This window comes from Ambystoma mexicanum, chromosome 1p (genome assembly GCF_040938575.1).
Source record: "Ambystoma mexicanum isolate Mex_15411 chromosome 1p, UKY_AmexF1_1, whole genome shotgun sequence".
NCBI classification, from domain to species: Eukaryota; Metazoa; Chordata; class Amphibia; order Caudata; family Ambystomatidae; genus Ambystoma; species Ambystoma mexicanum.
Window position 1 is genome coordinate 260,974,568 of NC_090921.1, and position 288,358 is coordinate 261,262,925.

The following is a 288,358-nucleotide window of genomic DNA, read 5'->3' on the forward strand; positions in this document are numbered from 1 at the left end:
CCTCCCCTCTCCTGCTGTCCCCCCTCCTCTGGCATCAGCTACCTTACCTCCACCCTCCCTCCCTGCCCCCTCTCGTGCTCCTTCTTCACCTCCGCAGGGCATAACTCTGATCTGTACCCCTCCCCGGAAGTCCTTCAAGGATGGCAACCTCCCCCTCATTGCCACTCTTAACTCTCGCTCTGCCGTCAAACATTCCTCTGATATCTGTCACCTTCTTGAGGAAATGGACCTTGATGTCCTTGGTCTCACTGAGACTTGGTTTACGGCCAGCTCCGTCACCAGCTTTGACACACTCCTTACCTGACGGTTACAGGATCCTCTCCGTGCCTAGGCCTAACCGTGCTGGTGGTGGTGTTGCCCTTATCTTTCCTGAGTGGATTCCTGCCACTGTCACTCCTACGCAGACCTACTCCTCTTTTGAATGCCTTTTCTGCCGACTCTCTCTTTCTCCTAGCCATTCCCTTACCGTGGCTACTATCTATCGGCCTCCCGGTCAAATTTCCTCCTGCCTCTCCGAGTGGGCGGACCTCTCTTCCTCACTCCTGTTCTCAACCACTCAACTCCTCTTTCTTGGAGACATCAAAATCCACCTGGATGCCTCCTGCCCCCCCCTCTGGACTCTTTCGCGACCTCTGTGACTCTCTCTCACTCTCTATTCTCCCGTCTGGGCCGACTCATTCTGCAGGGTACACTCTTGATGCTCTGATCTCTTCTGACCTTCCCCTCTCTGTACCTCTCTCCACTCCTCTCTCCTGGAGTGATCACTTTCTCCTATCCTCCCACCTCACCTGCCCTACCCTGCAGGCAAAGCCACCTTCATCACTGCCACCCTCCTTCTCGGTCATCCGACCCATGAAGCGCGTATCAGTTGAGGCTTTCGCCGCCACCTTCTTGCCGCCCCTCCCCCTTTGGCTGGCTCCCACCCTGACACAGCCCTCTCCACTCTCCACTCTGCTATATCTGATACTCTTGATATCCTTGCCCCTGTCATGAGAATCCACCTGAAGCCCAAAGCCAAATGTAACTCCTCGTATGACTCTGATCTCGTCACCCTAAAACGCAAGTGCAGGGTGGCAGAGAGGAAATGGTGTGCTTCATGCTCATCCTCTGACAAACTGGCCTGCCGCCTGCTCCAAAGGCAATACCGGCTCTCCGTTCTCAGCAAGAAGAGAGCCCTTATCCAAGCCCGCATCTCTGCGGCTTCTAACAATTCAGCTGAACTCTTTAAAATCTGCAAGGAGCTGGCCAACCCTGCTACAGTCTCTTCCTCTCCTGTCCTCTCCCAGGCCCTCTGCATGGCACTGGCCTCTCACTTCATTTCAAAAACTTAGGCATCCTGTCCTCACTCTCCTCCTATCACCTCCCCCCTCTATTCCCTGCTCTTCCTCTGGCCCTTCTGCAGCCATCCCTCCTCCCTCCTTCTCCGCCTTTCCCCTTTTTTCTGCTGACGAGGTTTCCAGACAAGTCCGATCTATGAAAGTCTCGTCAAAACAGGTTCATCCCTGTTCCTCCAAAACTATCAAGTATACATAGACTCCCTGGCTCCTGCCCTGGCTGACTTCTGCAATCACTCCTTCGCCTCTGGAGTCTTCCCATCCCCCCTCAAGCACTCCCTTGTGCACCCTCTTCTTAAGAAACCCTCTGCCAACCCCCCCTGCCCGGCTAACTATCACCCAATCTCCATCACTCCTTTCCTGGGCAAGCTCCTGGAGAAACTGGCCATCTCCCATCTTAATCTCCATGCTGAATCTGTTGGTAGTCTTCATGACCATCAGTCTGGCTTCAGAGCTGCCAGAAGCACGGAAATTGCTTTCCTGAACATCCGTGAGGACCTGCTCCCGAACCTTGACTCTAACACTCTGTGTGTTCTCATTCTGCTCAATCTCTATGCTGCCTTTGATACTGTCAACCATGCCATCCTGCTCAACCGTTTCCATGATAACCTGGGTATCACTGGTCAGGCCCTGGCATGGCTGACCTCTTTCCTCTCCAATCGACCCTCCCAGGTCCAATTGGGGTCCTTCCTCTCTGACATCTATTTCTCTACCTGTGGTGTCCCCCAGGGATCTAACTCTCTCCCTAGCTTTTCAACCAGTATCTGGCACTCCTTGCCCACCGCATCGCCGCTCTCTGCCCCAACTTTCAGTGCTATGCGGATGATACACATCTCATTTTCAGGCTACCCTCAGCCTCCTTTTCTCCTTCCCTCATCTCTGACTGTCTTTCTGCTATCCAGGAATGGTGTGCCGCCAATGACCTCTGCCTTAATACCAGTAAGACTGAGATTCTACCCATCGGCACACCCATTCCCTCCTTCCCTGCAGCTCTCTGGCCGGCCTCTCTTGGCCCTCTTCCTGCTCCTACCTGCAAGGCAAAAAACCTCTGTTCATCTTCGACTCCACACTCTCCTTCTCTCCTCACATTTCTGACTTTTCTAAGAAGTCACACAACCAGCTGCACCTCCTCAGAGGTATCCTTCCTTTCCTCTCCTTCCCCCAGAAGCTCACTGTCACCAGAGCCCTGGTTCTCGCTGAGCTTGACTACTGTAACAGCCTCTATCTAAATCTGCCTGCCTCTACTCTCCGCCCTCTGCAACTCATCCAGAACAGGACTACGAGACTTGTCCTTGGCCTCAAGCCCAGGGACCGTATCTCTACAGGACTGAAATCACTACACTGGCTCCCAGTGGCTGCGAGGATTAAGTTCAAAACCCTGTGCATTGTCCACAAGGCCTTCTGGGGCCTGGGCTAAAATACCTTCAACTCTCTCTTCCCAAATCTATTCCTTTTCGAGCTCTTCGCTCATCCGCCTCCAACTCCCTCAGGGTCAGCCGCTTCTTCAAGCAACGAGTTGGGGGAGATCTCTCTCCACAGCAGGGGCCTCCCTCGGGAACAGCCTTCCTGCTTCCCTGAAACTTGAGGAGAACCATCTCCGGTTCCGGAAGCACCTAAAAACCTTCCTCTTTGTTTCTGCTTTCTCTCTCCCTCCCCTGCTAAATCACTGAATCTGCACTGAATCTGCAACTGGGTCACTCACCAAGCTTGGTCCGTGGCCCAGCCTCTCTCCCCTGCACTTCCCCCTGGCAATCCCTGCACTATGGGACTGTCTCTGCATCCCTACAACCCCCCCTTCCCAGCACTTGTCTGCACTTATCTTGCACTTGCCACCAGCTGGCCCTTATTATTTATCTTGTATTTACTAACCATGTACTGCACTTTCCCCTCTCCCTTTCCCCCTTTCACTTCTCCCTTCCCCTCTACCCATGCACTTGCGTGATCTGAATGACACCTGGCCTAGTAGGATCGCTGTCTGTCTCCCCCTGTTCCCCGCTCCCTGCCTCGTCGCGCCTTGAAACACTTGTGTATAGGCGCGTTACAAATGCCATATCATATCATGTCACTATGCTTTTTACCCACAGGCTCAGTTGTGTGCCATGCAGTGCACTTGATATGATTTAGCATCTACCGTTGTAACTGTACCATAGCTGCTTACCTGCAGACCCTAACACTCATCAGGTAGTTCACTCCCTTGTTCCACCTGCCTCGCTCGCAACCCACCGACCTTGACTTTATCAGCATTTATCTGCAAAGGTATTTTACCTGCCGCCTACCTACTATGACTGTTTCAGAATTTTGCTGAAAATGTAATCTATCTGCAGCCTAGCTAGTATGACTGTTTCAGCATTTTGCTGTGAATGTAACTTACCTGCAACCTACCTACTATGACTGTTTTAGCATTTTGCTGTAAATGTTATTTACCTGCAGCCTAGCTTGTATGACTGTTTCAGCATTTTGCTGAAAATGTAATTTACCTGCAGCCTAGCTAGTGTGACCATTTCTGCATTTTGCTGCGAATATAACTTACCTGCAACCTACCTACTATGACTTTTCCGCACTGTGTTGTATATGCAACTTACCTGTAACATCTGACAACATCTTGTAACACCACATCAATTGTAACTAGCGCCTAAATGCCTTAGGGTTTTGTGCGTTGCTATAATTGCCAATAAATAATAAAATATACCTGGGTAAATAAGCAAACAGCTGCATCCGCCTTGCTCACTTGAAGGCATCCATTGAGACCTTTTGACTCCCCCCACCCCCCAACATATCCAATCATCAACACGTTCAAGACTTGGGGAGTGGATGAAGGGTTTGCTGCTTTATCTGTCCTGGATGCGCTGCTTCCAGCTCAATCTCTTCCGCCTGAGATGAAGAGTTCAGACGTGGTCCTGTTCAGCCGTATCCTCCCCCTTTTCCTCAGTTCCGATGCCCAGTTGACTTGCCCGATTCCAGGTTGGTCACATTCCAGGCACTGGCAGGTCTCTACTCTGCTGATTGGGCACATCTTCAAAGCAATAGAACGAGTCCTCCATAGATATGGAGAAATTGGGGGTGGAGCTTATGCTCAAATACAGGTTTGCATCCTTTCTAAAAAGTTGGGGCCATCCAATCAGTGTGAGGAGCCACGTTGCAAGTGCATGGGCTTCTTCCCAGGAAGACTCTCAAGTGTGGATTCAGTTTTGAACCCAGACAGACGTTCAGGACTGGCCGTGTCTCGATGGAGCGTGTGGGGCCTAGAACCCAGCCTTCATTGTCCTTATCTTCTGTGGCCTTGAACCCAGAGTGCAGCAGAGCTATACTGTGTATGACACTCACACAAAGGACCAATGCCTGGCTGCCGGGCTCTGACTGTGCTACAGAAACTTCTACAAGGAACTCAATCTCAGTACCTGTGCTTCTATGACTTGTGCTACTTTAAGCACTGCAGGGAGGCCCCTCGCAGTAGCTGTAGCTGTTTGACGTGCCACAGAAAGCCCTCTCAGTAACTGTAGCTGTTTGATATGATATGATACATAATATGATATGGCATTTATAATGCGCTTGTACTCAAGTGTTTCTAGGAGCGTCAAGACATGGAGGGCGAGACATAAAAGGGAGGACAAAACAACAATCTTACTAGGCCTTGTGTGATTCAGATCACGCAAGTGCAGGGAGGGGGAGAAGTGTGGAGGGAGGTTGGAGAAGTGTGGTACAAAGGAGAAGCAACATGAGTGCAGCTAACAGGTGGCAAATGCGGGTACTAGTAATTGCAGCCAACAGGTGGCCAGCAAGTGCAAGAGAGGGAACTGGAGGGTTACAGATACAGACTACAAGTGCAGGGGAGCCAAGAGGCAGCGCGGGATTGCAGCTGAATGGGCAGGGTTCCTGGGCCCAAATTCAGATGTTGACCAGTTCATGGATCAGGCTGGTGATCAGCAAGGGAGTGGAAGAGAGAAGGCAGAAGCAAAGAGAACGGTCATGAGTTGCTTCTGGAACCGGAGATGGTGCTGCTAAGGTTTCAGAGAGGCAGGGAGGCTGTTCCAGAGGAAGTCCCCAGCCGAGGAAAGAGATCTGCCCCACCTCTTTGCTTGGAAAATCAACTGACCCTCAGAGAGTTGTAGGTGGAGGAGCAAAGAGCTTGAGAAGGAAGATATTTAGGAAGGGAGAGTGGGAGGTAGTGTGGTCCCAGGCCCCAGAAAGCCCTGTGGACAATGCAAAGGGCCTTGAACGCGATTCTTGTCACCAATGGGAGCCAGTGAAGTGACATGTGCCACAGAAAGCACTGCTGGGATCTCCCTCTCAGTAACTGTAGCTGTTTGACACGTGCCACAGAAAGCACTGCAGGGACCTTCCTCTCAGTACCTCTAGTTGTTTGACGTGTGCCACAGAAAGCACTGCTTGGACCTCCCTCTCGGTAACTGTAGTTGTTTGACATGTAACAAAGAAAACGCTGCAGCACCGCAGGGCCCTCCCTCTCAGTACCTCTAATTGTTTGATGTGTAACACAGAAAGCACTGCAGGGACCTCCGTGTCCTCCCTCTCATTACCTCTAGTTGTTTGACGTGTAACACAGAAAGCAGTGCAAGGCCCTCCCTCTCAGTACTTGTAGTTGTTTGACATGTAACACAGAATTCACTGCAGGGACTTCCCTCTCAGTATCTCTAGTTGTTTGATGTGCAACACAGAAAGCAGTACAGGACCCTCCCTCTCAGTACCTCTAGTTGTTTGTCGTGCAACACAAAAAGCGCTGCAGGGACCTCCATGTCCTCTCTCTCATTACTTCTAGTTGTTAGGCGTGTAACACAGAAAGCACTGCAGGGACCTCCCTCTCAGCACCTATAGTTGTTTGACGTGTAACACAAAAAGCGCTGCAGGGACCTCCGTGTCCTCCCTCTCATTAGCTCTAGTTGTTAGACGTGTAACACAGAAAGCACTGCAGGGACCTCTGGCTCAGTACCTCTCTTTATTTGGCGTGTAACACAGAAAGCACAGCAGGGCCATCCCTCTCAGTCCCTCTAGTTGTTTGACGTGTAACACAGAAAGCACTGCAGGGACCTCTCGCTCAGTACCTCTCTTTATTTGGCGTGTAACACAGAAAGCACAGCAGGGCCATCCCCCTCAGTACCTCTAGTTGTTTGACATGTAACACAGAAAGCACTGCAGGGCCCTCCCTCTCAGTACCTCTAGTTGTTTGACATGTAACACAGAAAGCACTGCAGGGCCCTCCCTCTCAGTACCTCTAGTTGTTTGACATGTAACACAGAAAGCACTGCAGGGCCCTTCCTCTCAGTACCTATATCGCTATGGCATGCGTTTTTGTAAGATCTACATCTGGAAGTAAATCCAGGTCAATACCAGTGCCTCTATGACGTGAGTTCCTTATGAAGGGAGGTCCCTTTCAGTGTATATACCCGTTTGGCTGTGGCAGAGAAGGTGCTGCAGGGAGCTCCCTCTCAGTGCCTGCACGTGTTAGGCTTGTGTTACTGAAGCTTCCATTTCTGGAGGGAGGTAGGTCCCTCTAGGTACTGGTGTCTCTATGACTTGAGCTACTGTCATCTCCGAAGGGAGGTCCCTTTCAGTACCTGCACCTGTGTCACTGATAGCGTTTCAGGGAGCTTCCATCCCCAGTGGCAGTGACTATATGGCTTGCATTACTTTAAGCTCTGCAGAGATCTCCCTCTTCACATGCCAAAAGTGATCATGTGTTTGCAAACATTTTACATCCAACTATCACCCAACCAAGTAGGTACTCGTGTATTGTCATCGGAAGGATAGAATACTGAGTTGGCTTTGCCAAGATTCGGACCTGCGGCCTGCAGATCATGCACAAATCTCAGCAGCGAGCGCTAAACTTTATGCCCACGCCTCTCTGGTTGCTTTACTGAAAGCAGAGTCGGCAGCTCCGGGTCAGCATCTGTACACTTCCCCCTCCTGCACTTCTGTGAGTGATGTCACAGTGAGATGGGCAAGGAGGTCCCTCTCAGTGCCTGTGCCTCACTGGCTACTATTACTATAAGCTCTGCAGAGAGGTCCCTCTCACTGCCTGTGCCTCACTGGCTACTATTACTTTATGCTCTGCAGAGAGTTCCCTCTCGGTACCTGTGCCTCACTGGCTACTATTACTTTAAGCTCTGCAGAGAGGTCCCTCTCAGTACCTGTGCCTCACTGGCTACTATTACTATAAGCTCTGCAGAGAGGTCCCTCTCCGTACCTGTGCCTCACTGGCTACTATTACTTTAAGCTCTGCAGAGAGGTCCCTCTCGGTACCTGTGCCTCACTGGCTACTATTACTATAAGCTCTGCAGAGAGGTCCCTCTCGGTACCTGTGCCTCAGTTGCTACTATTACTATAAACTCTGCAGAGAGGTCCCTCTCGGTACCTGTGCCTCACTGGCTACTATTACTATAGGCTCTGCAGAGAGTTCCCTCTCGGTACCTGTGCCTCACTGGCTACTACTACTTTAAGCTCTGCAGAGAGGTCCCTCTCAGTACCTGTGTCTCAGTGGCTACTACTACTTTAAGCTCTGCAGAGAGGTCCCTCTGAGTACCTGTGCCTTACTGGCTACTATTACTTTAAGCTCTGCAGAGAGGTCCCTCTCAGTACCTGTGCCTCAGTGGCTACTATTACTTTAAGCTCTGCAGAGAGGTCCCTCTGAGTACCTGTGCCTTACTGGCTACTATTACTTTAAGCTCTGCAGAGAGGTCCCTCTCAGTACCTGTGCCTCACTGGCTACTATTACTATAAGCTCTGCAGAGAGGTCCCTCTCAGTACCTGTGCCTCAGTGGCTACTATTACTATAAACTCTGCAGAGAGGTCCCTCTCAGTACCTGTGCCTCACTGGCTACTATTACTATAGGCTCTGCAGAGAGGTCCCTCTCAGTACCTGTGCCTCAATTACTTGTATTAATAGAAGGTCTGCAGGGAGGTCCCACTCAGTACCCGTGTCTCCATGGATTCTATTACTATAAGCTCTGCAGAGAGCCCCCTGTTAGTACCTATGCCTCAATTACTTTTATTAATAAAAGATATTTAGGGAAGTCCCTCTCAGTACCTGTGCCTCTATGACTTGCATCAATAAAGGCTCTGCAGAGAGTTCCCTCTCGGTACCTGTGCCTCAATTACTTGTATTATATAAGGTCTGCAGGGAAGTCCCTCTCAGTACCTGTGCCTTTTGACTTGTATTAATATACGGTCTGCAGGGATGTCCCTCACATTAGGTGTACCTCTATGACTTGTATAAATATAAGCTTTGTAGAGAGGTCCCTCTCAGTACCTGTGCCTCAGTGACTTCTATCACGCGGTCTCTCTCCGTACCTGTGCCTCTATGACTTGTATTAATGTAAGGTCTGCAGGAAAGTCCCTCGCATTACCTGTGCCTCTATGGCTTGTATTAAGAAAAGGTGTGAAGGGAAGTCCCTCGCATTACCTGTGCCTCTATGGCTTGTATTAAGAAAAGGTGTGAAGGGAACTCCCCCGCAGTATCTGTGTGTGTATGACTTGTATTAATGTAAGGTCTGCAGAGAGGTCCCTTACAGCACCTCTATGACTTATATTAATATAAGGTATGCAGGCAGAGCCAGCCTTAGGGTGGACCCCAAGCGACCGCCCGGGATGCCCTGCCATTAGCCCCCCACCATGCCAGTTCAGGGGAGTCTTTCAAGGTCTCCCCTGAGCTGTTGTGGTGGGACAAGGCGTGGCAGGAGCCCTGTTCAAAATAAATGTGCTCTGCTCTCAGGAGCTGAGCGCTTTTAATAACAATAGGGAGTTCATCAGCGCCTATTGAACAATTTGATGCCCTCCCTCCCCGCCCCGCATGACTTGGGGCGCACTTGAGGGGAGGAGGAGGCACCAAAGTTCTGTTTTGGTAAGGCCAGGACAGTATGCAGGGATGTCCCTCCTCGTGCCTGTACCTCTATAAGCTCTTTGTGGAAGTCCCTCTCAGTGACTGTGCCTCTATGATTTGTATTAATATACTCTGTGCAGGGAGTGCCTTCCCAGTACCTGTGACTGACCAGGCTTGGACTGGCCTATAGGGCAATAGGGAAATGCCTGAAACGAAAACACAAAATGCTAGTGTGTGCCCATTTTCCTTGTCAAAGTGGGTCAAATGTGTGACCCATATGGGGCACCTTGATAAGGTACTTCACCATGAGGTTAGTAGTTCTGACCAGTGTCACTGAATGCATCTTCTTTAAAATTCATAATTCTCATCACATTTTATCAAAAACCTCCCCCTTGGGTGCTACTCAAACAATCTGTCACAGAAGGTATGAATTGCCATTTGCAACTGTGGGCAACATTTTCATTGGTGCCCGGGACAATTTTATGCTCCAGTCACAAGTTCTGACCTGTGTTATTGTAAAGGCTGCAGGGACTTCCCTCTACCCATCTGTATTGCTTCTGTGCCATAACCTCTGCACCTGTAATACGCATGTTGCTCAGTCGGCAGGGAGCTCACCTCTTGTGCATGGTTTGCTTGCCTTACTGTAAGCTCAGAGTGTAGAGTGTCCTCCATACCTCTCTGTGCCCGGAGGGCTTGTGGGCCTAGAAGGTCTGCGGTGAGTAGCTACCACATGCTCCTTCTGTCTGTTCGATGTATTACGGTACGTATTACCAATATTTCGCCAAACCAGTCACCAAACAGTTTTTGGGGCGGGACTTGAGAAGCGCCTGTGAGAGCCTTAGAAGTCAAGTCAGCTTTAAAAGGGGAGTGGCCTATCTTATGTGTTATGCTATTAAGCTTTTATACAGCACCAATCACCACCCTAGTGACCTTACAGTGCCAGTGCATGGTTTGAAAGAATGTTGTATTGTGCACCCACCTGGGGAAACTAGACTTAGGCCCACATTTTAAGTTTGCCAGTCCGGACCGGCAAACTACAAGTCTGCTGGTAGGGGCAGTGAACTACGGGCAGGCCTGACCTGCTGATAGTTGATGGCAAATTAATACTATGGGGCTCCATGGGAATGGGAACTTACTGTGCCTCCGTCATCTATAATATCCTGGTATTACCGGGATATCGGGCAGTGGAAACGGTAAGCCGAGGTAGCTGGTTGGCTGACTGTAGCACCATCGGCCTAGCGGCAACCTCATAATGAGGGCCTTAGTCTGTCGTGGAAAAAGAACAGAAAACAGGGCAAGGATAGGGATGCACAAAAATAAACAATTGGGAAGATAGGTTGTTGTGTCTGAGGTTGTGCAAATATGATTGTGTAAGTACGTAACTTAAGGAAAGACATAATAGGTGTAGTCGAGTATTTATTAATTTATTGGACATTTTTATGGCACTCATACACAAGAGTTTCCAGGCACCACAAGACAAGCTGGGGTGGGGGTGGGAATGACAATTCTACCGTGCAAGTGCAAGACAAGATGATAAGTAAACGGGGAGGCGGTAGAGGGAGTAGTGCAGGAGTGGGGTGCCCAATGGGAGTGGGGGCATGTGCTGGGGGTGCCAAGGGTCAGGAGACAGAGAGGGGAAAGGGAGGAGGTGTGCAGTGGACAGGTGGGACCCGGTTAGGGCTAGTCTGGGGAAGGGAGCCCGAGGGAAAGGGATGCTGGGGAGACTGGTAGGGGGTGGTCTGGCCCCAGTGTAACTCTGAACGGGCCCGGCCCCACTCGCAGCGGCAGAGAGAGCATTAGCGAGGGAAGGAAGGGGAGAAAAGGAAGGTCTTGAAAAATGTCAGCAATTTAAGAAGATCCGGCTCAAGTCTGAGGGAGACAGGGAGGCCGTTCCAGAGGTAGGAACTAGCTGAGGATAGGGATCTACCTCCCACTCTCTGCTTGGGGAAACATTTAACCTGCAGAGAGTTCGAGCCAGAGGACCGAAGGAGTCTGGCAGGGAGGTATTTAGTGAGGGGAAAGCTGGATTTAGAGAGGTCACAGGCTCCAGTCAGCCTGGTGGATGATACAAAGGGTCTTGAATTTGATCATTGTGATCACCGGGAGCCAGTGGAGAGATTTTAGGGCTGGAGAGATTCAGGACAAGGATACGTCTTGCAGCCCTATTCTGGATTAGTTGAAAGGGCGAAGGGAGGAAAGAGACAGATTGAGGAAGAGGCTGTTGCAGTAGTCCAGCCTAGAGAGAACAAGTGCTCTGGAGAAGTTGAGCTTCGGGGGGAAGGTGAAGAAAGGTAGAATGCCCCTGAGGAGGTGGAGCTGAAAGTTGGACTTCTTGGCAAGGTCTGTGATGTGTGTAGAGAAAGAGAGAGAGAGGAGTCAAAGATGATCCCAAAGTTTATTGCCTCACAAGTGGGTGAGAGGAGGGGACTCAAGGAGGCTGGCCAGAGAGTGGGGGGAAACAAGGAGCAGGCATCACAGTGAGAAGGATATTTGTCTTACTAGCATTAAGGCGGAGATCATTGGCAGAGAACCATGCCTGCATAGCAGTCAGGCGGTCAGGTATGAGGGAGGAGGGGGGAGGAGGATGTGGAGGATGGCAGCTTGAAAGAAAGCTCTGTGCCGTCTGCATAACACTGGAAATAAGGGCAGAAGGTGGAGATCCGGTTGGCCAGGTAGATGGTGAAGAGCCAATGCGATAGGATAGAGCCCTGAAGGACGCCACAGGTAGAGAGTGCGGTGGAAGAGAGAAAATGACCCATTTGCACTTATGAGGGTCTGTTTCAAGGGAAGGCGGTCAGCCACACCAGTAGCCTCTGACTGTGATGCCTAGGGTGTCATGGAGAGGTTTTATGAGGATGGAGTGGTTGACTGTGTCAAAGGCAGAAGGAAGATCGAGGAGGCTCAGATTGGGGAGAGTGTTTGAGTTCAGGTTAGAAAGCAGGTCTTTTCGGGTGTTCAGGAGAGCAGTTTCTGTATCTCTATATGCCCTGAAACTGGACTGGTAGTCATGGAGGCATCCAGCCATTTCGCTGTAGGGGATGACCAGCTTCTACATGAGTTTGCCCAAAAAAGGAGTGATAGAGATAGGGTGATAGTTAGATGGGCAAGAAGGGTCAGCAGACAGCATTTTCAGAAGGGTGCACAAGAGAGTGCTTAAGGGGTTGTGAGAAGGAGCTAGTGGCAAAGGAGTGGTTGCAGAGGTCAGCCAAGGCTGGGGCGAGAGAGTTTATGTTGTCCTTGATGGTTCTGGAGGAGCAGGGGGGAACCAGTTTAGAGGAGACTTTTATAGAGCAGACCACTCTAGAGATCTCATCTGGTGCAATGGGAGAGAAGGGGGAGAGTATGGAGGCCTGGCAGGGAGGCAAGGGGGCGGGAGAGCAGATGACAGAGAAGACAAGATGTCCATAGTTTTGGAGATAATGTGGGTGGCCAGTGCAGTGCAGAGGGCCTGGGAGGGGGAGGAGGAAACTGCAGTAGGGTTGGTAAGTTCCTTGCAGATTTTAAAGAGCTCTGCTGTGTTATTGGTGGCTCCAGAGATGCTGGCTTGGACATGCGCCATCTTCTTGGAGATGATGGTGAGACAATATTACCTTTGGTGTAGGAGGCGGGCCAGTTTGTCAAAAAGGATGAGCTAGATGCCTGCCACTTCCACTCTGCAGCTTTGCACTTGCGTTTCAAAGCTGCCAGGTCGGAATCATACCAAGAGTTGCATTTGGAGGCAGGCTTTATGCAGATCCTCATGACAGGGGCTAGGATGTCCAGGATGTTAGACATAGAGAGATGGAGGTTAGCTAGAACAGAGTCAGAAGGTGAGTCCAAAGAATGGGACAGAGGAGAGATGAAGGATGAGGTAAAGGCAGCGACTGACACATGCTTCATCAGTCGATTGATGGAGAAGGAGACCGGCAGTTTGGCCGGAAGCATTGTCAGGGGACCAGGGAGGTCAAGGTAGGAAGAGAGGAGAGAGTGGTCAGATCAGGAGAGATGGGTAGTAAGAGGGTTGCAGAGTGGGATGTCCGTTGAGAGGAGAGCATCCAAGGTGTGTCCGGCAGAATGGGTTGGGCCAGAGGGAACGATAGTGAGGGAAAGAGTTGCAGAGGTCGCAAAAGAGTACAGAAGTCACATCCAGAGAGTCAAGATGGATGTTAAAGTCCACAAGAAAGATGAGTTTTGGGGAGGAGGCAAGAAGAAAGGAGGACAGAGCCGCCCATTCAGAGAGGAAGAGGGAGGTTGGTCCAGGGGGCCTGTAGATGGTAGCAAGAGTAAGAGAGAAGGTAGGCGAGACAGATAGCCTGCAGACTAGGCTTTCAGGATGAGTAGGTTTGAGTGGGAATGATGGAGACAGGAACCCACTCAGGAAAGATCAGAGTCACTCCGCTGCCAAGCCGGGAGCTGGGATTGGACAGGATCTTGTAGCCCTCAGGGAGAAGAGTGTAAAAAGCAGTGACAGAGCTGGCCTTAAATCATGTCTCTGTGAGAGCAAGGACGTCAAGGTCTTTAAGGAAGAGACAGATGTCAGAGGAGTGTTTGATAGAGCGAGAGGTGAGGATAGCGAAGTGAAGCTGGTTGCCCTTGTTAAAATATTGGGAGGTACAGGGATGGGTTGCCACCACTGTGGGGCGGGGGGAAAGGGTGATGAGGGAAGGAGGGGTGGCATGCGAGGGGGACATTGAAGAGAGATGGACAATGCCTGCAAAGAAGGAGGTTGGGCTGGGGGCCCACAGCCATTATAGTGCCAGTGTGATGGACATTAATGTTGCATTTGGAAGATGCGAAGATAGCCAAGAGCACTTCCCATTTGGTTCTGCCAGTAATGGTTTAGGAAGAGAAAGGGGAGAGGACAGAAACCATATGGGGAGTACATATGTCAGAGGCAGGAACAGCAACGAGAATGTCAGTGATAGTCTGTCTGGAAGCAGCATTGATGTAGGTGTCTGCAATGGGCAGACCAGGGTTGGAACTCAGGAGCTCCTTTTTAAATGTCTTCCTTCCAGACTTCGTGAGAGAGGGAGGATAGGTGATGGAGAAGCAATTAGAATAGATAGAAGAGATGGAGAAAACCATGTGGGCAAAAACAGGTGGAGGCAGAAATCTGGGGGTTATCAGGGGAAAGGGCTAGAAGCACTATGCAACAGTAGAATCTCACCAGGCGGCCAAGCAGACAAAAACAATGAGCACACTAGAAGTGCCCAGATACAACTATCTTTAACAAATTGGAGAGCACACCTAAATTCGATTTTGACAGAAAGCACTAAAAAGCAGTACAAAATGGAGGATGCACAGTTGCAAAAGCACACCAGAGAATCGAACTAGCGTTTTAGATTTTGTTTTTTCTTTATTTTTATTTTTAAGCAGAGCATTAAGAAAACATCAGAGAGCATTAGTAAGTGGCACAACATGATGCATATTCCAATTGGTGCAGAGATTGGAGGTTATAGTTGGGCAGGTGGGGAATGGAGCAGGAAACAACCAATGACAATCATAGTGTCCATGGGGCGGGGGTCCAGGCCAATGCGATCCATGTTGCGTACCAGAGCCATTTTGAAAGTCAGGATATTGTTTGTGGTCAGAGCGCAAAGTGTGCTATGGTCCCAGTCTGTGCGACTCATTTTAGAAACTTTGCCAAGAGGCAAAGGGATAAGGAGTTGCGGCAGGGAGAGGTGCTCCCCTCTGCTCTGGACAGAGCCAGACAGGGGCCTTAGTGGAGGGCTTTGTCGGGGCCAGGTCTAGCCTGCTGGCTCCCTGATTGGTGTTAAAGTGGCCAGTGTGATTAAGGCTGTAATGTACAATATTGTAATATGAAAATATACCTAGCATTAAAAGGGAGAAAACCTATTAAAAAGGTGTGTTAAATAAAAAATCATTAGTAGACCAAATAAAAGTCTACTAACATAAAAATATTTAAGTAAGTAAAAGAGGTCAATGTAGTTTCCAGTCCTTGTAAAAAAAAGACAGTGCAGTGTGTTAAAGTGCCTGTCACGTTCTGGAACCTGATGCCTCAATGGTATACACCTAACACCGCTGCTGGTGCGAACCCTCAATTGCACCAGCTGTTTATATGTCTGTTGATTTGACTTCTAATCTGTATGTCACTACTAAACAGGGCAGTGTTGGGTTCCCATGTCTTTCCATGCATGTATTCGATGAGTCATTGATGAAGCTCTACCATATGCTGAAATAAATCTGAATCGCAATAAAGGGTATGACGATGCGAGGCCCTCTACATCCCATGTCCGTGTGGAAAAGGAGTCTACAACTTTCTTACTACAAGTCGCATCGGCCCTAGCCAGCATAGGACTCGATTCACAGAAACGTTTTATAATGGCGTAATCCCATTGGAAAATGCTCTGTGACTCAGGCGCATAGTCAATGGTGAGATATCATGGGAGTTGTAATGAAAACATCCTAAAGTCACAGGTTGCAGACCGCTGTCATAGGATGAGTTACTGTGCATGGCAGGGAGTTACTTTTTTCCATACTGGGCTAACCAGACAAATTCTACAAGCGAGTCGGTGCACTGACCTTTGAGGGCAGTATGGGGCATGAATACAATCGGCAGTGTTTCTGAAAATGCAGGACTTGTTTTTACCCACACCCTACACTAACTTGTGAGAAGTAGGAGGTTTTCTGAAGTTCGAGGTCATGCTACCCGCCATCAGAAGGGAGATCCCCCCGGCGGTGTGTGATGGATATTAATCGAACCACTAAACAGATCATTCTGTAGTTATTATCTTATATAGGAATGAGCGAAAGTGACGAAAGTCGCTCAAAGCAGAAATTTGAACATTCTGGGTCGGAAATGTCTGGTTTTGCCAATTTCACCCATGGAGTGAAATGGCCAATTTCCCAACCAAAATTCCACTTTTTGGGCTTCATAATGATTTGGGGTTTAGCCCTTAAATGTGGCAGTGATGCTAATACCGCCACATTTAAGGGTTGGCCAATCATGAGTCGGTGGTAAATGGGAGTTTTACTTCCAGCAAAAAGCTGGAGGTAAAAATGTTCCCTTCCTGCCCGTTTCAGTGCAATTACCACCGGCAGTAATAGCAATCCCCAACCCCATTGGGTTGACCAAATGGTGAAGGGGAACTTACCGCTGTACCACTACTCGTGATCCGGTGCTAAGAGCGCCGGACCAAGTAGCGGTAGCGTTATTTGCACTGGCGGTATCCCGGCAGTATTACCACCAGGATACCGCCAGACTCCTCACGAGGCCCACATGTCGGCCTGTTAGAGGGCACCTTCATATCATCGCTCCACACAGTAGCTCCTTCTCAACCTCTCCTCCCTCTTTCCTTTTGCTTTTTCGTGGCTTCCATGAGTCTCCATATGGCCTATGATATCTCTCTCTCTCTGAGCTGCAGTGTCTCAATACAGCGTGTTTCCCTCATCTGGGTGCGTTCACCAAGCCTTTTTTAATCCCCGAATCTTTAAATGTCGAGCTCCACTTAACATGATAAGCTAAAGGAAGGAACTACGGATCAATGTCCGCCCTCTGCATAGACCTGTCGCTGCACTGAGTGCCATTTCCACACGCAACCAATGAGCCTTGGATGCCGCGGGACCGGGCGAGTGCCCATTCTCCGGTGGCTTCTCCTGCCCTCTGTGTACATTGCAGAATCTTGGCTTGCCAGTCATTCCTAATGCCCGCAGGTCTCGCATGGTGCGTTTACGGTACTTGGGTTCCTGCCAGCCCTGCAGAGCAGGGATCTCCCGCCGACCCCCTATGCCTGCACCGGTCGTTATACTGTCCGTTCTGCCGGCTGGGGCCATGCCTGGCACCTGCTGCGCCTTTGACCCTTCTGGTACTGCAAGCTTTCTAAACCCGGCATCGCCCCCTGCTGGCGGTGTTTGTTATGTTGCAAATTCTAACAGAAGTGTAGTGCATAAGAGTCAATACTGACAAGAGAGGCAGCCCCTCCTTCGGGTGCATTTCCATATCTGAGGTACATTTCTGTTTCAGTGAAAATCCAGGTGCTGGAGGGATGGTGACATGGTACAGACTTGCACTCTTACACTCGAGCATGGCATTAATGGGTGGGGTGGACTGTTACCAGTTGGTAGGTGATGGTGCGGTGGTGGGAAAAGTCCCTTTGCGGGTCTGGTTTTAACTCATTTATTTTCTTCTAACGCGCAACTCGCTCTCAGGCCTCAGTGCACACAAAAAACTGGACACGGTGAACAACATAATACCGTTGGGCTAGCCGTAATGCCCGAGCGGAGGGCATTTCGGCGGAAAAGGGAAAATAGAGAGGAGATAGACCCTGTAGGGTGTTTAGTGGTTTGGAAGGATGTGGAGAAAAGAGAAATGCAGAGTTCACAGGGGAGAGGAGAGAGAGAGAGAGATACAGCCAGCGAGAAAGAGGTGGAGAAAACCATCAACACAGCTTTGGAGGAGTGGCAGCAACTTGGAAAGAGCACCTTTGGATGAGTAGCCCACGAGCATAGGGTTGATGTAAAGAGGTGGGGAAGGACCTGGGTAGGTTGCAGAGGATGTGGGTGGCAAAGATGAGAACTTTATAGAGAGGAGTGAGGGGTCAAGGGTCGCAGTCCAGCAGTAGGCACATATTCTGAGCATAAGGATGGAGATCAGGGTTGCGGCTGAATTATGGGTGAGAGGGGCAGATTCCCTTTATGGTGAGAAGGTTAATCCTGGCCACAGTATCCAGGATAAACTGCTGGAGCTATAAGTGACTCTCCAAGAGGACCCCAAAGTTGTGAGACCAGAGTCAGGAGGGAGGCGGCCAGGAGAGAAAGAGCTGGTTGAGTTGGTTTCACATTGGAGGTAGGGAGAACGAGGACCCCAAAGTTGTGAGTCCAGAGTAAGGAGTGAGGCGGCCAAGAGAGAAAGAGCTGGGAGAGTTGGTTTCACATTGGAGGTAGGGAGAATGAGGACCCCAAAGTTGTGATTCAGGAGTGAGGCGGCCAGGAGAGAGAGAGCTGGGAACGTTGGTTTAGCATTGGAGATAGGGAGAACGAGGACCCCAAAGTTTTGAGTCCAGAGTAAAGAGTGAGGCGGCCAGGAGAGAATGAGCTGGGAGAGTTGGTTTAGCATTGGAGGTAGGGAGAACGAGGACCCCAAAGTTGTGAGTCCAGAGTAAGGAGTGAGGCGGCCAGGAGAGAAAGAAATGGGAGAGTTGGTTTCACATTGGAGCTAGGGAGAACGAGTTTTGGAGGAGTTTAGCATCAGGCAGTGTAGAGCCATCCAATGCTGAAGGGCTGCAAGGTAGCCGGGGTCCGTTCAGCGATAACAGGGGTGAAGGAGGGAAGGAGAAGATGGTGGCATCATCAGCCAACAAGGGGTAGTGAAAGCCAAGGAATGGGAGAAGTTTGCCTCTGGGGAGGAGTAGAGAGTCAAGAGTAGTGGAGCAAGGATTGATCCTTGGGGGACTTCCATGGACCAGGGAGTGGGGGGGATGAATTGTTAACAGTTCCAGGATATGGCAAAGGAGCTGTCAGAGAGATAAGGGGCCACGCAGTGGTGTGCTGTGTCCTTGGAGGCAAGGGGGTGGGGTAACAGAGGGAGGGATTGTCCATTGCATCAAATGTTGCAGGTCACTCAAGTAGCAGGACGATGGAGGCGCGGCGAGAGTGCCGAGCAGATGTGGGAGAGTTGGATATGCAAGTGAGAGACATTTTGGACGCATGTTTCTCTGAAGTGTAATTGAAGGGGACGAAAGAGTGAGTGAAATTTGACATAGTCATCAAAATTATCACACCTCTTTGAGGCATTTTCTAGGTCTGGAAGAGGAGAAGCCAGTCTGTGGAAGGTGGCTTGTTGGAATCGCCTGCACATTTCTTACTTTTGGGGATGACAGTGGCCATTTAGTTATAGGCAGGGAGGACGCCTTTGGAAAAGGAGTGGTTGGAGAAGTGAGGAAGGAGGAGAGATAGGAGGAGAGGGCCCTGCATAGTACCGCTCTTGATTTGATCCATCATGTTACTGCACACCGTGTATGGCAGAGATCTTATGACGCTGCATGTGCTCAGGGGGGTTTGTTACACTGTAGCACATTCTGCAGGCGCGGGCCTCCTTAGCACCTCGTGTGCTCCTTTAGCCTGTGTGCATTTCATAAAGCAGTGATCTCCCCCTCATTACCAGTGCATGCAGGATTTCCTATATTGAACACTCTGATGGGTAGGAACCACCTCAGCACCAGTTTGGTGGGGCCATGTTACACGAGGTTAAGCCGGAACCACCTACACACTCCCTGAGCCCCACTGCTTGCTTTACTGTACACTCTGCAGCTTATATACCCCCCTCTAGCCCAACTTGGGCCTACATCACCTGGTCACATGAAGATCTGCAGAGCAGGGGGTTCCCGCTCACCACCTGGAAACCATTTAGCCTGATTGACTAAGCAAGTCTCTCTTTGTGTCTATCTGACTTGCTTTCCTAGAACCTCTGATTGGCAGGGCATCCCCCTCCACCCTCGCCCCTGCACGGCTTGTGTCAGATCCCAAATGGCCCCGCGTGCAACCTTATGATTGAGAGAACGGAGTCACTTTGAACAAGAGTTTATTGTTTCTGGACCGAGGAGAAACAGGAGGTTTGGTTAGCTGGAACTGCAGGTTCTGCCCTGGGAGGCACAATTACAGAGAAGCAAATCCATCAGGCGTGCAGTTAGTAAAGGGGGAGCCGCCTTATGCGGCTCCTTTGCAAGCGTCACTAGGTCTATCTCAATGGCTGTCTCCATAACATCTGCAAAAGACCTCCTTCAGGTGGAATTCTTCATCGATCACCACCACCGGAGTGGCCAGACAATGGCTTGTGCAATTCTGATGTGAAGGATCCAGCGTTGGAAAAATGTCCGGCCTTGCCGATTGCTCTGATCTCAACAAAAACAAAAAACATAAAACCACTTCTATTAAATAAAGGTGTTTTTAAATACACTGCGGGAATATTGAGCTACCCAATACAAAGTTACCCGTCAAAAATAATAATAATAATATTAATAGTACAAATAAATTCACTAATGTTCTGGCGTCTTCTATGTACACGGTGGGCGCCTTCGCCCAAGCTAAGTGCTGTGCTGTGCTGTGCTGTATTCCTCCCCCACCCCCAATGGGCATCTGTTTCCACTCCTTCCTGTTGGCCAGGGATGGTTCTGAATGCGGAATACTGCATAATAGGGAGCAGTACCGTTACCAAATCCACTGCAACATTTTCTGGGAAGTTATTCCTCGAGTCCTTCCAGTAAAGGATTATTGGAGGTATTTTCCCATTTCACGGCATTCTCGGATTTGGTCAATATTTAGTAAATTATTTTAGGCAGCTTTTCCTATCCAAAAGTGTTCTGTGAATTTGGTGGTGGTTTATGGTTTAGAATTCTGTAAAAAATTGGAAGATCCAAATTTAAGAATTTATGGAAGAGAATTTGCACACCCTAAGCGATTCTGGGAAACTCTAGAAGATATTATAAATTAATTTGGGAAGAGTTGGTCCCTCGCAATACCAATCTGGAAAAGAGGTGCTTTTATATCCAAGGATGGTGTGGTCCCATTGTAAAGAATTCGGTGGGGGGGGCATGGTTCCATCTCAAGAGTATTCTAGAATGGTTCCTGTGGAGGGGCGGTCCCAATCTGAAGGGCTCTGGAAAGAGCTAAACAGCCCTGAGGGATTCTGGAAATCCTGCGGGCCCGTCCTTCAGCTCTCAGCTCCCGGTCGTTCAGATTGGACGGATACCAGATTGTGACATACTCCCCTCGTACACAGAGAGGGGGACATCAGACCAGGTCCCCTTTCTTTATACAGTTGTAGAGCATAGATAGACTTTGGTCAGATCATCACTTTTAAGGCTACATATCTCCAGGTTGGGTGGATTTGAAGCTTGAAGGATCAACTTAAATTCTGCCTTGAAAGAGAGGCACGTTCCAAACCATTCTTGGGAATTCTTGGTTGCACTGCAAGTTCTTTGGAATTATGGTGCCTCACCCCAAAGCATTCTGGGAAGGGATGCACACATATAGTGTGCTAACTTGCTTAGTGGTATCGTGGTGCTTATTGCACAGAAACACAGCAATATCTGGGTTGCAAGGGGTGTGGGGCCAATCCGATCCTTTCCCAGAGTCCGGCACAAGAGATGTTGGGTAGCAGATGCTAATCAGGGCAAGGAATTTTCTAGACAGGTCTGCTGGAGGTAGCCTATCCCAACCCATTGACTATTCCTGTTTGCTGAATGGTAAGGAGCCTTCCCAGAGGTGGAGCAAGAATAACAGCGGCTTCTTTCAAATCTACTAGCCGAGAGCGCTGGTGTCCCGGTTGGGAAATACTACATGGAAAGGAGACAGAAGGGCGTGGGGAGGAAGAAGTGCTTCTGTCGTTTCTCCCCTACAGCGGGATGGGGCATGGAATTATGGGGAACACACTGCCGTGGTTGCCCCGGAAACCACCAGGATCTAAATATCGGACTCCAGGAGGTACTGTTCAGTGTAGTCCTTGGCCAGTTCCACCTTCAGGACAGAGGTGCAGAACTCTGCCATAGGGACCCAAAGGGAGGGATCCAGGAAGAGCTGACACATGACATGGCCCCTCACGTTAGGAGTGTGATTCTGCAGATGGGCAACCAACTGGCTCCGCACATGGCCCAGGTCTGAGCCGAAGACATCAATGTTCAGGTAGAACCAGTCCTCACCCACAGGGATACGGAAGGGGAAGGTGCAAAGGGTGGCCACCTGTGGGCGCCGCTTGTTGTCCACCATCCAGTGCAAGTCCTTTCTCTGGAGCAGTGCCATGTTGCTGGCCGTGGGTTGGAAAGGCTGCCAATCCTGGATGATGGTCTGGTTGGGCAGAACCTCAGCCAGAAAGGAGCGGGCAAGGACCACTCCTGGAACCTCACTCTTATCGAGGACTAGCGATGGAAGTGGCGGAAAGCCCGACTCCTTCATCTTGACAATCACATCAGCGAGTCGGGCAGAGAGCTCACAAGCATTGAACCTCACCAACAAGATGCCCTGCAAAAGAGATCATGATAAAAAAAGAAGGGGTTAGATCACCAGATCAAGCAGATCACTTTTAGAACACTATACTGAGAACACCAGTCCACCACCCAACAATGTTCTTCCCATACTTGAGAACACAAACCCATTTTTGTATCTTCTATCGCACTTCATGCCGGACACGTTGCCCCATAGCTATCCACCTGGCTACGAACTAAGTTATTGCTATACATGTGAGCACGGCTCTGCACACAAACAATGTTATTTTCATTCTTGTCAGGGCCTATGCACATACTAAGAGTATTTTCTCATAACTGAGCACAACGTTCCAGGAACTCTGTTCACGTACTTGAACATGTCAATCCACACACCAAGGTCACTCCGCATACTTGGGAACACCATTGCACATGCATCCTTTCTCCGCACAACGGAAATGCACTCCACATACCTCCAATGTCATCCCCGTACTTGGAAATCCCACTCCACGCACCACCCGCATCATCATCATCATCATCATCATCACACAAACATAGAACACAATTTCACACGCCACCAAAGTTACTCGTATGCTTGTGAACCTTATCCCAAAGGCCAAAAACCTCCATCCCCATGCGAGAATATCACCCTACACACCAACATCGCATCCAATACTTGGGAATGCTGCTGCGCAGGGCGACATGAGGCCCGCACGCGAGACTAGCATCCCACACACCAACAATAGTATCTCGCATACTTGGAAATGGCAATCCTTGAGCTGAAAATGCTGTTTCCATATGAAAGAGTAAGTTCCACATATCAACAGTATATCTGAAAATGCCATTCCACACCGCAACCTTATTCCAATACTTGAAAACGCCATTCCAGATACTAGCAACACAATTCCCATCCCTCAGAACCCCACTCCATATACCTATAACCTTCTATAATATACAGGTAGCATTATTCCCCATAATTGGGAGATCTATTCTGCTGGCCAACAATGACATTCCACATTCTTAAAATGCCATTCTACGTATCAAACGTATCACTGTTACCTCACAGGTCATTCCACGCATCAAAAAGGTCGCTCCTATTCTTAAGATCGGCATTCCAAATAATAACCAGGTTACTGCCAAAAATTTTCAAAATGCCGTTCCATGTATCAAGGTTAACCCTCATCCTGGAAAATGCCATTCCATGTATCAATGTTAACCCTCATCCTGGAAAATGCCATTCCATGTATCAATGTTAACCCTGGAAAATGCCGTTCCATGTATCATGGTTAACCCTCATCCTGGAAAATGCCATTCCATGTATCAATGTTAACCCTCATCCTGGAAAATGCCATTCCATGTATCAATGTTAACCCTGGAAAATGCCATTCCATGTATCAATGTTAACCCTGGAAAATGCCGTTCCATGTATCAAGGTTAACCCTCATCCTGGAAAATGCCATTCCATGTATCAATGTTAACCCTGGAAAATGCCGTTCCATGTATCAAGGTTAACCCTCATCCTGGAAAATGCCATTCCATGTATCAATGTTAACCCTGGAAAATGCCGTTCCATGTATCAAGGTTAACCCTCATCCTGGAAAATGCCATTCCATGTATCAATGTTAACCCTCATCCTGGAAAATGCCATTCCATGTATCAATGTTAACCCTGGAAAATGCCATTCCATGTATCAATGTTAACCCTGGAAAATGCCGTTCCATGTATCAAGGTTAACCCTCATCCTGGAAAATGCCACTCCGCATAAATAAATGATCATGCTTTCTCTGCATACCAACATCGCCACTCTTATCATCGAGATCAATATTCTACATAACAAGCAAGTTGCTACCAACAAGGGAACATCACATTCCATTTATCAACGTTAACGCCTTGAGAATGCCATTCCACATGCCAACATGCTGTCACCATATTTAGGAAAGGCACAGCACCCACCAACAATGTTATTCACAATAATGGAGGCCCCAAAATGATTCCAATATTTAAGAATGCAATCACATATAGTAAAACTATTTAATTCCCAAACAGGAGAATGTAATTCCACATTCTGACAAAGTCATTCCTCAGACCCGAGGACAGCATTGCAGGTATTAACGACATTATTCCTGTCCTATTGAATGCTACACTTACCAACAAGATGTTCCTATTACATCAGATAATACCTCTACAGATCAAGAGTATTACTCCCATATTGGCAAGCCTATTTCACGATTCTCGCTGTGGGAGTCTCACAGTGTTTGCATGGGACAGTGGTATGCTGGGCGGAGGACCGCTATCATTTCTTTGTGTGAGAGGTAGGTCAGAGTGAGGGTGGGTTCGGTATAGAGCCGGAGTCAGTGGGGCCTCTGGTCCATCTCTGTTTGTGGGAGGTGGAGAAACATTGTGTCACCACTTCCAGAGCAGGAAATGGTTGGCGAGTGCCCTGGGCTGGCACCCCCTGTCAGAGACCAGCCTTGGCATGGAGTTGCCTGAGAGGAAGTGGCGCATTAGTTCTTCCCTAAGAAGCAGATGTTGGCAGGGCCTGGCAGTACAATGGCAGCTGGACACTACAGTGCGTGGAAAGTGTTGGCCCCCTGCAAGACATGTAGAAATCGATGAACAGCAGAGAAGGGACATTAGGTGAGTCGCAATACTAGACTGTGAGCGGGGTCAGGGAGCATCCGATAGGCATGATAGGATAGGTTAGGTTATTTATAACGCGCTTAATACCCAGAGGTGTCTAAGCGCGGACCTGGGGATCGAACCTGCGTTGCTCAGTGTAATCTTGCTTCCAAGGCGAGCACATTGCCGCTGAGCTAACCCCCCTGAGGCATGCATTGGCAGGCCAATATAGCCCAGTGGTAGCCACAATGGGAAGTAGTGGGGATGCTACCGGCAGGGCCATCACAGCTCAGACTGGGGTTTAGGAAGAAGGACCCTGGGAAGACTATGCCAGCAAGTCAAGTCCCTGCAGAATGGCCACTCCTTTACATTGGGAATGGTTTCCTTAGTTGGTTCATTGGGGGAGCATCCGCACTGTCCATCCGAACGGAGAGTGCCCGCTCCATCTTGCAATCAACATGGCAAGTGCACTCTGGTGGGGTCACAAACTACCATGCAAGGACCCGCAGAGCAACCTCAACTCAAGTCGCCACTGTCTTTGTGGGTCAGGGCAGGGTGGCCCACTCCCGCAACAGTCCAGGGTAAACCACCAAAGATAGAACAAAAGGCTCATGGACACATAGGAAAAGTTGCTCCCATGACTCCGAAATGAAGGTCCTGGGACTAGGAGATGCTGGGGACAAAGTGATACTAGGTAACTGCCCAACACATTTAAAAATAAAATTAAAAAAAATAAATGCCTCGTCTAAAAATAACAAGTGCATGTGATCTTGGTCTCCACGTGAAGGGGCCGCACCTCCCCGAGATCCAGGCTCCGAAAGGTCCTTGCACTCAGGCAGACGCGTCACAGACATAAGGCTACCGGACATGAACCAAGGCCCACACAATATTGTCACACAAAGAAGTTCAGATCTGGAAATCTTACTTAAAGAGTAGCTGTGAATCAATCCAACTATTCCCACCCTCCAACCAACTCTATCTATCCCTTCTAGAGTATCATATCTATCCCTTCTAGAGTATCTGAAATATCTGACCCTTCCATGCGCTGGTGCAACGCGTGTCTAGGGTGAGGGGATAGAAGAAGAGGCTGACCCTCAATTCCTATAGAAGGAAACGTCAGTAGGACCAAATTATATGCCACTATGGCAATTTCTAGAAGGTACTAAAAATCCGGTTAAACTACATTTAGTTTAACTTCCTGATGTGCTCACCCTCTGGTATTTACCGGATTTTTGTACCTTGTAGAAATTGCCTTAGAAGCTAAAGTGAATAGGACCAAATTATACCCCACTATGAGAATTTAGGGTCAGTCTCTTCTTCTAGCCCCTCACCATAGGCAAGCGGCACAGGAGGAGCTCAGAATCGGGCAGCCAGACTGTGGCGTTCCACATTCCTGAGGATATATTCCTGCTTACTAGAGCATGCCACTCCACATTCCTGAGGATATATTCCTGCTTACTAGAGAATACCACTCCACATTCCTGCGGATGTATTCCTACTTACTAGAGAATGGCGCTCCACATTCCTGAGGATATATTCCTGCTTACTAGAGAATGGCGCTACACATTCCTGAGGATATATTCCTGCTTACAAGAGAATGCCACTCCATATTCCTGCTTACTAGAGAATGGCGCTCCACATTCCTGAGGATAAATTCCTGCTTACTAGACAATGGTGCTCCACATTCCTGAGTATATATTCCTGCTTACTAGAGAATACCACTCCACATTCCTGCGGATCTATTCCTACTTACTAGAGAATGGCGCTCCACATTCCTGAGGATATATTCCTGCTTACTAGAGAATGGCGCTACACATTCCTGAGGATATATTCCTGCTTACTAGAGAATGGCGCTCCACATTCCTGAGGATATATTCCTGCTTACGGATATATTCCTGCTTACTAGAGAATGGCGCTCCACATTCCTGAGGATAAATTCCTGCTTACTAGACAATGGTGCTCCACATTCCTGAGTATATATTCCTGCTTACTAGAGAATACCACTCCACATTCCTGCGGATGTATTCCTGCTTACTAGAGAATGCCACTCCACATTCCTGAGGATATATTCCTGCTTACTAGAGAATGACGCTCCACATTCCTGAGGATAAATTCCTGCTTACTAGACAATGGTGCTCCACATTCCTGAGTATATATTCCTGCTTACTAGAGAATGGCGCTACACATTCCTGAGGATATATTCCTGCTTACTAGAGAATGGCGTTCCACATTCCTGAGGCTATAATCCTGCTTACTAGAGAATGTAGCTCCACATTCCTGAGGATATATTTCTGCTTACTAGAGAATGGCGCTCCACATTCCTGAGGATACATTCCTGCTTGCTAGGCAATGGCGTTCCACATTCTTGAGAATGTCACTCCCATCCTTGGGCATATTCTCCTGCATCTTGTGGATGCATTCCTACATACTTTCGAAAGCCGCTCGCTATGCTTGAGCATGTATGTTTCGCATGCTCGAGCCCGTATTTATGCACACTAGAGAAGAACGTCCGACTTACTTCCACTGTCAATCCACATTCGTTAGAAAGTCATATCCCTCTGCATTCTTGAAGTTGTATTGCTGCTTACTGTCGAATGCCTCTCGCTATACTTGACCATTTATGTTTCCCCTACTGTTTATTTATCGACACTAGAGAATGACCCCTCCACGTACTTGCAAACGTCATTTCACATTCTTGGGAAAGTCACTCCCCATCCTTAAACACATCCCTCTGCATGCTTGAAGTTGTATTGCTGCTTACTGTCGAATGCCACTAGCTTGTATCTTTCTCATACTTGAGCGGGTATGCATGGGTGCTAAAGAAGGACATGCCACATTATTTGGAATGTTTTTCCACAAACTCTTAAGAATCTCAGCCCCATGACAGAGCAAACATGCGCTGCTGCACACTAGTATACCATGACACACAGCAAACGTGTGAATGGTGTCCACATTCTTGAGAATGTCACTCCACACACTCGTGCACGCCGCATGGCACACTTGAGGAAGTATTTTCAGGATACTTCTGGATGGACCTCTGCATACTAGACAATAACACTCCGTATTTTAGAGCCCATTACTCCTCGTAAGTGGGGCGGTCTCTCTGCATACTGGAGAAGTTCACTCTGCACAAGTCATTCCCGATGCTTCAGAGACGGTCACTGTGCATAGGTGAGAAAAAGCTACCCTGGAATTGCACACTCCAGCAGGATATATTCTGGAAACAGAATGCGGCTATGGACTCGGGATCAAAGCTCTCGAGGGCTCCAAAGCATTGCAATAAATATAATGCGGTGTTTTTAGTACTACTTGACCCTAATTGATAAAGAGGTTTACCCTGTGAATCTACCACAAAATCTTGATCATCAATCAAAAATCAAATCAATCAAAATCAAATCAGCCAAAAATCAATCAAAATTCGGGTTAAGCGAATGTCAGTTGTCCGAGTCAGAAAAAAGAGCAAAAAGGTTGGATAATGCTACGATTACCGGTAATCCTCATTAATCCTAATCCCAATCTTCCTCGTCACAGTACTATGAAGTTCCGTCTCCCATCCAGGATTTTTTTTTTCTGTGTAGGTACATATACCCAATTATCCACAATTCACAGTACATAGCAAGCCCAGACAGACTATGGGACCGTCCACACCACAAGAGGGTGCAGAAGGTCGGCATGACTGACGAGGAAGAGTAGGGCGAGGAGTCATTAAAATTACTGGTGAGTAATCGTAGCATTACCTCCACGTCCCTCTTCCTCATCCCAAGGGAACAAACAAAGCATCACCCAACGGACAGGCACAGGAGCACCACTGAGAAGCCGTCCAGCCAGGAAAGCCCAGAGCCCAAAGAGGCCTTACTCCGAGACAAGAAACGGGGGAAAAGAACAGTAGGCAAAAATCAAGGATCCCCAAAAAACGGGAGCCCCGGAAACAGGGGAACGCAGAGCAGAGCCCCAACAGCCCTCAGCAGGTACAACCAGAGACAAAAGGCCCAGGGACAACATGGCCCCAACACTGAATGCGGGCCACAGCCGGAGCAGAGGAAAGGACTGGAGCCGCACTGCCCAACCCAGGAAGCAGGAGGAGAACCACAAGGCCTCCAGAAGTGCAGCGAAGGACGCCAGGAGAGAAGCAACGAAACCAGGGCCAAAGGAAGGCCTTCAGGAACCAGTCGAGGCCATGCCCCCTAGACACCACCAGCAGCATAAGCTCCCAAGACCAGGGACGCCAGAAGATCCCAGAGAAGACCTCCGGGAGACAAGAGGCCGCAGCCAGGGGAGGAGGGCCAACACCAGACCAAAGTTACACCCAAACCCCAGACCAGGCCGGACAAGAGAACATGAAATATCCAGTGAAGCTGAAGGACCAGAATAGAGAGAACGGGACATGACACCCGAAGATGACCATAAACACCATGGGCCAAGAAACGGGAACTGCAGACCCCCAAAAGGGCAGAGGAACCACCAACAGCCTAAACGCAGACACCCCTGGAGTCCATTGTTCTCCAAGGAGGACCCAGAACCAAACACACCCGTCCCCAAGGGAAGGAGGCAGAGGCGCAAGGGGAGCCAAGGCACCAAGAACAAAGCAAAACCTACAGCAACAACGAAAGACCACCACCAAATGCCAAGCCTGAGGCCAGAAGCAGAAGACAAGCAGCCCACAAGGGAGGAAGCCAGGCCAGCTTCAGACGCACAACAGGAACTGCGCAAGACAAAGGGCAAGCAGGGAGCACCATCCGGCAAAGCAAAGGCAAGCCGCCACCACAGGAACCGAACACAACAGACAAGCTTGAGGACCAGGCAACAACACACAACCCAGGACAGAACCCACCAGCCAGACCCCAGTGTGGAGGGCTAGGAGAACAAGAGCCAGCAACAGCCAGCGCAAACAACATGGGGGGGCAGAGCCGGATCAAACCCAGTGACTAAAAGACAGGATCCCCCCATTCAAATCATCTCCCATCATGGGTTGAATGTCCTACTCCGCTCAGTCCAGATCCAGAGTCGCGGATACATGGACCGTGGCCCTCCCAATGGAGAAACCGGAAACAGGGTTGGGGCGCCAGGGCACAGCCTTGACACTGAAGACAAAGCCACAGCACACATACCCGAGCACAGAAAGATGCAGAGGCACGTAGGCAACAGTAACAGTGGAACAGGCAGATATCGTAGAGACACCCAAGGCAGCAACACACCTAGCAGCCGGTAGACCCACGCACAACTATCGAGCCACTGTGTCCCCACCGAAAAACCCAGTAGCAGGGCTGGACAGTCAGGAACCGAACAAGACAGGAGGAGGCAACCCCAGGCACCAAGACAGCCAAGCCCAAACATTCCACCACACAGCCCACAACATGGGGCAAACTGAAACGTACCACTGAACCAACCAGCAGCAGAGAAACAGTAGGGCATGAGGCCGGAATCAGGGCAGCCGCACCACTGCACTCATGGCCGGGCAGGCAGAATAATGACTGGCAGGACAGACACTCAGAGGAATCCCCACGGCAGGAGCAAACCGTAAACCACCCAACCAACACCCTCCAGATCCGAGGAAATGGGAAACCTACACCAGCAATGCCCAGCGGGTTCACAACATCCAACAAACTGCCAGGCAAACACCAGGCAAGGGCATTGAAAAAGACCCCAAGATGAAAGGAGCACCCACCACAAAACCAACCACCAATCCGAACAGCCCGCTGCAGCAAAGGACATACAAAAACAGCGCAGCAATGAAGCCGACAAACAAAAATCCCACAAAGAACTACAGGACGAAAGAGGCCCTCCACACGGGCAGTGGAAAAACTGAAGGGAGGAGGACACGCAGAAGTGAAGCAGAAGAAGAAACACCCAGTGCCAGAGACCACCCCAGACAGAATGTGAGTGAGTCACAGCCACGGAGGAAGGCCCAAGAAACAAGCCAAACATCGGCCACATCCACAGCCCCTGAAAGAAGTCCACCGCCCCCATCAAAGGAGGACAGCGGCACCGAAGCGAGGCATGGAAATGTGCACGGGCCAAAACTGAGAGACCAGAAGAAACACACCCACCCCCACCCCTGATGGACTCTGACCATCCCCCCCCCCTGAAAGGGCAGAAACCCAAGGAGGAGGAAGTAGGGGGGGGACAAAGAAACAGAAGAGGAAAGGCTGGATCGAAGACAGTGCCTGCTCCAGGCACCCACAAGCCCCCAAAAGGCTGGTACTAGAAGATCCATAACCCCCTACCAGGACAAAGAAAACTGGAGTGCCAATGCAGACACAGTCCACCTCCAGGCAAGGTGAAAGGCAAATAAAAGGAGTGCCCCCAAGAGATAGTAAATGCCAGCGCTTTACCAACAGATTGCCAAACCAGGAAGCACAGCTGAAGACCCACCAGCCTTGAAGCCCATCTCCCAGCAACAGAAAGGAAGCAGGAAGAAGAGCCAGCCAACCGGACCAGACAAGCTGGTCGGCCCCTACCAAAGGTCAGGTGGGAAGCGGAAGCAGCAATCCAGTCCAGCCCTGTGCTGCAGGAAACAAAAAGTGGCCACAACCTCAATCAGGCAGCATGCCAGAAGAAAGACAGGAACCTGCACAAGAGATCCGCGCCCGCAAACCAAAGCAGCGCTGAAGCCCCAGAACAAGACCCGCGGCAGCACAAAGAGTTGCAAATAGAAAGTGGGGAGGACCCGCTCCTGCCAGCACACCACAGACTGCCAGAACCAAGCCCTGCAGGGGAAAAAAACAGCCACGCCACCGGACCCCAAGCCCTGTAGGGGGGCCAAGGTTGACGCACGAGTTCAACTAGACCCCAAGCACCGGAGGGGGTCTGGGGCAGACCCGTGAGCTTGTCCAGATGCCAAGCCCCGCAGCAAGCCCAGGAGCCAACATCTTCGCAGGAGACGCAACCAGAGAAGGAACAGCAACAATGCTCCCAAGAGCCCCGCTCTTAGAAGAAGTCCTTGTCGGAGATAGGAGAAAAAGAACTGTGGATTGTGGGAGGTATATATACCTCCACAGAAAAAGGGGGAAAAAGTTCCTGGATGGGAGGGGGAGCCTCCTATGTAAGTACTGGGACAAGGAAGAGGGAGGTAGAGGTAACAAAATTTCCTGGACTGTATGCTCGGTTTTGTGCCTGCAAAACTTTGTTGTTGACTATTAAGCAAAAGGGTTTCCGATTAAGAAAGCATTCTGGTTAACAGGGGCCCGTTCAAGCTTTATATTTATTGCTTAAAGCATGAGAATAGCTCAGCAGCAGCATTCCCCTATGGCCACTAGAGGGAAGCAGTGAGCTCGACTTGTAAAAGTGGCTTGAGGCATCCTTTCAGGTCGTCCAAAGCGTTCATTTTGCCCTGTATATATTTGCATTGTATTTTTCGGTTGAGTGTACAGGATATTTCACTCAGATACATGTACAAAAAAAATAGAGTCACTGGGGCAATCCCCGGTCGGATGCATAAGTGGGAGGTGTAGTAATCAACTGACCAGTGTATGCTGGGGAGTACATGAAATAACGGCCAGGATCAAGAGAGGACCGACATATTACATTAGTTCCATGGGACTGTATACAGGGCAGCATGCCCAGTGCACCTAGGTCGCGGGGGTGTCCAGCCAAAGGATCGAAAATAAAGGATCGAATGCCTTTTGTTCAAATACAAAAGGACCGGAAAAAAAAAACGGTTGCATGTTTTTTTATTTATTTATATCTTTTTTAAGTGTAGTATGCATAAAAAAGTTTTTTATAACAAGAAAACGGGGGTTGGGGGGAACCCCCCCATAAAAAAAAACTAAACTAAAAAAAATTTAAAAAATCAACCCTTTTTTTCGGTCCTTTTGGAGTCGAAAAAAAGGTATTCGAGCGTTTTGTTTTCGATCCTTTGACCTACAACTGTCGCAGGATGGCCCCACTTCGTTATAGAGGTGGAGTTTTAATGAAGATTTCATAGTATAAATTTCAGTGGAACAGCGACTGCCAATAAAGCCGGACTCTCCTTATTCCAATCCAGCTAGGCTCCTCACTTTAAATACATTTTTCTGCATTTTTTGCGCTTTCAAATTCTGATGGCATTCAGCCCCTGTGGGTGTACAGCGTGTGCTCAAGGAAATATGTAGGTAGTAGTGCAGAAGCCAAAGTGCAGCTTTTAATAACATAATAGGACCACTATATATTCTAAGCCTACAGCTCCCTCTAGTGTTAACAAAAGGCAAAGCTAGTCGAATTGGACCACTTTATTCCCTGGCCTAAAGCAACAGCTCCCTCTAGCGGAGAATTCTGTGTGTTCGGCAGTGATGTGTGTGTGTTTCATTATTTCTTTATAGTATGTTTGCGGGTATACCATCACGAGGTATGCTATACATTAGGTTTTAAGCAGCACTAACTTGCTGGCCTTGGGAAGCGAATAGGGGTGGACTGGGAACCAAAAGAGACCCTGGAAATAATTTTCAAATTGGCCCCATCACACATTTTCAGCAAGTCCAACCCTTTTCCAATGGAAACATTTGGAAATAAAATAGGTAAGCACACTGAAGAGGACCAGGGTGCAGAGGCCTAACAGGAAATCTTCAGAGTTCCCCATAGGGCAGTCCACTCCGTTGATCTAGTGGTGCAGGTCCAACCACCTGGAAAAGAACCAGGAGGCAGAATGCAAATTCAAAGGGGTCTCTGGGAAGGGTCCGGGGGGGTAGATGAAGTGCTGAGCGTGACTTAGGCAAATGCCGCCTGCCCCAAAGAATACATCACGAGGCCCTGCAAAAATGTATTTTGGGTCACTCAGCATTGTGTCCACATACTGTTAATATATCTCTCTCTGGTTCGGTTTCTAAATAACTTGCTGTTTGTAATTAATGGCTTCCTCACTTGGAATATAAATAGCTTTTTTAAGTGGTCATTTAGGGCTTCAAACTTTTAGGTTTCGGAACTATATCTGTGACAGTGACTCAAGCTTGCAAACCTTCTGAGCACATAATCCTCTCTGCGTGTGCTGCTCATTTAATTTCTAATAACATCCTAAAGGTAAAATGGCTGTAAATCAAGCATCATACACATTCTTTGGGACAGCCTTTCCTTCTAAAATGATTAGTTGGCTTTCGTAGCTGAGCGACAAAGGCTTCCTGTTTCTCTTCACATATTCCATACACAGTTTGTTACACTCAATATAACACACGCCCAGGATAAATCTCAGTTGGTGATTTTTCAGAGCATTTTTTGTAGGCTCAGTCCTGGCTAGCCCTGGCCTACTTAAAGCCTTGTTAAGAGTCGTCCCATTTTCCTTATTCAATTTCTCTGCTGCTTATCCATCTTATGTTTTGTATATCTCCCACCTTTTGACTAAACCCACAATTCTTTCTAGAAGCTTCCTGTGGCCGCCTCCACCAGTACTTACTGGACCAACCAGTACCCCTAACAGTCTTCCCCACTTGCATGAGCCAAAGCTGGAGCAGGTCTTTTTGCAGAGTGCAGTGTGTCAACCGAGATATCGGCGATCCCCACCCTATTGTATATGTGGTACTGCTAGCTTCCACACATGAAGACCAGGGCTGGACTGCCCCACCGGGACACCGGGACATCCCCCGGTGGGCCTCTGGGCATAGGGCCTCTTTGGAAAGGTGCGGAAGGATACCGCATTAGAGGAGCAACGATCACATGCATCGCGTGATCCGCTTGGATGATTCACATTGAATTGGCTACTGCCACCACCGACCGAGGCACGTGGTGTTGCCACATTTATTTTCTTCCCCAGCAGCTTGTATCTGCGCAGGATGATGAGGTCCTGGGAACTGCACGTGCCCTGCCTGCTGCTACACACACATTGCAGCTGGGCAGCTAAAGTGCACTGGCAGGGCAGCAGCCAGCCAGTCAGCCACAGGCCACAGCCAGGCAGCTGCCTGCTGCTTGTGCCTTCCGACGACTCAACGCCACAACCACTAAGGTAGGTGAAAACGAGATAATTGAGGGAGCAGCTGACTTGGTGGTGGGAGACAGTGCAGGCTGCACACCCTGGGCTGCCAGTGTCCACCTCAGTGCTGCTGAGTGCTCGACAACTGAGTCCAGGTGCTGACAATTCAGGTGCGATTCGTCTTTAAATGTGTGCCAATACGAATATCTGCCCTTAGACCTGTACTACATGATGCAGCTGCATGATACATTACATATAACATGGATCATGCAGCTGCACCATGTAATCCGTGGGTCTACATAAGGCAGCAGCAAACCTCCGTATCTGTTTGCCTGCCTGCAATGGGCTCCTGCCGATGGAACAGGCCTGGGCACTTGGTGTGAATGAAGGAAGGCCGCTCTCTGCCCAGAGCATTCACGGTGAGGTGAATTCGCGGCGCGAAAAGGGGGCCAAGCCAGCGCCTCTCACATGTGTTTGAAGAGGACTGCGCACGCTGGCGCCGGCCCTCATGAGGGCGCTCAACAAGCCTGAGTGACGCTCATCCGCCTTCACACAGTCATGTGTACATATGGTATGAAATTGCACAGCATAATGACAGCTATCCTTATGCAGAATCGTCATTCTCTGTCTTTCAGCAGGAATGTTCATGTGTCTGTCTTTTTTTTCTTTTTTTACTGCTCCGTGCTGCACCACAATGAGACGCACATGGTTCACACAGGTCTGTATGTTGTTAGCATTGCATTGTGGGACTTGTAGTTCTGCACGGATGGTCTACTCACACACCTGGTCTGAAGGCAACGGGCAGCTCATCATAATAATACAAAGTAATAGGATATATTTAGTTCCCCTATTAAAGTTCACCTATGCCACACTAGCTGCACTTTAGATGCCCCCCAGAAGCTGGAGTGTTTGCCTATGAGTGCAGTTATGCAGGACTTGATCCTTAGCCGGTATAAAGGCTGCGTTTCAATACTTGCCATAATAGCTGGAGTGCAACACCTGGCATAACCTTGATTGCCCCGCCCAGTATATTAACACATGGCAGCCTGAAAAAGCCACATACGCATTTTGTCAAAGCACAAGCAATCGATCTGTCATGCATGTGCAACACCTAGGCACAGGGTACCATCTGACTGATGCACTGTTCCTAAATTCTCCCGATAGCCGTGCTGGGGAGGCATAGGGTGCTGAGGAGGCATAGGGTGCTGGGGAGGCATAGGGTGCTCAGCGGCAGCCCCTGCCTTATGGAACAACCTTCCGGGCTACATTTGCCCAGCCACCTCCCTGCTGCAAAAACAGTAAACTTGTAAGGGTTTTGCTAATCCATTAAGAGGCTGAAACCTGTCCAACAGACTATTTTCTCTACACATTACTTTTCTCCCTCCCCATTATTACTGCAATTTCCCCAATATCTCTCTTAGCGCTAGTGGCAGTGTACTTATTGGTGCACTCTGATGCTGCACCCTGTTTCATGTATATACCTGGCATACAATGCTGTGTTCTTGGCAGCACCCAGGCAACCCAGGCTCAGCCTGTCATAAGATGGCAGTTCCTAGCCATATGAGGCTGCATCTAGTATTTGATGGCAGCACTTTTGGGTCATTGTGATTGTGCTGTGGACATGCCATACCCTTGAAAAAAGCTAATACAACTCACCATTCGTCAACTGCTAGCAACAAATGAATAGATCCCTGTCACTTAAATGCATTACGTCAACACTTAAATGATGTGGATATATTACTAACGTCAAGGGCAAATATTATTGCTCACATTTTTAGAGTGGCATAATGCCAGGGCACTGCAGCTGGAGCAGTGGGGTAGCCTGCAGGTTGCTGTGAAGGAAGAAAGGGAGCCTCTGGAGGAGAAATGAACATTCAGCAGCACATCAAACAATCCCTGCAAGAAGTAGAACACTAGGGGCCACCCCGCGCCTTATTGCTTAATTCTCTGGGCTACCTACAACCTCCTTAGTGTAGTAGGCAGGCTTCAATTCTCCTTATTGTCAGCCCTTTTCCTCTTTCCTGTTCTCTCTCTCGCACATTCTTTTTATCTTCCACCTGCTCACTTTCCTCTCTCTTGAATTCTCTCACTCCTCTTATGCTCACTCCTCTCTCTAAACATTTATCTCTTATCCACCTCCTTCTCCCTGACAATCTTTTTCTCTGCTCTCTTTGATTTTATCTCTCCAATATAGCATTCTCTATTGTTATACTTCTCCTCTCTGTTAGAATTTGTCTCTCCTCCCTTCATCCCCTTTCTCACACGTTCTCCTCTTTTTTTGCTCCTTTATGTGTTTTGTCTCTCTTCCCCTGAAATTTTGTATTTTGTCACTGTTTCTTTGCCTACCTCCATTTTGAAAAATCCCATCACCATGAAGCAGGGATGGGTGGTGCTGGCCAGGACATTGCATAAGTACATCTTCAAATGTAGGGAGGGGACCCGGGGAGAGTCATGCTATGGATATTTGTTATTGAGATTTACATTGTGGACTGTGTGGTTCTCATTGTATACATATACAGATGTGCAGTGTACGGACCGCAGCATCTATCATATTTTTATTGTACTTGCCTCTAAATTATATTCACAGATCTTGTCTGGCAGATCTTCTCGTCCTCCCAGCATCAACTCCCCGAAATCCTACCATTCACTTTCTGACCCTATGGTGTCTTTTGGGACACAAAGCGTGAACATGTTGTTTGGTTATTAATCCACCCATTGACTGCCCATGGCCATGTTAATCCCGATGGCCATTTCCACCTGCTTTCTGCCCTTCTCCACCCAAAACACGTCCTCTTGGGATGTTTTTGAGTTAGCTTTATGAAGCCTTAGCATCAAAGTGTGTGCTTTAAGTGCCTGCCAGTTTTTTCTCAAAGCAGTCTTCTGAGAGTTAATGACTGAAATGGAACTATAAACGCGCTACTCGTGAAATAAAAATGTCAACCAGGTTTGATATGATATGGCATTTATAACACGCCTATACACAAGTGTTTCAAGGCGCGCCGAAGCAAGGGAGGGGAAACAGAGGGAAGACAGAGACAACGATCTTACTAGGCCAGGTACCCTGCACTTGCGTTTGAGGGTGGCGAGGTCTGAGTCGTACCAAGAGTTGCACTTGGCTTTGGGCATCAAACGGATCCTCATGACAGGGACAAGAACATCGAGAGTATCAGATATAGCAGAGTGGAACATGGAAAAGGCTGTGTCAGGCAAGGGGGGGGTGGCAAAAGCCTCAACTGACACATGCTTCATGGGTCCGATAACCATGAAGGTAGGTGGCAGTGCTGGAGTTGGCTTGGCCTGAGGGGTAGCTGGGAGGAAAGGAGAAAGTGATCGCTCCAGGAGAGAGGAGTGGTGAGAGGGATCGAAAGGGGAAGGTCTGAAGAGATTAGAACTTCCAGAGTGTGCCCTTGCAGAGTGAGTTGGGCCAGAGAGGTGAATAGAAAGAGATAGAGATTGGCAGAGGTTGCGAAAGAGTCCAGTGGAAGGACAGGAGGCATTCCATGTATAAGCGCTATGTCTGTCACTCATGGAAGTCCTGTTAAAAACAAGCATTGGCAAAGCCAACAGTTTAAGCTTGTGTATCAATATTAGGCATTCAGCAGGCACTGCTATTGTATACCCAGGTACTCACACCACTTTGCAGATGCTACCATCAATGGACAGTTAATACCACTGTGGCAGTGCCTGGCAAAATGCCTTTCCCACTTTCCCATGCCTACACAAAAGCCAAAACTCTTGGCATTGCCAATGCTCGTTTCTGAATGTTTTTATCTGTGTGCCCTTCCCAGCACGGCATAGGGTGAAATAGATTAGGGAATGGATTAGGGATGCATGTTGTTTGGGCATTTTTAAAAACGGCTGAATTCGTTTTTCTCATCTGCAAAATATTGAACGTTCCAGGTCCCTCTATCATTGAAGATCTACTTTGGGAGATCATGAACTTATTTAAAACATTACTTTTTAATCTGTGTATGTTTAAAACATGCTTTAAGTGCACTCATTTTGACTAATTTTATTCAAGACTTTCTTGGGGGATACTTGCAATCCCCTGTTTGAAGGATTGGGCGAAATATGGGGCCACTTTGAAAACATTTTCCAGGGCCACTTTTGGTTCCCAGTCCGGCCCTGATGAAGACGTTTCCCATATCCCGGAAGAACACTCCCCATCTCCTCAAGTTACTCTTCGTAGATGCTTCCGAATGTCACTCTGCATACGTGAGAATTTCACTCTGCATGCGTGAGAAAGACAGCCTGCATATTAGGGGATATTACTCTGCTGAGATATTAACTAGAGAAAACCAGTTTACATAAGGAACAACTCACCCAGTATATGTGATAATATCACTTTCTGTGCATGGAATTCTGCCACAGCTTGTCACTCTGCCACGTAGATTATATGAGCTATCCGCAATTTAAGGCACCCGTGGGACTCTGGAGGGTGTGCATCAGGTGTCTTCTGCTATCTTGAATTTGCTCTCCAGTTTGTCCATTGCATCGTGACTTTCTGACTGGAACTGTGCAGCCATGACCGGAGAGAGTATTCTTCTTAGGCCTCGCCACACAGCTGACTTCTGAGACATAACGTCGGTCTGATTTGAGCGCCGAATCACTACCAAGCGTTTATTTCGTGTGCCTCTCTAAAATCCACCCACAAACACACACACGCATATACACACACATACATTTGGCATATGTTTCAAATTGTTGCGCTTGCATTGTGTTGCGCTTACATTTTTTTTTTTTTGCATTATACAATCCTACTATTCCGATAGGTCTTCAAAATCAAACATGCTTTGGGATGGTGGCCCTATTAGACTGAACCCTACATGAAACCTGCGGGTAGCTTTTCCGTATTGTGGACGCTACCACTTTGCCTATTATTTTAGGGGTGGCCTACATTTCTCAAAATTAGCAAAGATTCCTGCTTTTCACTTCACGAAATGTGCATATATTTTTCACTTAATCCTTTGGGCAAATTAGACCATTTGATGATTTTTTTTCAAATTGGTTAAAATAACCATTATAACAATTAGAAATACTAGAAATAATATAACCTTTTTAAAGATTTGTTAAGAAGGGATTCAATTAAAACATGAAAAAATGAAACATTCATAGAACAAAGTAATATGAAATTCAAGAGAACACTTAATAAATTACAGATACAATATTATAAAGTGTAGAAAAATAGGAAGTATTACAGCTTTTTTGAAATCTTTAGTAATATTTTAACTTACGAAAATATACAAATGATTTACAACAGAAACGTGCTATTGGGATTTACATTTTTATCTTTCAATAATACTTTATAAGTACATAAGCTTTTCGAATTAGAAATATACTATGCTTCATTTCGAAACACAATACAATCAAAAATGTATAATTTCATTACATTGAACTTTAATTTTAGTGTGCTTTTGCTTGAATGACGTCTCTTTTTTAAGTCAATGGTTTATATATATATTTGTAACCAGTTTAAACGTTTATACAAATTATTTAAAAAGATCTTACAATATTTCTCATTTATATCCATACCAGAATATTTTAAATACTAAATATATCTTTTCTTTGTTTTGTATCACTTTTTTTTTTTTCAAAAGGCTTGCATTTTTATTTTTCAATAGTTGATATGCAAGCATATTAAAAACATACCAGTATCTCATTTTTGTACACATTATAAATGCAAACATTTTTTCGGACTTTTGAGACACGTTTTTAAAATGAATCGAACATATTTGTTCTATACATTCTTTAATAATATTGTACAATATGTACCTGTATTATGCATTATTTAATCATTTTACTTGTTCTTCCTCTGAATGTTAGGCACTCGTACCATGTTCTCTTTTATATTTCTCCCAAAAATCTTGACAATTGTATCAAATTGGCGAGATCAAAATGTGCAAAGTTAAACAACCCCTGCATGGCTTCCTTTCTAGCGTCTTGTGCCCAATGCCCCTCGTTCAGCGTATACTGGTAGTCAATGATTTGTCTCGGATGCTTAAAAAGAAAGTGTTATTCTGGAGTGAAAGTTTTGGGGGGGGGGCCCAGAGGCGTATCCAGTATGGTCTAACAAGTGGGACCTGAAGCTAATGTAGTTGGGACCACCGCAGTGACATTAACATCTGTAAATGCCCACACAGCGCTACTGAGTGGGCATTTGCAGATTTTGTGTGGGATTGCCTGCTCAGGCTCTACCCTGTCTACACCTCTGGGCATGCAGGTTTTTATAAAACTAGCATTGCTGTTATGCAGTTTTCATGGCCAGCAGCAGCCACAGTGCTAGCAGTACTACATAGCCCGACATGTTTGTGCATGGTGGTCATTTCGGGCGAAATACGTTACTGCTCCCATCTGCTCTGCTTGCTTCACCTCCACCGTGACCCGTCCCAGTCTTCAGAAAAAATGCGTGTTTTTATTGCGTACATCGGGAGTGAGGCAATGACACATGCAGGTTTGATGTGAAAGCCACAGTCGGGACGTTTTCAAGGCCAGGGGCGTTGGTTTTGGGGGGGGGCTAAGGGAGCTATAGCCCCTGATCTTTTGGTTGTAGCCCCGGATAGAATCTCAGGAGCTACAGCCAAAAGACTAGCTAGCCCCGAGTCCCAACAGTTCCGACACCAGCTTAGCCCCTGGCCTTTTCCAGACCTAGCAACTCCCCTGTTCAAGGCATATAACGCCCTGCACTTCCATTGGACCTCAACATCACAGCATCAGTGATCGAGTGGTGGATCAATGTTCCCTCTGTCGCGCCCCCTTTTCTGCCCACTCCCCACCCCATACTCACAGTCACTCCCCCACCTTATTCAAACCACCTACCTGGGTCCTTCCCTGCCTCCACTCCACCCTGCAACATTGTGTTTTGCAACAGTTCTAGTAATACTGAAGAAAGCATTCAAAAGACCAGCATTAGTGTCCCGCTCCCCCTCAGCATGCACCTTTATGAAGCCTCCCCTTCACCGCTCACCATTCGCCCAGCCACACCCGCCTCTCCCATTGCCTGCAAACAAGGCTTCACACACAGATTGGCGTCACGCTGGGGTGTGTGGATGCCTGGGAATGGGTTGTATATCGCGGCGGTGTATTGAAATATATGACCCCAACTCAGCTCATGTTAGATAGCGCGTGCAATGCTAAACTGGCTCAGGTTTCAGTCCCCACTAGGGGTGACATTTAAATAAATAAAAAACAAGAGGGCGTCCTAGAACGGTATTCTAGGTGGCATAAAGTAAGGGCTTAAAGTAAGGGGACCTCGTACCCTTTAGTTACCGCCCACTTTGACCTCTACTCAGCATGCTCGGAAAGCAGCAGCAATTTGCTGTTGAGCATGCCCACACCGGGCCTGCTAAGCAGCACTCCCACAATGCATTGTAGCAAGTGTCTAAGGATGATTATTGCTTACCATTTGATACTCTGGGCAGTTGTGTTTATGGCGGCCATCTTGAAAGTCTGTCTATTCGCTGCAGCATCTACTTCAGGTTGCAGCAGGCAAACGTACGCTGTCCTCTAAAACAGCCTGGTGATTTGACTTTTTCAAAAAATAATAACAATAACAACAGAAAGGTCTGTATGTTTCCAGGTTATGCTAGAGAACATCCTCTTTCATTTGGGTTTAGCCTTTCTCACCTTTCCCCTTCTGTCCTATTCTCTCGCAGACCACGGTCAAGGCTTAGTGCCGTTATACCATGACTGGTGGACTATATAAACACTTTTAAAATAACATTTACAAAACATAAACCACGCCAACAATTGGCCAGTTGCATCCACACCCCGACTGCAAGCCCAGGTCACCATGAGGTGTATATATTGTTCTATGAGCCCAATAGCCAATGCGGAAGTAGGCGCCTTATTGTGAATGTCCTGTTGGTTGCTTGCATCCAATGGAATGACAGTAACAGATGTCATGGGAGCATGTAGGCACATGGATTGTGGCATTAAACGACACCTGAAATAGCTGTGCTGCTGTTTTTGCTCCTTTTGGGACTTTGTCCTTAGGAGCAGCCATTTGTCTTTAGAGGTTACATTGCGGGTCACGTTTTATTCCTTTGACTTAGGGGTTTGAGAAGGAGGAATTTGGGTAGTAGTTATTTTGAGGTGGGAAAGTGTTTTGTATTCATTTTACGCTGTGTTGTGTTACTTTATTATTGTGTATCATGTTTTGGCTTGTTTTTATATCTATATTTATATAGTGGGTACATTGTTGTTTGTTGCCTCACTGTGGCATCAGTGTTGTAATGACAGTGTTATTATAAGATGATATTCCAATCTACTAACAACGTTTAATGAATATTTTTATTCTAAAAGCATATAATGAACATAAAATAAAATATTTATTGTACCTTAATATCTTGTTTTATTTTGTCCTTACACTTTCAGAAAGGCAGACCCTTTGTCTTGGAGGCTCCTCATTGAATGCTGGCAAGAGTGGGGCTGTGGGAGCTCCCTTGCAGTGATAAATCCTAACTCAGACCAGTGTACGCTCGAATGTTGCGACTCCACATACAGAGGTCTGGCTTTTTGCAGTGCTTGGCTGCAGGATTCCCATCCAATGGCAGTCGCCCCAGCCCTGCTGCTCCCGCCTCTCCTTCCAGCTCTTTCTCTTGTGGCGGATTACTGGAGGACGGAGGGTGGCAGCTGGTGAAGACAGTGAATGGTACAGGATTCTTGGAGTATTGGGGTGCATGGCACTGCCCCATCAATGGCTCCAGGCTCAGAGACCTAACAAAGGTTTGAGCACTTCCCTGTTTGCTGGGGTGTATGTACCCCAGTGGCACCTCCTCGTGAGCCCCTGCTCTAAACCCACCACCAAACTGCTGCTCCTTCACTCCAATCCGCTATTCCACCCACCAGCTCCCGTCACGGCCACTTCCCCTGATCTTACCGGGGCATGGCAGGTGCTTCCAATACCACTCCCCCAAAAGGACTTATAAAAGTATAAAGATTGTTCATAAAAATGGTAGATATTGCAATTTGTTGGGTGAACATGTACAAAGTATAAAAAGTGTGCGTGAACACATGCGTATGTTTGTGTGCATGTGTGTGCAGGTAGTGACTGCAAAAGTATGGCTGCCAGCCTGTATGTATGTATGCCAGCCTGTATGCATGTATGCCAGCCTGTATGGCTGCCAGCTGCACTTGCATGTTCCTGTGCGTATATTTGTGAGTTTTTTTGTTTTCATGGCCAGAGGTATAAACTTACATGCGTGAGTATAGAAGGGTAGATAAGTGAGTGTTGAAGGGTTCTTTGGATGTGCCGTAAAGCTGTGTGTTTAAGTGTACACAGGTGCGTGTGCCTGTCTGCATGCATGGACTCAGTAGGCAGATTTGTTCTTGCGTGGGCGTCAATAAGGTTGTGTGTGGATGTCTCAATGGATGTGCTATGCTGATCATGCCTTTCATGTGGTTGATGCACTACTAATTCATGACAGCAATACCTGGCATACAAGGGAGAAATATGCCATGTAGCTGGAGGAACTTGACAAATGTATGTGTCATTTGTATAGCGGCTTTTCCCCATTGGGATGGCCTCAAAGTGCTGTAGGTGAACGCCCTTGGGGGCCCGAAGTCAAAAGTATGGGAAATTGGTCAGAGGAGTTTAGAATGTGTGTGTGCATTTTAGCCAATGCGACTGTGGACAGGGGTGGCCAAGTCCCTACTATCTACCTTTATGGAGCTATCATGTGCATGGTCATCTGGAGAGTATGGATTGTCAGAAGCGGCTGGATCCTGAAGTTGTGTTCCAAGCTTGTCAGTGAGGCTTTATGATCGTGTAGAGACTTTGTGAGGTCCTTTACTCTAGTGGTATTCTAGTGTTAGTTGCTTTGTAGAGCAGGTCGCTCAACCCTTTGGCGTGCTGGTGTGTTGGAAAGCTCTGAGAAACTGTTAGCATGTGAAGCCCAGAGGCATCAGACAACAACCCTGTGAGAGAACTGCGGATAAAGCAGGCGGGCTGGCATTGGGCTTGGCTAGGTGTCAGGCCAGGTACTGGAAGTTCTACTGTGCAGGTGCTTTGGTGAGTGTCTAGCCAGGCTGTGTGCACTAAGGTGGCACTTAGGTACTGACGCTGCTACCCATTGGGCTGTGTATTGGTGACTCACTGTCTGAGGGGTAGTGGAGTAGCAGATGTATACAAATTGCTCTAATCACAATTGATTGCAGGATAATTGATCTAATTTATTAGGTAAATTAGGACATATATGCAGGGCGGGGAACCTGCTCATATTTCCGTACCTCTCCTGTCCTCACAGAGTCACTGCAGTCATGGCCATCATCCTCTCCTGCAAAACAAAAGAGTTGATGGCTGGAAGGTTTAGAATAAATCTTGACCTCTGGCATTGCTCTGGGCAACCCTCCAGACCATCGTTCTTCGCCTGCCAAGCCATTACAAAAGGGGAAAAACCATATGCAAATCAGGCTTGGTCCCACCCCCAAAGGGGTAGTCCAGCCCGAACTGCTAGGTCACATCCCTTTTGCACGAGACCACAAGCATCCCCAGACATGTTTCAGCCTTGTTGGGCGTCATCAGTGAGGAGTAGCTTGGGTCTCTAGGCCCAGCAGGCAAGGGACCCACGTCTGGGCATACCCTTCCCACTCGGGGTGACAATAGCAAAACAAAAGAGTTGATGGCTGGAAGGTTTAGAATAAATCTTGACCTCTGGCATTGCTCTGGGCAACCCTCCAGACCACCGTTCTTCGCCTGCCAAGCCATTACAAAAGGGGAAAAACCATATGCAAATCAGGCTTGGTCCCACCCCCAAAGGGGTAGTCCAGCCCGAACAGCTAGGTCACATCCCTTTTGCACGAGACCACAAGCATCCCCAGACATGTTTCAGCCTTGTTGGGCGTCATCAGTGAGGAGTAGCTTGGGTCTCTAGGCCAGTGCATATCAACTCCGAAAGCTCCAGCGGGTTCAAAAGGTTGGCCCAGGGGGCAGGTCGGATGTGTTTTCTGGGGCCAACCTTTTGAACCCGCTGGAGCCTTCGGAGTTGATATGCGCAGGCGCCCAGGTAAGGGGTATTGACATCTAGTCAGGAGAGGATGATGACCATGATTGCAGTGACTCTGAGGGTAGGAGGTACGGAAATATGACCTGAAAATGTAGAGGAGGGGGTACTTGGCGGTCATCCAATGGTCAATGTCTGAGGCAGGATGTGTGGTTGGGGTGGGGAAATGGAAGCAGACTTAGGGAATCTTAAAGATGAGCTGGGTGTTGTCTGCGTAGTTGTAGCAGGTTTGGATGTGTGAGCGAATAAGGGTAGGACGAGGGCACATGTAGAGGTTGAAGAGAAGGGGAGATAGGGAGGCACCCTCTGGGACACCGTTGGACACAGAGCAGGGGGCCGAGGTAAAGGAAGGAGGGTGATTTGTGATCCGTTAGCGTGGAATGAGGAAATGTACCTTAGTGCGCTGTCCCTTATACCGAGCAAGTGGGGTCTGTTAGTGAGGATGCTGTGGTCGTTGGTGTCAAAGGTTACCAAGAGGTCGAGGAGGTTTAGTGCAGCACAGCCTTTTGTGTCTGTAGTGCTTTTGAGGTCATGCCAGATGAAGATTAGGGACGATTCAGTTCCACGGAGGGTTTTGAATCCAGACTGGACGGGGTCGAGGAGGAGGTTGGATTCTGTGTACAGGCAAAGCTGAGAGCAGGCTTTTCTGTCAGTAAGTTTGGCTAAGAAGCAATTGTTAGAAATAGGTCTGTAGTTGGCTGGGAAGAGGGGGTGTCAATGGAGGGTGTTCTGAGGAGGGGTTTAAGTGAAACGTCTTGAGTGCTGCTATGAATATGCCTGAGGTGAGGGAGGAGTTAATGATAGATCTCACGATGCCACCTGCACAGGTTCAAGAAAAGATTTCTTGGAGGATGGTGGTAGGGTATGGACTCTCAGGGATCCAGATGGGAGGCTGCTAGCAAGTAGCTTCAGGAATTCGGGTCAACAGATGGCAGAGAAGGAGGAGATAATAGGGCGGGAGGTGGGAGGTTTAAAAGGGTAGGGCGGGGGTGTAGGGCATCCGGGCTGGAGTGATGCTAGTTTTGCACAGATAGTGCAGTGTCTTTCTACGTAAATGTTGTAGAATTGGTCCGAGAGGGCATCACAGGGTGCTTGGGAGTTAAGGGGGGGTGCATAGAGGGGTCTTGAATTCTGAGATGATCTTGCAGTGTTCCCTGCTGCCGTTCCAGCATTAGTCATTCTGTTCCAGCAAAAGGATTTTTTGGCTTTCTGCCTTGTAGATATGGATCAGATGGGTGAAGGCAGCTCTATTTTGGGGGGGATGGGTTGGCCCGCCATCTGCGTTCCAAGGTGTGATTGAGTGCTTTGAGGGTTTTGAGAGAAGGTGTGACCCATCTAGGGGAAGGGCCTTGCCTGTGGGAGGCAAAGCTGCAAGGGTGGAAAGGTTTGAGAGTCATAGGTTGAAATGGCTGATAGAAAGCAGACCTCCCTGGACTGGCAGATATGGAAGGGAGGAAAGCAGGGAGACTGCCAAGTCCAGAGTAACTATAACCTTGTACCACAGCGGGAAGCTGGGGGACAGTTTGGTGTAAGTCAAGGCAGCGAAGTCAAAAGCGAGAATATGATGGCTGGTTGAGTGGTCAGTCCATATGAGTGGTTGGGGGGTGGGGGTGGAGATAAAGTTGGAGAAACTGAATATTGCATCCAGGTTATGTCCTGCAGTGTGTGTATCACGCTGGGGGCTTCCAGGTTGTTCAGGGGCAGTCGTGTCATGGGGTTGTGCGGGGCATTGGACCATATGTTAAGATCTCCTAGCATGGTGAGGAAAAGGTGGGCGGTCATGATGGCCACTAAGGAGTCACAGAGTATTAGCGAAGTTTTTGTTGTAGCCGGGAGGTCTGCAGATGAGTAAGAAGCAGCTGCGTGTTAGAGAGGGTTTGGTGAGAAATTTCACTAGGAGGGATTCACAGTCTACGTTGCAGGCTTGTTCCTCGGAGTGTGAGATGGAGAGATGTGATTTGTGTAGGATGGTAATCCCGCCTGCTCTGATAGTAGTTGTGACTGATGTGTGTAGCCTGTGGGGAATGCCTTGTGTGTGATGCGTCAGAAGCCATCTGAGAACCAGGTCTCTGTGATGAAAAATATGTCCAAGCTTTCTGAAGAAATAGCTTTTCATATATTGTGTCAGTTTACGGTGACAGATGTAACATTAATAAGGATGCATGAGGATGGCAGGGTGGGGGTTGTTGGAGAGGCAAGCGGTGCAGGGCCGGTAGGTGTGGTGATGGAGGGCAGAGGATTAGATCCTTTGGTGGAGGACCCAGAGGGGTGGCAGTCTGAATAACGTGGATAGGGAGGGATGAGAGGGGAGGTAGACACTGCTAGACACTGCTTTTGGACTATTGCACCCACTTCTGAGGATATTGTGGCCAGGTTGTGTAGGCCAGCTCTTATGCACTGTTCCCTCTTCTGGACACTGCTTTTGGACTATTGCACCCACTTCTGAGGACGATGTGGCCAGGTTGTGTAGGCCACCTCTTATGTACTGTGCCCTCCTCTGTCACATTAGGACTTTTGCACACAAAGTGACGAGCAAAGGGGAATGCAATGAAGCAGTCCTATTCTGCAGTGCAGTCTCTACAACACATGCTACAAGTGCTGCTTTGATTGCACAAGTAGCACCTGGGGTCTGTACAGCCCAGATGCTCGTACGCAGCGGCGAGCTAAGTGGATTACAGTCAGGCAGTCTCATTGTTCGGGAAGCACAGATGGCATCATATATCTGCATTTCATTATAGCCTCAGTCTTCTTTTGCTGAAGTATTTGGGATCTGGAGAAGGATATCATTTGCAAAGTAGATCCTCTAGACATATGCATTATTCTGAGACCTTGCAATCTACTGAGGAGGTGGAATGAGCCATTAAGGTCCTGCAAAGTACTTTAATGCTCTCCAAAGGGAACAACAACTCTAAGCATCACCGAATGATTGCTTCCTTTTATTTATTTATTTTTTTTTAAAGAAAAAAAGCACACAGCCTTGTTTCTAAAGATGAATAGTTGCAGGCTGCTATTCTTAATGGCCATTCCCTTTCTGCTAGAGATGAAATATTAAAGTAAAATGTCTTGCATGTTTCTACTAATACATCTTCCTTTTTGAGGTCATGTCTAAGTCTTTAAGTGGAAGCCAAAGGAGTTATTAATGTGTTTAGATCTGATAATCCCATTAATGACAATATGATAATCCCATTAATGACAATATGAATGAACCCATCTGGACCTTGTTTACCATTGTTTTCACAAATCATTAATATGGCATTAAGCACCCATTCCAAGGGCTAGAACTGGTGGTAATGGCCTGAGTCAAGGCCTCGAGCGAAGCAATGACGTTTAACGAAGGCCCTAGGATGTTACCACCCATTCCAGCACTTGGAACAAGTGATTAACGCCAGTAGCACCCCTCCCACGGGTCGGGACAGGGATAATTAAAAGGATTTTGGTTGTGTGAATGGGTCGCCTTGCGGTGTCCCGTTCACGGACCAAAAAGACTGTTCAAAGGTGGCTGCCATGGAAAATGAAGGCAGCGAGACCTATGGAGCCCCTGTTCCCTTTCCATGGTGGCCTCATGCTTGAAGGTGAAGCAGGAGCGGCAGCACTCGCCACCGCAATGAGATAAGTGGGGATGGGGGATTCGTTAAAAAGGGCCCAAGGGAGAGGGGAAAATGGCAGGCGGCGGGAGCAGCCATCAGGTGGCTTGGAAGGTGGGCTAACATCGGCAAATTAAGTCTACGTTCTAGCCTCCTGACACGCTGGCTCCCCTGCCAAGGGAGCTAATATTATTTAATTACTTGAAGATGTTCACACAACATCCACCATTTGTCTACTCCGCTCCTCACTCTTTAAGGGTGAGCCACATTGTGCTATAGGGAGTAATATTGGAAGAAGCGAGAACTAATTAGGCAACAATTGGTGACTTGTCATTCCTATACGTGGAAATCAAGAGCTCCACCTGCAAAAGGGAAAACAATCCTGTTCAATTACTAGATCCTTCTGATGGTCGAGTGGCAACCATGCTTTTGGTGAATCTGGTGAAACACCAAGTTAAGTTGGGGATTGCAATTCCATCATTGTTTTTAAGAATGATTCTGTTTGTATCATGAATATCGTACCAGTTGATACTCAGGTTCTTGAGCCTGGAAAGATACATCGTGAAGCTAGGTGTACTACAACTGCAGCATATTAGCAAAAATCAACGCCACAATAAATCTAAATTGTTGGTTCACTAAAAGAGGAAATGACAGATTCTATTTCCCGAAGATGGAGGAGCTAGATTCTGCACAGACTAAGGATAGTACGAACAGGGATGCACCCGATATGGGAGTCACAAAAGAAGTTAAGACAAGCATTGCAGCTCCATGTACCTAGGACATTCCAAATTGTCCATCTAAGACAAACGATGACCCAGTACAGAAATCGTTAAAGCACAGACATCTTCCAGGAAGTTCTCATCTCTGACGATCGAGATGCTTCAATAACTTTTATCAATAAGGGTAATAAAGTATCTGTCGATCCTGAGAAAGGGTTTGATCTGGATTTAGTGATGGATAGTGACAGGTTATTTACTGCACCGGTTATTAAGGAATCTAATACAATGTCACAGAAGAATCCTGATTTGGATGAAGTACATGTATCAAACTCCTCAACAGGAAACCTTTGCTGAAAAACCATTAGGCATTCCAACCAATGTAATCAATATTCCATCAAAATCACGCTCCACTCAAAGGTCTCAAATGTTGGTGATATTTCAACAAATACCTTTGCTTAACATGGAAGTCATACAATTAGTTGAATTGCCCAATGATTTGGTTTTTATTTATTATGCATGGTTTTGTTTGTGCATTTATATAGCGCTACAAACCCTCAGATATTTGAGCACTACTTATTTCCCACGGTTTGTGGTGCTCATTTATCGACCTCAAAAGGATGAAAGGCTGAAAGGCTGAATTTGGCCCTGCCGGGATTCGAACCTGCGTCAGCAGGCTCTGCAGGGATGTCAAAACGAGCGCTCTACTCGCTGTGCTATCTGACCGGTTTGTAAGGTGCTTATACATCAAGTTAATTGTTCTTTAAAGCACCCACAGGGCAATGGGGAGGGAATATGGGAATGAAAGGCAATTATAATAACAATGGACAAAGAGTGAGAGGCTGTCCCACAAGGCCTTGTGAGCCTTCAGAACATGCATGTGCAGACAGAGAGGATGAAGAGAGGTGGGGGTGCTAGTGCTAGGAGTGCCATGAAGGGAAGTGCTAGGGAATAAGTTGCAAGCAACTGGTAAGTGCCAAGCAGAGATCACTCAGTAAGAGTGGTCAAATGACAAAAACAATAAGTGCAGGATGGAGAGTTAGCACAGGCCAGTGGGAGCCAAATGGCAAGTGCTGGGAGTGGACTTGAGCTGAAGGCTATGGGGGGAGGGGGGAGTCAGGACCCAGAGGACACATAAGGGCCCTGGTCACCGATCCCAGCAACTGTGGGGTTTAGCAATGAAGGGAGAGTGGCAAGGAGTAGGTGAAAACGGAAGTCTTGAGGAGCTTCTGGAATTTGTGGAGATCCAGCTCAAGATGGAGAGGAAGGGGGAGGCTGCTCTAGAGGAAATAGCCAGCCAAGGAAAGAGATCAGCCACCCAGCTCGTTGTTTAAAGAAGCGATTTACACTCCGAGTTGCTGCTGAAGGAGCACAAAGATATTGGGGGAGAATATTTGGCGAGAGCCAGTTGTAGATAGCGTGGTCACTGGCCCCAGACAGCTTTCTGGATGATCAGAGGGATTTAAATTTGATCCTTGCAGCAGCCAGAAGTCAGTGGAGAGATTTTAGGGCTGAAGAGATGCGGTCCCTGGGCTTGAAGCCAAGGAGAAGTCTTGCAGCCCTATTCTGTATAAGCTGGAGGGGATGTAGAGAGGAAGAAGGTAGATTGAGGACGAGGCTGTTGCAGTAATCCAGCCTAGAAAATACCAGAGCTCTAGAGACATTGAGCTTCTGCGGGAAAGTGAGGAAAGCAAGGATTCCTTTGAGGAGGTAGAGTTGAAAGTGGGCCTTCTTGGCAAGGTCCTGGGTGTGAGGGAGGAAGTAAAGAGAGGAGTTGAAGAGGACTCCAAGGTTTCTGGTTTCAGATGAAGGAGAAGGGGAGAGCCCATAGAGGGCGGCCAGAGTGAGGGGAAGAGAGCGGGATCAGGAGTCCCAGTATTGAAAAATGTATATTGGCCAATGCGGATTCCTCATGAGCTATGGGATATGATGTATATTTTCAGGAGCAGAACATATCTGGGTATTCCTTACATTCTACAAATAAGCCAGACAATGACTCTGGGCTAAAAGATTAGAAGTGGGATAAGCTTGTGATTAAGTGCAAATCCAATATGGAAAGTAAAATTAATCATATAGTAAGTCATAGTTTACCTGAACCTATGAGTAAGCCAAAAACCCAAGAAAGACATTTGATAAAAGCAGGAGGGTTTAAAAATACTATTGTAGAATTTTCAGTGTTTTAACTTTTTTTTGTGCGAAACCATGTTGATTTAAATATAATTCTTGCGCTAGTCATTATAGCACTCCAGAAGGCCCGACTGCTAGCTCCAATTAATTTTGATGTTTCACCTCCTTTACTAAATTGGCATCTAAGTGCATTAAAAGCCATACAAAGAGGGGCCTTTTAATTTTATTTAGAAATGCAACGTCACTGTTTGCTAAAGAGATGCACATTTTCAGTACACAGATACAATGTGTTAAGGTTTAATGGCAAAGGCCTAATAATAAGGAAAACTGGTTGATAATCAATATTTACTCTCCTACTTGATATAAAAACCTGCCCTAAATTTTAAAATGGATTACATCAATGTTTACATTATGGTTTGCATAACCTAGTGATTATAATGGAACCTGTTTTAATGAATAATGCTAATATTTCTCAATCCGATGATCACAGCACTGTTCTGTCAACCACGGTGGTTCAACCGAAATATGATAAACAGAGAAGTATTTGGCTAGGCTCTTTTCATCACAGAGCCCTTTACTTTTAAATGCCAGACTGGAACATGATAGACCAGTGAATTATACTTAAACCAATGGTAAATCGGTTTCCATCTTGGATTACATTTCTGTATCAATTCAATTATTTGAGGTCTTTTTTTACTTGAAAGCGTTACCAATAAAAATGATCATGCATTTCTTTCTGGGCCTGTTTATGGGGAAAAGGTTAGATCATATACACCTCCTGGTCTGTTAATTATGCATCTTGTTACTAATGGAGTTAAATGGACTGATGTTAAAGTAGAGAAAGTCAATTGTCAACTCGAAAACATGAGAGATTCTTTTCTGACTTTAAGGCGATTAGTCAACACTTTCCACAGGTCACTGAAACTGCAATATAGTACGCTAGCTTGCAATCTAGTACATTTCAGTATGTGGCCAATGTGGCTCACGATCGAGTAAGAAATAAGGCTATTTCTGTGCGTAAGGCTTTATTACATGCAGATTTAAGGGACTTGATTTTTAAGGTCAGTGGGATTCTTTTCTGAGTGATAAATAAGGCTTCTTCAAATATGTAAACATTAGGTCAAAACCCATAAAAATGTGTTTTTCATCACAATGGGAAAATATGCTACTTATTATAGCAGCCAATGAGGCACTTTTTGTGGCATTCCTAATAGATGATCCCCATACCCAATCAGTGGTTCAAACAAATGCCATTCCAGAACACAGATGGATCACATATTACACACTACTATAGAATAAAACAGATATGATGGACTCCTTTAGGTGCACAGCACCCGCTACATCGTCTGACAACAGTATTAGGTTGCGGTGTGATTCTGGACTAATAACAGATTTGCTGGGGAATTCTGGAAAATAGGATATATACAGCATGTCCTAGAGGTTTATCAAACTATTCATAAAGGTCATCCCACTATATGGGCCAATATTCTAACAAATGTAGTCTTAGAACAGGACCTTCACTTGAGAAATAGATTGTCTTGCATATCATTCCTGGTTTTAAGAAAGGCTTGTGGAATGCCCCAGCCATTTATAGACACATTGCTTTGTTGGATGCTGCCATAAACATTGTATATCTCTCCTTCTTGAAGAATTTCAAAATTGGTAGTTTATTAATTTTTCTTTTGTTAAAGAATATTGTATACTTATCAATGAACTGATCTTAAATTTGGTAATTCATCAGGTTGAGACAGAATCCCTTAATAACACACAAGGCATCTTTTTGTGTTTTAAGTGTTACTAGATAGATAGTGGAAACTGATGGCAAAATTACCAGCATGGCATATTCCCAATGGCCTGTTGCAATGGTTCTATACGGATACGACTATACACATTATGGCTGGACTCTGGGGGTTCTTTAACTAACCCAATCCCAATTATGGTAGTGTTGATACAGGTCTGTATATTAGCTCCTTACCTGTATAATGTGTAACCTGCCTCGGCGGGCCCTACTATAAACTCAGTTAGTAATTTTCCTTTTAAACTTGAGTTTTGTTACTCTTGGTTAGCATGTGCGTAAGATATAGTTCTTAGAGAACTCAAAAACTCCAAAGCATGCTCAATGCAATGTTCAATTTTTCTGTGAGTAATAATCTCATGATAAACCCCAAGAATGTCCTTATGCAACTGCTGAGAAAGTGGAATGTTATATCAAGCTATGTATTGCAATTTAATGGAACTTGCTTACCTTAATTTGAAGAAATTGGCTATTTGGGTTTTAACATCACAAACAAAATTTCCTTTTATAGAAATGAGAACAAGAAGATTATTCCTATTGCTCTACTGGCTAGAAGATTATTCCTTCTGTTAATCTAATATTAATATATATTATTTCTGGAAACGGAAGGTATTGAAGGGTCACCTTGGTTTCCTTAATTCTACTCCCATCCAGGCTATGTGCACAGAGTTAGGTCTAGTTTCTATATATTCCAGAACCATGTTATGCCGATAGACAATTTTATGTAAAAAACATGCAGACAGGAATGTTACCATTTCAGAATAAAATTATAGTCCAAAAAATAAAAAAAGTAATTTATTGTTGGATTATGCAAATAGTATTAATGAATGTGTACTACTAACTATACATACTCCTTTATGTTTGCATGAACAAGAGTTTAATTTGTTTAAAAATACGGTTTTACTCTGAGTGGAATGCTACTTTATTGCACTTTAAAAAGAATCATTTTTTCCACATATGTAAATTATGTTTACCAATTTGATACCCAACATTATATTAAGAGGTTTCCTGTAAAATATTATATTCCATCATTTGTTAATAAAGGCTTTATTGATTCTGAAAGCTTATGCTTTCGTATGATGATGGGAAGTGTGAGAAACCAGAAGGTGTCTCCCTCTCTAGTCCCCGGGAATCTGTCATCCAGGTGGCCAGGGAACGGCCATCACTTTTGGATCCAGTGCCTGTGGGTGGGTCAGTACGGGAGGATCGCCTAGATGGGGGTCACTGGGGAACGGGAAACCTATGGGTGGGACGTGGTATCCCCCTTCTATAAAGACCTTTCCCCCTCCTACCACGTAGGATATTACAAAACACTGCCCCCCCCCCTTTTCTGACATGAACACTTTCGCACAAAATGAAAGATATCGGACTAATACCGAAGCCGTTTACCCGACATGTCCCAATACAAGGGTCAGGCAAAAGCAGGCAATTAACCAGAATCTCACACACACACACCTGACGGCCCTTTCCCTTCCCCAAAAGGACAAAAGGTTGAGCACACGAGCACAGGACGAGCAAGGCAGACAGCACGACATGAGAGCTAAATCAGCACGGTAGTGCAAGAGGAGGAGAAAGGTGTCGCAAGTGGAGAGGAGGCGAAGTGGAGAAGTGAACTTGCCCTTGTAGACAAAGGGGAGAAGTGAACTTGCCCTTGTAGACAAAGGGGAGAAGTGAACTTGCCCTTGTAGACAAAGGGGAGAAGTGAACTTGCCCTTGTAGACAAAGGGGAGAAGTGAACTTGCCCTTGTAGACAAAGGGGAGAAGTGAACTTGCCCTTGTAGACAAAGACCTGTGAAGCCTCAGGAGAAGGAATTATAAGACCGCAAACAATAGCCAGTGTGGCTTGCCGCGGATGTCAACTGTGCCCGAGCGCCTCCTCCACTGACAGCCAAGCCGGGGAAGAGACGCATGGCCCAATGGTACCGGACTTCACTCTACAGAGAAGAAAGCAAAGTAGTTCATCACAGCCGGTGACGCAAGGGGAGAACTGATAAAGATATCGAACTGTGTTGAACGAAAGTAGCAAGCAGTAATTGAACTTTGGATAAACAAAGAACTGTTCATAAAAGAAAAGGGGAATGCCAGAATAAAACACCACATGGGTGTTCAATCGAGAAACACTAGGCGATTACCCCGCTATTGAACTACAGTTACCAGAAGGCCTTTGGAGAAAGGCGAAATGAGGGGTCAAAGTGGTCATACGGGGGTCTTGTAAAATCCTCCATACAGTCGAAAGTCTTTGACCGACGGATGATTTCAATCCTGCATGGTGAAAAGACATTAAGACTCATGAGTGTAAGAGTCTAAAGTACCATGAACAGTGTGTTGGAACAGTGTGTTGACAGAAGTGAACTCGGTGGAGGGATGTCCACAGTGAACTGCTTTGCAAAAGTTGAAAGAGTGAACCCGAAGGAGGGAGGCTGACAATTGAAAAGGGGTTTAAACCCGAATGAGGGAGATCCAGGGGTGGAGAGTCACCAACAATGTTTGTTGAGAAAATAACTGATAAAATAATTGAGCTGTCGAATACGACTGTGACGGGTCTGCACCTGGAAGAGTAGGACACAGGGTTGAAGCAGTCACACAAAGCCAAACGTGGAAAAAAACGTGTTTGTTTGTTGAAACTTCGGGCCCTCGAAGGGAAGAGACTTTTCCTTCTTGAGAAGAGACTTAACCATTGAACAACCTGATAGCTGAGAGGTTTGGATAGATTTGACCTTTTGCAAATTGACCTCGATAATTTGACCTAAAAACAACATTTGACCTTTTAACCACATTGACTTTCTTTGTGAAGGATGGGGAGACCCCCCCTTTTGACATACTTACATGAACATGAGAAGTGGGGGACACACCCGCACCTCATGTTCCGGTAAGTAGGTATTAACCTATTTGACCTAAAAGAAAAAAAGTCAACTTGGACCAGATGCAAAAAAGGTCAATTTGGACCACTCAGAAAAGGTCAATTTGGTCAAAAAGGTCAAATGTTTTAGGTCAAATAGGCCAATACCGACTGGAACGAAGCTTGAACGAAACTATTGGCTCGTGCTGAGAAAGCTTGTGTGTGTGTGCTGTGCTCAGGAGACCAGCCTTGTCCCATGCTGAAAACGTGAGGACAGGAGACATCTGGTAATCGCATCCTGAATTATTATTTGTGAACACTTCTGTCTTAATTTTAAAAATAAAAATGTCTATCAACGCTCTTTCTATAATTAGTTGTAAGGATTTAGCAATAGGTTTTTATTAGTATAGGCCTTTTCACGTTGACAAGACAACACGAGGACTTCCTTATTTTTCATTTGATGGTCGATGCTTGTTCCCATCTTAGATTTAGGTTCGGCATTTTTTCCAACCTGCATATTGTTTATAAACACCCTTGAATCGTGATCAATTGTTGCCACCATGAGTTTCTTACAGAAGGCAAATATCATTGACCTTAGCTGTAGTACACTATTGTAAAACATCTTTTTGATGTGTAATAGTATTCATCCTATAGTGTTTCTCTTAATGTTTAATACTGTTTTTTATGTATTGGTTGATTTAAACCAAATACATAATAAAGACTTTAAAAAAAATGTGCACCCTCTTCGGAGAATACTGTGGCCAGGTCGTGTAAGCCACCTCGTACCACTTGTGTCCTCTTCTAGAGGTCACAATTGGAATATTGTGCCATTTCTGAAGATATTGTTTCCAAGTTATTTAGGATGCCTCTTACCTATTGTGCCCTCTTCTGGGGTCTTCTAGCTGTGTTCTATGCCTTCTCGTGGTGATCACATTAAGACTGTTCTGCCCCATTCAGAGGAAATGATAGAGGTTTAGTAGTTTCTGGCGAGTGCATGTGTATCGTTGTGCCCCGCACAAGGGCCCTTAACATTCTTCTAGCAAAGACAACCACTCACCTTGAACAGGCAGTCAGTGCTTGGAGAACGCTGCAGGACAATGTAGAGGTGGGCGGTTAAACTTGTCAAGCATCAATAGCAGCACAGCCTCAATCCTGGAGAAGCACCGCAACCCTGGAACACTGCTCCCCGACCCACTTGGATCTAGTCGCTGCCACCACATTCGTTTTAACCAAGCACATGTTCATGGTAAACCACAAAAGCTCATCAGTGCACAACATAGTGAGACAAACCCACAAACACATCCATTAAATCAAACCCATCTCATCCGCCCGTACAAATTTACGGACGTGCCCAACACAAGGAGCTTTTTTTTTTTTTATATACAGATATCTTAGGCATGAATAACAAACATCTGAAACCCGTGTGAAGTCTTGTGTCAAGTTCTCTGGTAATCATCTCTGCTTTTGTTTCAAGCTCAGATGGTCTTGATCTGGAATATTATGCCAGCCTTTGGGTGTTCATTTGTGGTTTCGGAGGACAGGGAGCTTTTCTTAAAATATCACTCATCTGTAGAGCTCTGCCCCTTTTCAACCAAACAATAAAACAAGTGAACGAGTGTTAGGAATGGTATTCCTATTATATGTTCATCCTCTTGCTTAATCTTTCCCTCGGAATGCATGGTGTGTGTCTGCAGGTATGAGGTCATGTTTGGAATGCCGAGTGTGACTCACTGGAATGTTGAGTATATGTGATTCCACCCAGGGCGGTTGGTGATGATGTAGCCTGGATGGTGGGAGCCAGTGGGCTTCCCTAAGACTATACTTCCTATCTCCCTATTGATGTAACCTGGTGATCACAGCTGATTACATGAGTATCCTTTATTAGTACCCCGACTACTGGTCTTAACAACGAGCCCTCGTAAAAAAAAATGTCAACCCTGAAGCAAGTGCGCTGTTCAGTTTCAATAAACAATTGTGACTCTAGGGGAAGATGCAGGACTCTCTTGCAAATGTACAATAGTGCGGGACTAGAGGGAACATGTATACTAATTCTAAATACATTGCAGAATACAAAAATGAAATTCTGACTTTGACAATGTTCCTGCTTGGATAAAGCAAACAGAGCTGCATCGGATCATCTAGTATATATACGTACACACTTACCTGTGCTGGTCCCACAGCAACACAAACATCTATGTCAACATTTGCTGGCCAGCTAGTCTTGTGAATGGACGTCCAGGTTACTGCTGCTACTACATCAAGCTTTCAATAGGAAGGAAAAGGGAGGCTGTGCCCAGCTCGAGTCCTACTTTGCAAGAAATGGAGAAAGGTCTTCCATCCCCATGACCTCCTCATATCTTGCTCATCCGACTCCTTTAGACCCCTTATGTGCTGAAGGCAAGTGTGGTCACCCTGATTCCCATAAGGAATCATTACAGGCTCTGCCAGATGTCTGGGGTGTGCCCATCACACAGTCAGCCAACCAGCTGCCTCATATTCTAGAAACCCTGCAGTCATTGTACAATGAGAGGTGTATACCGAGCCTCTTGGATATTACCCAAATTGTTCGAATGAACAATTGACCGAATTTAAAGGGTCACAATTGACCATATATATATATATATATATATATATATATATATATATATATATATAGGGTTTTGGGGGGTTTGGCGTTAGGTGGGGGATTGTGGGGGGTTTCCCCCCACATATATGTTACAATTGACCTTCACAATTCGGTCAATTGTGAAAAGGTCAATTGTAATTCGAACAGTTGTAAAACGAACAATTCGTATACAACCGCCTCTTGTCGCCCCAAAAAGCCACCGTTTGCCTTCTCTAGGGAGACAACCGGACTGTGGCAAGAGAGTTCTCGCTGTGTCATCCAATTATTGTTCTTAATTTAGTTTGTTTGAAATTGCTCTGGTCCCTTTCGAGTCAGGGAGACACAAAGCTCTCCCAAATCCTTGAGAGGCTGCAGGCCTGGAAAAACAGCATCATCCGCGGCCCAGGTGAAGCACGTGGGAGAGATGCACAGTTCTCAAAATATCAAGCACTTTCCTCAAAGACTGGAAAGCCACATCAAAAGCAAAACTGGAGATGCATCTGAAGGATATGGTAAACTAGTTGGCTTTGGAGAAGCTGTCGCCCAAATCTGGAATACAGGGAAGTACTTTCCTTAAGCCTTGTGAACTTCCACACTAAATCCATGAGGTTTCTGCTACTGCCCACCAAGTAGAAGGCCTGACGTCTATCCCCCCCTCACCTGCTTAGCCTCACTCGATGCCCTCCAATTACTTGGGCCACCTCCGACTATCCTGTTCCCCAGAAATCAGCAGTGCTATTATTCAAAGGGGGAGGATTCAGGTCATAAATAAATACACTTGTGGTGCATTGTTGATGGGTCATGTGTGGTTGTTTGGCGATCATGCATCAAGACAAATGATGTGTTGTTGTGCATGTTCTTATGAAGTGAGGAGGTGGATGAGAGAGAAGATAAGGTAATGGCAAGATTGCGTTGGGCAATCGACAATACTGTGATCCTCCTTACTCATCAATGTACTCCAATCTGGACAATTCGCTCCAGGCGCATGTGTTTCGGAGACAGTGTCTAGGGATATTTACAGAAGGGCACTGTGCTTACTGTTCAAGGTAAGAGTAAGCACAGCGGAGGGTGGCGAAACATTAGTGAGCGGGTGAATCCTCTTGGAAATGTGGGCCTGTGACAAGCTGTCTAAACAAGGGGGTGCATCTGCTGCTGAGCCAAGGGTAGAGAGGTTGGTGTAGGCTATACGGCCACCATATTTTGAATGGATAGAGTAGAAATCCTGTCCCCTCCATCTCACCTCAGGTCATGTAGGTGCCCATTTGCGGAGGAAGAGCAACCTCCGGTGGCCAGAGAGGGAATGGCAAATGCATGCAGAAAAGGGCTCATTCCATTCTTTCAGCATTTTGTTTTCGTATTTATTTAAAGACGTGGTTTTGCAACAAGAAACAAGCACATAGTTACATGCAGAAGGCAGGGCATTCTAGGGGGACAACGGACCATGTGCAGTGGGAAATTGAGCAGGTGTACATGATATGAAGACAAGAACAGGGAGCAATACAGGTAGACAGACCAACAGATGTATAGAGGGGTACATCGGGGGGTGTGGGGGCCCCATAAAGGAGGAGACAGAGTAAAGACACAACTGAATTCTAGGAAGATGGTGGAGATTTGGATTAAGGGGTGTAGGGGAGAGCTCCAGTGATGGGTGTGCGAGCACGCGCACAGCGTGGGTAAGAGAAGGAGCGATTGAGAAGGGAGACAGAATAGAGGGTACAGTATGGATATTAGTGGGAGACAGAAGTAGCCAGGTAGGGTGCAATAGAATTGAAGAGCTGTGGTAGAAATTTGCAGAGGGGCTAGAGGTGGGTGAAGAGCAGTCAAGGTTCTAAAAAGGTGTGAGGTGCTAGGTTGGGGATTTTGTTGACGGAGGTAGAATAGTAGAGAGGCTAGCACAGTATTCAAGTTGGCCAAAACCAGAGTAGAGAGGTGACATGTTGTGGAATGGTAAATGAGAAGAGGGTGGATCTTCCCGATGTTCAACACCATATTCATCCTTGCCGCGGAGGCGGTTCAGCAGTGGTGGAATTGGAGCTGCAGTGGTGGTAAAGGTGATAAAACTGTTTGTGCTTCAGGTCACCGACGAAGAGGCACTCATGACTGCGAGTTATACGGAAGGGCTGAGGTGTTTGCGGAAAGGATATTGGTGCGTGGGTATCAGGAAATATTACCCCCATATATATGGTCGCCGTAAATAATCACCGGGAAAAGGTTGTGGCGATATTATATGGGTGACCATATATATGGGGACAGGGGCAAAAAAATAAAATTTTTTAAAAAATTGGGGGTTGAGTGGGTGTCCCCCGCATGTTCCAGGCAATAATGTCGTTGATATTTTTGCATGGCGAGATTTTTGAGGCGACATTATTACATGGAACTGGTGCGTGGAGTAATCCGGGCAGAGAGATCAGGGTCTTCGATGAGTTGAGGCAGTGAAATGACATCCAGTGGTGAATGGAGAATAGGCGGTTAGAATTCATAGAGGAGAGGTGCAAGTGCCATCAACAAAGAGGTGATAGGAGAAAGCAAAGGTTGGTTTGAGCTTACTGATGGACGCTGTGCACATGACAAGAAACAGTTGACCATAGAGGCAATCTTGGAGGATACCCATAGAAAGTGGGGGTGGCATCAAAGGTCTCTGTGTCCCAGAAGATAGAAAATGACCAATCGGCCAAGTAAGAGACAATTGAGACAGGTGCACAGGGAGAAACGGGTGATCCACAATGTCAAAGGAAGTGGAGAAGTCGAAGAGTACGGGGAGCGTTTCAGATGATGAACAGTGGTTGGAAAGTTGGGGGATGGGAATCAGGGCCATTTCAATGCAGCAACAGTTGCAGAACTCCGATTGACAGGGGTCAACAGGGTCAAAGAGTCAGTTAGCTTTAGTGATGGAAGACAGAGATAGGCCAATAGTTGAGAGAACTTTTTGGGTCTGCAGATTGCTTCTTGAGGATAGCTAGAATATGGACTACATTGAAGAGGTACAGAAAATTCCGATTGTGAGGGAGAGGTTTAAGAGGGAGGAGAGGTAGGAACAGGTTACAAGTGCTATTTGATAGTTTCAAGAGACTCCCATGTGGGAGATCCATAATGACATGTAGCCTAATTGGATTAGCACAACATTGGCATTTGTTGGGTAACAGCGATATGCTAATGAGGTAACCCGTATTTCAAAGCAGTCATCACAACACATTGCTAGCTTCCATGTTCCTGCATTGTTTTTAGTGTGCAAGGTGACGAATGCTTGCAATGACAGTAGTATCACATACTGCTCCATGTAGCAACAACTCTCTGAAACTCCTCTAGTCCTGTTTAATTTACATGTAATTGCATTCGAGTATTTGTAGTTTTAATTGATTATAACGCCACATAAAACAAAAAATACAATTGGTTTCACCCCCGTCATGGGGCAACTTAATAGCTTTGTGTAACATGGCTTCTATGCTCTTACCCTAAACTTCCACACACCCGCAACTCTGACTACCGTGTATCCGGGTGACATTTGCTGGAGGCATGAGGGCATCACCCCCTTCTTCATATCAACTGTGCCAACCCACGTGTGTTTCTTCTCCCTTGTGACCTACTGTGATAGGCGTGCTGGTTAAAGCACATTAAATAAGGCAATCTGGTAATTTCTTCCTGGCTCCCCAAACATTTATGAACATTGATTTCTTGTACAGATTAAGAACCTCTAACGCTTTATGCGAGTACCTCTTGATCCCCTGAGCCCCCATACTCCTGGCCCATCTGTGCAAGCGTCTAGCCCTAGGCAGGGGCACCCCTTGCAGGATGCGAGATCCCCATCTCCCAGGTGTGCAAAGGGTGCCACATATCAAGCAAGGTGATGACCCGGTTACCTACCCATAACCTTCATTACTGTGAGAACCAGGGCTTATTAATGAGGTGTGTGCCCACTGCCTGTGTGGCGCTTGGTTTTCCACAACTTCTTGTAAATACCTTGGCAAGTTCTTCAGGTGCAGGGGAGCATCAGACCACCTCTAATGTTGAACTTCCTGTTTCATGTACTGAAGTAGACTTTGCTATCAACGTCCTTTAAGCTAAACAGGGAGGGCAAGTTGGGCGGAGGACTGTGACGAGGAAGAGTAGGACTGAGTAACAAAGATTAACATTAAGTGATCTAGCTACTGCCATATCTTTGCTCGTATCTTTGCTCATCCTCATCCCAGTCCTTATTAATGAGGGCATTGCAAGCGTGCAGCCGTTTGCACCAGAATTACACAAAACACGATGCAGAAAAACTGGGCCAACAACAATTTGGATACAATGCAAGAGTACTATTGCTCTTTGCTAGGAGCTTCCCGCAGGAGTGAACAGTTTAGAGAAAGACTGAGGATGTCTGAATGGATGAAAGTTGACAGGGAAGGTCAAGTGGCGTGTCTTCTGAGAAATGGCAAGTGCTGCAATCGCTCTAGCTGATCTCCCCTAATCGGTGGCAACTTGCTCGTCTTGGAAGCAAGAAGGCACAGAGCAACACAGGTTCGAATCCTGGATCCGCGCTTGGAAACCTCTTCGGTATATTATATTAATGGAGCCCGGTTAATGTCATAAGCAAGTGCAATCCATCCACAAATATAAGGGATCAAGGGGTCATGCATGGCCAAAGAACAAACTGACAAATCGAGACCATCTACATCATGGGTGCACAACATACGGCCCGAGGGCCAGTTGCAGCCCGCCATGCTGTTTTTTCCGGCCCGCGAGGCACAAAGACTTTCCCAATGGAGGGCGGCTCGCAAGCAGCATCGGCCGCGCTCCATTAGGAAAGTCTTTGTTGTCTTCCGGGCCGGACAAAACACTGGCCGTCATTGGCTCAGCACACACGCACCACGTCACTCCTACGAGCCACGTAGTGCGTGTGTGCTGCACCAATAGAGTGCCAGCACTACGGCTGGCATGGCCAGTAAAGCTTGATGCCGGAAGGCATTTCAGCCTTGCTTGCCACACCAGCCATAGTACGATTCCACTTACCTGCCTTCCAGCACGTCTCCGGTAAGTGGTCTGTGTGTTTGTGTGTTGGGTCTGTTCTGCTGTATGTTTGTGTATGTTGAGATTGAGGGGGTCTGGGGGCGTGTCGGATTTGTATGAATGTTTGTTTTTGAGTGTTTGTGTTGTGTATGTTGAGATGGGGCGGTGGGGGGCATGTCGGATGTGTATGAATGTTTTTGAGTGTTTGTGTTGTGTATGTTGAGATGGGGGGGTGTCGGATGTGTATTGTATGAATGTTTGTTTTTGAGTGTTTGTGTTGTGTATGTTGTAAACCCAGTTGTGTATACAATCATGGAAGCATTGGAGTGAAGGACAGTCCCTCAGGAAGAAAGTGATGGGATGGAGTAGAGTGCACCAAAGCCCACACATTTCCCAGGCTCCTGTAATACTACGGGAAGACTGACAAGGTGAGATGGGAAAATAACTCACCAGAGGTCTAGAAGCACAGGATTCAATGAGGAAATTCCACGCGAAGCATCCACAAAGACATATATAGCAGGCACCTGGACTGCCAACCCCAGAGGGAATCGCATGTCCCTCGAAAAGGATCGACATAAAAATATGATATACACCAATTGATCCCCAATTCAAAGTGCTCGACATTAACACAAACCTAGGGAAATGTGGCAAATGGTCGCCACTTGGTGGTCTACAGTGGCATTTTTTACATACATTGCTTTCATCACTACAAATGTTCCTACTCCTGGCTCACCCAGTCTTGCTCCTTTAACCTCCCCCTTCCTGGGGAGGGGTCACCCTCCTGGACACCCTGATTCTGGCTCACTCACTGCTTACACGCCTCGCCTGCTCATTCCCTTACATTGAACGAGATGCACCTGTCGATCAGGTGCATATGTCGATTGTACTTGTCGAGCAGGTTAAACTGCCGATCAGTTGGGTGTTATAACAACACCCGCTACCAAAAATACAGAATTTGCAAAGGATCGCGAGAAATGTGGACCAAGAAGGAAGAGTCATCCAGTTTCTGTTACAAGACGTTGAGCTGTGTGACTGGACTGCTGGACTGCAGATGCTCGATCTCCAGAAAGACCCAGATGTGTGACCCCTCTCAGTTTGACAGTCTGAGTGATAGTTCAAGGGACATCAGGCTATAGTGCTACACTTGGGGCCAACTCAAGAGGGATGGGTCCAGAGGAAGACCCCAAGCAGGAGAGCGCACTATTGGGTCAATAGGGGAACCAACATTTCCTCTGCCCATTCAGGACCATCAAAAGGAACGCATCTGTCTCTTCTAAGATGGCGAATCAGAAGGAGGGGAGGGAATGTGTAAATCATATTGATGGGGATGACGAAGACATGGCGTTCGGATCGCAAATATGTGGGCCTTTTTCCATGAGGCAGTAGAAAAGAAGAGTATTGAAGTGGCTTGCAAAGGTGTCAATCAAGGGCACCACAACCAGTGCGTCTGATGAACGGCCTCGTTGGTTGCATCACTGGTGGTCTTGCAGTAGGTCTTCTGCCATGATAGGGGAGGCACTCTCGCTCTGTGTCTAACATATAAGCTCCCTATCCCCTCACTGACTGTTTCATTGGTACCACCATTCCGTAACCAAAGAGCTCTACTCCTAGAAAGGGAGATTTAACAGGGAACCTTTTTGAGGGGCAGTATACCTTATAAAACCTCGCGCTGTGAAACACTTGTGTATGAGCGCGATACAAATAAAATATATCATAACAAGTAGTGTATTCTAGCTGGATCCCGATGTCATCATAGTCCATTTCCGAATATTGCAGGTAATGTTGGACATAAACTCTACCTGCTTCGCGAACTGCATTAGCTTATTGATTCGATCCAGCCCACCATCAGCTGATGCCCATAATTTACAAAGTTCCCAAAACAAATCATGTGTTCTATAGGCGACATAGATAGCAGTCCTAATGTTGAGGTTTATTTAGCATACATCTGCCGAGATGTTTCCCCATTGGGTTGCGCGAGTCCATAGGGCCAGTGCCTTCTGAAAGGGATTGACCATCAAGCAGGAAAAGTAGGAAGAAGGAAATGGATCTTCATATTAGCAAGATAATCAACTTCAGAAAACTGCAAGGGTTACAAGTTAGCATAAAATATGGTGAAGCCAGACCTGTCTGGCTTCATCCCTTTAGTAAGGCTGTCTTGACATCACCCATCAAAGTATGACCCACAACAACCTGAAGGCGCCAGATGTTTATTCCACGTGGACTGGAAGCGACCACCACATCAGGGCTGTGGACATGGTTAATGCCTGCCACCCAGCATGTAGGAATCCAGAGGCTCGTCCCCTGGCTCATCTTCAAGATCCACATCCCCAGTCTTTCCCCATTTGAAGAGACTTCAGCCCAAGACAGACTCTGTGCCTCAATTAGAAGCAGAGGCGTTGCTAGGGGGGGGGGATCAGGGGGCTATAGCCCCTGGTCTCTTGGATGTAGCCCCGGATAGAATCTCAGGGTCTACAACCAAAAGGCTAGCTAGCCCCGGGTCTCGACAATCCCGACAGTAGTGTAGCCCCTGGTCTTTTCCAGACCTAGCAACTCCCCTGATTGGAAGTGAAGATTGAGTGGACAGCAAAGGCAACAGGCATCTTCAGAATCACTGAGATCGGAGGAGTTACTGGGGGCACCCAATGGACGGAGGGCAAGGCACCCTTGTTGAGGGAGATCTCTCAATGCTCGGCTTTCTCTTGCACCTGTGCTGTCTAGACCACACTGGGAGAGAGAGGAGGGTTTCCTTGTTGTTTTCTGGAGGACATTTTCACAGTATGAAAAAAAGTTCAGGGTTGAAGATAAGTGGCCTGGCATAGCTTCAAGAGCCCAGAATAACTGCCTGCCTGTCTGCCTGCCTGCTTGACTCCGAGCCCAGAATAACTGCCTGCCTGCTTGACTCACACACAGAGCGATCAGCGGAACTACAATCTGGTGGATAATGAATGCAGAGGCGAAGTGCCCAATTCATCTGTACTGGTGACAGCATTTGGGACACATAGTACAAAGTGCACCAACTGAGCAAGACATCTTAATGACATCCCACAGCATGCTGACCCACAAAATAACTGCTGTGGCAAGGTCCTGTGAGAGGATAATATGAGAGCTACAAAAGAAAAAAAAAAAGACTGATCAACTAAGGTGCCCCAGTGACCGCAAGCAGGACAGGAGGCTCCATGCTGCAAAAAGGTGGCCCTCGTGCAGGGAGAAACTTCGTATTTATTTTTACAAATGAAGGCGGGCACACGTTAGTGATAATGACTGAGTTAGAAAAGGGGATGCTCCAGTGATGTCCTTGACCTGCAGGATAGGACTGTGTCATGGCTGAGGGAACAACAGATGACTCAAAGCCAAGTTCTTGGATTCAAGGATCTTTATTGTACAAACACAAAACTCACAGATGAGGTTTAACAGAGGCCAGTTAGTGGCAAACACTAAACACATAAAGAAGTCGGGCTTCCGTAGAGGACAGTGGTGCTCAGTCCATTCTCTCTTACCCCCAACACTTTGCTTAGCTGGCATTTAAAATGTCACTCATATTCTTTTAGGTTGTAAGTGCCTGGCACTTCTTTCTTGGGAGCAGACTTGGCTTTCGTAGAGGTTGTCAGGATGGCACACTTCATCAATACCAGCAGGCCTAAACCTTGGGTTTTCTAGACTTGGGCCAGTCATCAGACACGAATATCTTTTACAAAATCAAATTGGGACCTGATGCAGGCTGTGGGGGATCCCTATGGCTTTTACTGTTCCACCAGGCTAGGAGTGTCTTGAGATCTGTGGCTCTTATCGAGCTCTCTCATTGGCTGCCTCGCTTCTTACCCTCCTCCTCCTTCCCCTCTTTCTCCTCCTCCTCCTCCTCTTGCTCATCATCATCATTTTCCCCCTTCTCCTCTCTGCCTGGTGTATCTTGCCTTTTTCCTGCCTTCTCTCACCTCCATACCTCGTTGATGTACTGCCACACTCTTCCCGGTACCTTCTCCATTCTTCTCTTTGTCTCTGTTGTAGTCTTGGTCACCATTTTGGTGTTTTATTGCTCCTCATCTCCCACTTTCTTACTGCTCTTCTATCTTATCTTCTGACTACTCCTCTCGGACTCCTCATCACACCCATTCAACACTTCTGTTCTTGTATCCACCTTCTTCTCCTCACAGCTCCTTTTCAACTCTGTTCCTTCATGTCCTCATCTCTCCTTTGCATAGGTTTTGCCTTGCCTCCCTTTTCCCTCCTTCTATATTGCCTTCACGTACTCCCTTTTTCAGTCGTTAATCTTCTACTCACCTTCTCATCCATCTTCCTCTGCTGTTCCGCTCTGCTGCACGTCCCCCACCTCCCATAGTCAATGTTCCTCCTCCCTGCTCCACCACACACTGTCCTTCACCTCATGCTACCAACTCCTAGCTGCTTCACCCTCCTTTTGATAGAAGTAATTGTTTGTAGAACTTTACCTGTGCACACACCCACAAGCTGGCATTGTGCACCAGGGGACTAAACAAGCTTTGTAGGCAGATCAATGTCTAACTTTGTGTTTCGTGCTTACTTGAACATGGCCACCATTTCGTATCCACATTTTTTCAGTTGCAGCCGCTTTGTTTTCTTTCTATGAACATCTTCACGGTCTGTGGTGAGATTTCAAGGGAAATTACTTTTATTGCACAGGCTCGCTGGAGCACTTCCAGGCTGGGTTTGCGCATTTGCGCACTCTTTCTGCAAAATACCTAATTTGGAACGTGCCCTCTATATCAGGGTCTCATGCTTCACAGATACTAGCCAGACTAGGTCAGCAACCAACCGGGCCAAAGCATCAAATCTCTGGAGTAGGTCAGACATGTTTCTTTGTACAATACTAACAGTAAATCTCCTCTGCAATAGATCAGTGCAGTTAGTTTCAGTAAATTCTCTGTCCTTGGTCGGAGGCCAGTTTCAGTGAATTCTCTGTCCTTGGTCGGAAGCCCTTGGTTACAGAGAACCCAAAATCCTCCAGGGTATACATATGGGTCCCCAAAATCCATGGGTAAGGGGTTACTTCCAGGCCACTGATGGGGAAAGGAAAATGGGCGTTTCCCCCTGTGGAAGCACAATCTGTAATATAGTGCAGGGGTTCTATATAGATTCTTAGGACAAAGTGTTAATGTGGATTTGATCTTTTTAAACCCCCCCCATCATGAGGTCTTTGTGCAAGTTGTTTTTTGGGATACTTTTAGACAGGCGAGTCCTGGATGGCTAGAGGGGTTGACGGGATTCCTAGAGGATGCCATTTACCTTAGGCTGCTGATGGATACGACAGCACGGAAGATCCTCAGTAGATCACCTCTGGAGTCTGCTTCATGAAGCAGGAGGTGTCCCAAGCACACAATGCCACCCAATCCCCACCATCCAGCCTCCAGTAAGTGACTTGCCATTGGGTACTGTGGTTCTCCATTATCCAAACTGCCCTGAAATCCAGGCAACCTTGACAGGAAATCTACTGGGAGAGGCAGACCTACCTGAAATTGGCCTGAGATGTGCCATCTGGCAGGTTTAAAAATGTACATACTAGTATTATAAATGCACTTGTTCATTATAAATTCAGGACTACAAGTCCCAGAATGCAAACAACAAAATAGGGCTGGGTGAGCTATGACTGAGACATGTGATTAGATGCCAGCTCTGGAGGCCCTCTTGTTGTTCCAAGACTGCAAAAGCAGGATAGAGGCTTGGACCATCCAAAGGGTTCAACTCACTTTACCAGTGGATATGATGAACTCCCAAAACAACCATTTAGATGGTGTTCTTTTAGTTTGTGGGATAGTAATGGTGTGGGAGAGACAGAAAATCTTACATCTCATTTACTATGTGAGGCAAAGCGTTTCTCTGCTGTAGGGGACATGAAGTCGCCCAGAAAATTGGCCACCCGACAGTGAATGAAACTTCAGCCATGGGTGCTTTCAGTGTAATGTTCAGCAGCAGTCCTGCAGAGTCCATGGACATATTTAATGGGTGACCTGGAAATGCCCGCCAGGCTCCTCCCATACTCTTCCAAGGTGTATTTGCAGCAAAGGTGTGCTGACGCAGGTGACTAAGAGTGAAGCCACATCTATTCCCAGAAAATAGGAGTTTCCGGTTGCATTAGAGGGAGCTGCCAGGTCTAGGACTAGGAAAGATTAGGCCACTGCCTAGAGTTCCACCAGCAGTCGGGCCACCAAATGGCCAGATAAGCAACTACGTTTTCTCTGCGTCAAGTAAAAGGGGTTGAAAAATGCCACTTGACGTAGGGCTTCGAAGCTGCTTGCACTAACCCCCCACCGCCATTGTCAACTTGATCACCTCTATCTGACCAGAGGATACCGGCGGATGCCACTGATTCCGTGAGCACAGGAACAGTCCGCCTCTTCACATTGAATTGACTGTATGTGTCTGCAGTCATTCCCTGTGCCATGCCAAATGCCTCGGCCATGTTCTAGTACATAATCAAGCCAACTGCGCCACCTAAAATGGTTACACTGTAGACCTCCATGCTATTAGTCATTCAACTGACCAATATTTCAGACAGAATCTACAGGTAGTTCCATTGAAAAACGCATACACGTGTCTGTTTATGGCTGGCAAAGTACAGGGCACCAAGAGTGCTTTAGAGTTAAAGTCAAATACTAGCTAGAATAGAGGTTACTTCAATGTGACCCAACCCAGCCTTTCATGAAGACCCGGATCTGTTTTTTTAGGTTACTGTAAAGTGTGTGTGCAGGAGCATACTAACTTGGGTACCCCTTTGATGAAATTGATTTTAAAAAAAGCTCCCCAAACCATGCAGATCAATTCCTGCAAGGCCACCTACACACACCTCTAGAAGACACCATCAGCGATTCCCCCAAACAATCCTGCTGGCAAGCATTGGTGCATGTTTTCAGGCAGTTGTGTCAGACCACGGCGATAAGGATGGATGTGGCAGAAATCCACTGTGCGCACATCAGACACAATATTTTGCTAAGGGTACAAGAATCTGTAATCATTGTGCTGGGTTGTAGGCCCAATAGACCCTGGATAAATACTACTGTGCTCCATGTTCTGGCCAAATCATGACCTGCACAGTCAGCTGGAGTGTTGAAGACCTACCCCATATTTCTCGTCATTGCCATGCTGGTGTAAGATCTGTCATTCCAGCACCAACAAAGAGATTCAGCACTCCAATAAGCATTACCGAAAGAACCCAGCACTCCAGGAAAGCAAGAACCCAGCACATTAAAATCCAAGACCGCAGCACTCCAAATACCCAAGAACCCAGCACTACAATGCCCCCAAACCACGGCCCTTTAATTCCCCATGAACCCAGCACTCCAGTGACCCAACGACCAAGCACTCCAAAATCTCCAAGACTCCAGCACTCCAAAATCCCCAAGAACCGAGCACTCCAAAATCCCCAAGAACCAAGCACTCCAATGCCCCTAAAATCCAGCCCTCTATTGCCCCTAATATGCAGCCCTCTTTTGCCCCTAATATGCAGCCCTCTTTTGCCCCTAATATGCAGCCCTCTTTTGCCCCTGTTATGCAGCCCTCTATTGCCCCTGTTATCCAGCCCTCTATTGCCCCTGTTATCCAGCCCTCTAGTGCCCCATGAACCCAGTGCTCTAGTGATCCAACGACCCAGCATTCCAGTGACCAACGACCCAGCACACCCACATCCTCCAGAACCCAGCACTCTAATGTCGATGACTTCTCCCCTTTGGTAGGCCGAAGGATGTCAAGGTAAATACACACTCAGGTCGAGACAATCAATTTCATCCCTCGATTGGTAGGTCGGGGAAGTGACCCACACTAGCATCATGATTGACTTGGGTTTGGTTGAGTCAGGCCATAGGAGAACCCATCCGTATAAATGTGCTTGCTTGGGATATATGGTGCAAGGTGCCAGAGGTTCCTAGTGCTGGTTACCTTGTTGCTCTGGATTTGGTGAAGGGTTGTTCCACTGAGGCCACAGACAAAGTGAGCTGCTTGGATAGAGTTAGGCAGAGATAGGCTTAAATAGAGGCCATCACTGGTTACCCGCCTGCTCATGGTTTTGTGAAGTGTGGTTGCAGGCCTGCCCTGAGCTAGGTAGCTGCTTGCATGAAAGTTGTCAGAGCTCGGGCACAAGGGGTGAAGTAAGGATTCTGGCATTGGGGCATTCTCTGCACAGGTTAGGTGCATGCATAAGGTTTTGTGAAGCTAGGTTTCAGTAGCACAAATATCTTTTTATCTGATTGCTCATATGTTGGCGCAGTGAGGCCACAGGTTTCTACATCTCTAGTTACTGTTAGGTCAGGGGTTGGTGGCATGTGTTCCTAAGAAAGTTCCACCTTAGTTACATGTTCACCCACGGGTTGCAAGTGGGGAAACCCAGGAGAGTCCCTCTCTGGCTAACTACTTTCTCTGGGTTAGGTAGTGGGCAAAACCAGGGGTTACCAGAATGTTGTTGTGGAGTTGTGTGTGTGGCAGCTAATTACCTGCTTGCAAAGAGTTTGTTGGAGTGAGGCCTGTGGAGTTACCAGCTGGAGTTACACGTCTGCTGGGGGTTGGGTGGAATGAGGGCCCATGAGTTCACACCTGGCTGAACACTTCCTAAAGGTTTGTAGAGTAGGTCATGTGCAAGGAATAACAATGTGTACCAGCTTCATCAGGGTTTAGCAGTGGGGAGACCCCATGAGCACCGAGCCCTATTTACTGGTTTGCTGACGGTTTGTTAGCGAGAGCCCCAAGCATTCCCCCACACGAGTTACCTGCTTGGTGATGACACGGTACTTCTTGAAGTCCTTTGGTCCCAGTTTGTCGTCTCTCGTGAGCCGCGTCACCTTCACGCTGGGGTACTTCTCCTTCACCAGGTCGGAGCAGAACTTCTGCAGCACGCCGGCAACGCCCTTCCCCCTCTCCCAAGGAGCCACACGTAGGCCCTCCACGAGGACGGTGGCCCCTCCGTCCACGATAAACATGGACTGCAGGGCTATCTGATGATGAGACAGAGAGCAGGGAAGAGAGTCAGGCAAGGTCCTTTTTACCCTGCCCGCGAGACAGGAGGAAAGGCAGGAGCTCTGAAAGAAATCTGACACGTGATTAAGGAGACAGAACATGGAAGGGTGGCCAGATGCACCGGTCTGGGAGAGACAGTCACTCATTCAGGGCGCGAGGGGGGCATGAATTTAAATCTCAAATGTCCCATTCGTAGTGCAAGGGGAGGCGGATGTTCTTCCCATCCCCCATCTCAGGTCATGTTCTAGGTGTGAGGAGAGGTGTATAGACGTCCTTCATTTTAGGGTGTACCAGGGAGGTGGATACACCTCGGCCATTTTAAGAGCGGTCCTATCCCAGGATGAATAGTGTGTGTGGGGGGGGGGAAGGGTGTGGATACCCCCCACCCATCTCAGAATATACTCTAAAGGGGGAGGAGATGTAGCAAGAACATCTCCTTCTCAGGGGTAGGTCCACTTCCTTTTTCCTAGTATATCTTTTTTGGGGACCCAAGAATGGTGGGGGGTGTGTCCTCCATCACAGGGTGCATTCTGTGTGTGAGGGTAGCCAGAGACACATCCCCATCTCAAAATGTAAACTGTAGGCAAGTCCTACCCATGGGATGGATTGTATCTATAAAGGTTGGCGTAGTTATTGACTGCCTATCCAAGGAAGCATTCTTTGTATAGGAAGTGTAGTCATGTCCCACTATCCCAGTGTGAGAAGTATGGCGGAAGCACAAATCCCCCACACATGGGGCAATTCTTTACATGCGAGTAGGCATGGGGGCACATAAATTCCTCTCCAGATGTATTTGGTGTGTAAGAGTAGATGGAGGCAGACACCCATTGTGGAATTGCCAATCCTTTGATGCATTCTATGTGTTAGGAGAGGGAGACTAACATCCCAGGATGCATTCCATGTGTGGAGAGGGAGTGGTGCATCCCCATCCGAGGGTCTGTCCTGTGGGTGAGGAGAGGGAGAAGCACATCCCAGGATGCATTCCAAGTGGGGAGAGGTAGAGGTGCATCCCGATCCCTGGTTGTGTCCTTTGTGTGAGGAGAGGGAGAAGCACATCCAGGATGTATTCTGTGTGAGGAGAGGTAGAGGTGCATCCCCATTCCAGGTTGTATCCTGTGTGTGAGGAGCGGGAGAAGCACATCCCAGGATGCATTTCATATGTGGTGAGGGAGTGGTGCATCCCCATCCCAGGGTCTGTCCTGTGTGTGAGGAGAGGGAGACGCACATCCCAGGATGCATTCCAAGTGGGGAGAGGTAGAGGTGCATCCCGATCCCAGGTTGTGTCCTTTGTGTGAGGAGAGGGAGAAGCACATCCCAGGATGCATTCCAAGTGAAGAGAGGTAGAGGTGCATCCCCATCCCAGGTTGTGTCCTGTGTGTGAGGAGAGGGGGAAGCACATCCAGGATGTATTCTGTGTGAGGAGAGGTAGAGGTGCATACTCATCCCAGGTTGTGTCCTGTGTGGGAGGCAAGGGGGAAGCACATCCCAGGATGCATTCAAAGTGAGGAGAGGTAGAGGTGCATCCCCATCCCTGGTTGTGTCCCGTATGTGAGGGGAAGGAGAGAACACCCCAGGATGCATTCAAAGTGAGGAGAGGTACAGGTGCATCCCCATCCCTGGTTGTGTCCCGTATGTGAGGGGAAGGAGAGAACACCCCAGGATGCATTCTAAGTGAGGAGAGGTACAGGTGCATCCGCATCCCAGGTTCAGTGCTGTGTGTGAGAAGGAGAAGCACATCCCAGGGTGCATTCCAAGTGAGGAGAGGTAGAGGTGCATCCCGATCCCAGGTTTTATCCTCTGTGTGAGGAGAGGGAGAAGCACATCCCAGGGTGCATTCCGTGTGAGGAGAGGTAGAGGTGCATCCCGATCCCAGGTTGTGTCCTGTGAGTAAGGAGAGGGAGAAGCACATCCCAGGATGTATTCTGTGTGAGGAGAGGTAGAGGTGCAAACTCATCCCAGGTTGTATCCTGTGTGGGAGGCAAGGGAGAAGCACATCCCAGGATGCATTCAAAGTGAGGAGAGGTACGGGTGCATCCCGATCCCAGGTTCAGTGCTGTGTGTGAGAAGGAGAAGCACATCCCAGGGTGCATTCCAAGTGAGGAGAGGTAGAGGTGCATCCCGATCCCAGGTTGTATCCTCTGTGTGAGGAGAGGGAGAAGCACATCCCAGGGCGCATTCCGTGTGAGGAGAGGTAGAGGTGCATCCCCATCCCTGGTTGTGTCCCGTATGTGAGGGGAAGGAGAGAACACCCCAGGATGCATTCCAAGTGAGGAGAGGTAGAGGTGCATCCCCGTCCCAGGTTGTATCCTCTGTGTGAGGAGAGGGAGAAGCACATCCCAGGGTGCATTCCAAGTGAGGAGAGGTAGAGGTGCATCCCGATCCCAGGTTGTATCCTCTGTGTGAGGAGAGGGAGAAGCACATCCCAGGGTGCATTCCAAGTGAGGAGAGGTAGAGGTGCATCCCGATCCCAGGTTGTATCCTCTGTGTGAGGAGAGGGAGAAGCACATCCCAGGGTGCATTCCGTGTGAGGAGAGGTAGAGGTGCATCCCCATCCCAGGCTGTTTCACGCATGTGGCGAGAAGGAGAGAACATCCCAGGATGCATTCCAAGTGGGGAGAGGTAGAGGTGCATCCCCGTCCCAGGTTGTGTCCTGTGTTTGAGGAGCGGGAGAAGCACATCCCAGGATGTATTTCCAGGATGTATTCCCAGGATGCATTCCATGTGAGGAGAGGTAGAGGTGCATCCCCATCCCTGGTTGTGTCCCGTATGTGAGGGGAAGGAGAGAACACCCCAGGATGCATTCCAAGTGAGGAGAGGTAGAGGTGCATCCCCGTCCCAGGTTGTATCCTCTGTGTGAGGAGAGGGAGAAGCACATCCCAGGGTGCATTCCAAATGAGGAGAGGTAGAGGTGCATCCCGATCCCAGGTTGTATCCTCTGTGTGAGGAGAGGGAGAAGCACATCCCAGGGTGCATTCCGTGTGAGGAGAGGTAGAGGTGCATCCCCATCCCAGGCTGTGTCACGCATGTGGCGAGAAGGAGAGAACATCCCAGGATGCATTCCAAGTGGGGAGAGGTAGAGGTGCATCCCCGTCCCAGGTTGTGTCCTGTGTTTGAGGAGAGGGCGAAGCACATCCCAGGATGTATTCCCAGGATGCATTCCAAGTGGGGAGAGGTAGAGGTGCATCCCGGTCCCAGGTTGTGTCCTGTGTTTGAGGAGCGGGAGAAGCACATCCCAGGATGTATTCCCAGGATGCATTCCATGTGAGGAGAGGTAGAGGTGCATCCCCATCCCTGGTTGTGTCCCGTATGTGAGGGGAAGGCGAGAACACCCCAGGATGCATTCCAAGTGAGGAGAGGTAGAGGTGCATCCCCGTCCCAGGTTGTGTCCTGTGTTTGAGGAGCGGGAGAAGCACATCCCAGGATGTATTCCCAGGATGCATTCCATGTGAGGAGAGGTAGAGGTGCATCCCCATCCCTGGTTGTGTCCCGTATGTGAGGGGAAGGAGAGAACACCCCAGGATGCATTCCAAGTGAGGAGAGGTAGAGGTGCATCCCCGTCCCAGGTTTTGTCCTGTGTTTGAGGAGCGGGAGAAGCACATCCCAGGATGTATTCCCAGGATGTATTCCCAGGATGCATTCCATGTGAGGAGGGGTAGAGGTGCATCCCCATCCCTGGTTGTGTCCCGTATGTGAGGGGAAGGAGAGAACACCCCAGGATGCATTCCAAGTGAGGAGAGGTAGAGGTGCATCCCGGTCCCAGGTTGTGTCCTGCGTTTGAGGAGCGGGAGAAGCACATCCCAGGATATATTCCCAGGATGCATTCCAAGTGAGGAGAGGTAGAGGTGCATCCCCGTCCCAGGTTGTATCCTCTGTGTGAGGAGAGGGAGAAGCACATCCCAGGGTGCATTCCGTGTGAGGAGAGGTAGAGGTGCATCCCCATCCCAGGCTGTGTCACGCATGTGGCGAGAAGGAGAGAACATCCCAGGATGCATTTTAAGTGAGGAGAGGTAGAGGTGCATCCCCGTCCCAGGTTGTGTCCCGTATGTGAGGGGAAGGAGAGAACACCCCAGGATGCATTCCAAGTGAGGAGAGGTAGAGGTGCATCCCCGTCCCAGGTTGTGTCCTGTGTTTGAGGAGAGGGCGAAGCACATCCCAGGATGTATTCCCAGGATGCATTCCATGTGAGGAGAGGCAGAGGTGCATTTCGATCCCATGTTTCATTCTGTGTGTGAAGGGAAGTGGGGGTATGGTCTCCTTCCCAGTTGGCATTTTTTGAGTGAGGGTAAATATGGGAACTTCCCCCTCTATTAGGGTGTATTCTGTGTTTAATAGAAGGTGAAGAAATGTCCTCTAACCTCAGAGTGTATTCTGTGTGGAAGGGCAGGTGTACATATGCCCACTAATAACAGGATGTGTTCTCTCTGTGAGAGGAGGTGGATACACCCCACGCATTCGTGTGTGTAAAGTGTGAATGAGGCACAGCTCTAATTTGAAGGGATTGTATGTGTGAGGATAGGGAAAGGCACAGCCCCATTTCCTGGATTCATTCCATGTGTTAGGAGGGTGATAACACATCCGCCAACCCAAGGGGGATGGGGTGGGGTGCGTGTGTTGGAGAAGGAGTTTTTTCTTTTCACATCCCCATGTTTTCAGTCTGCATTTGTGTGCGAGTAGGGATCAATGCAAGTTCCCCATTCTGGGATGGATTCTGTGTAAGGCCAGATCAGGATATGTTCTGTGTGCGACACACCTCCTCAAACTCAGCATGTGTTCGGTCTCCGAGGGTAGTGGGAGGCACAGCCCCACGGTCTATTCTGTGCATGCAGGATGAGGGCGGCATATCCCCCCCAATCGCAGCATGTGTTATGTAGGCATATCCTGAATCATTAGATGTATTCTGTGAATGAAGGGAGATGCAGGCTATTCCCTGCCTCAGGGTGGGTTCTGTGTGTGAGGGAATGTGGAGACACGCCCCCTAGTCTCAGCAGGCTTGGCTAGAGAGGAAGTTGAGGCAAGTTGATTGTTCTCGAATGCATTGCATGTGTGAGGGACGTGCAGGCGTTTCTCCCACCTAAAGGCGCCTTGTGCAGAGAGGTCCCCCATCTCAGGTTGCAGCGTGTATATGAGGAAGGTGGAGGCAAACCCCTACTTCTATTTTCAGATGCTCCAATGATTTAAAGTGACTGTTTGTTTTCTCATCCAATTAAATAAGTGTAGGTTTGTACCATTACATGAGGATGTGTAAACCCCTGTTAAAAGTTCAGTTACCGTTTGTGTATATTAAAGTGGAGTATGTTCATTATTACCCAGTTAGTAATATGTTCAAATGTGGAGTGCTCCAAATGTTACACACTTAAACACTCTGAAGATTGACATGGGTGCATCCAATGCGATCACCTATTTTTCCAATTAACATTAGAGTACGCCCCCTGTTCTACTGTTCGTGTGCCTAGCATTGGAGAGCTGTCAGCGGTACACGGTTATGTCCAAGGCTGGAGTGCTCTCACTGTTACCCAGTTGTGTACCCAATATTAGAGTGCTCTTTCTGCTACAGACTGTTTACTTTGAGCACTCCCACTGTTTGTAGTAAGTTAATCTAACACAGGGGCCACCCTTGCAATCACTCGGATGGTATGGTTAACCATGGGTAGGCTGGGAACCAAAAGAAGCCCTGAAAATAATATTCAAAGTGGCCCCATATTGCACATTTTCAGCAAGCCCAACCCTTTCCTATGAGAACATTTAGACACAAGAGGCCCAGTGTGCAGAGGCCTACTGGGAAATCCCCAGAGTTCCCTATAGGCCAGTCCACCCCTGTGCCTCACTGGAGCGGTTGCACTGCCAGAGCAATAGCCCATTTGACACTGGATTGTTCTCACTTTAACTCATGTAAGACTGGAGTGGTCTTTCTGTCACACAGACAGTAGGTCGACCACTCGCACCTTGTTACTCTAGCATTATATCTTATACTGGAGCGCTCACAGCGTCACAACACCATTCCTCCTCTCCTTGCTTTTGGCCCAGACCGCAGTCTCCCTTGCCCTCAACCTGCTATGTCCCACAAAGTTGAGGATTTTCCCACCCTTAATTGAAGAATTTACCAGCACATTGAATTTGCCATTTATTTGAATGAATTACAGATTTCTCAACCATTCTCTGAACCTTCGGGGAACCCACCCGACACCTCCTTCTTGATGGTCAGGTGTGTTCTCAAGGCTCCTTGAAGGTTTGTTTCCAGAAGTACTGTCTCTCCGAACAGGCTGCAGTTCTGGCCACCCTTGTACATTGCAACGGGTGATATGAGTTTTTCATGAATACGTTCTGATCATTTACCGGATTGTTCTGCTGGCACATCTCTCACCGACAGTGGTAGTAGCTCAACAGCTCCTCTGGCTCAGAGAAACGTCTGCCCTGCGTGGAATTAAAGACGCTGCACTCACGTTATTCTTTCTGAAACGCTTGTGCCTCCCCCACCCATCTCTCCCCCCAGAAATGAAAAAGGACAACATACAGATCACGGTCCCAGTGATCCGTGCAAGGTGAGATGGCATTAATGACTGGGCTTCCAACTATTAACCCAACTATTAACCCATCCCATGGTAGGTGGCAGAGGTGACCTTGGATAACTTCTACCCCTTGAATATTCATGCGACAGGGTGGGGGTATAAAGAAATTGTAAAGGGCACGATTTGGCCATATGAGGTTAGAGGAAGTGCCCTTATTTAGGGGGGACGGGCGGGAAGGAGGACATAATGACATGGGCATGATGGGCAAAGATAATCATGGCATGAGATTTGAGAAGAGGGAAAGGCAATCACCTCCATAGATAGGAGAGGGACCTTGTCTTATGGGGTCTGTGGCTGGAATGGGACTGGGATCAAGTGGTAGGCTAGAGCCTTTGCCCTGCAGGGACAGAACGAGAAAGTAAGATGATGCTAAGGGGTAGAATTGCAAAGAAGGTCAACACATGGGTAGATCGGAGGCCTAATTACTACCATGAGCTTGGGAGGTAAAGGTCATGGGCCTAACAGGACACAAAGCATTACCCTTATAGCTGTGGAGGGAGCATGCATAGTGGTCATAAGGGCTGGATAAGGAGGTGTGTACCTCACTGAGGTGGAAGCAGGAGGTAACTGTTTCATGATGATTATGGTGAGAAGTTATCGTCCACATATGGACAGGGAGACGAGATGCTGGTTATAAATCCATGCTTTAAGCAATAGGCAACTCTGCCTTGCGACTTGTATGGAACTAGGATCACGTGAAAAGTAGGTTTCCCACCTGATTAACTGAGGTATATATTTACCAATGTCTTAATCCCCAGAATTACCTGGACTTCCATTCCCTGGCCTTTGTCAGTTCGCCCAGATCTATTGTAGGGGGTCCCACTAGAACACCTGTGGCCGAGTGGCACTTGGGTGGCATTCACCACACAGCGAGTGTGTGCCTTTGTGACCACCACATATACCCAGGCCTGACGAATAAATGCTTTTTGCATCTGCGCTCCTCCTGGTCCTAAGTGGTCAGGAGCTAGAAGCCTGGCTGAACTACATACATGTGGATCTGGGTGAAGCCGGTGCCCTGTCTACTACTGTTCCTGTGCTGATTAGGTAACTACACATTCTGAATGCCTGCTCTTTAGAGCTAGCAATTTCCAGTTCCTCGGCTTTGTTCTACCTTGCCAACCCTGAGAGTTTGACATTCTTCTATAGCTCGCATTTCTGCCATGGCTGGCGACAGCGGAGCACGGTTGGTTTCCACCCATTTCCCATGCCAGCTAGACTGGGCATTTACTGTGCCAGCTGGTTCCTGCCTGCATATGCCCTGTTCATGTGCTAGTCACAGCACATCCCTTCCCATTCCCTGTGTCTGCTCTGCATTATATGGTGCTGCTCATTCAAGGTATCCCACTATTCCCCCAAACAGCACACTGAACTCGGCCCTGTCTGTCTGTCTGCTGCTTCCTGTTATCAAAGTCACTTACACTTACTTAAATAGAACATGCTCGTTATCTTTGATGTGGCTCAAGTTTTTGAATTGTTGCCATTCCCAGTGCTATTTGGCCCTCTTTAGTGTATGTCCTATCTTTGTGCACTAAGGTTAAAGTACCCACTAGCAAATCTTCCATTTAAACGATCCGTGTAGCATCTTTAATTCAATCCCCACCAACACAAAGGACTCACATCACTTTACTTTCAAAGAGCTTCGTTTTCCATTGGAGTAGAACGTGTATTCCAATTGATGAATCCCTAGTATTTTTTGTTTTGGTTACTAGGTGGCGCTGAAAGCTCTGACTTTCAGCCAAACCTATTGTTATGGGAAGTGAAGGTGGAAGTGAGATGACAAAGAGAATAGACACACAGCCTATAGGTGTTGTTGAGTTATTTACTCACCTGTTGACCACACCTGGCCCTATTAATTCCTGCGACCATCCCCTCCCACTTCTTAACAATTTTAACTAAATCATATACCCGTGATCTCTTTGGGATAGGCCCATCAAGCAGTAACATCAAACTTTGTTCTGTGAAGAACCTGCCAGTGTTATTTTGGTCATTGAAAGGTCTCATGTGAGTTAATGGCTTAATTGCAGATATAAACGTACTACTTATCTAGTACAAATGTCTAAACCAAGAAGGCCTTTGTCCCCTTGATTTATATGCAGTAACTCTCTCCTCACATGTGAAGTAATACCAGCAGTTTTGGCTTGTGGATAGGCATTGGACAGGCACTTCTGTCCTATACCCAGATGCTCAGACCCTTATGGCAGTGCCTGGCAAAGGCTTATCCAAGGCCCACACAAAGTTGGAGTTGCATGCTCCTGTGTAGGCTTGTTCTTTTATACAGATGTCTGGACACCAGTCTCTCTTCCGTTTCCTGCTCCATGCCAGTCTTTACCTTCCCACAACCATGTAGCAAGCTGGTTTTGCATCCATACTTTGGTTCTCCCCCTAATCCGTGTTACTCTTCCATCCTGTCTTTAAACTTTTTATCTCAGCCATGATAGGTTTCATGAGAGGACGCAGTACCGTGATTTTTGAAGGAGGTAGGGTCGGACTGGCCTATAGGGCAATAGGGCAATGACCAAACCAAAAATGCAAAACGCTAGTGTGGGGCAGAGTTTTGGGTCAAATTGGGCCACTTTTCTGCTAATGTGGGATGAGTCACTTCCCTACGCGGCTAGTAGTTTTGAAGAGCAATGCTGAATAAAAGGACGTTTCTAGTGCAGATTGGGGATTCAAACCTCTGTTGCTCTGTGTGGTCTTGCTTCCAAGACCAACATGTTGGCCCTGTGCTATCCTCTGTTCACCTACATCTGTGTGTGTGATTGTGTAGCTCTAGCTCTGTATATAAGAGTGTTTGGGGGTGGGGGGGGGGGGTGTGAAAGGATGGCCGTCACCGCGTGTGCCTGTTTTTGTGTCTATGTCTGATTGTCAATGTGTGCATGTATGTAGGCATGTTGTTGAGTGGTTGTGTGTGTGTGTGTGTGTGTGTGTGTGTGTGTGTGGACCTCTGGGCGTCTTTCAGTTTTTTGGGTGCCATATCCACATGCAGTGCTTCAACGTTTCTGAGGTGCCGTCAATCGGCATCTGGATGTGATTTGTTTTGCTATGTGGCCGTTGTGGTGTTTGTATCTGGCGGTGTGCCCATGTGCGTCAATGTCTGTCAATGTGTCGTTCAGCATGTGCCTGTGTATCTGTGCCTGCTTGTATGAGTGCCAGTCTGTCGCCGTCTCGTAGGCAGCCTGGATCACGTCTGAATGTTTTGTTCTGCTTGTTTACCTTTGTCATTTCATTGCACCATTGTAGAGAAGCAGGTGTGCAACTAGGCTAGAACTTTAGGGGGGCCTAACCTTTCAAAAGTTGGGAGATGTGCTAACTTCAGAGACTGTGGTGAGAGGGAAACTTACTTTTGTGGGGGTGTTCTCAAAATGTGCTTTTCTATTTATTCTGGTCAGATGTGGTGTGTGCTTGACTTGGTCAGCGGTTAGTTCATTGTGCACCTCCAGCTGCCTTGCAGTAGAGCCCCATTTAAGTCGGAGTCTCTCTGCAGTTGGAGTTTTCTTTTCCTTTTAAACTAGTAGACCTCAGGGCTATAAACCAAGCTTCAAAAAGTTGCTTTATTTTGTGAGTCACATTCTTTCTGTGGGCATTCTTGACTAAATGTGGTGTTTAGGACACCTAACGTCTTTACACATTCTAGTGAGACTCCTTTGGTGCAGCTCCAATGGTAAATTCAGTTCACTCCCCTCCAGGTCAGAAACTAGGCACTGCTGTGAGGATGAGTTGTCTCCTGACCCGTCTTACCCTTCTAAACAGTCCCCCCGACACGCAATGGTCAACATCCAATCACAATTGCCTAAAAATGTATGCATAAGAAAAGTGCAGTTGCTAAAAATGATAGGCTTTAAACAAGTAATGACTGCACCTTTGTTAACAGTACAGCCACAGGCACTGCTTATCATCTGTGTCCTGTCATGTCTGCGATGGCTTTGTGGGTCAGCAAGGTCAAGTCAACATAACTCAGAAATTCGGCGCTGTGGAGTAAATCCCACATCTGCCAAATGAGTGTAACCGAGGTAGGGTTGAGATTTGCTGTTTTTTTCACAGGAGCAAATATCTTATTAGCGCTGCTATATTAAGTTACTATTACCCCAGTAACAAAAGGGAACCAGTGATGATTGGGTCACCTGGCAGGAGTCTGAAGGGAATGGCCCAGGGTGGCCAGCTGGAGAGGAATGCTTAACAAGGTACGTCACTGATTGCAGAGTTTCAGATGAGCAGTGTTAGTGTTAGCCCCAGGTTCCTTGCTGTGTCTCGGCAGGTCGCCCGCTAGGCTCTTCGCATCTTCCATTTGACTGCGGCCGACTGTAGTGGACGACACAGAAGCATAAGGATCTGCTCAGAGCTTCAGCGGCCACTCGCTTCTCATCAATAAGTGCGGTGCTTACTTGATATGAACGAGTTCAAGAGAGGGGTATAGCTGTTCAAGTAGCCTGTAACATATTAACCAGGGGGTCTCCATCCTGCGGTCTGCCTGATCTGTTAGATTACAACTCCTATGAGATTATGCCAGTTAGGGCTGATGTGAGCTTTAGTCTAAAACATTTGACGAGCCATAGGTTGCAGACCCCTGCTCTAGAAACTCACCGTCAGTGGCAGGGAGAGAAACTAGAAAGTACAATTTTTGTCACTTATGAACCTTGCATAGCTCTCTGAAGCCCTTTTTATCGGCCCTATTGTAGGGTGAACAGGACCGGTCCACCTTAAGGGGGACTCACCTTAAGGGAAAGAAAGGAAGCCAAGGACACTGGGAGACAAGAGAGGAGGAGGAGAAACAAGTTAGTTACGTGAAGGGAGAATAAAGGGAGGGTTCATATGAAGCTGGTCCCGTGTGATTCACTGAAGGAAAGGAAATGTAAAAGGGGTCTTCTAGATGCGTTCCTTTTTCCCTTGCATACTACAAAACAGTTTTGTGAATGACCTCTGTCCTTCTGTATTGGACCAGTGAGAAGTGTCATAGGCACCCTTTTCAACAGATGCCCTATTGAGAGGACTTGCCATCGGTGCCAAATGCGTCAATTGCACATTTTAGAAATCGCCGGGTATTAGGCAGAAAATACTTCCGACTTTGAACAGATCTATCTGAAATGTGACATGTGCATGATGAGGGTGGAATGACAGTTGTTGTGAGTCCTTTCGGCCAACCCGTTACCTGCCTTGAGGGAGCACACTTATAGAAGACATTTAATTAATGTCCAAGAAATAAGTCCACAGGCAAGAAACCGCAATTAGGTGTAACTCTAATTTATTTAGGGGTATGGAAGGTGCACTAAACTTGAACATGGGCATTTTTTGTGACTTAAGAGGGACTGAAATTATAAATGTAGTGTGATATCTTTTAATTGTACAAATAACTGATAAATAGGTTAGACTTGATATTCTGGAATACATTTTACATGGCATAATTTGTTTTACAAATTCTATGGTGTGCATAAAATATTTCCAAAGTGTTTTAAGTTTGATAATTAATCCACACATGCTTGGCTTCTCTATGTCTGGGGCGTTGTGTCGCTCTGCATGGCTGTCTTCCAATGGTGGTTTATCTGTCATGCGGTGGGTGAATTTACGTGGCGTTGGTGGGCAATAGCTAAATGTAACCAGGCACTGCTTCCTTTTACTTAGAAGAGTTTGGGGTTGGAAGTGCTACTGCGGCGATCTAAAATGCTGATGCTAGAGCACCCAGACCATGAAGAAACGAGGAAGTCAGGGACATGAAACCAAACCTCCTGGGGATCCCTGAACACCAGAAGAGCAATAGGCAGTCTTGGGTTGTCCCGATTAACCTCCTACACTTATGCTGTGTTGCTAGACAACTTCTGAGCATCAGTGTGTGATGCCAAAAATCCTCAGTCTTTTGGAGCCCGACTCAAAATCCTTCCAGTCTTTGGCTGCCATACTCCAAAATCCACCAACCTTGTAAAGCCACAACAAAACCTCCCAGCCTCGAGAAGCCCTACTCCAAAACCTACGAGCCGTATGTCAAACTCCAATACCTCCCAGCCAGTTTTGCTGCATACTCCAAACCTCCCAGCCTTGTGTTTTCAAACTCCAAACCCTCTCACCATTTTTGAGACCACACTCCAAAGTTTCCCAGGCTTGTGCTCTGTGGGGTTTAAAGTCAGCCCCAGGATCAAATGAACGGCCTCTAGCCAAGTTGGGCCAAACAGTGCAGAAATCCTTTTGATAATTGGAAAAGACACTGGGGGCTGACAGACAAAAGGGCAGCATTTCACTCGTAACTGCCAGACATCATAGGCTGGTTACATTGAAAATAAAGAGCATAAAATGGTCCCTGCATGCGATGGAAACAAGACCAAAATTAAAGACCTACTTCAGAATACAAGTGACTGAGGCCCCAAGGCGTACTTTTGCCAAAAGAAAGACCAGGAAAATGTATGCACTTCAGCTGTAGAAATAAACATGGAAAATGTTTGCTGCAGAAGTAAAATTAAAGATATATATATTAAAGGAAAGGGGGACTTGTCAGAACTGTTTTGAAAAAAACTGCGAGATGGGTGACAAACATTAATTGTGCCATATGTTTGAATGACAAAGAACCAAAATCAGAGGCCTATATTTCATTACAGTATGAAACAGGAGCGGCTCTTTTTACGAAAAAGAGAGCAGCATAGACAAATAAAGACATTTGCATCTGGGATTTAAAGGAACTGTTTAGCAGTAAAAATCCAGTGCCTGGTCCGGTTTAATGTAAAGTATAATTTAAAGATGAACATTGATGGCAAGGCACAGGAGAAATCTGCATACGATTTGAGGTCAATCATAAGGCCTCATGCGTAGAAGAAATGGTCACATGTAAAATCGCCAGTTTCTGTTCAGGAGAATTGGCATCAGTTTCCTTTTAGGAGAAATGGCATCAGTTTTTGTTAAGGAGAAATGGCTTCAGTTTCTGAACACTAGAACTGAACACTAGTGACTGTCGCCCCTATCTTATATCCATCTAAAACATCTTTTGAAACAACAGCAATGACCAAGAAGGAATTTATGATGGGTTGGGGCCTGCTCTCAAATATAAGTCAAAGATGATCCACAAGCCCTGACAAAAAGAATGTTAATGGATTAGTTGTAGACAGAAGCAACAAAAAGGACAGATCACATGTTCAGTTTTAAGAAGAGAAACGTAATGTGAAATTGAAAGTAAAATCAGTATGTCAGTAATTGCATTTGAGTGTATGCAGGATCATACTTTGTTCATTTTCTCAGGCAACGTAAATTGCACAATAATGGTATAAATATCACTGTAAAGCGTATTATAAAAAAGGCCTCCCTTGTGCCACAACGCCCCTCATAATTTGACCTTGGGAACCCAAGCTACAAGCTAAAAGGAGACGAAGCAGAGATTCTGGGAGATGATAGATTATTAAATTAGATATCTCTACAGGAACTCTTGGGTTGATAACAGTTATAATTATTGAATAAATAAGGGAAAATCCTCATTCAGCCTGCAACCTTGTGCAGTCAAAGGACTCATATTATTAAGTCTGGCATGATAAGAAGATCTCGGTATCTCCAGTTTTCAGAGGGTTCAAAAAACTGCAGCTTCGTCAATTACAGCATATCTCACTGCATTACCATCATTGCATTTCTGGTGAAATCCTGCATCAACTTTAACATTATTTGCATGGTACATCGACTGTCAATGGCCCAGGCTCTACTTTCATCTTGGAATATGGTTAGGTTTATTTAAAAATTGGAGAAAATTGTTGTCAATTTTAAAGTGCAAAAAATGAAATGTGTGGAAATGGAAATTCAAGGGGTTGGATTGGTCGCTCCCCAAATCTAGGCTTGGTAAATGAAGATAGCAATTTCATTAAAAAAAAAGAAAAAAGAGGTTAGGCCTGGGTTAAGGGGATGGAGAATAATGGCCCAATCCCAAGTGCCAATAAACTGGAAAATCCTCATTTTAATAATTGGGGTTTTGATTATGGGTTTCTAAGATGTCTTACAGTGGGACTAGGGGAGATTTGCCCGACATCATACAAGTTAGAAATGCTGACCAAAATTGCTGGATGAGACCTGGAAAAGACTAACCTCTGTCTGGGAATCTATAAAAGGAGAGGCAAAAATCAAAAAGGGGTTAATCTGAAGGCCATTCTTGATTGGACCTGGAGAGGCCTCTAACCCAGAGGACTTTTCACTATGAGATGAAACCAAGCGATATTTAATAGAAGTGTATTTGTCCAGCCAAGCCATGTCTTGTGAGGATCTGTTTGATTGAATCTATTATTGATTGGATGGGCAGATAAAGTAGATGCTTAGTATTTTTAATTAATTAATACATTTATTAACTCTCCTATAGCCAACTAACGTGGGGTGATTTTGTTGAAATTAGAACTCACAACATCCCTTACAGTGTGAATAGAAAACAGATTGTTAAAGTAATTGGGGACTCATTTTCTCACGGTCAACCCCAAAATACCCTAAATAGAGCGGTACATAAAAAAAATAATTTCCCCAACTTTTCTCCATGTCTCAGACCCTGCCTTAAAGCAGAGGGTTGCTGAATGTCTACTGAATAGCTGGGTTTTTTGCTGGTACAGAAAAAGCGTTTTGCAAATTAAATAAAGTGAAGTCCTTGAGGGGAAAAGCATACTCTCTGCAGAGAGTGAGAAAGTGACTCCTGATTTTTCATTGCATTCTGGTGAAGGAAGGTATATTTATATATATAAGTTCTTTTAAAAGTCTATTGTACTCCAACATCGCAAGCATTGCCTAATGCTCAGGGAAATTAAAAATACAAAGCGCTGCATGTGTGAAATTATTTTCGCAAATAGAAAAGTGTTGCATATCATTTAAAGTCAACTTCTTACAAAGTAGAGTGCCAAGGTTACGATCTTGTCATGTTTCAAGGTGCCACATGTTATTAAAAGTGAACCCCATGCAAAGTGTTTTGGCTGTACACGTTGTGGGGTTAAAGAGTCTGGTTTGTTTTATCCTGAACCGAATAGTGTTTTCAAATTATGTAAAAAGAAAACTAATTGTTTGGAAAGAAAATCATTTGGGCCACGGAGTGAGTTGGTGTGATTCTGAACAAATATGAATGTTCTTATTAATATATCTATAATCTTTCTATATGCCGGCTTGGTTCTTGCATTACCTAGTTAATGGGTGATGGATCTACGTGGTACGATATGAATCACAGAAAGGGCTAGATTGAACTTAAAACGAATATTGGTGTGGCACTATTGATTGTGGGAGAAAAAGAATGCCCTGCACTGATGGTTGCCGCATAAATATCTCCTAAGAGCTGCTATCCTCCAAAACCTCTCTGCATCTGCAGTCAGTCTCCAAAACTTCTCGACCTTTTGGTAGCCACTCTAAAACTTCCCAGCCTCGTGCTGTCAAACTCCAAAACCTCAAAGCCATGTGCTTACATACTCCAAACCCTACCATCCTAGTGCTGGGCCTACTCCAAAACCTTCCAGCCTCGTGCTACTCCAAGACCTCACAGCTTTATGCAGTCCTACTCCAAATTCTGCCTGTCTAGTGTGTCAATACTCCAAAACTTCCCATCCTTGCACTGGCTGTACTCTAAAATGCATCCATACTCCCAATGTGAGGCCATACTTTAAAACCCCCCCAGACTTGTGCAGCAAAACTCCTACCTCCCAGCCTTGTGTGCCCATACCCCAAACCCTGCCAGCCATGTCTGCCCCTCCTCCAAAGCCTCCCATCGGTGTGCTTACATTTTCCAAAATCAAACCCCACAACCTCCTAGCCTCATACTGTCATAGTCCAAAACCTCCCATTGGTGTGCCTTACACTCCAAAACCTCTCTGCCTTGTCCTTACCAATTCCAAAACCACCCAGCCGTGTGCTGCACACTCCAAAGCCTACATATTGCTAAAGCACCCAGACTTGTGCCGTCAAACCTCAAAACCATCCAGGCTTGTTCTGTCGTAGTAGAAAGCCTGCCAGTCTAGTGCTGGCCCAACTCCAAAACCTAATTTGTTTAATATGAGGTAGGCACAACCTTAAACCAGTGCTACAAAAATACTTCTAATTGATATCATTATTTGGCGGTCACCAAAGAACCTGAATTGCACCCTTCAGGGAACAGACAATACACAGAAAACTGGGGAAGAGGGGTGGTCCACAAGTGTTCACTCCATTTCAATAGCAAACGCTATGGTTAATTTACCATGAATACTTGAGTGGCAGAAACAGTAGCCAATGCATTTTGGACAAACGTCCTTCGTCAGGGGAAACACTGTACCGTAGTAGCTCTTCCAATGCTGTGGATGCAGCGTGGGAAGTCCCACTAAAGTATAATGTTGCCGGATGTCAACGTGGGGGAAACACTAAGCTCCACTGGATGTCAGAGATTGGCCTGATGAAGTATCTGGCTCCTGTTTCTGCCACTGAAGTATTCATGGTGAAATAGCCACACAAATGAAGATGGTGTACACAGACAAGAAGACGGAAGAACATTTATGACCCTTCTTCAACAAAAAAAAGTCATTAACTGTAGTGTTTTCTACTAAGGTGGAACCAACACGGGTGGAGAGCCCCCTCCCCAGTTTCTGTGTATCCTCCAAACCCTCCAAGTCTTGTGAGGCTCACTTCAAAACCTTCAAGCCTTGTGCTGCCATAAGCAGACACCTCCCAGCCTTGTTCTGCCATAAGCAGACACCTCCCAGCCTTGTGCTGCCATAAGCAGACACCTCCCAGCCTTGTGCTGCCATAAAATGACACCTCCCAGCTATTTACTGTAAAACTCCACCTCCCAGATTTGTGCGTACATTCTTCAAATTGTCCAAGTTGGCAAGTGACCTTGTTCTCAATTGAGTGCAGCGCCCTGTGTTTACAACCCGTTTTCAAACACTCTCCTTGTGCTAAAGTTACCTGCTTCTGTGGAAGGGGCGCCAGGCAGAACCCTAAATGTGTGTTCAACAGACTGACAGAACTGAGCAGGAATTTCACACCACGTGTTCATAAGATGCCTGGTTGGTCTACGCGGAACATTTTGCTGGGTGCTCTTTCTGCCTCAGGTGATATAATCCACGGGCTGATGAGACAAACTTGTCTATTTTAGCAACACTGGGCCTCCTTACAAGTTTTCCTGTATTTCGATAGTAAATCCATTGAAATACGGTCAAGCAGAATTACCATTACCGCCGCTAGGTCCAGTGGGGTTATCACGGGAATCCAAGTGGTCGTAATTGCCCATTTGTGGAGTCCATAGGACTCCATAGAGATTTTTTGGTGGATGTACCACCGCCAGAATTTCTGCGAGGTAAATCCGATGGTTTTTGGAGGATGTACCTCCAGCAACCAGCTACTAGCGAATCTGCCACTTGGACTCTGAAATTCCACGGATAGATCATGCAGCAATTCCGCTAGCGGTAAGTCCACCAAAAAAATTAATTTGCCGGTGTGGGAAAAGTGGCGGCAACGGAATTACTGCCACTTCTTTCCCGCACTGCCAAACTTGTAATGAGTCCATTGTTCCTGTGCCGCACCTTGAGACCTTTAAGTGTTTGTGTGCTTTTGAATCCCGTACACATACAAGGGAAGATGATTGCGCCAGCTGCAGATGTGGAAATTAAAGTTTCTTCCACCGGTTCAAGTTTTCTTTGCCTCCTAACAGGAATGTGAAATGGCCTTGTGCTACAATAGGCCATACCTTAGTATGAAATTAGGTCTGGAATTAGCACACTATTGTGCTGCCAGAAAGTCGAAGCTGCATTGGAGGAGCCTTCCCCACGTGGTTCGGGCTGAGCAATCCCGGATGTAGAGAGGAAGGTAAAGAAGACCCCTGGCCCTCCGGAAGTCTTCTTTACAGTACATCAGCCAAGGTGACCCACTGGGGGCACGGCCTTCCCAGCTGCCGGGCATCACACTGCCATGGAGCCCGCCTCAACATCCTGTTCGTTTCCCAGCAGCCTCAGCAGGAAAGATGGCTAGTGCACTGGAGGAGCCCCTCCACCCCCCATGGCCGAGCTCCACCAAACTCTTTTCGTGGTGGCTTTGGCATCCTTGCTCAGGTGGCCATGCGAAGGCTGGTTGGATAAGGGCACCACCCGCTATTTGCCTGGACATTCTGCGCTGTGACACCAAGCAGGATGGCTTTAGGCTGCACCACTCCGGAGTATGTAGTAAGAGACTTAACCATTGCTGCGTCACTCTTCTGTGGTTTCGCACGCCACCCCACCATTCCACTCCCACCCCCGTTCTGAGCTGGCTCCGAGTTCCCCGAATTAACTGCTGCTCATGACAGACTGGTTTGTGGTGCTCTGGGCTTGTTCTACACTCTGCCCCACCGGCTAGACTACCCCTGGCCAAGCACCCGGTTCTTCTCCATAGACCCATATTGTAGTCCAATTCTTCCATGCCATCTCCCTTAAGCAGGGCTGCTATCATCATGAGTTGTCCTGTGTGAATGTGCGTTTCCTTCATTGGCTTTCCTCAATGAATAAATATACAGAAGGAACATGGCATGTGGTTGGACTACACCTCTGGATTTACTTTTCAGAGACAGGAGTTTGCAAAGGCATACGAGAACTGGTAAGGCCATGTGCGTGTTTCACACAAGCAAACCTTTGAGTCATAAGATCAAGGAAGACCCTTTTCTCAAGACGAGCACAAAATATACAGTGTTTTTGCATCCGAGGGTAGATCTGGTCGTGCCAACTAGCAGATGTTCCATTGATGGAAATTCCTATTTGAAAATGCGCTGCTATACTCCACTTGTGAACCGACCAGAGACATTTAAGCCCTCATTAAGAGTAATCCAATAAGTGGTAAAAACTCTTCCTATACATTGCTACCATCTGCTCCCGTTCACAGATTCGAGGGTGAGACCAGAAATACCACAGTTGGTAAAATCGGATCAAATCGAGAATTCCCTATGGCCCTGCAGAGCGTGTGGGCATTGCCCCAAACATTGCGCCTACACTCAAAAATCGAGCAAGACTTGAAAGGCCACTGAAGGACACCCAAGTGCATGGGGCATCAGGGAAAGCAGGCAGGGGCACGTAAAGGACACGCAAGCAGATTGGCTTCTTGTTGCATTGAAGCCCATGTTCTAAGGTCCAACTTGAGGACAGGCATTGTTCTTTCACCCATCACGGAGTACTGTCTGATGCCTTTCACATGCACCCTGCATGCATGCAATTGTAATGCAATCACAAATACAGCATAGAAGAAATGCACGATGCTCAACCATTTCTTGTGAAGTCTTGGGGTAATCCCTTAATCACGCCCCACTTGGATTATGCCAACAGTGTGTTCATTGGCTTGCCTCGGTATCCGCAGTTTTCAGAGGGTGCAGAAAGCTGCATGTTTGCCAATTCCAGCACACCCCACTGCATTACCAAGATTGCACTTGTTTCTGGTGAAATCCCGCATCAACTTGAAAGCTAGCTTCATCGTGTATTAGCAGTCAACAGCCAAGGCTCTTCTTCCATCTTGAAAATGTTCAAGCAACATACCCCTTTGCAGACCAACATGTTATAATCTCAAAGCTCCAAAAAGAGCACAGAGCTAAAACAAAGCCCATTTTGGACCATCTCGACTATCTGGGCATCACCTACACTAACTAGTCCGCTCTCCAGTAACCACAGTCAAAACACCACCAAAGTAAACAGCATACATGAAACCATCCAAATCTGGATGGCCTCGCATGGCCTCTGTCTGAACGATGAGAAAACCAAACTACTGCTCATTGGATTCCCTGCCCGTCTCGCCAAGCTTTGCGCAGTTTTCCTCACTGTGACACGCCATGTCGACCACGTCACCTCCACTTCTGGCTATGCCACGAAGCTCATCGCGGCCTGAAAACCTCAACTCTCCACTGAAATTTGTCTCATAATCACACAGGCCCTCGTCTTGTCCAAGCTGGACTACTGCAATGCGTCACTCTGTGGCACCTGAGGAAAAACTTGTCCAATTACAAGTCCTGCAAAACAATGTTCTCTGTGCTGCCCTAACCTTGAGCAAGTAGAATCATATCCCAGAGGCAAGAAGATCCGCCTACTGGCTCCGTATCCGTGGACCGATTTCCTTCAAAATTCTCGCCATAGCCCACCGATGCACTTTCATACCTCGACCGGAATGTCAAGAGACGCGTACCCAGCAGACCCCTATGATCCACTTACAACCACTGCCTCAGCACACCAAGATTCAAACTCAACAGAGATGGTGGCTCCAGCTCCCCTCTCCGCTCGGCCACACTTTGGAACAGTCACTCACCAACACTCCGGGGGGGGAGAGCCCTCCATCCAGAAAAAAAAAACCTCAAAACCTACTTGCTTAACTAATTTCTCTCGTCTTCGCTCTGTGACCTTTGACAGCAACAGCCGTATACTGGAACACATTGTATGTAACAGTTCTACTTTATCGACTGTATGCAACACCTAGATGCCCACAGGCTTTGTGCGCCACTATAAATGCAAAACGTAAATAAAAATAAGTAAAGCGGTGGTCAACCCTTTTCAGTTCTGTCCTCCAGGATGTGAAACATTTTACTTCACTTTCTCTTCAGGAAACGATGGAACACGTAAATGTTCTTGCAATATGCTGTCCGCCTTCAGCACCATAGCTAAAGCATATACATTATAAGAATGTATAACATTCTCCCCACTTATCTGTTGAGGTAACAGTAATGCACTTCATGGCACTCACTGGATATTCATCTCATTGCTAGAAGGGAGATGGATGTTAATAGACAAGCTACGATTGCTAAATTCCAATGGCCAAGAATATGCCCCATAGGCAACTTAGCTCAAGATGGTTGGGAAATCAAAGAGGCTGTCATTCCGTCAGATTGTGCAGGTTCTGTGTATGTCCCCGTTACTAGCAGGTATTGCAGAACCCCAATGCCGAACCTGCAGAAGTCTGTTTTTTATGTCCGTCGGACTAGAGTAAAATAGTCTACTGACCCGAGGAGATGGCTCGCCCAGCGTTGCTCCAGTTTCAGGAGTTGGCCACACCGGCGGTGTGGGATGGGTTGGCAGGCAGGCAGGTTTGACTGGGTGCCACCATTACTGTACTCCTTTTCCTACCGTGACCACTCAGCTTATAGCGTTATGGCGATGGCAGCAAAACCGCAACATTTCTAAATTCAGAATGTGCTTCAAAGTCCATGAATTGTGGTAAAAGGGCACAACATGTACAACTGTACCCATCTAGCATGAACTTAAATCAATCCGAGGGATAAAGCAATATCCCATCCGGGATATCAGACACCCCATGGTGCCAGTGGTCCGAAGACGCACTCATGATTTAGAGAACATAGCACACCTTCCAGCCCGCCTGCTGATCACATCGATTTGCTTTTGAACTCCAATTTGACTGCGCATGAGCAGAATATTTCCTTTCGATTGCTGTAAAATGCTGAACTCAATCCCACCATCTCTTGTGGGGATGAGGGGCTAGACTAATGAAAACATGGAGGTGGTCACTGTGCCGGCAAAAATGAGTCATAGCTTGCACTGCGGCCTCTAACATGGACCTCCAGCGAAACACAGGAATGCCTCAGGTTTGTATGAAAACAAATCCAAGATGGTCAAAAGGTTACTCAAAGTCCAAGAGAAGGGAATATCAGTACTGCACCGGTGCGCAACCCATGGGTGGGATTTCTAGTCTCATGAGGTCCAAACCAGCCTATACTTCCATCTGGCCTAGCTGCCAGCCATTTCACTAGGTATATACTACACAAATATATTTTATCACGTACTGTGACACGCGATTGCTACTGCGCATGTGTATTCTCACTTATTACAATGGAGTTCAGCACAATAAATGTTTGGCTCCTTTAGCTCCCGCAAAGGATCTCATGCCTGCATGATGGAGATGTCACATAAGGTTAAAAGGCAGCTAATGCAAACATATAGGGACGCAGTGGAGGCATTCATGTACATTCTGGGACAAACCAGTAGAGAGCTAGAGCATATAGAAGACAGACCCACTACACATAAATGGCAAAACCCTTCAAGTTAAGGGCAACAGAGAGGTGTGTGCGTCTACCACCATGCAAGCCGAGGCACCAGCCACCCGCTGCAGCGATAGGACTGCTGTAGCCCTACGTCCCCCACAAGATATGTAGTTGGGTGTTTTTCAGACAGTCCGCTTCATGTTCCGCCTAGATCCCCTCCAGAGCGCCCACATCCGCCAGTGCGGAGGAAGAGGGGGTGGGAGCTGCCACATTACTGCTCTTCTGAAAGGCTCCTCATCTTTGCCTCACCAGGCTGAAGACCAATGAGGGTGTTCGGGGTGGCGGGGGAGAGCCGAGGAAGGGGATTAAAAGCGAAACTGTGAAAGCAAATCCATCTGGCATACCTGAAAGAACTTAAAATTTATCAATGATGAAAAGGAGGGGGAAGGGGAAAACTGAAAGGTAGGAGTAAATCAAAGAGTCCATGTCGAGGATGCAGGGAAAGAGGGGAGGAGGGACCTATGCGGGAGAAAAAAAGATTAAGAAGAAAAATGGTTAGTCATCATCAAGAACAAAATGTTAATAAATGCCGATTGGCTACCAATAACAGAGAGAGGACATCATAGCTCAGAAAGAGTCAAATTGTTCCCACAATAATGACAGAGAAATGACATCACAGCTCAGGAAGAAGCAAGTATTACCCTTGTTCTGCCTGGAGCGGCTCCGTGCAAGAAACCGCCCGAGATCATCCACTCTCTGGCGTTTCTGTTGAAGAAGAGGCTCTGCAATTATGCATGGACGTACACCAAGATGCCTCATCAAAATGGAGGGGGGAGGAATGGTACCATCTTGGGGCGAGATTGTGGATACATCCACTCTTCCCTCCCACTGCTGGGGTCACGCCCTGGAGCCGTGAGGGTGGCTCCCCTGCTGCACCTTGCTAAAGGTAGTGGGGGAGATTACTTAACTAACACAACACCCTTTATGACATGTCTCACCACTTCGCCCTCCTTTTTGGCCAGGATGACTGTGCGGTTAACTTCATTGATCCAGGAGTGGTATCGGCTGGGCAAGTAGTCCAGGCCTCCATAGATGCCTTCAGACATGGCTAGGATCTCCTCAAAGTCGTCTTCAGTGGCAACCACAAACTCCAGAGCAGCGTCTTCTGCCGGGGCAGACCCGTTAGGGGTGGGCAGGCCATTTTCCAGCTTCATCCTTCAGGCTTCGAGAGGGAGAGATTGCTAAGAAGAGAGGAGAGGAGAGGGAAAGGTCAGCGATTAGGGCTGTGACCCACAGATTAAATCATTTTCCCCCCCCCCCTCGCTGATCAAATTGATGCCAATACACATTGCACTATTAACGGCCCTCGTCTCGTTAAATCTGGGTAATAAGAGCGTCTCGGGAGTTTTGTGAGGAAGGGTTATATTTTCTGATACGCAGCATATGTCTGGGAGTTACACATTGCAACAAATATACAATTTGCTCAGCTCAGTTTGGTTGATCTAATTTCGACCTTTTTCCATTTCTTGTTCAACCACCACCCCCTACTGCCCTATCCTATGAACACATCTATTTATATGCATCTATGGGTGTGTATTTGGTCGACTCAACCACACAGCCATCTAAATTGTTGACTTCCAAAAGGCAGACTTTGAAACAGCCCAGAGAAGAGATGTTCGTATGCAGTCTGCACTAATGGATGTTAGGATTGTTGGCAGGAGCCTGGATAAGTGTGACTTAGTCACACACGTGAAATGGCAGCCGCTAATAAACACGAGGCATGAGAAACTAACCCCTCCATAGTCTGGATAATCGTTATGGTCTTTCATCATTTTTTAAGGTTTGGCTATTAGGTGTTGCTTAAGCACCGGTTGCAAGCTATTGAATTGTAGTACAGCTAGGATGGAGATGACATGTGGGGAACCAACGTGTGGGTTTTGTTTGGTCATTTTCCCACCCATCGACTGCCCGTGGCCAGGCTCATCCCTATGGAAGATAGAGAGGTAGGGTGGGCACCGCGTGCCCTTCGTTATATTCAAAAAGTACGGTGGATTCCAAAATCTAAATGGGAGCACACCCTGTTGCCTTGGCACAAAGTTAAGTCCAAAAAGAATTAACATAACTCAATCTGTTCCGGAGCGAGCACACTCGGAACAGATGGAGTTCTGTTTCTTTTTCTTCTTTTTGGACTTGCATGCTAATCCCTATGGCCATTCCCACATCCTCCTAAGATTCGTTGAGCTGGCATTATCAAGCGGAGTTAATGGCGCAATTGCAGGTGTAAATGCGCTACTGGCGTAATAAAATGGTCTTCACATCTGAACTCTAATCTGCAGCACGTAATGAAGAGTTAACAAGCGCTGCGATTGCATCATCATTACGGGCTTTTAACGGCTCCCAAAGAGAAGGCTCACTGCTCTAATTAGCAGCTGCACTGTGGGTTCTGGGTAGGATGCACGCTTTTATAACTCAACACAACAAATGTGCCCTCCCTCCGCCCACAGTTCGGGACGATACTCCAGAGGGTAACGTAAACAAATAATGGCCTATTTCTTCTTTTAAAGTAGAGGAGAGTCGTTCCCTGTAGTTCATGCCAACTTCGACCACTGGAGTGTGGAAATGGGATGAGGTTTCACAGGTTGGGGTGTGCCTTTAAAGTCATTGAAAGCACTCATAATGGTGGGTGTGTTTGAGGGGATTCCTCCAGGTTGATTAGGCCTGGCGATTCGAGGAAAGGAACAAAAGACAGCATGCAGTCCCACGCACGTGCACACCTTCAGCACCACACCTTCAGAAATCCTTCCAGATTGAATATCACTCTAACTGAATGCTTGTGACATAGCAGGCTGACTGGCCTCATTTAATACAAAACTGAAGAAAGATGGGTGGAAGAGTTTGAATTAATCTGAACCATGGGAGTTGCTCTCACAATCCTCTGGGCTATTGCCATTAAAGATGGGGAAAACCCGTATGAAATTGTTCTTACCCCAAAAGCTGTACCTCACTGACGAGGACCAAATAGGCTGAAACTTGACTGGCATGGCTTGTGTTGCTCATGCAAGGTGGGACATGGCCTAGCAGACCAGGGTCGGACTGTTCCTATTGGTGGCAGGGCCAATACAGATTTACATATGGCAGGACGCCTTCAAGGACGCAGATGGGCTAACAAACGACGATGTGGAAGGTTGACCAGTTCAATGGCAGTGGTTAAAATTCATACCTTCCACCCATGGTATTTTTGGTTACAGTTCTTGTCCCTTTGTGAGAGAGGCCATGCTCAGACTGTGCAACAGTGCATCAAGCTGCACCGCACTGATAATGCTCAGCAAGGGACAAATGTCGTGGCCTAGCAGGAACAAGACTTATTTGCATATGGCTGGTGCCTGTCTGCAATGGTGCATGCAGATGGTATAAAAAAAAGATGGTGTGCACAGTTGCCCATAGAAAGGTCAGGAATTAACATTAATTCATAACCTTCCAACCAGCACTTATTTTTGTTCCTCACTTTAGATACTCATCTTGCTGCAAGATTGAGTTTAATGGTTATGTGGGTATTGCCAAGCAACCAATGCTCCCAAACTATGACTTACAGGTGCCGTAGAAGGAGGCGTGCAACACCATTGTGCAAACTGGACTTGTACCTCTCAAGCCCATTCCCTCTCCCACTGAAATTCTGGGCCCTTTCTCAGGAGGACTATCAGGGGAAGGACAGCATGGCACTGAATACCAGTGCCATGCACGGCCTGCAACTTACGAATGGCATGGCTGTTACTTTGCACATTTCTAGTAATCAGCATTTTGCCTACAAATAAACATGTTTACCAAATAGTTGCAGGCCCTGTGTTAAGTGCCGTCCATGCAGGGCACGGTTTGCCTATTCGTTGGGAGCTTTGAAACACAATTTCTTGATGTATAAGCACCTTACAAATGCACAATAAATAATGTGTGAATGTAGAGGATTGGAACAGAGATGGGGCATTTCCAACTGAAAGTCTACACAAAGCCCCAGTTACTTACTAAATCTGTACCTTCAAAGACAAAATAAAGCAAGTCACATAGTTAAACTACTTTTTTAAAATATTAGTTTATATCCATGATGTATACTAGTTGGCACACAAAAGAGGTTCTGTTTTATTTGAATATTCAAGTTTTCTTAACATATATAGCAACAAGCTGGAAGTTTGTGCCTGGCAATGACTTCAGGCAGGTGACCATATGACACAATGTATTTTACTGTGTGCCTTTAGTGATGTAAAACAAGTGAGAAATGTCAGGCTCAGATTACATTGCCTTGCCTTTTGCGACTTGTAGGACTTCATTCAGAATGTGGAAAAGCTACAACAAAACGTTCAAAAAGTTCCCACTAGAAATCATATATACAATAAAAAAATTAAAAAAATTAAAAACAAAAAAAAAGTCCATAGGCGCCCCCCTTTGCGAGAACGAACATTACCCATTGACCTGTTCTTTGGAAAGGTACCCACTCGAGAGTCCGCAGCCACACTTTAGCTCACTGTTCCTTTCACAGATGGAAAATATCCATTTGCATCAGTCTTTGTCCCGCCCACATGGGCATTACAGCACCGAAATGCTATGGCAATTCCCTTCTGAACAAGAGTACCAACAGAAACCCCACACACATGTTTCAGCCTTGTTGGGCTTCATCAGTGAGGTGGAGCTGTGCCTCTCGAAGCAGAGTGAGCAAGGGGTTCACGTCTGGATGACCCTAGGAAACTAAACCCAAGTCCCTTAAATAATCAAAAAAAAAAATAGTACATAGGCACCACTCTGTGAGAACAAACATGGCCCATTGACTGGTTCCTTGGGATGGTACCCCCTCGAGAGTCCACAGCCACTCTTTAGCTCACTATACCTTTCACAGATGGGAAATATCCATTTGCATCAGTCTTTGTCTCGCCCACATGGGCAGTCCAGCACTGAACTGCCATGGCAATTCCCTTGTTATGCCACATTATGTGCGTCATGATGTGTCAGGTTATGCTACGCCTGGTCCTTGCTTCATCACCCCCTTCTGACTGGTCCCCGGTACCTCCAAGAAACTCTGGTGTAGCACCATTCAAATGAACATGTAAATGTGGTCCACTGCATCTGGACATGCATCATGGACCAGCAATTGAGAAAGCCAACCACACCCCATGGAAACGTGGTCCACTGCATCTGGACATGCATCATGGACCAGCAATTGAGAAAGCCAACCACACCATATCTCAATCGTAATTGTACCATGCTGCCAAGTGTCAATAAAAACGACAATTTTTCCTTTTTTCTTCAAAAGTAAAAATTGCTGACAACTTGACTACTTGCTCCCCATGGCTTTCCTATAGGGAGAGAAGAGGATGGGGGTCCACGCAAATGTGTGTCCCACCCACCCACGAAAACTATCTGAAGGTAGCCCCCTCCCTCACTATTGTAAGCTCTTTTTGGTATCGTCGTGCCCCTGGATTGAAGTATCTCCAGAATCGCCCCGGTGGCACAGCATGCAACCCACGGAAACGAGATTATGAAGACTGTCAGACTCCCGGGTCACGTCCTGTCATATACACTGGAATACAGGAACACCCCCTCATACTCCCACACGACCAACAGGGAAGAAGATATCCAAAATCGGACAGGGAATAATGCAACGTCAGTGGTCTTGCTTAGCACCCGTATGCCACTATTAGTGGCCTTGCTATACCCAGAGATGCCCACTGGAGATCTTTAAAGTCTGAGCTTTTTGCCAGTCCCTTTAAACTATGTGCACTGTACAGTACTCACCTGCTCGATGTTTTTTTCAAGCCCAGTCCATTCTTTTGACTGTGCAGCCCTACTGATCCCAGAAAATGGAGGCGTAATCAGCCACCTGATCAGGCAGAGTATCATGGTGGATCCCAATCGATCATCGACCCTGTTTCCAATAGATCTCACAATAGGAAATTGTGGGGCTCAGGTAAAACCAGATCAAAGCTCATCAGGACATATTCTCCCCCCTCCTCCAATAAGGATGGCTGCAAGATATCACAGGGTTCTAAATTGGAGGGGAGCTAGGCGTTATTTAGCTTCTGCTTGTGGCCTGGGATAGCTTGGTTAGCTTGATCCCATCAGCTACCAGGAGGTTTGGCTCATTAGGCGAAGTGATGCTGGGCAAGCACACCTATGTGGATTTAAACATGTGCATTTGGGACAAACTATAAATAAGCATTAGGACAAATCTACAAAACATTTAAAGCAGCAGGGGTCATACATAATGGATAAGGTGGTCTGCTTGCATCTTATGTGGAAGTTAGCGAGCTCTTGGTTCCCCAGTGGTAACTCCTGGTTAATAATGGATACTCAGGAGCTGCTTTTAGCTCCCGCTTATCACATCAATTTCGATCCCTGAGCTAGGTTAAAGCAAGCATGGTATGAGCTATGGTTACCAGTCATTTGGTCGAAAATAAATGGTCGAATGACCATTTGATCGATGTAAAATGGTCAAAAAAAAAAAAAGTTGCTTTTTTTTATTCTTATTTATTTATGGGGGGTTCCCCCCAACCCCCCTTTTTCTTTATTAAAAAATATTTTTTAAACAACCAAACTAAAAATAAATTCGACCTTTTTTTTTTCAACCATATTGATTAGATCAAATGGTCATTCGACCATTTATTTTCGACCAAATGACCGGACACCATGGGCTAGATTGGGATTTTGGAGAAGCCCGTCTAGCCCTTTCTTAATGTGGCATGACTTTTAATGTACCCAAACCAGCTGTTTCTTTTGTTAATTGTGGCATGGTATTGCATTTTATTCTGCACCTTCTATGCACGCGTGGGCCAGAATGGTTGGGGGTGCCCAAAAATCTCGCACAGGGTGCTCAGTGACCTGGTGCGAGTGTGGTACTAATATGGACTGCATTGCAAGCCTAACCATTCCCGCTCTGTTCACAGACTGTTAGCAGGCACCAAACCGAGCATCACCTTTTCTGATGCCTGCAGCATTCACTGGGCAGGGGAGCGAACGTGCACCCACGGTCTTCGCACAGCTGCGTTTGTGGTGATCGGGTGGCACTCTGAATGGGTGGAGGCGTGTGTTACTCTGTTCTCACACCGACATATCGTGCCAGACATCCCGCTTTTGCCGGGACTGTCCCGGTATTTGGTGCTCTGACCCCCTTTCTCAAGTTCATGTTCCCATTGGAAACTGCAGTGGTCCTGGTTTTTTGTAGTAGGTCTCCATAGATGGCAGGCAGAAGAAATGCTGTATTTTACAACTTAAGATAGTGTTAGTTTGTAATAAATTAATTATAATATAGGTTTCTCCCTTCTCCTCCAAACGCTACTGAAGTGTAGTGCCTTGACCGTCACTTTCAAGAGTTAGTCCTACTTTTATGTCAGTTGCCATCGCAGTGTTTAAGTTTTTTAATCCGATTACCCTACACTGATATATCCCCTCAATTTCAGGTTCAGCAGAGCACCTGGAGACCATGCAAATGGCAGCGATGTGCGTTAAAAATATCTTTGTAACATAACACCAGCTCGTTGTTTGCTCGATTTACTCCCCACTAAGCCATCCTGTGTGTGCTAAGTGCCACACCCTCCCCAAAACTCATTGTGGCAATACTCTCCTGAAAAGAGGCTTTATCTTGAAAAACTATATCAGCTTTCAGGAAGTTGGGCCAAACGGAGCTCTTTCAGACGCTGGTTACTGGAACTTTCACAGTTAAAGTGCCTACACTTTTTCATTTTTTGTAACATGTTCTAACAGCTTACTGGGAAGCAATTATCGCTTCCCCTGTGGAGTTCTAGTGGGAGTGGTGCTTAACTAAGTTACTCATCAAACTAAACTGCATTTAGCAGGATACTCCAGTCAATAAGCTACTGAGAACTGCATTCAGATGATTTCGGGGAATAGCCACCGCATCGCGTTTAGCTGAATATAGAGTGTAGCCAATGTATCGCATTGATCTGAATTCTGAGTGTAGCCAATGTATCGCATTGAGATGAATTCTGAGTGTAGAGAATGTAGCACATTGAGATGAATTCTGAGTGTAGAGAATGTAGCACATTGAGATGATTTCTGGGGGTAACTACATTATCGCATTTAGCTATATTTGTGTTAATTATGTTGTTACTTGGCATTTATATAGCGCTCTATACATCATTGGTATGACCTCAAAGCGCAGGTAGGTTGAAGGCCCTCGGCAACCATAGTTCTGGTCAGTAGAGCGAAATAGTGTTGTAGGGTGCGTGGGTTCACCGGATGTGTGCAGCTGATGTAATTGACTGATGGTAGCTGTATCCTAGCGTTAGGTGTGGTGCTGAAGATATCAGTTGGATGTGTGCAGTCTGGTGGGTGGACCCCCAGACTGAGCTCTGGCTGCGTTAGGTCTGAAGGACGCATATGTGAGCAACTAGGCCAGAATGTGCTCGGCTAGCTGAGTTTTATTAGGGTGATGAGTTGTTCATGGGGTCGTATTCGTATGTGAACAGCTAAGCCAAATTAATTAGGGGTAGAGCTTTGTTCTAGTTGAATGGTGGTGTATAGTAGAGTAAGCGTAGTGATGTGATGTGATGGTTATCTTTAAAGCGCCCGAGACCAGGCACGTGAATAGGATAGCAGGGAGCAGAGCAACAAATGAACACAGAGACAGGGGGCTGGGCTTATAACGACAGGAGGGGGACACAAATTTATAGCAACAGCATGGGGAACAGGAGAGCAGGGTACACAGTGATACAGATGTGGGGCATGTTAACATTTACATTTGCATCTCTATCCGGATGTGGCTCAGGTTAATGTTTACAGGTCCACCCAAGTGTGGGACATGCCAACACTTGCCTTTCCATCTAGAAGCAACTCAGGCCAACGTTCACAATCCTGCCAGGGTCTGGTGCAGGCTAATGTTCACAATTCTAACCGAGTGCGGCACTGCCAGTATCCACAATCCCTTGCAGGTCCGGCGCAGGCTAATGTTCACAATTCTAACCAAGAACAGCATTGCGAACATTCACAATCTAGTATGGATCTGGGGCAGGCTAAATTTCACAATTCTAACCAAGTGTGGAAGTGGCATTGCTAACATTCAGAATCCAATCTGGGTCTGGCGAAGGCCAATGTTCACAAGTCTACTAAGTGTGGCATTGCTAACATTCACAATCCTATCTAGAAGTGACGCAAGATACGTGCGGCATTGCTAACATTCACAATCCTATCAAGAAGTGACACAGGCTACTGTTTACGAATCCAACCAATTGCTGACAAATCTAACGGTATTGCTAACATTCATAGTTCTGGGGTACGGTAATGTTGATTGGCAGAGTTTTAGGGAGTAGAGTAATTGCTCTACTCTCAGCCCATGCCACAATTACTTTTCGGTTGCTGTTGGTAGACCTGCTGGTTGCTGGCTTCCCCTGCAGACACCTGCTGACACTTTCTGGAGCCGCCTCTGTTGGAGCCTCCCTTTGCCTTGGGGCTCTTCGCTGCAGGGGCTGCCGGGCAGAGGGCTGCCCTGGGAGGGACACTTATGACCTGGGGATTGACCAATCAAGGGAGGTGGGAGGGCTGAGAGGAAGTATGGACAACGGAGGGGCCTGCAAGGTGCATGATGCATGCGGCTGCAGGAGGGATTCAAATATAGATTGAGGGCCAGATTCAGGGGCTTGGAAGGGCCTGGGGGGGCAGGTGCTCACCTGCAAGTGTTGTGGTCGCAGTGGGCAGAAGTGTAGTTAATGTGTCGCTTTTAGCCTGAATTCTGAGTGCAACCAATGTACTGCATTTAGTTGAACCTTCATGCAACTGCCCTCTAGACCTACTAATGATTCTCCTATATCCCGATCACTCACCCTCAAACACTGAACAAACACACTCATACCTCTACCACAATATAACCTAAAACCACCACAATGCTGCATACACTAACGCAAGACCCATTCATTTAACTAAATCGATCACACATAAATCTCCACATTAACACTCATCGCCAAACACTGCACCCCAACAAACAAACCAGCACACAGTGACCGTTTTTCTGAACGGAGGCTACCAAAAGCACAATAAATCTCTTGCTCCTTTCCCTCTCAAGCCCCCCCCCCAGACCTCATTTAATTTCAGATCCGCCAGAGCACCTCGAGACCATAACAATGGCAGTGGTGAGCAGTACCAACCACAGTAACAGAACTATTGGCATGGGGGTAATTTTAGGGGGGACTGTTTGTCCCCCCAACTTTCATGGCACACTATTTTGTCCCCATTCATTTAAATGGGGCACCTTTTCTTCAGAGGTCATGTCCCCCCCAACATTTTCAGCAAAGTTTCTCCATTGACTATTGTTCATTTTTAGCAGCTATGGTTACTGTGGAATATTGTGGAAATGGTCTTGGTCCATCCGTTTTCCTACAGGAAGCCCCGCCCTGGTGAAGCACTTGGACCCAGATCTCGTAATACATTTTTCAGCTAGCACCGAGTGCAGACGCTGTAATCTATAGGAAAATGGATTACACTGCTGTTACCCGCCTTCTTTGCTATTCCCATGCATGCGGACAATCCCATACTGTGACTCCCTGTGACTGGACACTGGGGGTCAGTGTTACACCGGTGTCTGCCTTTTCCTTGCAACCGTTGGCTAGACAGATATGTTGGACTATAACTGCCATGAGCCCTAGCATAGCCAACGGTGGTAGAGCTTGGGAGCCAGCGTCTAAAACATCTAGAGAGGCACACACTTCCGACCCCTGCAGGGTCTTCAGACATGCCAAGGTGTCTCTGCTACAAAAGGTTCTGCGACTTGTCTCTCTGAACACTTCAGCCAGTATTCACGGTCACACGATGCAATGAACACAATCAGACATTGAGCCATTCTCCTGAGCAGCCCACCACTGCCTCAATATATGTTGGGGGTGACGAACACTAGCTTACACGAGCCCTGCAGTGGCAGGCTAGGGCAGCTACCCTCACACATGCTGAAGGGCACGTCACGTGAAATGGGCTCATTTGGCTTTACCATTGCCAAATAGGGCTGGAAACTCACGAGTGCACAGAAACGCTCTGGCTTGTCATTAGTGTTTCAGGACACTGCGAGATACTGGTTTGAAAAGTTGCCTGGACTTGCATGGTCATCCCCTGAGCCCGAGGAAGCCCATGCAAGGGTGTGCATTACTCAGCATCTCTCCCTCGGAGTCCGGATGTGCTACGTCATGTGCCTGGCATGCCCCTCTGCTAGAGTAATGAACGTGCAGTAGGGCTTGCACAAATGGTCCTGTATGCATATGGGATATAGAAAGTGTGGACCTACTCGAGAAGCAATGGAGCACTGTACATGGGGGCCCGCACCCCACGGGCGGGTTACAAGTAGGCGGTGTGCGAACTGAGGAACCAAGGACATTAACGTACACTTTCTGATCAGTAGTACGTTTGAATTCAATTTTTGGTCAAGATTTACATTGACCACATTTTACTGGGTGAGTTACTAATGAGTACATTCTCTTGAAGTTTCCGTCCTTTTTATTGCCATTAGAGCATTTTTTTCAATTGGTCCTTTGTGAAGTATACACTGTTGTCATTGTGTATATTTGAAACAACTCCGTAGTTTGTTAGCGTGAATCCTTTTATATTCGAATATCCAAACTCCTTTAATAGATTAAGAATACAGAAGATATTGCAATAATCTCCTCTTTTAGAAAGTCCACAGATCCTTTTAGGAATATCCTTATATCCTCTACACGTGTTTCGTCATCAGGTTGCTCATCAGGAGGAATTCAAGCACATAGTAAAAAGTGTTCCTCAAAGAAAACCTTGACAGTAACTGATAGAATATATACTACTGATCAGAAAGCGCAGGTTCATCTGCTTGGGGCTGTCCAGGTGAAGCCCATAGGAAGCAAACCTGCCGATACAGACCATATTATAGGTTGAATGTGTACGCTTCAGGTATAAGATCTGCCTCGGAAGGGTGTGGCAAAGCATGGAGCCAGCACAGGGGAGGCAGGATTCTCCAGGTGAGGAGAAACGGGCCATCAGTGCCCTGGTGAATACACCCAGGCTTTATAACTCGATAAGTCTAATGCAGATAGCTGGTGAACTTGAATATGGGATGAACAGGTAAGCTTTATCAAGATGGACTGCAGCCACTCCCTCCAGCTCTCTCCACTCAAATGAATCCATGAAGTCCAAGGACAATAGTTCCAGAGTGGAAGGTAGTGGCATCAGCCATTCCAGACGGATGGGGAACTAGCACACAAGAATAACACACGCTGAAGAAGTGAACAGCGAGCACGTGCCCCGTGTGTTCAGACAATGCCTTTTACAGGCTTGCCACTGAATTTCACTGCTGCACCAGTGTCCACTTGCAGCCTCTAATCAAACATCTGTCAGCGACATCCCTGAAAGACCACTTGGTAACAGTGCAGTATCCGTCCGGGAATAGTGCCAGTACAATGCTCTGCCTTGTGATTGGGTGCCATTGCTGTACAGGGATCACTTTTTACAGGTCGGTCACTTGCCGTGGACTTTCTCCTTCGCCTGGGTCCCCCACTTCTCGATCCGCCCTCCATGTGGCCCCTTCTCCAGGCTCCTCTTGCAAAATGACCCCACATCACCCTCCTCCATAGTCCATGGTTTCCCCAGCTTCCCATTGGTCAATACCCATTTCATTAGTCCCTACCTGCCTGCTCCCCCTGTCCATGGAGCATTCTTACACCGACAGTGCCCTCTCCTAGTGCCATATACTCCAGAAACATCCCTCTGTAAACCCTTTTACACTACACCAACACAAACCGTGTGTCCGCCCAGCAAGCAAACCAGATGACTGGAGCACCTGCGGTTTTACTCCCTAAAATTAAGCATATACTACGAAACCTCAGCCCCCCCCCCCCCTACTCACCCCCACGCCCCCCCCAGAGTAAGTGAAACTCATCTGCGAATCAATTCCTTTTGCCTGCACTGCCAGGGGTGGACTGGCCTATAGGGAACTCTGGAGATTTCTCGGTGGGCCTCTACACCCTGGGACTCGTGTGGTATTTCTAAATTTCCCCATAGGGAAAGAGCTGGACATGCTGACAATGTGCGATATGGGTCCACTTTGAACATTATTTCCAGGGCCTCTTTTGCTTCCCAGTCCACCCCTCCTCAGTAGTGTGTGCCATAGTTCCACTGTGGTCTCATCTGCTCCGAAGAGGCCTTCTGTTTTTTTCCTTTCTGGTCATTACGTGCCACAAATAAATTCAAAACGATTTCATTTTTAAAACGGGAATATGTATGTACCTAAAAATACCTCAGTCGACCATGGGAACGGCTTTTTTTTTACTCGGTAAATATTCTTTTTACTCACAACTTTCAAAAATAGGGAATAAAATACTTCCATCTTGGTGCTGTGTGTGCTGTGCGCCGCGCGCCGCCATCCTTTCCCTTTAAATATTCATGACAAGCAGTTTGCGAGAATGGCGTGGTCAGACGTTGGGCGTCATGGGAGCGTTTTCTATAATAGGCCTGTCCTGGGGATTGACGCACACGCTCCTGCATCATTGAACGCCCCCTGCGGCTCACAACAAGCTGATGGATCCCTGGCGCGGGACCAATTGATCCAACAGGGATCGAGCGAGCAAGAAACAGCAGGCTACGTGGCCTCCGGGGCCTCGCTGCAGAAACGGGGCGCCGCCACATGGAATATTCGGGGGTGGGGATGTCGCTTGATGCAGAAGGAAATATGATGCTGGAAAGGCGCCTGTTTTATTATGCCTATTTAATCGGCATAACTTCAATATATAAGCAGACCTGCCACATTTCTCTACCAGGTGGCAGGGAGATGTTTCTCCAGAAAGCCGGAGAAAGGAATTCCCCCATAGGATTGCATTGGGGTTTTAATTACTGTAGGCGGGCGCGAGTGTTGGAGTTTGTCTCCCTCTGCTGGAGGCTGCTGCGAGTTACGGGAGACTTGCCATGTCTGTATAAGCGAGCTGCTCAAATTAATGCGGGAAGGGCACATAGGGCAGTATACGGAAAGGTGAATGTCTTTACTGGTGAACTGAACCAATGGCTGATCCTGGATTTAAAAAAGGGTCCTGTGACATTTCAAGACTGGCGTTAGTGTGCAGGAATAAAGCGGATTGATGGCTGGTTGGAGCGTATTTACATACTCGGAAGGACAGGGGCAAGTGGGCACAGGCAGCAGAATGCATAAGGAGACTTGCAAAGCCAGAGTTAGTGCGCATACATAAAGCTGACTGTATTGAGGATTTTGGGATGGTGGCTGGCTGGAGTGCATTATACTCTGAAGGACAGGGGTCAGTGGGCACAGGCAGCCGAGTGCATAAGGAGGCTTTCCTGGCTAGAGTTAGTGTGCGTACATAAAGCTGACTGGATTGAGGATTTTTGGATGATGGCTGGTAGGAGTGCATTATACTCTGAAGGACAGGGTTCAGTGGGCACAGGCAGCCGAGTGCATAAGGAGGCTTTCCTGGCTAGAGTTAGTGTGCGTACATAAAGCTGACTGGATTGAGGATTTTTGGATGATGGCTGGTAGGAGTGCATTATACTCTGAAGGACAGGGGTGAGTGGGCACAGGCAGCTGAGTGCATAAGGAGACTTGCCTGGCTAGAGTTAGTGTGTGTACATAAAGCTGGCTGGATTGAGGATTTTGGGATGATGGCTGGTAGGAGTGCATTATACTCTGAAGGACAGGGTTCAGTGGGCACAGGCAGCTGAGTGCATAAGGAGGCCATCCTGGCTAGAGTTAGTGTGCTTACATAAAGCTGACTGGATTGAGGATTTTTGGATGATGGCTGGTAGGAGTGCATTATACTCTGAAGGACAGGGGTGAGTGGGCACAGGCAGCTGAGTGCATAAGGAGGCTTTCCTGGCTAGAGTTAGTGTGCGTACATAAAGCTGACTGGATTGAGGATTTTTGGATGATGGCTGGTAGGAGTGCATTATACTCTGAAGGACAGGGGTGAGTGGGCACAGGCAGCTGAGTGCATAAGGAGGCTTTCCTGGCTAGAGTTAGTGTGCGTACATAAAGCTGACTGGATTGAGGATTTTTGGATGATGGCTGGTAGGAGTGCATTATACTCTGAAGGACAGGGGTGAGTGGGCACAGGCAGCTGAGTGCATAAGGAGGCTTTCCTGGCTAGAGTTAGTGTGCTTACATAAAGCTGACTGGATTGAGGATTTTTGGATGATGGCTGGTAGGAGTGCATTATACTCTGAAGGACAGGGGTGAGTGGGCACAGGCAGCTGAGTGCATAAGGAGGCTTTCCTGGCTAGAGTTAGTGTGCTTACATAAAGCTGACTGGATTGAGGATTTTTGGATGATGGCTGGTAGGAGTGCATTATACTCTGAAGGACAGGGGTGAGTGGGCACAGGCAGCTGAGTGCATAAGGAGACTTGCCTGGCTAGAGTTAGTGTGCGTACATAAAGCTGACTGTATTGACGATTTTTGGATGATGGCTGGTTGGAGTGCATTATACTCTGAAGGACAGGGGTGAGTGGGCACAGGCAGCTGAGTGCATAAGGAGACTTTCCTGGCTAGAGTTAGTGTGCGCACATAAAGCTGACTGTATTGAGGATTTTTGGATGATGGCTGGTAGGGGTGTATTATACTCTGAAGGACAGGGGTCAGTGGGCACAGGCAGCTGAGTGCATAAGGAGACTTGCCTGGCTAGAGTTAGTGTGCGTACATAAAGCTGACTGTATTGAGGATTTTTGGATGATGGCTGGTAGGGGTGTATTATACTCTGAAGGACAGGGGTCAGTGGGCACAGGCAGCTGAGTGCATAAGGAGGCTTTCCTGGCTAGAGTTAGTGTGCGTACATAAAGCTGACTGTATTGAGGATTTTTGGATGATGGCTGGTAGGGGTGTATTATACTCTGAAGGACAGGGGTCAGTGGGCACAGGCAGCTGAGTGCATAAGGAGACTTGCCTGGCTAGAGTTAGTGTGCGTACATGAAGGGGATTGTTTAAACGGAGAGCCAGGATTGAGACCGGTGTACACAAGAAGCTGAACCTACAGAATCAATTTTAGGTCAAACCCATTCCGCCTCTTGCCACCCCTTTCTCACTCCTCACTTTTTTATTCTTACTGCTGATAAACGAGGCGAATCAGGGTGGTGGTGAAATATTAGCAATAAGGTATCGGAGTGAGAAGCAGCTGTGAGGAGAGATGGGATGTGCACAAGAGCACAATAGTGGTATACAATTCACCCTCATTTCTCCTACTCACACCTTCTTGGCTGTCACTCATTAATAGGATTCATGACAATGGAATGTGTTCCTGCAAGTGTATATGGTTTTTGTATTCCTAGAATTCAAGTGCAAGGACCATATTGATTGAAATTGTGTCCGTGGCTCCCATTACTTTCAGAGACGGGTGCGTGATTACGCATCACTGCGCGGGGTTGAGCCATTTCTCTAGTCTGCTTATTCTGATATGCGATGAGTGAGATGTTCGGAATGTATGATGACGGATTTGTGGCGAGGATGACTAGGGAGTGAGAAAGATGCGAGTAGTAATGATGAGGTCATAAAATGGATACCACCAGTGTCCATGTTAGGATATCCTCATTTCTCCTCACACCTTAATCCTCCTCCTCGCTCTTCATGCTTAGTCCTAAAATCCCACTCCTTCTCACTCGTTAGGAAAAGGAATGGAGCTTGGTGTGTGAGTAGGATGATGGAGGAGTGAAGTGAGGGGGGAAACACAAGGATGTCCTTAAAAAATGATGCTGTAGGAGCGCATAGAGATCCGACAAGGCAAGGGCCTGGAAAAAGAGGAGTGTGCATTTAGAGGCCTGGAAGGGAGGGAGTGAAAGGGCAGGCCCCAGTGCACACATGGAACTGAATCTATGAAGAGCCCTGTAAGATTGGGAAGGATGTTAAAGGCGGCCAGAGAGAAAAAGCCCCAGTATACAGTGAAAGCAGGATACAACAAGCATTGGCAAAGCCAAGAGTTTGGGCTTTTCTGTAGGCATAGAACAGGCATTTTCCAGGCAATGCCATGAAGATACGACCTGGTCCCAAGATGACAGGAGCCGCACAAGTGAGTGATTACCTGGGAATTATTGCAGTGCCTAGCCAATTCCCATCTAATAACTATACATAGGCTAAAACCGATGGCTTTGTCAATGCTTGATTTTAACATGCCTTCTGTGAACGAATCTAGTGGTTTACGACACTCTTGGTTAAGACATTTTTATTATGCCCATAGCTCATATACAGCTGCAATTACTGCGGTCCTGGGAGGATAGCTCAGCAGCAACGTGCTTGCCTTGCAAACAAGAGGACACGAAGCAACACAAGTTCGAACCCCGGGTCCGCGCTTAGAAAGCTCTGGTTGCTTAAGTGCTTTGTAAATACTCAACTACCAAAAAAAAAAAAAAAAACAATTCCTCTAACAGCGCCTTGATGCCCGCGGGCTGTGTGAGCGCTTTAGAACTGCAAATAAATAAATAAAAAAAATTAATGAATGGTCGACACATTCCATTAATGTTCTCACTGGGTAGTTTTTGTAAAAGATTAGGTATTATATAACTGATTTATAAATGTAGGTGCGTTTATAGAACTGTTCTATTCATTGGTATTAGTGGAAGGTTTTCTGACAACTCATCACTGGTCAATAAATACAAATAAATGTACATCTGCAATTAAGATATTAGCTCTCAGCTGACTACTAAGAAATGACACTGGTAGACCCAATACAGTACAAAGTTTGATATTACTTCTTGATAGAGCAAGCTCAAAGAGACCCTAGGAGGATGTGTTTTGGGGATGGCGCATTTTTTCAGTGGGAATAGATATATGGATGGACAGGGCCATGGACAGTCAATGGGTAGGAAAAGTCCCTCAATATATGTATCCCTCCTCAAATGTCATGCAGCATCTAATTAATAATAAAAAATAAAATAATTTAACATTTATATACTACTACAAACCCTCAGGTATCTGAGCGCTGCTTATTACCCACAGTGTGTGGTGCTCATTTATCGAATTCGGAAGGATGAAAGGCTGAGTTTGGCCCTGCCGGGTTCGAACATACATTGGTAGGCTCTGCACGGATGTCAAAGCGAGCACTCTACTCGCTGGGCTATCTGACCGGCTTTTTGTACTCAGTAGAATCGCTGTGGCTTACAATGGCGCTTAAGCACCAACCAACTGCAAAACTAAAAAAGGGACTCGAAATAGCAGCGCCTTATTTACACATGAAGACGATTATCTAAAGGGGTCTGATAGAAAAGACCACAAGAAACAAATGAAGATGACAGTATCCAATATACAGGTAGGAAAATGAAGGTACAAGGAGGCCCGAGTGGAGAGGGCGCGCTGTAGAGTTAGGTCTGTGTAATATAAGGTCACGTCCTGGGCATTACTGTAGTGGTCTACGTGTCCTGCGGCATGATCAAATATACATTACATACTGCCCCATGCCTCGGCTGTCTGTCTTCTTCTTGCTGATAGATGTTATTCATTAGCGGTGATTTTTTGATTCCGAGGCTTGAGCCTCATTACTCCATCTTCTCGGGTTGAGTATGTAGTCGTGGGTTAGGAGTCTTCTTGGTCTGTGTGGTTTTGTCACAGTAGGGCTGGTTTCACAGGGTCTTCGCAGTGATGGGCCGCAGGTAGCGGTCAAAGGTCGTTGCAGGGAGTCTTCTGATCAGAGGGTTCGGGTTCCAATCCAGTCCTTGGCAGATGTTCTTACTCAGTTTCGCTAGATGTTCGTCCAACATCTCGATGACCTGTTCTCTCTGAAGGTCTGCCATCCTTGTGACGATTGGCGCCCAAGACGACAGCCACAGCGCCTTGTTCTAGACTATCTGAAGACTCTTCCGGTGTCGCTCATGGCAGGCCATCCATGCTGGGGAGGCATACGTCAGGGTAGGTCTGATGAGCGCCTTGTAGACGTTGATCAATGTCCGGAGGGGCATGGACTTGTTTGTTTATTTACTTATTGTGCGCACCGGACCCTGAGGTAGCAGGGCGCATGTGACAAGAGGGCTTACAGCTTGGTTACAGAAGTTACAAATATACAGAGCATGGTAAAAACGATTTTCTTATCTTCACAGGGTGAAGGTAAGCCAGTAAACTACATACAGTATAGTACAGGTATCCAGAGCAATGTAAAAATAATGTTCTTGGCTCCACAAGGTGCAGGTAAGGCAGTAAAGTGTATATACACAAGACAGTATGCAGACAGCAAGTCATCATAGCTGATATTTACATAATAGCAAGTCTATGAACTGGTGCAGTACAGAAAGCAGGTTACATAGCATTTTCACTAAGTCTTGGTCTTCAGGAGTGGGTACAGCACTGCCATCTTTCCTATTGCCTTCTGCTGAGTATTCTCGAGATGGCTTCCCCAGTTGAGTTTGCTGTCCAGGATCACACCAACCCATGCCTCAGCAGCAGAGGCAGCTTTTTTGAGCCGGGTGGTAGCAGGAGGCTGGCGAGCGCATTGGGCACCAGGGGGGAGCCACTCCTCTGCTCGCCCTTGGCTCTGCCATGCCCATGTTTCCATGGTATGTAGTGGGCAGATAAGTGAGCGAGGTTTGAAGGAGTTGGGGAAAGCAGGAAGCACGAGTAGGCGTAGACCAGGTAAAGCAGCGAGGTGTGATGGGGTGTGCTTGTGACTGGGTCCGTGTGAACACAACTTCAGCAGATCCAAGGAAATGTAGAATTCGGTGCTGGCATGCAGTGTGGAGACAGATCCTGTGTTTGCGGAGGTTAAATCCGCTGCCAGGCGCAGGCCAGTCTGTTCACACAATAGCCCTGAAAGCAGATTTACTGGGCCATCTGTGCGCTCCCACAGAGCGGGCTCAGAGCGTGGCTTAGTGACCATAGCAGCTCTAGTGTTTAAAGGGCCTGACCTCCACCGTGTGGGGACGGACAGACACACACACACACACACGCACGCACGCTGTCCTTTTCGCCTTCCCCATCCCGTCTCATGGTCCCTCCTGTCCTTCATGCCCATCTCCCCTGCTCTGCCTTTTTGACCTTCTCCTCCTCTCTCCCATCTCTGACCCCCTGCCCTTCTTCGCCCTCAGGGCCACCTCTTTCCTCTTTATCGGGCTCTTCCTCCTCTACCATTGTTCGTGTGGTTCCCTCCTCCTTTCTTCTTTCCCTGCCTTCACCCCTCAGACCCCCCCCACTCTCCTTCCCCTTCTGACCCCGGGGAGGCCTCGGTATATTTTGGTGCTCTGCTTGGCCTCGTGTGCGCTTTCTGCGCATTCCTGCGAGTGGCCAGAGCAGAGCTCCCCGCTGCGAGGGGCATCTCTTCGAGCACTCAGACAGCTCCTGCTGCAGAAACCGAGACAGCTCCTTTCACTAGAGACATTTTTTTGTGACACCGAGACAGCTCCCTTCCCCCAAGGGCATCGCTTTACTAGGAAGAGACAACTCCTGCCTCAGACACTGGAACAGCACTTGCACGGAGGGGCAGCTCTTTGCTGACAGATACAGCTTGCTTCTGCAGACACTGGGACAGCTCCCTGCACTGAGGGGCATCTCTTTGCTGACAGATACAGCTTGCTTCTGCAGACACCGGGACAGCTCCCTGCACTGAGGGGCATCTCTTTGCTGACAGATACAGCTTGCCTCTGCAGACACCGGGACAGCTCCCTGCACGGAGGGGCATCTCTTTGCTGACAGATACAGCTTGCTTCTGCAGACACCAGGACAGCTCCCTGCACTGAGGGGCATCTCTTTGCTGAGAGAGACTGCTTGCTTCTGCAGACACCAGGACAGCTCCCTGCACTGAGGGGCATCTCTTTGCTGAGAGAGACTGCTTGCTTCTGCAGACACCAGGACAGCTCCCTGCACTGAGGGGCATTTCTTTGCTGAGAGAGACTGCTTGCTTCTGCAGACACCAGGACAGCTCCCTGCACTGAGGGGCATTTCTTTGCTGAGAGAGACTGCTTGCTTCGACAGACACCGGGACAGCTCCCTGCACTGAGGGGCATCTCTTTCCTGACAGATACAGCTTGCTTCTGCAGACACCGGGACAGCTCCCGGCACTGAGGGGCATCTCTTTGCTGACAGATACAGCTTGCTTCTGCAGACACCGGGACAGCTCCCTGCACTGAGGGGCATCTCTTTGCTGACAGATACAGCTTGCTTTGACAGACACCGGGACAGCTCCCTGCACGGAGGGGCATCTCTTTGCTGACAGATACAGCTTGCTTCGACAGACACCGGGACAGCTTTGCGCAGACAGGTCCTGCTGCAGAGACCAGGACAGCCCCTTCTAAACCCAGAGGGACATCCCCCTGCCACTAGGTGCATCTTCTTACAGACACTGAGACAGCTCATGCTACTGGCACAGGGACAGCACCTTGCCGCTAGGCACATCTGTTGGCAGACTGGGAAGAGCTCCCACTGCAGACACTGGTGCAGCACACTGCATCTTGTGGCATCCCTGTGACGAGGAGCATCTCTTTTCAGAGGTGTGCTTTATGTTCAGCAGAACCGGCTTTATAAGCTTCCTGGCATTAGCTGAACCTCGCTAATAATGGAGGCCTACAGGGAGCGTGGGATTTATATGACTGGACTGCCCCTTCCTCTGCACAGGTCACGTGTTTCCTATCTCTGCACGTGCAGACAGGGAAATAGGACTAAACACATGGCAACCCATGACAACTAGAACGCTGCACTCACCCTCGCATAAATCAATGCACGATACATTTGCTCCATCTCTTCAATCCAGCTCACAGGTTCTTTTACAGTCTCTTGGAAGGACTCTGTCTCTCCGGCATCGCTTCTGTCTCACAGTCCCTGCTGTCAGTAGTGCCCACATCACCAGCCAGAGCAGCTCTCCTGTGAGCTGGAGCGGTCCAATCCATCTGTAGGGTGACCAGCATTGCCGTGTCCTGTATAAGTAGGTACTGCAACTCCTCTTCTTATTCACGGCAATCCCTCTATAACGTTCAGCTATTGGCCTGATTTCCTTGCCCGTCTCTCAGCTTTCCTAAACCTTTAAACGGCGATGGGAACATCTTCATAGCCATGTCCTTGTGTAGGTCAACATCAGCGGATACGTTATGTGCACGAAACCCATTTTCATGGCAGGCTTAGATGAAGTATACTCCCTCCAGGCACGTCGGCTTTCAGCGCATACATCTTCAACTTGGATCTTTTGTCTATGTGTGCACAGGATGCTTCATTCATGCCTTTGCATGAAAGCGGGTTACTCGAGCCGTATGGTTGTGTGTAGAGGTCTGCTGGTGGTCTTTAGACTGGTGTAGGTTTCTTCACTCATTACATTTACAGTAGCTCCAGTGTCTATAAGAAACTCTTGAGCATTGCCATTCACGTGTAGTAATGTAGTAGGGCCGACTTCTACCAACTTCTTGTTGCCTATGGCATGTAAGTGAGTCCCAGTCTGTGTGGCACCTGGGAGATAACGAAATGCAACGTATTTTGTGACGCGTCTATCTTAGATTTTGATCTTCTGGTGTTGTCGTTCGATGACACTCTTGACGCGGTGGGGTTTCTGGGCGTCATATTTTTATGGCAATCCCAGTAGGTAGGTTGGAGATCTTAGTTTAGGTGTTCGCTGCCCTTCGGAGCCTCGCCCTGAATATCTTCTCTCTGAACTTTGTCTGCATTCAGACGTTTTGCACATGGATCAAAAGTGGTTTACCTCTCCACACCCATCACATCAGTGTCCAATGGCAGGACACGTTCCTTCATGAGGGAAAGCGCAGCCGCATCTGAAACACTTTGATTGCCTCTTTCTTGTGTGGAATGCCTGTACCTGGCACATCGGGGCAGGAGTGGCTTGTGATATGGTTATCTTGCCCATGCGCTTAGCTTGACCGTGCCTACCTCAGGATTTCTTCCAGTGATCTCTTCTGACGTAGTTTTTTGCTAAACTCCGCCATCTACCAGCCTGCTTAAGATCTGAGAGCTTGCCCAGTTGTCAAAGTCACATAATTTCACTCTTTTCGTCAATCACATGACACCTATGTCCAGGGTTTCACGTTCCTCTTGGGAGGTGGTGGGAAAGGTCCGTCTTTCATAGTAGGTTTCTATGTGGTGCAAAATACACCTTTAGTGATCAATGACACCAGTGTATGAATCTGTGGAGTCTTCCGGCATTTCATGTGCCGCACAGTGGTGCTCCGGGAGTGCCGCTAACCTCTTAGGCATCTTGTATCTCGTACACCCATTGCATCGATGTTTAAATAGAAGTCCTTCAGACATCTGGGCCATCTTGCCCTAGACAGACTGTTAGGTCTGATGTTGAAAGGTGGCAGGACCTGCAGGTTTTCTTGTGGATCCTCCCGGCAGAAGGGTGTTACGGGTGACAAAACGGACGGCATGGATCTCACGGAATCTTCCCCTGACATGGTCGTGCTTCTCACTTTTGTGTGCTGCTTTTCGGTTTCTGTGCAGCCTTTTGTCTCCTATAGTGGGGCGCCTTTGTTGAACGTGGCCCTATTGCAGCGGTTGCAGCTGGTTCAGGCACATGGTTTTCCCAACGCTTTCACATACTCTGGCATCTTCTGTAGTAGCCACACTCATGGAGCAGAGTTTATGAAGGCCTTGTCCCGTTGTGCCCTTCTGGGGCATATGTGCTCACTCAGCACGGGTGTTGCGCTTTCATGGAGTGGAGGTGCTCACACGGAGTGGATGCTCACAGTGTGCCAACACCCGTGCCGCGGGCCCAAGGCTTTCGGGACAGTGTTGGTTGCAGCAGTCGAAGCATGAGCGCAAACTTTGATCCTCGTTGCCAATGTTATGTTCAAGCTTGCTCGGCGTTAGCTGAACATTGCTAATAATTGAGGCCGAAACGGGCACGGGATGTACATGTTTCCTTTTTAATTTTATCTCAGGTGACTGCCCCTTCTTCTGCGCCGGTCATGTGTTTCCAATCTCCCCTTGTGCAGAAAGAGAAACAGGACACATTCTGATTCGGGCAGGATCTCTTTTTCCCCCCTTCAGATTATTTTTTTTTTCTCATTCACATACTTTCAATACTGAATTTGTAATGCTCTCATGCTATAATTGCGTATTAGGTTCTCATGATTTGTTGTTTTGCATTAAAAGTGTCTATATATTTCACACGTCCATGTTAAAATAGTCTCATTATTTCTCGAAATCTTGGACCGGTTACTCGTTCTTTTGTTCTGCTGTTGATACCACTTCTAGCGGTGCACCAGGAACGCTTATGTGGTTTGCCTCCCTCTGTGCATGTCCTCTTAGAGCACAGATAGTAGCTACCGGGAGGCCCCTGAGGTGGCATTTTCTTGTGTAGGTTGAACTGTCCCTCTCATCTATTCTGCTTTCTTTGCTCATCTCGTCTGTCATTTGCCCTGAAGTACTATCCTGGGACCTCTACTTTGTCACCTGAGCCCTTCAGATCCATCTGCCCCAAATGCCCATAAACACCTGTTAGATATTTTTTATTCTTATGTTTGCATTTTTAAAGCGCTCACACAGCCCGCGGGCATCGAGGCGCTAGATGGTGGCAGGTCTGTCCACATTTACCTGGATAGGAGCTCAATGTAGCTGTACTTCGAAACAGTCTGCTGCATTTGGAGAGGACCTCAGCAGTAGGAAGCCTTACGCCACTTTGCTTAATCCTTGGATACATCAGACCATCGCCTTCGTTTACTTGCATCTCTCCATCGGGGGTATGGTGGCTTCTTGAGCTGAGCTGAAAGGAGGGGGGGGGGGGGGGGGGGTCCTAGGGTTGAACTGTCTAGAGCCACCACGTGGTTGTCCCGCTCCACTTTCATTAATCAATCATATACCCTATGTGACCCAGGCCGTTTCTTTACATTATTCGGTTTGATGGTTCCGATAGCAGCCCAAGCCCATCCATTTTGTTTCTTCTGCATTAAATTAGAGGTGTTGCAGCATTTTTGATCTCTCATGCAAAGTTGGGCTTGCCACAGTCATAGCTATTGCGACTTCGCTATGGAAGAGGGACGAGGTGTTAATGCCTGCATGCTTACTGGTAATCCCCATTCCGCCGAGTCCTACCCTTCATTGTCTCAGTGCTCTTACCACCCCCCCCCCCCCCACTACTCACCCATCACACCCATCTCAGCTTCTGCATCTATTTATAGTCTGGTAGACACACAGGGGTTTCTGGGAGCAGTGTTAAGCCTATTGCTAATATCTGGGGTGTAGAGGCGGCCTCCAATAGGCCACCATAGGACTAAAATCTATTGGCCCTCATTACAAGTGACCCGGTCCGGAATTAAGGTACTGGTCACCCAGAGTCTGCCGGCAGGGGCTGTGAACTACCAGCGGCCGAACAGCAACCTTGCAATGAGGGCCATTGCCTTGAAATCCTGGCAGAAATGGTGTAAGGAAGATGGTCACTAAGTACGCACTATATTCAGGGGCATCTTTCTGCAGACACAAAGACAGCACCGTGCAGCCAAATGGGCGCCAGGGCACTGTGAAGTTCTTATCTGAACCCCTTGTGTTTTTCATCTGTGCCTCTTCTTTGTCCTCTTTGGTCTCATGAGGTTGTTAGGGCATCTAACTTCCTCTTTAAGGAACAGAAACCGGTTAATCTTATCAGTGTAGGCATCTTTCACAGAACGTTACTGAGAAGTTCTTCTCGATTACTGAACACCCTATCGCAGTATGCACCCCTCACAACCCTCTGCAACAGAGACAGTTCCCTGCAGCTGCAGGGACATGTGCCCACACGCAAGCACTGTAGTGACAACCAAATAGAAACTCTACACACACGCGCACACACGCACACACACACACACACACGGGCACACACGGGCACACACGAGCACACAGGCACTCGTAGTGTGACCTGCCAAACGATGCCTTTACATGGATCAAATTTCCCGGGGGAAATGTTCTACAACCTGTAGCCTAGAAGAGCGGGATTAGCTTTACACCAACAACTTTATTGTTGAATCTCCAGACCAACTGGTTCTACACAAACAGATCTATGTGACATTAACTCTGCATTTGGAGTTGTGCCTCATTGTTCATAAAAGCAATCTTAGAAGATATTTAAAGACATAATGGGTCATCTGTAAGAGACCAAATGTTCTTGTTTGGAAGTCACATTTTCAGCACGCCATGTACGAGCTTATAGTCCCATTGCGGTTGCCTCCGATTACTGGCTGATGTCCGATACCTAGAAGCTTTTAGCGCCAGATCAAGTCTTTATTTCAATCCCTACCTTCTGTCCATTGCTTTTCAATAAAAAGCAGAAGCACAGTTTATACAGGAATTTCAAAGTCCACAGGCTTCATTACAACTTCAAAAGTTAAGAGCTGTGCTTCTCCCCACATCAAAACACTTCTTCCGCATTTACACAGCTCCTTGCACGGATAGTTCACCCCTGTCACTGCACATACACACTGCTGCCTTCAACACCCAACATTGCCTGCATCTACTCCCCTATTCCTGTGCATTCAGACCTGTATATACTCCCTACACATCTTTCACACACATGCCGCCCTTGCTGTGCATTGCACACACACACAATACTTCCAGATCTACACACCACGCCTGCCCCGACCTACACAACACTGCCTGTCCCCTACAGACCAATTCCTGCGCCTATGGAGCATCATTTTATTTTTTGGTTAGAATGTGTCTATACAGCAAAGGTGTTTCAAGGCGCAACAGAGATCCTGTATATGCAGATACAAATCTCTGCATATCTACACGGATCTCTGCATCAGACACCATCTGCTGTGCCCACAAACTGCTACAGCATACATGCAAGTACACAATTCTCCATGCACCCACACACTGCCTAATGAATGTACTCAACACTGTCTTTACCCACACAATGTGCCCAGCATGCACACTCCAGATGTGTGTGCTAATATGGTTCCTTGAAGCAAAACACTTCTGTCTCCTCCAAACGGCTCCATCACATATGCACACCACTCTGAACACACATACACTGCGCTCTACACCCAACCCCCAGACGGTCTTCGTTGGGATTAAAAAGATGAGCCTGGAAGAAGCTTCTCACAGTAAAGCCTCTTAGGATGGATCCATTAACCCTTTTCACATGATGAAGAGACCCGTCCGATCTAATCGAAGCCTGACCTGTGAAGGGGTTCAATGGCGAAGGTTTGACTAATCCCGACTGCACCATATTCGAAGGTGGATCTTGACTCTTGGGTGACCCTTCAGGCAAGGCTACCTGGGTGCCCGTGTGCTCACATTATCTGGTGCACAGGGAAGGAAGGATGGACCTTTTCTCCCATCCCAGTACTCTAATCCCCTACAGATTCCCCTGAAGAATCTCCCCCCCACAATCACCATGAAACCCTCTGATGGTCCGGGCCCTAGCATGGTCTATGTGACCCTGAGATTTTCAGGGTGCAGTAGCAAACTCCGACAAGTAAAACATGTCATACCAGAAGTCAGGCCAAGCAGTGGACTCGGAGCAAGAGTAATCATGTTCGTGAAATGCAATCACAATGGGGGTACTGTTGATCATGCAGAATGGACATTTTGCAGTGAGACAAGTTTGCAGCATGGATCACATTGTAGACCACGTGCTGCTGCGCTCTACACTGAACGGGGCACCTCGGCGCATTCAGAACAGTCCCATGGTCCCAGAAGCTTGAGGCAATGGCATTTGGGGTGCACTCTGCCCTCCTACGCCAGGATAGTGTGCACAAAAGAACGGCGCCGCTACCAAATGGAAGGAGACATGGCAACAGCCTACCTGGGGCTACCTACTGACGCAGGGCCCAGTTAAATGCAACAAGAGTCAGATCTTCTTCAGTCAGACTATTTTTAATAGCACTCAGATATTGGTGAGGGACCATTGATCGCTGGTAGGTAGCAAACTGCCAAGATCGTGCATCATACCAGTTTGCAGAGAAGACTCAAAACTAACTTGAAATCTCATTTTTGTAACCAGTAGACAAATCATCCTTGGCAGTGCCCAGACTGAGTGCCTTGTCTTTGGAGTCCTCAGCAAGATAAAAGCAGTTCAAAATAGTATACCACTTCCCATTGCTTTAGAGGCTACCCTTCCGATCATGAAGGCAGGAGGCTCAATGGGTTCAGGGGTGAGCAAAACTTTTAGAAAAGGATAAGGTGGAGACAGTACCCTATGGGACAAGCAAGGTCCTCTCCTGTGGTGTAGTAAACGCTCTAAGGATGGGGGGGGATGGAGAGGGGGGGGTGGTATAGTAAGACCTTCGGGATCAGGAAATTGATGGCCCTTGGAGCCAGGAGACATCAGTCCCCTGTTGTCTGAGCTGAGGAAGTGAATACAAATGGCCCTAAGGAGAGCAAGGGCCTTCACAGTGGGATAGGGTCAGGAGGGAGCAGTAATGGGGGAGAGGAAGCAAGAGCCAGCGAGGTCAGTTGGAGGTCCATAGTACCATGCAGGTGACTCTGCAATTTAAAGGTTCTTTCTTGGTACTGATTTTCGAAGTCTCTGGGGGGAGGGGAGACATTACCACCATTTGAGACAGGGCACCGTGATAGTGTGTTAAACCACAGAGAGGTCCTGGTCCATCAGTCTCAGTGTGGCTCAAGAGAATGAACTTCGATTGACGGCCCTTGGGGTCATGGGGAAGCGAGGCCCCGTCACTGCGATGACCACATCCCAGGAGCAGTCACAAGCCATCAGCCTCCCTTGCGCAGCAGAGCTCGGACGCACCACAGCGCACGGTGCCCAGTACAGCTCAGAGGCATCCGCCTTCATGCCAAGGGCACAACGCCATCCAGGAACAAACAATAGGGCTTTTCTGCGGCCGGTGCCCGGAAGCAGGGGCTGTTTTTCTCTGCTGGCCGGATGAAGCAGTCATTGTTTGTAAACAGAGCTTTGCTGTCTCATCAGAATCCTGGCTCGGGCCTGCGTGCCGGCGCTGCCATGGAAACCTGAGGGGGCTTTAATGAGGTGACCATCGCCCCCTCCTTCGTAAATCCACCTATTATCTCCAATTGTCCAGCTGTCCTGTGTGTCGGATCACAAGACTCGGATCGGAAACTTCCTCTTTCCCGAGTGCATTCTTTCTCGGAGTGCGGGATTGCAATGCCAGGGCAGGCACATTAGTCCTTGTTGGGGTTCAGTCTGTACCTAATCGCAGTGACTGCGCTGCCATGGACCAGGTTCCGCTCCCAGGCCTAGGGCGGAAGCGGGATTAACTCGCCCTGTATCGTAAACAAACTCGGCCTCTCTGCATAAAACCGATTTTATAACTCGCCGTCTCGACCTACGCAGGTCGAATAACTACAGTTATGTTCACACTTCAATTGGCTTTCTTTTGAAGAATAGGTTTCCATGTCGTTATGTCCTTTATTGCCAGGAACGTGTTGATCCCTGCGCTGCACACACCTGTTTCGCCCCTGCTCGGCCACTGTAGATATACACGCAGGGGAGTATTGGGTGCGCCTGCCCCATGCGTAGCATTCCAAGACGATCAGTAGGCTTATCCTGCTAGCCTTGCGAGCCCCCTCAGCAGAGCTGGCCTTGGGGGGCCGAGCTGGGGGACCGCCCGGGGTGCTGCACTGAAGGCACCCTTAGCCCCCTCACCACGCCAACTCTGGGAAATCCCTCAAGGGATCCTCCGAGCTGGTGCCACGGGAAAAGGCGCAGCAGGTTGCCCCTTCCTGTCAAAGGCCCCCGCAGTGGCATTCAATGACAATAGGGTGCTATTGTCAGCACCCCATTGTCATCAAATGTGCCCATCCACCGCGATCGCCTCCAATGACAGAAGGCACCATTAGCCCCCACCACCACCACCACCACCACCACCACCACGCCAGCCCAGAAGAGCCCCTCAAGGGCTCCCCCAAGCTGGCATGACAGGCGTAAATCGTCACCAAATGCACCTCTGGCGGGGGGCTCATTCAATGACAATAGAGTGCTAACATGCCCTATTCATATCATTACCTCCTCGCCGGAAGGAAAAAAAAAAAAAAAAAAAGACCATCTAGGCCCCGCCCCATGTTAACCAGGGGCACGAGGAGCACCGGGTGGGGGGTGGGGGGGGGTGATAATTCGCCCAGGGTGCTGCTGCCCTTAAGGCCGGTCCTGCCTCTGAGTTTTCAGCAGCTTTACATCAAAACAAGTTTAGAAAAGAAAAAAAATAAAATGCACACCTCAGTTTCTCTGGAATGGCAACATGCGGTTTTTGGAGAGGTAGCAAGGTGCTTAGGAGAGATACACAACCCTGACACTAGGTTGCGAGTTAATGAACTGAGAAAGAAAGGGTAGCCACATGTTGTGGAACCCTCGCGTCCCCCGAGTGTGCAGGGGACGCGAAGGTTCCACAACCTGTGGATACCCTTTCTTTCCCAGTTCTTTCAAAGCAAGTTTAGACAAAAAGCAGACATCCCCAAAACTGCATATCCTATGTTCCACAAATGTTTTGCGCAGTTCCGTCCAAATGAAGTCTCTCCCAATCCTGAAAGAGGCTCCTTTCGCCAAGGCACCTTATAAGTAAGCGTCTCGTCTAGTTCTCCGTTCTTTGCTGCTCTTCAGCCATGATAAGAGAAGTGTTTTTACTCTCCATTTTGCTAATGAATTAGGGTACTGATATAAGCTTTAATGCGATTGCAAGAATTCTTAAAGTACCAATCCCTCCGTGGTGTCATTCATTAGGCAACTGCACACGCATGGGGAAGGCACGGAAGCATCCTCTATTTGGACCATGATTCCCCCACCCCCGCCTCCGAACCAGGATGACACGTTCGGGGTGTGGGTGGGTTGTCATGGCAAGAAGCGTTGGCATTTGACTGGCCCTCATTACTGCTCCTGCGTCAGTGAGACAAGAAAAGTACCGGCGGCCGTTGGACCTCATGGCAAGCACTTGGCTTGCTGCACAGGCAACGCTGATATTTTGTGAAGCAAACTCCAAGAAGAACTTGGGAATTGACGCAGCTGCCTTTCATCAGCGCCTTCGTGCGTCAGCAAATTGATGAGACCCGTAGTAGAAACTCTCCAAGAGATAAAGAGTCGAAGCTATGGAAAAGTAAAACGTGGTTGTAGATACGCCCGCGTGGTAAATAGCTCATAGAACAGGTTATTTGAACCATGTGCTCAGTAGAGGGGCTCCCACACTCTTTCTACCTTTTGTAAAACTTGGAGTTTAACCCTAAGGAACTAGGGGTAATCCAGACGTGGGCTCCTTGCTCACTGTGCCTTAGCGAGGCTCAGCCTCACCTCACTGATGAGGCCAAACAAGGCTGAAGCACGTGCCTGACTTTGCTGAGGATTCTGTTTTTCAGAGGAGAAATGAATAGTATTTCAGTGCTGGACTGACCTTATGGGCAGTTTCAGACTGATACGAATGTGGTTATTTCTCTCTCGGTGAAAAGCACAGTGAGCTAAAACATGGTTGCAGACTCTCCCGATTGGAAAACAAGCCACCAAACAGGTTTGTTCTCAGAAGGGGGGTGCCCAGACTTTTTTGTAAATCCTGAGGACTTGGAATTCACATGTCAACCTTTCGGTTAAATTGATGCGACTGCTAGTAACACCGCTCCAAAAGTTAGGGATCATATTCAATCTGGACGACATGATCATTAATTACATGAGGCACAGACACCAAAGGAACATCCAAGCAAGGTCATTCACCTGTTGCGAGATCTAGGCTTCCGGGTGAACTGGGAGCAGTTGGAGCTGCTTTCCAGGTCCAAAGGATAGAGTTCCTAGTGGTACACTTAGAAAGGTGCACTAGAATTACCATTTTAGAAGGTCAAGAAGGAGCTCAGGAATACTCTGGGGAAGAGTCACATGTCAACCAGGATATCAAGGATAGCCTTGCGCTTGGCAACACCAGTCCATGCAATGTTCCCAGGGCATTTGTACCACAGGGCTTGTCGTACCACTAACTAGTACAGTTAGAGGTGGAAGCGAGGACAGAGCTGAAATGGTAGTTGAGCACATGGATGCATATAAAGGCAGAGCTATGTTCAGGAAGGGCCCAGATGTCATCCTAGAGTCAGATGCTAGCACGCTATGTTGGGAAGCAAGATGTGGTGAAGCGAAGATCAGTGGCCAATGCACTAGGGAAGAGTTAGGCAGATTCATAAATAAATGGCCTAAAGTTCCCGGAATGATTCTTCACTTCCAGACTTCTCCACCATTCACTCTCTCCTGAAGGACAAAGGAAGATGGTCTATTCTGACACAATCATTCGGGTGTGTAAATCACCTGGGAGGCACCAGGTTGGAACTGCTCACACAGATGGTGAAGGATTTCTGGCATTACATCACAGACACTCTTTGTCGTGGCAGTCTACTTGCCGGCAGCATCCAGTGTTGTATAATGGAAGTCACAACATCTTTCGTGTTCCAGAGACTAAGCCACTGAGATCTTTCGGGTAATTGATGTCCGTTGGCTAGATCGCTTGGTTTCCAGGACCAATGCTCGGTTGTCCCGATTCTTCAGCTGGAATCTGGATCCAGAAGCAGAGGTGAGACGCTTTCCTGCAATCCTGGCAAGGTAGGGAACAGTGTGTATTCCCTCCCTTTCTGATGATCATGAGAGCATTGAGGATGGCAAGGAGGGAGAAGGCCTCCTCAGTATAAGTGTTTTTGACTTCAAGCATTGTTTCCAATCTGGACGTATCTGGCTGTTGACTAATTCTGCCTACCTTTCCCGATCAGCTGATGAGACCAGAGGATCCTCCTCTGAGAATAGTGGGATCCCTGGATCTTCCAGCTTACAAGATTTAGAGAGAACATGGAGATCGCATGACATTTCGCAGGTGACTTCCAAGCTCCTTGTTGACTCCTGGGTGCCCAGTACAGCAAAGCGTTACCGGGCTTCCTGGAGAGTATGGAGCGAGGGGTGCATAGAAAAAGGGTTTCGTCCCATGTAGACACCTATAGTGGAGGTGCTGAATTTATTTCCTTGTGGCTCTTTCTCAAGAAGGTAAGTCATATTACAATAGGAATTTATAGATCAGCTATTTCATTGGGTCCCCATCATTTGGAGAGGATTCCCCATAGGTGAACACCCACCATTTGTTGGGTTGACTGAACGGATTACAGACCTCAAGAACCATGATGCTTGTACTTGTGGGACGCCCATTTAGTTTTTTGGAAATTTTAAGTATGGCCAGATAATGAGGCATTAGATTTGAAACGTATCTCAGCCAAGCTTGGCATGCATGCTTGATTTCTACCTAGAGAGTGTCCCACATGAGAACTCTAGACATATCAAAGTTTTTAGTTTTTGACAGAAGGCATAATTCTTACGGTGAAAAAACGTACAAAGAGTAACTGCAAATTGATCTTGTAAGCATATTTTTTTGACAAGGAGCGGCTTTGTGTGGCAAATTGTTTGCAAGTCTATCAGAGAATGATCCCAGAACAAATAATGTAACGCAGTTGTTCATAGTGCAGCACAAACTGTTCAGACAACTGTATAATCCTATACTTGTGCAATGCGAGTTATGTTCGCAGAAGCAATCGATGTATCCAGATTAGGGACTCATTCTACTAGAGGTGCAATGGCATTTATTGAGGATATTACCAAGACTGTTGATTGCTCCAGTGATGGGATTTAAAAAACATGTTTATTTCAACCCATCAGTGGAGTATTTGCACTAGCAGAATGCTCACCTCCGGTGTTACCATAGGATAAAGATCACTCATACTGGAATAGTGCACAGAGTCTTGCATCTACTAATGATACAAAGGTGAGCGTTATCCCTTCGGAATGTATACAAAAGTTTGGCAAAAGCAGTAAAGGAACTAGAGAGAGTTTTTGTAATTTGGGTTTGCACTCAACCCTTGACTTACCTATTTTGGTGTTCCAGGGATGGAGCACATGGAAGGCAGTGGGGTTTAGGGAGGAGATGTTGGTTACGGTCTAGTCAGTGGTGAAAAGGGTAACATTCAGACCCAAGTTACGAGAGGTCGAAGACTTGAGTTCTTTCAATTTGGAAATGTGCAGATGAAGATGGGCCTGCACATTGCCAAAGAAAGAGTAAGGACGAGAGGAGTGGCTGAGCAGGGGTCCCTCATTCAAGAACAGGATTGGGAGAGACTCCATTTGGTTAGAACAGGGGTCTCCAAACAGTCGATCGCGAGCGACTGGTAGCTCGCTGGAGCCTCTGAAGTCGCTCGCGTTCGACTTTCAAAAAGAAAAAAAAAATTATGCAAGGAAGTGCTCTGACCAATCACAGGCCTGCAAATCTGTAAGCATATGGAATGCATCCTGTGATTGGCCAGAGCAAGTTCCTTGCTACTGCAAGCTGTTCTGCCATTGGCCACAGTTGTTTCCTTTTGTGCTGTGTTGGTAAGCCCGGGCTTTCTCTTTTAAAAGCACCGGCGCACATTTCTTTTTCCCCATGTTGGAGCTGCCCTGGGGCTTTGAAGTGTGGACATAAGCAGCCTGAAGCAGAATTTGAGGTTGGGTGGGTCGGGTGAGGTGGCGATTGTGATTTATTGTTTTTTTTGTGCATCTGTGTGCCTTAATGCAGCCCCTCCTCTCATGTGTGCACATCTGTTTGTGCCATCAGAGGAGGAGTGGTCAGCTCGGCAGAGATCCCAGGGTGAAACGGAGCATTTAGCTATGATGCTTACCGTCTCCGCTCACCTTGGGCTCATTAGCAACCATGTAAGCTATTTTTAGATGACTTCCTCGCCAGAGCCCTCCCGTTTCTAATAGTAACTCATATGATTGCAAATAAACCCAGAGCTAAGCAGAGACATTCAGCATGATAGCTGGATGCCTCCGTTTCGACCCTGGGCTCATTTTGCATTACAGAAGCCCCATTTGGACTTTTGAAAACAAGGTAATGGGTATTTTGTTTCGGGCAAAAGGGTGCGATTGAGATTTCCCCTGCGGCAGACGGGGAAGCGACTTTATGCACTACGGGTGCCTGGACAGCCAAGCAAGTGTCTACTGTGATTTAGCTCTGGAGCTGTCACGGACGTTTGAACAGGAGGATGATTAGCTCACATGATAGAGTGCCCGCTTAGAATGCAAGAGGTAGTGGGATCGATGCCCGCATTCTCCAGCAAGTTACTTTTACTTCTTTTATTTTCACTATTTTCTTCAAAACTCATTCCTCGCAAATAAGGCATGTGCTCCCTTCAGAGTTTTTACTATCATCCTAAAAGTTTTCCATCAACTTTCTGGTATCCCAAAGATTCACACGTTTCTGCTGGCGTAATACTATGTAACAGGCGCATAACATGGCATTATTCACATATTTATGAAATTCCACTTTGATGCTACTCAGCGCTGTGAACCTGTTATTTCATTTCAAGATTTCAGAAAGCATATTTTACCTGCCTTTCTTATCACTCATCTGTGTCTCTTCGCTGACATGAGCGGTGGCTGCACTTTGAAGTCTCCCAGCATTTGAAGTCTCCCACCAGCAGGGCACAAGTTTCAATGTGAATTTGCACTGCTGAAAAGTCGGCGCATAATCATTTTTGCAGTACAAAATAACTTTGCCCTGACTTTGCGCTGCAAAAATACAATCTCTGCAGTTCCATGAATCAGGGTTTGTGTTGGCAGTGCAAAGTCACTTGTCAGCGGTGCAAATTCACTTTCAACTGGGCAAATATTCCATTAATCAGGCCCAAAGTCGACAAATGCACCAAAGAAAAAGTGGCGCGCAATTGCAAATGAAAATTACTGCACTTGGAATATTTGGCTATAGCGCGGCTGTGCCATAGCCTGAACAAGTGACTATCTGCTCGTTTCCTAAGTGTGTCAAGCTGAAACGGTGTCCATGTGAATGTCTTGCACACGGGCACTGATTTAGCCTGCAACACTTTGGAAATGACCAGGGCTTGAACTTTATTAACATAATCCTGAAGGCATATGTTATTCCCTCCATTTATAAAGAGAACATGAACCGCTAAAAAAAAATGTGTACAAGTTCCAATGTTTATGAACATCCCCCACCCCTGATCGCCCGCAAGTAGCTCTCCACTGTTGGTCCTCCACTGAAAGTAGCTCACGCCAATGTAAAGGTTGGAGACCCCTGGGTTAGAACAACTCACAACTCTTGTGGAACATGGCATGTGAAGTGTTTTGATTTCTGTTTGTTTCAAGTTGTTTTTATGTAAAGATACTGAAGGGGAAACACATAATGCTTGCCTCTGTGTCTTTAATAGAATCACTACTCCCTGCCCTATTCTAGTCTGGGTGATCTTTATTGTCAGACAAATGAGGCGGGAAAGTACAAAAGCAACACTGCCAGAGGCCCAGCTTCTGATATTACTCTCGGCCATCGCTGTTGACGTTTTGTGGCCCTGAACCTCATGTATGGGGCATTTCTGCAAGCAAGTTATGTTCATGGTAGTTTAAACACTTAGGTGTGTTTAATCGCAATGTGTCCAGCTTTGTTCCTTTCATCGAGTCCTGTGGCCAAAACTGATGGTGCTTCATCCTATTATATCCACCCTCTACCTGGGAGTCGCAACACCTGCACCCACACATTTGTCTGAGGCACTGGAACACACAGGACGCTCAGTTCCTTACCATAGAAGGGTACGTCCTTCACCATGCAAGGAGTTGTGCCACCTCTTTTCTGTCTTCAGTTGCCAGCAGCCTTGCTTGGACCGCGGGCCCCAAGGGTCTCTGACCTTTGAAAACTATATTCATGCACCCGATGTTGAGGGCCACACTCCCAAGAACAAAAAAAATACTGAATTAATGGACCAATTCTGCGCCTCATCCAGCATTCCCTTTTATGTTACTCTCACTTGTAAAGCTCACATACACCCGAGGGCTCCTTGGTCCTGACTCAGACAAGTGGGCAAACATGGCTCAGCTAAAACAGGTACGTTTTTAGGAAACGCCTAAATGACAGGTGGTTGTGGCACGAAGCACTCAGGGAAGAGAGTTCCAGAGCTGAGCTGCAGCAACAGAAAAAGACCAGCTTCCAATACTGGCAAACTTAAAACGAGGGACCAGGCCCAGGCATGCGTCAGTGGAACCAAGCAGGAACGTAAGGGCAGAATTTAGCCTGGAGGTATTCAGCTCCGCAGCCATACAATTCTCGGTGAACAAAGCAAAGCCTTAAACTGAATAAGTTTGGCCACAGGGAGCCAATTAAGGCAGTGGAAAACCGGAAAAATATGCAAGCCGCTGGGCATAGACGTGGCAACTCTCGCCACAGAGTTTTATAGCACCTGGTGCCACCGGATCAAGTAGGTTGGCTGAGCTAAGAACAGATAGTTGCAATAGTCCAGAGAAGACAGCACTAGTGAAGCAACCACAGGCGCGCAGAGCCCGGAGTTGCCTCGTCTGAGCTCCTCAAACTGTAACTGTATAAAATGAAAACAGCACAATTTAAAACACCTTATTCCAAAATAATATATCATATGCTATTGAATTTGCTGACATAACTTCCTACTTCTTAGCATGTGTCTCTCTAGCTCCATTTTCGTCAGACATAGAAAACTGACCCTTTCTGGTAGTGTCAAGGACTTCCAATAGGGATATCTGGAATGGGTTGGACAATTGCTTTCCTGTTTCCATGTTTCCCCTCAGTTCAACAATTGGAATCCAACACAAACCTATTGGTGCACGTGCATGTGTTTCACCGTGACAGGTTTTGTCAAAGCTAAGCTCAAAATGAACATATAAATAAGTAATTCCTTTGTCAAAACCAATTTCAAAATTAACAGTTGATGAAACGTGTTACCAATGAAGCTAGTGAAATCCATCATTGGAACAGCAGGCACCAATTGGAAAAAAAAAAAAAAATGTACTTGCAGTTGGTGACATCTTAAAACAGCATTAACTGGTTAAAAAAAGTAAATTATTTTATTTTTTTGTCTCCAGGATTTAGCACACTGTCACTAGAATGGTTTCATATTAGGTCCAACATAATGTTCTTACGTGGGGATGCTTTCCTAAATTGATGCCGCCAGTACGGGCATGTTCCCTTAGAGTGGGCTTAGGATTTTATCTGGCATTATGGGCAAAGCCACCATCATGAGTTCATATGTGGGGATACTTGCCTAAATTGGTTCTGTAGCAGTATCAACATGTTTTTTTGCAGTTGGCATAGCACTATGGGTAAAGACAACATGGGAAGTGTTCATACATGGGGGAAAACTGGCATTCACTGGTCCAGCCAATAGTATGGATATGTATTCTTGAGGTGAGCGTATAATTTGTATTTGCATTTTGGATAACGCCAACTTGATCAGTGTTCTTGCATAGATGGAATGGCCATCATTTGTGTAGCCAGAAATGACATGTTTTCTTACAGTGGGCCTAAGATTTGAAATGGCATTACAGGCAAAGCCAACATGAGTGTTCTTACCTGGGTATTCTGGCCTACATTGGTGAAGCCCGTACTATGGACATGTGCATGACAGTGGCATTATAATTTTTACTGGCGTTCTGGGCAAAGCATACATGAGAGTTCTTACGTAGGATATGGATCAAAAGTATGGATATATTTTTTAACTGTGGCCTGACATTATAATTGGCATTATAGGCAAATCCAGCAGGAGGAAATACTGGCCGACACTGGTGAAGCCAGGATGGATATGTTTTCTACCTGCTCATGGTATTTCTACTGGCATTCCAGGCAAAACCAACATGAGTGTTCTTCCATGTGCATACTGGCCTACATTAGTTCATCATGTATAGAAATGTGTTCTTACAGTGATATTGTATTTTTTATGGGCAAAGCCAACATGTGTTATACATGGGCGTACTGGCCTACATTGCTGCAGCCAATATAGACATGTTGGGGCACAGACAGAAAGATCATGGTCTATACTGAAAGAATAGAGTCATCATTTGGGAAAAGGCATCTTTAAAATACATTGGAAAATACCCCAGTGCACTGATTTGTTTATGTGTTAACCTACGTCTTCAACTCAATTTTTCACATTAGGGCAGTGGGCGAAGTGAGCGGAACGGTTGGGAGAGGCATTTTTTTTTTACTGTTAATAGCTCTGATACTTTTTGCAACCGTTTTCACCATTGCAGAATTTTTCTTTTTGAAGTTGAAGCACACTTCTCCACCTTACAGCCGGATAGCAGTGACAACTAAACTGAAATCGGTATCAACTCATTTGGCTGTCAAACAGCATGGCGGCAACCCAGGAAAATACATTGCACCCTTCCTTCCTACTCTATCCCCCACCTGAATCACAGTTCCACTACTTTTTGGTACACTTCTACCACTGCATAAGGTGTGCTTTAAAATGCACCATGTTATCCCAATATTTAAAATAATTTCTCTTGGGGGGGGGGGGGGGTGAGCCTTGCCAAACTCCCCTTGGTTGGGCCTCCCTCACTACAACCATGTGTGCATATTCATGGGAATTGTTTACACCTTGTTGGCAGAATTATATGCAGTACCCTTTGTGAACACCACACACAATTAAGACTACAAGTAACCATACAAATTCACCGTACTACACAGTTAAAGTGGTAGCGATGGCTGAGCAGCCAGATTTATCTCAAGAGCAGTATCAAGTAGTTACACAAAAGGACAGCAATTACTATGATTCAGGCAAACACTGACTCAAGGTTTTCAAGTAAAAGGATATACATTTATGTCACTCTTCAGTTGTATAACATTACACTATTATAAGCAGTTAAAAAAAAAAAAAAAAAACACATCACTCTTAATACACCACACCACTCACAATAAGTTCCAGACAAGTTAAGCTCACAAAATGAAGTGGGAGCAAAATGGCACTCCAGAAATTTAAAAGGGAAGGAAAAACAAAGTTAATAGAAATTGAACCACACCAACAGGTAAGTACACAGGGAACTTGAGCAAGAGTAACTACAGTAATAGAATCAGGTAGAAACGGCATATGGCCAAAGTCAATGGGTCAAAAGTCTTTTGCTCAAGATCACACAGTTGAGGGTAGTTCGCGGTAAGTTTGTGTCACGGATTCTGGACCAGGTTGGTTGGCAGAAAAGTTAGTTCAAAGAGAAGGACAAGCTCTCGGTTTGGAGAAAGATTTCAAACACTTTCACCACGGTTGAACGAAACGAACAACCGGATTTACACAGTACCTTAAAACGGAGAGGAAGCTGTAGCTGGGGCAGATGTTCCTGGTAGTTCCTGCAGGCTCAGGGTTCCTGAAGCGACTGTCGGACTGACAAGTAGGAAGACCGAGGGTTCTGCACTACCCAGGGAAGAAACCAGCAGCAGAGCAAAGCAACGAATAAAAGGTGTGCTCCTTAAAACCCAAGCGGGGTCCGATCTTTACAGCTATCTGGCCCACTGTAGCTCTGTACAGCAAATTCAACCAGAGGAGGGGTCCTGGCTTGCAGTTTGGGCAAACTGGTTGGTCCCACCAGCTTACGGGAAGACGTTTCCTGGAGGATCTTCTCTGTGATCGGATTCTGGAGATTCAGACCTGCAGAAGGGCTTCACCGGGCAGTTCAGTCGTTGTAGGGGTCCTCTTCTGTCAGACCCTCGTTGGTTCTTTCGTTCCAGTGGTGACTCTGCCTTTCCAGTCCCAGAGACCTGCTTTTTTATGCAGTTTTCCCCCATTCACACAGCTTGGCTGTCAATCACAGCAGGGTGGCTGTCCTGGCAACGACAGTCACCCAGCCAAACAGGAGTGTGAGGTGGGTTACCAAGGGCAGGGGTCCTAAGACCCCTCCCTCACAACCTGCCTACCCAGACTTTCAGGTGCCTTAAGGAGGGCTTCTATGCAGAAGCCCGTGAAAAAAGGGACCAAACCTGGTTTGGCACGTAGAGTAAAACACAAGACATACATTAACAAAAAGAAATGGCGACTAAACCCAGCCGGAGACGAAATAAAATATATTTGGTCAAGCAGGTTTATGTTCATAGCCTAAAACAATACCATGGTATATAAGATAACCGCGGTATAAAAAAATAGGGTAGTTACCACTGCCACCAGCCAAGTCTTGATGACAAGGGAGCAAAACAGTGCTCCAAGAGAAGGGATAAGAATGAACCATTTCCAATACTCCATGTATGATGGGGTGTACTGGGTCTGTTGTTTAAAGAGACTACATAAAGTTAATAGCAACTTTACATGTTTCTGGGAGACAGTAGTCAGTCCCAGAAAAATGGAGTCGTGGGAAGTCTAAAAGACAACCCTGTTTCACTGCACTGAAGGTGCTGTGTATCACACATAAAAACGATGCTCATGGAGTAGGTGACGCTCCAGAGCCCAAGATCACGTAAATGGTAGAAACACACACAGCAAAACACATGTAAGAGTAGGGAAAAAGGTTCACACTCTTACCAGGTGGAAAAAAATAAGCCCTAGAGATCCAGCTGCTGAGGGACTCATTAGGTAAGGGAAATCAGCCATTTATGAGAGTTCTCCCCAACACACCTTTTGAAATTAGAGAAGAAAAATCACCAGCCGCCAATTAATATAGACTGCATTCAAAGCATGGCCAAGTATGTGGGTTGGTGCTTGAATTATTTGGATGAGACCTAGCTCTTTGCAGGGGAGCAACTCGAGTCTATCAGATCAGCCAGTACCTAGTCATCGGTAAAGCAATTGAGAACTAGTGGAAGTAATGGTTGAACATATTTGGTTCGGGAGGAGGCAGCTGATCAATAATAACCAAGTCAAAACAATGACTTGACATTTAGTAGAAGTTTGGAATGTAGCTCCTCGACCAGCACATGCAGCGGCGCTCAGATAGTTACTAGTAAAGTATTCTCTAGCGAGGAGTGCTAAAGCGCCACTCATTTAATGTGGGCTATTTTGTAGCCATACTGGTTTCTAATGGGACATAGATCGATTATATTTTCTGAATTAGCACCTGCAAGCCAGGTTTCAGTTTTACAAATTAAACCCAAGGCCTTGGAGATAATCAAGTCATGAAGGAGAAATATGTGCTTCACTGCAGGGTGAGCATTGATAGTGTAGCCATTCAGGTAGCAGCTGTGAGAGGTTAGGGGTGAGCTTTTATTGACAAATACGTATTCAGAGCAGGAATATGTGGTGAAAGGGGTTGGGGGGCCCCACAAACTATGGCACAGATGGGCAATGGCGGGCTTACTTCTGGCAACCCTTCAGCGGGGCCACACCCACCCTTCAACCCGATTTAGTCTCGTCCGAATACCTTCTCACCACATAGGTAGAAAATATCAGTCTGTGCGGCCATCATTCAGATTTTACTAATAAATAAGTATTTCCTCCTCCCCTAAACCCCCCCCCTGTAAGCGCTGGCGCAGTCTTCAACCGAAATGGTATTACTAAGTTTCTCGTGGCTCTAAATGCTGTACTTGCTTCTGCCCGAGGTGGCCTTGGCCATGAATATTGTCTAATGGAGGCAGCAGTTTGCAACCATTTAGCACATCGCTGGACGTTCCTTCCTGGACCTCGGCCTCACTGACGGTATCCGCTTGTTGCAGATGCAGTGGGTTCCGGGAAAAAAAAAAGGCCCTGGCCCACTTCTTGGCCATGCGCTGGCTCTGCACCAGGTGGATACACTTGTTACAGATCAGGAGCCATTCAGACTTCAATGGCCTTGGCTTTAGATTTGGCCCCCGCTTGGCACGGTACCCATTCTGCGGGCGCCGGAGGAGAAGGCTGATGAGTGAGTGAGTGAGTGGGCCATGGGGGAAGGCAGCTGGGAAGCTACAGTACCCTAGGTTTAGAAAGAGATAGCACCTCCTATGGTATGGCAGGGATGTGGCTAGGTCTGGGACTATTGGGGCTCGGGGCTAGAGCTAGCCTTTTAGTTGTAGCCCCTGAGCTTGTCAGGGGATACAACCAAAAAAAGAAAAAAGTGCTATAAACCCCTCAGAACAGCCCCTATCAAAGCCTCTGAATGGTATGGTCCATTATGCGGTGCCAGTCACCACCATGGCCGTCTAACAGGGCAGAGGCTTGTCCGGAGGGTAGTGTACTTTGCCCCTGCCAGGGGAATCCAGACCTTGGCCTGTGAGAGACACGAAAGGCCAGGAGAGAGCAAAGGGGAGAATTTTTAAAAGCAGATTAACGATTTGCATAGGTAGGATAAGGGAAGGGGTCTAGGGATGAGTTTATGATCAAAGCATAGCAGTGATCAGGAAAGGGCACATGTTCAAAGCTTCTCTCAACGAGCCTATAAACATGTGGGTAGTTTCTAGTACTTAGAAGGAATAACATGAAGAGTTACACTGGTGTAAAGTAGGTATATTATGAGGGGGTTCGAAAGGGCAGGGTGGAATGCGCATGGGTAGAGAGCAGGTAAGAATATGAGGGGTGCTATATTTAAGAGAGCAGCAGAGTTTGAGGGGATATTGGTAGATAGTTGGGTATAAAAGGTTTAACCTGCTGCAAGAGGAGCATGAGGAAAATTGGTGCAGCACTGAATAGACTGTTAAGGATATGATATATGGCATTTGTAACGCGCCTATACACAAGTGTTTCAAGGCGCGACGAGGCAGGGAGGGGGGGGGGGGACAAAGGGAGACAGACAGCATCCTACTAGGCCAGGTGTCATTCAGATCGCGCAAGTGCAAGGTTAAGGGGACGGGAAAAGTGCAAGGGGGAAAGGGAGAGGGGAAGTGCAGTACACGGTTAGTAACAAACAAGATAAATAATAAGTGCCAGCTGGTGGCAAGTGCAAGATAAGTGCTGACAAGTGCTGGGCAGGGGGGCTGTAGCGATCCAGAGACAGTCCCGCAGTGCAGGGGTTGCCGGGAAGGCAGTGCAGGGGAGAGTGGCTGGGCCAAGGACCGAGATTGGCGAGTGGCCCAGTTGCTGATTTAGTACAATTTCAGTGATTTAGCAGGGGAGAGGGAGAGAAAGCAGAAGCAAAGAGGAGGGTTTTGAGGCACTTCCGGAACCGGAGGTGGTTCTCCTCAAGTTTTAGGGAGGCAGGAAGGCTGTTCCAGAGGGAGGCCCCTGCAGCAGAGAGGTCTCCCACCAACTCGTTGCTTAGAGAAGCGGCTGACCCTGAGGGAGTTGGAGGCGGATGAGCAAAGAGCTCGAGAAGGAAGATATTTAGGAAGGGAGAGTTGAAGGTATTTTGGCCCCAGACCCCAGAAGGTCTTGTGGACAATGCAGAGGGTTTTGAACTTAATACTCGCAGCCACAGGGAGCCAGTGTAGCGATTTCAGTCCTGGAGAGATGCGGTCCTGGGGCTTGAGGCCAAGGACAAGTCTCGCAGTTCTGTTCTGGATGAGTTGCAGAGGGCGGAGAGTAGAGGCAGGCAGATTTAGGTAGGGGCTGTTACAGTAGTCCAGCTTCGAGAGGACCAGGGCTCTGGAGACAGTGAGCTTCTGGGGGAAGGAGAGGAAAGGAAGGATACATCTGAGGAGGTGCAGCAGGTAGTGTGACTTCTTAGAAACGTCAGAAATGTGAGGCGAGAAGGAGAGAGTGGAGTCGAAGATGAACCCAAGGTTTTTAGCCTTGCAGGTAGGAGCAGGAAGAGGGCCAAGAGAGGCCGGCCAGAGAGCTGCAGGGAAGGAGGGAGTGGGTGTGCCAATGAGTAGAATCTCGGTCTTACTGGCATTAAGGCAGAGGTCGTTGGTGGCACACCATTCCTGGATAGCAGAAAGATAGTCAGAGATGAGGGAAGGAGAAGAGGAGGCCGAGGGTAGCCTGAAAATGAGCTGGGTATCATCAGCACCAGTTTTGCAAATTAATATGGGGCTTGATGGGGTAAACTGATGCAGGGTAGAGTAGTGTGTGAAGGGGTGCATTAGAGCAGACCAAGGTGAGGTTTGTAAGTTGCAATGGTGCAGGGTTGGAAATAAAGGGGTACATTGGTGTGAATGGGGTAAACTAGTGTAGGGTGGAGTACACTAAAGTAGAAGTGGGTGTGTGTGGTGTGCTGGTGTAGAGCAGGGGTAAGTCAGAGCAGAGGTAGAGTAGAGCACAGTGTGGTGAGGTAGAAGGTGGTACAGTGTTCAGGGGAATGGGTTGCTGCCCTAGTTCAGGTCATGATGTGAGGGGCTGCACTGGTGCACAGTGGTTTTGAGGGAGCATGTTGCTGTTGGGGAGGTGGGGTGGGAGGGCATACAATAGGGTAGGTTGCAGTGAGGTGTGTTCACCATTTATGTAGAGACTGCTTGCAGAACCACCACAGTCTCCACCATTTTGCATTACTTCAGTCTCCCACAGACACATATGCTCCACAGTTTCCCCAACTCTTCCCTGTTACTCACAATCCAAGGCTTTCCAATAGGTCACTGTGACAAAGACCCTGCATGTGCCCGTGGAGGTTGGGGGGGGGGCACGGTTTTGGATGCCAGATGCCCCCATGCAGCACGATTCTAGTCCTGAAGGAGGTACACAGTGTTCCCATGTGCCACACCCCCTTGTACCATGCCTACGGGACCGTCAATGGATGCAAAACATGCATACAGACCACACCTAACGTCATGCACCGTATTACCCTCTTTGGAAGTAGTCTTGACAGGAGAAATAGTTGCCAACAGGGGGGACCACCACCGCGACAAGTGAGCACGGACGGGGGACTCAGCAGGAGGCACATGATTTCCAAGATGGTGGCAGAGCCTGACAGGGATGCCATTTCACCAATATGTCAGAGGTAGCGGAAGTGACATCACATGGCCCTTGACATCACAGGAAGGGATGGTGCAAGAACTTTCACCCCTTTCCAAAACAGGAAGTGGCATCACATAGTGTACTTGGGGGAACAATGCTATGAAAAATATGGTTACGATACCACTGTAATGTGAGCTACATTTCATACAAGAATTGATCACCATATGTATCGTTAAAATGTGTATAGGTCCTTATTACCAAATTATTGTGCATGTAAGCGGACGTCCAAGGCAAAAAAATATTGATGTGTTATTTAGAACTTACGCTTAAGCGCTTTATATAGAACAAATAAACATACAATATCACCCAACGTTGTTGATACTAATTTATCAACATCAAAAGGGTGAAAGGCCGAGTTGGCCTAGCCGGGATTCAAACCTGCAGATCACACGCACATGGCAGCAGCAAGCGCTCAACCCCCCCTGAGCTACCTTACCGGCTAGAGATAGCAGACCAGTTCATCTGCAGGTCTGGTACAAAGTTACTCACATGTGAAGCCTGTGTTGATCGACTTTTCCGGCTTGAGAGGTTGGTAAAATACATACGATTGGGAGGGTTCATACTGTGTGAAAGAATTTAGAGTAGGACAGGGAAAGCAGACCACTCACACGGCATCCGTACTCTGGGCACTCGTTACCTCATACATGCAGACAAACATCCTGAACAACATGCCATGGAGATAGTAAAGATAGACACCTTAAAACAAAGTATTAATTGTGGCACAATGAAATCAAGGGCCACCATTTCTTCACTGTACACACGATCTTAGGCACAAGGGTTTTATCAAGTGACTGAGGATACAGAGATTGAATGTCTTGTGATGATCATAACAGAGACAAAGGCAGAAAACAAATGCTCCAACTGCAACTTGGGGAAAGCAAAATACATAGTTCAAAATGGATGCTTATTCTGCATTAAATGCTTTTTGGAAGTTTGTCTGCATTGTGAATTGAAGGTGTTTAAGAACAGACTAATCAGTCTCTCACCCCAAGTAGTGCGCCTAAGTGTAGCAGTTATTGTAGAGACTTCCAGAAAGACAAATTATTTGTTATTCCTAGTCCTTCTTATTTAGAGTCACTGCTCAAAGTGCTACACTTGTGAAACCCCCCCGATTTTTGTAAGAAGCCTGAACAAAAAAGCCAGCCACCCCACAAACAAAGAGCCAAATGGCACTGGCCACAGCCCAAGAGCTTTTCAGGGGTGGCAATGGAGACCTCAGGGGGGGGGTAGTAGGTGCAACCCCTAGTAACTCCCAAATGACATCTCTGGACCTGACATAGGCTTGCTATTGTGTTGCTGCGCAGAGGAGCAGAGACTTCTTCCACACAGCTGCACTTAACCGTTCAAAGCCACAGCTGCAATCCCGTTGCATTTTTATGATCATGAGCAGGCGTAACCACTTCTGAGCGCGGCAGCGCATTGGTGGGAGTTAGACCCCTATTAAACAAAGGAAAGAACCTGAGGCCAGAGGAGGTGACAGGGCAGTTGCAGAGGAGAACCCTGATGAAGAGGCAACCTTATTGCGAGCATGGGGCTTTTTCCAGCGTGGACTTGAGGGTATCCAGTGATCACTGGAAATACCATTGGGGGTGACTCATTTTTTTTAAAGGCATTATCCAACAATTATTCTAAGACTGGAGTTTGTTTATATAATTGCAGCAGTGATAACAAAGGTTGGGAAGGATGTTTAATGCCTTAAAAGAAATCGAGTCACCTTCAATGTTATTTCCAGAGATTAGATCAGATACAACCAAAGTAGAGCCTCTTTAGCTTGACATCAGGAGTACCTTTGTATCCCCATGCGAACTGGTGCCACGCAAATACAAGTGGCTGATGTTTTATGCATGTGGGCATTTCTATAAAATATGCATTAGGGAGTCGCTAGAAGACATTCATGCTTTATGGCGCACATGGACACAAGTATTTGGTTGCATCTCATGTTAGATTTGTTTCACACTATGCAGCAGAGAGGGGAAAGAAGTTGTAAGCAAGGTGGCGTCACAGCCAAAGAAGTGGTATCAGAGAAAAACATGTTATGGCAGCAAAAAGACAGCAATGTGGTAACAGAAATAGTCATGGACACAGTAGCAAAGATACAAAGACAACGGGAGGTCATTACCAAATGGAAAGCAGCCACAAGACAGAAGCACTCACAGGACAGAGACACAAAGATGTAGCAAAGGGGAAAGACATGTAAAAGCACTTGGCAAGACAGAAGCAGTCAGAAATAATGTAAAAGAGAGCAACCTAGCCATATAATGAGGATTTTAGCTTGTGCATTTTGGGGTGAATGTCAGAGTTTGTACACAAAAAAAAGCTATTTCACACACCTTTCATGTACTCCAGAGTGGCTATTCTGACGTGTGCATACCTCGATGTTAAATAAAGTTTGATTGTTGCTATCAATGCATTCATTCTCAATCCTCAAACGTCAAACCAACCACAAACCTCCAGCAAAAAAAAACGCACAAACTTCACCACACTGCAACAACAAAACAATAAACGCAGACTCGCACATCAGTACACGACGACTACCAGCCGCATACACCCCAGGCCCAGCCGACGGACCCACCGGGCTGAGGCTGCCAACAGTACATCACTGCTCTCTTGCACTTTTCCAGCCTCCACCCACTAACTCAGCCGCCCGCCCTCGCTCCGTCCGTCCGTCCGTCCGTCCGTCTTTCAGAGCCGCCAGGGGACCACTCCGGTGGTGATAATGTTAAAGGACATTTGTACAGCGCACTAACATCTTGCACGCTCATTAATTTTGGCTTATGGTTGGCCATATAGCGCCTCCTATAGGATATAGCTTTTGCATTGAGAAAGGGAGGTACACACAGCATGTGGGTGTTATTTACCTATCCACTGACGGCCCATAGCCTTGCTAACCCAAATGACCAGTCCCACCTACTACCGGCCCCTTGCCTCTGAAAACAAACCCTCCTGGCATCGCTCTGTGAGCTAGCTCTATCATGAAGTTACATCAAACCTTGTGCAGTAGGCCAAACAAACGAAAAAGTACTAGGTTTCAATCAGCGCTCCATCTTGAAGTTTAAAGAAAACCTATTGTATATCCCTAATTTATAAGTGACTAGCTGATATACCAGATGATGCCCGGCCTTTCATTTCCCCCATAGGTACAGGTAACTGTGCAACGTTTGGGACAGATTGGTGAAAAAGTGTGGAATTGCAGAAGCAACAACGCTTCGCCAAGCCACAAACCCAAAAACAAATTTTGACTTTTCCTGAAATCTTGGGAAGTGGTGGGGTGTCCAAATGTCATGTAGCCAGTAATGTCCAGAGGGTCTCAAAAGCGGACTGTGGAAAATGTGGTGCGGATTGCTGAAACTGAACATACACAAAGCCACAAATGATACATATTAGTCACAATTGAATTTGTGGGGTTCCCCCCCCCCCTCCGCCAATTCCTCTACTTTATTCTTAGTTCCTTGAGCCAACACGTAGTTCAAGACAAAGCTCTTCTTCAGGGATCCATACGGATGTTCAACATTTTTAATGATATCATTCCAAAGTGTAATCAATTTTTGGGAAGTTCTCTCTCTCCCTCTCATTTAATTAGACCTTTGATTTTTTTTTTCTCTCACTGCTAACTCCTTAATCCGCACGCAGTATATTGAAACTAAACCAGATACTGCAATTCTTAGAAATTGCCTTCAGTAATATCAATGAATCCTAAATGCCGGTTGTGCAGTAGGACCTACCAGTGTTATTACTAAGGAGCCTTCTGATGGGCAGTGGGTTAATTGCATCCGTCACTCAGCTCTTGGCATAACAGAACGGTCTTAACAAAGTATGACTTCAGCGAATTGATTCATAAGCAATGTGTGTCCAAGCATTTGTTCCTTGCACTGAGGTCCTGTTGAAAGCAAGCATTGGCAAAGCTACCAGTTTGGGCATGTGTGTATAGCTATGAAGCATTGACATCATATGCCCCGGTGCATGCGCCACTTTTCGCCGGTGTCACCTTATGGCAAGGTAGACTCATCATGTCAGTGCCTGCTAAAGGCCTATTCCATACTCACACAAAAGCTGAAATTGTTGGCTTTGCAATGCATGTTCTTTAGGTCATCCATTAAACATAAGCAGTCCTGAGAACCCCTTTATTAGACTTTAAAAGCTCCTGGATCACAAATAGAAACTACTGCTCAGAGCACAGTCCAAACAACCAGGAGCTTCTCTTCCAGGAAGAGACATCCTCCTCCAGGATGTCAAATTCCATACTTCCTGACCCACAACGTACCACCCCTACAATCATGCCCTCCCGCTACCATAGCTGAACTGGGACTTAATCTTATCTGCTATTCCTGACTTTGCATCTCAGGAAGTAAAATAACTGGCACGTGCCCTTTTTCACTCACAGAAACCGGTTGTTTACTTAGGGGACCGCTATCTTACCCATGCTGAAGAAACTATCTTCTGACACAGTTAACCCAACTGTCTGCCGGTCTCCCAACTCCCTCACTACCCCAAAGTTCTGGAATAGGTGACGTTTAACTGCACCACGGCCTGCCTGGAAGCCTACAGGTTCTTCAACCTCATCAAGTGTGCTGTCCACAGCATCACGCCACGGAAAACGCAGTCAGCCACATCTTCAACTTCTTCACTACTCAGGGCCGTCAGCCAGCACCCTATGAGAGATTTGTAGGCCCCCCCCCCCAACAAATGCAGAAGAACAAAACTCAGCCACCAGCTGTTCTAACGTGTGTTTAATGGGCCTTGCCTCCAGCTCAGTGTCGTTTAAATAGCTCCTATTAAAAAAAAAAATTTAGGGATTCTTTATTGGGCGCGGTTTACTTGACACTGAGCTGGAGAGAATGCGCCCTTTATTTACTTCGCTGTGGGGGAGCCCTTGCGACAGCGCAGGCTCAAGGTGCGCTCGCACGACTGCTCCCCCCTCTAAACTCTCTTGCGTCCTTCTCCGTCATTTTCTCTCTGTAACTTTCCATCAAAGAGGAAGGCGGGGCTCATGCGCAGCCATCAATCATGGCGGCGGGTCTCTAGCTCGTGCAGTGCCCGCGAGAGGGCGTCTGCAGGCTGGATAGCAAAGTTCAGAGACGTATATAGTGCGGCTAGACAGACGATGGAGGAGCCGATCATTGTAGACTTCCAGTTCAGTGAGGCGGTCTATCAGGGGAGTGCTAGCTGGCCGAGGAGGTGCTGGAGGGAGGGAGGTGGATACGACTAGGGCGGAGACTTCCTAATCGACATTGGAATGTGAGGGAGCAGGCAGCACGCATGGACAGTCGTGGAACTGCTTCTATGCAGTGTGGGCTGGTTGGTCGGCAGTTGTACTGTTATTGCAGGGTGCGAGCTAAGACAAGAGGCATTGGGCAGGTAGATCTTCCTGCTTCCCCCCCCACCATCCACTCCTCCGGGTTCTACTCTACCCTGCATACCCGAGTCATCTATGCCCCCCCCCCCTTTGAGTTAGGTTTCTCCTTTCGCTTGTTTTCAGGGCCCTACACCCTTCACACCTCGTGCATATAGTCAAGCTGCAATCTTCAGGCCAGCTGTTTGCCCAACAACCCAGCATGTGTATAAGCAAGGCATGTCCATGTGTTTATGTGGACCATTCCCCTCCTCCTCCTCCTCCTCCTCCTCCTGGCCGCCCTCTGCAATTTCTATCACTGCATCCTGGGGCTCCAAATGAGCGGTTCCACCGTGTGGGGCCATTTTACCATCACTGCATGGTTCACTAAAGGGCCAGCCGGTTTTAGATACACCTCACACCCTGTGAGTGTTACCTGTTCCTGCCGGCATCATTCTTTTTTTGGAATTCTACTTAGACTTATTAACATTAGGATTGTGAATGATGGCAAGTACCACATTTAAATAGAATTGTGAGTATTACCTTGGCCACAGCTAGACAGGATTGTGAATGTCGTCCAGCGCCACATCTAGATAGAATTGTGAATGCTAGCTTGCTTCGCATCTAGACAGGATTTCGAAGCTGGGCCCTGCCACATTTGGCTAGAATTGTGAATATTGGTGTGCATCATATAGACGGGATTGAGAAACCTAGACAGTGCCGGATGCAGATAGAAATGCGGCGATATGCACACGCCACATCTGGAAATTTAGCACATATCACTTCTAGATAGCGAGGCCAAAACCAACCCACTAACAATTTCACCCTTCTGCATACACCTCTTAAACTGTAACCAAACACAACAAACCGCACAAATTTCACTACACCGCAAGAACAAAACAAACCACGCATAGCTTTGCACAACAGCACACGAAAGCTGCCTACCAGAAAGCACCCCCCCCCCAAAAGCTCAGCGAACAATGTTAACTGAACTGAAGCTGCCAACAGCACATCACTGCTCTCTTGCACTTATCCCGTACGTTCCCACTAACTCAACCCCCACCCCCCCCATTTCCTTTTCAGATCCACCAGAGCAACCTCTCTGGTTGTGATAGTGCGCAGTACAAATTGGACACTATAATTTCAACCTATTTTAATGTCTTTTCATGCAAAAGGTGGACCGGCAAACAGGATCCAAATAACCCTTTGATAAGCAGATCCATGATACTAAAAAAAAAAAAAATTGTGAAAGGATATAGAAACACTTCTAAAAACAGAGATAATCACAAAAACACACTCAGACTTAGCAAAGAATAAAGAACTATGAAATATCAAATATGGCCAGGACGCCATTTCGCAAATGCTAAACACGAATTGTGGGCGAAGCTAGCTCACCACGCCAGATCCAACAACAACGGTATATGGTCGGTATTCATAGGGACAGCTAAAAGACAACTTCCATCCATAGTGACCCTAAAGATGGATGGGCTTGCCACATTAAAATACTTGGGGCCGTGATACCCATTGACGATGACCACACCTTGTTTGTCAACATTGGTGACAGCTAGTGTGTGGTCCAGCATAGCTAGCATTATATGCTAGCTATGCTGGACATCCTGGCAAAGACTTTTGCCAGGATACACCTAAATTAGCTAAATGGACGGATTCTTGCTAATCAGATCTTACCTCCCAATCAAACAGGCTTCGGACGTGAAGCCAGTACTATTCAAAATATGCTAACATTAGGGATGACGATTGAACATGCATGGCAGGGGCAGCAGCTGCCAGTATATGGAGCCTTTATACATGTCAGCGCAGCTTTTGACACGGTCATGAGGAATAGATTATGGAACAAACTCGTTTCATGGAATAGAACTCATGGCCTGTTCACCACAATCAGGCTTCTTCATGTAGATACCAGCGTAAGGGTGAGGCTAGATGAAGTAGCGTAAATGGTCGATTTGCTACGTTTCGCGGTGTGAGGCAGGCTTGCACATTAGCTTCCACGTTGTTCAACCTTCATTTAGGGGACATGCCGGAAGTGCTGCAACCCCCAACCGCGTGTCCCGTGAAGTGGGTGGCTAGCATATGCAGATGATCTGCTTCTCCTAGATCATACCCCTAGGGGTCTCCAAAGCATGCTTGATGCCCTAAAAGAGTATGCCACAGTAAATGGGTTAAGAGTTAACGCATCAAAAAACCAAGATAATGCAATTTCGGGGGGGAAAAAACAGTAAATGTGAAAGCTCTAAATCTGTATGGAAGTGGTAGACGGTTATCAATTAGTACATGGTTGAAGTGGCTATCACATTGGGAAAACACCAAGGTTAAATGTATGCAACTTGCTGATCATCGAGCGCGTTTATCAGCAGACAAGGAGGTTGCTCTTTTAAGACGATCTTGTGACTATATACAGCTAACATTGTTCCTTGTATGCTGTATTGAGTCGAGATAGGGGCATACTTCCCTAGATAACATAGCGAAATTCGAAAGCAAACTATTGCGGATGTTGTTTCAGATGCCAACCCATTGGATACAACTTGCTTGAATGTAACATTAGACAGATAAGGGTGGTTACCTCCAGCAAAACGACTATGGCAGATCGTAAACTGCAGCTACTTGATAATGGGACAACTATGGTGGAGGTCCATCATGCCCATCAAGATCTTGAGAAGTTTGAGAAATTCGGAACAATAAGCAAACTACGCTCTGAATATCTGGATTGGTCAGTAAGGTGTGGGTGGGTCTTTACCGTGAAAGTATCTCAAACCCAGGTTTAAAGGAGCAAACAGATGCATTCTGGACTGAGACCGAGATGATACGTCTAGCGTCCATTAGGCAAAGCGGGCCGTTTCTGCAATATTGGCTGGAGACACTCCCCAAAACATCCCTACTAGTAATTCAATACGTAATTAAGTTTAATAGCACTCGGGTATTAGAAACAATGGGGGCGCAAAAAGGAATACCTCTCCCACAGCGAATGTGTGATGATGACAATCGGCTGAACACATAATGTGCCATTATACTTCCCTAGTGAGGTATAAACACATGAAATCATACTGTAATGAGTACAAGAGCAGCGATAGGCTCATTATATGGGAACGCTTATTTCAAGGAAATAATGTAAACCCGATTTACCATCTGATGAAATGCAATCAATGCGCTATGAACATTTTAAGAAATGTGTAACTAATGTCCTCGCTTGTACACTCCACCTCGCAGAGCTTGTACGCACAGGACCCCTCAGCACGTAAGTGCGGACCTTGGTGGTCCTGTGCATGTAATTGACACAGCTTGTCAAAACGAGGCGGGTTCCTGTATTTTGCACATGGTAGTATCCACAAATGTTACTGGCCGAAAGCGTTTTGAAATGCACCATTTTGCCAAAATGTTCCCATAAATGCACCATTCAAACAGATTGCCGTGAAGAGTAACATTTATTTTCATGCATGTGACCGACTTTTATTTTGGTGCACTGGCCTTTTTTATTTTCCCAGTCGAACTCGTTCTCCCTCTAACAATACACCTCTACTTTCCTTTCCTGTATTCTTTCCCATCGATTTCTTCTGCCCATTCCCCAGGCCGCTCACCCCTAGGGGATCTTTGTCAGGGAAATATTAAGAGGTTGGTGGTAGCGGTAACACATCTGGCAATTGCTGCTACTGGATATGTTAGAACACCATCAAACTGAGTTTAGTTACCAAAACTTTTTAATGCATAATTTTTTTTGTATGGAGGTAAAAATAGCCACCCATAAGCATTATCGCATACAGTAAATGCCACATGCGGTAAATAGTGTACCTCGTGGAGTACTATAGGACTACAAAATGGGGTATAACAAAGGTCTGAGTGACTTCTAGTCATGAGAACCTTACCCAGTATTTACAGCATGGTAATTGTAAATGATATTGGTGGTAACACCACCAAACTCAATTATCTCCACTACCACAGTGCCAGGAACCACCTCCTTAGCATCGACAAAATCTGTCCCCAACTCCCTATAATTCCACTAAGCATAATTTACACCTGTGCCCTCAACAAGGGCTCACTTCTCCATCCTACTCTAGGAACGTGCCCCTTTGCCCTCCTCAACAATGTACTAAATGCGCCACCCACACCCTCTACGACTTTCAACAACCACCAACTGATTACATGCGGGGTGGGGGAAGGGGTGACTTTCCATACACAAAAACGTTCCCTTCTTACATTCCTTCTCCTGGTCCTCAACTCCTATCCCTCGTTACTTTGCTCCTTCTATCTCCCGTTGCTCTCCTCACATTCTGCAATCCCACCCCACCGTGTGCGCGGCCTTCCACTATGGCTCCTTAACATTGGAACGGCATAGCCTCTGGAACGAAGAGCATAACCACAACACAGGAATTCTAGATTGCTCTAAAGAAGCACATCCTAGCTCACGAAGGCGCCATGAGAGGGCACCTCCTAGCTCATGAAGGCCCCATGAGACGTCAACCCCCCTTCCCCTTCCCCCTCCTCCTCCCCCTGACACCCTCCGCCCTCGCCCCATGTATACATTCAGGTAAACGCTGTATATTAGCTGCCCCCATTTTAGGTCCGCCATCTTGCTTCTGCTGCATCCGCATGTCCTTCCTCGCTCGCCCAGCAATGGGAAGGCTCCATCTGCCGTGATGACCCTCTCCCGCACCCAGGAATGGGAAGGCTCCATCTGCCGTGATGACCCTCTCCCGCGCCCAGGAATCGGAAGGCTCCATCTGCCGTGATGACCCTCCCTCTCCCGCGCCCAGGAATGGGAAGGCTCCATCTGCCGGGATGACCCTCTCCCGCGCCCAGGAATGGGAAGGCTCCATCTGCCGGGATGACCCTCTCCCGCGCCCAGGAATGAGAAAGCTCCATCTGCCGGGATGACCCTCTCCCGCGCCCAGGAATGGGAAAGCTCCATCTGCCGGGATGACCCTCCCCCGCGCCCAGGAATGGGAAGGGCCCCATCTGCCGGGATGACCCTCTCCCGCGCCCAGGAATGGGAAGGGCCCCATCTGCCGGGATGACCCTCTCCCGTGCCCAGGAATGGGAAGGGCCCCATCTGCCGTGATGACCCTCTCCCGCGCCCAGGAATGGGAAGGCTCCATCTGCCGTGATGACCCTCTCCCGCGCCCAGGAATGGGAAGGCCCCATCTGCCGGGATGACCTTATCTACCGTGTTTCTGTTGGAGGCACTTATATTCTCGCTTACATATCCAAGCATTGATAACACAGTCCCGTTTATAAATAGGGAAGAGTTGCAGAAGAGCTAGCACAGAATGTGGGGCGAGGAGCATGAGCTCACATCACAAGATGTTCCTGCGTGGATCGAGAGCTAGGTGAGAAAGAGGAGGGGGCGAGAGGAGCAAGTGATGCAAGGGAAGGGGGGTGGATAAAGCAAGAGGATGGGCAGAGAGATGAGGGAGTGAGGGAGGGGGGAGGAAACGAGCCAAGTGTAGAGAAGCAAGGCACGAGAAGGGAGGGCGAGAGAAGAAAATGGCGGAGGAAAGGGGAGGTCGAGAAGGGAGAAGACAGTCTAAGAGAGCGATCGAACTCTTAAGAAAAGAGCAGGAGGGTTTGGAGGAAGTGATCCAGGGAGGCTGTGATGCAAATGGATGAGTAGACACATACTGAGGGAGGGGGGAGAGCGATTGGGGGGCAAGAAGGAAGAGCTGGAGAAAAGGGGAGGTCGAGAAAGAAGACACCGCAGGAGGGAGCCAGATGGAATAGTAGAGCCAGAGGGCTTAAAGGAAGCAATCAAGAGGGGGAGAAAGATGAAGAAACAGAGGCAAGGACTGAAAACGGGGACAAAAGGGAGACGCGTGGTGAAAGAGACACAGGGGGGGCGTGCAGAGCTAGTCAGAAGAGGGTGGGTGGGAGTAAAAGAAAAACAAGCTTGTGGAAGGATGGATGAAAGAGTGGCGAATTAAGTGTGCAGTGAAAGGGATCGATAGGTGGCAGTGCTGAACAGAGGGATGGCAGGGATAGAGATGGAAGTTGGAGTGAGGGGTTGAGATGTTGGTGTTGACATCTTAGTTCTGCTGCGGAGACACTCTGGAATGACCAAGGCAGCTCGTTTTCCTGTCTGTGCATCTCCTAAATGTGGAATTTTACTCGCCCAGGTAATGATGGGGCATCTAGTGACTGGAGAATGTGTGAATAAATCCAGCTCAGGTGGGTCACAAGATGCCAGAGGCCTGCATTCTCAATGGATACCTCTCATCTAGGTTTGACTGAGATGCCAGGCATTTATCGATGTCTTGTGCAGAAGGTATGTGACCTTGCACGTTGGTCTGGATCAAGCTTGGTTTGGCACTTCGTTTCTACCTTTGGTAGTGACACAGCAAGCTGGACAAGGAATGAATGTAATGTCATTGCCAGTGGTTATGATTAATTCAAAGCTTGTGCATCCATCAACCTTCATTGCTGCATAAGCAGTCTTGTGCATTGGGACTCGATGACAACATCTGCACTTGTAATTTGGTGGTCATTCTCCTCCCAGAGCCAGTACAGGGGTGAATAAATACAAGGCAGTCACCTATGGTGCCACCAGCAGGCAGGAGCCACATGAAATTAAAGTACAATGGAAGGAGAAGCAGTGACGTTTATTGTGATCATCCGTCCACAAATGATCCATATCACTTTCTTTACTTTTGTATATACTTGTAAATATGACATGTTCCATAAAGCTATGGAATATAGGTCTCTGCACCGACACCCTCCACAATCTGATGTATCATCCACTGGAATATGTCCTATACAAAGAGCTCAGTAAATTGACTGCGTCAACCCTTCCGTACGACTTTCTCGAAGCAATGTGCCTCAATAAATAGATTAGAGAAAACACAAAATGGCCGCCCATTAAGCAAATGTGGCACAATTGCCCAGGTGGGAGGGGAGGGCAGAAAATGACCAACCAATACCTATTATCTTGTGCATCTCATTATCCCACTCATCTTGGAAGTTCACATCAATTATTAGATATCAAGCAAGTCAATATAGAGCTGCATCCGTTACTAAATGTGTAATTTATTCATTATGCACTTTCCACATTATGAATTGTGCAGAGCATATGCCAGTATTAAAGCAGTCTACACAATAACTTTTCATTGCAGACGATATCAGCAGTCAGACAGAAGCATGCAGTAATATGCTACTTGAACCCATAGTATTCTAAATGGGGTCTGTGACGATTCCATTAATCCAGCCTTTTCTCCACCATACCACTTCAAGGCCAGCTTTGCCTTTGGCCTGGATTGCCTGACCTGTCGGTCTTCTTATACAGAAATGCCTGTATCTGTGGCACCCATCGTCCCGTGCCATTACCCAGCCATCTGGGCAACTGCAGGTACCCACCATTATCTAGCAACATCTAGTCCCACCTCATGAACGCTATGTCTTCCACAACCGAACATAATTCCATGTGAACATTAGTGCCCGACAACGGAGCAAGCATGGCCCATTCTTAGTTTGGGCTATTACTAAGCCTAACCTAGAGTACAGATAAGAGACATGGCATAGGATGAGCAACACAACTTGTAGGTGTGGTTATTTTCCCACCCAGTGACTGCCCATGGCCATGCTAATCCCTATGGCCATTACCACCAAGTTCCTGTCCCCTCCCTGCCCAAAACAACACTTTTATCTTGCTTTACTCATGCCTTGCCATCAAACTTCCCACTCGTAGTGCCTGCCAGTGTTATTTTAAAACAGTCACATGAGAGTTAATGACTTAGTTGGAGCTGTAAACGTGCTACTGGTGTAATAAAAAATGTCTTAACAGGTCTGTCTCCAGCCACTCAATTTATAAGCACTCTGTGCATCCTTCACTGAAATCCTGTGAAAGACAAGCATTAGCAAAGCCAACAGTTTTGGCTTGTGTATAAGTAGTAGGCGTTTTCCCATTAGATGCCCATTTTGCACCCATTACCATCAATGGCCCATTAATACCACTACGGATGTGCCTGGCAAGTGCCTTTCCCATGCCTACACAAAAGCCCAAATTGTTGGCATTGGCAATTCAGGTACTTTCTTGTGGCCTGTCCAATTAAATTCCTTATCCGAGGGCTGGTCTCCACTGCTTGTTCAGATAGTGTCCCAGGCTCCTCAGTGCCACTGAGATTGTCTTTTCATCGAGTGTAATCCTTCCTTTGAAAGGGACTCTCTGTGGTATCTATTTCCAGACGGTCTCTTCATAGAAATGCCGGTTTAATAATTTGATGAGGGGGAAATCTCTATTTTTCGGATTGTAGCGTCTTTGCTGAAATGTGGACCCTTCACTGAGTCGTTGACTGCTTTGAGGTGTTGCCTCCTTTTTAATATCTGGTCTCTTTCGAGTCCGATGATCTCATCATTAAGATCTGGTCTCCATGGAAACATCTTCTCTTTATCAAGATGCAGAGTCTTCATTAAGGTGTGGTTTCTTCACTGAGCTGGTGACTTCATTAATGTGCGGTCTCTACTTTGGTAACATCATGTGATTCAAGTTGAAATGTAGTTGCTCTGCCTGGGAATCAATCTCTTAATTGATATGTGCTCTCTTTGTTGAGATGTGGGGTCTTGTGCAGTGTTGTCTGGTCTCATTGAGATGCTGTCTGTAGAAGTATGGTCCACTGTTGCAGTCTTTTCATTCTGTTAAAATCCCTTTATAGTGATGTAATCTCTTCCCCGAGATATAGTGCCTTAATTGAGATGTGATTGGGCCATTGTGTAGTGATCTTTTAGTACAGATGTAGTCTTAGTTGAGATGTGATTGGGCCATTGTGTAGTGATCTTTTAGTACAGATGTAGTCTTAGTTGAGATGTGATTGGGCCATTGTGTAGTGATCTTTTAGTACAGATGTAGTCTTAGTTGAGATGTGATTGGGCCATTGTGTAGTGATCTTTTAGTACAGATGTAGTGCCTTAATTGAGATGTGATTGGGCCATTGTGTAGTGATCTTTTAGTACAGATATAGTGCCTTAATTGAGATGTGATTGGGCCATTGTGTAGTGATCTTTTAGTACAGATGTAGTCTTAGTTGAGATGTGATTGGGCCATTGTGTAGTGATCTTTTAGTACAGATGTAGTGCCTTAATTGAGATGTGATTGGGCCATTGTGTAGTGATCTTTTAGTACAGATGTAGTGCCTTAATTGAGATGTGATTGGGCCATTGTGTAGTGATCTTTTAGTACAGATATAGTGCCTTAATTGAGATGTGATTGGGCCATTGTGTAGTGATCTTTTAGTACAGATGTAGTCTTAGTTGAGATGTGATTGGGCCATTGTGTAGTGATCTTTTAGTACAGATATAGTGCCTTAATTGAGATGTGATTGGGCCATTGTGTAGCGATCTTTTAGTACAGATGTAGTGCCTTAATTGAGATGTGATTGGGCCATTGTGTAGTGATCTTTTAGTACAGATGTAGTCTTAGTTGAGATGCGATCCATTTGCTGAACTGAGGATTCTTCATTGAAACGAGGCCTCTTTGTTTAGACATGGTCTCTTCGTCTTCTGTAGGTCTTGGTGTGACATTGAGGGGAGCTGGCAGCCATGTATCTCCTGCATCTTACCTAGGGGAGCCTAGTTAGCTTGACACCAACAGCTACAAGGAGTTACGTTTAGCTTCCCAGTTGCAAACATGTTTGTGACATTATCTTTCTAGATTTGGGAATGTGGTTTACAGTCATTCCATCAAATTCTTACCATCGACAGACCAGTCCATCGAAAAAAAAAAGTTGCATCAAATGCATTTTTTAAACCCTTTACCGTAAAAAAAAAAACACATGCAATCAATGCTTTTTTTCCGATGGAAAGGCTTTGAATGGTATTGCATTTAATGTAATGACCAGATACCAGGAAATGTGCATCAACAAGCTGAAGAAAACGCCTAGAAGACTTTTAAGGAATAGTGGTTCATACAGAATGCACAAAAGTGGACATGTTCACCTCATGCAGAAGTTGGATTTGCCTGGCCTTCTGTACTAGCTCCTGCGTTTCCAGGGGAAGCCCCTCCCTTCCTGCTCATGCCCGATACCCAGGAGATAGTTTAGCTACTGCTCATCAAATCTTAATTTCAAACACCGACCTGTGGTTTTCTCATCTTTGAGGTGTACTATCTTGACTGAGATGTGTTATTTCTGACGAAATGTGGTCTCTTTGGCGAGATGCGATCTATTTGTTGGAATCCCGTCTTTACATCTCTGGCCAATGAGCAGCCTCTCTAGTCTCTTTTCCTTGCAGCTCATGGGAGCATTTGCCTACCTGGAGCATCTCCCGGCTGTTCCACGGCACAATCTCTGAATTGCCTGTTAATATCAAATCCAGACTGTATCTTCCCTATTGGAGCTGGAGACTCTGCAAGGATGGACAAAAAGTGATACCCCATATTATACCTTCTCTTTCTCAAACAAAAAGTCTGTACTTTTATCCAAAGCCTCACTCTGCTCAGGGGAACTTGGTCAGGGCTTACAAAGCAGCAGCAAGTTTACAGGAAAACTGTAGGAGAACCATGTGGTCAAAAAAGGATGGTCATCTGCTTTGTAGTGTGGGGGAAGGCCAGACATTGTACATTGAAATGTCTATAAAACAGCGGAAAACTCACTAAAGCCATACGAGTCCCACGCCTGCCCACCGGGATGCCCCCCCCCCACCCCACTTGTCTTTTTAATGGCGTTCCTCTCTGATAACAAATTCATAATTTTGGAATCAAAATTTAGAAACACAGCTTGTTTTTAAACAGCAACCTAATGACCCGGTTCCAATCCACACTTTCTAAATGTCTTCAAAATTGACATTTTGGTGGAACAGTTTGAAGAAAGAAAACGAAATCCCAGAGCACTGGTTGATGACGGACTTGCCAAGGCCCCCCAGATTGCTAATGTGGTTCTCATGGGCTTTTTAAACACCAGAATGCTGAGGAGAAATGTTCCTTTTCTCTGCTTCTCAGGCGGAGTCTGGACAGCAATCGCGCTTCTCTTACCACATCTAGAATACACAAATAGCGCGTTGCTTGTACCACAGCCCACATGCGCCTGCATGCAGCATGCATTGAGCCTACAGCCACACCAGTGGTCCAACATGTTTGCTGCTCTATAAAATCCGGTAGGTTTCGGGAATGTTTCTATGGCCGATAGGACCTTTTACAATCTAGGTCCCACGCTTCTTGGCAATGAACTTAAATGGATACACCCTACAACGGGCACTCATTGTCTGCCCTTCTAGCTGTCACACCAAGTTTCAGGAAAAAAAGACAAGTGGGCCACTCCTGCCCAGTATTGTCGCCAAGAATCAAATTTAAGAGGGGCACAGATACAAAAGTAGGGGAGGGGGGTCCATAGACAAATGGGCAATGTGCGACGCCACAAGCACTCCTGCAGAGAATTTTTGTGCACACCAACTACCACACCCCACTGCACCTCACATCATACTGTAGGCACGAAACCATTAAGTCACTAATGGCCCATCAATAGCGCTACATTCTGATTAGAGTGGTTGCTCTTGACTGCAGGGGGGGGGGGGAACTTAATAGCTCTTCACTGTTGTGTGGCTGCATTGCTCGTGGCCACAGCACTGCAGACAGTGCAGAGAAAGTAGCCCAGCTGAGGTGGGGGGGGGCACAAGGAGGGCCCCCAGTCACCTCCTAGCGACGCCATTGCTCCTGGCTCGTCTGCCATTCTGGCTGCCACACCAGGTTTCAAGGCAAAATAGACACGAGGACCACTCCATGCTCATTGCTTGCCCTTCTGGCTGCCATGCCAACTTCAGGAAAAACAGATATGGGGAACAACCCTTGCTCATGGTGTCTCTTGGCACCACGTTTCAGGAAATAGATATGGGCCACTGCTTCCTCATTTACTTCGCTTCTGGCTGCCACAAATCGTTTCAAGACAAACAGAGATGGGTCACTCCTTGCCCATGATCTGCCCTCCTGGCTGCCACACCAAGTTCCAGGAAAAGTAGCCATGGGGGCCATCCCTTGCTCTGGGTCTTCATTCTGGCTGCCACACCAACTTTCAGGAACAAATAGACCTGGCAGCCACTCCTTGCTCATGGTCTGCCCTTCTGGTTACCACACCATGCTTCAGGAAAAATACACCTGGCAGCCACTCCTTGCTCATGGTCTGCCCTTCTGGTTACCACACCAAGCTTCAGGAAAAATGGACACACTACCAGTCCTTCTCTATCCATGCATCTAAACTACAGAACACATGATCCATAGGCCGCAGCTCTTCAGGGGACCATGGCCGCTTCTGGGGTCTGCAAGGAGAACTCTTCGCCCAATAAGCCATAGACCTCGGATATTTTCTTCAGCACCAAGAGGCCTTCTGTGGTAATGGGTGCACTAAACAACAAGCATAGCATAACCGCTCACAGGCTTGCACAGAAGGCCGCTCCTCCAGTCTTACATGCTGGAGACATGTTAGCTCCTGCTGCAAAGCTATAGCTAGGAGTGGAAGGTTGGAAATTGCTCCATGTTTGCCCAGATTTCTGTTTTGATCAGTTTGCGTTACTCTTGCTGGGGTGGCCCTCCCACTCAGCAAGCTCTCCTCCACGTAAAGCAGAGTTGGCGCAGATGCCTCTATCCAGCCTCTCATCAGAATGGCTGGGCTTGTGCGCCGGGGGCCAGGATGCGCTCGGATGCATGGCTATTAACATGACGTTATTCCAGGATCGGCGCTTCCTGCGGACCCACAATCACACATCCTATCCTTGCCCAATGTCAAGGTTCAGCCTGAGTGCCTTTTCGTGCTGTTTGAGTGACGCATGACAATTTTACTCGCAGTAGCAGTGCACTTTTCCTGCAATGGCAGGATCCCAGCACTATCCGTCAAGTCCCGGCATATCTAAAAGCGGTCAGATGTGCGATTCTGCACCAGATCAACTCTATCGCCAAAATACAGCTTGACTGCCTTAGTACCATAGAAAAATCTCTAGTCTGGGACTAAGAGCTAAGTTTATTCTTTATGATGTCTTGTGTTTAAACCGTTCCCCTGGAGCTATACTCGCACCATTTTTTTTTTTAAGAGACCCTCTTCCAAGAAGAGAGATTTGCAATATATTGCCTTTTTTCACCGGCGCGGCCTGAACCGGAGTAAGTCTAATATTTTAGTTGAAGCGCTCGAACTAAGCTTCGGCATATCTCAGACCATGAAGCTCTTGAGATGCGTAGCAGGAGATCACCTGAAGAGATCACCGGTTTCTAAATTAGGGACATTAAGCCGGAGGTAAAAAGTAGCGGTAAAGTAAATATCACCACTCACACTGCCAAATTACGAGTATTCACACCAGAAACTCCCTGACATTGCCTCCTTGTGTGTGAAGGAAATCTCCTCCATGAAAAATCCTGATCAAACAATATGCCATTTCCCCATGGAGTCCTACAGGACTACAAAATTAGCAATAAACGAAGGGCTTGGATGAGATCATTAATGCATTTGGTAATCAGGCGGACCCTTTCAGGTACTGAGGCATGCCGCATGAGGCCTTTCGTTTTTTGAAACTGTTGGACATTGGATTAAAATGTATTTTTATCCAATGTAACAGTTACGTTTTCTAATGTATCAGTTTCTGTCCAGACCTGTTCTTAAATTATCGGATGATGTGTGGCCCTAATCTCTGGTGACCCAGTCCAGCCCACAACCACGCTGGTGACCCAGCCCGCCTCCAGACTCTCCAGTGACCCCAGCCCGCCTCCAGGCTCTCCAGTGACCCCAGCCCACCCCTTCTTTCTCCAGAGATCCATTCAACACTGCTCTCTCATGTGATGAGGCCACCACTCACCAGTTCCACCTCATACCTCTCCAATGGCCATTCCCACATAATATCGCACATTCATGCCCACACTGTGCACACGCCCACACCTTCACATTGTGCATACACCCCCACGCTGCAAACACACCCTCACACTGCTCATTCGCCTACATGCTGCAAACCTACAAACCTGTGCATTGCTACACTTTTTTTAGGATCTATACAGTTGAACTGAGAACCTATTTTTACTAGTGAGGATTGGTTTATTTACTATTTTTGAGTAAACGATTAACAGGAGTTCATTACTTACGAATTCCCCATCTAAGGAAGAGTTGTATGTTATCCTGTTCACTTATTGATGTAAGCAGTCGTTTGTCATTTTTAAAGCGCCTTCTTCCCATTGGAACGGCCGCAAAGCGCTTGTGGGTGAATGCCTTCGGGAGACCGAAGTCCTGCATGGGAACATTGTCATGAGAGGTTAGAATACGTGTGTGCTTTTGGCCAAAAGGAAGTTGGGTGGGATGGCCTGGCCCCTGTTAGCTAACCATGTCATACAGGCATGTGGATCGGTGCTGTGAGGTTGTTAGGAGAGTGCACCAGTGCAGGAGACTCGTTCTGTGTCCAGCTAGACTATTTTCTTTTTCAATGGGACTTACTGCATTCTGAGGGCAGAGAAGTTGTGCATTGGGTTTTAGACTGGTGTATAGAGATGAATACGTACGGGTGGCCAGAGCCCAAAGGGGTGGTGTGTAATACACACCCTTGACCCTCAGTTGCTGCTTTGCTTTCGATGTGGCCACATGGTACGTTCGTCAGGTCTGCTCCAAATATACTCAAAATATAGGGATCACACATGCAGACCTGCCAAAACAGTGCATACAAACACATCCTTGCACTGCAAATATGCCCTTATGGTGCATGTAACCTTACAATGTGCATACAACCACAAACTATGCATGCACCCACAGACTGTGCATGCACACTATATGTGCAACATCACATTGAACTCAAACCCTTCCACTGAACATTCAAGCAACACCTCCGGATACACTTTACAAAAGCACACAACTATTGGATTTACCAGTGTGTGTTGAGGTTTATGGTGAAGGCAGTTGTATTCAGATGCAGATAGGCTGCTTGCCGAGCCTAGAAAAAGGTGAAATAGCCTCAGTGTACTTATTCTGTGTTAAGGTTTCTTGGGTTGGCATACAGATAGAATCAGAGCAGGTGGTACATTTATTTTACCACATTGACAGCATTTCATTAATCAAATGTGGTAAAATGAAAAGCAAAGTTAGTCACTGTAAATGGTGTTCTTCTAAGAGGCTCTGAATGAATGTTCATATTTGGTTTACATGGTGTGTGTGCTGGGTTCGGGTCTGTATGGGTGCATGTTTGAGAGTGTGCTGATTTGTTGGGGAGTGGGGGGGGGGGTCGGGTCTGTATAGGTGCATGGTGTATGTTTGAGAATGCCGATTTTCGGGGTGGGGGGGTTCAGGTCTGTATGGGTGCATGCTTGAGTGTGTTTGGGGCATAGTGTTTGGTTGGGGGTGAGGGACAGGGGGCAGAGTGTTTGCTTGAGGCGTGGGGGCCATGGGATATAGTGTTTGCTTGGGGGTGAGGGACAGGGGGCATAGTGTTTGCTTGGGGAGTGAGGGGGCCATGGGGCATAGTGTTTGCTTGAGGCGTGGGGGCCATGGGGTATAGTGTTTGCTTGGGGGTGAGGGACAGGGGGCATAGTGTTTGCTTGGGGAGTGAGGGGGCCATAGTGTTTGGTTGGGAGTGAGGGGGCCATGGGGCATAGTGTTTGCTTGGGGTTGAGGGACAGGGGGCATAGTGTTTGCTTGGGGGTTGAGGGGCCATGGGGCATAGTGTTTGCTTGGGTGTGAGGGAGCATAGTGTTGCACTGCAAGAGTGAACTCAATAATAAAGCGATACACGTGCTTTGCTTTTTTGAGGAAACCTGACTCAACGAAGGCCATACTCCTCTTGGGCAACCCAAACAGCAAACTAGAGCAGTCCAAAATAACGGAATGTCCAAACAAGGGTCATTAAAATATATATAATTTAAACAGACAATATACAATAACTAAATCGAAATAAATGATAACATTGGAAAATGTGTAGTACAAAATGTAAGTTTGAAATGCAATAAAAATCGTTACCCCCTCAAAAACATTCTTTTTCCATGTGTTTAATACAAATTGGGGGTTGAAAAAGCCTCCCGACATGTCCCGTCTACCGCCCCGCCCACTTTTACTTTTCGGCCCACTATAGCCCTCATGTAAGGTACTTTTGGCCCTCTGTCAAAATCAGTTGTGCTACCGTTCCAGGCAATCATTCCCAACACTAGTCTTTCCCAGTAACCATTCAATCAGAATTCATTCAGTTGCCAGAAGCTGCACAACCATTGTTTTCTTTTTTCAGAGTCCCATCAAAGCCAGATTAAGTGTCACTTGGGAAAACAGTGTGGAGAGCATGTGGATATGATAGCAGTGCTTAATTTGTGGGGGTGTTTTCCAGTGTTCAGCCCTGGACATATTGCTGAGCACTGTTTAATTATGAGGTGGTGTTATAGTCAACGCAACCAGCAACAACAGTGTGAGCCGGCCTCATGCTGCTGTGCTAGTAAGTTTCATGAATAACAATGAGCCAGAAAGTGACAAGGCTGGGCACAGATGCCCTCATGAAAGCACATTGCTCTTGTCAGCCTACATGACACTGGTTACACTCTGCTAATGTAATAACTGGCACCACTGCTGCTGCTGCTGCTGCATGGTGGGTGGCTCAGGTGTGTAGTCTGGGCAGCAGCCAGGGTATCAGGTAGAGTTCACTAGTTTAGCAGGCAGGTGGGCCGTCACATCCCTATGTGTCACTGCCTTTATGGTGCACCACTGCAGGTGCATGCAGGGCCTTGCTAATCAGGGCACTACCCATAGAGTGCACATATACATAGGGACATTCAAGGCTGCTGACACACTACGTTTTAAAGCCACTGACACACTACGTTTTAAAGCCACACTGGCACTGACTGCAATCAGTGCCGCTCACGCACCAGTTCCATTAGTGGGGCAGAACGGAACAGAAAGGGCAACAGGACAGTAACCAGTCAAGAGCTGCACAAGAGGGGCCAGGCCAGGGAAAAGACCACTTTGAAGGAGTGCCTGTGTTGAGGGGCACCGTATAGGGGTGTGTGACAGGCAAGTTAATCAGTTCCGACATTATTTTCTCTGCGTTCGTCCATCCCTCGCACCACCTGACTTGCTGGACTCCACTAGATGCCACCCACCCCTCTTCTTCCCCGGTACAACTGTACCCCTCCTTTGTGCCCCCTGCATCCTACCCCTCCACTGTATAGCTCTGTAAAGAGTTCTGTCGCTTCTTGAAGCTGGGTCCGCGCTCAATAAATATAATAAATCCCTTTACTATAGGACAAAAACATGCGTATTCTATTTTCTGCACATAAATGGCCAAACTATTCCACTTGCCGCCTACAGAATGAAAGGAAAGTGATAACAAGGGGTAAAGGGGGAAAAGTGAAAACAAGGGGTAAAGGGGGAAAGGGATAAGTGATAACAAGGGGTAAAGGGGGAAAGGGATAAGTGATAACAAGGGGTAAAGGGGGAAAGTGATAACAAGGGGTAAAGGGGGAAAGTGATAACAAGGGGTAAAGGGGGAAGTGATAACAAGGGGTAAAGGGGGAAGTGATAACAAGGGGTAAAGGGGGAAGTGATAACAAGGGGTAAAGGGGGAAGTGATAACAAGGGGTAAAGGGGGAAGTGATAACAAGGGGTAAAGGGGGAAAGGGGTAAAGGGGGAAAGGGATAAAGTGATAACAAGGGGTAAAGGGGGAAAGGGGGAAAGTGATAACAAGGGGTAAAGGGGGAAAGGGATAAAGTGATAACAAGGGGTAAAGGGAGAAAGGGATAAAGTGATAACAAGGGGTAAAGGGGGAAAGGGATAAAGTGATAACAAGGGGTAAAGGGGGAAAGGGATAAAGTGATAACAAGGGGTAAAGGGGGAAAGTGATAACAAGGGGTAAAGGGGGAAAGTGATAACAAGGGGTAAAGGGGGAAAGTGATAACAAGGGGTAAAGGGGGAAAGTGATAACAAGGGGTAAAGGGGGAAAGTGATAACAAGGGGTAAAGGGGGAAAGTGATAACAAGGGGTAAAGGGGGAAAGTGATAACAAGGGGTAAAGGGGGAAAGTGATAACAAGGGGTAAAGGGGGAAAGTGATAACAAGGGGTAAAGGGGGAAAGTGATAACAAGGGGTAAAGGGGGAAAGTGATAACAAGGGGTAAAGGGGGAAAGTGATAACAAGGGGTAAAGGGGGAAAGTGATAACAAGGGGTAAAGGGGGAAGTGATAACAAGGGGTAAAGGGGGAAGTGATAACAAGGGGTAAAGGGGGAAAGTGATAACAAGGGGTAAAGGGGGAAAGTGATAACAAGGGGTAAAGGGGGAAAGTGATAACAAGGGGTAAAGGGGGAAAGTGATAACAAGGGGTAAAGGGGGAAAGTGATAACAAGGGGTAAAGGGGGAAAGTGATAACAAGGGGTAAAGGGGGAAAGGGATAACAAGGGGTAAAGGGGGAAAGGGATAACAAGGGGTAAAGGGGGAAAGGGATAACAAGGGGTAAAGGGGGAAAGGGATAACAAGGGGTAAAGGGGGAAAGGGATAACAAGGGGTAAAGGGGGAAAGGGATAACAAGGGGTAAAGGGATAACAAGGGGTAAAGGGGGAAAGGGATAAGTGATAACAAGGGGTAAAGGGGGAAAGGGATAAAGTGATAACAAGGGGTAAAGGGGGAAAGGGGGAAAGTGATAACAAGGGGTAAAGGGGGAAGTGATAACAAGGGGTAAAGGGGGAAAGTGATAACAAGGGGTAAAGGGGGGGAAAAGTGAAAACAAGGGGGAAAAGGGGGGAAAGGGATAACAAGGGGGAAAAGGGGAAAGGGATAACAAGGGGGAAAAGGGGAAAGGGGTAAAGGGGAAAGTGATAAGGGGTAAAGGGGAAAGTGATAAGGGGTAAAGGGGAAAGTGATAAGGGGTAAAGGGGAAAGTGATAAGGGGTAAAGGGGAAAGTGATAAGGGATAAAGGGGAAAGTGATAAGGGGTAAAGGGGAAAGTGATAAGGGGTAAAGGGGAAAGTGATAAGGTTAAAAAGGTGTGGGGTTGGTTCAGGGTGGGCTTACAAGCATGGGGAAACACTGGGTTTGAGTGTGTGGGGGAACCTCCGCTGCCCCAAGTAAAAAAAGAAAAAATAATGTGCTGAAATTCATTACGGTAACATCCCATGGAACCATGAAGAGGATGGTGATGGTGTGCTGGTGCAGTGGCATTTCATGTACTATACTATGCTGTGCTATGTTGGTTATTTTGCTTGGCGTTTCTGAATCACGCATCTGCCGTGGGTGGCATAGACATCACCCGCAAAAAGCCAGGAGGTGCTTCAGCTGCAGCCCCGCAAAATGTTGCCACTATGTGGAGCAGAATCGAGCAGCAAGTTGCCACCCTAAGGTGGCACAGGCTTGCTAGAAAATATTTGGGCCCTTGTATATATTTATTTACAAATTATGGCCCGTTTGAAGTTCATTTGTAGAGAGTTGGTGTAAAAAGCTGCGGCACATGAACAAACTGTCAGGAGCCTGCAACACATGGACAGGCAGTGCCAGGGGTCTGTGGCACATGGACAGGCAGTGCCAGGCGGCTCAAGCACATGGACAGGCAGTGCCAGGGGTCTGTGGCACATGGAAAGGCAGTGCCAAGAGGCTGAAGCACATGGACAAGCAGTGCCAAGAGGCTGAAGCACATGGTCAGTAGCCTGTGGCACATGACAGGCAGCGTCAGGCGGCTGAAGCACACGCGCAGGCATAGCCACTAGCATGTGGCACACGTGAAGACTTGTGCAAGTCCCGGAGCACACAAACAGACGATAATGAAGCAATCTAATGAGCCTATAGCACATGGGCAGGAGAAGCGTGTGCACATGGGCAGTGGATGCGAGAAGCGTGTGCACATGGGCAGGAGAAGCGTGTGCACATGGGCAGTGGATGCGAGAAGCGTGTGAACATGCCGAGGCAATGCAAAGAGCTTGTGGAACGGGACACGTGCGGCCAATGGACAGAAATCAGGGTCAGACTGGGGCATACAATTGTCTTGGGCACCAATGAAAAAAACTGGCCCACAGTTGCAAATAGCATTTGTGACAGACAGTTTGAGTAGTACCCAAGGGGGAGGTTTTTGATCAAATGTGATGCAAATTGTGCATTTTAAAGAAAATGTGTTCAGGAACACTGGTCACAACTACTAGCCACATGGGGAAGTAACTCAAAACAGGCTCACATGGACCCACAAAGTGGCCCACTGACCCAAAGAACAGGCCCACACTAGCAGTTTGCGTTTTTGGTTCTGGCATTGCCCTATAGGCATAAAGGGAAGTCCAAGCCTGGCCAGAATATACAAAGCGTTTGTGGTGCTTGGACTGATGGTTTCAAGAGCTTGGTGTCATGAAGAGGCAGTGAAGAGTTTGGTGCAACGGAAGCGCATCTAGCGTGGTAATGTCAGCGCACAGCGTGAAGAGTGTGGGATGCATTACGTGCAGAGCCAGGAGCGTCAGTGCTTGCATGGGCCGTGTGGTGCACTTGGGGCACGTGGACATGCAGTCCAAGGACAGATGTGCTGACCGTAGGACTAGACTGGAGCCCATGAGCAGACATCTTGGGAGAACCAGTGAGAAGTTTGGGGCGCTTGGCCGGAGCGTACAGCACTTGGCACACGTTATGCACACGGACCGTAAGAAGAGTAACGGTGTCTGGGCAGACAGTGCAAGGAGCCCGGGCTTCATGAATAGAGAGGGGGAGGGTGGGGGGGGGGGGTTATTTTATGAGCCCTGGAGCAGTAAGGCAAGGTGCGCTCAGATACCCGAGGGTTCGTAGCGCTATATACATGCAAAATTATTATTAGACTGTATGCCAAGCTGGCAATGCCAAATTAAGGATTTATCCACAAGCGCCCAGGATCCGGCATCGTTCACAAGCTTCAACATTCAATCGCTAAGAGGTGGTTCAGCCCACAGTGTGCACTACTTGTCCTAATTTGGGGTCAAAATGCAAGCATATTCATTGCCAACATTCAACTATGAGGTTTGCATATAGAAAAAAAGGAAAAAGAAAGTTCAGACAGCCAAATAACTGGCATTTAGTAAAGCCTTTGCCTCAGACCAAGGGCTGGCCTTCACCTCAGAAGTTCCAATCCTGGCAGGACCGAGTCAGCCCTTCATCCTTGGGAGATCAATAAACTGAGAATCACGAAAACAGGTCATAACACCTATTAACAGTGTTCAGAAGCAGGGGAAAACAATAGCATGAAGCACTATATAAAAACATGATATCACTGTATTCAAATGTAAATTATATTTTGTGAGGATGTCCAGAAAACATGGAGTGGATCCAAATCGAGAGCTGGACTTGCAAAGGTAAAATACAATAGTTCGAGAGGAGGGGAAGAGACACATGTCTAAGCAAGCATGAAGGAGAGGCAAAGAGAGGATTAGTGGAACTTTAAATAAAAGGGAGAGATTAAAGGGCAGTAAAGAACATGTTGGAGTCAAAATAGCTGGTGGCGAGGGAGGACATTGTTGCTGGAAATGTTTGTGCCCAGGAAACCCCCGAGGACAGGCACTGGGGCTGAAACACTCACACGGGCTGCAAATAGCTCATGGTTAATGAGGGTTCCCCAAGGTGTGCTTGTAGGGAACCAGCGGTACCAGGGCTCTGCAGAGAGGTTTTCTTTATGCATGCATGTTCCTTGCGTCACACTGTCCTGTAGAGCACTTGGTCCAAAGAGGTGGCACAGGTGGGCAATGTGAAATCTGGAGTTGCACACGCCGGCACTTTGCACATCGTGAGGTCTCCTTCCCTGCATGAAGGCACGAGGTGCTATCGGCCCTCGCGTTTACCCTGCTAATCACCCTCTTGACCTGATTTTATACCATTTGGGTGCTGATCCGAGAGCCTGTCGTCAGGGTAGATCTAGGGGGGGTGTGTGTGAGCCTGATGACATGGTAGCTCTAGGGTGTGGGGGGTGTGTGAGCCTCATGTCAGGGTAGCTCTAGGGTGTGGGTGCGAGCCTCATGTCAGGGTAGCTCTAGGGTGTGTGAGCCTCATGTCGGGGTAGCTCTAGGGTGTATGTGTGTGTGAGCCTGATGCCAGGGTAGCTCTAGGGGGTGTGTGTGTGAGCCTGATGTCAGGGTAGCTCTAGGGGGTGTGTGTGAGCCTGATGTCAGGGTAGCTCTAGGGGGTGTGTGTGAGCCTGATGTCAGGGTAGCTCTAGGGGGTGTGTGTGTGAGCCTGATGTCAGGGTAGCTCTAGGGGGTGTGTGTGAGAGCCTGATGTCAGGGTAGCTCTAGGGGGTGTGTGAGCCTGATGTCAGGGTAGCTCTAGGGTGTGTGTGAGCCTGATGTCAGGGTAGCTCTAGGGTGTGTGTGAGCCTGATGTCAGGGTAGCTCTAGGGGGTGTGTGAGCCTGATGTCAGGGTAGCTCTAGGGGGTGTGTGAGCCTGATGTCAGGGTAGCTCTGGGGGGTGTGTGAGCCTGATGTCAGGGTAGCTCTAGGGGGGGGTGTGAGCCTGATGTCAGGGTAGCTCTAGGGGGTGTGTGAGTCTGATGTCAGGCTAGATCTAGTGTGTGCGCGCGCGCCTAACGAGTACGGAGGTATGTGCATGAAAACCATGCAGCATTCTGCAGTCGGGAGCCATCCCAGACATGGTGCATGTGTTGTCAAAACCAACATCGTTCTGTCCTAGGTCAGACTGTCTTGACTTGAGAGTCAAGTCTTTGTTTAGATCTCAGTGTTGGGCCACCATTTTAAGTGGTGAAAACATTCCAACATGGTGGGTCACCCAAAACGGATGAAAAGTCGGAAATGATCAAGCCTTCGACTACCTGTACAGGACGTCTTGGGAACAGTCTTCGCTCAGAGCCGCTTTGGGGGTCGGGCATGTCCAGACAAGCCCAACAGAGTGGAGAAAGTCACAAGCCATGACCCGAGGCTGCATCACTTACCCCATAGGATAAGTGGGCAAGGTGCATGGGTCGTTCTTCTGGGGCAGGTGCCTTCCAGGTGGAGCGATGGGCTGTGTTAGGGTACATCTACCCTTGCAGAGACGCACATCACGCCTATGTGATTATGGACAGGAAGGGGAGCAGATGTTCCCATTCCTTGCTCTTCTACCTTCCGGACCGCACCACCTCGGAATCCTTGCTGAAGGGGTGCTTTGCTTGCAGCCTTGTTAAGATAATCTGAGGTCAGATTCAACGTGACCTCTGGATCAGTTCTTCATGGTGTCCTCTGTGGCTTAATGTAATTGTTGATTGGCCTATTACTTTGTTCTGTGTGCTATTTGTGCATCTAGACTGGTTTGTAAATCCATAGTAGGTTTTAGTAAATATCACTCCTTTGGTTGCTCCTTCTTTGGTGCATCACCTAAATTCTGCATTCCTGGTTTTAAAGTTACTACGTGGTATGTGGGGCTCTTAGAGGCCTGGCGGGATGGTTGTCGACTCACAAGGGTAGGCTGCTCAAGCACCTGGCATCATGCCCAACAGGGCGTCAGTTTACGAGGTGTGGTCCAGGAGCCCTTGATTTGTTAGGGCCGTGCTTACTGCATGTGCATGTTTTTCCTGCGGCAAATGCCCATGCCTGCCTGGAGGAGTGTACAGGGTTTCTGCCATGTATAGTCGCTCTTGTGGATACAATCATGGTTGAATGTGGAGAAGACGACATGCCTATCCGCGACTCTTCTAAATGCCCAGCTGCCACCAGATATTCTTTCCTACCAAGTGCTGCCTGAAGGTGTGGATGTGGCATGGAGCCGGCTGAAGACCAGCCCTGGCCAGATATTGGGTGTGTTGGTCATAGTGCGCCAGTGCAAGTTAAAGACCCCTAGAGGAACCAGACTATGATGTTCGATTTATGATGTCTGGATTTGGTTGTCCATCATTCTGTGTAAGATTAGAGGCCTCTAAAAAAAAAAAAAAAAAAGAGCCTTAGACCTCCACCTCGGCTGCAATTCCCCAGAAGGTCCACAAGACTTTGCACTGGCCTGGAAGAAGTCCTCGGGGTGAGTGGCTGACAAGACGAGGTGCACAGAAGATGTTGCAGAGGAATCTATGGAGGATTCTTGCAGAAACGCTCCACAAAGTCTTGAGGAGCGTTGTGGCCACTACTGTGACAGTGTGCCATAGGCCTGGCGCTCATTGCCTGCCCAGCAAGCAGAGCAGCGAGTCCTGTTTTGACCACTGCAGCCTGAGCCTGCTTCCAGCTGCTTGAAGGAGACCACGCCACAAAGGGGACTAGGACATCTTAGAACGAGGACTGCCGCAGGCGTAGAAAAGAGACCAGTAAGAGCTCGAAGGATTAGGGAAAATGCTGGGTGAGCATCCTACTCCCCTATGTGCACTCAACGAGCGTGAGCCCACAGCACTTAAACTGACCTCTCATCCAAGGGAGTGGTCCAGGGAAAATTGCCCTGTCCACCCTGCCGTTTCCAGCAACTCGAAGGACATTTGCAACCTTAGACAATGCCTGCCTCTGTTCACAGGGCACTTGTCATCCAACACTAAGCCTGGATGAACATTCTGTGAATTGGCCTGCCAGATTTTCGAAGCGCTTTAAAGTGAAACGACTTTTAAGGTCGAGCCACATTTCAAATCTCGAGTTCACTCAAAAAATACAAAATTGAAAACAGCCACTAAAAACCTTACAAAAAGTAAAAAGAACATCGTATAACGTACAACATGCTCTGCATTCCTCCCATTTCTAAAAACAGTAATAATAAGTACCGTCATTGTTATCCATTTCATAAGTACATTTCGGATTCCTTGAGATGTATAGAAGCTCTTCTGTCATGAGCGCGAGTGAGACATTTTACTCCCATCGTCCAGCTGATCTCCTTAGTTAGGGACCCAAAGACACAGTGCTTAATTCACAGAGCGTTTTCCAATGGGGGTTTGCCATAGGCCCATGGGATGTCCAGGTCAGGCTCCTCCTGCAGCAAAGCCACTCCCCAAACACCTTTTAAGGGTCATCTCTTGAACAGAAGATATTAAGAGTCGTGTGTCAGTGAATTGAATAGAAATCCAAGTAAACCTATCCGGTCATGTATACTGTAGAAGTTTAAAAAAAAAAAACAGAAAACATGCACACATTAAAAGGCCGAAACACTCGTGTGTTCCTTCTCCGACAGATCGCAAATGTGAGCAGCGCCAGAACACCTGAAGTTTGTCTCAGAAAGGAAACCAGAGGCATCGCTAGGGGAAGTGGGTCTATAGCCCTGGGTCTTTTGGTTGCAGTCCCGGATAGAAGCTCAGTGGCTAGAACCAAAAGGCTAGCTAGCCGGGAGTCCCGACATCAGCGTACCCCAGCATCTTTTACAAACCTTGCAACACTGCTGGAGGAGACGGTACATTCAGCCCAGTGAAGTAGAGGTTGGGATGCAGCCCAGTGAAGTAGAAGTTGGGATGAACACACATTTCTTTCTGCAAGACCACAAGGACAGCCCGGATTACCAAGGCCACAAAGGGAAGATCGGAAAGGCAGGCGCAATCTTTTCCTGTGGCACCACAGAAACGCGCAGGCCATACGTTAGGGGACGGCATATTCGGCACAGTGACGCAAAGGCGGAAACATGCGCGTGCTTTCATTGTTTGAGAGACCACGAAGATATCCGGCCAAAGCAGCTGAAATGCGTGTGGGCCAGATTAAAAACACTTCCAAGTAAAGAGGGAAACACACACACACACACACACCATTTTTCAACGATTATGAAATATTTGAAAAATGAATAAAAAGAAACAAAACCATTAAGTGCTGCTGACACCAGTAACAAAACGCTGAGGACAAAAAAAAAAAAATAAATAATAAGGTGGCAGATCACATATTTTAGCAACAAATTACTGTTGCTGTGAAAAATCTAACCAGCTAAATGCCCACACACTGAAATGCTCGGACTTATCAGAAATGTTAGCAGCCAATCCGCCGAATAAGCGAGCAGCAACGCGGCAGGAACGGCGCCCCCACAGTAAAGCGGGCACTTATTTCAGCCAAGTGATTCAACCACAGAAATCCTACACTTTTCAAAGTGGACGTGGAGTGAAATTAAACAGAGGGAATCAGATGCCACTGGACGGTTGTAAAGACAATGGTGGGACGCCAACACTATACAAACTCACAAAAAAATAAAAATTACAAAGGCATGGCCTCATCACCTGTAGTCACTACTAAAGCACCCCAACCACAAGCACCACTTTTGGTGTGAGACATATAGCGGCAGCGGCAGTAGACAACTCATCCTCGTCATCCGAGACGCAGTGTCACATACTCTTAGACGCTGGACCCACGCCTGCACTGGGCATGAAGCTTTCATCCGGCACCAGTGATGTGGTGGCCTTTGGCGGAGGCAATTCGGACATTCCTGGCGTTTTTGGCAAACTTAGAAGAGCTGCAGGTGCACCCCTTCTCCCCTTGCATTTTCTGTCCAATTGCTGTGTCAAATATTGGGAGAAATGGAGGATGGCTGTGGATTTAGTACATCTCCAGGCATCAAAGGCTCTCCCTGCAAAGCAAATGATTCTGGCAGTACATGTGGGTAGTATGACCCAACCTGCGAGTATCCCAGAATTTAGTGGTAAGGGCATAGAGAAGTAATTCTAGCCACCTGTGTACCGTGTGGAACTGCCGTTTTTTCTCAATACTGCTAGTTGCCTCCACCCACCCCAACGAGTTGTGGAAAAGCAAGACGCTTCTTCAGTGTGGCTCTGCCAACCCGCTCGTCTCCAGGTAGGGAGGGCAGGTGTGAAGGAAAGGCCATGCCTCGACCACTTGCAAATCAAAGCAGGTCAAACATTTGCATGGCAACAGGAAAAGGAAAGACTGTGCCGTGATTGGTTGGCCAGCATAACTTGGATGTGCTCAGATAGGGCAGATGGTGTTACCATAGTCAAAGTGGGATATTACCAGCGAAAGGACCAACATTAACTGTTCATTCAGGAACAGGTGGGAGCAAACTCTGCAAGGCGGATACAAGGCTTTTGGCAAGAGATGTTAAGACACTGACACTTATGTCTCGCACCTTCTGAATGGACTTATTTGTGGCCGGCACTCTGCCTGAAGGGGAGAGATGCGAGTTCGTCCAAGCCTATTTCCATGGCCTGTGGCTTCCCCAGTTTCTTACATAGCTAGGCCCATTGCTTCCAGTCCTGGAAGCGATGCGCACAGTCAGCAACTTGCTGACAGCCCTCAGGGGTCCACTTGCTCCAGGTGCCTCTGGGTATCACAGGAGCCCATGCGATTATGGAGACGATTGTTGCTGAGGATTCTGGCCAGCGGGAACCTACACACTTTGAACAGGAGGAGTCATAGAGCCTACTCCTAGGCCGCCGCCCCATACTGTTGTTATTTTATTTGATAGAAAGACTTCCTAATTGGGTCTCGGTGCTGCAAGAAGGCTTCTGAGTGCAATGCGTATTTCTGGACTACTGCAACAGCCTCTTTCTAAATCTGCCTGCTTCTACTCTCCGCCCTCTGCAACTTACCCAGAACAGGACTTGCGAGACTTGTCTTTGGCCGCAAGCCCAGGGATTGACTCCCCAGGACTGAAATCTCTGCACTGGCTCCCAGCGGCTGCGAGGATTAAGTTCAAAACCCTCTACATTGTCCTCAAGGACTTCTGGGGGCCCGAGGCCTCAATACCTACAACTCCCTCTTCCTAAATATCTTCCTCCTCAAGCTCTTTGCTCATCTGCCTCCAAACTCCCTCAGGGTCAGTCACTTCTCCAAGCAATGAGTTTGTGGTAGATCTTTTCGGCTGGGGCCTCCCTGAAACTTGAGAACCATCTAAGGTTCCGGAAGCACCTCAAGACCTTCCCCTTTGCTTCTGCTTTCTCGCTTCCTCTCCCCTGCTGAACTCTTCGCTGAAACTGAAGCTGCACTGGACACCTGGCTAAACTCTGATCTCAGGCCCAGTAACCCTCACTCCATCCCCCCCTCTTGACCCCACACCCCACCCAGTTGCACACCTGCACTGCCTCCCTGGCAAACCGCACACTTGTGGACCGTTTCCTATATCCCTACAGTCCCCTACCAGCACTGACACCTGATGTCTGCACTTACCCTTGCACCTGCCACCAGCTGGCCGCACTTTTTACTTATCGCTTTTATTTATTCTATTTATTTGTACTGTCGATCCCATGTACGTCACTGCCCCCTTCCCCTGCACTTGCGCAATCTCAATGTCACCTGATCTAGTAAGATCGTTGTCTCCATCTTCCCTCTGTTCCCCCTCCCTTGCCTCATCGGGCCTTGTGTACAGGCATGCTATAAATGGCATATATAATATCATATCATGGCAGGGAAGGATACGGAGATGATGTTCACCCTCATGATTCTGCTGTGTTGCCGCAAAGAGCAGAGATAGGTGAATGAATGAATCAGTTCATACGTTTAGGGAAAGGTGCAGAAATCTTCCATATGTCCAGGCGCCTCTCCCCTTCAGTGTACGCATGCGCGGAATCTGGGGTGAACTCTCTTCTGCACGCATGCGCATGGCTGTGGTCCACCATGACTGTCACCATGTCCCCACTGATGTGCTTGGATTGGGTCCGGATTTTGCAGGCGCTAGACCATGCAAAATGTGCACCAGTCACCTATTGCCAGGGGAATTGGCGTGGTGAATCTCCAAGGCAGTGCAGGGTTTCCACACCTAGGCAGAGGCCCCAATTGGTGGGGAACTGCAAACCAACGCAAACAACGTGCATACTACGGACTATGCATATGTACAGATGCCGAGACAAGGCGGAACCAGGCTCTGTGTGGATTTCCTCTGCACCCGCTCTATCCCAAATGAGGATAATGTGTTATATATATAATGCCTTTATCCAAAGTGCTTTTCAGAGCACATTTACATACATCACCCAACCGAAATTGGTACTCATTTATCGACCTCGGAAGGATGAAAGGCTGAGTTGGCCTTGCCGGGATTCTAACCTGCGACCCGCAGGTCACAATCAGATCGCAGCAGCGAGCGCTCAACCCGCTGAGCTATCTTACCGGCACTAGTACATATGAAACTGGGACAGATCTCTTGCAGGGAGAAGTTCTTCCCGCGCCTAGACCGAAGGCCCTGCTCTCTAAAGCGCATCTTGCCAGTCGCTGATCACTAAACTCAACCTTAATTCCCCCCCCCCCCCTCTGCTGCCCAATCGCCCTACTAGCAGGCGTGTCCCCTTAGTACAGCATTTCTTGGCAGCGCTTCATTAACCACATACGTACAGCAGTTTGGGCCCGATTCATAGAACTGTTTTATAATGGCGCAATTGCATAGGAAAAAGTTCCATGCATCAGGCCCATTATGTTATATGGTACTTGTACAGCGTTTAACTGCCAATTGTGTGGCCCCAAAGCACTGGGCCACCGTCTGGTAGGTATTGCACCGAAATGAGCTTCCAGTAGACCCCAGTCTAAAGCACTGCACACATAATGACAGAGTAGTACATCATGAAGAGACAGTCCTATGGCGGCCCGGTGACTCATTCCCACAGCCTGGCTTCTTCCGCAGAGGCGGGTGATCAGAGTGTGTTCGAGTACACGCTGCACCGAGAGGGAGGCGTTGCCCAGGTTAGGAGCGAAGGGGCCTGCACAGGCAACGCTAGGTTCTCTATCTTGGCGCTGCAGACGTCTGTGGGCAGGGAGGGGCCCTTGCCGGGGCTCGGCGATTGTGCTTACCTTGGCCTTAGAGCAGCGATGGACTTGCCGAAGACTGGCGGGGTTGCATGCTGACCAAGGGGGCAGGTGGGGCAGTGCTGTGGTCTCGTGTTTTCATCTTACGCTTGGAGAAAGCCAACCCGCTGCACAGCCGGCGTACTGTGCATTCTACATGCAGAGGTGTGTCCTCGCAGTGTACCCCTCATGCAAGATACAAGGGAGCCTGCAGAGAGGCGGACTAACTGTGCATTCTACATGCAGAGGTGTGTCCTCGCAGTGTACCCCACATGCAAGATACATGGGAGCCTGCAGAGAGACGTACTAACTGCATTCTACATGCAGAGGTGTGTCCTCGCAGTGTACCCCACATGCCAGATACATGGGAGCATGCAGAGTGGTGTACCACTAATGTGTCTTCTGCATGCAGATGTGTCTCCTCGCAGTGCACCCCACATGCCAGATACATGGGAGCCTGCAGAATGGCGTACCACTAATGTGTCTTCTGCATCCAGATGTGTCTCCTCGCAGTGCACCCCACATGCCAGATACATGGGAGCCTGCTGAGTGGTGTACCACTAATGTGTCTTCCGCATGCAGATGTGTCTCCTCGCAGTGTACCCCATAGACAGAAAATGAGGAGATGCACACGCGCTATGAACCCTATACACGGGAAACATTGGAGTCTGCAGAGAAGTGTAGTCACTGGGCACCCCACGCGAAGGAGATGCGAGGGTGTGCAAAGATGTGTCCCCACTTGCACCCCCGAGACAGGAAATAAGGCGAGGTGTACACTCTGTGAAGCCCATACACAAGCATGGGCAGAGATACGCCATCACTCTGCACCCCATAGAGAGGCGATGTGAGAGTGTGCAGAGTGATGTCGCTTCTCTGCAAAGATATGACCTCACTCAGTACCCCATAGACAGGAGATGTGAGGGTGTGCAGAAATGTGCCATCCCTCTGCACCCTATAGGCAGGAGATGTGAGGCTATGCAGAGTGATGTCACTTCTCTGCAGAGATATAACCTCTCAGCACCCTATAGGCAGGAGATGCGCCCTTACTCCACACCCCAATACAGGAGAAAGCTCTGTACAGATGCGTACCCCAGAAACTAAAGATACAGATCTATGTGTCCTCGCAGTGCACCCCACAGACGAGAGATACGGGGGTCTACAGAGATGTGTCTGTACTGTGTACCAAACAGATGAGAGATACTGGGCCTACAGAGATGTGTCTGTACTGTGTAGCAAACAGATGAGATACCTGGGTCTACAGAGATGTGTCTGTACTGTGTACCAAACAGATGAGATACTGGGCTCTACAGAGATAGGTCTTCCTAGTCCCTATTGTGAGTTGAGGCAGCTATTTGGCTATCAAATCAATTGCAGTACATTGGAGTCTGCAACGGTTGTCATCTAGATGTTTTGCACTACAATTCCCATCAGCACTAGCCAGCATAGGCAACAGTGAGTTATCAATGAAGTCATAGTCCAAAACATCTGGAGAGCCAGAGATTGCAGACCTCTACTGCATTCTAATCTATAGAGCTAGTTTGCTGTGGATTTCCCCTGGTGGGCAATGTTTCCGCACATCCCATTGCCCACACTTGGGAGGATAGCTCTGTGGCAACGCGCGGGTCTTGGAAGCAAGCCCATACTGAGCAAACAGGTTCGAATCCTGCACTTCCCCAATCCAATGAAACTAACGCGCAGATACCTACAGGTTATGTGCGCTGCAAATAAATGCAAATTTAAAATAAAAAAGTTTCCAGGCAGTGTGGCCTATGATGGGCAGCCCCTCTCTGATCACTCGGTTTAGTGGCATCAAATGCACATGACTCTTCCCACACAAATATTTGTGACTGCATAGTGGCTGTCCATAATTGTGGCACACGTGATGCTTTTGTGCCACAATTAATTAGGGTTCTTACTTGGCACTTTATACGTAAATGTCACAGGTGGCTTGTATATAGGTTAGTCACTATCGAGGTGACTTTGCAGTGCTGTATCCTTGTCTGAACGGGCAGTCACTTCAAGGCTTGCTGAGCACATCATTTTTGCGTTTTTGACCCACAGGATTGTTTTCAAGGTCAGCGCCGCATGGACCAGAGCACTTTAGTGCATTTAACGTTTACACGTATTCATAAGTATGCACCTTGTCCCATAGTTTTGCCTTCTACAAACTTGGGATTAGGGAAGGGCTAGATGTCCCATATTGAGGGAGACCTTGGCCCCAAAAGAAGGCTTCTACTACATGTTGCGAAACGTCGCGCGACACCGCACCTTTTGTGCCCTGGCAGTCCCCCATAAGACCCTCATTCCCGATTAACTATCTAGATGTCGACCTACCATCAGGTCAACCTTCTGCCTGGCACTATCAGAACCCCTAGCTGGTCTGAATTAAGGAGTGATTCAGTGCACACACACCCCTGGGAATATTAATGTGGTTGCAATTTCGGTAGCTCCAGAAGGGTTTGTACCCCAGCGTCAAGCCCAATGTAGCTTTACCTATCACAGGGAGTGAGCATCCAATTTAGGCTGGCTGCCCGATCTAGAAAGGAAACCTGGCTCATGCGGAATTTTTATATGTACCACCGCCACCCTATGCTTACCCTTTGTTACACAGAAGTTGATTTGATCTGTTGACACTTATTCACATATTGTTTATTGTGATAAAATTGTTGTGTATATGCTCTATACATTAACACTGGGTTATTCACATATTGTGAAAGCCATGTAACAATGTATTGTTTGACCTTGTATTTTCAGAAAAACAAAATAAGATCAAATATCTGCAGCTAAATAATAAAAGCTGTTCAGAAACTTATAAGTCATCAGAAGTCCCTCTGTTACATTGAGGTGCATGAGACAGAAATAGTCTCATGTCTTGATGATATAGGTTATACGATTGAAACAACTGCATTTCATTTGTTGCAAGATTTCAAATATTGACGGAAGGGCACTCCTTGTTCAATTTGAAAGTGCAGTCACTGCACAACTCCGTTATCTGAAAGTTGAGATCCTGGATGGATGAATGTGGCTATGGAACAAAGAATGCACTCTAAAATGAACTAGGACAAAGGAGCAGGGGTGGGGGGGGGGTCAGTATGCACATGCAGAGACGGTTCACCCCTCTAACATGGCTGCGTGCCTTCTGCCCTGCAGACTATCTCCCTGGTCTCCCTGCCTAGGACCTGGAAGATGACCTGCACTGGCAACGGAGCTCCCTTTAGCAAAGCTAAAACTGTTGGCTTTGCCAGGGATTGTTAATAGCTGCCAAAAGCACTGGTTTACAAGAGCATCTTTTTCCTGCCTCTTCCTAGAGGTCTTCACCCTGTGCTGCTTGAGCCTCAGTTTCACACTTGGCCTGTTCTGGTCACTGACAAACCCACAGCAGTTGTGTCTCTGCGCCATGGCAGTTTCTCCACTGTTTGTGCCCATGATCTCTGGCTGCCCTTGGGCAGGCCTAAGCTGGAGAGACCTTACCAATAAAAGGACGAGAGTGTTTGCAGAAGCAGCCGAGAACATGAGAGGGAAACAGTTACAGGGTTGGACGGGAGACAGAACCACAGGAGCTAGCGAAGAGGGCAGACAAAGAAGAGGAAGAGATGAGTTAGAAGAAAGGAGAGGGGGGAGCAGTGGCATCACTAGGGTGTGGCCAGGGAGGTGCCGGGCCACGCCTCAGAAATCCTGTGGCCCCCTTTGGGCCCTCTCAACAGTGGCATACCGAGCAGGGAGGGCAAGCTGCCATAACTACAGGCCGGAGTCAGTGGGGGGACTTGCCCCTCAGCAAAAGACCTGCGCAGGAGCACGTACCAAATGAGGCCCTTGCCCAAACACGAAGGAGCAAATTTAGGTATCTAAGCCAGAGGCCAGAAAGTGTTCCTTGCCACACATGAGGAGAATCCCTCAGGACACTTTTGAAAGATCCAGAAAGGCCGGGACCATCTTGGAAAAATGGCAGCATCCATTGTGTAAATTTGTGTGCAAACGTGTACTGCTGAATGAAGTTTTTCCCTATGACCAAAATCAATGCCTTTAAAGTCCCTTCCTTTGTAGTAAGGATATGCTCCTGAAAATGGGAGCAAAAGTATAATCAAGTTACTCTTCCTGTGTGCATCATGAGCCCATCAGTAATTCACAGAATCTATGTGGAGTCATTTGAAACTGCAAAAGAAAGAAGGGTCACAGCTCAAAATTTCTGCAAAAAAAATTGTAAATGTGTTTTCAAAACACCAACACTTTAAGTGTCCACATGTTCTGTCAAAGTCATGTAAAATACATTATGTTACCTTTCTATAATCAGGGATTGCAGGCAACCACTGTATGAGGGTTTTTACATATTGGAATTGTGCCGTTATAAAATAGTGGATTACAAAATGCCTGCAGTAGGGGGAAATGCTGAAGTTTCACTTTCATTTCTGTTGTGGGCTCCTGAGGTGTGATCCTGCCTGTATCCAAACCCTGTTGCCAAGGAGATGGGCTGAGTAATTCTCTGTTTCCCCAGGTTTTACGACCATAAGCACTTGGCCATAATAAACTCTGCTGTAGCTGGCAATCAGCCTGTTGAAGCAGGAACAGCAACCCTCCTGACATCACAGCCCCACATGGCAGAAGGTGGGGTAGATTTATGGAGAGGGTTGTGTCCCATTGCACACAATGGAGAGATATGCTTTTCTTCATGTAAAATCCAAATATCCATGTGCGGATTTCTGGAAAGCTGCATCTGATAAGCCAAAAATAGTTGCGGTGGCCCCAACATAAGAAATGTTATTAGGAAAACATTAAGATCTCTACATAAAGTTGATGATCATAAAAATGAGGAAATGCGTAAAAGAGAATGCCCGATTTTTCAGTAATATAGCTTGGCCAGAAACAAGGGGAAACTGTAGCTCTGCACCAGTAGGTCCCAACGTCAAACAAAGTTTAGGCGACAGCCTGAAAAATATAGTATCTAGAAATGTGCCCATCGGTGACATAACATGATGAGAAAGGGTAGTTATTTAAAAAAGTGAGATTTGTAGGTACCAAAGCCAAATCCAAACCCCTCATTTGTCAGAGGATTGATGGGGTATCCTCCACTGGATGCTCAAACCACTCCTCCATTCTCTGGGTCTACAGAGGGGGAAGGGAACCCCCAACCACTGCCAAATCAGTTGTGTGAGAAGGATGACACATCCGCGATGTCATTTGGCTTTTAAATAGGTTACTCTTCCTCAACTGTGGATTTGCTCTACAAATTCGAGGTGTGCAGCGGACAGAAAAATCTGGAGCTATCCTTGCAGAAATGCGCGTCTACTCTTGAAGGGAAGCAGGGAGTTGGATTAGCTGATTGGGAGGACAGAGTGGAGCCTTGATTGACCCCTTTGATGGTCCCGGCAGTGGAGCCCTGGTGCCATTGACTATAGAGTTTTTCTTCTGCAAGTATAGATCTCCACAGCCATAGACTAAACAAGTCTTATTTATTTAAGCACTACCCTAGAGTGTCCCCATAAGACAAATAAAAAATCATCTATTCTATTGGTTTGTGAAATGTAGTCATTTTTCTATTGAAAAGCATTTTATTGGTCTGTGCAATTTGATTACTCTCCCCTTGACAAATATTGTGTTCCTCTGTGCATCAAGTAATTTTTCCTATGGAACAAAAACATCCCTTGTGTATCTGTTGATTTTAGATCTCTTTCCCCTGAAAAGTCCTTTGTTTGTTTGCATAGTGAAGTAAGTTATTTCCCCAGTATTGTGCTTAGTAAATCAATTCATTCCCCCATTGAAATTCACAGAGCAAGGTTGTGCCCAGTGTTATTTAATTGTTATAGTTATTAAAGTGTTGCCCCAAAAGAATTATTCCCATTATGAGCTGAACCCCAAATTTGTCCATGTGTTAAATTGTGTTTTAAGACAAATCCCCTTTACATCCGTCATTAAACCAAAACTGTTGTTCCCACTGTGAGAATATTTGCCCAAAACATACCTGTGATGTGCCCCTGTCCGTTCACTGAAACCCGTGATGTGCCTTTCTCATTGTTGAAAGCGTGTGTGTAATTCTTAGCTCCAGCCAAATTAGTAGGATTTGAAATCGCTTTTCCAAATATTTCTTTTTATCCTTTAAAGTGATTTTCCTCTAGCATGTTATGAGCTCGGATCTGGTATTACCCTTCTTTCATGTCTTTGGGCTTGCCTCACAGTTCCAGATACAGCCAAATTTAGTGGGATGGACATTTTCGTTTTTTCCAAATCTTTTTCACCTTAGAAAAATAATTGTTCCTACTCTATCTTTCCTTCTCTATCATACCCTGAACACAGATTCGAATTATAATCTCTTATTTTTTTTATGTTTCTTTCTCTATACTGCCTGTGTTAAAATCTGATTGCCAATGTGTGCTGGCTAGTGTCTTTTCAAGCCCCATTTGTTCTCTAGCATAAGCAGCCCAAAGTACCCTTGTGTGGTGTCCCATGGTAGTAGTATTGAATCATTGAAAAATCCCTTTTCCATTGTCACAGGTGGGAGCGCTTAACTTTCCTGCAATCAGTTGAGGGAAATGATTTGGTATTGCTTTTCACAAAACAAAAATTGGTGTGGCACTGAAGTCTCTTGTAACCTGGTTATGTCCTAGAAGCCTGTGTATTGTGTTGCCATGAAATCAGTGGTTGCTGTCATATTTGTGTGCTGATTGGATATTAAAATCATAAATTAATAAATTATTAATTGACAACACAACGGCCTGGTTCCTGATCTATTGGGAAAAGGTGTGCTGGTGGAGGTTGGGTGCTAGACGGGTTGGAGGCCTCTTCAAAAGAATTCTGTTTAATAAAAGGCTTTTTATTAGGCAACACCTTCATTGCAGGGGGAAATGGGTCCCCGATTTGCTTGTGCTGCATATCTCGGGACAAGATGGGCTTTTGTCCCTTTAGAAATTGGGGCTGATCAAGGGCTATAATGCTGCATACTTTATGGAAGAATGACTATGGGCCTGATTCATGGAAATGGGTGCAGAAAAGGTGCAAGGTCCGCATGGATTCAAAGGCACATTACTAGCTGTTGTGCAAGTAAAAATAAACTGAGAGGAATGCCCACAACATGCCCCCACACACACCAAAAATTAAGCTAATGGCCAAACCAGGCGCAAGCCTCCATGGCCATCGCTGAAACGCGATCCAGTACCCATGGAGAAGGCACGCCCTCAAGCCCAGGCTGCACCCCCGCAACAACACGGGTCCTCCATCACAAGCCCAGGCAGCACCCCCAGACTGGACACCACCCCCAGCTCCCCTCACCTGTGACAACCCCAAGGCAGTCCCCTCTAGACTGGAGCCCCCAGGCAGTCCGACAGTCTCCCACAATACCAGTGCAATGCACATCTGCAGCTTACCTGAACCTCTGGTCTGCCAGCTCCATTAAGGGAACACTAATATGTCCACCGCAAACATGATCAACAGGAAGCCCCAGACATCCATCCAGGACTGTAGCATCTGATGATACACTCCTCAAAACTTTAACCAGCCCACCCCATACAAAAGTGACAAGTGAACGCAATGGCAAGTGGCATGTGCATGTTGGCCCTGTGTCAAATGAATGTGTGCCCACGACAGAAGTACACCTAATAAATATTAAATATACACAAACAATGGCCAGGCGCGTCACCGCCTGAGCATCAGTGACCTGGGTGGAAGGGGTGTAAATTACCCTTTACTTACAGGTTCCCAAGCCTCTTAGAGCGAACACTGCTTTCAGGGACATTTTCTCTTGTTCAGCACTGAAATCTTGAATTACAAGTGTCTACCAGCACGAGCTGACATAGTATGAACGCAATAGGGATACTCAAACTTAGCTCTATTTTTGTAGATAAAACACAAGGCTTTACCACATATTATTCCAATACCGGTCATATGGTCACCCAGCCAGGTAATCATGTGAATTTGGAAAAAACATACATCATGCCCTACATTCATACACATGTAATATATTGACCTTTAATGTTCACACACTAATTCTTTGTTACTCAGTTTCACTTTTTGACCTTCTTTGTGACTTGAAAACGGTATGATATGTGAACAATTATTCATCTCATTCTGATCAATGCACAAATTGATATGTATACATATGGTTTTGTAAACACATGTTAATGTAACTAATGTGAACAATGTACCTATTGCTACAATTTACTGATAATTACTTAGTGTCCTAACCCTGAAGATGGACTCGGTCCCAAATGCATTGCCAAACCACAATGGTGACATACAATACCTGGATACACTTTTGCCTTTCAAGCAATTAAAGAACTGAAACTAACAAAACCTTTGTTTCAATATGTGAAATACGAAAAACAATGAACAATACTTTTAGTAGCAGTTTTAGATAAGAGCAGGATGTGAGCATACCTCGAACTAGAAATCCTTTCTAGTTCTTTTTTCTTCTATGGATCTTTGTAACCTTGTGCCAAGGCCTTTAGGTATGCTCCGATTACTTGAACTAAATATATAAGGACCACAGAATTAATCCAAAGTGATGCCCACCCTCAATCTCTTTGAGGAACCTATATCTGCCATAGACCTGGTCATCAGCCATCCCAAAAAGACTGGTCCTTGGGTGGAAGGTATGGGCCCTGCCCATTCTCCTACACCTGCAGTGTCCTTGGAGGATTGCTGCAACAAATGGTACATTCATGCATTCATTGTGGCTGTATCCCTGCGTTTGTTGATGTTAGTGTGCACGTTGACGTTTATGCCGGCCATCGCGTGGCATATGTGTTTCTTGATTTTGCGCAACCCGGCGTTCCCAGTTAAATTCCATGAATATGTTAGTTTTGCGCACGTATGGGTGGTGCGATTGTTTGACAGATAGAAGAAAGGGGAGGGGGGAAGAGAGGAGAGGGGGGAAGAGAGGAGAGGGGGGAAGAGAGGAGAGGAGAAGAAAGGGGAGGGGGGAAGAGAGGAGAGGAGAAGAAAGGGGAGGGGGGAAGAGAGGAGAGGAGAAGAAAGGGGAGGGGGGAAGAGAGGAGAGGAGAAGAAAGGGGAGGGGGGAAGAGAGGAGAGGAGAAGAAAGGGGAGGGGGGAAGAGAGGAGAGGAGAAGAAAGGGGAGGGGGAAGAGAGGAGAGGAAAGGGGGAAGAGAGGAGAGGAAAGGGGGAAGAGAGGAGAGGAGAAGAAAGGGGAGGGGGAAGAGAGGAGAAGAAAGGGGAGGGGGAAGAGAGTTAGAAGAAAGGGGAGGGGGAAGAGAGGAGGGGAGAGGGGGAAGAGAGGAGAGGGGGAGAAAGAGTTAGAAGAAAGGGGAGGGGGAGAGAGGAGAGGGGGAGAAAGGGGAGGGAGAGGAGAGGAGATAGAAGAAAGGGGAGGGGGAGAGGCAGAGGAAGAGGGTAGAAGTGCAGTGGCACTTCAGGTGTTCTCATAGAAGATGCCAATCATTCAATTTTATCACCTACATCTACCCACCTCCGGCTTCCCCTGCTTATCCCGCCCCCCTTCTCGGAATATCTCCTCCCTGCCCCCACCCCTCTGCTCATGTCTGGTTCTTGACACACACACTCCCCTTTCTCAACGGCCCTCCTACACCACGTCTTTGGACTTGCCGGTTTCGCACTCGTTCAGGCACCCCTTTTTTCTAGCCGCTCGTTCATTTCTCTCCCCATCTCGTTTTTCATACTTCTCTAGACCACCCGCTGCCCTTCCATTGCCCATTTTTCTCCGCCACCTGACTGATCCCCCCGCCCCCAGGTTTCTCTTCTTGTCCGATACGACTCCCTCGTCTCCTGCATATTTCTCCCCCCCCCGCCCCATCTCTGCGCCCCCACCCCCTTCTCATCATCCTCCATCTCCCTCTCCTGCCGGCGGCGCCCTCCCCATGCATGGCTTCCTCTTTCTACCCATTCTGCACCCTCTCTATCCTCGGATGCTAGGGGCATCCCGCGTGCTCGTGTCTTCCCCGCGTGCCCCACGCCGAGTCCTATACGCCAGCTTTGCCACCGTCTCTCCTCTGCCCATCCACCCCTTCAATGCCCGCCCCTCCCCCCTGCTCCATTTCTCTTCCCTCGTCCTCTCCTCTAAACCTCTCGTATCCATGCAATGTCACCCCCCCCCCCTCCTGTTCTCTCCCTCACTGCCCCTGCCACCTCCCGCTTTCTATGGCATCTCGCTCTCCTGACAGCGCCCTCGCTCCTCATTCTGTCTCCCACCACTGGCTGTCTCTCCGTGAAGCCCTCCCCTCCTACACCCAGCCTGCAAGCACCCACCCCACCACTCTACTATATGCCCTCCACAGCCGATGGTGTCGGGAAATCGGGCTGTCCGAGTCTCCCTCTACATGAAATGCTGCCAAGGAGTGTGGTGTGTGGTGAGCGGAGCTCAGCGGCGGGGAGGGGGCGTGGGACGCTGCCAGGCGTGAAGACCGCCCTTATAGCCATGTCCAAGCTCATGAGCTGAACGAGTCAGGCACAGAGAAAAAAGAGCCCCAGGCAAGCTGCCGAGACAGGCAACCGAAGGAGACACGGACAGCCGAAGAGAAGCAGGAAAGGGCAGTAGGACGGAGGCAGGCACACGGGTGGGTTGAGAAACTCCGACAGAACCATGCATTCAGAGCAAAGGGGGCACACGGGGTGCAAGCACGCGCGGCAACTAGTAGACGGGCAGAAACAAGCAGACTGGGGCAAAAGCAAGCAGGGAGAAGCAAATATAGTCAGGCAGGGAGAAAGTGCCATCTGGGAAGGCATGAAAGGCAGAAAGGGCAGGCAACATGGAGGAAGAGGGAGATGGGCAGGAAGAGACGGGCAGTGAGACGCATAGGTAGGCAAACACGCAGTGGTATGTGCGCAGAGTCCCTGAAGTCCGATCCTCCACGTGACTGACACCAGTCTGACCCCATAACCCCGACGACCCCCGCAGAGGAAGGTCCAACCAGCCTGCAGCTGTCACCGAGGCGTCAAATACCACCTGCCCCTTTCTCCAGGAGCCGCCCCCGCCACACACACCACTTCACACTGTCCCGAAATCGGGACCTCCCCTGGCTAACATTCCCCCTTGGACAGCCCGGCCCACTGCCCTGACTGACCACCCCGTAGACAGGCTGGCCTCTCCGTATGGGCAGGGGCGCCCCCCTAACTCGTATTGACGGCCTGCCCACCTCCCCCTCTGCGACACCCCCGTGAAGCACCTCTGAAAATGGCGGAGCCCACAGAGCCCCCACCCAATTTATTACTTAAACAGGCAGCATTAACATCATCATGACACACCCACCCCACCCCGGAGAGTCATGCCGAGGAAGAAGTCCCGCCTCCCCCGCACGGAATTCCCCGGGCAACAGCCGATCCGTGGGGGGAGGACGGGAGGTATTTCTTTATTTCATTTTTTTCCCACAGAGCCAATCAGAGCGAAGACTCAGCATCTGAGCCGAAAAAGGATGTCAATGGGCTGTGGGCGTGATCAGAGGGCGCCCCCACCACGCAGACGCGAATTCTGCTAGAGAACCCCCCCCCCCAGACAGGTTTCGGTTCACCCCCACCCCCTGCAGAGCCGGTCCCCATCCCGAAGTGTCATGGCGATAAGGGCACCGCAAAAGGCGGGGGGAGGGGGCGTAGGCAGGAGGAGGGGCGGCGTTCGTGGTCATCTGTATCAACGTCTCCTTCCTTATCATGCGTTGCCCTCATTTTACTTTCTGACGAAAATGCGCCGAAGCTGCCTCCCGAGGACATGCCCAGCGCTTAACGTCCCGCCCAGCCCCCACTCCACAGGAGGCCTGGCACCAACAAAGCCCGAATCGCGAAGCCCTGTGACATACCATGCACGACATGCCCCGTGTTCTCTCGGCCGCCCCCGGTGCACGGCGTGTGCTAGAACGGCATCATGTATAGTAGCCGTTATTAATATCGCGCGCTCAGTGTTTTGTGGGATGCCCAGCTCGGCAGGTTAATGGGCTGCACTTGTCTCGCAGGCGCCTTATTCTGCAAGCTGAAGCGCTTACCTTGGAGGAGCGAGGAGGCTGCCGGCTGTAGCACCGATGTACAGGCGGCGGCTGCTGCGGCGTCGGCGGTGTCTCCGCTGCTTCTCGCGCTCTGTCGCTTTCTGGTCTCGCGTCTCTCTCCTCTGCCGTCTCTGTGGCCTCGTCACCCCCAGCTGCCTCCATATATCGCTAGCAGCCGGAGGCTCCTCCCACCCCCTGGATCCGGAGCGATGCTCGAGCAGCACCAGGGTTCTATGGGCAGTGAGCATCACATGAGCCCAGCGAATCCTTCCTGCAGCCCTGGCACCACATGCCATGACCTATGCACGGAGAAGATGCTTTCGTCCATAACCCCTCCCCAGAAACCCCTGAAATTTTACCGACGATTTTCCGGACACCCTTCCCCCATCTAAATCCCAGGAGCCCTTTCTCGTACGTCACCATGCCACTTCACCCCACCCACACCTTCTCCAAATGAACCACCTCACTTCAGAGGTCAACTGGTCTTCACATGCGCTTTGAATCGATTGTGTGCGCAGTGGGAGCTATAGTCGTTCGCACTCATTCGACTGCGCATGGCAGAGTGGGCGCCCTGTGGCGTGGAAGCAGATATGGTTGCAGAGGATGCGGCTGCGGTGTCAGGCCCAGGGCACACCTGTTACTAGACCCGGGCATTAAATAATCATTGGAGAGACGCTTTTCAAGTGCAGAGCACATGGAATGCCATCTACTCTGACACCACATACCATTGCCAGCTCAGCCCCAGGGTATGGAAACCAGTGCCAGCTCAGCAACAGGGAATGGAAAACAATGCCGGCACACCGCCAGGCTATGGATCCCAGTGCCAGCTCAGCACCAGGCTAGGGATCCCAGTGCCAGCTCAGCACCAGGCTATGGAGCCCAGTGCCGGCTCAGAACCAGGCTATGGATCCCAGTGCCGGCTCAGCACCAGGCTATGGAAACCAGTGTCGGCTCAGCACCAGGCTATGGAAACCAGTGCCGGCTCAGCACCAGGCTATGGAAACCAGTGCCACCTCAGCACTGGGCTATGGAAACCAGTGCCAGCTCAGCGCCAGGCTATGGAGCCCAGTGCCAGCTCAGCACCAGGCTATGGAGCCCAGTGCCGGCTGAGCACCAGGCTATGGATCCCAGTGCCAGCTCAGCACCCGGCTATGGAAACCAGTGCCAGCTCAGCACCAAGCTATGGAAACCACTGCCAGCTCAGCACCAGGCTATGGAGCCCAGTGCCAGCTCAGCACCAGGTTATGGAAACCAGTGCCAGCTCAGCACCAGGGAATAGAAACCAGTGCCAGCTCAGCACCAGGCTATGGAAACCACTGCCATCTCAGCACCAGGGAATAGAAACCAGTGCCAGCTCAGCACCAGGCTATGGAGCCCAGTGCCAGCTCAGCACCAGGCTGTGGAGCCCAGTGCCAGCTCAGCACCAGGATATGGAGCACAGTGCCAGCTCAGCACCAGGCTATGGAAACCAGTGCCAGCGCAGCACCAAGCTATGGAGCCCAGTGCCAGCTCATCACCACACTTTGGAAACCAGTGCCAGCCCAGCTACAGGCTAAGGAACCCATTACCAGCTCAAGACCATTGGGAGGAATTCAACCACCCACACAGTGGGTGGGCACTCGCATGGGCTTTTTAAAATGTTAAATGAAATTGAATGATAGTAGATCAACCTCCGGAAAATCTGTGGGGCTAATCCGCACACATTTACCTGTGCTCACTACGTGACAGACACATGGACACAACCTATAGGCGCTGTCCCCTCTGTTACATTTAGTTGGCATGTGACAGCCAGCAGTACATCAAGGCATCTCAGAAGGGGAAGGCAAAACCTTCCACCTGCCATGGCCAGCCTGATTAAAGGAATGGGTCGGTCAAAATTTTTTATTGCCCCTGCGGGTTGGCCTTGAGTTTTTAAGCCTAAGTCGCTCGATTTTAGAAAAATTTCCTATGGACCTTGCCCGAGTTTTCGTCCATTAAATGCATGCGAAAACAGACACCAGGGAGCTGCCATTTTGTGATAATCCTATCATTTCCCCCATCGCCCTGGCTGACCTGCTTTTCCGGCACTAAATCATATCCCCCGCCCATGAGCCCGACATTATCAAAACATTCATATTTCCCGCCTCTCTCCGTGACGTTACTGTGCTGCGTAGGCAAACGCGCCCAGTCGTCTTCTACGCGACTTCACACAGAACCCGGAAGCCAACACAGATCAGCTCACAACACAGCGCGCCACAATTCGGAATATGAAACTGTACTTTAAAATCAAACAGCAACACAGTAAATTTGGTAAAGTACATTTATTTGACATTAAATGTTTATAGAACATTCAGCAATTGACATATGAACCCCGAAAGTCATTTATTTTCTTTTATCTCTATCCGCAAATCCTTAAAATGTTATCGTGAGTCACGCGCTGTTCCTTTATGGTACACAGGGTGTTGCTTTTCGTTCAAAGGGGCACTTTTGTCGCACGTTGAACCGCAAGGCTGTTCCATCAAGTAGGCACTAGGCCAGCGTAAAGGTTGATATGTTGCTTCTAGCCGCTAGTACCACGTAAGGGCGTATGGGCCCTTGGCGATCGTCCCATAAGATTATCAGGATTGTGCAGTTGTTTACATTAAGCTGCAGCTGGCGGTTAAAAAAAACATCTGCCGGTGTCTGAAACTGGTGGCCTGGGCAAAACGGGAGTATGTACCTATTTTGAAAACATAAAATTTATAATTAGTCTCGCCAGCCGATCTTTATTAATATTATTCATTTTATTTATTACGGCCAAGCTGAAACTATTTGCTTTCAAGTATAGTGTAATGGAGTATGTTCGGCTCTAAAATCAATGCGAAAACTAACTAAATAAATCGAGGTTGGTACACAATGAGAAACATGCGTGTGGAATGCGGACCTGCATGCCCATGTGCCCGCTACAAGGACGATCCCACAAACGTTTTCAAAGCTCTTCATTCAATCATTTATTCATGCATCCATTCAATAATTCTTCATTCCGGTATAAAAGCATCTAAAGAGTTACTTACATTATATTTGCAATTTCCATTGTGTCTCTGCGTAATGCAGTCCGTAAATCCCACTGTGCTCTTGACAACGATTTTTCGTATACTGAACTAACATGAAACTCGGTCTAGTTTAAGAATTTTCTGCCTTATCGTCTCAAACGTTATTGCACTCCCCAATCCCCCTTTCAAATGAAGTTCTTTCAGCATGGTCCCTGTCTCTCAAGGTCAAAAAACAATAGAACCTTATACTGCCAGTGCGAGTTGTGGGCCTCTTCAGGGCACAAGCTGAAAATCAAAGCCGCTGGCCTTCACTAGAAATTAGCATACATTCTTTCTTTGCAACATCCCGTAGTAAAGCCATCTGTGAGAACTCGAAGTTTCGAATCCATCTATGAAGTGCGCCTCAATGTGCAAATGCAAACTGGCTTCTCTCTCATCTGCAACGGCTCGCTTGGCGCATTCTAAGGCCCCAATTTTGTTCTCGTTGTCTGCGAGCTTTGAATCCCCAAAGAACCATAACTATTGAGACTTTTAATTTTTTGTGGGTCAGGTGAAAGTATAAAGTACCGGAGCACTTGATTTGAAAGTGAGATTTATTGATTGTTTGTTTTATTGTTTGCAATACGCAAGCCTCCCCTCGGTTAACAGTGCCCAGCATTTATAAGAGATTGCGAAAATTAGTTACATCAACAAAAATATATACATACACAAATAGACAAGGTCAGCAATATGAGGTGAATAGAGAGAGAATTCAAAGATGACACCCAGGTAGTTCGGCACCCAGGATGGTGAAGGTAGGGGTTAGGGTTAGCGTACTTTGTATGCACACTGTACAATAACATTTATTTACAAAAAGACAATCGTATTACAATTATTTAAACCGGGATTTGTACTTCATAACCAGCTCTCCTTTGGGTGGACATGGCACAGTGGCAATGTTGGGTGGCAATGGATCAGTGCTCTGCACAGAAACGTTCAAAATTCCATATCTGTGCTTCTCTAATACAGCAACAATAAGGCTTTTGACAAAGTCGAACTCCATTTCCTCATAGACTGGTTTGATCACCCATTGCTTACTTCTTTTTGAAAAGGCCTTAGTGTAGCGAGGCATCCTTACATTAACCTTAGTCCTAGATTGTTCACGGCCGAGATTCTCATTATGGGCCAAGACGGCAAGTAGAGTCCTATGTCTCATGCCCTGTATGCTGAAATGCAAGCACTTTGGCCTGTACTTTAGGCACATATTGTGGAACACCTCCAAACCTCCTGTGTGACAGAATTCTGTCAGTCCCCTCAAATCTCTTGATAGAGTTTTATCGAAAACAATCTTCTCAATGGCGTTGTGTGTCGGTGAAGATGGATTGAACCACTTCTTCTTCCGTGCCTCCACTGGGGATAAAGGGCCATGTTCACATTGGTGGAAATGTAGGTTTTCTGACCAGCAGTGCACGTTGGTACAGTGGTGCATCAGTGACCGCCATTTTACAAGTAGTATTTCCACGGACCCTTCACAAGTTTTGGAGCTCCACCAAAGATGGTTGCAGATAGACTGTGACCACTCTGAAATACTTTCCAAACCTTTTTTTTTCCCTGCAGCCGAGATTTTCTTATTGATTGATTTAGCAAGATGCCATACGTCAAATTGATGTTTAATATGTGGAAACTGCTCTCTCATTGTCTTGGCAATTAAAACGTGTCTGTCCGTGGCTATGAGGTCGATGTGCATTCCCTCGATTGCAGATATTCCACTGATTTTATAAATCCTAGCTTCTCCATGGCCACTGTGGATGTACATTGTGTTACCTGCACGACCACCGAACTCACAATTTTCTTACTATCCATGTCCTGAAAGTGATACGTGAAGTACTTGGCAGAAAATCCAGGGCTGTCGCACTGTCCATCGCCGGCTAGCCTGAATCGTTTGCCTTCGAATGTACTTGCTAAAGACAATTGTTCAATTTTCCAAGCATCACTAATGGCTGGAAACAGATAATCATGTTGGTATTTGTAGTACTGCGTTTTTTAAATGAAATGGAGTCCCACAAACTGAAAGAAAGACTCTAACTTTCTAAAACTGGAGCCACTAAAAAGTGATGCAGCTGCACACAGTAGATTGCCTGCTGGCAGTTTCCCCAGCATCGGTTGTGCAGACCATGAGAACGTATGATGTAATCTACAGGCGGGATGTATTGTGACGTTACTGCCTTGTTTTTGACGAGTCACATGAATAAATGGCTTCCCACATACTTTCCCTCTGACGGAATGCCCACATTTCAGCATACTTATAATATCCATCAAACAACTGTCGAATACTATGTATTTGCCCTCTTTCATTAGACTGTCATCCTGCATCAAAGTTGATTCGGCCTGTGACGTTGAGGACATATCACCACATTTGAAAGAAATATTGCTGCTATCAAGTTCTGATGCGTCGGTGAATGCTGCTGCTGGTTCATTCTCTGTCATTTCAATATCTGCTACCTCAACATTGATGGGAGAACACAACAATGTCGACAGTTTTTTTGGTGGCAATTCTTTGGCGGGTGTAAATTGTGTGAATTGATCTGTGACTAGTTCAGAGCTATCTTCAATACTTCCAGTATGATGTAGTTGCGGCGGTGCGGTCGTACTGTAGAAATGGTCCAATAAAACTTTGCTGGATTCTCCGGACACATTCATTTCATGTTCTGGCCATTGGACATGAGCATCCAGAGTCTCAACACGCCGCGTCTGAATTAATAGTTCCTCCATAGCCTCCATAGTGTAAATGGTCTGGCAAGCAACATCTCTCATTCGCATCACTGTCTGTGTATGTATAGTTCGTAGACCCACGGGTAACTAGAGGACAGATTGGAAAAGGGATGTTCAGTTTAAACACAAGATAAAGTATAGTACAATTTACTGGAAAAAAACATAAAATAGTCCCCAGCACAAACAAATTTCTAAAGTTATGAACTGTTTGTAACTAACCTTATTTTGGTTTCTTTTCTTTACAACTTTTTTGACTCGACTTTCAACATCTGCACGCTGTTGCTCTGACACATATCTGCATGTCTCCCCTTCCTCTTGCGCTGCAACGACTACATTTTCTGTATCCGCATAGACAGCACGGAATGAAGCTCCATCGACTCCCTGAAGCATAGTATTTCCATTACTGTATATCAAAATATTGTTAGCATAAAACGCACGTGAGGACGAACACACATGTACATCTCAATAGCCAAACACGATTTAAACATTGTGTAGAACAATCAAACGACAAGTATTCGAGCTCTGATGACCTAGTTCGATGGAGATGTCAGTATACATACCTCTGGCTCTACATGGACTTCCACTAATGATTGCATTGAAGAGGAAGCATCAGCAACTCCCTGAAACACAGTACTTGCGTTAGTATGGTTTTCAATATCGTAAACATAACACACACTTGGGGTCGACGGCACAGGTACATATAAAGAGATAACCACAAATGTTGCATTATCTAAAAGAATCAAGGAATATTTAAAAATGATCAGATTTAATTGACTTATTTCTCCGATTTCTTTACATCTGCATCATCTAAATGTGATCTTGTGATTGTAGTGGAAGCTCCATCATCTCCCTGAAACACAGTACTTGCCTTAATAGGGAAGAAAGTATAGCAAATAGAATCACGTTATATGATCACGCTCGATGGAGCTGTCAGTATCCATACCTCATGCTGCTGAAGAATATCTAGGGCTGTTGTCAATGTGGTGCGCATTTCCGAAAGCTGTTGCGCCGATTCGTATCTGCATGGTCCCGCTTCCACCGGAATTACTTGAATGTCAGGCTCTGCATCAAGTGCGTGGGTTGACGATTCAACAACAGCCTGAAACATAGTATTTGCATTAGTAAGAATTACAGTATTGAAAACACAACACACGCTTGGGGTCGACCGCACAGGTACATATCAACGGCTATCCACAAATGAAACATGGTGTAGAACAATCAAACGACAAGTGTTCTAGTCCTGATGATCACAGTCAATTGAGCTGTCAGTATCCATACCTCGGGCTGCTGAAGAACATCTGGGGCTGTTGTCAATGTGGTGGACGCTTCAGCATCTCCCTGAAAGACAGTACTTGCATTAGTATGGATAACACTAATTATAACTGAAAACAAACACCAGGGGACGACAACTAAGGTGTATATCAATTGGGAAGCACTAACCAAACAATTGGTAAAATAATCACACGATACATACAAACTATTACTTGACATGCATAAAACAAGTCTGTAGCGGAATAGCCAAGTATGATTACCTGATACGCGCTAGAAGTGGTTGATAACTGCGAGCACGTGACGGAAGTAGAATGTTCTTGCCTCAGATTCAAGGGATAGTCAAGAAGTTGTAAAGGTAAATTATTGTTTGATAATGAAATGCCAATATTTAAAATTGCCATGTAAGGAGACAGAATACTTGAGTAATGCGCAATATAGCACAGTTCCCTGTGCCCATATACAGATTTCGTTTGTGGGTTATGAAATCTAAAAATAATATATATGAATAAATGTCATTATTCAAAAAGCTATACGCTCATATCAATGTCGAAAGTATTACAAATTGGAAACAACACCTAAAATATCAATGAATCCATTCGGCTACCTACACACTACTGCAAGGCCTAAAGCTAAAAACTGACACTTAACTCACCAGTGGCGGATGTGGATGAATAGAGTGGGAATAGCGTTTGCAAGCAATTTTCGTGTCGATCGCCGTTTGTTCTTCTTTGTTACCCAAGATGTGGTGTACATGTTCGAGGGAAAGTGCCGGCTGCAGATGCAGTATCGATCACCCCTCTTGTCCTCAAAGACTTGTTGGACTCTACTTTCCAGCTCATCCAGTGGATATCCGCAACGTCTGGCCCATTCTCTTATTCGATCAGCAGTTTTCGGGAATACATGCATTGTAGTGCCTTCAGATTTAGCATGTGTCTTCGAAGGGCAACCGCTAATCGAACAGGCAGGCATTGTTGAAAATTCTGAAAAGTAAATATCAAGATTATTATAAAACCTTGATGAATAAAAATGTCATAAAAAAGTAAATGAACCATACCATGCTCAATGCAAGGTTTGTTTTGGTCGCCGGAACTATACCAGTTCATCATGTGCAGCTTAGTATGTGCATAAGTTACAGAAATTTCGGTTTTGTCTTGAACGAAAAGTAACCATGCTTACATTATAGACTGGACCCCCGAAGGATGCAATTCGATGACAATTGACACAGATGAAAATAAATAGATGTATTGATAGCATAAAGATTGAAACTCAAGTCAATAGCAATGAGACCAATGACCATAGCTCTATTGGGTACTGTAATAGCAAATAAATTGAAATGTAAAAATGACCGAAAAAAGGCCTAGGATACCTGGCCTTACCTTGACCAACAAACAGTTGGATTCAGCAGGCCGAGCAGTATGTTGCAGGAGAACAGATAGATGGCCACAGGTAGCACACTGACGAGTTTGCTCAAAGCGGTCACAGATAGCACGGCGACGAGCAAGTTAGCATAGATCTCAGTGCTTCTCAGGTAGAAGGTTCAGGAGTTGACTTGCAAAGCACAAAGACGTTCTCATGAGACATATCAAGTGGTTTATAAAGTATTAGAAACAGGGGTGTCTTTGTGAATGAATGACGTGCGTATGTCGTGGTATTGCAGGGGGGCGGCCTGCCTCAGGTGAGGCCTGCCTGGAGACACAGGGTCTGAGGAGGCCATGTGAGCGATGGCCCCTGGGCGTGGGATACCTTTTGAAGTGTACATGCTGTTTGGCACCTTGGCCGTTTGCGCCTGTCACAGCCCCCCATGCCAGCGCTCATCCCCGGGTGCGAACCGCCTTTGATAGAGGGGGGTGGGATGGATGGGCCTGGGGCATGCAGTTAAGGCACAGGAAGACTGCTGAATGGAGACACACTTATGTGGATTGCAGGGGGGCGGCCTGCCTCAGGGGAGGCCTGCCTGGAGACACAGGGTCTGAGGAGGCCATGTGAGCGATGGCCCCTGGGCGTGGGATACCTTTTGAAGTGTACATGCTGTTTGGCACCTTGGCCGTTTGCGCCTGTCACAGCCCCCCATGCCAGCGCTCATCCCCGGGTGCGAACCGCCTTTGATAGAGGGGGGTGGGATGGATGGGCCTGGGGCATGCAGTTAAGGCACAGGAAGACTGCTGAATGGAGACACACTTATGTGGATTGCAGGGGGGCGGCCTGCCTGGAGACACAGGGTCTGAGGAGGCCATGTGAGCGATGGCCCCTGGGCGTGGGATACCTTTTGAAGTGTACATGCTGTTTGGCACCTTGGCCGTTTGCGCCTGTCACAGCCCCCCATGCCAGCGCTCATCCCCGGGTGCGAACCGCCTTTGATAGAGGGGGGTGGGATGGATGGGCCTGGGGCATGCAGATAAGGCACAGGAGGACTGCTGAATGGAGACACACTTATGTGGATTGCAGGGGGGCGTCCTGCCTCAGGGGAGGCCTGCCTGGAGACACGGGGTCTGAGGAGGCCATGTGAGCGATGGGCCCAGGGCGTGGGATACCTTTTGAAGTGTACATGCTGTTCGGCACCTTGGCCGTTTGCGCCCGTCCCTTGCCCTTATGTGATGTTAAAGGACACAGGGCATCCATTTTTGTACCCCCTTTCACTCCATTTTGGTGACCAGGCCTCATTGCGATAGTACAGCGCGCAGAGCACATGGCCCACAGACTCGTTCCCACTCTGACTGGAAAACTCCAGAGGTATTTGCAACAGCTAATAAATGTAACACATCACTCTCTGAGATCACGGTCCTGCATGGGAACCGGCCTGAACCAAGCACATGGCTCGTTCATCTCCACAAACGTGTCCTTGCCCACGCACCCTCGCCAGTGGAAACTTACTGCCATTCTGACCCTGTGTCCCTGCAAGGTATTCTCTTCATGTGCCAGACCACTGACCACGCCATGATGCCCACCTAGCAGATCCCCAACTAACATTAGACCCCTACTGCAGTATATTGTTGTCTATCAATAACAAATGCCACATACCGGAGATTCTTGTGAGCACAGACCCACACTTCAAACACTGTATTATAGTGGTCAAGACCCTTGACCTAAGGCCTGTATAATCCAATGTTCATTGATACTATTGATATTTGTGTGACTTTTATAGAGACATAACCGACTGAAAGACTTTGAACAAGTGTTATTTAGTGCATGCATTATTGATAATAGATTATGTTAGCTTAGATAGTGACCACCCCGCTTCACAGCGACCTGAACTTCACCCATTCCGAGCACAGGTGTCTGACGTCCATCCTTGAATGGAGACACACTTCATTGATTTAAAATATTGAAACAACCGTTGTTAAAATATATGTGGTGTTTTATTCTGTAGCTTATTTTGATGACACAAAAATACAAAAGTTTACACATTGTACAGTTCAGGTTGCAGCACAGCGAGAGAAAATCCCCTGTACTGACCGCTGTCACTCGGGAACGTTTCTCTTATGGCACGAACGGCACAGGCGGGTGTCACTCTTCGAACGCGGTGTCCAAGCCTCCCGTGAAGACACCATGTAAAGGAACGATAGGCCACCAGCCTGTACCACCTGTGAAAAGGAATGAAACAAACTGTTTTTAATTGACCAAGATAATTTTACTAAACGTTTGTTGTCAATGACAATTCTTGTAATTAATGGCATTTTGCTCGGACAAATGCTATCTAGACACTGCACACTATTGAACGAATTTCATGCGTTACAATGATATGTATATGTAATTTTGGATATAGTAGAAGACCATGAAATAATAGTGGCTTCACAAGCAGAGTATACTTACTCGTTACTCGGATTACGAGGACGAACAGTTGCGCGAAATTCGTGCATAAGCACCATCATTATCCTCAACACGGACCGTGTGAGGCAGGCTGCCCTGAAGTCTGGCAGCCCGGTGATGCATTGCGGTCGTGGCTCGCCTTCCGAAATGTAGGCCACGCATCCCGAGTTTTCACAGCAGCAGCAGTTCTCCTCCTCGGTCGGCATTAGCTCGCACCGATTGCATGTGCACCAGGTGGACACACCGTCCCTGCGACTAGGTCCAGTGTCTTCATCCGTTGATTCGTCCTGCCAACTGCTGTCCGAAGCCCCATTGTTTTCGCGTGTTTCCCTTTCCAGTAGTTCCTCCTCGGTATACTCAGGCTCGTATATGTAGGGCATTATTGTATCCATTGTGTGTTGCACAAACTAAAATAATTGATAGCAGTGGTACTGGGATCTGTCCACACGGACTACAAGCAACGAAGGTAGCTGACCAGAGCACAGATGCGAGTCACAGAATACTCAAAGTAACACAGATAGAGGAATGGAATCGAAAATCTGCTGCTGTGTGTTGTGAAACCGTCTGTTTATACTTATTGAGGAAAGAGGCGTCCTGCCATTTCCATGGCGACACGTCATTAGCTGAAGCGCAGCCAATGTTGACACGAGACATGCTTTGGCGTTGTGAAATGGGTGGTACGCATCTGCTGATGACAGGCTCAGAGGCGGGGGGATATGATTTAGTGCCGCAAAAGCAGGTCAGCCAGGGCGATGGGGGAAATGATTGGATTATCACAAAATGGCAGCTCCATGGTGCCTGTTTTCGCGTGCGTTTAATGGACGAAAACTCGGGTAAGGTCCATAGGAAATTTTTCTAAAATCGAGCGACTTAGGCTTAAAAACACATGGCCGACCCGTAGGGGCAATAAAAGTTTTTGACCAAACCATTCCTTTAAATAACCAAGGCTCCATGGATCCGCCATATCCTTTGTTGGCCCTGCTGTTGCCAGCAATGCATACTGATGAGAGTTAATTCAAGCTGGCACAAGCGAGGCCTGGTTGCAGGGCTAACAAAAGACAGGAAAACCCGGACACCTTTGATATGCATCTCTGTCAATCTGAAGCCAGCTCCAGGCTCTTAGGCCGGATTCACAGAGTGTTTTTCAATGGGATTGCACCATTATACAACACTTCTGTGAATCAGCACCTTAGTATCAATGGCAGTGAAATGTAAAGTCTTGGAACACTGTTTACAGTAGTCATCCCCGCAGGGCGACACCATTCAGAAGGTACGAGTATGTGGTTTGGAGGCGACTGAAAGTCTCGTCTGGCTGCAGCTCCAAGGGAGACCTGCCGCTTAAATCAGGAAACACAGAGTGATCAATTAACCAGAGATGCTTTTTGATCTACAACAGACAGGAAGATGGGTGGGATCTATTAGTACATGTTTTCGCCCCTTTACCTTTTCTGTTTCAAAGTTCCCTGTTTATGACCTCAAGCATACAGGATATTGTTGGTGGGACCCAGGATTGGTTCATTAAGGTAGGCTTAGCCTGCACCAGGGATGCACAACTGATTTTGACAGAGGGCCGAAAGTACCTTACATGATGGCTATAGTTGGCCGAAAAGTAAACGTGGGTGAGGCGGTAGGCGTGGCGTGGCGTGGCGGGAGGCTTTTTCAACCCCTAATTTTTATTAAACACTATGCCCCATAGCCCCCAACCCTCAAGCAAACACTATGCCCCATGGCTCTCACCCCTCATGCAAACACTATACCCCAAGGCCCCCACCCCTCAAGCAAACACTATGCCCCATGACCCCCACTCCACAACCAAACACTATGCCCCATGCCCCCACCCCTCATGCAAACACTACGCCCCAAGACACCCCCCCTCAAGCAAACACTATGCCCCATGACACCCCCCCTCAAGCAAACACTATGCCCAATGACACCCACCCCTCATGCAAACACTATGCCCCATGGCCCCCACTCCCCAACCAAACTCTATGCCCCATGGCCCCCACCCCTCATGCAAACACTAGGCCCCAAGACACCCATCCCTCATGCAAACACTATGTCCCATGGCCTCCCACTCCCCAACCAAACACTATGCCCCATGGCACCCACCCCTCATGCAAACACTAGGCCCCAAGGCATCCACCCCTCATGCAAACACTATGCCCCAAGACACCCACCCCTCAAGCAAACACTATGCCCCATAGCCCCCACTCCCCGACCAAACACTATGCCCCATGACACCCACCCCTCATGCAAACACTATGTCACAAGACACCCACCCCTCGTGCAAACAGTATGTCCCATGGCCCCCACCCCCCAACCAAACACTATGCCCCATGCTTCTCACCCCCCATGCAAACACTATGCCCCAAGGCCCCCACCCCTCAAGCAAACACTATGCCCCATGGCCCCCACTCCCCAACCAAACACTATGCCCCATGGCCCCCACCCCTCATGCAAACACTATGCCCCAAGACACCCCCCTCAAGCAAACACTATGCCCCATGACACCCCCCCTCAAGCAAACACTATGCCCAATGACACCCAGCCCCCATGCAAACACTATGCCCCATGGCCCCCACTCCCCAACCAAAAACTATGCCCATGGCCCCCACCACTCATGCAAACACTAGGCCCCAAGACACCCACCCCTCATGCAAACACTATGTCCCATGGCCCCCCACTCCCCAACCAAACACTATGCCCCATGGCCCCACACCTCATGCAAACACTAGGCCCCAAGACACCCACCCCTCATGCAAACACTATGTCCCATGGCCCCGCACTCCCCAACCAAACATTATGCCCCATGGCCCCCTCCCCTCATGCAAACACTAGGACCCAAGACACCCACCCCTCATGCAAACACTATGTCCCATGGCCCCCACTCCCCAACCAAACACTATGCCCCATGACACCCACCCCTCATGCAAACACTATGCCACAAGACACCCACCCCTCAAGCAAACACTATGCCCCATAGCCCCCACTCCCCGACCAAACACTATGCCCCATGACACCCACCCCTCATGCAAACACTATGCCCCATAGCCCCCACTCCCCGACCAACACTATGCCCCATGACACCCACCCCTAATGCAAACACTATGTCCCAAGACACCCACCCCTCGTGCAAACACTATGTCCCATGGCCCCCACTCCCCAACCAAACACTAAGCCCCATGGCTCTCACCCCTCATGCAAACACTATGCCCCAAGGCCCCACCCCTCAAGCAAATACTATGCCCCATGGCCCCCACTCTCCAACCAAACACTATGCCCCATGGCCCCCACCCCTCATGCAAACACTATGCCACAAGACACCCCCCCCTCAAGCAAACACTAGGCCCCATGACACCCCCCTCAAGCAAACACTATGCCCAATGACACCCAGCCCTCATGCAAACACTATGCCCCATGGCCCCCACTCCCCAACCAAACACTATGCCCCATGGCCCCCACCCCTCATGCAAACACTAGGCCCCAAGACACCCACCCCTCATGCAAACACTATGTCCCATGGCCCCCCGCTCCCCAACCAAACACTATGCCCCATGGCCCCCATCCTTCATGCAAACACTAGGCCCCAAGACACCCACCGCTCATGCAAACACTATGTCCCATGGCCTCCCACTCCCCAACCAAACACTATGCCCCATGGCCCCCAGCCCTCATGCAAACACTAGGCCCCAAGACACCCACCCCTCATGCAAACACTATGTCCCATGTCCCACACTCCCCAAGCAAACACTATGCCCCATAGCCCCCACTCCCTGACCAAACACTATGCCCCATGACACCCACCCCTCATGCAAACACTATGCGCCAAGACACCCACCCCACATGCAAACACTATGCCCCATGACACCCACCCCTCATGCAAACACTATGCCCCAAGACACCCACCCCTCATGCAAACACTATGTGCCATGGCCTCCCACTCCCCAACCAAACACTATGCCCCATGGCCCCCACCCCTCATGCAAACACTAGGCCCCAAGACACCCACCCCTCATGCAAACACTATGTCCCATGGCCCACACTCCCCAAGCAAACACTATGCCCCATAGCCCCCACTCCCTGACCAAACACTATGTCCCATGACACCCACCCCTCATGCAAACACTATGCGCCAAGACACCCACCCCACATGCGAACACTATGCCCCATGACACCCACCCCTCATGCAAACACTATGCCCCAAGACACCCACCCCTCATGCAAACACTATGCCCCAAGACACCCACTCCCTAAAGCAAAAACTCTGTCCCATGCCACCAAGCATGCACCATGCATACATACTCATACATACTCATACAGACCCCAACCTCCCCACCCCTGCATACAAATCCACAAGCATACACCATGCACCCATACAGACCTGAACCCCCCACCCCCAACTCAGCACACAAACCCACAAGCATACACCATGCACCTATACAGACCTGAACCCCCACCCCAACTCAGCACACAAACCCACAAGCATACACCATGCACCCATACAGACCCGAACCACCCCCAGCCCCAACCCACCAAACAAACTCACTAGCATGCACGCATACAGACCCGGACCCCCCACCCCCACATCTCAACATACACTGAACGTGCACAACAACAACAAACATTCAGGCAGACCCGACCCCTCCAACCCCCCCCCCCAGCATCTCAACATACACTTCACTTGCACACAAACACATTCAGGCAGACCCGACACTCACCCAACCCCATCATCTCAACACACACTGCACTTGCACACCAACACATTCAAGCAGACCCGACACACACCCCACCCCCGCATCTCAACATACACTGAAATTGCACACAAACACAATCAGGCAGACCCGACCCCCACACCCCCTCCGCATCTCAACACACACTGCACTTGCACACCAACACATTCAAGCAGACCCGACACACACCCCACCCCTGCATCTCAACATACACCGCAGACATACAAATACAAACACACCCGACACCCCCCCCCCCCCCCCCCAAAAACACAGTCAGGACGGACCCGAGACAGACACACACACACCCACAAACATACAGCCCCCCCCCCCATGTACTTACCAGACGTGCTGGAATGCTGGCGAGGCTTCTGGCACTATGGCTTGCGTGGCAAGCAAGGCTGAAATGCCTTCCGGCATCAAGCCTTACTGGCCACGCCAGCCGTAGTGCTGGCACTCCATTGGTGCAGCACACACGCACTAGGTGGCTCGTAGGAGCTGCGTGGTTCGTGTGCACTGAACCAATGAGGGCCAGTGTTTTGTCTGGCCCGGAAGACAACAAAGACTTTCCTAATGGAGGGCGGCCGATGCTGCTTGCGGGCGCCCTCCATTAGGAAAGTCTTTGTGACTCGCGGGCCGGACAAGACGGCATGGCGGGCCGCAACTGGCCCTCGGGCCGTATGTTGTGCACCCATAGCCTACACCAACTAAGCGTGGCCCATTTCGCTTTAAAAGAGAGTCGAGGCTCTCTTTGGCAGATCTGAGACTTCTCAAGGAGTAACAAGAACTAATTTGGACCCTGGTTGAAGGTACAGTCTGCCTTACAGCTTCTGCCAGGATTTCTAAAGAGGGAAGGAAGATCCCTCCCGTAAACATCTCATAACAGAGGGAGATTCTGAATCCAGAGGACCCTCTAGCAGCTCCAGAACTGGTACCCAGCCAGCACACAGCATGCCCTGCTAGGCTCTGCAGCAGGCTTCCTAGGTGGGCAGTGCCAGAGAGTCTCTGAACCAAACCAAGGAAAAGGCAGTTGCCTGCATCACTCTCCTTAGCTTTGGGCCATCCGCCTTAAACAACGACACAAGCCCAGTGAAGAAGCTAGGAGGAGAGCATCGAAAGCATCAACCGGCGTCCACCTCAAAGGAAATTTATCGAGCCAGTTGAGCCCATTGATTTGCAACTGACTGCAACGCTGACTGTTGTCACACCACAGTCGCTCCTCACGCTGTCCGAGGTGCATCGAGCAGTGTAACGGTTTATTGAGAGACCACCATCCACACAGGGAGTTCCTTCCCTTCCCACTTAAGGTGTCACGCAAACAACTTTTTAATGGATTCTTTTATTCAGCCCTATTTCAGATGCATATCATGCCCCTTGGATCCCTCCCCCTGAGCTACCAATGAGCCAAGACCCAGGCCAGTGTACAGGAAATATATTTATATTTATTTGAATTAGATGTTACGAAACTCGCACTAAAATGTCAAACACCACTTTATGCGTGGCACAACACAATAACCTTCTCTCAACAAATATAAACCACAAAAGTGAGTTGAAAAGAACACAAATCACAATTCTTAACTTTCTACAAATTTCACTTCAAGAAACAATTAAACTGATCAGTAACCAAAAACAATTATGAATGTAGTGCTGTGCAATTTCGATTTTCCTGCATGCATAAAAGGTGAGCAATAGGGTTTCTAAATTGTTACAAATGCATATGGCAATTATGATTGCACCCACACATTTGGTTTAAAATAAACACTGCGTTATTTAGCGGTTTGTTTTTCAGACCCCACACTACTCTGGTCTGTGTTGGGGAAGTCGGACAGAAAAAAACTGGAATAATTTCGGAATTTTGTATTTCAAACTCCCCTCCACTTAACGGTCTGTGTTGGGGAAGCTGGATGGTTCAGAGAATGTTTTAGTTTATAGATGTTAGGCAACGTTTTTATGCAGTACCCTCTAGGACCATTACACACAACTCTGACTATAGGAATAGGTAACCCAACCATTAGTATACGTTTGATTACACACAATTTTGGTAATGTGTTGAGCAGCCAGGCTTATCTCCAGAGAGGTAAATTTGAGCTGTAGTGGAGGTACACAAAGATTCACAGTTACAGGTATTCAAATAAACTCTTACACTCAAGGTTTCTTGCATACACAATTATTAATTTATTGATCATTCAGTTATAAAGCCTTCTTCAGAAGGGAGCAATATAATAGTAACACACAAATACACCTCAATACTGTACACTCTTAGTTTCTAAATCAGTAAAGACCCTTTTGGGATGGCCCACATACACAATGTACATGTGGTTGATTCTGCCTTCCAAGCCAAAGGACTTGCCTTTTATTCAGTTGTCTCCCATTAATTCCAGCCTACCTGTCAATCACCCAGAAGGGTGGCTGTCCTTGCCGGAGAGTCAGCTGGCCAATCACCACAGAGTGCCTTTGGGTCTCCTAGGAGACTAAGCACATGGAGTTTCGGGCACCTCCCTCACTTCTTGCCTACCCCAGACACTCTGGAGCAAGATACGGGTTTCACGTTGAAACCCTGCCAAAGGCGAAATTAACAAAGAGACTAAACCTGGTTTGGCGCACAGAGAAAATCTCTAGAAGGACCTTTCCACAAAGAAATGGTGAAAAAAGAAGAACGGGTGCCATTTTGACAAAGATGGCCACCGCAGTTGCTTTTCAGCAGCTGTGAACACAGCCCACGGTAAATGCAAACCATGGTAGTTTAAACGAAACCACTGCCACCAGCCATTCAATGAGAAAAGGGTAACATAACATGTTTTACATAAGAAGCTAGACAAAGGGGATACCAAGTAACCTCTCCAGCACTCTATTGTAAGATAATGTGTGCTGGGTCTAGAATGTTACACTGGTAAGCAAAGTCAATTTCACTTTACTGCTCTGGGAAACAGTATTTTATCACAGAGTAGGTAGTTAAACCTTTGGGAAATCTGGAAGACTTCCCTGTGTCACTGCACTTAACGTGCTGTGTGACACAATGTAAAATATGATGCCTATGGAGTTTGTCAGACTCCACAACCAAAAGAAACACAGAGGTAAAATTCACATTAAAATACATGAGAGAGTGGGAAAAGGGTCTCACTCTCTCCAGGTTAGAAAAGTAAAGTCCTCAAAATCCAGCAAAGTTGCTGGGGGTCTCTAAGGTGGAGGGAATTAGCACATTTCTGAGAATTCTCCCTAACACTTGTCCCCCCCCCCATACTAAGGGACAGGTGGATTTAATCCACCCCTTGATGAATCTCCTTACTGCAGTCGGTCATACTTTCTGGAGAGTCCATCAGCATTTTGTTGATTACACCCTGACCCATGTTCAATGGTAAAATGAAACCCCTGTAGGTTGATTGACCATTTTAACAATTTAGGATTCTCCCTCTTCATCTGCACTAACCATCTCAAGGGTTGCTGGTCTGTTTGAATCACAAAAGTAGATCCATACAAGTATGGTCTAAACTTCCTCAAAGACCACACAATGGCAAAGCATGCTCTTTCTATGGTTGCCCAACTTGTCTCAGGTTCCTTCAGTTTTCTACTGATGAAGCAGAATGGGTGACCTCTGCCTTTCTCATCCAGATGACTCAGAACTGCACCTATACCTCTATAACTATATTGGAAGCATCTGTCTGTACAATAAAGGATTGGCTGTAGTCAGGAGCTTTTAAGACTAGAGCTTGACAAAGGGCTTGCTTAAGTCCTTCAAATGCCTTAGTGCACAGCTCATTTCACCTGACCGTCTTGGGGAATTTGGGTGAGGAGATCACATTCAAGGGAGAAGCTACGAACCCATAGTTCTCAAGGTGTTCCTATAGTAACCTGTGAGACCTAAGAAGGCTCTCACTTGGGTTTGAGTAGTAGGGCTGAAAGATCAAAGGAAATATTGAGGCTTAGTACCACCAAAAATGAAATACGCCAATCACGAGTTCAAAGCTACATGTATATTTTATTCCTATTCAGATACAGATAGCTATCTGGCTCCCAACACCTCGCAGTGTGTACCAGCAGACACCGTGAGGGGAGAGAGGGCTGGTCATTACAAAGCATCCATCTTTTATACACAGTCCCGGTGCATCGTCCAGCCCTTCTCTGAGTTTATAATCCACTAGGGTTCATATCCAGTTCACATTGATAATACAGAATCAAATAGTTGTACATTGTTGGGTGTTTTCCCTCCAATACTTAACATGTTGTTCTATACACAAACAATACAATGATGACAAACTTTGTTTTACTCTGTCATGTTGATCTTCACTTGTTCTTGAGCTTAATGTAAGTCCAGTTTCAAGAAACAAACACAATGGGTTTCTGCCAAGGCACACAGCTTTAGTTGTTCAGCATTCAGTTCCACTGTTTGAATGAGGATGAAGCTATTGGTGCAGACAGCGTCTAAATTGCAGTTCAGTTCAGCTCCAAGGTTTCTTAGCACAGGACAAAAATTCTGCTCTCAGCAGTCACAACATGTTTACACAGTACAAAGTTTAGTTTGCTTTGCTGGATCCGAAAAACACATAGTGCAATTTGGGACAGCAGGCAGGAGTAAATCAAAATGGTGGATGATTCTAAAATGGCAGCGTAATCAATACTTATTCAGATCTATTCAAACGCGGTTTGCAGTAAAATGCGAATGAGCTTGGGCTAATGTTCATTATCATGCGGTATAATGCGAAATATGGTTTTACAAACACTCCTTTTGGCCTAAGCCAAGAGTATTTCTCAAACATTTTCACTATATAAAGACCTCATTACGAGTTTGGAGGCACCCATGGTGCTAATATCACCATGGCTGCCTCCAAACCTGTGTCCGGGTCCGTGGTGTCGGAATGGGGACTTAAGAAGCTAGACAAAGGGGACTTATCGGGACATTCTGACCCTTGCGGACCTGGCAAATCCCCATTCTTAAAACCATCCCCCATTCCCATTGAGCCCCCGTAGGGCTCAATGGGAATGGGGAAGGAGCTAATAACGTGCCTGCAAATTGTGAGCCCGTCATTAGCTCCCTGGTCCTTTAACGGGTCCTGCTAAGGGCGGCTGGTAAAACCAGCCGGCCCTAGTGGGACCCGCTAAGAGACCTCAGAATGCGGCGCTAGGGGGTTAACAGCACCGGCATCCTTACGGTGCCGTTAACCCCCTACCTCCGTACTCGTAATGACCCCCAATGTCTCATTGTCAGAGCAACCTGAGTCACTGGTTTCAGAAATATCAATTGCCATTAATTCCTTGATGCTAATACCCTGCATTACTAAGACATTGGTAGCTTGTTCAGACATATGTATCTTAGGTCCTAATGTGCCTATTACTTGTGCGCAACTACCTCCTATCATTGAGAAAATGACAGGCAGACATTGTACGCAACAACAGCAGAATAGTATGATGTCAAGGATTATCATAAGAACTGCAAAGATTTTCCAACCCCAGGATCGCAACAAGTCCCAGAACCATGTGCTAATATCCCAGTTTCCCTCTGGGACATATACTTCAGTACTTAGGGTATGTAGATTCTGAATTGCCTTAAATATAGTGGGGGAGGAGGAAGAGTGTGCAAATGCACGAAGGGTGGAGACACAGTGGGGACATTTGCAGCAGGCAACAGAATATCAAGTGAATGTACACTTTCGAGATACCAAAATACAAATGTAAATACGAATTCTAAACAAACTGTTATTGTGACCAGCAAATATTGGATCCTCAGAGACCATGACCCTCGATGGGCAGATTCATCATTAAACAAGTGACCAGCGTCTTTTTCAGTACGAGTGGCTTTCAAAGTGGGCATTGTTTCTCAGAGTCCATTAAGAAGCCTCTCTGTTAGGCTTTTTTAGTTCATCCGATGGTGCCACATGGCCTATGTTGTTTGAAGGTAACTTTGCCGGTCCCTGCAATTTATTTGATGCAGCAGAGGAATGATGAGGGACTGGCTCAACAATGGATTCTTGTGGGTTTCTTCTGGGCACAGCTTTTGCTGCACTTTAAGTTTGATTCCGTGGTCGCAGATTGTACCTTGAGACTCCAGGTACGGTGTGATCCATGAACAAAGTGTCGCTGTTTCCTTATGACAATGAGGAAAGAGAAGCAAGATCGCTCGTCGGTGGAAAAGAATTAGAAGAAGAAGCAACAATCTCCCCAGACTCCGTGGGCTCAGGAAGGACTTTCATCAACAAAACAGCAGTCTCTCCAGGCCCCACAAGCTCAGGAAGGATTTCCGTCACACTCTCTGTGTCGGTAAGAGCAGGCTCATTGTTAACATCAGGATGAATAATTCCCTTCCCCTCCCCTTTGTCGTAGGTCAGAGGAAAAGGAATCCTCTTCACATGTCGCGTGGAATCAGTTCCATGCGGAAGAGGCAATAGTTTGGTCGGATTTAATGAGTAACATCTCTTAATTTGGATATGCCGAGCAAATAGAATCAGCTGGTACCTTCTCAGTCGCGCTGATGTAAGATGTTGCGTCTTTGTTCTGTTTTAATAGAACATCTATGGAGTGAGGTACTATCACGGTTAAAGAGTGACCTAAAAACATACCCTCACATTGTTTCACGGATGCAGCAGGAGCAGCTGCAGCTCTCGAACATCTCGGCAAAGTGCATGTAACAGGGTCGAACATGGAGGAAAAATAACTGTACAGTCTATTCTTGCCCCCATGTTCCTGCGTTGAAACAGCCAAAGCGCATCCATCACATTCATACACATACAACACCAAGGCCTTTTCATAATCTGGTGTGCCCAAAACTGGTGCTGAACACAACGCAGCCTTGAGCAGATCAAAAACATTCTGGCAATCCATGTTCCACGGTAAAGGCAAAGAAATGCCCTTCTTTTTCAATGCCAACATAGGTTTTATCATTAATGAAAAATGTGGGATCCACTGTCTACAGTATGAAGCCATGCCTATTAAAGCTCTGGCCTCTTTCTGTGTATTTGGGACAGGCATGCTAGAGAAGCTTTGTATCCGTTCAGGTGTCAATCTTCTTCCCTCCTTCAACATGAGAAAGCCTAAATAGGTGGCCCCCTGTTGACAATATTGAAACCTATTCAATGAAGCCTTATGCCCATGTTCTGCTAAATGAATAAGCAGTAACACAGTGCCTTCCCTGCAAACAACTTCAGAATCTGCAGCTAGAAGCAAATCGTCTACGTACTGCAACAATGTGCAAGTAGAAGGTAACTCAAGTGTATCAAGCTGTTCTTTCAATGCCATACTATAGATGCTTGGACTCTTAGTGTACCCCTGTGGCACACAAGTGAATGTAAACGAGCATCCCCCTAGGGTGAACGCGAAAAATATCTACTCTCAACATGTACAGGAATACTGAAAAAAGCACTTTTCAAATCCACAACACTAAAATGTGTAGCCGTAGCTGGAATCATGGTCAATATTGTAATAACATCAGGCACAATCGGAATCTTTGGAGCAACAACCTTATTAATGGCACGCAAGTCAATAATAAAACTAAAAGGAATTGCATTATTCCCTTTTTTATAAACTGGTAGAATCTGACTATTACACAGGTTCCTGCAATTTCCTGAATCACACCAATGTGTACAAAATCAGAAATAATACTTTTCAAAGCCTGTTCACCTTCAACCAAAATCTTATATTGTGGAATACGCTGCAATTTTACACCTGGGTTCAACACAATTTTAACTGGTTCAATTTGCAAAATGCTGTCTTCATTATTATTAACTGCCCATAGACATGTCGGAACTCTATTCAATTCAGGCAGTAAAGATCTAGACAAAAATTGTGGAATGGAAGTTTGTTGAGGCGAAATTGTTAAATGCACTCCATCCGGAGAACAGTAAATTACAGCATTCAATTCTTTAAATACAATTAATCCCAACACATTTTTGACACAATTTTTTGTCAGAAGAAATGCACATGAATCAGTGATTGGCCCCAGTGAAATCGGTACCGGCCGAGAGACCGGACTAACCAGTGGCATACCAGAAAGCCCTACAGAAATGTTGTTCTGCCCTGACAGTGGAATATCTGGAATCCATGAATGATCTATAGAACACTTCTGTGCTCCTGTATCTATCAAAAATAGATGCTCCCTATTCCCCACCTTCATTTCAACGTAGGGTCCTTTCTGATCGACGGGAATAGGTATTGGTTCCAGATTCTGCTTCGGGCTATCCTAACGGAACAGTATATCATCAAATGCAAGATCCACAGAAAAATAGACAGTCGAAGGATTATCGAAAATGTTCCCACTAGTAACACTCTGTTGCTGACTATCCTGTAACGGTGCCTGTTGCTTCTGTGCAAACTGACTTCTACCAGGACGCCCTATCCCAGGGCACCATATGTGCTATTCGATCTCTGCTGAAGGATTGGGCATTGTGTTCGACAATGACCTTCCAGTTTACAATATGCACATTGGTTCATGTGTACAGGATCCAGTTGTGCATTACCCTGTGGTGTAAATTGGCATCTAAACTGTGTATTCCCACCTCAAGCTCCTCCAGCTATTTGCTGCAATAACACTCTCGTTTTCAAGTCTCCCTTCTTCTTTTCCGCCGTCTCCTTCTCTGTATTAACCCTATTTTCATAGTACTGAGCAATATGTAATACTTCAGATTGTGATTTTGCTTGCCAATCACTCTCAGAAGTCATAATCTGTGATTGGATTTCAGACAATAATCTGCGCACAAACTTGTCTACAAACAGCCTTTTCCCCAACTCTGTACTCAAGTCCTGACCACTAAAATCTGAAAATACTTGCTCAAATCTGTTAAAAAACTCTTTTGCACCCTCTGACTTCCATTGTATGCAAGCCTTAAGTTTATCACATATGGTTCTTTTCTCAGGAACCAAAGATTTCAATTTAGCTACTATTCTGTCTGGCAACATCAGTATCACTTGTGGCAGTTTCTCACCAGCATTCCTTTCTCCATCTATTTGTACTAAGTTATCCCATGTATCACCCATCCCTGCCTGATCGTCTACAGTTCTAATCTGCTTCCATAAATCAGCAGGAAGGATCACGGGAAACAATAAATATATATCACACAATGTGAAAACTGATGAATGCAAGACAGATTTAACTTCTTTATAAAATCCTGTTGGATTCTTCCTAATATCTGGAATGGTTTGTCTAATGGTATTCACTTCCTCTCTAGAAAACGGGACATGAACAAACTGAGAAACATAATGTGCTTCGACAGTAGTAGCAGGCATTCCTGCTACGGCATTACCTGGAATTTCTACTTTCTGAACAAATGTCGGAGGAACCTCCCTCATCGGCAATTGTAAAGTAGGCAAATCTGAATGTTTATTTAGCAACAAGGCTAAATCATGTGACAGAGTAGTCAAAGCAATATCGGGCAAAAATGCTCTATCGTAAATGACCATCAAATCTGCGGGACAACAAACCTTCATAAACTCATCTTGTAGGTACCATCACCGGAGACACTTTCTTTTGCATTGCTGGAGCATACTGACTAAACGTGTCATGCACTTCAATAGGAGAAATTGAAACATCCAAAATCCATCCAAGAGCGTCGCTTGTGCAAATGCACATCTCCTCAACCATTGGTTTCAATGGAGGAAGATATTGCGTCTGCACATATGCGGCTTCCTGTCCATTACCATCCATTTCATATTTCTGTAACCGATCTAGCTCCCTCTTAAACTCAAATACCTTCTCAACATGCTCATGTACTTTCTCCGCAGTGTCCCTTGAGCGGGCTAGGACATTTAAATCCCTCAACCACTGTGGGACATTCATGTCCGTCAAATCACTCCATATCTCAGCTAAATGTGTTCCCATCCCTTCTATCAAAACAGCCTGTTCAGGAATACTTTCTTGGACAGAAATCACAACTAAATGCCGATTCATCACCTTCCTCTATGTACCTTTTAGCCCTCGTATACAATTCTCTTTTTCTAGCTTTGGCTACTGTACCGCGAGTCACTATTCTTGAATCTGTTCCTGCCCCTTCAACCTCTACAAGTGGAGCAGAACCACTTGGTAAGGAATCAATAGGTAACTGAGGCAATACTACAGGAGGTGCAGTCAAAACTATGGGGCCGGCAACTGTCGGTAAGGGTGGAAGTGTAGGAAGAGGAACAACAGGAAGAGGAACAACAGCGGAAAGAGGAACAACAGCCGGAGGAGGAACAACAACAGGGAGAGGCACATAGGGAGGAGGTGCAGTTGAAACGTTTCTATGTTCATTCAACAATTTGTTAATTAGTTCATCTGATGTATGAAAATCCTGAGACGGATATATCTTTTGCACATCAAGTGTGAAAGTCCTATCCATACTTCTAATAGATTCTGACTGTTTCTGCTGATCATGCAATAGTGCTTTTTCAGCATTTGTCATGTGTCTACGTGCATGCTTTTCTTTACTTTTAAGTTGGTGCATAGCTTGCTTTCTCCAATCTTTAATTGCATCAAATGCTGCAGGCCTAGCCTTTTTCTTCAACAATATAGATTCTAAATACTCTAGGCGGGCAATTTAAAAACTGCCATAGACTGGCCACTGAAGTTCGGAAACATGTCTAGTCTGTCTGAGCCAAATATCATTAAATATGATACTAATTATTTCAAAAAAGGTAGCAGGCGCTCCTCTCCAGAAAGAACATGGCATGATAACCTGTTCTGAGATGAGAGTTTGTAGCACAAGCTTTTTGCTCACTGTACCTTTCACAGATTGGGAAATATCCATTTACATATCAGTCTGTTTCCCGTCCACATGGGCAGTCCAGCACCGAAATGCCATATCAATTCCTCTCTGAACAAGAGTACCAACAGCAACCCTATACACGTGTTTCAGCCTTGTTGGGCTTCATCAGTGAGGTGAAGTTGCGCCTCTCTGAGCACAGTGAGCAGGGAGTCCACGTCTGGTTGCCCCCAGGTAATCTAGGGTGACCAACGCCAAGTTCCTTGCAAATATTTCAAAAAAGGTAGCAAGCGGTCCTCTCCAGAAAGAACATGGCATGATAACCTGTTCTGAGATGAGAGTTTGCAGCACACGCTTTTTGCTCACTGTACCTTTCACAGAGGGGAAATAGCCATTTGCATATCAGTCTGTCTTTGTCCCGACCACATGGGCAGTCCAGCACTGAAATGCTATGGCAATTCCTCTCTGGACAAGAGTACCAACAGCAACTCCAAACACGTGTTTCAGCTTTGTTGGGCCACATCAGTGAGGTGAAGCTGTGCCTCTCTGAGCACAGTGAGCAGGGAGTCCACATCTGGTTGCCCCCAGGTAACGTAAGGTGACCAACCCCATGTTCCTTGCAAATATTTTTAAAAAAGTAGCAGGTGCTCCTCTCCAGAAAGAATGTGGCATGATAACCTGTTCTGAGATGAGAGTTTGCAGCACACACTTTTTGCTCACTGTACCTTTCAGGATACTACTTAGGCCTTACTTACAGTACATTAAACAAGCCGGCGACCCAACGGGTGTCGCCGGTTGGCCTCGTCCAAAAGATTGTCTATCTCTGCGGAATAATACCCTGAAACAAGATGACAATTTCCCAGGCACGTCAGATTACTGGTGTAACCTGGCGTCGTTTCTACTTGCAAGTGCAAAACTGCAACCAATATCAGGATCATTAGGCATCAGGGCACGACTCCCCTAATTTCAAATCGAAGGAGGTCCGATCGGATTACAAAGGATCGCCGTGGCTGGCGATTTCAGCAAAGAGCCCGCCTCGATATGGGGACCCTCGTCAAGATGTCTTCTTGAACTGCTTGCTCACCGTCAAGGGATAGGATAGTGCAGTACTGCTGAGGTGTCTCGTCTCTTGCAAGGGACCCCTCCACTCTCTGATCCCAGTCCGATAGCCGCGTCTCTTTTTTTTAGCGATGACATCAATCTTGAGGGTCCCTATTCGGGTGTCATCTGAAAGACGAAAGGAAATATCGAGGCTTAGTACCACCAAAAATGAAATACGCCAATCACGAGTTCAAAGATACATGTATATTTTATTCCTGTTTAGATACAGATGGCTATCTGGCTCCCAACACCTCACAGTGTGTACCAGCAGACACCGTGAGGGGAGAGAGTGCTGGACATTAAAAAGCATGCATCTTTTATGCACAGTCCGGCGCATCGTCCAGCCTTTCTCCGAGTTGATAATTCACTAGGGTTCATACCCAGTTCACATTGCTAATAAAGAATCAAATAGTTGTACATTGTTTGGTGTTTTCCCATGCTGTTCTACACACAAAATACAATGATGACAAACATTGTTTTACTCGGTCATGTTGATCTTCACTTGTTCTTGAGCTTAATGTAAATCCAGTTTCAAGAAACGAACACAATGGGTTTCTGCAAAGGCACACGATTTTAGTTGTTCAGCATTCAGTTCCACTATTTGAATGAGGATGAAGCTATTGGTGCAGACAACACCTAAATTTCAGTTCAGGTCAGCTCCAAGGTTTCTTAGTACAGGAAAAACATTCTGCTCTCAGCAGTCACAACATGTTTACACAGTACAAAGTTCAATTTGCTTCGCTGGAGCCGGAAAACACAGAGTTCAATTTGGGACAGCAGGCAGGAGTAAATCAGAATGCCGGATGATTCTAAATTGTCAGCGTAGTCTATTCTTATTCAGGTCTATTCAAACGCGGTTTTCAGTAAAATGTGAATGAGCTTAGGCAAATGTTCATTATCAGGTGGTATAATGTGAAATATGGTTTTACAGGGCTGGCCCACTCTTGTACAGCCTGTACATTGCTAGGCAATGGCCTTATTTCACTCCTCCTACCTCATGTCCAAGGTAGACCACTTTACTCTGACCAATTTGACATTTACTTGTCTTTATGGTCAGATTGGCCTGCTGAGGAGCCTGCCATACACATCTCAGGGGGTCCATATGTTCCTTTCAAGTAGGGCTGAACACTGCAATGTCATAAGTCCTCCATCCCATTCAGTACATGATTCACCATCCTTTGGAATGTAGCAGGTGCATTCTTTAGTCCCAAAGGAATAACCTTAAAATGGTAGAGGCCTCCAGGGGTTGAAAATGCAGTTTTCCCAATGGCATGGCCTGTCAGAGCTATTTGCCAATAGCCTGAGGTTAGATCAAATGTACCGAGGTACTTGGCTGAACCAAGTTTGTCCACCAGCTCATCCATCCTAGGTAAAGGATGGGCATCAGTTGTGGTGCCTGCATTGAGGGCTCTGCCTTTGGTACTAGCACAACTGGACTAGACCAAGGACTTGGAGATGGCTCTCTTACCCCAAGATCAAGCATCCTGTTGAACTCTATGTGGGTTCTTAGATGGTCTGACATTCTGTAACCTCTGCTTTTAACAGGTAAACCATCACCAGTGAGAATCTCATGCTGGCACCAAGGGGTCGAGCCTTGTGACAGTGAAAAAAATAGGGGCAAACTGATTTAACAGAGCTTTGCACTCCTCCTGTTGTTCCAGTGTTAGATCAGAAGAGAGATTAACTCATTTTATATTTCCATCTAAAGGTTGTCCCCTGAGAAGGTCAGGTAGAGGTTCACTCTCCTCCTCCTGCTCCTGATCAGAGGATAGAAGCAAAGCTCCCAGTTCTGGTCTAGAGACATAGGCCTTTAGGCGGTTGGCGTGAAAGACTCAGGGGGGCTCCTTAGGATTGCTTAAGGCCACCAAATAATTGACCTCTCCAAGGTTTCCCACAACCTTGAAGGGTCCAATCCATTTGTCCTGTAAGGCCCTCCACCTAGTAGATACCATAACTAGAACTAGCTGGTCTTGAGTAAACTCAACCATGTTGGCCTTCTGGTCATGCCAATGCTTCACCAGAGCCTGACCTGCTTTCAAGTTATCTGAAGCATCTGTCATCATGTATGTCATTCTTCGGAGACCTAACACCTAGTCAGTGCCTCTCACAGGCTTGGGGGAAGGAGCATTCTAACCCCTCCTTGATTACGGCCAATGGACCTCTAACCGGATGACCATAAAGAAGCTCAAAGGGACTAAATCCAACCTCTTCCTGAGGGACTTCTCTATAAGCAAAGAGAAGTCAAGGCAGTAGAAGGTCCCACTTTCTTCTAAGGGGATCTTCTAAAGCACCTATCATGCTCTTCATAGTTCTGTTAAACCTCTCTACCAACCCATTGTTCTCGGGATGATAGGCTGTTGAGAACTTGTAGGTCACCCCACAGTCTTTCCACATGGCCTGCATGTAGTGGACATAAAGTTAGATCCCCTGTCAGAGATAACCTGCTTAGGAAAGCCTACTCTGGTAAATAATACCAATTAGGGCCTAAGCCACGGCCTGAGCTGTGACAGTCCTCATAGGTATTGCTTCAGGATAACCGGTAGCATGGTCTACCACAACCAATATAAATTGGTTGTCTGAAGGTGTAGGAGGGTCTAAGGGACCAACAAAGCCGATTCCTATCCTCTCAAAAGGACTTCCACCACTGGGAGAGGCAAGAAATGTGCCACATTCTTGGCTCCACTTTTGCCAGATGTCTGACAAGTGTGACAGCTTCTACATAATTGATCTACATCAGACCCCATTTTAGGGCAGTAGAAATAAAGAGAAATAATGTCCTTGGTCTTCTTAAAGCATAAGTAACCCGCTAAAGGAATCTCATGGGCTAACTGTAGAAAATGAGGTCTCACCTCCTGGGGCACTACAAGTCTTCTGTAGTCTCCTGGGGTACACTCAATAGGTTCACTGTAGAAGAGGCCATCTTCCCAGTATAACCTGTGTTTCCCTGGCTCTTGCCCTTCCAGCTGGGAAGCTGCCTGTTGGCAAAGTGCTTCAAGAGTTAGACACTCTCTTTGACCTCTGCTGAAGTCTGCCCTACAGGGGTCACATTCTGATAGGAAATACAGCGGCTCAGGATGGTCTTTAGGATCCATATCTCCAACAGGGGGAAGGTCTTCTTCCAGCTCTGTGTCATCAGTAGCTGACTCAACCTCTTCTGGTTGGATCTCACACTCAGCCTCAGCTGGTGGAGTGGTCACAGGTGTGGCTTTGGACTGTCCTGTTGGGGATGTCCTGGTTTGATGCACAGGAGTGCTGGGTTTCCCCTTTGTCTCTTTCTTCCTGGAAATAGAAGTTGGCTTTTCCTGTGGACTGGATGTTATAGGTTATTTTGTAACAACCCACTGAGAGTGATTTAAAGTGAGCTCTCGGGCCTTCCTAGTCTGCTCCTGCTGCCATTTACTGGGAGGTGTGGGGGTGCTTAATGCAACTCCAAGAGTTTTTAAGTCATTCCCCAGCAGGACTCTCCCAGGCACCTCACTTTGGACACTGACAGATATTCATACAGTCATATTGTTGCACTGGATGAGAGCTGGTAGTATTGGAACCATCTGGACAGAGCCTCCAGCAAGATTAGTGGGACCCTTGGGTGCCTTAGCAACATCCTCAGGTTTGAAAAAGGTTTCATCCACCACTGTGATGCTGGCCCCAGTGTCCCTAATGGCAGGGGTCTCCTGAACATTTACAAGTACACTGTTCTTCTAGTACTATTTTGTGTTGTCTGGTATAGAGTTATACAGATCTATATTCTGTTGTTGCCATAGACCAAGGGACACTAGCGAAACACTGGCAGAGACTCCAATGGGGTCTTCAGCCAATAGTTGAAAGTTTCCACTTGCCATATGTGCTTCTCCCTCGGGGATGAAGGCTAAGGAGGCAGTGTGGATCCCTGAAGGTTTACCTTTGCATCTGGGATCCCCTTTCACATGGTCAGTTAACCTACAAGCATAACATGTTTCCAAATGTTTTGACAAATGGGGGCTTTTGCTGACCTCCCTCTGGTTTGGCACCGGAGGTTTTACTAGACTGACCTGGCTTCCCATGTGGCTTACCCTTCTTATGTTTGTGGCCCTCTTTTGGATGGGAGGTTTTAGAATTCTGGTCATCTTTCTTGTGCTGCTTCCCCTCATCCTTTTTATGAGTGGCCCCAGAATCCTTGTGAGTAGCCCTGTTGGCAACCCACAAGTCAGCAGCTTTTGCTAGCTACTTGGGATCAATCACTTAAGGGTCAACAAAGTGCTGTCTCAACTCAGGAGAACAGGCATCTAAAATAGATTTCAACAAAAACAGATTTCTCATTCCTTCAAATGAGTTCACTCTGTAACCGTTAACCAACCATCTAAATTTTTCAAACATCCACACACCCAGTTAGCCCAAGGGGTACCATCAGTATTTTTGAGGGTCCTAAACCTCTTACGTTACTGGGAAGGAGTTTCCCCACATCTAGCTATCAAAGGTAGATTCACATTTCCATACTCCAATCTTTCAAGTTCCCCCACCTCAATAACAGCATCAGTTGCAACCTGGGGGAGCCTAGACAAAAGGCAAAGAATCAACTGATTCCCTGTGAAACTCTGAATCCCATATTATATTCAAAAGCACCCAACCAATCCAAAATATCAAGTTTCACATCATACAGACTCACTGCTTCTTTAGTCATGCAAAGTCTCTTTGGGCTGGAAGACCTAGAAGACTCAGGGATAGAAACATTTTCAAGAGACAATGTCTTAATTTCAAGAGCATGTTGCATTTCCATTTCCCTTACTTTGATGTCCTGGTGTTTGTTTTCAGCTTGGAGTTGCAATATTTTGAACTCTAACTCAAGTCTCATTTTTTCAAGAGAGACACATTCTGGACTCAGTACTGGACCTGGTAGGATCCCTGTGGCTAAAGGTAGAGGCATAAGGGCCTGTTGAGGTAACAAGGGGCTCTCTTCCTGAGACTCCTCTAACTCTTCTCACTCTTCAACAATATTAGAGTTAGACTCTGAACTATCATCCTCATCACCATTTTCCACATTTCATGGGATAGTAGATGTGACAGACCTACTACCCTGACTTTGATTATTCAACAATCTTGCAATTAGTTCATTTTTCTTTCCTTTAACAGGGGGATTCCTGAAATTACATATTTCTTTCAGTTGCTCTACTGTTAAAATGATCAGGGCTTCCTGCCTGAAGTTATCCGTATCTGGCTTGTTACAATTGCTTTTCTAGTGGAGTTTAACCTTGTGAAGGTTTTTAGTTGAACAAAAGTAAAGAAAACTCTCAATGTAACAACTCTACAATCTATCCTCACCGTCTGCCACTAATGTTAGGCAAAGTTTGTATGCAGTACCCTCTGGGACCACTACACACAACTCTGACTTCAGGTATAGGCAACCCAACCTTTGGTATAAGCTTGTACTACAGTTTTGGTAGCGTGTTGAGCAGCCAGGCTTATCTCAAGAGGGGTAAGTGTGAGCTGTAGTGGAGGTACACAAAGATTCAAAGTTACAGGTATTCAAATAAACTCTTATACTCAAGGCTTCTTGCATAAACAATTATTAATTTATTTATCAGTCAGTTATACAGCCTTCTTCAGAAGAGAGCAATAGAATAGTAACACACAAATACACTTCAATATTGTACACATTTAGTTTCTAAACCAGTAAAGACCCTTTTTCGGATGGCCCACAAACACAACCTACACCCACATGTGACTTCAATAACAAGGGTGCTGGAGACATTAATATCTTAGTGTTGGCATTTAGAATACTTTTAGGAATTGGTAAAAGGCAAATGTTATTAGAACACAAGAGACCACAAATATTCTTAAGCAGGCAAATACTTTTGGATTCTTCAAGAAGATTCATAAAATTCAATAGGCTAAGCCAAAGTCAATGGGCAAAGGTCTTGTATAGGATGAAGCACTTCTGGTAAGTAAATGGAAAAGTCTTTGCACAAGTTCTTAGGAGTCTTTTATGAAAAGAAGAATCAAATGTAGAGCCACAAGCTGATTAGACTTCTGAGTTGTAGAAGTTGCAAGCAATTTTACAGTAAGAGGTACATTCTCTTAGACTTGTTTTACAGTACCTTAGAAATGAAGAAATGATGCAGCTGATGACTTCTGTTCCTGTGCCTCAGTCATGGGGACAAGAGGGAGGATGCCGTGGGACTCCTGCAATGCACTGGGACAGTCAAAACTTGCAAATGGCAAACTTCACTTTCAGTGGCTGTTCAGTGTTACAGATCCTCGCGTCTACCGCAAATAGCAACACCGCGGTTCCTGGCTGTTGAGATGGACTGTCCTTGCTTCTGGGGTCCCGCACTCTGTTGGGGAGACTCAAACTTGGTCAGTCCTGCATCTTGGAAGTCCAGAGGATCTTCCAAAAGCTCTAGGCCACCTTAAAACCAACGCACACAATCTGGTGTCCCTCTCCTTGGCTATACGGTTTCCAGCAGCAACTCTGTGGAAATTCAACAAGCTCAGAGATGTATGTCCAGATGGCTTACTTTGGAGTTGATTGGTCCCACCAACTCAAAGGGAGAAGTCATCCTTGCAGGGGCTTCTCTGTCGATGCAAACTGGGCGTTTTGGCACTGCAGCAGGGCTTCACCAGGCAAACCAACGGTCTAGGAGTTGCAGCAGGCATCCTCTTCAAGCTCTTCTTCGGTTCCTTCGTCCAGTGGTCGACAAGCCTTCCAAGCCAAAGGACTCACCTTTTATTCAGTTCTCTCCCATTCATTCCAGCCTAGCTGTCAATAGCCCAGCAGGGTGGCTGTCCTTGCTGTACAGTCAGATGGTCAATCACCACAGAGTGCATTTGGGTCTCCTAGGAGACTAAGCACAGGGAGTTTTGGACACCTCCCTCACTTCCTGCCTACCCCAGACACTCTGGAGCCAGAGGCGGTTTTCACTTGGAAACCCTGCCAAGGTGAAATGAACAAAGAGACCAAACCTGGTTTGGCGCTGAGAAAATCTCTAGAAGGACCTTTCCACAAAGAAATGGCGAAAAAAGAAGACTGGGCGCATTTTTGACAAAGATGGCTCCCGCGGTTGCTTTACAGCAGCTGTGAACACAGCCCGCAGTAAATGCATACCATGGTAGTTTAAACGAAACCACTGCCACCAGCCATTCAATTAGAAAAGGGTTACATAAAACATGTTACATGAGAAGCCAGACAAAGGGGATACTAGGTAACCCCTCCAGCACTCTATTGTAAGATAGTGTGTGCTGGGTCTAGAAAGTTACAATGGTAAGTAAAGTCAATTTCACTTTACTGCTCTGGGAAACAGTATTTTATCGCAGAGAAGGTAGTTAAACCTTTGGGAAATCTGGAAGACTTCCCTGTGTCACTGCACTGAAGGTGCTGTGTGACACAATGTAAAAGATGATGCCTATGGAGTTTGTCAGATTCCACAACCAAAAGAAACACAGAGGTAAAATTCACATTAAAATACATGAGAGAGTGGGAAACAGGGTCTCGCTCTCTCCAGGATAAAAACATCAAGTTCTCAAAATCCAGCAAAGTTGCTGGGGATCTCTAAGGTGGAGGGAATTAGCACATTTCTGAAAATTCTCCCTAACAATAGACTAAGATACCCCTCTTCCTAAAGAGGTCGGGCTCAACATGACAAAAATGGATCATACAATTTCAGCGCATACCGGAAATGTGCTTTGTTCATTTTGAATTTTAAGAACAATTACCATGTAGTGTTCTGCCAAAGGGAATTTATTAAATTCATGTTTAAATCCCAAACACTATGGAAAGAAGTGCAAAGACCAAGGTAAAAGCAGCTTTTACGAGATACACGTGAAATTGGGACGTTAAGCACACGTCCTGCTTTGGTTAGTGGCCCTCAGTATCTTAATCTGAAGCCTAACCCGGGCATTGAAGTTTTTTGGGATGTAGTAACTCCATCATATGCAGGTTTTTTGTACCTGATATTCTGATTTGGTTGCCTCCTGGTGTGAGATTACACCAGTCACTGGGGAAGGAACTGCAGCGGCAATTGCCCTCTTTGTGGGGAAGGCACGGAAACTACTCTTCACATCATGTTAACATGTGAAGGTTTAAAAGACCTTAGGGTCAGATATTTGAAACCTTTGTTCCGGCTTCTGAGCATGTCATCAACTGGCGTTGCTATGCAACTATGCAGATCCTCTGCTAACTTGAATGCTGCTCATTTTGTTGCAAAGTACCGTCACAGGGCCTGGCTATGAAAGAGCCAAAGTTATGTTTAACGAGGGGTGAAATCTGTAGCTGAGGGTTTTGTCTAATGCACTTGCATTCTGACACCGCAGGGCATCACAATTAACTAAATATATCATGGCACTATGCCAGGATACAACATGATTTGTGTGAGGCTACCCATAATTGCCTACAAGAAACACGTAGTATGGATTATATTATTACACACAAGTGCAAATATCATCCCTGTTTATTGTTAAGCGCTTATGTTTGCTCCCGCAGACCTATGTTATTCTCACCATCCTTCCGTGGAAACCCAAAATCTTGACCTGTGTATTGAATACCTAGCGATCATTTCAGATATCTAATATGAATTAATGTTTTATTTTGCTATGTGGACTGTATTTTTTTAAATTAATAGTAATGCAATTTTGATGTATTATTGTTTTATACATTTTAAAATGTAATTTCTTATGCTGTGTACAATCATTAATATTTTGAGTTCATTTGGACAAGGGTCTACACAGTTTCTCCCCCCGGCCACTATATTGATTGATTTGATTGATTGATTGGCTGATTGTTTATTTGTATAGCACCTATACACAATGTGTTTCAAAGCGCTTCAAGGAGGGAGGGAACATGGGAGAATACAGTTACATTCCTACAGGTCCTTGAAACAAATCAGAATGTGAGAATAACTATCATATCATAACAGATAGTACAAGTGCATGGAACAATAAGGGAGAGGTGAGGGAGGGAAAAAAAGGAGACAATACTAGCAGTAACATTACTATGCCTGACAGCAATTGTTGAAGTGCAAGAATGACAAGAGGAGGAGGGGAGGAGTGGGGGAGTGGAGAGCAGGGAAGAGGAGAGGAACAAAACAAGTGACTATCTTAAGGGTCAGTGACTGATCAAGGTAGTGCTGGCAGTGGGAGGGAGGAGAAAACAAAGAAGAGAAGGCAGGACAGACAAGCTTATATTTATCAGGGTCAAGGGACAGTCATTGGAGTAAGTGCTTAGATAATAGAAATGAGAAAGGGGGAAGGGGAGGGGAAGATGGCTGCAGAAGGCAGGCAGCTACAATTACTATGCCTGATGGCAATTGCTGTAGTGCCGAACTTAAACAGGACAAGGGGTAGGAGAGGAGGAGGGTGGTGCAAGCTGGTACAAAGACAGGCGGTTGCAATTACTATGCCTGACGGCAATTGGGGTAGTGCCAGAATCTGACAGAGGGAGCGAGAAGAGGGGAGGGTGAGGAGAAAGAGGGGGAAGGGCACAGGATGATAAGGCAAGCAGGGGATGATAGGGGGCAAAGAGACCCATAAGGAATGCAAGGGGTAGGAGGGAGGAGGACTTGGAGACAATCACGGGCAGGGGGTGAGGAGGGGATGAGGAAAAACAAGGAAGTGTGGAGGGGGCTCCAGAAAGACTCAGGGGGAGAATGGGGCACGCCGAAGGAGATGGACACAGGGGCAGGAGGGGGCACAGAGATGGACATGGAGGCAGGAGGGGGCACAGACATGGACACGGGGGCAGGAGGGGGCACAGACATGGACATGGGGGCAGGAGGGGGCACAGCCATAGACATGCAAGCAGGAGGGGGCACAGACAAGGACATGGAGGCAGGAGGGGGCACAGACATGGACACGGGGGCAGGAGGGGGCACAGACATGGACATGGGGGCAGGAGGGGGCACAGCCATAGACATGCAAGCAGGAGGGGGCACAGACAAGGACACGGGGGACGGAGGGGGAAAAGACATGGACACAGGGGCAGGAGGAGGCAAAGACATGGACACAGGGGCACAGGAGAGGGCAAAGACGTGGACACAGGGGCAGGAGGGGGCAAAGACATGGACACGGGGGCAGGAGGGGGCAAAGACATGGACACAGGGGCAGGAGGGGGAACAGAGATGGACACAGGGGCAGGAGGGGGCAAAGACATGTGAACTGGAGCATGAGGGGGCAAAAACATGGACACAGGGGCATGAGGGGCAAAGACATGGTCACGGGTGGCAGGAGGGGCAAAGTGATGGCCACGGGGGCAGGAGTGGCAAAGAAATGGACATGGGAGCATGGGGGAAGGAGGGGGCGAAGAAGGATTTAAGGGAAGCAGACTCCCCCACCATTTGGTTTCCCAGGGCGCCATTCTACCTACAAAGAAAGACTCTGTTTAAAATTCAGGACAGCCAGCTGCACGTCAGGGCCCTCTGGAAGGATAAGGCAGGAATCTAACCACTCCTCTCCCCAGGATTGTCCCTAACTCTCCACCATAGGACCCAGTCAGCATTTTAGGCCTCCCCAGCAAAAGACAGTTCCAATAGACAGCTCCACCTGAATACAATTTCTGCAATCTCTTCTGGTGTTTCCTTGTTGCTGTCAGAGGGTGGGTTTTAGCAGCTTTCCTGGTGGTAATTTTAGCAGCTCTCCCTGATGGTAAATTCCAGCAGCTCTGTCCCTTCCTCATAGTTCAGTCCACCATATATAGCAGTGATGACACCATCAAGTTTGCAATCTTGGGAAATACCCTGCAACAGTTCTCGCAACTAGGATTGGACAGTTACCCTTCTCCCCATTTGTTCTCATGTCAAATCTTTGTCAAAAACTAGTTATGTGTCAAAACCTCATAATTTTACTAGAAACTGCTATAATATATATATATATATATATATATATATATATATATATATATATATATATATATATATATATATATATATATATATATATTCCTTTTCAGCTTATCATGGGGAATTAAATAAAAAGAAAGCCAGATCCACAACATTTTGCACAACTGTTTGCAATTATTCATCATTTTCACATAAAATATACCCGTTAAGACCATGCAATTTACTTCCCACATTCATAATTTCATCCTTCACCAGTTTGCTACCTTTTAACTTTGGTACATTTTCAGATCAGCCAGGAACGTAGTTAAACTGGCAATTATAGTTCCCTAAGTCACAGGTGGGTGAATTTTATATCACCAAAATCGACTGGAAATTATCTAAAGAATGACACATAAAGACAAAAAACTTGACTTTTTGTTGCTGAGAAACAGGCCTACATGACAATGGTCCTTTTACATTCATAGCACATCTTTGGGATATTTAAATTGGAGACCTCCTGTCTGCAGTGCCATTTGTCTCTCTGATCCAATGTTTTTATTAGTCTCTTTAAAGTTGGTCATTTGAAGTTGGTTACAGCTCATAAATAGGGGATGCATTTGTTACACAGAGATCCTCCACTGTAGATAATAAGCCGGACCTGTGATGCCCTCTTATCGGGAGGGGACCACTATTTCGATCTTAAAGGCATCAATTTCTTGTATTTCTTTAAAAGTTCAGCTCCTCTTAATTGTATCCCCTGTTTTTGCACCTCCTCTCTACATTCCGTAGATGCACTAGCCTGGGCCATTTGTCTCTGCATAGAGCCCACCCTTCAGGGACAACACCTTTCAGGCAGTCCACATTTTATTGCAGTTGTAAAATAGCTGGAGGATGTAAAACAGGCTTTTTGTGGGTGGAGTCCTTTGTGACATTTGTCCCACAGCATGCAGAGCGTCTGCCTCGGGCCAACAGAAACTTTTTCATGGAAATAAAGTGGGCTTTTCTTTTCAAATGTTTCCGGGTATTTGGCATGCAAAACATAATATTCATTACTTTTTGTCAACACCCACCATGTCTTTTCCCTGACATTCTAATGTTAGCAGGGGAACATTTTCTCATGCCTTGCTTTAACTTGCAAACACACATGCAAAGCCGTTTTTGTGTCTGTGTTTAAAAATCCTGTTCTTCATGTGAAAGGGACCTTTGAATTTGTTCTTCCTTTGTGGATTAAAATGCTGCTTTTGCTTGGTTCATGACAGGTAGGCCTTTTCACATGGCCCTTCAGTTTTAACTTGCAAATACATGTGCAAAGCCGTTTTTGTGTTAGTGTGTAAAAATCCAGTTTTTCATGTGAAAGGGACCCTTGAATTTCTTCTTCATTTGTAAATAAAACATGCTGCCTTTCCTTTGGTAATATGGGGTGAAATGTAGCCCCTGAAGGCCAGAAATAAAGAGGCCAGAGTCATTTGTGCATGCTCACCAAAACATAACATCAGCACAGAAATTATGCCAGACCTGAGGCCAATGGAGCCAAAAACAGGCCTAAAAATCTAAGGAAAGAAAGTGGGCCTGACTCTAAAAAGTGCAAAGATATGCACAATGCCTTTTAGGAAAGAAAGGAAAGACACGTGGCAATAATGTTTGATTCAATCCACGGAGAGCTGCACTTACACCTGAAGAAACAGCAGTGCACAGTTTCCTCAATGGTATACCAGAATTGTGCTCCAAGCAGCTGAAGTGAAATGGAACATTATCTGTAAATTAAATAAAAGAATGTAATTTTCATTTTTTCCTCCAAATTGACAATATGTTAAGCGAGATGCTCACCAAAACCACAGAAAATGTGAATATGATGTTCTCATCTAACCACCGTATCTAAAGGATAATTTAAAAGTGATACTATATATGTGCTGAAATTGTGTACATCATAAAATGACATTTAAAAGCAATTGGGCCTCATTACGACCCAGGCGGTAATCTTCCGTCATTACCGCCATGGCGTAATGAGCGTTTACGCCATGGGCCGATGGCGTAAAGAGCGCCACATTACGACCCATCGCGCACGAGCATTACGCCATGGCGGTAATGCAATTAACGCCATGGCGGAAAAGGCCCCTACCGGCATCGTAAAGTGAGCAAGGTGCACTTCCGCCACCGTAAGTAGCGGCCACCGTAATTAGCGGCCACCGTAATTTGCGGTGGCCGTAAAAAGCAGGACCGGAAATAGCGTCATCGCGCCGGAACGGGAAAAAGCACGTCGGCCATCTTTAAAAACACAATCCATTGCCATCCTACCGAACACCAGATCCAACCCTGACACCTGTCCCAACCAATCACCCACCCATCCAAGTACCTGAAAATGCCTAAAGTTGTAAAGAAGGCATGTGACTGCCAGCGCCAGGAGAGATTCCGCCGGGAGGAACTCTGCATGCTTGCGGAGACCCTGCAAGACAACGCAGGTGTCGTTTTCTCCCCTGAAATGACCAGGACAGCGATAGCGAAGAAGAAGGCCATCTGGGCCCTGGTGGCCGAGCGTGTCAGCGCGGTGGGGACCGTACCCTGCACCCCAGAGCAGTGCAGGAAGCGCTGGGGTGACCTACGCATACGGGTCAGAGCCGTCATCTCTGCAAACCGCAACCTTGCCCTGGGTACCGGTGGAGGGTCGGAATCCCCACTAAAACTCCAACCGTGGGAGGAGATCTGTGCAACCACGATTGGCATGGAATCCATTGAAGGCGTCGGAGGGATGGAAAGGGGAGCTCCGACATCAGGCGATGAAGGTAGGTGCCTCAAACAAGACATGCCATAGTCACTGCAGTCCATTCATGTGTAGCACAAGGTTGCCCTACAGTGTAAATGCAACACATTTCAACACTGCCCATAGCCACATGCGAGCACCACCCTGTATACACTGCTGGCACCCGCAAACCTGCATCCACATTCCACACTAAAAGGAGACAATCTGCATGGCCCTGCCTGAAATCTGCCTCATCTACTGACCAGAATAATGTCAATCATTGTCATTCCAAAGTCCGCAGACCCATCAATAACGCCCTCCCTCCTTTGCTCCACCACAGGCACAGATTCACACCCCGAGGACCAGGACACCCCTGAGACGAAGAGAGCCAAGAAGGCCATCAATACCGTCCCCGCACCCTCAACCTCAGCTGCAGTGAGGCAGACCCCACAACAAGCAGGACCCACTGCGAGCATACCGGACGTCCCACCGGCAAGCACCCCTGTAGGCAGCAGGGCAGCAGCAGCTGCTCCACCTCTACCGACATTGCCTGCCAAAGAAGGCACCGGGTCAGCGGCCAGCAGCAACATCGGTGAGACAGCTGCAATAGCTGCATGTTCAGACTCAGACATGGAGCACGAGGTCAGAAGCCCCACTGACCTACTACATTCCCCCTGTTTCTCAGACGCCAGCCCCCATGAGGATCACACACAGGGGCACACAGAGGTAGAGGAGTGGCCTTCCACCCCATGCCCAGTCCTCACTCCACAGGAGGGGAGCAGCCCCTCCATCACACCACCAGCACTGGCCATGGGCCAGCAGGGGCAGCAGTCCCTCGAGGACATCACAGAACGGCAGCAACAACTGTCCACGATGCTGACTGAGCATGCTGCGGAATGTGTGGGGGCTAGGGCAACCATTGAACAGGCCACGGAGACCCTAAGGGCCGAAGTAGCACAGAGCACTGCCACCCTGAGGGATGCCATGCAGGCCATGTCCAGGGACATCTGTGTAGAACTTGCCGGCTTGCGTCGTGCGCTCACTGAGCTCACCCACACCCTACAGGACGTGCATGCACGGGGGCAGGCAGGGACATCCTCCACTGCCAGTTCTGCACAGAGCAGCCCCGTGCGACGTTCCGGACGTAACCTGCGCTCCACAGCCAGGGGTGCCCCGGGGGCCGAGAGAGGGGGCTTGTAACAGCCTGTGGCCACTGTCACAGGCATCTGTTGACACCTACATGGGGTGTGTTGGGGTGTGCAGGGGGGGAGGTGGGGGGGTGTGTTGGGGTGTGCAGGGGGGAGGTGGGGGGGTGTGTTGGGGTGTGCAGGGGGAGGTGGGAGGGTGTGTAGGGTGTGCAGGGGGGAGGTGGGGGGGTGTGTTGGGGTGTGCAGGGGGAGGTGGGGGGGTGTTGGGGTGTGCAGGGGGGAGGTGGGAGGGGGTGTGTTGGGGTGTGCAGGGGGGAGGTGGGAGGGGGTGTGTCACGACATTTCATAGTTTGAATGCACTTTTTTCTTTCCGAAAAAGAAATGTGTGGACATTTTCATTGCGTATGTGTGCTTTATTGGTGTACAGTCCACAGTGTGCATGTCCCAGAGCCACACAGTGTCCCAAGTGCAGTCACCATGTGATACACACCAGCCGTGTGTGCTAGAAGCAGTGGTCGATGATACTATGGCGCATTGCACGCCCCTCCTGTGCATCGCCTCCTCCATGGGGTGCCGCCCCATCTGCACCCTCCTCATCCTCATCGTCAGGTGGTTGCAGTTCTGCGTCAGGGGGCAGGGGCACATTCCGTCTGACGCACATATTGTGTAGCATGACACATGCCATGACGATCTTTGCCACCTTCTCATGGCCATACAGGAGGGCCCCACCAGACCTGCTGTGGCTTCGGAACCGTGCCTTCAATAGGCCGAATGTCTGCTCTATGACCACACGAGTACGTGTATGTGCACGGTTGAAGTCCTCCTCGTGCTGGTTCTGTGGGTTCTGGACTGGTGTAAGGAGCCACCTCTTCAGGGGATAGCCTGCATCACCTGTATGTAGGCGAGAATGTATGTGTCAGTCATGTTGTCTGATCAAGAACATGATGTTCCACCATGGCTTGTATCCAACTGTTACTTTGGCTCACTTCTACATGCACTTATTGATTCACACAATGCAACCAGTATATGCTCATGGCTCCCATGGCCTGTTTTGCATGCCATCACCCAATGTATGCAGAGGGGTTGTGTGCATTGTGAGTGCCCATCCTCTGTCTCCGTTCTCTGTGTTACTCACAGCCAGGTGGCGTATGCATCCCCCCCTTTCAGCCAGGTGGAGTATGCATCATCCCCCCCCTTTCAGCCAGGTGGAGTATGCATCACCCCCCCCCCTTTCAGCCAGGTGGAGTATGCATCACCCCCCCCCTTTCAGCCAGGTGGAGTATGCATCGGTACGTCATTCACCTGCCCACTTCCATGACATTGGACTCACCGAGTAGCCAGGATCTTGGCCCTGCATGTCGCTCCATGTAGCGTGGTATTGTGGAGTTCCTCAGGACCATAGAATCATGGGTTGATCCGGGGAATCGGGCACAACAATGTGTGATTATCTTGTTGGAGTCACAGACCATTTGCACGTTGATTGAGTGGAACTGTTTCCGGTTGCGGTACGGTACCTCCATGGCACGTGGAACCACCAATTCCACATGGGTGCAGTCGATGGCACCAATGCAACCGGGTATGCCGGCTAGTGCATGGAAACCCACTTTGGTGTTTGCAATCTCCTGGCCAGTCCGTGGTAATGAGATGTGGTCGTCTGTGTGCTTGAGGAGGGCATCGAGCACTTGGATGAATGTTCGTGAGAATAATGGTTGTGAAATGCCATGCAGGTGCCCCACTGTGTGCTGGTAGGTGCCTGTGGCCAGGAAGTGTAGTACAGACACTACCTTCAGTAGGGGGGGGATGGCGGTTGGAGTTTCTATCATGCTGACAATGTCATTGTGTGTCATGTCTACGATGGCAGTGATGGTGTCCCGGTCCAAACGGTACAGGGTGTGGATCTGCTCAGCAGTGAGGTTGGATGGATTGGCTCTGATGCGTGGGATTGGGGGCTGCCTGCGTGGTGGCACTGGCTGTGCTGGTGGGGCTTGCTGGGCCTGCCTTGCCCTCCTTCTCCTCCTGCGTCTCCTCTGTGCTGCCTGTTGTTGTTGTTGCTGTTGTAGCACATGCATTGCTATCAGGTCCTCCAGCCCCAACATTGCTAGTCGTATTGGTATCATTGTGGAGTGTGACTGGGTGTGGGAAGGGGTGGGGTGTGCTCTTTTTGTACTTCCTGAGTCTGTATTGCCTTCACCTGTGCTGTTTCTGTGCACCTGTGGCAGCTGCATTCACTTAACATGGCCCTTTACGGTTGGTTCGCGATGGCGTTATTAGCACCATGGCGGTAAGGTACTTAACGGGCTGGGTGATGGCGTTAGGTGCATGTCCGCTTGGGTCGGCATTTGCGTACCTTTCCGCCATGGCGCTAAGTACGGTATGGGCGGTCGCGTGCGTGCACCCTTAGCACAGTTAGCGGCAGCGTTAACTACGATGCCGCTAATGGCATCGTAGTTAACGGTCACGGGTCATGATCGGACCTGGCAGAAAACGATGGCGGTAACCATTTACCGCCATCATTTTTCACTTAGCGCCAGGGTCGTAATGAGGCCCATTGTGTGTGAGTTTAAAAGGACATGTGCTGCAGGTGATTTCTCCCAACATGAAACTAAGCTACAGGACCTCCCCTCTGCTGTCCTGCAAACAGGCCTGGGTGTCATCATCAATCAAAGCCAGTACTTCACTAAATAGAAAGAAATACAATGCTTTAGATGGTAAACTCGGTGGGGAACTGATAAGCCATGTTTGTTCTGGCAGAACTAGTCCCATAAAAAGTGCATTAGTATGGCCATTAGGCATTGAATGGGGAGGCGAAATCTAAACACAGATCTCGTTGCTTACGTCACATGCCTGAAAGAGAAATTAAATTTAAGACAAGGTGGATGCCCAGTGAAAGAGACTTGTGAAACTGCAGTTGATTAAAATGGGAGAAATGCATTTTATCGCATAACATGGGCAGCGTACATGTCACAATGGTTATTCTAGGCTTTTATTAAAGGCGACAGCTCCTCCCTTCTAACCATGCTCAAACAATTTTGGTGGGATAAACACAACTAAAGTTATGAATGAAAATGTGATTTGGGACTTTCCCTGATTCCAAGAGATGCGAAAGTTGGTAAAAGCATGCCGGTAATAATTAATATGATGACTGTAAAGTGCCATGTTTTTCATTAATATGGCTCTTGAGTAAATTAAGAAAAACTGTATCCCTGCTGAAATACATGCAGACTCCAGACTAGTCTTATCTGATTTGCCTTCAAATATAGTTCTCAAAAATGTATTCATACATGTAAAGATTTGAAAATTCAGGGTACTTGATATGTTGAGATATTTTGTGAACTCAATGCAGACCGAGTCCATCTGTCAAAGTGAGATTATGAAGCTCTCTCCTCCCACATCTCTTCCAAATCACTCCCCCCTCCCCTTTTCCTATCAGCACACAGGTGGGAGGTGTGTAGTGAACATTAATCAATCCCTTATGTGGGAATCATGACAAGTTAGTGATGTTATTTACCCTATAAGTAAGCCAGTTTCCATCAGAGCTGGACTTCTTCTACTAATTCCGAGATCCAACCTGCTGCCAAAATCTGGTGAGAAAGATCCCAGCAGCGAGGCCTGAGTCTTGCAGTGGAGAAAGTGGAGCCAGGAGATATTGAAGCTGATAGGGACCCCTTGGAGGACTCAGAGGAGATCTCTGACTGACACTCTTTGCTGTCCCAGCGGTGCTCTGATGCTCCCTGATGCCCAGTTCCAGGCCTCTCCTGTAAGTAGAACTACACCGAAGCCACAGATTGTATAGGCCCTATATTCTTCCAGCATTCTTTTAGTTATTTCCCCATTGTAAATATCCTGGTTTTCTCAGTAGATCCCTAGCATATTTGTCAAAGTAAACCAATTAATTCCCCTATTGAATTCACAGGCTCTGTATTGTTGACATTCAAAACCAACAATCTTTTCCCATTGTGTTTTAAGCCGGTATAGTCATAAAGATTTGGCAAAAGCATTAAGCCCAAAGCCCTGTGCCACGTGTTTGCGCGGGGTGTAAAAACGAAATTCCCCATTGATCTCCTTCATTTTAAATTAAAAGTGGGAAGCCTAGTAGTGCCTGTGCATATGCAAGGTGCAAAACGAAATTGCCCCTGTACACCCATTGTGCTCTGCAAAACGAATTCCCCCTAGTTTTTCTTTCATGCACATTGCAGCTGTGTTTAACACTCAAAAAAACGATTTTACCATTGTGTGCTGACTAAAACCCCAAAGGCATGCCTGTTCTTTTTAGGTGTGGCAAAACAAATTATGGGGCTCAAATGGGAATGGGGTTCACCCGATTCCAGTACCCACGAAAGGGCAATTACTGGGTCCGGCGGGGCCAGAATAGCCCGGTAATTGCCCGTTCACGGGTGCCGGACTTTCTTGCAAGTTTGGAGGTAGCCTTGCCGGTTTTACTGTCAATGCTACCTCCAACCTTGCAATGAGGCACATTGGGCCTCATTACGTCTTTGGCGGTAAGGCAACAATGGCGCTGGTAGTGCTACCGGTGCCGCTGTTACCATGCCACCACATTACGAGTTCTGCTTGCATGTGCCGCTCTGCATGCCTGGTCAGACCAGGCGTGCAGAGCGGCACCCACGAATAGAACAGGATGGTAGCAATGGTACCGTTATGAAAGGTACCGCTGCTACCATCCTCCCCATTCCCATTGAGCCCTATGGGGGCTCAAATGGGATTGGGGACGTCCCAGGTCCGGGTCCCGCAAAAGGGAAATTACCGGGCCCACCAAGGTCGGAATGGCCCGGTAATTCCCCTTTCGAGGGACCCGGAGACGGACCCGAGTTTGGGGATAGCCATGCCCTTCTTAAGGGCATGGCTACCTCCAATCTCATAATGAGGCCCATTGTGTTTTAAATCTGCACTCACTGTATGTCTTGAATTGTTAATTTCTATATTGGTGGGTGATTTAAAAGGAAACAATTGTGACTGCACATTTTAGTGTCAACTCTGTGTTGTACTTTACAAAAGTCATTGTGTTCTTGTGTTGCCACAGCATTGGTGCTACTCTTAAAGGATAGTTCCGGGACTTTTTTTTTATTGTCCCTACGGTTCGGCCATGTGTTTTTAAGCATAACTCGGTAGATCGTAGCAAACTTTCCTATGGACCTTACCCGACTTTTCGTCCATTAACGCACTCGAAATCAGCCGCCATTTTCTGATAATCCTATCATTTCCCCCCATCGCCCTGGCTCACCTGCTTTTGCGGCACTAAATCAAATCCCCCGCCCCTGAAACAGACTTTATCAAAACATTCATATTCCCCGCCTCTATCCGTGACGTGACTGAGCTGCGTAGGCAAACGCGCCCAGGCGTCTTCTACGCGACTCCACACAGAACCCGGAAATCAACACAGATGAGCTCACACAACACAGCGCGCCACAATTGGGAATATGAAACTGTACTTTTAAATTAAATCGCAAGATTGTAAATTTGGTAAAGTACATTTATTTGACATCAAATGTTTTGAGAATATTCAGCAATTTGCATTTTTATTTGCTCTCGATCCAAAATAGTTCGTCTTGAGGCAAGCGTTGTTCGTGTGCAGTACACAGGGTGTTGGTTTACGATAAAATAAGCTCTTCGGTCGCACTGATAATCGCATGGCTGTTCCAACAACGAGGCACTAGGCCACCACAACGGTCTGTATGTTGCATCTAGCCGTTAGTACCGCGTAAGGGCATACTTGTACTTGGCGATCGTCCCATAAAATGGTCAGGGTGGTAACGTTGTTCACGCGGAGAAGCAACTGGCGGTTAAAAAACCCATCCGCCGGTGTCTGGTACTCGTGACACATGCAATAATGAATGATGTACCTGTTTGAAAAACATAAAAAATGAAATTAGTCTCACCATCAGATCTTTATTAAAATTATTCATTTTATATATTAGGTCGGGAAATTATTTCATAGCTAGGACAGTGCAACTGGGTATTATACGTCAAGGGGGGGCTGTAGGATACTGAGACAGTCCCCCAGTGCAGGGGTTGACAGGGAGGCAGTGCAGGTGGAGAGTGGAAGGGCCCAGGACCGAGGTCGCAGACAGTGGACCAGTTGTAGCAGGGGAGAGGGAGAGAGAAAGCAGATGCAAAGAGGAAGGTTTTGAGGTGCTTCCGTAAAAGGAGATGGTTCTCCTCAAGATAGTGCGCGGTACAAAACAATATGCCACATAGAATGAACAAGTACAACTTAACCCGTCTTTAAAGCTACTGTATAGTAATTAAATTGCGGTATAAACTCATCTAAAGAGTTACTTACATTATATTTGCATTTTCCATTGTGTCTGTGCGTAGGGCAGCCCCGAAATACCACTCCTTCTATGCCGACGTTATTTCTTCTAATGAACGAACATTAAATGGCTTTCGTTTCTGAAATTATATTCATTATCGTTTACGTTATTGCACCACACCCCCAAAAAGAAGTCTTTCGGGATGGTCCCGGCCTGTCGAGGTCAAATAACAATAGAACCTTATACTGAGTCGTGGGCCATTCCGGCACCCGAGCAAAAAATCAAAGCAGCTGACCTTCACTTTGAACGAGCACACATTCCTAGTTAGCTACATTCAGTGTAAGGCCATCTCACAGGACTTGAAATTTACACTCCATCTTTGCATTTTGTCTGCGTGCATTTGCAGCCCCAGAGAACCATAAATACGGAGACATTCTATATTTTTTGAAAAATGATTTATATTACTGTTTGGTTTAATTTAATGCGCAAATGAACAAGGTTGGATAGACACATTGCATGTACACTGAGCAATCAATTTTATTTACACAATACATAGCTACACATATTCAATGGGCCTGCGACATGAGGAGACTCCAGAGCAAAGTCACAGGTGACACCCGGGTGGTTCGCACAACTGCACGGTGAAGGGAGGGGCAACGTTGGAGAGACACATTGCATGTACACTGAGCAATCACTTTTATTTACACATTACATAGATACACATATTCAATGGGCCTGCAACATGAGGAGACTTGAGAGAACAGACAATCAAATTACAAACATTTAAACCGTGATGTGTATTTCTCAATGAGCTCTTCTTTAGGTGGACATGGAACACAGGCAATGTTGGGTGGCAATGCAGTTGTCCCCTGCACAGGTTCGTTCACAACTCCATTTATGTGCCTATCTAGGACGACAACAATAAGTCTTTCAATAAACTCATATTGCATATCCTCAAACACTGGTTTGATCACCCATTGTTTACTTCTTTTAGTGAAGGCCTTATTGTAGCGAAGCGTCCCTAAAGTTCCGGTCGTCCTACTTTGTTGACGGCCAACATTATGGTTATGTGCCAAGACCGCTAGAAGAGTCCGATTTATCATGCCCTCCATGCCAAAATGCAATCGTTTTGGCCTGTACTTTAGGCACATATTGTGGAACACCTCCAAATCTCCTGTGTGGCAGAATTCCGTGAGTCCCCTCAAATCTCTTGTTATAGTTTTATCAAATACAATCTTTTCAATGGCTTTGTGAGTGGGTGATGAAGGAATCAACCACTTCTTCTTCCGTGCCTCCTCTGTGGACAAATGGCCATGTTCACAATTGTGGAAATGTTGGTTTGTGTTCCAACGGTGAACGTTGGTACAGTGTAGCATTACTGACCGCCATTTTTCCAGTAGAATTTCCAACGACCCTCCACATGTTTTTGAGCTCCACCAAAGATGGTTGCTGATTGACTTGGACCACTGTGAAATACCTTGCATATCTTTTTTTTTACCTGCAGCCGACATTTTTTTATTGATTGTTTTTGCAAGATGCCAAACGTCAAATTGGTGATTTATATTTTTGTACTCTTCTCTCATTGTCTTGGCAATTGAAACGTGTCTGTCCGTGGCTATCAGGTCGATCACCATTCCCCGCGATTGTTGTTCTTGCAATGATGCTACAAAGCCAACTTTCTCCATGGCCACTGAGGATGTACTTTGTGACACCTGCACGACCACCGAACTCACAATTTTCTTACTTTCCATGTCCTGAAAGTGGTAGGTGCAGTACTTGGCTGAAAATCCTGGGCTGTCGCACTGTCCATCACCGGCTAGCCTGAACCGTTTGCCCGCGAATGTACTATCAATAGACATTTTTTCTGTTCTCCAAGCTTCGCTAATGGCTGGAAATAGATAATCGGTTTGGTATTTGTAGAACTGAGTTTTCGCAATGAAATGGATTCCCACAAACTGAAAGAAAGACTCTAACTTTTTAAAACTTGAACCACTAAAAAGTGCAGCCGCTGCACAAAGTAGATTGCCTGCTGGCAGTTGCCCCAGCATGGGTTGTGCAGACCATGAGAAAGGATGATATTTTGTACAGGTGGCATGTATTTTAAGGTCAGTGCCTTGAATTGCACGAGTCACATTAATCAATGGCTCCCCACATACTTCCCCACCAACCGAATGCCCACATTTCATCCGAATAATAATATCAATCAAACAACTATAGAATACAATGAATTTGGCCTCTTTCCTTATACTGTCACTCTGCATCCCATCTGGTTCGGCATGTAACGTTGAGGACATGTCACTCACATGAAAGGTAGAATCTCTGATATCGTCTTCCGCTATGTTCAGTGATATTGATGGTGTTTCATTGTCGTCCACTTCATTCTCTTCCATTGCAACATCTGTTCCTTCTCCGGCGATGGGTGAATAAAACAATTTCTTCAACTTTCTCGCGGTCTTAGTTTTTGCGGGTGTGGATTCTGTGAATTGATCTCCGACTGCATCCGAACTACCAGGGGGACATTCATTATCAATGGCTGGTGGTGGTATAGCTCCGTTGTCAATCACTTCATATTCTTCCCATTGGCACGATGCATCTCCAGTCTCAAGTCCCTGCCAAAAGGTTTGACAAGCAACATCTCTCGTTCGCTTCACTGTCTGTGTAGATCTAGTTCGTACACCCACTCGCAACTAGAGGACAGATTGGAAAAGGGATGTTCAGTTTAAACACAACTTACAGTATTGAACTATTAACAGTGAAAAACAACATAATATAGTGACCAGGACACTAACCTTCTTTTGCTTTCTTTTCTTTGAAACTTTCTTGCCTCGAACTTCAACATCAGGACGCTGTTGCTCCGACTCGTGTGTGCATGTCTCCACTTCCTCTTGCGCTGCAACAACTATATTTTCATGATAAGCACATCCATCACGCACTGACGCTCCATCGACTCCCTGAAACATAGAACTTTCATTAGTATGTATAATAATATCGAAAACACAAAATGTACTTGGGGACCAATACACACGTACATCTCAATAGCAAAACACGAATGAACGATTTGTGTAGAACATTCAAACGACAATTATTCACGCATTGTTGATCTAGTTAGAAGGAACTGTCAAGATCCATACCTCGGGCTCTTCATAGACTTCCATTGATGATATTATTGAAGATGATGCTTCAGTAACTCCCTGAAACACAGTAATTGCATTAGTATGGTTTTCTATTTTGTTAAAAAGAACATAAACTTTGTGCAGGCGTCAACGGCTCATCTAAATAGACCTGCACAAATGTTCAGTTGTCTAAAATAAATAATGGATATGTAAATATGATTCGATTTGCTCGATCGTTGGAAGTGTCACCACCCAGAGATCTGCATCAACTACTAGGGGTGATGTTCTTGTAGAAGAAGCTCTGTCATCTCCCTGAAACATAGTACTTGCGTTAATAAAGAAGGAAGTATAGCGGATGTAATCACGTCATATGATTTCGCTTGATCGAACTGTCAGTATCCATACCTCGAAATGCATAAGAACATCAAGGGACGATGTAACTGCGGTGCACACTTCTGCAAGCTGTTGCGCCGACCCGTAACTGCATGCTCCCCCTTCTTCTTGGACTAATGCTCCATCGACTCCCTGAAACATAGGACTTTCATTAGTAATGAACACAATATTGAAAAAAGAAGACACATAGGAGGGCGACGACAGAAGGACATATCAATGGCTAAAAACGAAAGAAACATTGTGTGTAACAATCACGCTACAAGAATGCAAGATCTGATGATCTCCATCGATGGAACTGTCCGGAAACGTACCTCGAGCATCTGAGTGACATCAACGGTAGTCGTCAATACGTTGGACTCCTCAGCATCTCCCTGAAAGACAGTACTTGCATTATTTTGGATAACAATAATTATAACTGAAAACAAAGACTAGAGGACGAGTACAAGGGTGTACCATTAGGTAAAATAATTACACGATAAATTAAAACTATTGATTTACATGCCTAAAACAAGTCAGTGGCAGAATAGCCAAGTAAGATTACCCGATAGGCGCTTGAAGTGGCTGATGACTGCAATAACGACACGGATGGAGAATCTTCCGCCTTCATATTGAGTGGATACATAAATGGGGAAATTATTGTTAGCTAATGCTACACACTACCGCAAGGCCGAGAGATAAATACGTAAACTTGACTCACCAGTGGAGGGATGTGGACGAATAGAGTGGGAATAGCGGTTGAGAGCAATTTTCGCCTCGCTCGCGGTGTGTTCTTCTTTATTAGCAATGATGTGGAGTACATGTCAGAGGTAAAGTGCCTGCTGCAGATGCGGTATCGATCACCCCTCTTGTCCGCAAAGACTTCTAGGACTCTACTTTCAAGCTCAGACGGTGGATATCCGCAATATCGGACCCATTCTCTTATCTGATCTATTGTCTTAGGGAAAACATGCATTATAGTACCTTCAGATTTATTATGGGTCTTCGAAGGGCAACCGCCAATGGAACAGGCAGGCATTGTGGAAAGTTCTGAAAAGTAAAGATCAACAATTCTCTATGAATACCAATGTAAACTCAGAACATGTGACTAGTTCCTTGCATTTACTGTCTTGAACGAAAAGAAATTGGACGCAAAATGATTATGGTACATGGCCTTACCTTGACGAACAAACAGTTAGATGCAGGGATCAGAGTAGTTTCTTGTCGTAGAACAGGGAGCAGTTCACAGGTTGTAAACTGAGGAGTTTCCTCGAAGTGGTCACGGAAGTTCACAGAGACGAAGAGCAGATAACCAGCACCTTCACGGGTTGACTAGCAAAGCGCAAAGAAGTGCTCATTAGAAATATGAAGTGGGTTATAAAGAATTCGAAACAGGGGTGTGTTTGTGAATGAATGACGTGTATATGTCGTGGCATTATGCGGTTTGCAGGGGGCCGTCCAGCGTGAGGGGGGATGCTTGGCAGGAGACACGGGGTCTGGAGGTAGACATGGGAACAACAACCCATGCTGTATAGACCACTTTGAAGTGTACATGGTCTTTGGCACCTCTTGGCCTTTATCGCTCCCTGACAGCTCCAGTTGCCAGCACAAGCACCCCGGTGCGAACTGCCTTTGATAGGGCGGGGGGTGGATTGGGGCGGTGGTCGTGCAGACAAGACACAGGAAGACTCGTGAATGGAGACACACTTATGTGGATTGCAGGGGGCCGTCCAGCGTGAGGGGGGATGCTTGGCAGGAGACATGGGGTCTGGAGGTAGACATGGGAACAACAACCCATGCTCTATAGACCACTTTGAAGTGTACATGGTCTTTGGCACCTCTTGGCCTTTATCGCTCCCTGACAGCTCCAGTTGCCAGCACAAGTACCCCGGTGCGAACTGCCTTTGATAGGGCGGGGGGTGGATTGGGGCGGTGGCCGTGCAGACAAGACACAGGAAGACTCGTGAATGGAGACACACTTATGTGGATTGCAGGGGGCCGCCCAGCGTGAGGGGGGATGCTTGGCAGGAGACACGGGGTCTGGAGGTAGACATGGGAACAACAACCCATGCTCTATAGACCACTTTGAAGTGTACATGGTCTTTGGCACCTCTTGGCCTTTATCGCTCCCTGACAGCTCCACTTGCCAGCACAAGTACCCCGGTGCGAACTGCCTTTGTTAGGGCGGGGGGGGGGGTGGATTGGGGCGGTGGTCGTGCAGACAAGACTCGTTTGCCGCAGGGCCTCACCAAGGAGAGGCCATCTAACTGCATGTAAGAGGCAGGCTGCAGGATCTAGTACATGCAAGGCAGGGGTGTGAGTTTATAAATACCTCACCCTCCCAGGAGAATATATGGGTGCAGTTCACCCTGGAGACCCTGGATGCCTAGGCAGTTAGTCAGCAGCAGGCTGGCCTGTGGTGGCAAGGCGGCACGGGCCAGAGGGGGTCATCTCTGTACCCGGTGCCCAAAAGGATGATTTGTTATGATCAACCATATGGATTATTTACCTATAACCATGTTTTGTATCAATAAAATCCAACGGCCTTCCTTTTATTGCCAACGCTTGAACAAAGTGGTGTGGTAAGTATTTTTGGGGGAGGAGGCAAGGCCGGGAGGCTTGATGCCAACCCGCAAAATAACATATGTATGTCTGTTGCATATGGGTTCAACGGTTATGTGGATTGAAGGTGGGCGGCCAGCGTGAGGGAGGATGCTGGCCGGAGACATGTGGTGTGACAAGACAAGGCACAGGAAGACTATTCAATGGAGACACACTAGATTCATTTAAAAAATGAAAACAACCATTGTTTAAATATATGTTGGGTTTTATTTTAGATCTTAATTTCAATTGAACATAAATAATAAACATTACACATTGTAAAGTTCCGGTTGCAGCACATCCAGGGAAAATCCGCGGTATTGTCCACTGTCGCTGGGGAAATGTTGTCTAATGGCAAGTACCGCACAGGCAGGTATTACTCTCCGAACGCGGTGTCCGAGCCTCCCGTGAAGCCACCAAGTGAAGCAACGATAGGCCACCAGCCTGTACCACCTGTGAAAATGAAAGATGCAAACTGTATTAAAATGACAAAACTTTCTTATCACTGTCGATTCAGGTAAAAAATGTCATTCTGCTTTGAAAAAAATTCTATCTAGAAAATGCACAATATGGAACCAATTTACATGCATTCGAATGATATGTAGATGTAATTTTATATGTGGGAGGCGACCATGACATAGTAGTGGCATCACTGACATCAAAACCAGAGTATACTTACTCGTTACTCGGATTACGCGGACGAACAGTGCCGCGAAGTTCGTGCATAAGCACCATCATCATCCTCAACACGGTCCGTGAGAGGCAGGCTTCCCTGAACTCTGGCAGCTCGGTGATGCATTGCGGACTTGGCTCGCCTTCCGAAATGTAGGCCAAGCACCCGGAATTTTCACGGCAGCAGCAGTTCTCCTCCTCAGTTGGCATTAGCTCGCACCGATTGCACGTGCACCAGGTGGAGACGCCGTCCATGCGACATGGTCCAGGCTCTTCATCCGTTGACTGGTCCTCCCAACTGCCGTCCGAATCCCCATCGTTTTCACGTGCTTGCCTTTCCAGTAGTTCTTCCTCGGTGTACTCGGGCTCGTACATATACGGCATTATTGTAGCCATTGTGTGGTAAAGAAAGTAAAATAATTTACAGAGATGGTACAGGTGTTCACAAGGCCTAGAAGCGGCGAAGGTAGCTGACCAGAGCACAGAAACGAGTCACAGAATACTCAAAGTCACACAGAGAGAGTAATGGAATCGAAAATCTGCTGCTGTGTGTTGTGAAACGGTGTGTTTATACTTATAGAGGAAAGAGGCGTCCTGCCATTTCCATGGCGACACTTCATTAGCTGAGGCGCAGCGATTGTTGACACGAAACGTGCTTTGGCGTTGGGAAATGGGTGGTACGCGTCTGCTGATGTCAGGCTCAGGGGCGGGGGATTTGATTTAGTGCCGCAAAAGCAGGTGAGCCAGGGCGATGGGGGGAAATGATAGGATTATCAGAAAATGGCAGCTGATTTCGAGTGGGTTAATGGACGAAAAGTCGGGTAAGGTCCATAGGAAAGTTTTCTACGATCTACCGAGTTATGCTTAAAAACACATGGCCGACCCGTAGGGACAATAAAAAAAAAGTCCCGGAACTATCCTTTAACCTATTTGTGAAATTTGATTAAATTAATAAATATATATATATTCAGACACACCAGCCTGGTTCCTAGTCAATTGTGGCACCGGGTACTTGTTGAAGATGGGTGCAAGATGGGTTGGAGGCCTTACCACATTGAACTTTACAAAAAAACGAAATGTTTTTTATTGTGCGCCACATTCATTGCGGAGAAAGGATCTCCCTGACTTGGGTGTGACTGTGTAATATACCGTGACAGTAATGACAGGTAGTCCTTTTTCACATGGACCTTCAGTTTGGGGCCTTTGATTACACACCACATGCACCCCCCTCTTCTTCCAAGACTCTTTGGTGGGGAAGAGTAGGTCACAGTAGGATTCCTTAGGTGTCACCTTTTTCCCCTTTATATTCCTCGTTCTGGTGGAGCCCATCTGGCTCAACTTCCTTTCATTAGGGAGTGGGCACTCCAGTCTCCCCTTCGGTCTCTGGATTGGGGAGTGTTGCGCGGTACCCCCTTTCTTCTTTCCTTAGGAACTGGGCACTCCAGCCTCCCCTTCCATCTTTGGGTTGGAGGGTATGGCACAGCATCCCCTTTCCTTCCTTCTTCCCGGGGTCTCTGGGGTTCTCACCAAACTCCCCTCTTGCATCCAGGCCGGAAATGAAGGAGGATATTTATCCAACAAACAGAAAGATAAAGAGGTTCAGTACTCTTTACACACACATTTTCCCCTGGAAGATGTACACAGAATTGACAACAACAACAGCATGCAAGTAAGACATTTTCACCATTTCACTAAACCTTATTTATTTATTTTCTTACTTTTTACAATGAGCACTGTTATGGTTGTATAACATGGCACACTACGCCAGGGACGCCTTCCCCTAACAATGAATGTGGCACACAATAAAAACGCTTTTTATCTTTAATATACCACAGGTTGTTTTATTTGAGTAGGCGCCCATCCTGTCTCGCACCCACCTTCACAAACACCACCTGTCACAATGGACTAGGAACCAGGCCGGTGGGTATCAATAAGATATTTATTAATTTTATGGTTTAATCAAAATAAAAGCAGGGCACCAAGGCAACATGAACACAACATGAGAAAGTCAGTTTTGGGACAAAAAATAAATGTAAAAGGAATACACACGCAGCAGAATGGGAATTTGTTTCTACATGGGACTTGTGATGACAGGCAGCCACGGAAAGGGTTTAGCTGTCAAAATCGGAAATCGGTTTTAAGGACAAGGAACAGAGACACATAACAGACAGGATTCTGACAGAAAGGGGTGGTTCTCAATGGGACTATGGTTTGGGTTTTTCTATGGGACAGATGCAAATCGGAATTCGTAGGAACGCACACAGTACACAGGCAAATTCAGTTTATGTTACACAAAGACTAATTCTGTTGAGACTATATTTTAATGACTATAGTTAATAAAGAAAGGCACTTGGCACAAGGTGGTTAATTTTGAATGCATCCAACTCACACCGTGAATCTCTTTATAGGGGAATTAATTGATTTACTGCAAAATGATACTAAGGACTTATACAGACAACTGAACGACTTATAAAAGGAATACTAACATACAATACTAACATACAAAGGCTAATACAGATGTGTCTATGGAATGGTGAACGGATTATACTGGCAATTTGGGGCTTTGAATGGGATTTTCAATGGGAAGCAAGAGTCCAAAGTGTGGGACATGCTGTTTGGGGACTGGGGTTATGTGCTACTTACAATGTAAGCTGGAGTTTGGGATTCTGGAAAGCTAGCGAGTTCTCTGGCCACTCTGGACAGCTAGGCCAAGGGAAGGGATCTGTTCACTCTGGACAGTGAGGCCAAGGGATATTGCCACTGAGCTCCCCTGGATGGGATTCTAGACAGCTGGGCCAAGGTCTGGTCACTGCTCTCTTCTAGATGGGGTTAGCTAGGCACGGTCGGTCACTCTGGACAGCAAGATGGGGACAGCTAGGAAAGGTCTGGTCTCTGCACCCTCTTGGATGTGATCAGCTGTCTCTTTTCCTTTCTTCCTGGATTCCTGGGAGAGCCTGGATCTGGAATCTGTGTATCTTGCTGTAGATGGATGGATGGATAGATGGATAGATAGATGGATCTGGATGGATTATCTGGAACCAGATTTGAAACCTTTGTGTCTCTCTGTGTCCCCCTTATATAGCTAAAATTACATAATTTATTTTACAATCCGGGGGGAAGTACTCTGGAATGATTCCTATCATGGGATAGGACATCCTACCAGTACTCTCTCCTCCCCCTGGGCTGATTGGTTCAGGGGAAAGGTCATCATTTGTGTGTTTGGATTTGTGACCTTTCTTTGTCTCTCAAGTCTACTTTTTAACAGAAATGGGTTATGAATCAAAACTTCAGACTTATACTAGCCACTGCCATATGAATTAGATATGTGTATTCAATGGGTCATAGCTAATTGGACAAACCGATCGCTGGCTCTGTGCGAGGTAGCATCGCGCTTTGGCACATTTTTGCCCTTTTTATGAAATGCATAATATTTAAAATTCTGGCAATGAGTACATATGTTCATAATTACATCTCACATCGTTCCACCTAGTTTCATATTTGTCCCATTTATAAATCAGCCCGAAATGCATCTTTCCCAGCCATTTCAGCTCACCAAGTGCTAGAAACATGCACTTGGTCTCTTTATATTCGTCTAAAAATCACATGGAAAACTACCATAATACAAAATTACTACTTATTCAGGGTGCTGGGAATAATGTCTTAAAATTAAGAAGTCCTTTAATGTCAATGGGGAGGATTTCTCACATGTGGGGGTGGTGCTGAAGACCCCCACAACAAACTGTCTCCTCCTGGCTCGGCTTGCAACAAAGGACTTTGAAGTTTGACAGTTCCTCCTCCAGAGTGGGTGCTGGAGGAAATCACACCTCTGGCTTCCTTTGTTCCTTCTTCCAGGGCTGCCAGCTAGTCTAGCAGGGCAGTGAATCCTCTCACTCCCAGCCACCTCACAGGCCATTGTGGACTGGTTGACTGATTAATGTGACTTCCGATGGAAGGCTACGTTTTCCATTGAATCTTGTGCCTCAGCATCAAACTGGTTTTTCAAGTTTCTGAGTCTTTTCCAAGGTAACCAAATCTTGTGGGGACAAATATATATAATGTACATTGTATAGCCAAACCCCCTCCCACATATTGAGTGATATTTCTGTGCAAGCAAAAGCTGTCATTTGATGTTGACTTTTTAAACGACATTTCTCCTTATTTTTCAAAGAACCGATTCAGACGTATGCAGGCCTTTCAATTGAAGTTTCAAATGCGGTTTTGCAGACCACGGGATTGTCTTTCAATTAATCTTTTGGGGGGGGGGGTTGTTAATGGACACAGAGGGATACTGCACTGGAGTTCTCTGATTTTGACACAGAAAAGAGAAAACGCATGCTACTTCTTTCATTTGCAGCAATTTGAGCGTGATGGTTCACATCAAAGGGAAATAAACGCTGTGACTAGTTTGAATGTAGAAACCCTTGCCCCTCATGTTATTTATAACTAAAACAAGGCTGTTTTGGATTGCATGCATACGTTTTATTCTCTAAATGAAGAAAAAAGCTGCAGCGTTGTTCTGATGGCAGGGCATAACTTCTAGTTATGCAGATGAAAATGAAGCAGATGCAGGGCCCTTTTCCAATGCAGTGTTCAACTGCTTGCCACATATGTGCCAGAAGGACAAAAGCACATCTGTTTTGGTGGCACTGTTCAAATGCGGTTTTAGGTAAAGGGATTTCTGTTTAGGTCCTTAAATGCACCCCAAAGCACGAAGTACATTACTCCCTGTTATATATATAAATTTGTCTTAGTTTCCATCCAATTTTTCATCCTTTTTTTAATTCTTCAGATGGTTCCTCTGCTTGGCTTTCATTTGGCTCCCAAATCAGTCGTAAAGCGTGTCTGGGATGACAGCTTTTCAACTGATTTATGTGGACCCATTTTTCTTCTGTCTGTTCTCTCCTTGAGATGCAGATCTTGTAGGCAACTGGTGATATTGTATCTAAAATTTCAAAGGCACCACAGCAGAATGGAAGGAATTGCCAGCCCTTGGCCTGATTCCTTTGAAAAGTGTAAAGGTAAACCTTGTCACCTTCGTCATATTCTTTCTTGAAGATCTTTATATCATAATTGGTCTTCATTCATTCAGCTGACTTTTCTAAATTGCACTGGGCATAAGCAAAAGCATGCTGGAAGAGCCTCCTTAAAATTTAAATTTATGCATGAGTCATGGACGCATTTATCAGTGTCTACTCTTGAGTTTGTAGAGTAGATGCCGAGGTAACACAATTTTTCATCCCGTCATGAGCTAAAATGGAGGTATCTTTGTTGCAGAAGATGGTGTAGACCTAATAGCCATCAAGACGAGCGATAATCTGATGTCCCAACTTGGTTCAGAGTCTGCCACACACTTCTTTTAAGGTACTCAAATTTGCTTTGTTGTATCTCTCTCCCCACCATCCCGAGGCCAGGATGCAGGCAATGTGGAGTTTTCTTTTTACCCCTAGAATCTCCCACATCTTTGTCATCACCTGACTGGTAAAATGGCTTCCTCAGTCTGAGGCTGAAATGAAAGAAGATATGATTGATCATTAGTGCCGCAGCTGTCTTCACTTTACAATTCGGGGCTGGAAGACATTCTACCCACTTTGTGAATAGGCATGTCACAGTCAACATGTACTTGTTTACCCAAGAGTAGCAAATCACTGGCCCGATGAAATCATCATGCACAATTGACCAAGACAGTGTAATTCCCCTTTGTTGTGGTGGAGCTCTGTGTGTGTGTGGACTTGGTTGAAATTGAGCGCACAATCGACACCCCTTTAGGTAAGCGTTGAGGTCCTGGACCATGTGTGGCCAGAAGGCACCTCGTGCAAGATCTTTAATTTCATGTGAAACACCCTATAAATGGCAGTGGCCACGTCATGGGCGAAGTTCAACATAAGACTCCAGAATGAGGTAAGTACCACCCACTGGTTACAGCTAGATAGGGCTCTCCTAACCAACAAACCATTTTGGATCCATAACCTCTTGGAAAACTTGATCAACACCGGGGAGAACCTCTCTACCGGTATAATCCGACACAGTTGAAGGACAGCTCACAGGGTCTTCAATGTGTCGATAACATTTCCCAATGATTGGGTCTTCTTTCTGTGCAGTGATCAAATATGCATCCGGGGTATCTTTAGTTCACTAGGTTGTTGAGAGTTCGCTGTTAGCACATGTTTGTGGCCCGGAGACTGCGGCAACGTGGATTTCAACCTGCAACAATTCAGTTTGGAATCCCTCTGCAGAGCACCAGTTTTATCCAGCAGGTCAGCCAAGTCAGTCCCAGTCTTATCTGTCTCCTATATTTTGGAATTGCCTCTTATCGTCTTCCAATAGATGGTTGTGATGCTGGAAATGCCTTATGGAGGGACAGAGCTTCCTTTCCTTGTCCTACCACTTCTCTGTGTGTGTGTTTCTCTATGTTGTCTGCCACATAGTTCCCGCCTGGACCCCTGGAAGGGCAGCCCTTCATTTCTATCTTTTGGTGAACATCACCCATGGGCAGAGGCATTGCCAGGGGGGTTTGAGGACGCTATAGGCTGGGGTCTTTTGGTTGTAGCCATGGATAGAAGCTCAGGGACTACAAACATAAGGATACTTTCTTAGGGTTCAAAAAAGCCCTGAAAACCTGGTTGTTCAATAAATACGGACGCCTACGAATGTCAACCAACTGGGGCACTAGAGTGTCCTCGACCTATTCAGCTGCAACATTAAAAGAGGGTCCCATCATCCTTGTGTATGTCTTAACTGCCTACCATGTCTGTAACTAGAGTCACAAATTGAAATGCCATCACTGTTTCCATTTATTTGTAACATTGTATACAAAACCTTATAAGCTGTCTGTTACCTCGCCGTGATAACTTCAGGTCTGAGCGTGTAACAAATGTAATAAAATAAATAAAAATATATAAATACACCAAAAGGCTATAGCAAGCCCTGAGTCCCACCAGTCCCAACATTAGCTTAGACCCTGATCTTTTCCAGACCTAGCAACACCCCTGCCCATGGAATACCCTTATGGGACCCATGGGTGGAGTTACACCTTTGTACCCCTTATGTGTGCTTTTGGGGATCTGTGTGTTGCCCACAGAGCAGGAATGGGCTGCTGGCAGCTACATGCTGACTTGGCAGTGGATCTGAGTGTCCTCCATTCTTGGGACACCCAGGCCCTGCCATAGAAATCAATGGATTCCTGACAGAAGGCAAGAGGGCACCTGCACCCTCTTGGTTTCTGTTGCCTTTTACCTTGTTTCTCAAAGTCCTGGGAAGCCCTGACTCTGTCCCTTCCTCCTGAATGACTGTTGGGTGGAAACACCATATATGTATCTGTTGTTCCCTTTCCCTCTAACTGGCTGTTGGGTGGAACAACCTTTTATGGCTCTGGGGCTGCCTCCTGTCAGACTACCTGGAGCCTTCCCAGGTGTTGTGTGTTGTTGGTACACCCTAGGGGTGGGACCTGTGTGAATGGAGTCTGAAGTGAACTCAAATTCTCTATTGTGAGTGTCTGGTTTCTGTGTGTGTGACACAATGAATGAGACAGTCCTGCCTGAAACTGACATGAATGCAGTGCAGTGTGTTGAAAGGCTAGGTACTTGCCCCAAACCACAGCTTTTGTTTTGGTTGTCTGGGTGGAGTGGATGGCCCGAATGCCTGTGAGCATGATTGGCTGCCTACCTGCATGAATGCCCTACTGTGTGATTGGCTGACTGAGACTGACTCAGCCAGGGTGAATGAGGGACATATGTGTATATCTGGGGGCCTCTCACTTACCAATTTGTTAAGTAGCTGAAGTCAAAATTTAGCAAGAAGAAGCAGCACCTTGAAGCCCCACTGGAAGAGAAGTCTGCTGCTACATTTCTTCAACAATCCAAAAGCTGTTGTTTCGCCTAAGGACTGATCAAGAGAAGAACTGCAAAGGAGACCTCTCCCCTAGCTACGAGGGACAATTGTGCAAAACTGCTACTCTTCATTTAAGTATCCTGCAAGCTAGTCCTGTCTACCTGCTGTCCGGAGAAGGGGTCTTCGAAGTTCAAAGGAGGAATGCCGGACATCTCGAGCCAGAGAAGTCCACTGGGGTCGCCCAGGGTCCAGAGGTGTGCTTCGTGACTGCTGGAAGCCTAGAACCGCTGTCTACTGCCCAGAAGAGGGCGTACCCTGGCATATTGCTGCTGGACACCCGGAGCTGCGAAAGTTCCAAACTGCCTAAGAGCGTTTGAAAGAACATCCTTGCAGTCACCACTGACCACTGTTTCCCACCGGAGAAGGCCTAGAGTCATTGGGTGCTGTGGAAGGTCTGCCAGTATGTTTTCCACCATCAGAAGCTATCATAGGTGTCCCGAGGGTCCAGACTTGGTGAGGGTCCTAGGACCATTGCAGTGCTCAAGTCTAGATCACCAGAAGCCATCCAGATAGCCAGGCTGTGGCTATAGCACCGAAGAACAGAAGGTCGGAAAACCGCAAAATTCTGAAACCAGACACCAAAAATGACCTATGCACCTGTCACTGCCAGAAGTCATTGAAAGACCCCAGGGGAATCGTTGAGTAAAGCCGAGAAACTCTGCCACGTCACCTGCCAAGGCACCAAAGGTACTGTGAAGAGGAAGAGCACATTCTAGCCTCAGGAGTCATCCAGGGGTCCCAGGGTCATCTTGGATCCTGTTCTCCTGTGGCCTCTCAGGTACTTTGGAGTGGTAAAACCTTTTAAAAGAATGCACAACGTTACAAAACCATATTGGACTGGCCTGTAAAAGACAACATGAGTTACTCCCTAACTATGCTGCTACAGGTTTCCCAGGTGGGGGCATTCTCACTCAGAATTACTTGTCTAGTCTAAAGAAAGCATTCTGCCACTGTTCATAACTGACCTGCCTTTTTTCCTGTTCTATGCTGGTTACACCTTATTTAAGAATTCACCTTCTATTTAAAACTGTTGTTAGTGCAGTTCTTACTGAATTTAAGTAGTGTGTGGTTCCATATAGAGTGTATATATTTACCATTCTCTGAATAGGTATATCAAGTACAAAGTGTTATTATTTATATGTATATTTGGTATGCGTAGCAAACCTGACTTTATATAAACAAGCTGCGTTATCACCTAGCATAGTGTGTGGACATTCCTTTGAGGGGGCTTTGGGGAAACAATGAATTTAATAACCTGCTTGCATCAACTCCTGAAAGTTTAAGCATGGCTGCTTGCCACATTTACGAAATGTATAGCCTTGCTGGGGTTGTTCTGTGCCTTTAACCTAATATAGAGGGGGCAGTAGTACAGACACCCTCCTCCAGCCTTTACAATGGTCATTTCATTGGAGGTCATCAGATTGTCATTTGACTGAATCAGTTTGGCATGTTCTAGGGGTTTATTGTTAGCACAATGCATGCCTCTATTCTTCTTGTTAATCAGGTGCTCCTCAAACCCATTCCTAACATAAGCAGAGTCAGTGATTATGACCAGTTCAATGAGCTAGTGGCGCACTGCAGTGAGGATGGCTTGATGAACATTGCAATCTGAATACTTTGGGGTAATATTTGATAACCAGCAGAAGGTACCGGTTTATCATTCACCCAGGCATTCCCAATGCCAGCCACCAGTTTGTTTCCCCTGTTGTTATCAACATGGTAGGAGCACCCATCCACATAAACTTTGGGTATCCCCTGAGATGTGTCTTCCTCATAGACCTTGTGTGAGGAAGGTAAGTAAGCCTCCATGTGTATTTGGTCATTAGACTTTCGTCCTCGTGACAGTTTTGTTGAGCATAATCATGCAAGTCTGCCAACCCTTGCGCTAGAGGACTTTTCTTTGTTTTGGCCATATCTGATCTCCACAGGAAAGCCTTGCATGGACAGAATCCAGGAAAGAATTCTGGAATTACTAACTGTTAGGCAGATATGCAGTTCCCTCTGGGACCACTGCAAAAGATTTAAGACTACAGGTGTTTGGCAGTAAACCCACTTGGTAGCAGTCTGTACCACACAAATTCACTTGGTATCTGTGGCTGAGCAGTCAGACTTCCCTCAAGAAGAGTTAGGCAGTATACAGAGTATTCACAATAGGTCAAAAGAGCACAGTAGAACAAGTAAACACTGACCAGGGCTTGGTGTAAAAGAGATATAATTATTTATTTAAAACCACATCTAGAAAAACACACAGGCACTAATAGTAAGCAATTCAAAAACACGGTCACTAAAAGATATACACTCCCTTAGAAGAATATTAGACAAGTCTTAAGTAAAGCCCCACTTATTTTCACACAGCGGTGAGCGCTTAACGCAGATGGCACTCTAATAATTCATTTTAAAAGGGAGAGAAAAACAGAGAATAAATTGAAACAGGTCCCAACACTTTTACAAGAACACAGCAAGAGAGGAAGGCAAAGTAAAACCGTGAAGTTAGAGTTCAGTAGGCCGGATCCAATTTAAGAGGATCAAACGAAATGTGTCCTAGGTCACATGGTTGCAGTGCACAAAAGTCTTGAAAAGGTTCAAAAAGAGTTGGACCAAAGAAAGGGACCAGTTAGAAGGTCAAGGCGGCCAGCCCAGTCCAGAAGGTTAAGGGGTTATTATTACCTTGTAGAAATCTTTAGAAAGGGAGGCCTGGCGGACACCGTACCTTAAAGTGGTGAGAATACTCCAGCGGGGGCAGTTGTTCCTGTAAGCGGATGCAAGTAGGTGCTTCGTCCGGGGGAAGAGAGGATCTCGTCGGGGAGGAAGACAGGAGTCCGTTGTACTGCCAGGGAAGAAACCAGCCGCGGAGTTCTCAGGTAAAAGGAGTGGTCCTTTAGTTCGCGGTCCAGTGGTAAGTGGCTATCCGATTGCCGGCGTGCTTGGCACGGGCAATTCGACCACAAGCTGGTCTGGGGTGCTAAGAGAAGAAGGTAAACTGGTTGTGCCCACCAGTCAGGGGAAGAAGCCTCTCCAGCCGGGAGATCTTTTCTGTCGTCGGGAAGTGGTGAGTCGGTTCCGCAGGGCTCCACCGGTGGTGTCGTCGTGGTAGGTCGGCTCAGCTTCTCCCTCGTCGGATTCTCAGGTCCTGTGGCAACTTCTAAAGTTCCAGTCCCCAAAGCCCTGCTTTTATGCAGCACACCCCCATTCACTCAGCCTAGCTGTCAATCAAACATGCTAAGTGGTGAGCCGGCCGGCTCACCACTTGAGCCAATCACACCAGAGTGCGGCTTGAGTTACCAAGGCAACTCAGTCCAGGGTGTCCAAACCCCCTCCAATACCCCCTGTGGTACCCAGACAGAGTGGCACCACTTTTGGAGGCTTCTGTGGAGAAGCCCGCTAAAAAGTGGAACAAAGGGCTCGACTTGGGTTGGAGTCAGAGAAGAGAACACAAACGCCATTTTAGAATCGAGTCCTGGCAAAAAATACCAACCGGCAAATTAATATTAAATAAATAAACCGGCGGTATGTTAGAGGCTATGAGAATTAAATAATTAAAGTTGGTAGCCTCGAACAATGGGAAAATCCCATTGGGATATATTCGCGGTCGAATATAAAAAGTAGTATCCACTGCCACCAGCCAAAACCCGATCAGGGGGGACGGAGACATGCCCCCTAGACTAACAGACCCCGGGGCAATTGAATTGCCCCGACCAGTACGTCCACAATATGATGGTTTGTACTGGTTTCTGTTAATAATTTGGGACTAGTAAAGCCAATGGTGACTTTACATGCCCTGGGAGACAGTAGTCAGTCCCAGGGTATGGAGTCTATGGTGGGGAGCCACTATGACACCCCTGTGTTACTGCACGGAGGGTGCTGTGTAACACACATAGTAAAAACACATGAGACCCTATGGAGTAAAGGACCCCATAGCCCATAAAACAGATTAACAGTCAAAGGAACACCATAAATCATGTCCAAGAGCGGGAGAAAAAGAGTCTCACTCTTGGCAGGAGAAAAAAAACAAACTCCAGAAATCCAGCAAAGCTGCTGGGGGACTCACTAGGTTAGGAAATTCAGCCTAAAGAGAGAATTCTCCCTAACACTAACGTTCCCCGCCCAGATTTGGTTACTTTGGAGATGTTGCAAGGGTTGGAGAGGAGTATTGACAATGATGTGCTCCCCCTGTATGAATGGGTGGTCATTTCTCAATGCCCACACCGTTGCCAGGAGTGCTTTCTTGCAATCATTGAATTTTCCCAGAGGACAACTTCTTGCTTGCTCACGAGATTACTTTGTTGACCTTGTTGTGCTTTTGCTACAACACAGCTGTAAGGCAAGTATCTGAGAACCCTTTATCCAAGAAGAACTCGTTGTTCTTTATAGGGTAAGACAAACAAGGAGGCTGGGAAAGACTTCTTTTCAGTTGTTTAACTTCCTCGGCTTGTTCCGGACCCCACTCCCACTTGACTCCAGCCTTTAATAAATGGACCAAGGGTCGAGTGACCTCTGTCTGGTCTTCAATTAACTTCTGACTATAATTAGTGAGTTCAAGAAGGCTTTTTAATTCTCGCAGAGTAGTAGGGTCTTTTAATTTCAATAAGGCTTCCACCTTCTTCACCTGGGGATCAAGACCCTCGGGGGAGATCTCATGCCCTAAAATGTTCACTCAGGTCTTACACCACTGTGCCTTCTGAAAGGACAGTTTGCTTCGGCTTTCTGCAACTGGGTTAGAACATAGAGTATTTCTGCTATATGTTCCTCCATAATTGAGCTCTTGATCAAAACATCATCCACATCAGCCAGGCCGATTTCCCTTTTGCTGAAATCGGCATGGCCTTATGTAGGGAAATGTTGAACTCATTGCCACAGTTTATGTATCCAAAGGGGGTTTAGGTACACGTATACTACTGCCCCTGGAAGGTAAAGGCAAGCTTGTACTGGTCTTCCCTACTTGTACTGTCCCGTAGCTGTTGGTCAGGTCAATGACGGTGTACACCTTTGACCCTTGGATCAGGGCCAGTCCCTGATCGATGTAGGGAAGGGGCCATCTTGACATGTGGCCCATTTGTTCAAATCCCTCAGGTCTGCACATAGTCTAAATTGGCCATTTGTCTGAGTATCCCCATTAAACGGGTGTTGAAGGTACTGTGAATCGGACAAATTACCCCACAGAAGTCAAAGTTCTTAATAATCTCTGTGAGTGATTCCATGGATGTGAGTGGTAACCAGTATTGTTTCACAAATGTAATGGAGCCATCTTGGGGTCCATGGGACTGGTGGTTGAATTAATGGATGTATGTCCACAGTCGTATGAGTCCACTGAAAAGATATCTTGGAATTCAGGAAGACCTGTTTTAGCTTTTTTCTTTTCTCCTCAGTCTCACAGGCATCAGCAAGATTGATACTTTCTTTCACCATCTGCTTGAAACTTGAAAAGACCTTGGGCTTTGCAATTTCAGGGGTATCTTGCAGTTGGGTGGAGAGATCTCTTTTGATGGTGTTGACGTGGATAGGGGATTCAAGGTAGTGGTCCTTGACACTGAACACGACCTCCTCCCTCCTAATGTCACAGGTCATCTCTTCCACCCCGTAGGGGCAGGAAGAGTAAACCAAGAAATCCCCCCATGCCTAGTAAGGATCTTTTCTGGAGGAATACCGTCACTGATGTTGAAACAGTCATTTGGGATTGGTCCCTTGATTTCATTACCTAAATCAATAGAATAATGTTGGGCGTAAACCGCCATTCCCAAAAAGCTGTCTGCGCCCAAAGAGATACTTCAAGGTTCTCTATTATCCATCAATATTCGAATGGTGTTATGTTCTAGGTCTACCAGAGGTGTCAAATTTAAATACAAACCTTGTTGGATATGGGAATTTCAATTTATATGGGCATCCTGATGTTTGATGTTCTGTCCTCACTTCATTTTGAGGGGCAGAGTAAATTGTCGCACCTGCCCTGGGGTAGTAACCTCTTCTTGCCCTTAAACATCAACCGTATAAGGCAGCAATTGACCTGACCGGAATGCTTTTTCAGTGTTGTCAAAGCCCATGGCGTTACCTCCCAGTGGGACCAGGCTTTATTATTAATTAGGTCCAAATTGATTGCAAATCGGTTGAGAATGTCACTTCCCAGATAAAAGGCGGAAGGGACATCTCTCACAACCCAACAATTATGTTCTATGCTTTTGTCGCCAATGGACATTTTTAGCATACACATGCTAGGCTGGAAAGGTTTGGAATTTGGGGTTTCCAGACCTATTTCTTGATTGTCAATCATTTACATGTGGGAATGGTCAGATCTTTTAGGAGTTTTCTGAATAATTCTTTGCTGATGAAGCTCCTTCCATTATTCAGGCATACTCTGGTCAGCACTGGCTCATCCCCTTCATTTAAATGAACTGGGAAAAACAACTGTTCACCCTTTTACTGAATGCCCATCAGACTTTGAGCAGGTTCTTTCTTGACTGGTTTCACGGGACTCAAGATGTCTTCTGATTTCTAACTGGTATAAAATGTTAGGGTGTTCCCTTCCAGTGTGGATTGTCACTTAAAACTGGGAGGAAGGTTGATTTTTGAAAACAGAGAAGGGTTCCCATCACCTGTTTGTTCTGCTACAGAGATGACAGTAATGTCTGGAACTTGGTTATTTTTTAAATGGAAAACTACAGAAAGTTGATTAAGTGATAGGTACCATGCAGGCTGACATAATTGGTACTGATTTTTAATTCAATAGTGTGGTTAGTCTGATTCCAGAGGACCTTATTTACACAGTCGATCAGAGGTGATAACCTCCTTAGTAGATCCTTCACCAATAAACAAGAGGTGCCCTCAGGAGTCACAACTATCACCAGATGTTTAAGCCGGTGTCGTCCAATTCTTATTTTAAGATCTGCAGTCCCTACGATGGAAATATGATTCACGTTGACATTTTGGAGTTGTCTGAGAAGTTTTGTGAGGGGAATTTGGTGGTCCTATCCCATCCTGAGTTTAGTTGGCCGAAGGCCCTTTTGGACAGCAGGGTGACCTGGGATCCAGTACCCACCAGAGCTGATAATTCACACTGACCTTGCACCTTGACTGGTGCATAAAAGTGGCCTTCTTTCTCCTCCAAAGTGCAGAGAAAGTGTGACTTATTTGACAGCCTGGTGGTCATTTTCTTAATATTGAACTCCAACACTGTGTGATATTGGGAAATGTTCTGTGTCGGAGTTCGGGAATCTGTAAAGAAAACTTTGAAACGTTGCAATGGGATTTGTTGGGAAATTCTCTTTTTCCCTGGCTCCTTGTCTGTCCACCTTTACCTGGCAACAGTTCTCAGAACCTGTTTGGTGAAAGGAGACCCCCTCCGTTTTTAATTCTGTCTGGCTCAGGTTTAAAGAGTTTCTTGTACTGGGTCGGTCTCCATACTTACCCTGTCCCACTCAGGGTCTTTTGGGACCCATTTTTCGTTGGGCGGGACCTCCCATTTTTGAAAGATAAGGGTTCCTTACCTGAATCCTCCAGGGAGTCTTCTCTATTAAAGGAGATTATACAGATTTCTTCCACAAAGTGGGTTCTTTTTTGGCCTCGCCTACTTACCCTTTATTTTTTGGGTTCTGTCATTTTGGGGATAGAAGAGACACTTTCAGGCTGAGAGGTTTTTAGGGGTTCTCTCTGGGTGAGAAAGGAAGCTTCATATAGGTCTTGTCATCTCTCCTCCACCCGGGCCCCCACTTCAGGAACTTGTGGTTTGTTGAAGGTTTCCTCCTGCCACCCCCCCCCCACCGAGGCATCAGCCCTGGGTGTTGGAGAATTCTGGGAAGTAGGGTTAGGTAGAGGGTAGGACCAAGCCCTCAGCATGCGCCCCCGATCATCGGTCAGTTGCTGGACCTGTCGCTCCAGCTGCGAGACCTTTTCTTGCTGGTAGGGAGTCTCAAGTCATACCTCGACTGCTCCCGAAAAAGGTAAATGTATCTTCTCCCATAGTAGCTCGGGAACTGGAAATTTCCCCCATAATTTTCCATCCTGAATCTCCCTTCTCCCCGGTACAGGGATCTATTGTCCTGGAAACGGAGAGAGAGAGGAGGATTGTTTTGGCAGTTCGGATTTGGGGGATATCTGAGGAAGAAATTCAAATTGGTAGGTCGAGTGATACCTCTCTCCTGAGGGAAGTTTGGAGGGAAGTTTCTTGGGGCAGTACTTACCTGATTGGTTCTGCCTCCTTTGGCCGGGTGAGTGTATAGCTACCCTAGGATTAGATTTGTTACCCTTAGACCTGGGGCTTACATAGGTTGCAGGGTCATAGCGATTATAGTTCTGGGCCCCTTCCTGACTGCCATTCGATTGTGCTGGGTTGAACGATTCCTTCTGCTTTCCATTTTGTTAATTGGCAGGTGGGTTACCCTTAGGCCCCCCATCTCCAAATCCAATGGAGTGGTAGTTTTGATCTCTGTCATCTTCACAGCAGCAGGGGTGTTAGATGATTTGGAGTTTTTTTTAATTTTTTACTCTGAGCGGGTTTCTGAATCTCATAGATCCTGGTAGACTGTTCAGTCACCCAATACAGGGTCCTGTGCTTGTGAAAATCACTCGCCAGCTGAGTCATTATGTATTTGGGGAGAGCATGGAAATAAGTAGTTATGAATTCCCTACTATTTGTGTTTAACCGCCGGGAATTCTGAGCAGATGCACACTTTAGCTCCTGCACAAACTCCCTAGGCCCCTGATCCTCCCCACATTGTAAATCATATGCAGCCTTACGGGCCTCCTGTGGGTTTCTGTGTGATGAGAAATGTTTTAAAATGGTTGCCTTATAGGTGGATCATTATAAGAATCCTGGTCCTGCAGTCCCGCAAAAAACTACTCAGTGAGAAAGTCCATTTAGCAAACACTATACAATTCACATAATTCCTGATCAGGAATGATGCCATCATCTACTCATAAGGTTCCATGTGCTCCCATACCGAATACTTGCCATTTTTGTGGTATGGAGTCAGGAAGCTCTTTATAGCCTTGATTTGTCTTATTGGATCTTTCACACAATCTTTCTTCCATTTCCCTGCCTTTTTCTTCTTCTCCTGCACCAGAGTCCATTCACCTTCTGACTGAGACCTGGTACTCACTTCCCTGTCTTCTTGGCCTTCCCTGTCTCTATGAGACTGGGAATATCTCCCAGAACCATGGGATCTGGACTCCTCTCTCTGGGGCAAAAGTGAACTCTCAGGGTCAATGTACCTGTAGTTGTTTTTAGGCCCAGGATAGAACCCAGTTTCCTCATCCCTCCTTCCGGGGAGTCTGGGGAATTCCCCCTCTTCCCCTGAATGTACCGAGGTTTATGAATGCTCATCCTGGGCTGAAGACTTGAATATTCTTCACCAGCAAGGCAAGCTGGGTGGTCTCTTCGTAACATCATCTTCCCCAAGTCTAACTCCCTGATCTTGTCATCATAGGAGTTTTGTGGGTTCCTTTTGGCCTCCCCGGACACACTGATCCGGCCATGGTCTGGTAAGTAGTAATAGGATTGATCTCTATAATTACACAACACTATATCCGCTAATGCTACCCATGCCAACTCGACACCAGGCAGAAAAAGCACTAAGGTTACCAGCCCAAGCTCAAAATCAAGGCATGGAAACTCTGAACCTGCCAGTGCTAGCTGAGCGCTAGGCATTGAGTATTCTGAGGCTGCTTGTGCATCTCAGCAGCAGGACATCTGAAACTGTGAGGCTACCAGAGTCAGCTCAGTAGCAAGGCATCTGAAACTGTGAGGATACCAGAGTCAGCTCAGTAGCAGGGCATCTGAAATTGTGAGGATACCAGAGTCAGCTCAGTAGCAGGGCATCTGAAACTGTGAGGCTACAAGAGTCATATCAGTAGCAGAACATCTGAACCTGTGAGGCTACGAGAGTCATATTAGTAGCAGAGCATCTGAAACTGTGAGGCTATGAAAGTCATATCAGTAGCAGAGCATCTGAGACTGTGAGGATGCCAGAGTCGTCTCACTAGCAGGGCATCTGAAACTGTAAGGCTACCAGAGTCGGCTCAGTGGCTGGCCATTTGAGGCTACCAGAGGCAGCTCAGTAGCAGGGTATCTGAAACTGTGAGGACACTAGAGTCAGCTCAGTAGCAGGGCATCTGAAACTGTGAGGCTATGAGAGTCCTATCAGTAGCAGGGCATCTGAAGCTGTGAGGCTACCAGAGTCAGCTCAGTAGCAGAGCATCTGAAACTGTAAAGCTAGCAGAGTCAGCTCAGTAGCAGGCCATTTGAGGCTACCAGATTCAGCTCAGTAGCGGGCATCTAAAACTGTGAGTCTACCAGAGTCAGCTCAATAGCAGGGCATCTGAAACTGTGAGGCTACCAGAGTCTGCTCAGTAGCAGGGCATCTGAAACTGTGAGGCTACCAGAGTCAGCAGAGTAGAAGAGCATCTTAAATGGTGAGGCATCCAGAGTGCCCTCAGTAGCTGGGCATCTGAAACTGTGAGGCTACGAGAGTCATATCAGTAGCAGGGCATCTGAAACTGCGAGGCTACCAGAGTCAGCTCAGTAGCAGGGCATCTGAAACTGTGACAATACCAGAGTCCACTCAGTAGTAGACCACCTGAAACTGTGAGGCTACCAGAGTCAGTTCAGTAGCAGGGCATCTGAAACTGTGAGGCTACCAGAGTCAGCTCAGTAGCAGGGCATCAGAAACTGTGAGGCTACCAGCGTCAGCCCAGTAGCAGGGAATCTAACACAGTGAGGCTACCAGAGTCAGATCAGTAGCGGGGCATCTGAAACTGTGAGGCTACCAGAGTCAGCTCAGTAGACGGGCATCTGAAACTGTGAGGATACCAGAGTCAGCTCAGTAGCAGACCACCTGCAACTGTGGGGCTACCAGAGTCAGCTCAGTAGCAGGGCATCTAAAACTGTGAGGCTACGAGAGCCATATCAGTAGCAGAGCATCTGAACCTGTGATTCTACGAGAGTCATATCAGTAGCAGAGCATCTGAAACTGTGAGGCTACAAGAGTCATATCAGTAGCAGAGCATCTGAAACTGTGAGGATGCCAGAGTCGTCTCACTAGCAGGGCATCTGAAACTGTAAGGCTACCAGAGTCGGCTCAGTGGCTGGCCATTTGAGGCTACCAGAGGCAGCTCAGTAGCAGGGTATCTGAAACTGTGAGGACACTAGAGTCAGCTCAGTAGCAGGGCATCTGAAACTGTGAGGCTATGAGAGTCATATCAGTAGCAGGGCATCTGAAGCTGTGAGGCTACCAGAGTCAGCTCAGTAGCAGAGCATCTGAAACTGTAAGGCTACCAGAGTCAGCTCAGTAGCAGGCCATTTGAAGCTACCAGATTCAGCTCAGTAGCGGGCATCTAAAACTGTGAGTCTACCAGAGTCAGCTCAATAGCAGGGCATCTGAAACTGTGAGGCTACCAGAGTCAGATCAGTAGCGAGGCATCTGAAACTGTGAGGCTACCAGAGTCAGCTCAGTAGACGGGCATCTGAAACTGTGAGGATACCAGAGTCAGCTCAGTAGCAGACCACCTGCAACTGTGGGGCTACCAGAGTCAGCTCAGTAGCAGGGCATCTGAAACTGTGAGGCTACGAGAGTCATATCAGTAGCAGAGCATCTGAAACTGTGAGGCTACGAGAGTCATATCAGTAGCAGAGCATCTGAAACTGTGAGGATGCAGAGTCGTCTCACTAGCAGGGCATCTGAAACTGTGAGGCTACGAGAGTCATATAAGTAGCAGAGCATCTGAAACTGTGAGGCTACGAGAGTCATATCAGTAGCAGAGCATCTGAAACTGTGAGGATGCAGAGTCGTCTCACTAGCAGGGCATCTGAAACTGTAAGGCTACCAGAGTCGGCTCAGTGGCTGGCCATTTGAGGCTACCAGAGGCAGCTCAGTAGCAGGGTATCTGAAACTGTGAGGACACTAGAGTCAGCTCAGTAGCAGGGCATCTGAAACTGTGAGGCTATGAGAGTCATATCAGTAGCAGGGCATCTGAAGCTGTGAGGCTACCAGAGTCAGCTCAGTAGCAGAGCATCTGAAACTGTAAGGCTACCAGAGTCAGCTCAGTAGCAGGCCATTTGAGGCTACCAGATTCAGCTCAGTAGCGGGCATCTAAAACTGTGAGTCTACCAGAGTCAGCTCAATAGCAGGGCATCTGAAACTGTGAGGCTACCAGAGTCTGCTCAGTAGCAGGGCATCTGAAACTGTGAGGCTACCAGAGTCAGCAGAGTAGAAGAGCATCTTAAATGGTGAGGCATCCAGAGTCCGCTCAGTAGCTGGGCATCTGAAACTGTGAGGATACGAGAGCCAGCTCAGTAGCAGGGCATCTGAAACTGTGAGGCTACCAGAGTCAGCTCAGTAGCAGGGCATCTGAAACTGTGAGGATACCAGAGTCTGCTCAGTATCGGGCATCTGAAACTGTGAGGCTACCAGAGTCAGCTCAGTAGAAGGGCATCTGAAATGGAGAGGCAACCAGAGTCCACTCAGTAGCAGGCCATTTGAGGCTAGAAGATTCAGCTCAGTAGCGGGGCATCTGAAACGGTGAGTCTACCAGAGTCAGCTCAGTAGCAGGGAATCTGAAACTGTGAGGCTACCAGAGTCAGCTCAGTAGCAGGACATCTGAAACTGTGACGATACTAGAGTCTGCTCAGTAGTAGACCACCTGAAACTGTAGGGCTACCAGAGTCAGCTCAGTAGCACGGCATCTGAAACTGTGAGGATACCAGAGTCAGCTCAGTAGCAGGGCATCTTAAACTGTGAGGCTACCAGAGTCAGCTCAGTAGCAGGCGATATGAAACTGTGAGGATACCAGAGTGAACAGCTCATACGCAGGGCATCTGAAATTGTGAGGATACCAGAGTGAGTCAGCTCAGTAGCAGGGCATCTGAAACTGTGAAGCTACCAGAGTCAACTCAGTCGCAGGGCATCTGAAACTGTGAGGATACCAAAGTCCACTCAGTAGCAGACCACCTGAAACTGAGAGGCTACCAGAGTCAGCTCAGTAGCAGGGCATCGGAAACTGTGAGGCTACCAGAGTCAGCTCAGTAGCAGGGCATCTGAAACTGTGAGGCTACCAGAGTCAGCCCAGTAGCAGGGCATCTAACACAGTGAGGCTAACAGAGTCATATCAGTAGCGGGGCATCTGAAACTGTGAGGCTACCAGAGTCAGCTCAGTAGACGGGCATCTGAAACTGTGAGGATACCAGAGTCAGCTCAGTAGCAGACCACCTGCAACTGTGGGGCTACCAGAGTCAGCTCAGTAGCAGGGCATCTGAAACTGTGAGGCTACCAGAGTCAGCTCAGTAGCAGGGCATCTGAAACTGTGAGGATACCAGAGTCAGCTCAGTAGCAGGGCATCTGAAACTGTGAGGACACTAAAGTCAGCTCAGTAGAAGGGCATCTGGAACTGTGAGGCTATGAGAGTCATATCAATAGCAGGGCATCTGAAACTGTGACGCTACCTAAGTAGCAGAGCATCTGAAACTGTAAGGCTACCAGAGTCAGCTCAGTAGCAGGCCATTTGAAACTGTGAGGCTATGAGAGTCATATCAGTAGAAGGGCATCTGAAATGGTGAGGCAACCAGAGTCCACTCAGTAGCTGGGCATCTGAAACTGTGAGGCTACCAGAATCAGCTCAGTAGCAGGGCATCTGAAACTGTGACGATACCAGAGTCCGCTCAGTAGCTGGGCATCTGAAACTGTGAGGCTACCAAAGTCAGCTCAGTAGCAGGGCATCTGAAACTGTGAGGCTACCAGAGTCAGCTCAGTAGCAGGGCAACTGAAACTGGGAGGATACCAGAGTCAGCTTAGTAGCAGGGCATCTGAAACTGTGAGGCTACCAGAGTCAATACAGTCGCAGGGCATCTGAAACTGTGAGGATACCAGAGTCCACTCAGTAGCAGACCACCTGAAACTGTGAGGCTACCAGAGTCAGCTCAGTAGCAGAACACCTGAAACTGTTAGGCTACCAGAGTCAGCTCAGTAGCAGGGCATCTGAAACAGTGAGGCTACCAGAGTCAGCTCAGTAGCAGGGCATCTGAAACTGTGAGGCTATCAGAGTTAGCTCATTTGCAGGGCATCTGAAAATGTGAGGATACTAGAGTCTTCTCAGTAGCAGACCGCCTGAAACTGTTAGGCTACCAGTGTCAGCTCAGTGGCAGGGCATCTGAAACAGTGAGGCTACCAGAGTCATATCAGTAGCAGGGCATCTGAAACTGTGAGGCTACCAGGGTCAGCTCAGTAGCAGGCCATTTGAGGCTACCATATTCAGCCCAGTAGCAGGGCATCTGAAACTGTGAGGCTACCAGAATCAGCTCTATAGCAGGGCATCTGAAACTGTGAGTGTACCAGGGTCAGCTCAATGGCAGGGTATCTGAAACTGTGAGGCTACCAGAGTCAGCTCAGTAGCAGGGCATCTGAAACTGTGAGGCTACCAGAGTCAGCTCAGTAGCAGGGCATCTGAAACTGTGATGATACCAGAGTCCGCTCAGTAGTAGACGCCCTGAAACTGTACGGATGCCAGAGTCAGCTCAGTAGCAGGGCATCTGAAAGTGTGAGGATACCATCGTCAGCTCAGTAGCAGGGCTTTTGAAACTGTGAGGCAACCAGAGTCAAATTAGTAGCAGGGCATCTAAAACTGTGAGGCTACCAGAATCAGCTCAGTAGCAGGCGATATGAAACTGTGAGGATACCAGAGTGAATCAGCTCATAAGCAGGGCATCTGACATTGTGAGGATACCAGAGTGAGTCAGCTCAGTAGCAGGGCATCTGAAACTGTGAGGCTACCAGAGTCAGCTCAGTAGCAGGGCATCTAACACAGTGAGGCTACCAGAGTCATATCAGTAGCAGGGAGTCTGAAACTGTGAGGCTACCAGAGTCAGCTCAGTAGACGGGCATCTGAAACTTCGAGGATACCGGAATCAGCTCAGTAGCAGGGGATCTGAAACTGTAAGGATACCAGAGTGAATCAGCTCAGTAGCAGGGCTTCTGAAATTGTGAGGATACCAGAGTGAGTCAGCTTAGTAGCAGGGCATCTGAAACTGTGAGGCTACCAGAGTCAATACAGTCGCAGGGCATCTGAAACTGTGAGGATACTAGAGTCCACTGAGTAGCAGACCACCTGAAACTGTGAGGCTACCAGAGTCAGCTCAGTAGCAGGGCATATGAAACTGTGAGGATACCAGAGTCTGCTCAGTAGCAGAACACCTGAAACTGTTAGGCTACCAGAGTCAGCTCAGTAGCAGGGCATCTGAAACAGTGAGGCTACCAGAGTCAGCTCAGTAGCAGGGCATCTGAAACTGTGAGGCTATCAGAGTTAGCTCATTCACAGGGCATCTGAAACTGTGAGGATACTAGAGTCTTCTCAGTAGCAGACCGCCTGAAACTGTTAGGCTACCAGTGTCAGCTCAGTAGCAGGGCATCTGAAACAGTGAGGCTACCAGAGTCATATCAGTAGCAGGGCATCTGAAACTGCGAGGCTACCAGGGTCAGCTCAGTAGCAGGCCATTTGAGGCTACCATATTCAGCCCAGTAGCAGGGCATCTGAAACTGTGAGGCTACCAGAATCAGCTCTATAGCAGGGTATCTGAAACTGTGAGTGTACCAGGGTCAGCTCAATGGCAGGGCATCTGAAACTGTGAGGCTACTAGAGTCAGCTCAGTAGCAGGGCACCTGAAACTGTGAGGCAACCAGAGTCAGCTCAGTAGCAGGGCATCTGAAACTGTGACGATACCAGAGTCCGCTCAGTAGTAGACCACCTGAAACTGTAGGGCTACCAGAGTCAGCTCAGTAGCAGGGCATCTGAAAGTGTGAGGATACCATAGTCAGCTCAGTAGCAGGGCATCTGAAACTGTGAGGCAACCAGAGTCAAATTAGTAGCAGGGCATCTAAAACTGTGAGGCTACCAGAATCAGCTCAGTAGCAGGCGATATGAAACTGTGAGGATACCAGAGTGAATCAGCTCATAAGCAGGGCATCTGAAATTGTGAGGATACCAGAGTGAGTCAGCTCAGTAGCAGGGCATCTGAAACTGTGAGGCTACCAGAGTCAGCTCAGTAGCAGGGCATCTAACACAGTGAGGCTACCAGAGTCATATCAGTAGCAGGGCATCTGAAGCTGTGAGGCTACCAGAGTCAGCTCAGTAGACGGGCATCTGAAACTGCGAGGATACCGGAGTCAGCTCAGTAGCAGGGGATCTGAAACTGTGAGGATACCAGAGTGAATCGGCTCAGTAGCAGGGCTTCTGAAATTGTGAGGATACCAGAGTGAATCAGCTTAGTAGCAGGGCAATTGAAACTGTGAGGCTACCAGAGGCAATACAGTCGCAGGGCATCTGAAACTGTGAGGATACCAGAGTCCACTCAGTAGCAGACCACCTGAAACTGTGAGGCTACCAGAGTCAGCTCAGTAGCAGGGCATCTGAAACTGTGAGGATACCAGAGTCTGATCAGTAGCAGAACACCTGAAACTGTTAGGCTACCAGAGTCAGCTCAGTAGCAGGGCATCTGAAACAGTGAGGCTACCAGAGTCAGCTCAGTAGCAGGGCATCTGAAACTGTGAGGCTATCTGAGTTAGCTCATTCGCAGGGCATCTGAAACTGTGATGATACTACTGTCTTCTCAGTAGCAGACCGCCTGAAACTGTTAGGCTACCAGTGTCAGCTCAGTAGCAGGGCATCTGAAACAGTAAGGCTACCAGAGTCATATCAGTAGCAGGGCATCTGAAACTTTGAGGCTACCAGGGTCAGCTCAGTAGCAGGCCATTTGAGGCTACCATATTCAGCCCAGTAGCAGGGCATCTGAAACTGTGAGGCTACCAGAATCAGCTCTATAGCAGGGCATCTGAAACTGTGAGTGTACCAGGGTCAGCTCAATGGCAGGGCATCTGAAACTGTGAGGCTACCAGAGTCAGCTCATTAGCAGGGCATCTGAAACTGTGAGGATACCAGAGTCCGATCAGTAGCAGGGCATCTGAAACTGTGAGGCTACCAGAGTCATCTCATTAGCAGGGCATCTGAAACTGTGAGGATACCAGAGTCCGATCAGTAGCAGGGCATCTGAAACTGTGAGGCTACCAGAGTCAGCTCATTAGCAGGGCATCTGAACCTGTGAGGCTACCAGAGTCAGCTCAGTAGCAGAGCATCTGAAACTGTGAGGATACCAGAGTCCGCTCAGTAGCAGGGCATCTGAAACTGTGAGGCTACGAGAGTCATATCAGTAGCAGAGCATCTGAACCTGTGAGGCTACCAGATTCAGCTCAGTAGGAGAGCATCTGAAACTGTGAGGATGCCAGAGTCGGCTCAGTGGCTGGCCATTTGAGGCTACCAGAGGCAGCTCAGTAGCAGCGTATCTGAAACTCTGTGAGGCTACCAGATTCAGCTCAGTAGCAGGGCATCTGAAACTGTGAGGCTACCAGAGTCAGCTCAGTAGCAGGCCATTTGTGGCTACCAGAGTCAGCTCAGTAGCAGGCCTTTTGAGGCTACCAGATTCAGCTCAATAGCAGGGCATCTGAAACTATGAAACTACCAGAGTCAGCTCAGTAGCAGGGCATCTGAAACTGTGGGGCTACCAGAGGCAGCTCAATAGCAGGGCATCTGAAACTGTGAGGCTACCGGAGTCAGCTCAGTAGCAGGGCATCTGAAACTGTGAGGCTACCAGAGTCAGCTCAGTAGCAGGGCATCTTAAACTGTGAGGCTACCAGAGTCAGCTCAGTAGCAGGGCATCTGAAACTGTGAGGCTACCAGAGTCAGCTCAGTAGCAGGGCATCTTAAACTGTGAGGCTACCAGAGTCAGCTCAGTAGCAGGGCATCTGAAACTGTGGGGCAACCAGAGGCAGCTCAATAGCAGGGCATCTGAAACTGTGAGGATACCAGAGTCAGCTCAGTAGCAGGGCATCTTAAACTGTGAGGCTACCAGAGTCAGCTCAGTGTCATGTCATCTGAAACTCTATGGCTTCCAGTGTCAGCCCAGCAGCAGGTCCTTGGAAACTCTGAGTCTAACAAGGTCAGCTCAGTGCTATGGTATCTGAAACTCATAGGCTACTCTAGACAACTCAGTAACAGCGCATCTGAAACTGTGAGGCTGACAGTGTCAGCTCAGTGCTGGACAATGCAGCCTGTGAGGCTGCCAGCGTCAGCTCAGTACACAGGATCACTTAATGCTGAGGCTATCCATGTCTGTTCAGTACCAGGGTATCGGAAACTGAGGATAACGGTGCAGGTGATGTAAACTGTTCAGTTGGTGGTGGGCTCTCTTAACTCAGTGGCAGCAAAGGTAAACTGCCGGAAGATGGAGGACATGTTTCCTATTTAAGCTGCCTCCAAAATTGAGAAGAGGTTTTTAGAAGCTTTATAGCTGAGGTCGGCAACCAGTGTCTCTTCAGTTGTTTTCAACTACAACTCTTTATCCATGGCAATGCTGGGTAGGATTGATGTGTGTTTTAGTGCACACCGACCGCACGGGGGGTGGCAGGCTGTATCCATTTCTGGCTGTTTAAGTGATTGTTGGGGGTGGTCGTGTAGAGAGAGCACGCTCTCTGACACGTGTTCTCTATTTGTAAAGCTTCATAGATGAGAGGCGCATGCCAGTACTCAAGGGGTTCTGCAAGTGTTGTGGCCTTCTTGAGAAGGTCTGTGTGTTCGGGTTATAATGGCTTCGAAAAGGTACTGGGAATTCGCTTCAGGGAAATCTCTGAAATGTCACCAGAAAGAGGAAGTGCGGGAGATCCCACAACCTGTCAGTTTGTTTATGTGTGAAATGCTGCATTCAGATGTTACTGTGTTATCTCTTCTTATCACGAGCAATGCAAGATAAATTGTGTGCGTTCATTAGATATATGACGTGCTATTAATGTGACGCACCTCTTGTTATGATTCTCCTCTGTCATTTTTAGTGACTTCTTTTTTATGAACGTTGTGTCTACATTTTTTAAAAGGAGCTCCAGGCTACCTATGCCCGTTCAGCACTGGGCCTCAGAAGGTCTGGCAACTACAGCCCCAAAAGCGATGTGACATCATAAACTGTAAAGCTAATATTGGCAGTCTCCCACCGGGGTATCGTGCATTCTGCAGCTACCACTGGGAGCCCAGCACTGGGCATTGCCATCCTTACAGATACTGGAGCCAGGTAATCCCTGGGCCTTCATGACCCACAAGGTTACAAGTGCAAGTGCAACTTCAGGGCATAGGGAACACTGCAGATGCCAGCCCAGCACTGGGCATCAGAACCCATGAGGCTAATGGGTCCAGCGCAGCACCAGCAAAGAGGAACCCAGAGACTGCCAGTGTGAGCTCAGCACCAGGTCTTGGAAACTCAAATACCTTCGCTAGCTGACCACCAGAAAATGGAAACTTAAACACCAGTACCAGCTCTATGCCAGGCCACAGAAACACATATACCAGTGCCAGCTCAGCCATAGGACATGGAAAATCAAAAACCAGTGCCGGCTCTATACCAGATTGTGGAAACTCAAATGAAGGAATGAATTAATGATATTTTATTTATATGGCGCTCATACACAAGTGTTTCAGAGTGCGACCAACCAAAGGAAGAGGAACAGGGGAGAATAAAAACAACGATCTTACTAGGCCCAGTGACATTAAGAACGTGCAAGTACATGGAAATGGGAAAAGGGGCAAAGTGCGAGGAAGGGGGAAGAGTGGAAAGTGCGCCACAGGTGTCAGCTCAGCACCTGGTCGTAGACACTCAAATACCTGTGTAGGCTCTGCACCAGGCTACAGAAACTCAAATACCCATGTCAGCTCACCACTAGGACATGGAAACTCAAACACCAGTGCCAGCTCTATACCAGGTTATGGAAATTCAAACAACCGTGCCAGCTCTGCAACAGGACACAGAAACTCAAATACCAGTGTTTGCTCTGCACCAGGCTACAGAAACTCAAATACCAGTGTCAGCTCAGCACTAGGACATGGAAACTCAAATACCATTGCTAGCTGAGCACCAGGACATGGAAACTCAATCACGAGTGACAGCGCTTGTGGGGTGCACTTAAGGCCCTAAACAGAAGTCTCTTTTCATTTTAAAAACCGTATTGAAACTCTGCACCAAAAACAGTTGTGCTTTGCTTTCCCTGTCACGTGAGTGGCAAGCAGTTGAACCCTCCAATCCAAAAACGGCCCTGCATTGCTTTTGTTTCACTTGAATTACATGAAGTCATGCACTTCATCAAAAACGGCCTTATTGTACTGTTCATTCACATGAGTGGAAAACAGTTGAAACCTGCAATCCAAAAAAGGCCCTGCATTGCTTTTGTTTCACTTGAATGACATGAAGTCATGCACTGCATCAAACACGGCCTTATTGTACTTTTCATTCACATGAGGGGTAAGAATTGCAATCCTACAACCAGACTCGGCTTTTGCTTTTCATTTCACTTGAACATCTGCCCTTTAAAACACTGCAAATGAAAAATGGCTTGGCTTTTTCTTTATTCAGTGTCAAATCAAAGAACCCTGTTGAAGGGGGCCTACCCCTCATTGTCAATGGACCAACAGCAAATGCCAGCTCACTCAAAAAGGACAAATTAAAGAATCCCGTGACATACAAGATAGGAGTTCAAACATCAGATGCAGAAACAGCTTGCACACGTGTAAAGAAAAATAAAGAATTACTTTAAAAAGCCATCATGAAAGGATAGCTTTACTCACACAGAAATGTCAGTGAAAAATGCTGTGGGGGAGGGTTGACTAAGAAATGTACATTATGTTCCCACCCAAAAGACTTCAATCATCTTGGAGGAGGCTCATAATAATGGAAAAAATGGTTTTGGGGCTCAGGCAGGAAACTTCTTAATTGAAAGCCCCGCTCTCCACTGAATGTCGCACCTATTAGTGAATCAGCCAGTGATGTACTTCGGGCATGATAATTCCCTGCTCTGCCAGACTGGAAGGCAGGGGCTCAGGGTATTCAAGGAAAGCAAGTGTGGCTAAAAACCTGACTGGGAGTTGTGAGTTCCTCCTGCACCCACTACCAAGGACAAACTGACAACTTCAAAGGGGGTAATCAAAATCTCTGGTCACCGGCTACGGGGGATAAAGCGCTCCTCCCACAGAGGGGGACAGATCTTCTAAATTGGCATTAAAGGACTGGGTCCATTTTAGACATTTTTGTAACAATTACAATGAGAAATAATTTCATTGTATGCTATGTTTTTATGTAATTTCCAGGTGGTTCTTAAGAGCTATAGTGTATTTTCCTATGACTTTGGGGACTGAACTGGTCAGTTAAGACTAGTTTCTGGCTGCTCGGAAGATGTGACAAGTATGGATTTGATGGAAAGATGGAAGGTGAAATTAGGAACATGCCTGGTCATTTGCAGAATCATAACTATTATACATTTGATGAAAATGACAAAAATTTGCCAAATGGGCTATGCTACCTCATACGGAGTTGGCAATCGGCTTACCTAATTCCCTATGACCCCCCTCAAACCGCATATCTAATGCATATGTCAGGGGCTAGTAGAAATATGAAGTTATAAGACATAACTGGGTATTTGTCCAAAAATAGCCAAGAGAACAAAGAGGGTAATAAAATACAAATAGACAGATGATGTGCTCTTCCCTTGGACCAATCATGCCAGGGGGCAGAGAGAGGAATGGTAAACTGTCCTATCTGAGGGTAGGGGTAATTATAGAGTTTTACCCCTAGATTGTAAAGTGAATTATGTCATTTGGGACTGCACTAAGTCAGGGAACACACACAAAAATCTGGGGAGACAGGAGAAGGAGGACAGAGAGGATGCAGCTGAACCATACCAAGGAGAGTGCAGTGACCAGACCCCTGGCCTAGCTGTCCAGAATGTCCTGACATCCAGCTGACTGTCCAGAATCCCAAACCAAGGAGAGTGCAGTGACCAGACCCCTTGCCTAGCTGTCCAGAGGGTCCTGAGAACCAGCTGACTTTCCAGAATCCCAAACCATGTCTTGCTTTGTAAGTAGCTAATAGCCCCAGCACTAAATTGCATGAGCCTTCTTTTTGTAGCATTGCACCTATTGAAAACCCATAGAAAACCCCATTGAAGCCCCCATTGACAACCCATTGAAAACCCAATTGAAAACCTCACATTGCTATTGCAATTCAGTCACCTTCCCATAAAATAATCTGTGTTTAGCCTGTGTATATTAGCATAGTCCCTTTGGTAAACCTCTCAGTGTCTGTGTAATTCCTTAGCATATTCTTAAGTAAATCAATTAATTCCCCCATTGAAATTCACGGTACAAGTTGGTTAAAATTCAAATGAACCACCTTGTCCCCAGTTTCTTTCTTTAATAACGATAGTCATTAAAGTGTTGCCTCAAAAGAATTAGTCTCCTTGCAACTGAAAACAGAATTTGCTCGTGCATTGTGTGCATTACCCTACATTTCCTAGTTGCATCTGTCCCATTGAAAACCCCAAACCATAGTCCCATTGAGAGCAATCCCTTTTGACTACAAATCTATCAGTCATGTGTCTCTGTCCGTGTCAATGAAAACCAATTTTCATATTCTGAGCTATACCCCTTCCCTGAGCTGACTGTCGTTGTAAATCCAGTGTAAAACGAATTTCCATTTGCTGTTTGTATTTTTCCTTTTGCATTTGCAATGATTCACTTCAGGGTGAACAGATCATCTGTCCAGTTTGCGCTATGTACATATTAACCCAAACTAACCAACTAACACTTTCCCATTAATTGATAATGTACCTCTAACAAAGCAGTGCAAAAGGATTCCGATGACAGGTCAAAAGTAAGATTCTTTTTGCAGTGGAATTAAAACGTGCAGGCAAAGTGAATTAGCTGTGGTTTCATTACACGAGCTCCGAGGAAGAAGCAATACTGAGAAGGCTCTATTGGATGCTGCATGAAGCAATTGTTACAAACATCTTTGGGAGGATATGATAACCAGCTTGGGTGATTGTGCATGTCAGGAAAGAGGCAGGTTTTAAATGAGATTGACAGGATAGCATATACATTCAAGAGACAGAAGGGGTATGGGAGTTCCGCTGACAGAATAGCAGAGCAGCAAACAGCCAACAGGCGAGCAAGTGGCTGGCCAAAATCGTGCAGTGCAACATTTTCCAGGAAGCTGAGGCCTTGACATACGAGTCCTTCATGGGTGGCTGGGTTTTGCAGAATCCGCGATACTCCCTTGTGTTGATAATCCACTTCAGAGGGGTTTTCCGTGATAACAGTGCAGAAATCTCACACACACTTAAAGTGAGTATATTTGTAAAGTGATGTGCACGTATGAATAATTGGGTTTATTTTTACAGTCAGTCAGAATCAACTGGTCATTTTAAGAATAATGACTTTTTAGCATTTGAAGCAGATACAAATTTGAAAAGTGTAAAGAGATAAATAAGAAAGTTGGCCTGCTGTCGTGTTTTTTTTTCTTCTCTTAGACTGTGTCTTCTGCCAATTGTGTCGGGACCCAACGTCTGTGGTAAGATACCACAGACCTTGGTACCCGACACAACCCTTCCTACACCAATTTGCTTACAATCCCTAGGTATAGAAGACAAAAAGCAGGAGGTTCAAGCTTCACAGCGACAGCACCTATTCCCTTTCTTATTCAACTTAGAAACAACACTTCCTTCTGGCCATTTAGAAAAAATCTAAAAACTCTTCTCTTTAGGACCGGCCTCCTCCATTAGAAACACACTCTCCTAGCTCAGTCCTACAAGGTCTTATGTGTAAGAATATGATGTAAAAATGTAATGCAATGTATAAATGTGTAAATATGTAAATTTGTAACCAACTTGTAACCTGCTCTACTAAATAGCAAAGCTATTCAAACTTGTAACCATATTCCTAAGTAAGTCTTAGGGCCCAGTTGCCTGTGTGCTTTGCATGCTCTATAAATAAATAAAAACAAAAATAAAATAAATGCACCAGGTTTAGGAAACTCAAATACCAGTGCTAGCTCATCACCAGGACACAAACATTCAATTACCAGTGTCAGCTCAGCACCAGGTCACAGAAACTCAAATACACATGTCAGCTCAGCACTCAGACATGGAAACTCAAACTAGATTGCTGGCTCTAGACCAGACTTTGGTGTAAACTCATAAACCAGTGCCAGCTCACTACCCGAACACGGAAACTCAAATGCCAGTGTCAGCTCAGCACCAGGTTAAATAAACTCAAATACCAGTTTCAGCTCTGCACCAGGCCACAGACACCCAAATATTATTGCCAGCTCAGCACCCTGACACGGAAAATCAAATACCAGTGCCAACCCAGCACCAGGAAATGGAAACCCAAACACCAGTGCCAGCTCAGCACCAGATCATGGACACTCAAAGACCTATGTCAGCTCAGTACTAAGACATGGAATCTCCAACACCAGTGCCAGCTCAGCACCAGCAAACAGAGACCTCGAGACTATAAGTGTCAGCTCAGCACCAGGATTTGGAAACTCAAATACCAGTGCCAGTTCTGCACCAGGACACGGAACCATAAATACCAGTGTCAGCTCAGCATCAGGTCATGGACACTCAAATACCAGTGTCAGCTCTGCACTAGGGCGCAGAAACTCAAATACCAGTGTCAGCTCAGCACCATGCCACAGAAACCCAAATACCCATGTCAGCTCAGCATAGGTCAACAAAACTCAATCACCAGTGCCTGCTCTACACAAGGGCACGAACATTCAAGTACCAATGTTAGCTCAGCACCAGGTCACAGAAACTCAAATACCCATGTCAGCTCAGCGACAGGACTTGGAAAATCAAACTACAGTGCTGGCTCTACACCAGACTTTGGACATTCCAATACCAGTGCCAGCTCAGCACCCGGACACAGAAACTCAAATACCAGTGTCAGCTCAGCACCAGGCCACAGAAACTCAAATATCATTGCCAGCCCAGCACCAGGAAATGTAAACTCAAATACCAGGATCAGCTCTGACCCAGGCCACAGAAACTCAAATAGCCATGTCAGCTCAGCACCAGGACATGGGACCTCAAATAGCAGTGTCAGCTCAGCACCATGTCATGGACACTCAAATACCAGTGTCAGCTCCACACCAGGTTACGGAAACTCAAATACCAATGCCAGCCCAGGAACAGGACACAGAAACTCAAATACCATTGCCAGCTGAGCACCATGACATGGAAACTCAAATACCAGTTTGAGCTCAGCACCAGGTAATGGGAACCCAAATACCAATGCCTGTTCTACACCAAGTTACAGAATCTCAAACACCAGCGCCAGCTCAGCACCGGGCTTTGGAAACTCAAATACCTTTGCCAGCTCTGAACCAGGCTGCAGAAACTCTAAAATATTACTGCTAGCTCAGCACCAGGCATCAGAATAATTGCCTCTGTCAAAAGTAATTCAGTACAAGGATATCGGAAATATGGCACCCACCCATGCCATCTAAGCAATCTCTGGGTCCACTAGTGCCAGCTTAGTGCCAAGGCATCTGAAGGTTTGAGGATGAGCGGATTTGAAACTCTGTGTCTGTTAGTGCGAGCTTACTCATAGGGCAACGAGTGCTGTTCCAACTGTGAGGCAACAGAAAATCTTTATAAACCAGTGCCAAACCACAACTGGCAATGGAATCTCTGAAGCATCAAAAACTCTGAGGCTGCCAATGCCAGCATATCATAAGACAATAGAAACTGAGTGGTTAACAGTGCCAGAAATACTGCTTTTATCTGTGCCAGCTCACCACCAGGTACTGAAAAGCCTAACACTATAAGTGCATTGGAAACATTGAGGCTATCGTGCCAGTCATCGTGCCAGCTTTAGAGCTACTTGTGCCAACTGAGCACCGAGCATTGGTAGCTCCAAGCCTGCTAGTGCCAGCTCGGCATCAGCACATATGCATCTCTGTGAATACCAGTGCCAATTCAGCACTGGGAATTGGAAATTCTTTCACTCTCTGTGCTAACATGAGGACATTGGAAGCAGCATATCGACCAACGCTAGCTCAGAGCCAGATTCTCTGAGCCTACCAGTGCTACCCCACTATCAGGATATCAGATACACTGAGGGTTACCAGTGCCAACTGAGCAGTGGGCACTCAAATATCTGTGTCATATATGCCAGCTTAGAAAAAGGCAATTTCAAGTCTATTCCCACTTGTGCAGTGCTTAGGTATCTCTGAGGCTATCATTTCCACATTGACACCAGGGGATAGGAGGTTATGATATGATATGATATGACATGGCCTTTATAATGCACCTGTACACAAGGGTTTCTAGGCACAAGACAAGACAAGGAGGGGAAACAAAGGGATGACAAAACAACGATCGTACTAGGCCTTGAGTCAGTCAAATTGTGCAAGTGCAAGGAGGGGAGAAGTGAAAAAAGGGGGGGTGGAGAAGTGCAGGTAACAGAGTACACCCAGTGGGTGGGTAAGTGCGGTAATCAGAGGGTGCAGCCAGTGGGTGTCTCATAAGTGCAAAGAGAGGGGACTGTAGAGTTACAGATACAGATCACAATTTCTGGGGGGACAAAAAGTCAATGCAAGGTGCAAATGGACAGGCAGGGACTTGGGCCCAAATTCAGAGGGTGGCCAAGTGACCAGTGCATGGAAAAGACAGGTCATCAACAGGGGAGAGGAAGAGAGAAAGTGGAAGTGAAGAGGAAGGTCGTGAGTTGCTCCCGGAACCGAAGATGGTTCTGCTCAAGTTTGAGAGAGGCAGGAAGGCTGTTCCACAGGGAGGCCCCAACCGAAGAAAGAGATCTGCCCCCAACTCTCTGTTTGGAAAAGCGATTGAACCTCAGAGAGTTGGAAGTGGATGAGCGAAGAGCTCGAGAAGGGAGATACTTAGGAAGAGAGAGTTGGAGGTCGCACAGGCCCAGGCACCAGAAAGCCTTGGGAACAATGCAGAGGGTCTTGAACTTGATCTTTGCCACCACTGGGAGCCAATGAAGAGATTTCAGAGCTGGAGAGATACGATCCCTGGGCTTGAGGCCAAGGACAAGTCTTGCAGTCCTGTTCTGGATAAGTTGTAGAGGACGGAGAGTAGAGGTAGGAAGATTTAGAAAGAGGCTGTTGCAGTAGTCCAGCTCTGAGAGGACCAGAGCTCTGGAGACAGTGAGCTTCTGGTGGAAAGTGAGAAAGCGAAGACTACCTCTGGGGAGGTGCAGATGATAGTTTGACTTCTTAGAGATGTCAGAAATGTGAGGAAGGAAGTAGAGAGTGGAGTCAAAATGACGACTTCCTATCTATATGACAACTAGGCTAGCACACCACCAGGGCACTGGAAGTTAAGGGGCCTGCAGGGCCAGCCCAGCAGCAGGCCTCATAAAATTCTCAGTTGTCATGACCAACCCAGCATCAGTCATTGTAAACTGTGTAGCTCGAGAAACCCGGGTACCAGTGGATCACTGGGGCAATGGAACGTTCCAGTGCTACTTGAGCATCAGGCATCATACACTTTCTGGTTACAAGTTGCAGAGAACAGTGTCAGCTCAGAACTGGTGCAAATAACAAGGTGGGTCCTGGGAGACTCTCTGACAGACATGAGTCCTGGTTACAAGAGCCTTACCCAGAGTCGTTAGCTCACTATTTTTCACAGAGGAGAAATATCCTAAACATATCAGTCTTTGTCCTGCCCTGGGGCAGTCCAGCACCGAAATGCCAGGCAATTCTCCTCTGAACAAGAGTACCAACAGCAACCCCAGACACGTGTTTCGGTCTGGTTGAACCTCATCAGTAGGGTGTAGCTGTGCCTCTCTAAGAATAGTGAGCAAGGGGTCCACGTCTGGATTCCCCTAGTAATTTAGGCTGAGACCCAAAGTTACTTAAAATATGCAAATAACAAGGGGGGTCCTGGGAGACTCTCTGCCAGACATGAGTCCTGGTTACAAAAGCCTTACCCAGAGTCTTTAGCTCACTATCTTTCAAAGAGGAGAAACATGCTAAACATATCAGTCTTTGTCCTGCCCTTGGACCCCCCCCCCCCTTATTATTTGCATAGCTCAGAACTGGTGACTTGGGAATCAGAAACCCTGAGTCCACAGGTGCCACATCAGAACCGTGAACATTAGAAACTATTAGGCCAATACGGCCAGCTGCACACAAAGACATAGAAACTCAGAAAAAACCAGTGGCGGAGGCAGCTTTTGATACGAGAGGGGTGGATGCCTCCTAATAGGGCAACATGATTTAAAGTGATTCATGGTCAACCAGAGATGGTGAATATTTTCAGTGGATGGGCCTAAATATATCCCCAAATTAGCACAACCAACCTAGTGCAGCGAGAGAGCCCAAAGCACTGTAGGGATTTACGCCCCAGAGAACATTTTAAAATAATGTGTTGAAATGGTGCATTTTACAGCACAATTTCTTAAAGGAAATGGGGCAATAAGCCATACAATTTACAATTGGTTCTTTTGAGTAATATATACAAAAATCAGTAAATTATATTACACCAAAAGTACACAAAAGAATATTGTGTTACTTACATGAAGCTGCAGCCACATTATATATCTTCCAGTAATAGTCATTGGCAATCACATGTATGATGCTGTGGCCACAATCTATCAATGCAAGACATTCTATCAATGCAAGAAATTATCACTGTAAATTGCTTGCCTGATATTGTGGCTAGAATCCACCTATGCAGCATAGATAGATTGCGGCCGCAGCCTCATGCAAGTGATATGCAGTGGCCTTTAATGGTGTAGAGTGTGAATTCTGGCCACAGCTTCATTATTAGTATGGTATTTATTGAGCACGGACCCAGCTTCAAGAAGCAACAGAGTGCTTAACAGAGGTATACAAGAATACAGATACACAACGGAGCACTTTACAGAGGTATTCAACAGGACAGAAAAACAACGTAGCACTTTTCAGAGGTAGCAACAGAACATATATACAGCAGTGATATGAAAAGAGGGGCACAGATGAGGGGTACAACTGTACAGGGTGGTGGGGAGGGGAGGGGCGGACGGCATATAGCAAGTCAGGGGGTGCGGGTGATGTGATGGCCTAGGTGTTGAGGATAGACTAATTGAGGAGGTGGGTCTTGAGTTATTTTCTGAATTGTAGGAGCGTGGGGGTGAGTCTGATGCTGCCAGGGAGGATGTTCCATAGTCTTGGGACGTAAGCAGACAATACTTTTTTTAATAGTCCTTTCCTTTTTTCAGTGGTTTTAAGCAAACATTACTGGCATAGATATAATGTGACCAAAGCCTCGTGCAAGTGATTTACAGTGACCATAACAGGGTTTTACAGCAAAAACATACTCCCTGAATTCAATCTGCTATCTAGGACTCCAGCATCAATATAAATGCTGAAAGCACAGCTTGTGGTGCATACGTTGCTGTGTTTGTGATCCCTGAAAAATGAGCAAAACATCACTCCAAGCTCGCTAGAAAACTTTCTGGATTTCACCTTTATTCTGCTTGCAAGCATTAATCGTTGTCCAATCTGCCTTTTTGGGACAGCTTTCTAGGATTCTTAGATGGTTCGGAGCAGCCACCAGAAAAGTCTTCTTGGGTTCTTGATATGACAAATTGCTTTTCTGCTTTAATAAAGTGAAGGTAGAGGAAGGGTAGCTCTCAATAATGATTGAGATCGGAGCAAGTAGGATTGTCAAAGTCAATGATAACCTACAACTCTTTTTGAAATTTGACAGAAGTTTCACACATTTTAGTAAATCTTTGCACAATATTAAATCAATCTGTGGGCATGGACAATTGCTAATGCATTGCCTGCCCCAGGTAGCTCAAAGGGCATGCTGCAGGATCAGATTGAGAGGGTGTATTAAGGTGCCCATCAAATGATGTAGATGCTCTGGATGAAGGTGAGGTGGCAAAGAGAATAGACATCAACTATCTATCATGCAGTTCATCAATGGCTGAAAGTGATCACGGTGTAGAACCTCTGAGTAATCGGCTAGGCGTAGACTTACTGTATAATGAATCACTAAGAGCTGAATCTGGGCTCTGAAATTAAATATGCCTGACTGGTTTTGTCGGTGGTTATGTTATGTTATGTTATGTCGTGTTATGCTATGTTAAAGGTACTTATATAGCGCACTGTCACCAACAGAATTGGTCCCCAGGTGCTCTGGAGGATCTGTAAAGGAGAAGATGGGATGGGTTAGTAAGGTGAAGAGGGAGTAGGATAGTGAGAGGAGTTGGGTACTGTTGTCAGCATCAACTCATTAGACACTGGGTGCTGAGCTTTGGTGCGAGTATTGGATCAGTGTCAGTCCGCGTGTGCTGTTGGTGCGGCTTATGTGTTGTGGCAGTGTGGTGAAGTGCATGCAGCTTGTTGCGCAAGAGATGGTTGTGTGAGTTTTTCTGAGTGAGATAAGTATGCAGAGAGTTTGAGCTTTTATTGGTTAGTGGGTTATGTGACATTTAACATGCTAACATTCACAGTTCTGTCCAAGTGTAGTACTTGCTGCTCTACATAATTCCGTCTAAGTGTGGTACTCGCTAACCCTCACAGTAATTATCTAGATATGGGGCAGGCCAATGTTCTCAACTCTAAGTGTGGCACATGCAGCATTCAAGTTCCATCTTGGTGTGGCATATGCTAACATTCAGAATCCTATATAGATGCTATGCATGCCAAAGTTAGGAATTCTGTCTAATTATGGCACACGCTAACATTTGCAGTTTCATTGAAGTATGGCGCATGCTACCCCTCACAATACTATCTGGATGCGGCTCAGGCTAATGTTCTCAATTCTAAGTGTGGCACATGCTAACATTCAAGTTCCATCTAGGTGTGGCATATGCTAATATTTACAACCCTACTTGGATGCGAGACAGGCCAAAGCTAAGAATTCTAACTAAGTGCGGCACATGCCGACAATTGCATTTCTATCATAGTTCTATCAAGTGTGGTGTATGCTAACCTTCCTAATTCCATCGATCTTCACAAATCTATCTAGAAGCGACACAGGCTAGCGTCCACAACTCCCTCCAGGTGTGACCCTTGTTAACATGGGATAGTATGTTAAGATGCAGTGCAAGGCAACATTTCAAGTATAGTCATGGATAAAACCCGGCTGGTGGTCAAATATCTTTTAAGGTATGCATGGGTTAAGTCTATGGCAGTCTATGTTATGGGAAGGTAAGGTAGAGTGGCGGGCGTTTTCTGGTGTAGAGTAATTGCTCTACACCCCACCCATGCCACACTTACGTTTTTTTGTTGTTGTTTGGTGGTGGTGCAAATGTAGCTGCTTGGTGTTAGTCTGCTGTCTAATAAGTTGCAAAATTCAATAATAAATCATAAAATTGTACAATCGTAGCTGGATTGTAGCTGGATTGTCGAGTCTAAAATGTCCTCTGGAGTTACTTTTGGTGGGTGTAACCATTAGAATCCTGGGTAAAGCCTGCTGTAAAATTTCAATTTTTGGGGGTTGGTCAAATCTGCTCACTCTGCTGTCAGATTCTTTGACTGTTCTTATCAATCAAAGAAGGAATGACACTGCTCCAAGTAAATGCAATTCCCAAGTTTACTGAGTTCCTCTTCGATAAACAATGTTAACGAGATCAAATGTGCATTTTTCAGGAAAATGTTCAAAGACATCACTACATGTAAAATAGTATAATTTATCCAGAAATTTACACAATTTAGGTGAATTATTTGTATGCATGAAATACACTGGAATTCCCGTAGTGTAAGTGACATTTGCTTCAATCTATCTGATCCCATAATCACAGAGGTAATACACGATTGGGTTATGAAGAAGTTCGTACCACTCTTTTCCAATGGTCCTTGCTGTAGTGCAGCAACACCACTAGAGCCAACACAGAATGTTAATTAGCCACTCAGTAACAACGCTTTATACAATAGTGCCTAGATGCTACCCATCCCACATTATTATCAGTTTTTCAGTTTCCTATTTCCCACTGACCATGTCCCTCGCACTAGTTTCAAGACATGGCTCATTCCCCCGTTACATTAAACATCGGTAGTGGTCCAGATTTTTGGTAGGGGAGGAGACGAAAGGTAGAAATAGATAGGGGTGAAACAATAAGGCTGATTAAGTTTTGTTGGTAGGAGAGGAAGAGCAGAAATTAAAGTTTTCACCAAAGCCACACTTGTCGAAGCAATAGGTCAATGTATTTATGTATTTATTTATTTATATAGAGGAGGAACAATGCTTTTTTGATCACAAAAGAAGGTACAAAAGATACAAAATCATATTGGACAGGAAGAAGGTAGCTTCTTACAATGGGGTGAGTTTGAGGGACATCCTGACCAGGTTGTGGAGGGGAGTAAATGGAACAGTCACCGGGGTCAATATATCAGTAGACATACATAGATTAAGGACCATGAACAATGGACATTTTTAAGTGCAGGCAGGCGGTCGGCCATATGTGCTCGGGATGTGACCATGATGGGTGATGTGCTAGAGTGGAGGCCGAGGAAGTGAGGGACAAAGTCAGGTTAGAGGAGTGGGAAAATTATTAGGTAGTATGCAGATGAGAGGTAGGTTAAGAGGGTAATTTGGAGGCAAGGAGGTAGGCTTTTAGTTTGGTCTTGAACAAATCCATGTGGACTGTTTCTCACATGTCCTGGGGAAGAGAATTCCATGCAAGTAGAGTGAGAAGAGAGAAGGAGTGGAAGCAAGAGGAAGCACAGGGAGGACGAGGAGCCACAAAGGTAGTCGAGGAGGCAGTGCAGAGATTATGAAAAGGCTTGTAGAGTTGGATAGAGCAGAATAGATACACTGGTGCAATAACATGAATAGATTTGTGAACTAGGAGAAGAACTTTGAATCTGGCCCAGTTTTGCACCATCAGCCATCCAGCCTGGTGTTGGTGCGAGGAAATAGGTATGAAGTGAAGGAGTTCAAAGAGAGTCCTTGTAACAAAGATAATGATCTTGTCGAGAGGACAGAAAACATAGTTGGACAGATCAAAGAGGATACTGCCACAGTAGTCCAGTTTTGAGAAGACAGGAGTGGTTGAGAGATGCTCCGCAGTGTTGAAAGGAAGGTGTTAGAAAATGGCAGTCGGCACCACGTTCCTGCAAACCTACCAGTGTGCAAGTTACCAAGGCTGCTTCCAGATTGAAAATCAAATGTGTTGAGGTGCCAAGGCTTGTTCGTACAGGCTTCCACAAACACAAAGCGTTGTTCCGGACGCATTGGGGGTTGCCATGGAGACGCTGGCACGTTATGCGGTTTCAGACACGTGGTTCTCCTTTGTGCCGGTCACGTGTTCGCTGCATTGCTAGGAAGCCCCAATATAGCCCTGCCTCGTTCCCAGCTCTGCGCTACTGATTGTTGTTTTGGACTCAACAGTGGCGTTTCTGCAACATTGGATTTCCTACGTTTTTTGACCCTTGCCTGTTTTACGGACCTTTGTTTGCCTTGCCCTTGATTCTGCTCGACTTACCTGTTGTGACCTCCGATTGCTCTCGACTACTCTTGGTCCTGTGATTCTGTCTGCGTTGCTTTGGTACTGTTTTGGATTTGGTTACGGTTTGCCAGTCATCAAGGACATTTCCACTTCTTCACTTGCGCTAAAGATCCCGTTTGAATCAAGTACTGCTACTAACTACTGGGAATTCTTTTAGGCGTCCACGTGCCGTTGGGGAGAGGTTGTTGTTGTGCTGAACTTGAGACTGTCTATAGCACAAGTGGAACATTAGGCGTCCTTGTTTCAGTGGTGTAGGTGGATTTCCTTTTCCCACAGACTCATTTGGATTGTATTCATTCAACGGCAGAACTCTCTCCTGTCATGACATCAGCTTGCTGGAAACGCTGGTAAGAAGAAACTATCGTTTTCCAATACTACCTGCCAGTGTTGCCATTGTTTTTTGCCTGCCTAATAGTGACCTAATTTCTGTGTCTTCAGAGTTACGATCCTGCAGTGCTGCCTAATTTATGTCGTACATGCCATACGAAAACCTTGTTTGTTGTCAGGTCAGTTACCAAGGTTATTGTTTATGAAATGCGTACTGTTGCTTTACATTTGTATTAATCAAGTGTTTCCCTTGCAGCCATCAGGTTTCAGTGTGTCCAGCCATCTTTCAACCAATAGAACGCTCAGTCTGTCCATTTGTACCCCTGAGTGTTGCATTGGTGGGAAGAACTTGATTACTGCACAACGGGTTGAAGTTACCACCATTGGTGAAAAGACTGGTATTCTGACAGAAGGAGGTGCCTGATTTTCCTAATATTTAGGAGCTTGAGACGAGGTGCTGTTCCAATTTTGGAATGAAAGTCGAGAAGGTGTGAGAAGTGTCATAGATGATGCAGAGGTTTTTAGTTGTAGAAGAGTAGGGGAGAGTGTCATGTGGGAACTGAATAGGCAGAGGAAGATATGAGAGAGAGAGCTTTGGCAGAGGAGAAGAGCACCTCATTTGGTAGGGTTCAACATCAGAGAGTGCAAAGCCATCCAATCCAATATTTAATGGCAGAGAGAAAGTTTGAAATTTTAATAGAGAGATCAGAAGAGAATTCAGGAAAAGAGAAGAAGATGTCTGTGTCCCCAAAGCGTTAGTATGAAAACCCAAAGGAGGAGATTAGTGCCTCAAGAGCAGAGGTGTTGAGTGTAAAGTGGAGTGGACCCTAGACAAAGCTTTGTGGAACACCTACAGTTAGAGGAGTGAGTTGAGAGGTGTTGTTGCTTAAGGAACCAGAGAATTGGTGAGGGGCAAGGTAGGATTCAATCCAGGCAAGGGCTTGATCACGAATCCCAATAAGAAGGCGATTATTAAGGAGATCAGAGTGATGGACAGTGTCAAAGGCAGTAGACAGGTGAAGGAGAATTAGGACAAAGGAAAGTTGGAGTGCTTAACAGAGGTGATGAAGTTGAGCACATTCATCAGAGTAGTTTCTGTGGAGTGAGAGGAGCAGAAACCTGCTTGGACTGCACAGATGAATTGGGTTGTCGACAGATGGACAGCCAGACAACAAACTCTTGCACGTGGTTGCTTTTCAGCCCCCAAACAGGATTCTTTGCCGTTGACACTTTATAAAAACTTCCGCCCAGTTACAATACCCTCAAGAGACTTAGAGGAGGAGTACAAGGCTATCCAACGGTTTTGAGTTGAGCATGACCCTTTTATATTTTTTTTATTCATTCAAAGTCATTCATACAAAAATATTGACATCCTATACTGACAATTTACCCCTATAAACATACCATTTTAACAACATTCTGTTTGAAGTTAGGTCAACTTGTACCAAAATAGACTTAACCAGATTGTGCAAGATCACATAAATGTGGCCTGATTCTGTAACAAGCAACACTGCTTCTGTGTGCCAGTCTTGAAACTTCATTCTGTCAACATTGAGTAACTCTTACTTTACCAGGCTGATGCAGGGAATATAAGACCTAGTTCTCTTAAATCAGTACTTTTCTCTCTTCTTTAGAGGTGTACTGAAATTCAGTTTCAAGTAGGTTTTCGGCAGAATTCCAGCTGAAATGAGATATTCGGCTTCGGTCGATTAATTATCACTCTAAGCCAAATAGTTTCCCATACAAAATACATTAAGTGCTTTGACTGCGTGCCTTGAATCATTCAGACGTGTCATTTATCGCCTTTAAAAGGATCACTATACAAATACTGCTGTCACTTTTATGATTGAGTATAAGCATTGCAGAGGTGTGAAAGTGCAAACAAAGTCCCTGGCCTTCAAGTCTTGGACATACTTTCATCTGGTGGTTTGCTGGGGAAGGGTGAACTGAAACAAAACTCTCAATATTGTTACTGATTCTGTGGTCTCCCCTGTATTTTTCAGTTGAAAACCATTGAGCTGGAACAAGTTGTTATTAGAAAATGGTATTTTCTTAGGGCACTTATTAATTTGCTGATGACCTGTTTGAGAAATCTGAAAGTAACAGATTCCAATCGGGTTCTATCTGAAAAGACCTTTTTTTAAAGGTCTTGAGAGAAATAGACCGATTTACATTGACCGATTTTCTTTTGATCAGAAAACCGGCATTGTAAAGGTTGGGGGTGGGGGGTTTCACCTCCCGAGCCACCCATTGTTCCTCCGCGCCTCCTCCATCCCCCAGTCCCCTAAACCAGAACACATACATACACACACACTAACACACATGCACCCACAAACCCCCATCTCTCAGCCCCAGCCCCTTCCCCCCACCATCACTCCCCCAACCACCACACATACATACATACATACATACACACACACACCCACACACTTACCCGTTCTCCTGGTCGTGCACTTCCGCGTCCCGACCTGCCTGTCAGCCCCTGCGCACACTTGTGTGTGGCAGGGGCATGACAGTTTGATTTAGAAAGATCGTTCCATGCAGTAACAGAGCAGTCTTTCTAAATCGGTCTTTTAGTGAAAAGATCTTTTTAAAAAGATCTTTTCACTTAGAACCTCCAATCCCACGGTTTCCCAATACAAATAATATATTTAAGTGAATTGATATAGCTGTTGCCAAGATCCCAGTAAGTCCCAAACTCTGAGTAAAATAGCTGAGGAGGTAGTGTGCCTGCAGCAAAGAACTGCATTCAGCCTGCAGGACAAGGTTATAAAGTCATATCACTAACCACCGTCCACCACTCTTACCTCTACTTCATCTTCATATTATTTTACCTATTTGCAGCCCTTCATACAGTGGATCATCCTAGAATGGCAATTCCAGTTGCACAGAACCTTACTCAAAATTTAACAAATCACCCCCAAACAGGACGTGCACAAATGATTGTTTCAGATACCTTTTCCAGACATAGGTAATATCAGTCTAATGGCCTGATGTGCCACAAACAGGTACGTTTTAATATATTTCTTTTAATTTAATAAGACTTGAGGCACTGTTGCTAGAAACAAGCAGAATAAACCAAAGTGTCAACACCAATGCACTCAGCCTAATTCTTTATTTCTATAAGCAATTAGCATTACAGATAAAACAAAAGTACAGCTTTATTTTTTTTAGTTGCCTTTTTAAAAAGCTTTGGAAAACACAAAGCACATCACTTTTAAAATGTAAAATGTAACAAATCAAAAGCGTAGAAAATCAGAATAGTATAAGAATTAACAAGTTGCCCACGTATAAGCCTCTGGCATTCACTTATGTATTAAGCAGATTGACTTCTATTTTTTAGGGAAGAATAAAGGGGAGTAACCAACTCCCCCAGGTATTTCCTGGCTTTTGGTTCCTCCTTGTACCACCCCTTTTTTAAAAACAAAGGGCCATTAACTCATTCCCATGATTCAGAGGCTAGTACATTCTGCTCTATATTACATTATTATGCAGATGTACTTTTAAGTATTCTTTCAGCGCAGGTGAGCAACCTGCAGTTCTACACATGTTTTGGAATCCTAACCCCATAAACCTTCGTAATTGGTTATGCTGCCTGGGGCTAATGGGAGTTGTAGTACAAACACATGGAGAGCCAAATTATGATCAGACATGGTTCAGGGTATACTTTACTTACTTGTAAAGTTTCTTTAGTGGACACACAGCAGCAGGGCTCTGCACAAGATGGTCGCTGTACTCGCTCTCGCTCCCGCATATCCACTCACTGCGTGGACATCGGCACAGAGCTTTCAGTTACTCCCAAGAGCAAACTCCAGCAGCAAGCAATCTGATCCTGCTTGTAAGGACTGAACTCCCTTCTACTTGCATCCCAGTCTACAATGGTCCTCCCCAAAATGGTTTTTGAAGACTCTCTTCCAGAATGGCTCCCTTCTGTTAGAAGTCATTCTGTCTCTGTATAGGATTTCAGTGCTTTCTTCCTGGACACACTGTCTTCCTGCACCTGATGA

At 47.0% G+C, this 288,358-nt stretch overlaps 1 protein-coding gene across 5 annotated transcripts; it reads right to left on the minus strand.

The window, feature by feature from the left end:
• Window positions 1-19,667: 19,667 nt before the first annotated feature.
• NAT16 (N-acetyltransferase 16 (putative)) lies at window positions 19,668-188,123 on the minus strand. Of its 5 annotated transcripts, XM_069646565.1 has the most exons (5): window positions 187,806-188,123; window positions 96,654-96,896; window positions 79,534-79,611; window positions 72,954-73,178; window positions 19,668-22,119 (listed from the first exon to the last, which is right to left on the minus strand). In XM_069646565.1, exons 3-5 carry the CDS (start codon window positions 79,552-79,554, stop codon window positions 21,565-21,567), a joined length of 801 nt encoding a protein of 266 aa, XP_069502666.1. In that variant the 5' UTR covers window positions 79,555-79,611; window positions 96,654-96,896; window positions 187,806-188,123; the 3' UTR covers window positions 19,668-21,564. The 5 variants fall into 5 exon arrangements, with proteins under 5 accessions (XP_069502666.1, XP_069502656.1, XP_069502667.1 ...); XM_069646555.1 differs by lacking the exon at window positions 79,534-79,611 and having other exon boundaries at window positions 187,806-188,120; XM_069646566.1 differs by lacking the exon at window positions 187,806-188,123 and having other exon boundaries at window positions 79,534-79,606; window positions 96,654-96,790.
• Window positions 188,124-288,358: the final 100,235 nt, after the last annotated feature.

Coding starts and splice junctions, on each gene's coding strand:
- NAT16 (XM_069646555.1), bottom strand. CDS start 96,869: ATGAAGCTGGAAAATGGCCTGCCCACCCCTAACGGGTCTGCCCCGGCA. Junction 73,179..96,653: donor CCAAAAAGGAGGGCGAAGTG/GTGAGACATGTC, acceptor TCTCATCATCAG/ATAGCCCTGCAGTCCATGTT. Junction 22,120..72,953: donor ACCGTGTCATCACCAAGCAG/GTAACTCGTGTG, acceptor TCTCTTTTGCAG/GGCATCTTGTTGGTGAGGTT.